The 288358-nt window shown below is 43.2% G+C and overlaps 4 protein-coding genes and 2 long non-coding RNA genes across 12 annotated transcripts; 3 read left to right on the plus strand and 3 right to left on the minus strand.

Annotated features, from left to right (window-relative positions):
- Positions 1-82772: 82772 nt before the first annotated feature.
- On the plus strand, positions 82773-96379 carry LOC116446041. Its single transcript, XR_004241003.1, has 2 exons — positions 82773-82936; positions 94576-96379. It is a non-coding gene; the product is annotated as an uncharacterized LOC116446041 (long non-coding RNA).
- A 1541-nt stretch (positions 96380-97920) lies between these two features.
- Positions 97921-108326, minus strand: LOC116446008 (astacin-like metalloendopeptidase). Its single transcript, XM_032113212.1, has 13 exons — positions 108045-108326; positions 107789-107813; positions 105546-105562; positions 105140-105164; positions 104222-104293; positions 103254-103388; positions 102592-102709; positions 101679-101857; positions 101469-101553; positions 100944-101071; positions 99826-99941; positions 99177-99402; positions 97921-98197 (listed from the first exon to the last, which is right to left on the minus strand). The coding sequence occupies exons 1-13, from the start codon at positions 108111-108113 to the stop codon at positions 98163-98165; spliced, it is 1230 nt and encodes a 409-aa protein (XP_031969103.1). The 5' UTR covers positions 108114-108326; the 3' UTR covers positions 97921-98162.
- A 99-nt stretch (positions 108327-108425) lies between these two features.
- Positions 108426-114796, plus strand: LOC116446009. Its single transcript, XR_004240981.1, has 3 exons — positions 108426-108506; positions 112804-112924; positions 113631-114796. It is a non-coding gene; the product is annotated as an uncharacterized LOC116446009 (long non-coding RNA).
- Positions 114797-125944: 11148 nt separating this feature from the next.
- Positions 125945-146401, plus strand: SYT13 (synaptotagmin 13). 2 transcript variants are annotated; one of them, XM_032113129.1, is made up of 6 exons: positions 125945-126476; positions 131556-131778; positions 133680-133820; positions 135346-135659; positions 139568-139697; positions 140491-146401. In XM_032113129.1, the coding sequence occupies exons 1-6, from the start codon at positions 126294-126296 to the stop codon at positions 140793-140795; spliced, it is 1296 nt and encodes a 431-aa protein (XP_031969020.1). In that variant the 5' UTR covers positions 125945-126293; the 3' UTR covers positions 140796-146401. The 2 variants fall into 2 exon arrangements, with proteins under 2 accessions (XP_031969020.1, XP_031969021.1); XM_032113130.1 differs by having other exon boundaries at positions 133686-133820.
- A 4303-nt stretch (positions 146402-150704) lies between these two features.
- Positions 150705-200066, minus strand: PRDM11 (PR/SET domain 11). Of its 6 annotated transcripts, none has more exons than XM_032113124.1 (8): positions 199925-200066; positions 182023-182141; positions 181538-181641; positions 180372-180634; positions 179398-179465; positions 164517-164704; positions 160779-161429; positions 150705-159941 (listed from the first exon to the last, which is right to left on the minus strand). In XM_032113124.1, the coding sequence occupies exons 2-8, from the start codon at positions 182136-182138 to the stop codon at positions 157777-157779; spliced, it is 3555 nt and encodes a 1184-aa protein (XP_031969015.1). In that variant the 5' UTR covers positions 182139-182141; positions 199925-200066; the 3' UTR covers positions 150705-157776. The 6 variants fall into 6 exon arrangements, with proteins under 6 accessions (XP_031969015.1, XP_031969014.1, XP_031969016.1 ...); XM_032113123.1 differs by lacking the exon at positions 199925-200066 and adding an exon at positions 199418-199665; XM_032113125.1 differs by lacking the exon at positions 199925-200066 and adding an exon at positions 199276-199364.
- LOC116445946 (myb-related transcription factor, partner of profilin-like) lies at positions 168563-174726 on the minus strand. The gene is made up of 2 exons (XM_032113131.1): positions 173401-174726; positions 168563-171790 (listed from the first exon to the last, which is right to left on the minus strand). The coding sequence occupies exons 1-2, from the start codon at positions 173888-173890 to the stop codon at positions 171204-171206; spliced, it is 1077 nt and encodes a 358-aa protein (XP_031969022.1). The 5' UTR covers positions 173891-174726; the 3' UTR covers positions 168563-171203.
- Positions 200067-288358: the final 88292 nt, after the last annotated feature.

Here is a 288358-nt window from a genome sequence, read left to right on the forward strand (position 1 = left end):
GGTTTGACTGTTTTGACTGTGAAACATAGAATTCCCCACTGCTTACAGCCCAAGACAAACTGCATTTCATCTCATTTCAAGATGTACACATGGGACAGTTAATATCTGTTGCTTCAGCTGATACATGGATGAACTCAGATCTAATTAAAGAGCTTTCAGAAATAGCACAGACATAAAAGTCATTCTAGAACTGATTATTTCTAATTGACAAATTATCCTGCTACCTCTGCAGAGTGGGCAACATATCTATTTCCTGTAAAACTGTAACTTTAAATAAAGGAACCAGAAAACATCTTGCTTAGGTATAGGATCAATAATTCTGAGCAAGGAAAAGACAATAATAAATAAGAGAACAACTTCTTTTATGCATCACTTCCTGCTCTAATTAAGACCAACTGTTCACTACCATTCACATGTTGCAGGTGTGGGAAGTTACAAAACAGATTTGTTTGGCAGGAGTCATCTGGAGTGTGGTTAAAGACACCGACTACACTATACACTTGCTGGGGTGTAAGCTTCCTCTAAGGCTTACCACTTGGTAGTTCTCAGTCATAAGCTCTTGGTGTGAGCTTTTCTTTAGAATTGACCCAAGACTCAGTTCCTTGCTGTGTGAATTCAGACAGCTGCCTGTACTTTGGGCAAGTACCTTCACTTTGCCCTCTGCCCTTAATCACATGACAAATATGAAGAGGACAAGATAGGTCACCTCTGTAAGCCTCAAGGATAGATGAAATTATTGTGCACTTCGAAGTCAGCTCTCCTGAGTTTTCTGCAGTCCAAAAGACTGTACAAATCACAAGAATGCCTCCATCGCCATAAAAAAAGCATATAAATAGAAAGCAGGAACAATAGATTCAACAACTCAACACACAGGGAATCTCTTGCTGTGTACATTGGAACTACCTATTGCTATCTATGTTTCTGATAGTTCAAACCTCCCAATGGCTGAAATCCTGCCCAGTTTAATGGCAGTGTGTCTGGAGAAGCAGAAGGTATTGCTCATCACATTGCACCATATCACACTTCAGAATGAGGTCAGGAAACCTTATTTTGCCCAAGTTCAGAAATTGCCTCTTTAGAGGTGTCTTCTCCACAGTTACTAAGGTGTCACTCCAGTCTCTTGTACCCTCCATAGTTCTGTCTTCCTCTTCCAAATAAGCATGGACAGAGGAAGAACATAGTACTGACATTCAGTCCCACCTTACTGCCACCAACCTACAGGCCAAGTTAAAGAATTTTTAAAGAAAACAGTAGACCCATACTCTGGCCCTGAACTGGAAAAGCATGCCTTGGCTCAGTGCAGCTGCACATGATCTGGTTCTCCCATGCTTCAAAACCAGGTTGCATTATCCAGCTGCTGATAGGGAATGTTCCCTGGCTGTTTTACCTCTGGTATTTATATCCATATTTGATCTGGAAAAGCACTGGTCAGTGTGGGATAACAATACCAAATTCTTAATACTAACCTGACAACAGTTTAAGTGTGCAGATGTAACAAGGCAGTACCAGAAGAGCCTGTGTGGTAATACAAGTGTAATCTCCAATATAAAACCTGGATCCTTCTGGTCTGACCTAAGTGGGCGTTGTGTGCTGGTTGGGCTGCATGTGACTTGCATTGTTCAAGGAGCAGTGAATAAAATGCTTGCCATGTTATTGGGTTGCTGTATTCCCTCTTTTCCCCAAAATGATTTTAACTCCAAGGGTCATAACTAGGCTGCAAAGGCACAGAAGCAAACCTGTTCTACAGGTCTGGGGAAAAAAAAGATAGTTTCATTTTTAAATAGGAAGATTTTTTTTACCCCCCTAGCAAGAGCTAAGGACTGTCCGACTGTAAAATTCATCACACCAATATTGTATTAATGATGAAGAAATGGCAATTATGTAACACCATTAATCTAATGGTCCCTAAGTAAAGGGCAAAAAATTAGTAATGTGCCCTGGGGATGCTTCCAGTGGAATACTGCAAAGAGCAGGACAAATCAATGAAAATTGCTTCTGGCTGTTAACTTACAGCTGCTCCATCCCTACTGTTCAGGCAAGAGCCAAAGCAATAAAAGACTGAGGATGGGACCTGAAAAGTAGCCAAAAGAAGGGTTCTCTGGGAAGTCTGTGTTCTGCTCAGCCTCAGAAATATTTTGTTTTCCTGTATGGTATCCTTTAAGTAAAACCTGCTTTGTAGCTATGACAAGACAGCTGTCTCCATGGTCATTAAGCTGAGTCCTTTAATATCATCCACAAAATTTAATGTTTATTTAGCTTTGAGGCATCGCTGAGAACAGGTTGTCTAGAGAGGGTGCTGTTTCCCTACCCTTCCCCATGTGTGCAGCAAGCCACATTTGCCTAGTTATCCATCTGCTTACCTCTTTGGCTTCTAACTGCAGCTTACAGCCTGTGCATGTTTTTATGCCTTGGCTTAAAATTTGTCTCTTATGCATCAAGTACTGATAAATAGTTGGGCAAGGTGGTGCTTTTTAAGCTTTCTGTCAAAAGTACCACATCCAGTATCAGGAAATTGGAATAAGATAAATTCTTGAAATGAGATACAATTTTTTAGCAGTGAGAGTAATTAAAAGCTGAAGTAATTTATCTGGGGATGGGGATTTTCAACTGCATAGAATGTTAAAGTCAGATTCAATACTTTTCTAAGAACTGGTTTAATTCAAAGCTTTGGAAAATTCTACAGCTTGTATATCCTGAAAATCTGGCTAGAAAAAAACTGTCCATGACCGTCTGGCTTTAGAATCTACATATTTATATGGACTCCTGTACAGCTAAAAGTAGAACCTGTTGTTTTAAACTCCATAGAATAGAATTAAGAACAAAATACTTCTGTGTGCTCATTGCCTCCTAAGAGGTAACAACACAGTCACCAGTATAAGCTTTATTGTCATTATCACTGAATGTCATAAACTAGGCCTTAGAGGTTTTGAAACTTTAAAGTTCTACAGAATATAATAAAAGAAAATAAATATTTACATTGGGTTTTGATGGGCTACTTTTCTTTGTTTTTTTTAGATCCAGATTTTCAAACTTTTTTTACAATACTATAAACATACTTTTAGAAAATGAAGACTGACACTCTAACTGGAATTTCACAATACCATAAGCTGTGAATTTATGATGAACAAAAGCCCTACAACTCTCCAATGCAGCCTGTGATAGGCCACAGAAGTGTTTTCCGTTCTTTCCTTACTAACGTTATACAAACTTCATAGGGTGGTTTGAATTCCAGTTATTGCATTGATTTTTTTCTTTAACATTAATCAAGCCCACTTAAAACACACTGGCAGAAAGATAACTTTCAAATATTTTCAGTTCAATATTGCCAAACAATTGGTCTTTAAGTGTGGGACTTGTCTTTACTTCAGTCAACCCACTTGAGTTCAAATCACACATGTGGATGACCAGGCACAGGCATGTTTTGTCTCAAGCATTCAGACTGTTTCCACAGGGAAGTTGTGATCAGCTGAGCCAACTTCCTTTTCTGCCTTGACACTCAGTGTGCCTGCCTCAACTTCCCCACCCTCCTGTCCATCCATGGGGCAGGACCAATGTGGGATCTAAGGACTGCGGATGTCCTTTCTTCTCCCCTTCCTGGCCTTATCTTGGCAAACTGAGGCTATCATATTCTACTCCTTACTCCATGCTGAAGGCTGTTGTTAGAGTTGTGAGCTTGTTGAATTGTGCTGTAAATGTCAAGGGCTTGTTAACTGACACTTGGGAAGTTTGTGGATTGGGAGCTTGGTGAAGTGTGTTGTAAAAGTTAAGGGCTTGCTAGCCAACACTTCTGAGACTAAGCAGTGGGCTGTCTGCTGGAGGTATGGTCATTATACAATGGAAGCATAAGAATTCCCTGGTATGTGGACTGTTGCTTTTGTTCAGCCCAACAAGACATTGTGCACTGTATGCAGTGGGTCATGACAACACACTGAAAACTTTTGACAAAACTTTGAATTAGATTTCTGTAGTAAATGGAATCTTCAGCAAGGCTGTCCATGACTTCAGGAGTGGATATTTTGGTATTCTAGAATGCAATAACATGTTTACATTAAGACGGCAATAAGATGTTTGCCTTAGTCAAATATTCTTAAAATAAATGTATTTCTGTGCAAGAAAATCCTTTGTTACAATAGAGTACTCCTGTAGCAGAAGTATGGTGATAAGTAACTCCGAAGCTGATAAATGAAGGGTCACAGCAATGATCAAAATGTTTTAAATATTTCCCTACTATAGAGATTACAAGCCTCAAGTGGCTGCAGTTTAGGCTGCCAAATTTCTCTCTTATCTGAAAGATATTTCGTGAATATACTTTGAAATATCCTGCAGGTAGGAGGTGCATCCTCTAAGAAACCTATTCTCAGAGATAAGAAGCCAAGTGCACATCAGAGGTGATTAATGAGAAATGTATAATCTCTTCTAGTGATGTAGGGGGCAGGTGGAGGACAGTGCAGCAAAAGTGCATGGAAAAACAGTCATGGCATCTCTGCACGGTATCCTGAACACGGCAGTGCCACCGCCAGCATTGCTGCAATGCCTGTCATTGCTAACACCTTCCATGAAATTGCCTTCATGCAAGCTCATCCACCAGTCCAGCTCTCCCAATCTGCTACCAGTGCAACCAGCACACCTTGACTTTGAAACCTCCCTCAAAGCTTCCTTGTTCCTCAGCATCCTCATGCAATGTTTTTTGTGGCACACACAAACAGTATCTCTGTTGTAACTGTAATCACCAGTAATTCTTCTTTACCTCTAAATTCTAAACCATTAACAGCAACCCTGCCAAGACCATCCTGGCAAGTAGTGTTGCCAATAATACCACTTTCCTTCACATCCAGCAGCACTCACAGACTTTAGAGCTGCATTGCTCATTCCATGGAGTTTTTGCCTTCTGTGACCTATTACTTTTAATTGTAATTCTTTTTGCTGCATTTGCAGTTAGACTGCAGTCTAACCACATGAGACACAGTTATGCATTAGTTAATTTACTGGGTTCTGATGCACTGCACAGTTTGGTTCCAATATCTAGGGTAGCTCATTAAAGACAGAATTGGATATCTCTGTACTGTGGTGCAGTGTGCAATACGGACAGCTTAAAAAATATTAAATCAAGCACTGCAATATGGCAGAAACACATAACTGCTGAATTTCCTGAAGCCCTACTAAAAATTAGAGTATTAAGTATATGAAACAGCCGCAAAAAAAAAAAAAATCCTAACTATGAAGTTTTATGTCTATACTTGGAGGTTAAAAATTAAATCTTTCTTATCGGTGTCAAGGTGTTATGTTCTCAGACTCTAGAAATTACATTCCACATGCATATATATTACCTACCAAGAAGTATATACACTTGAGAACATGTTCTGTCAGCCAGCTATCAAATGGCATTGAAAAACTGTAAAAGAAAATCAACATTTTCCTTAGCAATGTTAAACTTACAGATAACAAACAAGTTCTATACATTTTTGGTATACAAGCTAATAACAAAATGAAACTTCATTTTCCGAAGTCTGTTGTGGAAAGCAGTAAAAACAATCTCCCAAGAATTCAGACCAGCCAATCTACATTACCTAAAACAACTTGGATTATTATTTTCTAAATTTGTATTACTTTTTATGTTTTCCTAAAGTATAGTCTGAGAAATTATCAAAGACCTTTGAAAAATGGTTTGGAGTTGTTTTGGTTTTTCCTTCAGGGAAATCTATTTTTAACTAGCAGGCATTTTTTATATTAAAAAAATGCTGGTTTTCAAAACACTTTTTTTTTTCCAAAGCTGAGAATCAAATTGAAAAATGAAACCAAGAAGTTTTGCCAGAAAAAATAAGGGGACCTTAATTTATTTCCCTTGGGGTATGAGAAGGAAGCAACAAAAACCAGAAAGCAGCAACGCTTTCAAGTTAATACTTTTATGAAAAGATGTGGTTTAGGTGTGGAATCTCTTTCACATTAGAAATTGTGTTGAAAATTTCCAGTAATCAATAATCTGTTCCCATAGTGTGTATCATCCTCCACTTCTCTTTTCTTAGTTTCTGCTCCATTGTTCTGTTACAAAATAGAGAAGTCCTAAAATAAATTATTTAGCAGCAAGACCAGGCCCCAACTGTCTGCAAGGTTACACATGTAACACCTCTCATCTTTCCTTAAAAACAACAGCTTGGAACCCAGGCTTCTCTGTACACCATTTTCCTACCAAAAATCTTTTTATTCTTAGCCTCTAATTTCATATTCCTAATAACTTCCTTCTACTTAAGTGTCCAAAGTGTAGGCATACTACTCTTTTCTGCTGGACAAGACCATAGTAATTTACTCATTTAGTAAAGATCATAAACCCTCAATACTACAGTGGCTTTCTTCCTAATACAGTGAAAATTAAGCAATTAAGATTTTCTGCAAGCCAAACTCATCTCGTTATGGATCAAAGTTTACTGTGACATTTTCAAATGTGCAATTATTTTCATTCTAGAAATGCATATTTGTGTCAGAAGGCTGCTCCTGCGATATCAGCTCCCACAGGCATTACAGAAACACCTTCCATAGAAACCTTACATTCTTACAATATCTGCCATTATGTTGTGTCAGACTTCAGGCATGCAAGGGTGAAGCCAGATCAGAAATGCAGCAGAAGTGTCTTACTGACTCATGAAGGGAAAAATGAACAAAATCAATAACCCATGTAAGTCACAGAAAGTTTTGACAATATTTTTTCCCTGCCCTGCCACACAAACTTCAACAGAGAACACAACACTTTTCTGTCCCAAGCAAAATGTTTCTGCCAATTATTGCTTTCAAACTAGACTGCACAATGTGGTTGTCTTTTCATCACCTTGACCAACCTGAAAATTCCCTGCTCATTCTAATACTTTATTTAAAGCTTGAGGAATCGCTTTCTTGGCCTTCCCTTTTCCTTGATTAAACAAAGCATAGTTTTAATGTTAAAGTTGTAAAATCTAGCCATCAACAAATATCTGCTTCCATGAAAGAAGCTTGATCACAAAGCTGGAGCCTCCATTTTGTTAGGAAGTAAAATAACATCATGCTGTTTGGCGCATTTTATGTATCATGTAATGAATGTTTGCTAGCATGTTGCTTGTGCACTGTAAAGATGGGACAAATGGACTGTGCAGCTCTAAGTAAACTGGGGATTGCCTGTAATCTAGAACCAAGGCTCATATAATGACAGTACATTAATTTCTCAAAGCTTCTTCTTCTGCAGGCAATGGGGAAAGTCCTAGATGCTCACTGTCATTGCGAAATTTCTTCCAAGTCTGAAGAAGGACAAACCTGCAATGTGCATATCTTGACACTGCCAGTTACACAGATTGCCAGAGCACTAACTTTACCATCCTATTTCATGTATTTTTTTAGGGAGGTAAACCCAAGAACACATACCAGAAGACTATTTCCTAATTCCACAGTCAAAGCATTTCTCATTACGATTTTGGACTCAAACCCCTAGCCAAAGTTAAAGCAGATGACTGCTAATTCCCTAATGTATCTCTTCCCAGTATTGCCATTGGTTTCTCTCTGGGGCCCTGAGTAGGTCACTTTACTTTGCATCTTTTCCCTTATTTCTAAATATAATTATAGAGATAAATTAAAAACTACTTTTGACCTCAATATCAGAGGTATTGACCTTGATATACTGACCTGTCAGTAAAAAACCCAAATACAGTTCTCATTTCCAGGTCTCCCAAAGGAGGAAAATTTGACAGAACTTTTCTTAGCCTACTGAACCCCAAACATCTTTGGAAAGAACCTGTTCTGAAAGCAGTTTGTCTGACCCCAAAACACTATTTCTTTCTTGCTTTTAATTGTCTAATTATGTTACTTAAAGGACTCCAACAGATGCTTTTGAACTGGAAGATCACTTCTACAGAGTAGCATTTCAACTCTTACACTCCAAAGGATAAGCCTTCCAACTCTTTATTTTTTAATTCTTATAACATTCCCATTTTCATGCTCCCCCCTCTAACTTCCACACTACCATCAGGACTAGAATTGCTCCAATAATTCACACTGACATTACAGATACTATTAAGTCTATATACTTCGATGAAATTGCCTCTTTGCTGTCTCCTTTATGGCTTATAAAGATTCCTCATGGCTCACAAAATCCTATTTTGTTGTGGAATCTGTTGCATTGTCCTCTACAAACCATATCCAAGGCTAAAGAGATTTTTTCCATGAATCTTCATGGTGATAGTAAGTATTACACAGGACAATGAATGCTTTTTATTTCCTAAATGTTGGCCTCTCTTGTAATTCACTCCTGGATGTCACTGTAATTGGGTGCTGATTCTCAGTAGTGAGCATAAACACAAGTATACAGTAATTGTGTAATGTGGCCTTATAGAATATTCATGAAAACTGATTCTGGAAGAACCAACATTCACGACCATCTGTATGAATTCTTTGACATGCAGAGGCACTCTCCATGGAAAAAAGAAGGAAAGTGCAGCCTCTTCAGTGTTCGTCATGATCATGTATTTTTTCTTCATTCTTTATTCACTCCTGCAGGATCTGGATGACCTTGTAAAATATTCACCCAAAATGAGCACTAATCAGTCTGAGGTAGTGCAGGTCTCCTCAGCCACTGGTGCAAAGCAGATGAGAATGAAGGTGCAGTAGATGCCCTTTCCTAAGTGCAGCACAAAGTGACTGGATATTGTAACAATGCAAGGTCTTTCCTACTCTGCTACTAAATAATAGAGGCCACTTCAGAAATACTGGGCAGAGGGAATGCAGAACCATAATTCCCAGACAACTGGAGTTGAATCTGCCCATGGCACCTCAGAACCTAGAAATTATAATACTAACATGAATTTGGGAGTGTGATGTAACCAATAGACATCAAAAAATCGATGCATTAAGGATATTTGTCATTTGGATAGTCACAACTGCTGGGGAAACATTACTACCATACATTTTGATAAGGTGAATATTCTATTCACTGCTTAAGTTACGTTGGCTTTACTCTTTTATCAATGTTAGATAAAGTAAATAATTATTTTTCACATATTCTGTAAGGAAACTTATTTTACTTGGGGCTTATTTTGCTTTGCCTTCCCTTCCTGCACCTTCCTGCCCCTTTCCTTTTCCCTTCTTAAATCACTTAATAGGTTGGTTTTGCATTTTCCATTCATGGCCCAGAGACGTGGAAATGCTGGCTGTTCAAATCAGCTTCTACACCTAGTTTATAACAAGACCTATACTTGGAGGCATGCTCACTATAGGTTCCAATCCTCACTTGAAACTCAGTCATGAAATGCTTTAAAGCATCATAAAGAAAATTTTCTTCTTTAAAATTTAGAAAGTTCAAATTTTAAAAAGTATTAAAAACCTATTTACGCAGTCTCCTGTTCTCAAAATGAAATAGAGGAGAACACTGTTATCTGAAAACCAGAGAGTGGAAGGATAAATTAGATTTCTGAAAGACCTTTCATTTTAATAGTCTTGTATGTTTTTAGTAACACAGGTATATATTTTTTACGATGTCATTTTTATCTTAACAATTCTCCTTTAATCTATTCAGTTCTGTCTCTCCAGTCTTGGCCTTTTTCCTCCCACTCTGAGGTTTCATAATGCTTTTTCAGCCATTATCTTTTCACCTAAATAATCCCCCATTTTCCGATTCTCAGGAGCAGTGTCTCAGCTGAAAGCCTAATCCTGGCTACTGCCTATAATGGCTCCCCAGGATAAGTAATCATCGGAGCTATTTGACATCCACTTATGTTGGCCTTATTAGGACAATAGAAGGGAGACGGTTTTGTGCTTCCTGGCTTTCTTTACCAGCTGTGTCTTCCTACACAAAATCCTGCAGGCTTGTATGGCATAAGCAGCACTGCCTCCCAGAAACCAGATCAGAGTCTTTAAAGAGTCTTTTTAGGTTCATAAACCAAAAATATCATTAAACAGGAGAGAATTATTCACCATTGTCTTCCCACTCAGGACACATGAACAGGACGTTTTATTAATCAACATGTGTTATCTTTCACTAGTGTGTGATCAGGCACAGTACCTACTTAAGCCCCATCTCAAGTAGCACCCATACAGAGCAGGTTGGCAAAGATCCAGTATCCTTTTGTCCTTTAATGCAGAACTCCACGAGTGGTTCAGTAACTTTTACAAACTAAACTTTTCCTTCCCAAAATCCTTCTACAATTTTTGTCTCCACTGTCCTTTATAGATACCTTCATGCACGTAATTTTTCCCCCACTCTTTTCCATGCAGAAACCAAAGAGTTTCCAACACTTCATCTACAACCCTGCAGTATTTTTTTCCTGTACCCTGACAACCATCCTTGTCGCCACAGTACCAGCTCTGCAATTTGTGTGTACTCCAGAATATCTCTGCTCAGAATCACAGAGGGGGAGCAAAACCAGGCTGTGTCTGGTTCTTCCTGTAATGTGTCAGAGCACAGCTATGTTTCCTTATGCTCCAAGATGTGAGGGCAAAAAATTGTTTTTATGATTCTTTGGTGAATGTCTGTTTGCAGAAGAGCAAAGGAACTACCCATTTAGAAACATGGGAATTCATTATATCAGTCACTTATTTTAATCCTCTTCCTTTTCCTGCTTAAGAAGGTTCAGCTCTTCAATAAGGCCTTTTTCCTTAGAAAGGAAAGAAACACTGCTCTAGGTGATTTAAGTGATCTGTTTTATGCCATTGGCAGCTGAAACGAGTACCCTGAAGTTATTAGTCAGAAGCAGAGACTGTGCAGATTTCTGGACACACATATTCGAAAACTATAATATTCCAGTGAAATCAGAAGCAGCTAATGAGCAGCCACAACTGGGAGAAAAGTAACATGCTATTAAATGTAGAGTATCAAGTAGTTCGGTCTCTTACTACTTTTTGAAATGTATTGTAGAAGGAAATCTACATGAATCTATATACCAGACCATCTGCTATAGATCAGAAATTCTCTGCTTCGCTGAAGATTTGAAGCTGTTCATTAGTATTTACTAACATACTTTTGATAGTCAAAGCACCAGTTATCCAGGCATGTGGAGAATTTGTGGCTGGAGCACTCCCTGCAGGGTGAGCTGCTGGCCAGCAGGACAGGGCTGCAGGCTGGGGAGAAGACTCGCTCATGGGAAACAAAACAGGATGGTCCTAATACGGCTCTAATATTTGCCAAATTCTCTGTAAATTATGTTTACTGGGCAGGCATCATCCAGGCAAGGACAGGGATGCTCTCACAGGATTGCTGAATCCTTGTCCCAAAAATGCCAAGGGCCAAGAGTGTTGAAGTGTGTCTACAGATGAAGTAATGACTGGGCAAATGTAATTGTAGGTGCATACACTATTCTATACAGTTATGTACTCTATCCTGCTCATAGCAGGTTGGTTAGGCTGTTAGACTGTGCCTGAGTAATGCTCACAGCTGGAGCTGAACGCACAGCTCAAGAGCCATGGCTGGAGGATGTGGAGATTGCTGATGCTGTCAGCTGTCAGAAGAGGTTTGTATGGGAGCAAGGGATCACCAGGGCAGTGCAGGGGAGCTCTTCTGTACTTACTGTATAACGCTCAAGTCTTCTTTCCTCTGCTAAAGATAGCAGAGATGCCAGTTTAATTCTCTTTCCCCTCTTTTGATTTATTCTATTTAGCAAATAGATGGGCTGTTCTCTTTTCTCAGAGAAGATTATGTCAGCTTTGACATATTATATATTTTATGAAATGTTATCTGTCTTTAATGGGTACAATGAATTTGATTCTGGCTTGGTCTGATTTACCCAGGTGATTTATGTGGTTATGATCCAACATAAAATTGACAGATCTGGCAGGAAATCTGCCCCATTGGGATAAACATGGGCAGAGTGACAGACACAGGTGAAAATTTGGGTTAGGACCAGATGTATTTTGAGGCAGTGAAGCACTCAAAGTTCTCTGATCCATTAGCATCCTTTAGCTCAACACCAGTATATTTACAGTAAAGCACTGAGCAGAAAGGATGTTTTTCACAATCTTATCTATAACAAAACTGCAAGCCAAGACCAACATGGGAGTTAATTCCTAACAAATTGATATAACCCAACCCTACAAAATAAGGCTTGAAATCTCATCTAAATAACCCTCTCAAGTACTTTCACTTGTACAGTCTTCTCAAAGTTACCATTAAAGAATTAATTATTCCTCAGCTTTTTCAACCCTCCACAGTTTGATGATACCAAGAAATAATGAAAATAACTTGTGTCTGTAGTGATACTGGTTTCAGCAAAGACAAAATAATTTTTAACAACACCTTTACAGTTTCCTTGTTATTAGAATCTTCCAAACTTGAAATACAAAAATTCAGAGTTTTAATGATGAAGTCCTATTAATAGGAGATGGGTTTCAAAAGTCTTTCTTTTAAGACAATTTTTTAAGCAGGGTTGCTCATGTTTTTTAAACATAAATGTCTTTTAATCTAAAACTCTCTTTTCTGGTCTGCTTTCTTTTAAGGTTTGCTGAACTATTTGAAGCCATTTATCTCACCCCCTATGTTTGGGAAAATAAACAGCTTGAAACCAGTTTTTAGATTTCAGAGTTCATTCAGTGGGGAAAAGGCTGCATTCTATAAAGAGAGAAATTGTACATGATCCATTTTCTCCTGTTGGCCATGACATCTGCAGCAGCAGCAGCACTCCACTTTTCTTTCCATCATTACATGACACTGTGTAATTCTGTTATGTCACAAATAGTTTTCAGGTCACTAGTTTCTAGTGATTTGTGGGAAATACACTGTCCTGGTCTAGAAGCTAGCATGAGATTTGCAGAGAATAAAAATTTTTTTTGTTACTTCCATTTCACTTCATACATTTTATTGGTGACAGTATGCTAGTGACCAAAAATTACTGAATACTGTCTCATATCCTCCAATTCAGTTTAGAGGAAATCTCTGGAGGTCATCTGATACAAACTTCTGCTGAAAGCAGGGTCAATATATTTAAAATTCTCCAAGATGAGAGAATTCTCCAAGAATGGAGCATTTTCCGGCTATTCTGATAGAAAAGGTCTTTTCCAATGTAAGAAACTTTCTAAACTTAGTGCTAAGATCCCTATCAGGAAAATTCTAAAAGTTACTCGAGAATCTCTTTTTGCTTTTCCTGTTGCCTTTTTCCTGTTGCTCCTTCTTCTCAGCCTTTCACTTTCATCAAGACTAACATGAAGGCAGTGTTCTGGGGAAAAAATATTTGTCATCACCAAGCTGCACGTGGCCAGGTGCAGAGGTCTCTCCAGGCAAAAGGCCTAATTCTTTTGCACTTTTAAACTGAAATTGAGAAACATAAGAAAAATGAACTTCTCAACTGACCCCATGCTCCAGTTTTAGACTGACAGTTCAGGTTTACTAATTTATCTATTGTAGTTTATCTACTTTAGTTTATCCAAAATAACAAAGAGATTCTTTTTAACAAATGTGAAAATATGAAGTATAAATGAAAATGCAGAATCACAGAACTGGGTAGGTTGGAAGGTACCTTTAAATATCACCTTGTTCCAACCCTGCTGCCAGAGACAGGGACACCTTTCACTGGATCAGGTTGTTCAAAGCCCCATCCAACCCAGCCTGGAGCAATTCCAGGGGTGGGACCAGCACAACTTCTCTGGGCAACCTGTTCCAGTGTCTCACCACTCTCCTGATAAAAAAATTCTTCCTTATGCCCAATCTAAACCTGCCTCTATCAGTTTAGAACTGTTGCCTTTTGTCCTCCCACTACGAGCCTTGGTAAAAAGTGTCTGTCTTCCTTATAACTCTCTTTATGTTTTGAAAAGCCACAATAAAGTCTCCTCAGAGCCCTCTCCTCTTCAGGCCGAATGCAATTATTCAGCACAATTTTCAAGATAACTGGAAGCCGTAGGATCCAAATAGAACCGGGAATTCAAGTTAAATTTCAAGCATGCAGATTTGAAATAATGCTTCACAGGGCAAATTCTGTGCACGGATACACTTTAAACAAGACTGGATAACAATGCTTTCTAAAGACATTAAAGAGAAGGTAACCACCAGTAACCTTCACCACTGTCCAAATTGTGTAAATAAACAAGGAATGCATTGTTTAAGAAAAAGGTAACTGTTCTAAACCAGCTGCTCAAGAGAAAAATGGACAAGAATAAAAAATGTTTGCTTATTATTCAAAGAAACCACATGAAAACCTTTAAAAACAAACTTTAAAATAACTTTTAAAATAAACCCTAAAGGAAAGAGATGATCCAAAACAGAGTAGGAACACAATTTCATACTATAGGGAGCAGAAAAAGCAATCTAGAATCTAAATTACAGCTCAATGAAGAACTACAGTGCTCAATATTGTCCCTGTTACTTTAAGTGAATTTTAACAACATGCCTGCATAGACAGAGAGGCTGGCTGTTGCTAGTTCATTACATTTTCATATGACAGGAGAGGAGAAGAAAATCTACAGTGCAGCAGTATTCACATGAATACTCTAGTAGATAGAGATAAGGAGCTCCCAAACTCCCAGCACGTTTGGAGAGCTGACCCTAGAGAAAAGCATTACTTCTACTGAGCTGGCCAATAGGAACCGATACAGCAGCTAGAAAATACTGACAGTCTATCAAAACAACTGAGTAAACGGGAATCCCTATGTCTCCATCAAGATTGTTAAAAGAAAATCAGTGCTGCTTTATCTTCACACACCTTAGTAACTAGAAAGTATTTCTAAAGTACTGAGAAATCAGAGATTTTCCACTGGGGAAAAATCTGATGCTTAAATAGAGAGCCTAAATTTCCCTATACATTTTTCAAAATCGTCTGTGAATGACTGAGGAGTACAAAGAGTTACTTTTCTAATGAAAGAAAAACAGTGGTACATTCAGTGGAATTGAAATGCAGCAAGTGCCAAACAAAACAAACGATAAAATATTTTAGTTTTTATCACACTGCATAGTTAAGCTATGGTACTAAGTACCACCAGAAATCACTGATGCCAACAACTTAGGACTCTAAGTTGGACTTCATGTTTATATGAAAACTTACAATATTCACAATTATATCAGGTAGGAAAAAAAACCAAACCAACTCTAACATTTTATAAGCCTTCATGCAACAGTAAACAAGCAAATCTTTAACTGCTGAGGATTAGGATGAAGCCTTCCATGTGGAGAAATTATTCCGTAATTGCCCACCTTGGGGTTTCTTGCACTGCTCTCTGAAGCATCTGGTGCTGGCTTTAAGCAAATGCACGGATGGCAGGCCTGACTCATAATGGTAATTCTTACTCTAGAATGTAGTGGAACTCTTTTTACTTTTTGAAAACATTATGAACTTACGACACAGGAATTTATATCACAGATATTTTACCTGTGAAAATTAAGTGCTACTGGTTAATCTCAGCTCTGCCCAGCAGCGTTGGTCCTGCGTAGATTAGCTATCCCTTTGGTCAGGGTTAATTGCCTTACCAGTACCATCCAGTACTGCCAGTCTCAGCAATCTAATGTTAATTTGTAGCCCAGCATTATGACACTGCCATAGCTAACAGGCTTTTTTTGAATGACCACAGGCTTTATAAGTTTGGAAGGCCTGAGGGTTATGTCTTGTTGGGCTGGCTTTGTTTGAACTCTTTCTGTCCTTCCTGTGGTTTGTTTGCTTGATTTGGCTGTAACAGCAACAGGGTTGGCACTGGAGACCATATGGCTGTAAACAGCTCACCAATGCTTCAAGAAGGTAAAGAAATGCAGATCTAGAGCCTGAAAAACTAGTGTTAGGGCTTACAGAGAGAAGAAATAGTTCCTACATTACATAAAGTATCATATATAGTAAATTCAGATATATTGTGAAGCTGCAAAACAATGAGGAGTGAGCAAAAATACAAAAGTGTGTCAACAAACCGAAATGATCCCTAACAGATCCTGAGCAGTGAAAGAAGAAGTCGTGAACAATTGTCTCCAGTAAAGGACACCACATAATGCTGACTCACCACAGCCTTTCCCATCACATACCTGAATGAAACCACTGAGTTTGGAACTCAAAGGGGAGGGAGAAGGGTGAGCATAACAGCAGGAAAAAGGAGCAGAAAATAAGTATGCATATAAAAATTGTAAGTGTATTCTTCTACCTGGTCATTTCTTTTTCTGTAGTAATGAACCAACTATGACTCTTTGATTAGATGGTCAAGATTTCCTTCAATAAGTAAGCAGTTTTATATATAAAACATTAACAATTTATTATGCATTTATGTGAAGATGTAACAGGAAACATTTACAGATTTTTACTCTTGCTGTTCTCTGGAGGCATAAAAATATACCTCCCTTATGGCATTTCCTGAATGTTTATGAGAGTTGAACTGACAAGACATCGACGTAATTGACAGCTCTTGCTTTAGGTATCTCTCTCACCTAATGGTGTTTCCTTTTACTTCAGAATTCAAAAACTGGCATTACTAGCAATGCTTTCCACTCAGTTGTATGTATAATCCCTTGCAGCTTTTTTTCCAAGACTATCAGTTCCATGCTTTTCTTAATCTTAAAAATGTTAGTGTCCTGCACTGCCCCTGACATTAAGAAATTTTAGCAATACTTCACTTTATTTACTCACAGTCTCAAAGACAGCGAAAGTGACATTTTACTAAATGTGATGAATCCTGAAAAGAAGGACTCTTCTGCTGAAAAGTAGGAATGTTTAATGGAGCAGAAGAGCATTGGAAGGAAAAAGACATGGAAAGCAAAAAGTTCAATTAAAAAAAAAAGAGATTGCAGGAGGAGAAAGAGCAGTGTCAAGTTTAGGCCAAGCAAATACTTTTCTATGAAATCAGAATCTTCCCATCTATGATACAGAATATTTGGGCACTATCAGGCAAGTCACTTGAACAGAGCACTTACTACATGCTCTTTCCCTCAGTTCTTGAGTGCCTGCCTTGCTACTCCAGGTCTGCTCAGGACAACAGTTGAGCGTTTCCAGTTGGAAGTGAATTGTGCTTTGAACATGTCATAGACTACATAATGCAGAGAGCTCTTAAAATCTATGCCACAGACGCATGATAACGCACAACTACAAGCATGTGATGCTCTCCACCTCAATCTCTGTGAATAGGCTCTCCTTCAGTCAACTGGAAGTAATAATCAAAACTCTTCACATTATGATACTAAATGCATTACCATTTATAATGCATTTAGATATGTTTGTAATGTTTACGAAGGGAGGGAAAAAATCTCTTAACTCTTCATAGCTTGGGGTTGCTTTTAAGGCTTGTAGTGCATGCTGAATAACAATAAAAATCAAGTATTGAGTATTTCAGCAAGTGAGCATGATTCATGCTAAAATATATGGAGATCTTATGGCAAGGAAATGAGGGAACCAAGTGGAAGCAGCAGTTTCATAAGTGGAAAATTAAGTTTTAATTATAGACAACAAAAACTTTTTTTAACTCTGGAATATCTTTAATATCTTGCATATTATTATTATCTTGAAAACCAGAAAATGCTGCCTGGAAAATCAGCTGACATTTCTGGGGTTGGACTTGTCAGTCACTACACACACCTCAAGCATTTGAGCTTGTGGAAAAAGTAATAGCAGCAGCAGCAGCATCACTTCCTATCCTCTTTGCAGGCCTGCTAATTGCTTCCTGTCAAGTGCTCCACAGGTATATTACAGGACTCTCCCTGCTGCTTTTATTCTGGTTTGTTTTTTTAATAAACCAAAACAACAACAATAACAAACCACCAAACAACTCTTTAGGCACGTGGCAAACATCCTACTAGAATCAGACTAGGTCCTCCTCTCACAGCTCTTTGTTTCCTTCTATCAGATGGTTGTTTACCAACCACAAACTCCTACTTTGTCTCCTCATCATACAGTTTGTTCATGTTACTCCATTCAGCTTTCTCTCCTGATTTTCCTTGCCCTCTCAGTACTGATTAACTGATGAGACCTTCAATTTCTTTCCTATTGTAATAGAGATATAGCACTGTTTTTTCCCAGACAAATATTTTTCATTTGCCACGTGTCTCTCAAGGATGTAAAGTGACATCATCCCCCCTTCCAACCAGGCACAGCCTGGCTAGAACACACCTATGTCAGCTGTCAGCTTCCAATACCTTCACTCTCCTTGCTCTAGTTTTACAGATTCTTTAATGCACAAAGAAAAAATCCTCGCAAATTTTTTTTTCTAATTTTCAGTGCTTCTCTGTACTTCAATCTAAGCAGAAGGTGACTGTGTAGCTCTACATGCACACTTCAGTGCTGTAACAGAGATGTCAGGGAATAAGTCATACACATTCCTTCTGTTCAGCAATAAACATGTGGTCTGGGCATCAGTAGTGAGAGGAAAGCTCGTGTGTTTACAAACAATTTGATGGGAGAAGGTGTGGGTGTTAAGGTCTTTGAAATGGGTCTTAATGTCTCTACTAACTCTGGGTAGCTGGTTTGTTGCAGAGCCCAGACAGCTTGGCTCCTGAAACAGACGGGTCGGCCCAAGCCTGAACTTCTGAGCTTTGGGGTAAAATAGTAGATTCAAGGCGGGGAATATGGGGTAGGCGGTTCGGGAAGGCTGTACCTTCCTAGTGCCTCAGCCAGTGGGGAAAGGAAGAGGGCAACATGCGGCCAGGAGTTTGGGATAAAAGGAGGCTGCGCCCTCCCAAACCTCGAGAGAGAGAAAAGCCCGCGGGTGGACTCTCCCTTTGTTCGAATAAAGCTGCAGGACTCCTCTGTCTCTGTTTTGGACATAAACCTCTGGCGTTTGTGGGTTTTCCTGACAATAGGTGCTATAAAAGGGCTAAGCATGCTGAAGTTCATAGCTGTAAAACCCTTAGAAGTTTATATTCTGCAATTTGACCAAGTTTGGGCTCTTTTTTATATGAATTTCACTGCAGATATACCCTGCTGTAAAGGCTTCCCTACTTCCAAATTTTACATCTTTACCTGAAACATGGACTTAGAAGAGTCTCTGAAAGAAAGGTGCTTTTGAAATACTGAACTTTGCACAATAGTTTTTTTCCCCAAAACTTTCTTCTAGAAATTGGCAAAGCTTTCTGAGGATAAATCCAACCTCTGAGTCCAGAATTGCTTGATGAGTATTGCATCTTGTCACAGCATTTAAGACTGCAACTACGGTTATCAGAAAAAATTAAAAAAATTAGCAGAAACTAGTTTACCAGATATCTCAGGTTCTAAGCCTTAAATTCATATCCTGCAATCTCTACTCATTATAGGAGTATTTCTGCACACAAGGAAAGCAATTGCACATACATTGTATAATGTGACTATGTGACTATATGACTCTCAAGTAGAGGGTTAAAAATCCCAATAATCACACATTCATCCTTAATGGTGTGCAAGAGCTTTTCAGTTGACATTTACATAATTTTGCTGCTGGAGTTACCAGGATATATTTACATATATAGTTTTCATTTCGTTTATGTCATATACGTATGCTATCCTAGAGACACACGATAAGCCAACAGTTATCTAAATTGATGTGAAGCAAAACTGACACAATGCCAACCAAATTCCCAGAATGACAATTCAGTCTGTCATTGCATCACCCCTCAGGCATGGCCCGAGTAAGAAAGATATTGCTGTGTCCCTTGAAGGTCAATAAGCACAGGTTCAGCTAGAGCTCGGGAAGAAAAGAAAATACAAGGAGTATTTTTCAGTAACTGTTGAGCTCTGGGGCTGTGCATGTAAATTTTGACTTGAACTTGAGACTGAGTCCTTGATCTAATGTGTAACTGTTCAAGCCTTAAAGCTTTGTTTGAAAGGACATTCTTTTCAGTAGTTTTTCGGACATATTGATGAGTACGTTACACAATTATTGAAATATACTTTCATAAATTTCCAAGCACCTTGCCTTAGAATAGGAACAAAATATGGATAAACTTCAGAAGTGTGTTTAAGTCACTCATCATCATCAACATCATCATCATCATCTTTGCCTCATCTGTGTACTATGTACTACATCTGACATCCCCTCTAGCTGAAGAGCAATTCTTATGGAGAGCATTCTACAAGAGAATCAGTTACCTGGTGTTTGAGACTTTTATTCCTGGTTACCAAGAGTGGGTTTAGATGTCCACTGTATTATCACATATGTAAGAGCTAGGACATAGCTGAAAAGAGTGGAGTCAGAGCATCTCATTCTTACTGTAAGCTGAACATCCAACATGCACTAAATACTATCTGCATCCTTATGTGATGTATCTCAGTGTTTGGTTGCCTCTGAAGTTACTCAGTTCCTTTGTAGGTGTATTACTTGGTATACTGTGGCATGGGCTAGCACAAACCTTACAAATTAGTATGAAGAGAGACACCAGTGGCACTAACCTGCTGAAATACAAGCAGAAACAGAAGGAAAATATTGGCCCACTTTTAAACAGGAGAGGTGAACTAGTCACCAACGCTGAAAAGGCAGAGTTTCCCTACACTTTCTTCACCTCTCTCTTTACTGGCATTGTTGGGTCCCAGGCCTTGTGAACAAAAATCCAGGTTGATGAAAACACAGATCCAGCATCAGTGAAGGAAGAGTTGGTGTGTGAATTATTACAGGAGTTTGACCCCCACAGATTCATGGGCCCTGACCATATCCACCCGCAGGTGTTAGAGAGCTGGCTGAAAGAATTGTGAGGCCAGGTAGATCCCAGCCTGGGCTGTAATTACATGAGAGACTGAGGTACAAGACAGTGACCAAAAGAGTAGGTCACACTAACTCTGAAGGTGAAGGACTGCCTGAGTTCCCTGCATGCTCTACATTCCCTTTACCTCAACTGTTTACATAAATACTGATCATTGCCATTGTCTTTTTTCCTATGTTTTTCAATATGAGAAAAATTATTTAGGATTTCAGTGTCTCTGAGAAAATTTGTAGTTTTTAAGAGGGGGAGAGGTGAAAGATGCTATTATGCTTGGAGTTGTTTATGGCTACAGTCAACCAGCCTGCTGACAATTGTAGCTCTGATAAATAGGGATGGCTTTATTGAGTGGAAATCTGATGCACTTTATACCTTCTTTTCAATTTCTCTGATTTTCACCAGAAAGAGTTCGCTAAAATGCTAAGATAAAGTTTGCCATGTTGTACGTTCACAGACTAGAAAAACAATCACTCAGATGATCATGAGATGCCAGAGGCTATCAATAACTGAAACCTAAAGTACCTATTGAGAATAATAACTTGGAGGAAGACACATGCTGGCTGTCAGAAAAAAATTGTTTGATCTTTGCTATTGGAAGCCTGGCTCAAATCCAGTCTTGGTTCACATGAGTGTGATGATGTGAAAATAGCTGAAAAAATTTCTGGTTTGGGTTTTTGTTAATTTTAATCTTTTCTTAAAAGGGTTATGAAGACAGCTGCAGAAGGGAGCAATAAGCAATAAAAGATAAAATGGTCCAGGTGAGTAGTCATTTATTACTTGGAGATGGTGGCTTCCAGCTCTAGGTGTGACAAATGAAATGAGCTATACACAGCAACAGAGTAGACAAATCAGCCAGTTATAAAATAAGGGACTTAGAGTGTGAGATGAAAAACATAGACCACTGCAGTACTTCACTTTTGTCTAAAACCTCACAGCTTGTGACAACGGGCAGTCAGAACAGATGAAGATTTATTCCAAGAGAAAGCTGTCTATTTAAAGAAATATTGTGATAATATAAATCTTGAAAGGGATTTACTTTGTTCTGCAGAAATGAAAGAGTAAGAAAAAGACAGCATGTTTTTACAAATTGGCAGTAAGACATACACTGTTATCAAGCAATAATACATTGCATTAGAGCTCTAAATAGAATAGTTACTGTAAAAGCATTCAGAGAGTTAAAAGAAATAAAACATAATTGAATTTAAATTATGGAAATCAGTGATATAAAAACATCAGCAAATCCCATAAAGATATCCATTCATGAAGCTCATTAACACCAAAAAGAGAGAAATAAAACTCTGCTTGGAGATTAAAATTTGAAATAAGGGAAAGAGTCAAAGTGAAGAGCTGTGAAATGGAAGAGCTGGGATGGAACATGATGTGATACACAGCTGAATAACACCTGGATTAGAGAACTACGAACCATCAGAGAAAAGGCAGGCACTAGAAGAGGACAAAGAGAGAAGAGTGCTGTGAAATCATCTACAGCAATTCTATAAAGACCCATCCCAGATTAAATCTCAGCATAATTAATAACCTAATCAAAGTAGTTAGGGAAGTGGTAGTGAGATTAAGTCTTCTGGTGTCTTATAAAAGCCTATATAAAGGCACAGTGTCAGAACTGTGAAAATTAAAATGAGAATATGAGTTACAACCTGGTGAACTCAGTATTGTAGTATGGCATTTGAACACTCCATGTAAAGTGCACTGGGTATATTGTTGTGTGACTTTTTGGCACATAGTTCTTTTTTTATGAATATATTTAGTCTAATCACTTGATCTTAGTTTAAACACAAAATTGTATTTCATTGTATTGACATCTCTGTGAAAAAGAAACAAAATTTCTCTGTACTTTTGAAAAAACACCAGTTTTGCCAGCAGGTCCCAAGGTTTGCCATCCATTATATGAGATAAAAGTCAGGCAGCCTGGAGCTAACAGTGCTTTCCCTAACTTTTTAAGCCTTTATGAACAAGAGCACAGCCTCTTCATAGCCATATGTACCGGTTTGGACAAATCTGGAGGAAAAATATCCTCTGATAGAAGGCAGGTTACAACCACCCTCCCCCACCAGGTTCGGGAAAAAAAAATTTTTTTCCTCAAAGGAAAATGAAAGAGATAAAACTATTTATTTAAAAATACACTGGAAGAGGATAATAATGCCAAATAATAAAACCTCTCACTGTAGAGAGGAAACTTGGGAAAATTTTAGAGTCCTTCCATAGGTCTCTCTCTCTTTCTCCTTGGAGCTGGGTCGCAGGCTCACCTCCAGGGCCAGGGCCTGGGGGAAAGTCCTCCCGATGTATTCTGATGTTGAAACTGTCCAGCAGAAAAGAAGGGAAAAATCAAAGTCCCAGGAAAACAAAGTTCAACTCTCCGGAGAAAAAAAAAACCGAAAAACTGGCTGAAAAAAGCAAGCAGGGTGCTTCTCCACCGTCTTGCTGCCCCAGGACCCAGAGAGGAGTCTGTGTACCTCTGTGTCCTTGAACAAACTGCTTTGAAGAGTTTGCTCGGCTTTTTTTCCTCCCCCCTCTCAGGCTCAGTTTAAAGGCACAGAAAGGCACAAAATTAATTTCTGGGCATAGAGCAGCGATTGGGGATACACATCATAAAGTCCCCCAAGACACCATACCACACAGCCCTGATTCTAGGGAATCCCAGGCATTCCCACAGAGAAGCAGTATGTGAAATCCATACCAAATCAGCACAGTTTGCTAAGTTTGCTAAGAAAAGCACTACTTGATGTCTCAGCGTTGGCAATTTGTCTTCTGAGAGAAGATCCTTTTATTAAGTCTTTAAAGGATTGGGGACTGTGGAGGTTATTTTGGTTGGTTTTTGTTTGCTTCTGGTTTAGGGGTGAGGGATGCTAGGTAATGAAGATGGGGAAAAATGAAGAATCTTTGAGAAGCACAGCTTGCCTTTTAACTGAATAATTATTACAGAATTTCTTCTACCAGTTTCGGAACCACAGTCAAACATTGGGACCCCAGACACTGTGGAATCCTGATATGCCAATGCCACCATAAATATCCATAACACAAGTGACCCACATGCTCAACAGAAGCACAGAGCTGTTTGACTTTTGCCTGGCACATCTGATGAGTGGGTTTGGTGCTATTTTAAGAGTTCCGAGAACTTCCCACTGACTATGTGCTGAGACACCCTGGACCTTATTTTGACACGATCATCTGCAGACAGAAGAGCAGCCACATTAACTGCACAAATCATGCATCTGCTGTTTTTCTAATATACTGAATAATATCCTAGAACTGCAGGTGAAGGACAACAAAAAATACAAGAGATTTTGATAAATCTTAAATTTGCTATATGAAAAACATTTGCCAAGTAATTGTCCTCCTACAGTTTAATCACCAACATCTGGCCTTAAAACAAGTTTTTATCCATTTTATGCTACCTAAGAAAGAGTTCTGTATCTGCAAAAGAAGGGGATTTTCTCTTCAATCCTAGTTCCCCAGCAAGAAGTCCTTCAATTTAGCCTGAGGAGGTTACTACAGCCAAGAAGCCAGGCAGTGAAATTGCATTTATACTCCATGCTGGAACAAGAAATTGCCTTTTATTGTCTTTTTTTTTTTTTTTTTTCCCACATGGGATTGTTCTCCAACTGTTCCATGATTATTGAGAACACAATAAGGGCAGTGGGATACTTGGAATAATGGGGAAAAAGGTTTTTAAAATTTTTGATACACTGAAAACATGGTCCAAATTCCTACTAAAAGTATACCCACCTTGCTTTTTAAAAGGGCTAGTGTGACTTGAGCATTACATAAAGCAAAAAATATTCTGTGTATCTGAATTCTTATGGACTCCTTGCTCCCGGGATGAACTTCAAAGACTCTATTCCCTCTCCTCATTCTTGGATGAATACATATATTACAAGGCAGAATAATATTATTCATCCCTTTTCCTAAATGCAGAAGATAAATCAAGAGAGGCAGTAGATCTGCAGTCTTTCACAGAGGATACACGAAAGAATTGTTTTTCTCAGACAGACAGAGCTGGTAAGAAAATATAAGGAGGTAAAGACTTTAGTTTAGACAAGTGATAGAGCTATGAAAACATAAGAGTGGAGAGAAATGTTTAGAAACAAAAAAATTTTTCTGTATGTTTTAAAATTAAAGAATTGTGGGGTAAGGTGAAATAAGCAGAAGGAAAAATGGCAACAAATGGATGAGGTGCACATGCAATGGATGGGGGTCACAGTGCAAGAATGAAGACGGGCTGGATGGGGCCAATGCCAAGGATTTTTCTAGGAGCAGAAATACTACTCTTTGTAAGGAAATAACTTCACTTCAAAATTCTCAAAATGAACAGGGGAAGATGATATCCCCTCCCAGCCTCCTTACTTCTTCAGCAAAATTTTTCCTTCCAGCAAGCACTGCCCTTTATTTCACTTCAAAAAGTAATAATTTTTCAGACAGAATGGCTGTGTATGTCAGTTATTACTCACCATGTTACCATTCATGTTTATGTCTTGGCAGTAATAAAATTGCTGGTTTTCCACATACTTGAGAAACTTGATGTTAAGAGTGGTTAAATGAATAAGACATTAAACTTAAAATAAAAATCAGTGACTCTGGAAAAATACCTGATGGCCACAGTCTGGATCCCATCAGATAGGCCACATCAAGTACAGTCATTATCTAATGTTTTTATTAAGACAGGGTTCTAGTCCTAAGTTAGGCATCCAACAGGGCTGACATCATATATGAAACTGCTCACTGCAAGTACACAGTATTCTACCAGAGCAGGGTCAATTTGCCCCTTTTAAAGAGAGTCAGATAGACCTCATTAGCCTGACCCACTTTCTTAAACAAGGGAAGCCTATTTAGACTCATCCGTAATTGAGTTACCCAGAAATTATGTGACAAATGCTCCTTAAAGCATAACTGACACAGAAAACAGAATATAAAATGTCAAAAGTCACTTCAATATGATACGTTGTATATGACAGCAGTGGGGTCACCATTACCAGCAACACCAAGAAAAAGAAATAATAGGTAGGAAAAAGAATTCTGTTAGCCTAAAAATGAAATAATGAACATTTTTTCACATTAAAATACTAAATGTTCAGGCACTGAGGGTTCACACAGTGGAACAACAGCCAAGGTAAGAAGGATAGATAGGAGCTCTCCAAATAACCTCCTAATGAGGAAGATCAGCTACACTTTTGTTTAATCCATCTTGTTAATAAATATTGATCATTGCTTCAGTGGTAGATTTTAACCTTAGCCTGAAACATACAGTATTCTTATAAGAATATTAGAAGACTAAATTTTCTCTTTTTTTTTCTAACATAAGCAAGGCAATCTCCATGTGTAGATATTTTTTGCCTTACAAAGGAACCATGAGGACAAACCCTTAGAAAAACTTTCTCACCATGCTTCAATTTTGCTGGAACAGAATATAAGATCCTACTGGTTTTATCTCTTGGCTTCAGGAGAATGAACAATTCTAAGTCTCATCTGCACTGCTCTGTTAACTTGTTTTTCAGTGTGACCACATTGAGATTGCTCCCCAGAAGCAGGTGCTGGCCACATGCACCAAGTATGGAGAATCCTTAGCCAGGACATTTGGCCAATAGTTCCTGGGTGTATTCTTGATACGTTGAGACTCCACCTGCATACGCCTGGGAAGACTCTAAGTTCTGAAAGCACTCCAGGTGATTAGGAAGCAGAGCCTTTACAAACTCTGACTGGGCCAGGGCATGATGGGGTGGGGTTAGAGCACAGCACACTGTGGCAGAACAGTGAGACTCCTGCAGCCATTTAAATACAAACAAGTTTAAACTAAATTCCTCAAGTCTCAGTCTTGCTTTTATGGAAAAACTGTCCCAAGTTAAGGAAAATGGTAGAATGGATTTTGAATAAATAAATAAATAACATCATTAGCACTTGCTGTACATTCTGCCCATAAGCAGACTTCCAGGCTATCAAGAACAGCATTTAAGACCTTCAGTGAGAACCATAGACTAATAAACACCAGTAAATTATTCTGGAGGTCATCCACTCCCTCCTACCATTCAAAGTAGGGTATACTAGAGCAGGCTGCTCAAGACCTTGTGTAACAGAGTTTGGAATTTCGGCAAAGATGGAAATAGAGAAGTTTATGCTAGAAATAATGAGAATTCTTCAAGCTAGTATTTAAAATGAGAAATGAGTAAACTGATTTAACTGGAAGCAGTTCTCTCTAATATTCACTCAAAGCATAAAATAAAATAGTAGATTCTCAGCGGTTCTTTAGAATGATGTGAAGCTTTGAAAATGAATTCTCAATGGTGTACTCTTTCTAGGCAGCCTCAAAGGCCAAAAATTCCCAAAGGATATAAGAACATCTGACATCCCAATGTTAGTGCCAACTAAGAGTTCAAACTTGCCCTGTAATTCTCACACTGAATAGTTATACTGTGGGCAGAACCCATTTAAAAATTAAACTAAGAAATACTGGAAAAAATAGCTTTTCACAGGAAGTCTCTACACAGATTTTTGACTGGGTTATAAATTGTTGAACCCTGAAAAGCATGTCAAATTTTAAAGAGGTATTCAACCCTCCTCTCCCCCATCTCTCCCTGCCCCCCACCCCCAACAGAATACGTGTCAGAAACCATAAGTCCTAGCAGAGAACAACTTGCAAGATTGCTGTGTTTTACATAAGAACCATCATTTTTTTCAGTCCTTTGCCTCCAGTTCTACTTAGAACCTGAAGGTATATAAGCAGCTGCAAAAATATAATGAAAACAGAGTTAATTAAAAAAATACTCAAAGAACATTTGGGCCATAATTTTTCCTCTTTGTTAATTTGACTTTAACTTGATTGTCTGGATTAAAATGAGGACACATTGTAGTTCTTAATTCAAATTAATTCCATAGGGTATTTTCTGTTTTGTGAATTGGAATGGGGATTTTCTTTTTCAGAGATGAGAGAAGAGGGAATGAGCCTAGGTCTCCTTAAGTCCACACCTCTCTCTGTTGCTATCTGTTGATAAGTAGACTATAGAAATTTCTTAGCTTCGATTGTAAAAACTGCAGATTGTTCTGTACAAACATCCAATTAATGCACACAAGGTATTTTATGGGTAGCCAGTGACAGTGTTTGCTAGCCACACTGTTTGGCTAACTTGAGCTCTATGTATTACTGCCACAGGATTCCACTGTGACGTTGTAATTGCTTGCTTCTTAAAGGGAGGATTAAGGCAGTGACTGAAAGGGGACATAATTATAGTTTCCTAAACTCTATTCAATTTGGATTTAGGCAGAAAAAGCACAAACTTCAGGGTACTTCTTTAGTTCCTCAACCAATTATATGAAGTAACATTTCTCCATTATACAACGCTCATATACATAAACAAGATAATCCTGCATAGAAATAAGCCTGCATACAATTCTTTTAGCTTCATCAGCTCAGCAGGAGACTTCTGTAGATGGGCTATATATGTATAGGGTGTGATAGGACTGAGGATCAGAACACTGGTTTTTACTGAGAATGGGAAAGCCAATGACAAGAGGTCATTGCTCAGTGTCATTGCTTTCCTGAACAGAGCTGCTGAGGTACAATTGACACTTGTCATCAGCGCTCCAGGTGAATGTTACAGACAATCAAAAACTATGTCAGTCACAAGGCTTCCTGATCCAACTCAGCCTAATGAGCAAAACAAAAATTTTCTCTCTCACTAAAGTGTGACTATTTTCATCAGCCTAATTTTAAATGCTTCCCACAATGATATTGCCATTATTTTCCTTGAGGGATCATTTTATTATATGATGGGGAAGCCGTTAGTTCCAGATTCTTTTTCCTGGGAAAGGCAAAGTTCTGGAGCTACAGAATTTATTGATGATTACTGAAATACAGAAAAGCCTGGATTAAGGATTATGCGTCTTGTGACTTCTTTCCTTTCTGAGGAACAGGAGGGTGTGTGGAGGGAGAAAGCAAAGGGGAAGACAGCTGTTTTGATCTGCACATGATGAAATGTGTTACTATTTTTCTGTGTATTTCTGGTTCCTTATCATATTTCTGATGCATCAGAAGGTTTGCTTAATTAAAAAAAAAAAGAAAAAAAAGAAAAAAAAGAAGCATTTACAAGTAGATTATTAAAAGCTCTACAAAAAAAAAGTAAATATAACAATCCTCTCTATAGAAAATAAGCAGAAAAGGGTGATTTGGATCAGTAGATAATTACCTATGGAACAAGACACAAACTTTTTACTCCGAATTGTGTGCCCTCTTTCATTCCTCTCCCGCCACTCTGCCTTTATTTCTGTTTGGTTTTCCCCCTCTCTGCACTTTGTGCATCTCTCTATTGCTAGTAGTTTTCTCCTAGAACAGCTGCTCCTTGTGTATAAACAAATAACACCCATGCTATCCCACCATTATGAATTTTCTTCCTGATGATACCAGGAAAACAAAATTAAATGATTGGTTCAGGAAAGCACTAATAAAACTGATGGGAATCTCTGAGGCAAGACAGAACTTTAAGGATCTTCTTTTGATTGGAGCTGGAGAGCTAACATCTGCTGCCTATTTGTGGAATTTATTGTGATAGATTCGTCCGGGAGAGGCTCCATGATTAACCTCGGTTCACGTGTAACAGCTCCCCCCTGTGTAGACGTTTCGTAAAGTAACAGGTAATTAGGTTGCCTTGCTGATTAGAGTTTCAAGAAAAGGCTATTGAAATTAAGCAAGAGAATAGTAGTTGGAACAGAGAAAAACCAGACACATTAAAACGCATGTCAAGGTTGTGGCACATAACTGAGATAATAATTTTTCATTGGATATCTCCTATTGAGTCAAATCACCCTAACGAAAGTAAAGGGCAAATGTTCTTCCGTCAGTTGAACACTGTGTTCAATTTTTACTTTAGGAGGAGGGAGAGAAATGTGTCTATCTGAAGTCAAAACCACAAAGATGTGTCAGGCATTCAGTCAGTAGCATCTGATTCTATGCTGCGGCACCTTAATATGGAAGTTCCTGAAAGGCAAGATGTAGACAAAGACAGACCAAGACAAGCAAATATTATTAGATGCAAACGAGATGCAGTCAGTAGGAATTCTGCTTTGCTGCATAGCCCTGATGTCAGAGGTCCCCGCAATGTCCAGGTACAACCCCTTAGTCTGCTGGAGTGTCCATCAGCTGGAGAGTGAACACTGTTTCTTTGCTTTCAGCTTTTTAGGATCAGTAGTTCAAAGCAACATTCTTCTTGTCTTCATTTGTGAGCTACAAATGCAGTACCCAGGCATTTCCCTACCTTTGTAATGGAGTTAAGTAATTAGCCACATCTTCCTTCACTTTAAAAAAGCTGTGAAACCCATCATATGCCTAAATTGCAATACTTAACTTACTGATTTCAGGTGCTTATATTCAAAAATCCACTAGGGAAGACTCACAATCAGCTGTCACTTCAATCTAGAGACACCTAAATTCCCTGAGGCTTCTCAGACGTGTGGGTGGCTGCTACTTAGCCTAGTTCTGTCAAAGCAAATGGGCCTGTGGTAAACCTTTACTATTAGAAGACTATCAATTAATCAGAGTTATTTTCACAGAACTAGGCTGAGAAGCAAATAGGTCATTGGCAACTAAGTTGAGTAAATAATTGTCATGAGCAAGAGGAGTGGATGGTGATGAGCACAGATAATGGCAATGTGTTTGTCTGGCTCAGCTTTAGCCTTGCTGGTATTTTGCACATGGAAGTGATCAGCTTGCTGTCTAGGACACAACTATTGCCAATTAGGAAAAAGGAAGCTAGGTGTTTCTCTCCCTAATTAGAGTAAATGTTCCCAGTACAGCTGTTGTACATAAGATCAGACTCATGGCAACTACATTTTGTAACCGTGGCTTGCTCTTTTCTAAAATCTGTCAAATGAGGAAGGAGATGGCAGCTGCACTTCATGTAATAGCCTGGCACTCAGCAGGAGTTGGCAGGTGCAGATATTTTTTCTTTTGAGGAGGTTAATATCCACATGTCCTATCTCGTAATGCAATAATTGATCATCAGACTCATAGCTGCTCATGGTGGTGGTGCATGCTGCCCTCCCTTGGGGAGCTGTCACAAAGAGAACTCAATATTGCTATATCAGGAATTCATCATGTTGGAGACCAGTAGCTGGGATACATTCCAGGAAAGTGAATGTTCAGGTTCACTGCTCAAGCACTATTTACACATTTATGCACTGACTGGCTAATAATAAAACACATAAATAAGTTTGGCAGTGAGAAGCCAACATTCCTACCCATCTGGGCAAGCGAACCTGCTACAGACTAGGCTGGGTATGCACCCTCTGGCTCTCTCCTTCTGCTCCCCACAATCTTAAGATGAATCTGTGCACCAAGACATAACTTTAGGAGGAGAAGGAGGAGTGCAGCCTGCCTTCAGCCCCATGAATAGTTTTTATTACACCAGGCAGGGCACTTTCTGAAGCCACAAGTTTTAGACTACCTGAGGCTGCGGGAGTAAATCACACCCGTTTCATTGGGTCCACTGCAGATACATTCCTTCTCTGTCTCATTTTTTGGATCTCAGCAGGATTTACAGAAAAATAGGTGCTCAGGCTGTGGACAATCTTAGCATGCATGGAAGCACAGCTGCAAGTCCCTATAGAGCTTTTGTTAGCTGCCTTAAGTGATCTGTCTTAATGAGAAGGCTCCTAAAGAACTGCAAGGTTCCCATGGTTAGGCAACAACTAAACTGAAACTTTCGGAATAAAAAAAACCCCGTAGATTTAGGAGCAGATCCAAAAATTATTGAAATGAGCTTCAAGTATCTAAGACTGACTCTTTAAATTATTCTCTCTATATTGATTTGCCTATCAAATACATTAAAGTTGATGCATTTGTAGGCTGGACTATAATTAGGACCTGCCATCTGAAACAAGCTGAGATACACTGGTGAATCCTTTAAAGGTGCTATTACATGTGCTATTTCCCCACTCTAGTAGAGGACAGAGTTATTAAATTATTTTTAATTGACCTTATCAAATGGAGTAATTACTTCAATGGTGGTAATTAAAGCAAACACTGATCTCTTACCCAGCATATATATGAGAGGAAATGTGGTGAGATCTGCTTTAATTATTTTTTTTAATCTATTTATTCTTAGACTAATATTTCACATTTTCTCTCTTGGGAAAGACAGAAGTAAAATTTAAAAGCACTGTAATTCTGTTAAAACAAACAAGTAATGCCTCACGCTCCTATTTTCAAGAACATCTTCTTGGTTTTCAGTGATTGAAATGCTACCTTTATGCTTTTTCATATGAATCAGCAGTAGAAAATATTCCCTGTTGATTATGATTCCACAATAAGCCTATTACTAACTCAACTCTGGTTTCAGGAAAAAGATAAATTTGATGGCTTTACAATGCAGGTATGTTTCTAGGGTAGAAATATAATATTCTGCTAGAAAATTATACTGATTCTTACTAGAACCACAACAGAACACTTTATCTCTGGAGGTCTGAAGAGACCCCTTTCTGAACAATTCCACTGGGGGTCAGATTTAGTAGACTGCTATCCTCTGTAAACCAACCATGAAAAATGGACAGCAAAACAGTGCATAAATAGTCGGTCCTGGAGAGAACACAGAAAGCCACACAGATTTGAGCAACTCTTTCAGAAACTAAACTGGATCTTCCCAACAAGTCTTGCTTTTAAAAATCAGTTGCAATATTCCCCACTTAAACTTTATAAAACACACATCAGTATGAGATAAAGACTAACATAAAATCTTTCAGTCTGAACTACAGTGATCATTAATTAAAATTAAGTGTTATGGTGGAAAGTGTTCAACAACACTAACCCTGGTGGTACAACCATTACATCAGAACACAAATATCAGTATTTTGTCTCTGAGACAAACCTGTAATCATCCAAACAGCAAACTGGCACCAGTGAAATACAGCATAGGAGCACAGGCATGAGAAATAGAGCTTCAGGATGCCTAAGTGCATGCATGCAGTAACCCACCTGGAATGAGTGCTGTCCTTTTCAAGTTCTCATAACACATACTTTGTGTGAGAATCCAGTGTACCTATTTCTCACTTTGGCCTTTGATGTCCAAGCTACTGCTGCAGATTTTAAAATCAGATAGCCCAATCTCTTTTCTTTGTTAGGTACTGTAATTCCTAGCTGTCTGTCCTCTGCAGAGCATTAAATTAGGAATTGTGTACTCTTCACTGTTAATATATTACTTTGTAAGAAGTATGATAACAAAGGGCTTTTTTCTCATGCCCAAACGTAATTTAATTCCTGAAACCAGTGAGGCAGGCAGCCTTATTCACTTTATACAATACTTGCTCTTGTGTGTGTATCAGAGCCAGAACTCAAGAATCTCAGATTTGGCCAAACCTCTAATTACAGGGCTGCCTGAATAATCCACCTTCAGAAGTGTTCTACACAGTATAGTTCTAGTTCAGCCTTGTTCCACAAGACTTTCACCTACATGGCTGCTCATTGTGCCCAGCAGTTGCCCACACACACCTCCCATGTCACTGTAAAGACCACAAATAACAAGTCAACCAGCTCACCATGCCAGCAGAGCTCCAGCACCCATGCTCTCCCTGTAGCTCAGTGGCTTGCATCTGATGCCATTTTTTCCTTAGGCTGTCTGCACATTTGGCTTCCCTCTTCCACCAGCTGGGAAAGGTTACCAGCCAGCTGCATGCTTCTGAACAGACAGCTGATCTGCACAGACACACAGGCAGAAGAAAATACAAGCAGGAGCCAATGTTTGGCTAGGAATCATTGCTTTTGACACATGGCTGTTCCTCCATAGTGTTCAATCCCATCCATCCTCTGCCCATCTGCTTCCCCCCTCTGTGTTCTCACCCCATGACATTTGCAAGGTCGACACCTTGCTGAGTGACAAGATGGAGCACATACTCATATAGAGGACATTTTATGTTCAGGATGAAGTCTGGTACATGCACAAATACAAATCAAAACAGATTGAATCACCCAAGGATGACACAGAAATATTTCAGAAGGAAAATGTGGCTGAGCTCCTACCCGTGATTCAATTAGTCATCTACTCCAGCGTTTCACAGCAAAAGATGGCTTGTTAGACTAGGACCTAAAGTATATCTAGAAAGCTGGATAAGTCAGAAATAGTCTTGAAATATCTTGGAAACTCACCTCTGTCCACCCTGACTGAGATGCGTGCACATCTGAGAGCATTCACAACCTGATTTCCTGGCCAGTCCAGAAGGACATAGAGATACTTCCCTTTTTTTTTTTTTCCATCAGGTAGGGTATAGTTTTCCAACCAAATGCTACTGTGCCATGTCTTTCAATGGTTATGATCTCTCAAAGGAAATAGCATCTGGGTATTATGGCAAAAAGCATGTCCATGGACTCAGGCCTCAGCATTTGAAAAGCCTTCCTGCATGATGAAGGCATTCAAGCAGGCCAAAGTCTGTCAGGATGGATGCTGGCAACAGATCTTTGTGGGATCCAGGCCCAGACAGAGCCTGAGGGAGCAGCACAGAAGGCTGCCCCGGTGCAGTCTTCAGTAACAGTGTTCCGATGTAGCAGAACACACGCAGTAATTGAGATAATACAGCTGGTAATGGGATAAAGCAGCACCTGCTGATTGCTTTGCAAACAAGACTGGTCCAAGAGAAATAGAAATTCAAGCAATTTTACAGACACCACATGAGTTGGGGTGAAATCACTGGAAATAATGTGGGAAGGCATCATGGAAAAATATGGAACAGGGACTTAAAGAATTTGTGTATCAACAGAGCTTACATAAAATTGTCCTGTGTCTAATAGATGCCATGGAAGAAAAAAATAGAACATTAAGAATGGAGAAGAGAGGCTATGGAGGCACAGAAAGAAAAAAGTAAGTTACCATGGGAGAATATGTAGGTGGAAATATGATCAGTGTTGTACACAGGAGCAGAGAAATGTTTAAATAAAACATGTCCACCTGGTTTATTCTGCTACTGTTCTTAAGTGAAGTGAAACCATTGAGACAGAAGCCCTGTTCTGCGTATTTAATCATTTTGCAGGGAGTGGGATATTTGAAGCTTTGGGAAAATACATCAGAAAGAGATGCGAAAGACTCAAGGAAACAGCATGGGACTGAAGCAGATTTTAAACATTTTTCAGGGCAATAGGAGGCTGAGTATATGGACTGTGCAGTTGTCTTCAGAAATGGATGTCTCTTTAGTATGCTGTTACTCAGCTGCATCTTTCGAGCTTGATTAATGCTTAATGTGATTGTCTTTAAAATCTGTCAGCATTTGGCACAGATCAGATAAGTGGCTGTGACAGAAGTGCAAATATTTGTACTGCAGTGTTGTACCCTGATGTGGTTATGATTAATAAGTTTTTCTTATGCACCTCCAGAGATTGTTTTGTAAATTATCCTGCTTGGATATATTAAATTTATATTATATCAAAATGCTCAAATATATTTTCCTATGGGTTTACTATTTTAAATAAATAGGCAGCAACTTTGCTTAGAGAACCTAGCTGGCACATTTTAAAACTCATGCCAAAGTTGAACAGATTAAATTGATCAGAAAGAGATCAAATCACAGGATATGTCCCCTGATACAGGCAGGGAATGGGACTAAAACAATACTTTAAAAAAATAATTTTCAGGAAAACAGAAGAGATGAAAGCTTTTTCAATAAAGATAACAAAATACTCCAGATGCTGTGAAATGTAAAATTCACACAAATCAAGCTGTAAAAGTAAGTTAGTTATTTGGAGACAGACCACGAAGACAGAAAGAGTTGTTCACCAAAGGAGCAACGATGCATTAGTGAAATTTTTTGCTATCCCCTCTTTATCTGAAGGACACAAAGCAATGGGGCCTTCCAAAGTGGGTATGCTGTGCAAAGAGAGAAAAAAGCAAAGCTTTTATTTTGCCCGGTGTTCAAGCAACCTGCTGTTACCATAGATGTGTAATGGATCTTGGTAGCATCAATAAAGACATAGTCTCCAACTACACTATGCTGAAAGAGAAGCTAGGAGTTTCTCACAATCATAGCTAAAATTGAGTTACAGTGATTGAAGAGAGTAGCTGGGGAGGATGGCTGGTGAAAGATGAAAATACTCATTGATATTATTGACATTTATCAGATTGTAGATTCTAATTAGATGCTAGATTATTAATGCAGCTGAAGGGTCAGAGAAAGGAAGAATCCCCATCGCTTTTGACAGTCTGATTTTTTAGGATTCAGTCTCCATAGGGAAATAATTGCCACTTCTTGACCAGAAATGACATTTGATCCAAAGGAGAGCTGAACTAACTTAGGCAAAAGAGACAGGGTAGGTAATGCTGTTGTCCTTACCTAAGTTTCAGTCCAACTGTCACACTTCCAACTCTGATGGCGAGCTGCTTCCTTTTCCTCTCCTACACAGGGTTTCACAGTTTTTTCTCCTCTTCGCTTTGACCCACCAAAAGACCAATTTCCTGTTAGGATTCCTATCAATTAATTTATATCCTTACTCTTTGGAACTTAGCTTCCTACTCATGTTTTCCTTTCATAAGCTCCTCTAGCCAGTTTTTTCCGTATGCAATTCAGATTCAGCAAAAGGTGCAGGCACAGTGTGAAAATGTTTGGTAGAAGGAAAATGACAAAATGAGATGAGACACTTGGCAATGATAAGGAAGGTCAAAGTAAACTGTATTCTAAATCTGAAAATAAGGCCCTTATTAAAACAAAGATTATTAAATTATTCCTAAGTTACTGTCTATTTTTGCTTTGAAGTGTAACCAGCCCGGAAACTTCCCAGCTCCCACATCTGGCTTGACATCAACTGTAGGTAGACTAACAGTTTTACATAAATATTTTTAGCACAATTCCTGTCCATATCTGATTTTCTCCTGTAAGTCTGGAAAATTTTTCCAAGTAAGAAATTCAGATGATGATATCTTCATAAGAAACAAAGGAAGGACAAGTTTCGTTTATCAAACAAGTAGCACAAACATTTTGATAGATATAATTCTGTGGCAATTCAGATTTTTTTGGACCCTAAAAAAGAATTCTCTTGTTTCTTCAAGCTGACAGCCATGAATATTTGCATACAAATACAAGCCTTGGGACATAGCTACATTCTTCTGTATGTGCTGATTGCAAAGAGTGCAACTGCTGAAACTGTATTCCAAAAGTTCTGAATTCACAAGTTGCAAACAGCCTGTCACTAGTGATTATTTCTCCCCAGACAACAGAATGACAGCAAAGTTATTGTCTACATTTCAGTGATCTGAACACTAATGGATTCATTGAGAAGAAAAATATCTATAGAAGCCAGACAGCCCCATTCTGTCCTTCTAAGTCTTTGGACAACAGGTTATAGTCTGTGAATAATCAAATCTTTGTTTTGTTTTGGTGACTGAATCCTTAAAAGCGCAGTGCTCAGCTTCTGATTCTGATGTTGTTTGTGTAGGTTTCAGCACACGTTCTATTAAGAAGTGTCAAAGTAATGCCTTTCTGTGAGGGGCTCCCTCCCCTCAAAAGGAAACTCATCAAGACATGTTCTCAATTGCAAGTTGAAAATAGGATCTCTGAGCCACTGCCTTTGCTGTTTTTTTTTTCTTTAAATCAAATCTATTTGGGAAAAAAAAAAACAAACTTAAGTGGTTGAAAACTTGGAAATCAACGAGTTCTCAACCATTTAAGATGTTAGATATGATCTGTGGAGTCAGGATCTTGAACTTAGATGTCTAAATCCTGTCTAAATTATATTTTGAGTTGAACACTTTCATATCTCATGTTTAATTTAAGAAGTGAGGTAAGGTACATCTCTGCTGGTCTTATTTCCAACTATTCCTGCATTTCAGCCCAAGCCATTCCAATATTCAAGTTTGAAAGTACTTTAATCTCTAGATGGCTTGTCAGATACACACAAGGATTAGAAAGTGGGTCTTTGTTGTGTTTATTTTTAACTTTAGCTGTTATCTACCTGCTCTGGAATAAAGGAGCATGCAAAATACCCTTGAAATTCTGATAGGCATTCAATGTCTTTCTGAATCTGTTCCCTGCTGAAAAACAAGTTCACAACAGCTGAGAGAAAAAAAAAATACTCAAAAAATCTCAGAGAACTATGGGATATGCACTTGGGAATAATGACTGAAAGAGTAATTGGAATGGTGCCTTGTCCTCAGGTGCTGGTCAGTCAAGCCTATTTTGGCTGCTCAGGTAGAGGTAGTAAGCAGTCACAATAAAGAGAGTCTCAAAACTTAAAACTTACTTTTTTTCACAGTGCCTTAGATGGCTCAGCTTTTAAAATGGTAAAGGTCATTTATCTGCAGCTCTGTAGCTTGCCTCTTACTTACAGATTTGAAGCCCTTCACCTCAGCTGCTGTAGCAGTGTTTTCCCAGAGATGCTTTGGCAGTGTTCTGTGTCATTCTCATCCTGCTATTCCCACTGCCTGGCACCTGCAAACTCCAATAAGGCTCTCATAGTGAGTTTTCATTTGAAGTCACACCAGTGCTAGATTTCACCCCCTTCCTCCCTCATGGCTGCAGCATTTGGTTTATATTAGGGGACCTGATAACATGCATGCACAAAGCTTTAAAAATGAGGCAACACCTGTGCCTGATTAAGCTGTACTAATAGTAGGAAGAACCTACAGAGGAAAATTTGAAGTTTTTCCCTGAAATGAGCACATGAAAAGAGCAAAGGAAAGAGGCAGAAACTGGTCCTTGGCAAGAGGGTACTCAATGCTTTTACTGCCAAGAGTAAAGAGGTTGTTTAGGGTGAATGATTTTTATTGGGTTTTTTGTTTTGCTTTAGAGGAAGATGATATCCTTCCACTCCCTGGCAGCTAATGCTGACTCCTTCTCCTAATATAATCCTCAGGAAGCCTGTCAGAGGCCTCCAAAGTACACAGATGTGCTGTGGCTACTTTTCTGCCCTTTTGACCTTTGATCTTCTACCCAGCACTTTACCCAGGCTTATTAGCCAGGTACAGTGACACTCACTGTCAGTCAATCCGCCTATGGCAACAACCACCTGTCACTGAAACACACCTCCAAAATATATCCAAAACCTGATCATCTGTGAATCAGTTTCAAGTAATTACAGACCACAGTTCAGCAATAAGTCATGGATAAATCATCCTTGATTGCCACCAGAAGTTAATTGCTGTTTGTTGTTCATTATTAATTACTGACACCAGTTGTTCACAAGCCACTACAAGTCACCAGCAGTCACCAGTATATAGAAACAAAGACCATTTGCTTTGCCACTGTATTTAATTGCAAAAGCTATAAGGTGCTATACAGACAAGTTCAACAAGTTTAGGACAGCACACCTGTTGCTTGTTCCCAACACATAGGGACAGAATACTGCTGTAGTCAAAGGATGCCCAAAGGCATTCTATGCTTTTCCACTCAATCCAGAATCCTAAATGCTTAGGTTTCTTCAGAATGGCATTTTCAACCTTCACATTTGGTGTCTATTTCCAAGTTTCAGAATAATATTCACTTAAATAAAGGACTTTTAAGCCTTAATTTTTTTTGTTGTCTTGTAAATCATTGGTGTGCAAGATAGTAACCAAAGGCTTTGCAAATAGTCAACATAAGTAAGACCATTCTAAACATTAGTAAGAATTCTCTGTAAGCACTGGGGAAATTTATCAGCACAAATGACAAAAGTCATTGGTATAGGAAAATGGATGACAGTTATAAATATTGCATGGGATTGTTGAGCTCTAGAAGAATGCTGCCTTCTAATTCACAGTAAATCAGATTCCTTAGAGCGTTTGAAGAATACCTGAAATGTTGGATGGATAGGCACAAGCATTTCTCACCTAAATATTCTTGCAATATCATTCACCTTTCTGAGCAAAGAAAATCTGACAGAAAATTAATACCCTAGCACATTATATCTGACATTTATGAATGTAATCAGATACTATTCTTCTCTGCATGGGGTCACCATTGCCTCTAATTAGATAGACAAAATTATTCCTCATTTTGAAATGTAGATTCTATTCCTGTTATGTTTTATTTGACATAATCTCTTATGATGACTGACATACATTATGTACATGTGTATTAGAGCACAACTCTGCTAATTACATATATTTATTACAGATTTAATGAAAAAATAACTATGCAAGATACTGGCAACAATCAAAATTTTGTCTCCATGGAGACACCACCCTGCAGCTTAACAAAATGAAAAATCAAAAAATGGCCACGAGTTGCAACAGAGACTTCCCCCTTGCTATTCTTCTCTTCAAATCATTGGTCAAAATTCTGTCAGCTCTATTCAGACTCTGTCAACGTGTGGAGATAGAAAGAGGTCTGGAAGTGTATTTCATAAGAAGAAGAAAACATATTCATGTCAAATGACCCTCAGAGAGAATGCGTCACCTAAGAGAGGGAATCTGGTAATCAACATAAATTTCTTGTCTGCAAAAATTCTCAAAAACTGCTTTCATGTGGTAAGGAGTGAAGAGCCAAAATCACAGATACAAGTCCTGCAGTACTGCAGGATTCAAGGCTTATTAAGTTCAGCAACTTAAAATTAAATTGCTGTACATCTAGTACATCTCAGGCTTAGACAATTCAGTTTAGGTTTCTCAAAATATCAGAAATATTGGTAGCACCATGAAGATAATAAGAGGAAATCAGGGTTCCTGAGTTACTGGGACCATATAATCTCCAAAGTCCAAAGCACGGTAAGCAAGATTTTTTGGCTTCACAAACTTCTACCTAGTACGTAAGTTTGTCATGTACTGTAACCAGAATTGGAGCATATGCCTGCAGAAGAGTTGAGAAGTACTGATAAGAAATCTTCTTTGAAATAAAGCATTAGAAAGTGGTAGACGTCACCTTCATTTCTGGTTTTAAATGCATCACCAAAACTTGCTGTGCAGCATATGACGTCCCATCCTTTGGTCTGGAAAAACACATAGTAAAATACCACAACAGTGCTTTCACCTGACTGTAGCAGAAACACTCCTACTTCATTGCACAGGGCTCTGAAGTGGCTCTGTAGACGTGGCACAGAGTTAACTTCATTTGCTTCAAATTAAAAATATGCTTTTTTTTATGCCAGATTCCCAGTTGATATATCAGGCATTTTGGGATCTGTGCAAACATTTCTGTGAGGCACTGCCGGAATTTTGTTCTTTATACCAAATGCTAAAAACCGTGCTGCATTCATCTCAACAATGGCTGAAACAGAACCTCAGCAGCTGGGCAGAGTGTGGCAGAGCTGCAGAGACAAAATAAGATATGCCCAATAACAGCAGGGAAGCTACTAGTTTCCAATTCCTCCTTTTCCTTTTCCTCCCAAGAGAGCACAGTTGGACCCTTTGTAAGCTTTACCTTGAATATCCTTGACTAATTAAGCCATTTCAGCCATGTGCTGCTTCTGTAGTGCAAACAGAACTTTGGAAGGCAACTATGATTGGCAGCTCCACAATGACTCAGTAATACATGCTAAGAGGAAAATATGATAAACCATTGCTTCATTCTCAGTAAAATTAATGTACTTTCCACAATTTACTACTGAGTTCTGAATTACATCTGCACAAGTAAAGACACAAATGGTGGATGAAACTGAAAACAAACAAGCAGTCTCCTTAAAGGTTAGTCCAATTAACAAATGATGGAATCAAGCTGCTAGTTTTAGTTGCTTTTCTCCAGATTAGAAGTGTTTGCAAAAATGACTTCATTAGGTGGAGAAAAACTGAGATTAAATATCCAAAGAATACTTCCTGACAGTGAAAGCTTCTGGATGTGAAGTAATCTCTCCAGAGAAAAGACATCAGCTAACCACTCGGATTATTTAAGAAAGTACTGGATGATACATTGAACAATATGAGTAATTTTAAAAATAATTTTCCCATTTTTATTCCTCTGATATTCCGATTCCTAGACAGCACAAGCAAGAGGGATTTGCTTTTATAATGCTACTAATGATTTCCTCGATTTTTTCAACTTCAATGCTACAGCAGATTATTGCTAATTTGGTGGTGTATTAAGCTAAATTCATGCAGTGAAAAACAGTTAAACTCTCTTCTGCATCATAATATAAATATTTCAAGTAAATTTTGAAGTTTTTTTTTAAACTGAGACATTTTTTCAGGGAAAAAAAAGGTGCTACTAGGTCTTTAGCAAAGGTTTATTTTTTTGCTTGATGCAAAATATTTGCTCGAAGTGTTAAAAGAACTTGCTTTAAAGAAAAACTAACCAAACCCCAAAAACCCCAACAACATAATGATATAAAAATGTTTCCTTTAAAACTTTTGTTCTCATGATGCCAAGCAAGTTGGATATCAGGAAAAATGTTCTTCACCCAGAGGGTGGCTGGGCACTGGAACAGGCCCCAGGGAAGTGGTCACAGCACCAGCTTGACAGAGCTCAGGAGGTGTTTGGACAATGCTCCCAGACCCATGGTGCGATTTTTGGGGTGTCATGTACAGGGCCAGGAGTTGGACTCCATGATTCTGATGTGTCCCTTCTAACTCAGCATGTTCTGTGATTCTATGAAATATTTGAAAGGATGGGGTGGTTGGAAAGTAGATTGGTTGTGAATAAAACATTGACAAATTAAGCAGCATGTGTACAGTATTAGTATCATATGTGATTTAATCCACTTTTTTCATTGCTTAAACAAAATAGGAGATCATAGTTCCAGCCTGCTCACAGCAGTGAAATTTTTCTGGCCTCAAATTATGGCTCTCCATAGCTCTGTACAATCTCAGGTGTAAACAGCAGTAATGACTATTTTATAATCTGCCTGATGCCTTTTCCTGGTCTTAAAATCAAGAGTCATACACTGTTAGAAGCGGAAAAGGGATTTTACCTTGGTATTTATTTTAAGGATCCTTAGGTGTACACGCCCAGGTCATAGGCATCGAGATGCACCCCGCCGAGTCTATCTCTGTGTCCCTCCCCCCCCCAACATTGGGTATAACATTATAGGTTTTACTAATTAGCATATCTATCAAAGATTCCCCAATGAGAGGCGCAAGTGACCCCCCCCTCCCCAAGGAACCTTCCCCTGGATGGTTCTATCTTGGTTTACAGAATGTGTTCTGGAGAGGACCTTGGGATCTGGGGCACATTGATCCCTAACTACGAAGCTTCTAAAATCTTTAGTCTCTTAGCTTGACAAACAAGTCTAAGAATGTAGGCAAAAAGCACTAGGAGTACAGAAGTTGTAAAAAGGTATAACAGGGGTATAAAAGAAAAGGCAAAAATCTTCATGGCATCATGCCTATATGGGACAAACAGCCAAAGTGAAAACTCAACAAATAACATACTTCAGAATATCAAAGGGAGGGAGTCCTTCTCATCAGAGCACACAGAGGATCTGTCAATGTAAACATAAATGTCAAACATAACCCTGTTCCCCAAAACCAAAAAAGAATTTCAGCATACTTGACAGCAACTACTGAAATGTTTCATAGAAGGGTGGAACTTGAGGGCTGTTACTACCTGATTACTCCTGCTCTGTGAACATAAGAGCACAGACCAGATCCTCTGCTATTGCCACTGTATTTCCTTCCTCAGTCCCACCCTAGAATCTCTTGCCCATTACTACTGGCCACTAAAGGTGGGAAATGAAATATAAAGAGACAGGAAACTGGAACTCTGGATAGTGCAAGATTGTCTAGTCTTCAGACAGAGAATAAGTAGTGTATCCAAGGTTAATTTGATATAAACTATATTGACTGAATAACAAAGTTAATGGAAAAATTCAAAGTAAAGGGTTCAACTTTCTAGTGTGGTTAGGGATTCAATTGCATTTTCATCTTTCTCATTTTACTTTTAGCAGGAAAGCTGTAATAATTGAAGGACAATCAGCCTTGGGGCTCTTTCTTTGCTGCTGCTCCTTAATAGTTTATGCAGGTTAATGAGGTGTGCCTCTACTAACCTTGATTGTAAAGAGATTAGGGAACTAACCTGCCAGCTACACACCTAGAACTCCTTAGCAGAATCTAGTGATGTTTTAGAAACACCCTAATAATTTATTTTTACCCTTGATTGACAAGGTTTTTTGACACTAAAATATGTCTTTGTTAAAATAAGTTTTCTTATGTACAAATGAACACACCACTCTAAATAAGTTTTAAGAGTCTTGAAGGACTCTTCAGCTTCATCTGGGTACAGCAGTTTTCTCTGCTACCTGCCCTATTTAGCTTTCATGTCCTACTCCAGAAAAAGTTGCCTCTTAGTTTGTTGAAGTACCTAATGAATGTAAAAGTATTTTTGACCCTAAGGAAAGAAAACAACTTGCAAAGTTCAGTATATTTTATGTCGCACTACATTAAAGAAGGGTATAAGAATAAGCATTCTGTGCACTAGCTCTGTAGTGCTCCTGTTAAAACTGATTGCAGCCTTCTTCCTGCCCAGCTCTGCTGTTTCAGGTTGCAGAGAAAATCAGCACATTTTGAATGTCTAGCCAATCTGTCACTTCATCTTTGGTTTCTGCACATGAAAGAGAACAAAAACTGACATATATTTGTAAAGACACTATTTACCCTGAAGTGCATGTTTGCTCATTGGCTTTATCTGAGCACTGGAAAACTGTGCATGTTGGAGAAGGCATTCCTCTCACTTCACTGAGCCACAGCCGCAAACCAAGAAAAGCCTCAAAGCAGAGAAGGAAAGGCATCTGCCAATGCAATTGCAATCAACCGTTCCTCTGGTGCCCTGAGGAAACTGAAACACGGTGTCTGTCTAAAGGAGCACAGAGGCTGCTGTTTCTTGCAGGATTTGTGTTCAGTACTAACAGCATCTAAGCAAGTCACAGAAAGGAGTGGGAATTACTTCTGCCGACTTCAAGAACGAGCACTTGCGTAGTGCGCCATGATGAAAGTGGGATTAAGCAGCTAGAATTTCAGCTGGAGATCTGCAAGTCGTTTGCAGTGGTGCAATTAATGGGACAGAACCACCTCGCAAAGATATAGTCCATGCAAACCAGTAAAAATTGAACCTGAAACACAACAATCCTGCCAGACAAGAATTCACCTGTCCCTGTATAGACAGACTGTATGAATTGAGGGGCTTCCTAGTCTATCTTTCTATGATTAACAGCCTTACTATTTGTCAGCATGTGGGGACACTTTTGCTCTATGAAGACATTTAACAATATTCTTGTTTAACTGGTCAAAATAATTCATATTGTTATTAATTCTTTTGTCTGTAGTGACTGATATGTAATGTCATCTATGTTGGTTCTCTTTTCTTTTTCTGTGATTTTGAGGGAAGTGGCCTCACTTACTTTTTTTCCTTTTTTTTTTTTTTGAGAGTCTAGAATTTTTCAAGGGTTTTGGAAATAGGCTTCTCCTCTTCTATTCTGTTCTCTTTAGAAAGCTTCCCTATACCCTGGAACACATTTCTAATATTTTCTTTTGTTGCTTCAGTTTCCAAATTTCCAAACAGTTGCATATTTTAATGCATTACACATTATATTCTATGCAGTCTTAGGAGATACAAATTCAAACATTTTTTTATTTACCCATGCATTTGTTTCACATGCTTCCTCAGTGACCCTGACTGTAGTAAGCCTGAATGGAAGCAAAATATTCCTTTTTTCCCCACATATCTAGCACTATCGGTTCTTCCACTGTACTTCCATTTTCTGGGATCATGGTGACTTGAATACTGATGTCCTACTTTGTCCAAAACCATCCATTACTCCCCTGAGTTTCCCTATCTGCAGCAATACTGCTGTCACTCTTTGTTCATGCTGTGAGCATAAATTGTCACAACTTACTATAAGCTGTTAATGCACTTGCTTCACTTTTTCAAGTACAAGGCATCTCTTCAGCTTGTGGCATTTGTCACAAGAAGCACAATTTACCGGGCTGATTTCTGTCTTCAGCTTTTCTTTGCCTGCTAGCTTAGGGTCTTGCAATTTCTTATCTGAGCTGGGCCTGTTACCTCCCTAAAATGACCAGAATGACTCACTCAATAAGCTTTAGTAATTTCCATATTCATGTGTGTTTTCAACTTCTTTTTGTATTCTTTCATTCGCATCACTTACACATCTTTGTAAAGCACACAGTACTCTGTGCAGTGCAATAACACCATCTCATAAAGACGTATTTTACCAGAATTAATGGAAAACCAATGGAAAAGTCAGGACTTCTAAAACAACTGTTATCAAAATTATTTTCAGACTGCCCATTAATATTTTTTTTTTCAAGAATAACATGCTCAAATCTTTTTCAATTATTCTCCATGGGTTTGCAGGTTTATACGTGATGGTGATTATACCTACTCTCCTCTTTTGTGCAGAAACTCTTCTTCATCAATTATCACCAGGGAGCCGAGTTTAAAAACATCCACTTCATTCATTGCCTGTATTGTATTGTGCTTGCCTTGCATCAGATGAAGCTCTATACAACAACCCATTCAAATGCCTCGTGCAAGCGGCTCTTTCTATTGAGCTTCATATCCCATGGTTCCCACACTATCTACTGGGGAAAAAAAAAAAAGAAAAAAAAAAAGAGAATTGTGCTATAAATCTTCCTGCACATTTGCTTTGAATATGAGTTCAACCACAGGAAGCAAAAATTCTTAATTCTACTTTTCATGTTCATAATTGAATCTTCCAAGATGGGCATTTTCATGGGAATGAGTGTGATTATATTTCCTGTGCGAGCCAGGAAGAGGTCTTGATGAGAATCTCTTTCAGTCCAACATCTGAAGCCTTGTTACTTTCTCACTTTGCAATAGTATATGAGAGTCATCTCCTGCCTTCAGCTTGCTCTCAATTCTCTTGCTCTCAGTTCCAGTTCAGCAAAAGAAATGTTGTGACTTTGTGAAGAGTGTAGATTTTGAATTTTTCCAGCTGTGATGTTTTACTGTAACAACAGTTTTGCAATGCAAATAGTTACTTTTCTTGAAAACGCATTTTCCCAACATTCTGCCAAAATTCACAACAAAGCTGTAATTCCACAGCTTTAACAATGAAACTAGTTTCCTTCTATGTAATAGAATAACAAGACTATTATGGAGTACTGTGTTATCACAAAAAAACCCATCCACACCAACCAACCAAACAAGGAGATCAATCATTACCTCACTTGACTATCATAATCTCTAGTGTTAATTTCTTTAAATGAAAAAAACTTGGAAAAATTCATCGATGGCCATCACAGCGGCACCGTTTGACTCACAGATTTGTTCCCCTCTTAGTTAGTAGCAAACCAGTTCAGTCAGCAAATAAGATGAAATTTCTCAGAGCACCAGAGAACTTTCCTCCCTCATGCAGTTGTTCTTTTTGCACTGTTAAATCAATTTAGACTTACTCCCCAAAATAGGCCGTACTTTTTTGCTTGTGCTCAGAATTGTAGAACAAAAATGCACACTTGACTACAATTGTTCCATATGCAAGCACCACCTTGAGGTTAACTCCTGGTCCACAAGAAGTGTGAGGTCTGAATGACTTAGGCAGAGCCAAAGTTCCACATGCAGGTATGTTGCAACAATAGATTTATTTTTTTTCTGAAACCCCCTCATTTGAGGCTTTTGACAGGCAATGTTCCACATTTAGGAGATTTTAATTGGTCTGAAAATACTGGTGCATCTTGTATAATCTTCTCGAAGCTCAGTTTTTTCAGAAAAATATGGAAAGTAATGATGCTTGAAGTACAAAATTTGGTAAAAGTTTATAAACACAAGATTGCATGGACAATCATATCAAATCTAGATGAATACTCCTTGGGTGAACATTGAAAAAATTTTTAGGTTAGAGAAATTTCTAACCTCATTTCCTTAACATCAAAATAGAGAAGCATCAAAAAATTTACAAAAAGACAGATTCTTATCAATACATAAACACTGCACTCTCATTAGTTTTCATTTGTAAAGGTAATGAAGTAGAAAACACCAGCAGTTTGGAATTCACAACCCAAAGAAGACTGGTAAATAAAAGCAACAGACTAGCACAATATTCTGCCATTTAAAGTCTCTTCTAGAGGGCTTAACAGGCAATATATACCAGTTTTAGAAAAGTGGCATCTAAATCAGGAGGAACACACAGAATCAAGGAGGCTGATGGAAATCTACTTTCTAACTTGATGGCAGTAATGCCTGCAGAATTTAGAGAGATTTATGCCAGGGCTCAAGGAATATAATATTCCTCTTGAATTAACTAATTTTTGCAATCACTGTACTGTGAGTGGTACACAGCTGCCAAGAAAGATTTGTGACCTGCCTGAAGTACCAATTATCTTCCATTTTCTACAGTAAAAGTGTCTGGAAATGTGAGTGATAGCAGCAAATTTTACACATCACTAATGATGGCATTAAATGTAAGCTCCATCATGTCTAGTAATAATTTTTGTAAATAACATAAAATAAAATACAGAAAGGAAATAATTGTAATTTTTGCAAGAAAATTTGATATTTTTTTTCTTCTAATGACGTTTCCCATTACAACTGACTTATCAGCCTTAGATCCTACTAGAAAAGAGTATTATTAGGAGAGGCTAATTTTGTTCAAATAAAGGGTACCCCAAGGAATGGTAATCCAAAACCAGCCCAATGTGAACTAAAAATTCTATCTAAACCACTGCTTTAAAATTAGTCAGATCACACTCCTGGCATGTACCACAGAAAGTCTTTTGAATTTCCTGTGATCAGTTCCAGACACTTGCAAAGTCGCAGGTGATGACTGTGGGACTTTCCCATATGATTCTGACTCGTTCACTCATTCACTAATCACAGTGCAGGAAAATCATGGTTCCCAAATACAAATGATGCCATCTTTCCTGACAGGCTCAACTGACCAAACTGTTTGAATAATGCTGTCTAAAACACTGATTTCATAGGTACTTTAGAATTTTTTTTTCTAACTAAGCAAAGATTACAGGTATTTGAGTGAAAAGATAATAAACAAAATCACATTTTTCCCATTTAAAGCAAAAAATGCTCTATGCCTGAAAAATGAAGGTTGAAAGGTTGAAGCCAAAATGTAGGTCAGACTTAAAAATGGCATGGAATTAATCATCGCTGAGGCACAGAGAATGAGCTGAGATTACTTAGAGTATTTGAGAAGCTGGGAACATTTGAGAATTGCCTCTGGGGCATACCCAAAAGAGAAATTTAGTAAAGTCTTTAAATACACTCCTGAGAATCAATGGGCCATAGGGGAATGCATCAGAAATGCCCATTGGTCCCAAGAAGGAATTTTCAAGGGCTAAGACACATAAATACACAGCCACAGAGGGGAAGCTTATTTTAGCAAGTGGGTGATTCCACAGCTTAGTTTCATGTATTTGTCAGCAGTGAGATGGTTCTAGCTTTGCCTTTGACAACTGGAATTTTTATGTACACAGGGGATTATTTTCTTTTTTAAGAAAATCTGCAAATGCAGAATCTGTGTTGGAGTTTTAGCCTGATTAGTGTCATCCAATACCAGAGAGGTTCATGTACGTATACGACACAGTTCGCTGCACTACATGCCCTCAAGTTTCTAATTTTCAGTATTTCTGTCTTTTGTTGCACATCTTTTGGCTCAGCTGCTTGTAAACTTCTACAAGGTGTCCCCAGCCAGACATGAAGCTGTAGGGAAACATCTGGGGTGAGACGAGAGTAGGACCACAGCTGTGATGTCTTGTTTATAGGCCATATCCCTATGCAAGGTATTGACTGCTAACTTCTAGTTACACAAATAATGTTTTTTTCCTCTGTTTTAAATAAAATACAATGTTTACAATTTACAACAGTGCAGCAATACAACTTTTATCTTGACAATTGCCCTGTGCCCCCCTACTAGGCTCAGGCAAGCAGATTCCATGTTTCAGCAGTCAGAGGAGTCCTCTGCTCAGAAGAAATCTTGGTATGTAGTTGGAACCACAAGGGGATTATGATCTCATTTGCATCTCACTTCCGTGCCACCTGTATTGTCCTTGGAGGTTACTGAGATACAGAAGCAGGCTAAGCAGCTTAGGGGGAGAATTTGCTATCTGAATGTTCTGAGGAGGGGAAAGTGCCTTTCTCTGGATTATGTAACTGGAAGGAGTGTCATAAGCCATCTTGACAAAAGAAACAATGATCCAAAAATCCCCACACTAGATCAGTAGTCCAATTACTGTAAGATGAAGTGAAAATGATAGAAAAGCCTACACCTGATGTTTACTGGATACACTGTCCAACTGGCATAAACTGAGTGTTAAAGGGAGAATTCTGAGGCAGCAGCTTCTCCTTTAACACTGGGGATGATGGAATTGAACGAATAACTTTTAAAAAGGAAATTATTTGAAGAGCCAGGGCTTAACTCAATAAGACCCTAACCTCAGTTTCAGCTGAATCTTGCTTAAAGAAAAGAGGATATAAATGCCTCAGAAAATAAGATAAATGCATTTTCAATCCTGATGGCACTACTTACAGGCCAAAAGTGACATAACCAAATGATAAGTAAGTAAAATACCTTTCTCAGCTTCTCAGTGGGTGACTGTGCATCTTGAGGCCAGTTTACAGGACAGCGTGAAGCCAGCTGACATCCTGCACCCGTGATAGACAACAGTTAACAGTTTCTTAAGTAGCTCTCCTATTGTACGTGCTTTAAGCAGTGCAGGAGGAAAACCCTGTAGCTGACTATATCAAACATTTAGCAGAAAAATAATGAAGAATTAAATTGGATGGTCAGCAGAAACACTCATAAAATTCAGTATCTGGAGGAGACTGAACATGCTCGACAGGGGACAGTATTTTCCTCTCTGTTGATACAATCAAGTTCTTTGTGCTGACATTGGTGAAAGGAGAAAGATTAGATCTTTCTCTTCTCTGAATGTTCTGAAGTCACTTATGGCAGACCTGATTGTGTAGCAATTATAGCTACTATAAGCTAATATGAGTGTCTGGGTGAAAAGGCTTGGAGCTTGAGGAGGAACTGAGACACAGCTCGACTGGGTAATACTGTGTAAAGCCAGGAATGTCCTGCACAAGGCTTCACACAAAAGGCACAAGACTAGTGTAATTCATATTGCAGTAGCTCTGGTGCCTATTAATGTGGATTGTACTTGATGTCACACGCTTCTCTAATTATTACACTGTGTATTGCTGGTTTCCACTCATTGCTTCTGAAGTGGCAGAAAATTTCTTAGAATACCAAATACGTAACCATCAGTTCTGCATATGTAGATCTCATCAGGATATAGTGATTTAAGTGATTTTGAGTTAAAGAAAGTATTTCAAGTCTGCTGCCTGTTGCATAAGCAAGCTGTTACCTTTTTCCTGCCAAGATGTTCTATGGTTGGCTTTTTCTAAATCTGAGTCTGCCTTTTGAAAGGATTTTATTCACCTTGAGCCTGAGTTATCGATGTAAAAATCATGTTGCTGGAAGCATATAGCTGCTACCAGAAATGCAGCAAACATATAAGAGTTTTATGGCACTGTACTATGTCCCCAGGCACATACAGCTCTGGAGACAAGTCAAGCCAGGGGTACAGACAAGCTTTCAAACAAGAGAGGAATCACAGAAAAAGAGAATAAAGAAGTTGTAGGAGCTTACAAAACACTTAGGGAGAAGACAGGAAAGTGAGAAAACAGATATTGTGTAGTCCACAAGGTTTTGTACGGCTTTTGCTCATTCTTGCCTTTGTTACCTTGTATTAACTTCCAGACCTTTTAAAGACTTTAAGTCAGAAAACGAGGACAGAGTTTCTGTGGAGCAAGGCAGGCTGGAGGCAGTTACAAACTGTAAAGCTGAGGTAATTTAATGACAAGTCTCCTAGGGATTAGGATTTTCTCAGTCCTATGATAATCCTCAAACCAGTACAAGTGCATCTACGCATGTTTAATTCAATCCTCATTTCACAATTTCACGTTAGCACGTATTAGCTAAAGAAATCTGGAGATGCAGGTTACCCAGAATACCATTTCTGGTACAGAAATGTATCATTTTTTGATCTAAAAGTTATTTTCTGCCTTAAGAAGCACTTCCTCATCTCATACTGCATTTGTACACAAAGCTACAGGATGCACCTGAACAGAAAAATATTGATTACATGAGTTGGTTCCACGCTTCAGAGTATTGGGGTTGTTCCCAGCTCCATCACAAGACAATGGCCCAGGGATTTATGGATCAGGTATGTGATGATCTAGTATAAGTGCCATGTCATGGTTTCCCATCTTTAGCAACACTGGGATCAGAAGGGTCTTTTCCAAGGAAATAGCTGATTTTTACTTCTCTTCAACTATAAGTGACACTCAGAAAATGTGAGAACTCCCCTGCCCATTCCTGTGTGGAGGAATTAAAGGATTGAATGAGCTTTTAGAGCAAAACAACTAAATTATTTCAAAAGGTTGAGCTCTCTGAAGAAAGTCAGTGAAACTAAAGTCCTTACCATCTCCTATTTGTTCTGTTAGTGGGGAAAGAGAACAGAGTATTATCCCACAATGTCTGTCACTAACCAATATGGAATGCATTTGAAATTCAGTCTTTCCAAGAAATAAGAAAATTATCGTATATTGAAAACAAGGGAAGAAAGTTGCAAGGGATTTCAAATGCCTCTTACTGGAACTTTTTACAATCAGTTTTTAAGCATTTTCCTATTGGAAAGAGAGGGGCTTATTCAATCAAACTGCAGGAAAGTATCCCTGTAAAGCATTGAGGGCATAATTGTTTAAGACCTATTTTGTTGGGGAAGGAGAATTGCATTCAGTGATCAGAAAGCATTAATTTGGATATTTGAGGTAGTGAACTACTGTGAGGTTTTTAGATGAAGATACTCTATTAACACAGTCTGACAGGGAAGTGTTATCTTTTTTCCTGCCCTTATTATCCAGAAAACATAATCTGGGTACAGTCTTTTATTTATCCTGATACTAGAACAGGTCTCAGTTTGTTTCACCTTCACACTTTGAAAAATAGAGCATGCATACCCAGACTACCTGGAGGAAAGCACAGATCATGTGATCTGCAATGTAATCTGGGTTTCCTCTTCAATGTTTTCTAGGTTCTGAATGTTAATTTTCTAGCTATCAACTTTAAATGAACTTAATTATTTTCCCACCTACAGAGGTCTGCCAGACTCACCAAGGACAGAGTTTTAACAAGACCACCATAGTTCATTACAAGCTGCAGGTAAACAACTCTTTACCTGCCATCCATTTCTCTCATAGATATAATGTGCAGCTTTCAAGTCACTCTTACCTGCTTATTGACCAAGATCCTATTAATTCAATCTATAAGCCTTCAGAGAGAATGACACACCACAGCACCACTTCCACCTTGATTTTCATAGATATTCTTACCAAAGCTCTGTTAAAGACTTAGCCAGTTACTGAGGGAAAACAAAAAACAAAACAAAACCAAACCAAACCAAACCAAACCAAACCAAACCAACCCCAAACTTGCCTGTGGGAAAGAAGTATAGAAATAACACTTGAATAATAACACTCTAGAGTTTCTTCTTTGCTTCTGTTTCACTTTAAAGCAGGCTTCTATCAGCTCCATACTTGCATATTTCTTTAGATCTAGTCTTGTTTTGCCTATTTTCTTGACAAAGTGGAAAAGAGGAGAAAAGGTGGAAGCAACACTGTTTCTGAAATGTAACTTTCCCTATTCAGAAGAAAGCATATCTTCCAACTGTTACTTTTGGCAGAGAGATCAAGTGCATGATTTAGCTCCTTTACAGTTATCTTTGATTATGAAAAGGTAATTGTTTGATTATGCTGTTTTTCTTTTCTTTTTCAAATAGAGATTCAATAAATGTGAAGGTAAGAATTATATATATATATTTTTTTTTTTTTTTTAATAAAATAATTCCTCTTTTCTGGCCTCTGCTCTGTCTGAACTGATGTGCAGATAATAATCAAGTCTTGGTTTACACAGTATCTGAAACAGATCATCATTGCACAAAAATCTGAAAACTGAATCAAATCTGCACAAAAATGAGGTTCTGGTAGTCCTTAGAAAATTTTATCTCAGATGGATTATCACTTTCCTTTCTCCAACTTAATTTATAGCCACACATTAAATGCTACAATGCATAAAAGCTTTTTGGTATGGATTTTAAAAACCAAGTGAACTGTTTTATTTCTGATCGTCAGTATCGACAAATGAGATCTGCTCTAGGACTCACAGTGCATGGAGGGTAGGCTGTATTTCTTCTGGGCATTTATGACTTTGGGTGGTTGAAGGCACGTTTCAGCCTCCTGTCTGATTCTAATTAAAGGTTTCAGATCAAATGAAATGCAAGAACCTTTGCAATTTCCCCTGGAAAACTACTTGGAAAGGACCAACAAACCTCAGCTTTTCAAACAGAGCAGAGGGTGCCCCCTCTCAGTGTCAAACTCAGCCAAAACAGAATCCCAAATTTCAAATATTTCAATTATTTTCTGCTGGTTTTGGTACGAAACTAGGTCAAGAGACTTCAACAGGCTACACAAAGGTAAATTACTCTCATTTTTGCAGAACTGTGTAATTTCATTCTATTTCTAATGTTTAACTGTGAAAGTTCATTTTATTTCTAATGTCTTGAGTGCCTTACTACAGCATTCAGGATGAAAATGAGATGGTCTTTTGTACCATTAACAGTGCTACACTTTTCCCTTTCCCTGTTCCCTTCTCCCTGACCATTGCTACTTTTCACTCTTTTCATTTTCGTTCCTGGAGCAATTTCCTGACTGGGTTTCAAACAAAATATTTTTTCCCATCCATCTTTTTAACAATTAGCCATTAAACGTTCAAGTTAAAATTTTAATTAGCATTACTTCCAAAAGACACAGATAGGGAACCACTGCATTCATATTTCAGGATTGTTTCACACGGGAGGCTTACTCCAGAAACCACCATAATGTCAAAATCTGCTGTCAGTTCCATTCAGGAAAGCTATCTGTTGAACTAGATGAACTAAAAACCACTTAAAGGCGGTGAGGAGGGGAGAACAGAAACAAAACCTTTGATACAGCAAAATTCAGACTTCTATCAGGGCACCAGACACAGGTATTTCAGACTTTATTAAGCAACTTTAAAGCGAACAGAACCACTGATGCTGCTGAAGTGTTCTGTCCTTTCACTTTAATATTTAATATTTTTCCCCTAAAATTCTTATATTTATACTAATTCTGAAAGAATCACCAATATCACCATCTGGAGGTCCCTAATCACCTTTTAAAATACAAAACTAAATAATAAAAAGAAATCCTTCCCAGTTTGTTATTGCACCAAGCCTGCTCTTCTGCTCACTTAATCTCTCTCTTTTTCTAATGCTTTCCCGCCTGAGTATTTATGAACAGTAAATGATTCTCCCTACAGTGTCTCCCTACAGGTAGGCTACACAAGCCAAGCTCTTTCAGGATCTAAGCCATGCAGTAGGGGTAGCCTGAAGCAGAGCAGTGCATCCTTCTGGCTCAGCTCACCCACACGTGCTTAGTCCTGCATATTTGCATTAGCGCAGCAGTGTTCCTGTACTAATTAGTGCTGCCACTCAGCACAGCTAGGTTGGCTGCAAGAAGGTGCTGACACCATCCTATTGCTTTAAATTTAGACCTACAGCACAGCTACCCAGCTCTCTGTACAGCGCTGCACTGCACAGTGTACACACCCCCCTACCATCCTCCTGCACAGCATGGGCACCTCCCCAACCATACAACAATTCCTTCCTCGCACTTCTTCCAGTCTGCATCACCCCTTTTCAGCATGGGGGACCATGGCTGTACTCTATTGAGCAGAGCCTTGAAAAATGGTATTGGTTCTTTCCTACCTCTGCTGGAAATACCACACGTAGGAAAAATCAGGTCTACCTCCTCCTCAGTTGTCTAGTAGCCATCTTCCAGTAAACTGAGCGATATTCCCCAAAATTTTCCCAGGTTTTTTCTCTACAGTGAGAGGTTTTATTATTTATCATTATTATCCTCTTCCAGTGTATTTGTTAAATAAATAGTTTTATCTCTTCCATTGTCCTTCGAGGAAAATTTTTTTTTTCCCGAACCTCGTGGGGGAGGGCTGGTTGTAACCTGCCTTCTATCAGAGGATATTTTTCCTCCAAATTTGTCCAAACCAGCACACAAAACTAGACTCATCTTCCTAGGAGAGAAGGAACACTTGCTGGTGATGGGAAAACTGCAGGCAAAGAGTCAGTTCCAGTGAGGTTATGCTGTTGTCACACTCGGGTGCAGAATTCACCAACAGTGAGAAAAGAGCCCTGTGAATGCAAGGAATGCCATGGTGTAGAGATGGCATTAATCAGATTCACAGGAAGCTCTCAGCTGGGAGCAAGGATGGAGGATTTGGGGAGAGGATTCAGCCTGGTAAGAACATTGTTGTGTTTACTGCATCTTAGGATGCAGGGAGCTTGGGATATGGAGACCCAGGCTACACAAATTGTTACAGAGCATGTAGAAAATATGAAAAAGCTGAACTAGCGTCTTCCTTCTCCTTGGTCATTTAACATGCTGTAGTTGACAGCAGTAAATTCTGTCTGAGTCCTTAAACACATACCATTGTACTTCATTTAAGCACACTCCTTACACTTCTGTTATTCCAGTTTCACCCAAGTATCTCAGATGGAAGGCCTTCCCCATTCTGTTTCACTGGGCACACAACACCTATTTATTCCAATCCAAGGCCAGAAACTGGCCCTGCAAAACTAGTGGATAAGGGTTCAGAAGAATTTCCTCTTGATGGGAGGAATCACTAGAGCTAGAAAAACACTTTACTGAAAGCTGCCAGAAGAATAAGATTTCAGAAAATGTGGTGGGTATGGCAGCTGCATGGAACATAAGTCATCAATTACTACAAAAGATTTGAAGCTGTGGTCTTCATCTTCCATGTAATTAACCTAGCCTCTTTATTCCAGCAGCAGGCTATTAAATTACCTGGAGCTAGAGTATATTTAACTGTGTATATAAACCAAAAGAGTTCTAAGAGAAATACTTGATAAAAGGAAATTGACTTTTTTTAACTAACTGCTTTTTCCAGTGAAAAAAAAATCACACAAAAAACCCACCAGCTGATAATCTTTAACTATAATGTGAACTCCAGAATAAGGCCAAGCTTTGAACATTTTACAGAGCACAGTTACTCACTGCTGATCTCTTCCAAACTAAATACTATCAGTAACAACAGTTCCATTTAGCATTAACAAGAATTATTATGCATATGTGGCATAAGCATTTCTAGTGTACCATGGCATTTGGCTGAAAGACTGATAATATTTTTTGCATTTATAGTGCAGAATTTTTTTTCTATCTTTCACACTTTAAATTATTCAAGCTTTATTTCTTGGCCCTGGAAAATACTGCTATCCTGGGCTGTCATCCAAGAAGGGCTTCTTAAAGGACTAACAAGTTTGGATTGACTCTGTAAGATATGAAGTCACTTGATGTTATTCCAGAAAGAGAAATAAAACAGAATTCACATCACTTTAATTTCTCAATAAACACTCCTGTGGGTGGAAGTGCTTGGTGGTCAGCACAGGAGAATTGAATTCTCGCAGCAAGTGCATCACAGGCACCTGAAGAGATGCATGTCCCTGCCTTAAATTGGGTTCTTTCAGGAGGAACAGGAAAAGTAAGAGGCACAAAGAACCTTCCCTTAGTATTCAGCTCCATTTCTTTTGATCCATTCTGACACTTTGTTACAGGTGCTGCCACCACAAGCTTATGATTTCTGTGCTAATCTCATTACAGATACAGGAATATAAAGGTGAATATAAAAAGCCAAGGTAAGAAGGATGGACAAGAGAGTTACTGTGGATAAAATTTTTTTGTTAACATTGGAACCTATAAGACTCCTTAGAAATTCTTATGAGATAAATTACAAAAATCGAAGACATACAACAAACCACTATTTTATTTCAGATTTTAGGTGGTTTAGAGTCATAGACTCATAGAATATTTGGGTTTGAAGGAGCCCAAAAGGTGATCCAGTTCCAATCCCACTGCTATAGGCAGGGGCACCTTCCACTAGACCAGGCTCCTCAGAGCTTTATCCAGCCTGCCCTTGAACACTTCTGGGATGTGGAATCCGCAGCTTCTCTGGGCAATCTGTTCCAGTGCCTCACCACCCTCACAGTAAAGAACTTCTTCCTCATATCTAGTCTAAATTTACCCTCTTTTTTAAAAAAAAAAACCCCAATCACCTCTTGTCCTATTAAAACAGGCCCTGCAAAAAAGTGTTTCATAAAAGCCATCTCTAAGTACTGGAAGGATGTAATAAAGATCTTCCCAGAGCCTTCTCTTTTCCAGACTGAACAACCGCAAATCTCTCAGCCCAACTTCATAGGAGAGGTGTTCCACCCCTCTGATCATCTTTGTGGCCCTCTTCTGCATCTACTCCAAGATGTCCATGTCTCTTTTATGTTGGGGGCCCTGAAGCTGGATGCAGCACTCCAGGTGGGGTCTCAGAAGAGCAGAATGTAGAGGGGCAGAATCATCTCCCTCGACCTGCTGGCCACACTGCTTTTGATGCAGCCCAGCATATGACTGGCTTCCTGGGGTGCAAGTGCACATTTGAATGCACTTAGGAAAGAATCCCTATCTAAGTCCTATATCTAAATGTCATTATAAACACTACTCTGTCTTAGGCATCTTCTTCTGCTTGTTCTAGAGCAGCTCATTTCAACAGCAAGTGAAATTATTTCTGCCTGCAGCAAGTGGGATCATGTGCTGTGATGCTCCTGAGGATAACTGATCTCTACTGATGTGTACCAGCTGGGGTTCTGGGGATAGCTCAGGCTAAGGACTTCGGTGCCTGAAGCAAGACTTGACACAGAAGCGAGGCTCCTAAATCTAAAGCTACAATCCGGAATACTCACAGATAGCTGCTGCTCAAGCTTAGAGGCATTAAAGTAACTAGCTATCTCCTTGTTTAACCTTAAAGTTTCCCAAGCACTTAGAAATCTGTGTGTCTACACATGTCCTGGAGTGCCCCAGCAAGAGCAGATGGTCGAGCATTCTTTATTCCTCCATCCTTCAGTATCTTACTGTGGCAGCAGATCCAGAGCACATCAACATGCTGAACTCTTCCTTTCACAAGACACAGTAGTAACTTCTTTTAAAAATACAGACAGAAGAGGTAATGTCTGCCTTCTATATAGCGTCAATGGAGTTAAAGTACTTGGGCAGGTTATGTAATGTGAGAAGTAATGTGAGTTGCATTCTAAAACTAAAGATCCAATTAGGTCCCAGATTGGTAACCATAAGAAATCTCTCTCTGAACCCTGGTAAGAGTTATTCAGAAAGGCATCAGAACTGCTGAACAAGAGAAAGATCTTTGAGTTAAGAACACAGGGTGAAAAACATGGTGCTTCCTTGCTGGGAAAAGCAGACATTGAAGAAAAAGCTCAGTGCAAAATAAACTAAACCAGATTCAGAAGAGTGACAGACTCAGTTTTCCAGACTAGACACAGCCAAATACAGTCAGCTGCAGCAAGTTACACCCTTGTCTCCCCCAGTGACGTGTTCAATTACTGAGACAAGGTTCATGCAAAATGAACAGCACAGTAAGTAATTAATTGTAGTGCAGATACTTTGAACTCCAAGAGCTGTGTTATGTTCTGGCTGTCACCACTCATTTTTGCAAAAATCAGAAGATTTCACATGTCAAATTTTGTTGAAGATGGTTTCTTCATACTTCCCAAATGAAACTCAGAAAGAAGCAAGATGTGCTACAAATCTCAGAAGTGATTTACTCAACACTTTTATACCAGCTTTATAGGTGCTTTAGACAACTCTGTACAAACATTAGGTAATTCATCAGCTGGGTCTTGGTGGCAGCTGTATCTAGGCTGTCTGTCAGGGATAGATGGCATAAAGGCTTAGTGGATGGGGAAGGAGTCACACGTAGGAGGGAGATTCCAAAGCAAAGTGGAATAGTAGTGCTTGACAAGAACTTCCTGGGAATAAGGCTGCAGTCAGACACGCCTTTCTGAATGCAGTTAATCTGTGTTTCCAGGCTATGAGCTTCACCTCCTGATCAGTGCCTCCCTGACAGAGCCTTCTGCCGTACAAATCATAATTAACTGGCCCTTATCACTGCCTCTTTTCCCAAACTATCATCTCAGCTGACAATTAGCTCAGTGCTGCTCTTTGACTACACAGTTATGTTATTGCCCTCTATGTAAGCAAACCAAGTATGTAGCAGACACTAAAAATCAACAAATGCATACTTCTCTTGGTATCCAGAAATAAAAAAGGGAAGTTCTTAGTGTAATTTGTTGGAAAATAATGGAGCACATGGATAAATTATTTTTGTTGAATCATCTGAGCACCAGAAAGCAGAATTATTAGGACCCCCTTTATGCATGAAGGAGAAAGTGGGATTTATCAGCTCTACATTCTTCTTTCTGCATCCCCAATGTTTATATTGCTCTGTGAAGCATGGAAGACCTGGATCATGTCATAGAAATCATCACATAGAAATTGTCCATTTTGAAAAGTTTCTACCACATTTCAGCTTCTCCTATTGCTAAAAATAACAAGACTGCTGGTAAATAGCCATGGTTATAGGTAAGTTCTTTGTGGTATCTTAACTAAAAATCTTTATTTTTGTTTCTTTATTTGTAGCTTATGACATTCCAACACTGTTTTTCTGTAGTAACAGTTCCAGTTATTACTTTACATATCAATTTCAAAAAGATCCTTGTCCAAATAGATAACTGTAATTTTCTATTTTAGTTGTGTAAAGTGTCAGGAATGACCAATATGCTGTGTGGTGCTTAGTTGCTGCTTGGGGTCAGCTCATCACAACAATTCCACACACTGAATTTTTTATACCTTGCTCAGAGCCCTGAGTAAGTAGATTCTGAAGGTAAATCAATACTTTAGAATCCAAATTTTGATGTTAAAAGAAGAAACAATGGAAGAAAAGATAAGCTTCTTGTCCATGATGTTGCAGGGGAAAAAAATCTTGAAACTTGTTCTGTTTTTAAGAACTAAGGAGTGAAGGTCTACTTACTTTATTTTAATGTTTGGAGTTAGCAGTATTACCCACTTCATGCGAACATCTGTGCCCATTAGCACTCTCCTCTGTTCCATACCTGAAACACAGCTCTTAAGTCCCACACATGCTGACATATGTTTGTGTAGCAGTTAAAGGGAGAAGGTGCTCTGCCTGCCTGACTCTACTTTTGGGGATCCCTGGCATCTTTACAAAAGCAGCACTGGAGGTGGCTGGAAGCAGTTTTCATGCTTTCCCTTGTACTGCTTCTGTTGCTAATGGCTTCTGGCTGCTGTGCCTCCTTCAGGGGATTCTTCGAGATGGATGAAGACTCCACTGGAGTTTTGTGGGAGGGTGGGTCGATCAAAAATGGGAAATAGGCCTCTGACCTTTTAGCTACAGCACACAGATGTTTCTGAGGTAGCCCATACAGCCACTCTGTTCCTTGCCTATCTGTAACATATAGTGAACGCAGGAAAGTTGATCTGCTGGCACTCCCTGTTTAGTTTCTGCCAGACAGCTGAGAACACAACGAAATCTGAAACCCATTTTAGGGAAATACAGTGCTGTCTGGTCTCTGGCAAATTAGTTCAAATCACACTGTTTCAGACTTATACAGGGAAAAGGTGGACGATGGGTGTAGGTCACATTTGACTAGTTGCCTTCTGTGTTGGTTTTGGTTGGGGTAGAGTTAATTCCCTTCACAGAATCTGGTATGAGTCAGTATGTGCTAGAAACACTGAGTGACAACACAGGGATGTTTTTTGTTACTGCTGAGCACTGCTCACACAGAGTGAAGGGCTTTTCTGCTTCTCACCCCACTCACCAGCGAGCAGGCTTGGGGGTGCACAGAGTTGGGAGGGGAAACAGCTGGGACAGCTAATCCCAATTGACCAAGGGGATGTTACAGACTGTGCGGCAACACGCTCAGCATACAAAGCTGGGGGAAGAAGAAGGAAGGGGGGTATGTTTGGAGTGATGGTGTTTGTTTTCCCCAGCAACCACTGCACCTGATGGAGCCCTGCTCTCCTGGGCATGGCTGAACACCCGCCCACCCGCAGGAAACAGTGAATTAATTAATCAATTTCCTTTACTTGCATGTGCAGCTCTTGCTTTACCTCTTAAACTGTCTTTATTCAGCCCACCAGTTCCCACACTTTTACTTTTCTGGTTCTCTCCCCCCACTCCACAGGGAGTGAGTGACTGAGTGACTGCGTGGGGCTTAGTTGTCACCAGGGGTTAAACCACGACATAAAAATCTAAATCATGTGGTCCAGACTGGTGAGGTTTGGGACTCCAAAGAACAAAGATTATTCAAGATATTACACTTGTCTTTACCAAGACATTGTCCCACCATGATCTTCTACTTATAGCAGAGAAATTCTCTGCTGGAAGTGCTGCACATGACATGTAAAACTGTTTCTGACTAGTCATAGTAAGTAAAAATCAGGAAAAACATCATGTCAGCTTCAGTAGTTTCCTATCCTTTGCAAACCAGAAATATATTTCTGTGATTTGAAGTGTTTACACTGCTATCTACACTACTTTTTACTAAGAATTGCAGTTTAGGAATACTGTCTAATCAATCTCCCCCAGTTTAGTACAAATGAAGCTCACTTTATTATGGATACAGAAATATCTGCAATGTCATGCAGTTCCAAAGCTCTTTAGTCCTTTTGGATGAATATTTATGGGGTGCAAGTACTGCTTCTAACAACCTCAAGTTGCATAGATCCCATAGAAAAGAAAGAAAAATTTTACAGCATTTTGTAAGCTCACACTCTCCCAATTTTTCACCTAATTACCTAATTATTCTCTCACTGATAAAGCTTTGCACAAAGAGTACTGAATGGGGCTACAGAAAGGTGACACCAATTAATTACTAACAGTAATTGTCATTTCATAATCACATTAAATTTTAATTTGCTCCTGCCAGCTTGTTAAACTGCCAATTACACATCTCCTTCTTTTATGTATTAAGAAAAATAGTAATCATGCACTTACTGCTTTTATAATTCCTAAGTTAATTCTGCAGCAGCTTGAGGTATGTCTTCAGCACTCTGCAGCCATGCTGAGCTCTTTGAAGGGTCCAGTGAATGGGAAATTAACATTCTGAAGCAGCCTCATTAGAACCAAATAAAATGCTCATCTGGAACACTTTAATCTCAACCATCGAGAAATATTCACTGAAAGAAGACACTGAATGACACCAAAGATTCAGAGTGCACACTAGTAATCAACATGATGTGATTTTTTGCTGTATATCTTCCTTTTGTGGAAGGAGAGAGGAAACAGACAGCTTTTTATTCCCCCCATTTGGTATTGACATGGAGGGTCCTCTACAGCCACTGGGATGGGGATGACAGTGTCAGCAAAGGGGCATGCAAACAGTGTTTAAGTTTGCAAACTGCAACTTCATTCTGCAAAACTCCAGGCAGAAGCACTTGTCCTGAACTTTTCACCTGATACGGACAAGCAAGCACTGCAGATTGGATGTCAGTCCAATTTCCTGTACCTTAACTATATATATACTTAAATATATATTTATATATTATAAAATATATAAAATATATTATAGTTATATATAACTATATGCATAGTTCTTTATGGTTGAAGCCCTCAAAAAGCAAGAGTCACAAAATTCCAAGAGAAAGAAGAATCTCACCTATATTAACTAGAACAATTATTCTAATATTGAATATCAGGATTCCTTTTATTTCCACTGCTCCTTAATATGATTGCAAAGATTACATACCAACACACATAAGCATTTTCAGATTTTGGTTGTTGGATGAACTAACCCCCATGCCTCTCAGCAGTTTCCAGGTCAGATGGATCTGGCTTTTCTAAAAGAAAGGTACGGTATGGGAAGGGAAAAGAAAAGATAAATATTTCTCTTCAGTCTTTCTAGACTCCAGCAGCCTGGCAGAAACTTGATTTCAACACAATATCGCAAAAAGTAAAAGCCACTGGCAAAATCCTCTTGAAAAGAATATAAGAGCAGTTGAGGTTTAGTGAAGGTAGGAGAAAGGCTCAAAGGAAAATTTTGTTATGAAGAAAAATGAGTAAGATTTTATTGCATGAAAAAGACATTGGGGAAAGAAACCCACTGAGGTACTTAGCAATTGTGACATAGCTGCAAATCTCTCTGATCTCTTTATTTTACCTCTTTCTTTTTCTCAACGCTGTGCAGAAGAAAATGACAATCTGCAGCTCAGCAAATTGCTCCATGTGTGTCCCACCTTATATTCAGCAACTCGTTTATTTTCTCACTTATTCTGCTGATGTTCTGTAAATTCTATTATTTTTTTACACAGTCCAAAATAACAAGCTCTAACAAAAGTAGCCAAAAGAAACACATCTCTGCATATTTCACTTTTTATTTATTTTCTTCCTTTTTTTTTTTTTTCATTTTCATCCTTTTCTCTTTTTCAACTGTTTGATACAAGTAAAACCAAAGTAAAAGACTATTTAGGTTGAATACCACAAAAGAATTTTGGCAGTGGTATTTACTGACTTGTGAAATATTGCCCCATGGGAAGTGTCAGAGCCTTCACTATAAACCATTCTTACAGCTCTCTAGGGAACAAGGCAGCACCAGCCTCCAGAAGGCAAGTTCACAATATACTCAGTCTTCCCTGCTCACAGCCCAGACAGAAACACCATCAGATCTTGCCCTGCTTTAGCATTTTGGTAAATTCGGCTCTTCCATGTTTTAGAATTACAGAACTAAATGCATAAACCAACTTAGAATATTTTTACCAGAATTTCTCTGAGTTTGTGCAGCTTTCAGGGTTTTAGTTCTGGTTTGAGTAGGAAGAACTATTTGGGTCAGTTCTATTTAGTCTAAGAAAATTCACTCATAAAAAATTATTTTCCCTACGTGAAATTATTGCAGAATTACCGTAATTTCCAAAGTATGCTTTATCTCTGTGACTAAAGTCTAAAGTGACTACTGACTGATATCACTGGTCCAGTTTACCAAAACATTGTGGACCATATCTTTTACACAAAGTAAAGCAATATTTCATTGAAACATACTGAAAAATAAGATGGAATCTTTAAGAACTTTAAGACTAAAGTCTACTTTTTAAAAATAAGTCCATGTTAAAAAAACAATTGCTATTAAAATTACTGCTTTCTGTACACACTACAGTTTCAGAAACCTTCAGGATGTCTATTCAGTAGAGTCCATTTCATTTCATTTGGAAAGTTTAGACATTTAAGTTCAAGACTTTTAAACTGTAACACTATTATTGCTGTTTGTTGTTAGTATTATAAAGATAATAATATTTAGATCACTAAGAAGTAGGAGTTTATGAAGACTCACCAGCGTATTCACTAGGTGCTACAACATTCTGCTTGGTTCCTTGGACTCATCATGGAAAATGGTAATAACAGATCCTGTCTTGATAATTTCCACCACTGCAAGTTTTCTGACTCTGTGACAAAATATATAGCCAATACATATTTTACAATACTCCTCAACATTTTGCCTGGGATTTTCATTAAGAATAATTTTCCCGACTTTCTGTGGTTATGAAATCCAGCAATAATCAGTAGGAATCGTTATTTCCATGGTGCTCAGAGGCTGCAGCCAGCCTCTGTGAGCACTGTGCCACTGATGTTTACTATGTGAGGCTGATCATCTCTGGGTTGCTGTGCAGTCATAGCTGCCAAGATCAAGTGCAACAAACCTTCAGGAACAGCAGCACTAACAAATTCTCAAGTGAAATTGCAATGGAGAATAGGTTTCTGAAGCAAAATGACTGACATGGGGTCTTTTTTAAAGGAGAGGTCTGTCTAGGATAAAAAGACCACGTGTGCTACAGTTCTACTTAAGTGCTATCCAAGATATTCAAACATCAAAGTAGTTTGAAAGAGCAGATCATTTATTCACCAAAGTCTATCATGAGAAGCTGTCACTTACCAATACATAACAATTTCCTCAAGCAGGAACCATGACAAATCCCTGCAAATCTCTATTCAAGATTCTTACCTTCTCCAATAGCAAGTGAACTTTATAATGGTACCTCTACACTTCAATAATAAGCAAAGAAAATAAAATATAAAGAGAGACAAAACTACTTACAAAAATTATTCCTTTTTTTATGTCTTTAACTTGGGAAAAATAGTTTATTAATGGTTTGTTGTGTTTGGTTGCTTTATAATCTTAAATAATTTTCCTTTGTTCAGGTTTCATGATCTGTCAGTAGCTTTTTTCAATATGACAAGAAATTTCTTAGCTGGTGTGAGCAGGGCCCATGCCATTTTAACAGTGAGTATATGATACAAAAAAAGTCTACAAAGATTAAAAAACCAGTAAAATATTAGGGAGCTCTTACCTGCAGTCAATGCTGCAGTGAAGTGAAGATGCTCTCCCTTTGATCTTAAGCAATTTGTCTGGAGCACTGGTAGCAGTCTAGTTCTGATATACACATCTAAGAGGGGACTATAAGAAACAAAAGAGATGCTTGGAAAAATATTCAAGGATTTAGAACCATTCTGGACCCTATGTTGACATGAGCACTTTGGCATCAGAGCTGCAACTACTAAAACTGCACACACTTATGTAGCTACTACTGTAGATGCAGATTTAGAAGAGTGCAGATGCAAAATTGAGTCCTTTCAGAGCTGCTAACAGGGTCACAATTGGTTCCTTCAGGTATTTTCAGGTTATGTGGCCCACTAAAATTATTAAAAAAAAATATTTCAGCATCACTGACTGGCAATAAAAATATATTGGATAAAATGTCACCAGGTTTTCAAGCCAGCCATCAATTCAATTAATGTACAATGTGCTTGTCCAGTGCAAAACTTGAATGAAATAAGCAATGAGGTATGTCTTATTACTGTTGATATTTGCATCTCGAGGCTCTCTTGTTCAATTTGCAAAACAAAATATTTAGGTTTTGATTTTGCTGTGACCCCTGTTTGATTAGAATACATTATTAAAGAAGCTCTGTTTCTCCTGAGCATCCAGCACCCAGTGCTTTTGTACTTTTGCTTCTGTGAAAGGGCAGTTTCTTGGCTTAATCTGTTGGAAGATCTGTTATTATTTTACTAATGAGCATATTACCCTCACATGCCACAGCAATGCAGTTGGGTTTTGGTGCTTTAGTACCACTACTGTTGACATCCATAGGAGTTACAGTTTTGCAATCAAAGCAGATCATACACTGTAACATGCAGAAGCAAAATTGGGGCAGCTAATCAGTGTATTTGTAAACCCATTTAAAATAAGAATGATGGTGGGCAGAGGGATTCTGTTCTATCTCCTTGTAGATGGGATAATAGACCTTCATAGCTCTAGGGATCGGTTACTAAAGCTCATCAGAGGTACACGGTTAACTACTTTTTGCTAATGATCTCTTCTGAACCCCTCTCTTTCTCAGCACAGGGATTTAATCCAGAGGGTAATGATTGCTCTAACTGATGTTAATTAGGAAAGTTGTGATTTTCAGTGGCCACTTTCTATGTTTGTCTATTTCATTCAGAATCAAGAAGTAAAAATTAAATGAACTTTACTAATAAAACTTTCCAGTAGATTTTAACATATTATTATTCAGTATTATCCAGTAGAAAAACAATTTACCTTTATCATCAGCTGTATTTTTCTATTTCTTTCCAATCTGCATATTCCTTTCTGTGTTCCCCCTCCTACCATCAGGCCTCAGTCACATTATCTCTCTTTTTTTTTTCCTGTGTTTTCCCTTTTCTTTCCTGCATTTTTCCATATTTTCCTTTTTTTCCATCACTTAATGATAAAAGGGCTCTGTGAGAAAAAAAGAAAACAAAAACTCATGATCATATCATTAAAATCTGTGCTTGGCAGCATATATTATGCCATCTGTATCATAATACCTGCACTAATGCTAAATCAAGCTTTCCTATAGAACGTGGCCTAACAAGCTTCCTAATATTTGAGGACTTGACTTTGAAACTGTAGGTTAGTTTAACATTATTTTTTAAAAATTAGTACTGAAGGGTCAGAAAGATAGATATAGATATAGCTGATATAGATATAGATATAGATGATATAGATATAGACATAGACAGATATAGATAGAGACAGACAACTAATTCATCAAAATAAGGAACAAGAGATTCACAGTTTTCATTCACTGTTGGAGCCACTGCTGCAGACTTCAAAAGAAAACCATGTGCCACTTCACAATAAATATATACCCATAATATTACCCCTTTCAACAATCAGAGCTCAAAATCTCTCCTTTAATGAGCAGACACACACTCAATATGCCCTGTGAGCTACTTAAACACTCCAAGTGCACAATATCCAGACTATGAACCCAAGCATCTGATACCTCTAATTTGGGTCTTAAGTTTTGGGACCATGCATGAGTATCTAAAATGGTGTTGTTTTGCTCTTAACTGAGGTTTCTTTGAGCTATTTCTCTATAAATATTTAGAAACAAACAGGCGTTCCCTGTCTGTGCAGTTTTCCCCACATGCTTTGTTGTATTGTGCTTAGTTCTTTAGGAAAATTCTTGTAAGGACTTCTCACCTGCCTCCTGAATCTGAAAAACAGCATTTTGGATTCTGTTCCCCATATATAACTTCCTTCAAAGGCAGAGCCTTTGTCCAGAGAGCTGCTCTGGACGATCCTTTCATTGCTTGCACAAAGACATTTCGGATTTCTCAGCCAGCACTCTGAATGGTCATTTAGAAAGAAGCCTTTGCTTTGCTACAATCCAAGTCATCCGACGCTCAGATGAAAGGAAGCTGTCAAAAGCCAGTTCCCCTTCTAACAGACAATACCTGAAATAAGGTCAGTGACTTAGAAACATAAGGTATTTCTTGTTACATCCAAGAACCTGAGGCATGCCTTCCCTGGCAGTCAGCGGCATCATTAAAACTCTTGACAGTTTTAATGATTAGTCCAACTGTTTCTTACCTCCTTTGCAAGCAAAATGCCAGACAAGACAGTTTCAGCCATTAGGATAGTTACACTGCATACAGTTTTCCCCAATGATGCAGTCACAGTCCTGAGTCTCTATACATTTTCATTGGAAAAGGTTTCTGATAACCCAGGGTTCCAACACCCAGTGATAGTGATTCCATGGTAATCTCTACATGAAGTCTTTCAAGGTCCATTATAATATTTCATTGTTATCTCAAACTTAGTGTTAGATCCCCAACTACAGGAATAGATGCAACACCTTACAAAGGCACAGCAAGAGAGAAACTAGATCAAAACATCTCACTAGATAAAATAAACCTTTGAAAGTGTTATATTTCTATGAGTTCTTAGAAGATTTTCTGAATGGTTTCAAATGATGTAGGATGGGAGCGTAATTTCCCTAGGGAGAATCACTGAAATAGTGTGATACAACATTCCTTTTCAGATATTTAGTAATACAGTGATCATAACTCCAAGGACTAAAGTTATATCAAGTAATAAAATCTATAAAATCTAGCAGCCAATAGATTCTCATGGTCCCTACTCATCATACAACTCATACGGAAGGATTAGCAAGACTGGCAGAATATGATAGGATGTGAGCTCAGTAGTGTAAACAATATCAGGAGAAGATTAAAGTGGATAAATCCTAGCTCTTTCCATAAAGTCTATCCAGCAGAGAATGAATCAATTTTAAAAGGAATTCAAATTTTCTAAACTAATTATTATGCCACAGCATATCCCATTTAACATTGCTAAAGAGCAGCTACCTCAAAGGCAGCTGCTGTTCACACCACGATTCCAAGCAGTGAGCAAAGACAGGTTGGGCTACAAACTGCAGTAAATTCCACCGTGATTACCAAGAGACACACAGCATGCTTCAAGTGAAGTTTTCAAAGAACTGCAACCTTTTAGCTAGGAAGAGCCCTTGGTTATTAAAGTCTTAACAAGAAAAATCAACACAGCACCCTGTACAATATTCTCATTCCTTTTCCGACAGTTGATTTTCTTTGAACCACAAGTAAGTTAAGACTAAACAAATGAAAAAGATCATAAGTAAGTCTGGTTTCTTCATTCTACACCAAACCATCAACAAACAGTTGCTGTATATGCACAAATGTGCTTTTTGTTCTGTACACAGATGGCTTTTGAAAAATCCAGAGAATCTGATAAAATATAGGCAACAAGCAACCCATCTCTCTCTCACATCTCACAACTAAAGTGCATGCCTGTGGAGACCAGCTTTTTTCTTCAAGCTATTTTGTGTTTCTGTTGCAGACTGTCACCCAGACCAGAGAGAACTGCATGTGAAAACAGTCAATGGTAGGAAAAAATCGTTTTAATGTTTCCACCCTTCAAGTTTTGCATTAATTTCTTAACTTCCTCGTCCTTGAAGTTTGGTGCAGCAAAAACATCCAACAGAAAACAAGGATTTTATGGAGATATCTCAAAAATAGTGGTTATGGCTAAGCAGTTGAAAATACAAGAGCTCTCAGGCTCCTGGTTCCTAGATTTTCTGGGTTAGGAATTGAGCTGGAACATGCCACTTTCAGGCCCCCATGATCGGACTGATGCATAGCACTCCCATGACCGCACCAAAGGCTGTAATGGCCCTGAGCAACCACACCTCCTTGGCTTGGGAGCTGAACTTGAGCTCTGGTCTGAGACAGAAAGAAATGTGAGCATTTTCCCCTTTTGGTGATCAGTCTCTTTGCTGAAAAAATGCCCGTTTCATGCTAATGTCTGCCTGTAAATGGATGAATTTAATATTGTACAAAGAGTAAAAAATGAGCATTTAAGTCTCGGTGATTCTTAAGAGCAGGGAAAGAAGGGAAGATACAAAGGACAGAACACAATGACACATTTAGTAGCACTTTCAATCCAAAATGAACTGGGGCAAGAATGTGTCTTAACATCTTCCAGTAGCAACAGGAAATGATATTTCTGTTTGTTTCAATTTTACTTCATCAGAAGCTTACTACTTTTTTTTTTTCACTTTTGAGACACAAGTTGTTTTTTATTGTAATAAAAAGCACATGCTCTTTACAAAAAAAAAAAAATCTGAAATCTCTGCCAAAACTGAAGCTATATTATAGCTTATATATGAAGCTATATTAAGAACTATTTTCCTTAGTAAGTTTTCTTTACTGGTGTAATGTGATAGATATATCTAACATATTGCTGTAAGAAAAATAAAGTAGTCATGTTCAGATAAGTTTCTCCAGTGCTAAAGTATCCTGCATAGCAGCCTGCATACACCTCCCCTGAGCAATTTGTGTTAGAAGTCAGACTACAATAAAGACACATCTTTTCTTGATTGAAAGCAGAAGCAAGCATTGTGTAAACACAAATTCAATCAGCATATTAAGTTTTGTTTCTGCGAAGATTGTGGATAACTTGTCTGTCTTATGCGCTGCATCACAGCAAATAAAATCCATATTCAGAATTCCTCACACAAGCATGCATTTACTGTGGCTCGGTAGATAAAATCCCCCAAGAAGTGCTGTAGCTTTTCAGGCCAGAAGACTCTTGCAATAATCTCACCAAACTTCGCCTGTCATAAACCACTGAATTTTATCAACTAATTCCTTTAAAAAAGATATATCCTCTAGCAGAGCTGGTATCTTCTATGCAAAGATCTTGTTTATACATAAAGGCCTCAGGGAGATGAATTTAGCACATTCATAAAGAAGATTTTTCCAGCAGTTAATGAACTTCTTTGCCAAAAGTTTTAGCCTAATTGCTGTCTACAGTATAGCTTTCTCTGTTAGACTGAAGAACTCTCTTATTCTAAGATCATACATATATAAGGCAGATAAGCCACTCATAAAGTATTCCCTTTCTTTTGTCACTTTTTTCATACTAACCACACTCTATTTAAGTTGGTTATTCCACTGTAGGTATACTAAAAAATGGATTTTTGCCTCCTTTGGGTTACACTGCATAATTCTGAATCATGTTGTTCGCTGTTTTCCGAAACAGAACTTCTCATTCTAGTAGTCTGTCCCGAATTCTTGACTCCAAGATTTACTGTCTGCTATTCTGCTGTACTAAATTCTGAGCTCAAAGGGACTCTGTTTATCAGGACATTCAGAAAACTGTGGAATTGCCTTGCGTCTGTAATTTAGTATGTCACAATGTATTTCTGTCATGGGGTAACTTTCTGAAGGTTTCTGAATTGTATTTCTAATTTTATTTTAGGGCCTTCATAGCTAAGATGTGAAGAATCAATAAATTTTAAAAATGAAAGTAGATAGAAATTAGTCTTATTAAATAAATCCTCCTCTGCCACAGCGCAACACATTGAGGCACTGTGATTTAATACAGGGATGATTTCTTCAGGTTCTATTCCTTCTTACTCTTTTGCAGCACTTCCTTTTCTATATGGCATCCAACTAGCTCTCGGTGAAAAAAATAAATACTACACTGCTCTGTGTATATCCTTGTTTAGATTGCCACCCTCTGAGAGGTGCCATATTCCTTCTTCCCTGACCTACTTCTGTTATGATGGTCCAGGCTAGCATAAACATGTTTAACTTCGCATGGATGTCTCAGAATGAACTAGGTGAGGGGGCAAACACATGTGGTCTTGTCACAAGTGTGAAGGGAGAGTAGGATCCTGCAGGCAGCAGCAGGCAGCAGCCACCTCAGCTGGTGACTCCCGCCTTGGCTCACTGCAGGTGGTTACACCACTCATTCTGCACCATGTAGGCTGCCTGTACTTCAGTCCATAATTTGTGTGGCACTAGGAGCGTTTCCTGCTCAACTGTGAATATTCCAGCTTTACGTTCTTTTTATACTGCTAACTCATATTGCTGACTGAGCTTTTTGTGACACTATGGAGGAATATGAGAAGTTCCTGAATGAAGATGTATTGCATTTATCACCCACGTAAACGTGGGCAAGACTGAATTTGTCTATTACACAAATTCTATTGGTGTAAGTATACAGTTCTGTCCCTGAATTTACTTCAGCCGTAACCAGAAAAACGTGAGTCTGTAGAAATTAGCAATGAATTCTGCAATTATTGGGTCTTATGTTCTAGATTGTTTTGTCTAATATTTCTGAGTACTGAGAGATATTGAAACGGAACTTACAGCAGAAAAAATTAGGTTTGCTCTTTGGAGAAATGTCTTTTGGTTTTACTTAGTGAAAATGGAATTCAGAAATAGAGACAAATTTTGAAATCATTCAAAATGTATGATGAGACAAAAAAAAAAAAGTAGGTGGAAAGTATGACAGGAATAATCCTTCACTAATCAGAGGCAAAACTGAGTCATTGGCTAGGTCTCACTTTTCCCTAATTTTTTTGATAAAGATTGCACTTTCTATCGAACTTTGTACATACCCTGGAGCAGAGTATCACAACAAAGATCATCTGAAGAACTTGCCTAGAGACTGGGCTTAGGGACTTGCATTCTTCATCTTCTGGAGTTTAGAGATTTTGCTTTTTCTCCTCTAGCTGTCCCTGCGGTTTCTCTCAGTAAGATTTCCAGTGGTATAGAACACTGTTTTACAGTGATTTGTCTTTCTCCTTGAACATGTGGAAGGGACCATCAAGACCTTTCCCCAGCTTGTTCTTTGCCTTTTGTGATCTTTTGTCTCCCTCTCCCTTTCTCTCTCCTTCTCCATGTCAGCCCACAAAATTAGGAGATGTGAAAAACACTGTGAGTGTTTCACTGGTACACTCTGGACTAGCTACTAAGCAAAGAACAGCACAGTGAACTCCTGCAGCAGTTCCTCCAACAGCTGTTTCTGCACCCCATTTGTCCGTAGAAACATAACAAACCCCAATAATTAAATGGATAATCCTCTGGTGGGGAGAGGTAAATAAAAGATGTCAGGGAAAAACCTGCATGGGAGGAATTACTTCCAGTCATATGAGTCTCTCATTAAAGATTGTCCAGCTATTGAGCTATGTGCTGGACATTTCTAAATGGTAGAATATTCATACAAGTTGCTAAAAAGGTTTCTCTCCTGACAACCTTGAGTGGGATGGAAATGTGAGATAGATGTCTGAGCAAGCAATTAGCATCCTTATTGCTTCTGTCTTCCAGAATAACCTTAGCATCATTGAAGGGCAATAACAGAACAGATAAGTGTTATCCTCTGAAGAGGCTTAAAATACAGGAAGAATAAAAGAGAGTGGCAGAGTGACTACTTTAGTTTGCTTTGCACAGAAATGTGTTTACACTGAATAATTCACATTTGGTGCAGTCACAACCTTTTCCTCTCTCAGAAGGCTTGCACAGCCTGCAAACAAGCTCATCACATTAAAAATGCTTGACACCTTGAAACTGAAAGGAAATCAATGCACTTGGGCAACACATTACATTACAAGGTACAAGTCATATATTTTATAAGCTCATTATTGGCACAAGACCCATTAAAACATTTAGTAAACTTATCATGAGTACAGATTTTCCAGCCGACTTTATTTCAAGTAACAGGCTTTTTTTTTAGGCAAGGACTAATTTCTCTTGACAAATTTGTCCTACTGCTACCTAGTAGTGAAGGATTTAGGGGAGTAAGCTTCACCACAAAGTTCCTTGTGTACACAAAGTTGCACAGGCAGTTTCTCTTCTTCCTTAGGGCTTTTAGTGGCTTTCCAGCTGTATCAGAATGCAATTCAGAAATGCTTCCACAGGAAAAATTCTTCTAGCAAATCCTTGAGTTTGCTTCATGGACCTCTCAAGAACAACAACTTTCCATCCTATTCCTAGTTTTTACTTTGCTCCCACCCTTATTAAATCCAAAAAATGCTCCCCTTTTATTCCTGTTCTCTCAAGTTTACTTTAAGCTATCTATTCAAAGCCTAACTAAAATTCTGAGGTTTTGAAATCAACAATTTGTTCATTCTAATCTTGATCAAGAGAGACTTGTTGGACTGTGATCTTGACAAGTATTTATTCTCTTCAGTATGCATCATCTCAGCACAGTATTACTCTGGGGAATGTTGAGCAACGTCCAGCATGAGGACCAGAGCAAAGCTAGGCATGGAAAGACAAACAGAAGTTCCTCTGGACTGCAACTTCATCTGTGAATGGAGAAAATTATGGGATTCTCAGTGGTCACCTTCTGTTTGTCAAAACCCTTTAAAACTCCATATATCATAACTTGCTCCACTGGCAAGTGGCATAAACAGCACAGACAGCTTAAGGGACTCAGTGACAAACTATTGTCCCTTGAGTCTATGTTTGATGAACTGAAGAGTTCAGGGAGATGGAAAGGTACAGTGACAAGGTTTCAAGGAAATCATAGAATTTCATCTTCGGGCTAAGATGCACACTCCTAAGAAGGCTGAAAATCTCTTGGCAGAAAGCAATCAGGCTAGAAAGGGGGCAAACATGACAGAAATGCCCAGTGAAGCTGTCCTCTTGCATTAACCACAGCCTTCCAAAAGCTGAGATCTGTGCTAATGGTCTGTTGGAGGCCGTGTCACTTGGACACACAGCACTCCAGGAAAACAGACAGTGCTTTTGTGATGCCAGAAACAAATGTGTGGCACTGCCCCTGCCAAATTCTACACAATAGTCTGGGAGTAGATTCAGCACTTAAGGAATATGGGAATATATATAAGAGAGGGAAGGTCACAGCAGTTTCTAGACACAGAATGAAAGCTGTTTGGAGGGACTCTAAGCAACAAGAAATATTCACGCTATAACAAGCAGGATCTGACAGAAAGACAGAAGATGAGTACTTGGTGTTTATTTTTCATAGGATAAGTGAGAATGGAAGAGACCTTCTGTGCTTGCCTAGTCAAGCTGGGTGAGCCACAGCAAGTAGTCCAAGACTGCATCCAGTTGAGTTTTGAATATTATCAAGGATGGAGACTTCACCTCCCTGGGAAACACGTTCCAATGTTTAACTACAGGAAAAGAGAGTCATATTTTACTGTCTTACTGTTTGTGCTCATTGCTTCTTGTCACTAGGCACTAGGAAGAGTCTGGGCCCATCCTTTTAACACCATTCCATCAGATATTTATACATTCTGATAAGAAGTTCCTTGAGCCTTCTCCAGGCTAAACACTCCTAGCTCCCTTCCTCATACAAGGATGCCCTTGGTCATTCTTGTGGCTCTGGATGGAGAGCCCCAGGATGGCCATTTTCTGGCTGATTGGATAATTCAGCTCCTCAAAGCAATGTCTTTTTTACCTTTCCTGAAACTCTGAGAACTACAAACTCATGTTCTTACTAGTAGGAATTTCTCTGATTTTTACCTCACGGACTTGAGATTTAACTCCTCCTCATACTGATGGTTAAGAAAAAATTTTATCACAGATCAGAGTGACCAGAAGATATTTATGGGGATATCAGTTGAACTAAGTGCTTATATTGAAAATATCTCATAGACTGACTGGACACAGAGAATTGTTCTCTTTCGTTTTAAAGAGAAGTTTAGGTTACATGGTAACACTGAATTTTAATCCTTGTTACTCTATAGGAACCTGACTGACAAATTATTGTATTTTCATGGCAGTAGGAAGTATTACTGTAATTCCTTTAAACTGTTTTTCTTCTTTCTGTCTCTAGTGATAATTTCAAAATAAAATTTAAATTTAATTTAAATAAATTTAAATAAAATTGATGCTAACAGCAGTTAATCTCAAAGAAGAGAGCATGACTATAAGCACTGCTGCAGGCAGCAAATCACATTTAAAGCAAAGCAGTTGAAAGTGGGGCTAAGTGACCCCCTCCCATGCAAAACATCAGCAACTGTCAGCACTCTGTTTATTCTAACAGTTTTTTCTCTGATGTTCCTAGCTCCTATATTGGCTTGCCTATACTTAAAATTATTAAAATGGGAATTAATAACAATTGCTCCAGGATGAGCCAAGAGATATCACAAGCCCAGATTCCCACCAGAAGTTATTCCAGAATGTCCGTGTGGTAAGCTGAAGCTTGTAGACAAGATTCTAGCAGGGTTAGGAAATTTTAGCAGATACTTAAGAGAGACACACTCTCTCTAGTGTTTTCATTTCCTGGAATCTTCTTGCTGAGGAAGATTTTGTTAAACGAGAAAAATGAACACTACCCATTTACCTGTGAAGAAAGTAAAATAAAATAAACCCGAGAACCATTGCATATGTATGGACCATATATTTTATACATACTGCTGTAACACAGAACTGTAGTAGGATACAAAGGTATGTCTAGTTTTCAGCAAATGACTCACTCCTGCACTGCTGTAAAAGTGGAGTTAACTAAAATAATGAAAAAAACCCCTGCTGAACACTTAGCATCTCAGAAGCTTAATAATTAAGATGCCCCAGAAACTGATAGGGCGGAGAAAAGTCTCAAGTGGAAGCATGGCTTGGAACCTAATATGTAGAGGATGAACTGTAAGAAAATGAATGTTTCATAATCAGTTTTGTGGTTTTGTTACATTTTCACCTTTTCAGTTAGAACCTGCCAAGGTAAAAAATCACAAAACCTAAGTAAAGCTCAGTTTTAGAAATGCCCCTTTTCAATTGCATAACTGCTTGTATTATCTTGTCATTTTTCATGTCAGATTCAATTCCTTGGCACTAACAAGTCCCCATCTGAAAGCTACAATGAAAAAAGCATTGGGCATTTAAGTAATGAGATGTGGATAGGAAATGGAGGATAGTGTAAACCTGGACAACAATTCCACAACGTCTATCTAGTGTTTCTTGGAAAGACTTGAAGGACCAAAGAAAGACAAATTTACTTGAGAAAAAGACAAAATGACAGAACTAGAATGACATGAAGGGCTGGTCTAGTGCATTTGGGCAGTAAAAACGTAGTAAAATCTTTGCCATCTGGTAAGGAAGAAGACAACAGAAGACAGTGGAAAACAAGAAGAACAGCTTAGTTTTGAGACAAATCATCTCTAAAACTGACTAACCAAACAAAACAAACAAAACCCCCTCAAATATCAAAGATGCAAAGGTTCTATAACAAGGAAAAAAATTCTATAGCACCTGCAAAAATCAGTATTTGGTGCCAGTTTTTCTGGCACACTCTCAAATAAGATTAATCACTAAGATTCAGTATTAAGTTAAATCTGGTAAGTTCAGCCATTATGGGAACCTTCCTAGACTGAGTAAAATTCAGAACATTTTGTCCAGGCTTGCACCATATACATTGTAAAACCTGGAATTAATTCTTCAAGAGTCTGCCTACTGCAATTGTTCTAAAGCCTTGTTTAACAAAGGGAAAAGAAAAATGTACATGTTCCCAATGATAACTAAGGCCCTGGAAATTATATAAAAAGATGAGATATATGAGAGAGGGAGGGAAGTATGCAATTAGCTGTTCTCTGAATTATCCTAGGCGGAATGATCAGAACCAGAAGAGCATGGTGCAGCACTTCACAGTTACCCTCAGTAGGCACAGGGCTGTGTTGTGCTATGTTCCACTTATAGCCTGGCCTTCAGGACAGTGTCACGCTGTGCATGTCCCTGTGCCACAGAAAAACTCATCTAGCTAATGGTAACAGGGGCCTGCGGGCAGCTCCAACCCAGCAGCAGCCACGGCACCACCTGCCTGTCCTTGCCTTTATCTAAAAAGTACAGCAACAGGTTCTCATGAGAACTTTTTGTTCGACACTAGAAATGATGAATAGAGTTGTTTTCTTCTAAGAACACCCTGCAAGAGCTCAAAGGCCAAAATGCTGTATGATCTTTCCATGGACGGGATCTGCACAGTGTGCTGTGTCGGAGGCCTGTTGATGCTGTGCAGCTCAGGGTTCCCAGCATTTGAAGGGATGTAAAATTATCTGTACCATCCTCTCTTTCTTTCTTGTGCTAGGGTAAATGAAAAGTGTTTTAAGAGATACTTTGCAGAGTCTGAGTCCTTTTCCTGCTGGGATCATATTGAAAACCATCTCCTCCTGGGGAAAAATTATAAGAGTATGTCAGTGGGAAAATGATAGGTCAGCAGGGAAACAGGTTTGTTTAAGGATTCAATGTAATATTTATTATAATGTAATATTAAATTTTAATTCAAATTATTATCTGCCTTCAGGATAGCCAAAATCACTTCAGAGAGGTGACAAGATGCCAACATTTCTCAGCTACACATGGAAGTATTCATACTTTCACCAAACCTAAATCTGAAGTTTTGCTTTGTTTAAGAAAAACTTCACTAAAGTACCATTCACTAGAAGATTGATATTAACTTCATCAGGAAAACTACAATGCACACTCTCCACGTCCAGAAGTGTTTGAGCTAGACCTGCCCTCTTTCCCTGCTTTCATTTCTTTTGGCTGATCAATGGAGAAGGAAGGAGGCAGACAGCCTTTGTCTCCGCTGCTTGTGAATGATCAGCCCAATGTACTAGACTCCATTGAGGACGGCACTTAAGGAATTAAAATTAAATTAAATTAAATTAAATTAAAAAATACCATGTTTTACATCTGGTTGCTTACAGGACCATGTTCCATGCTTCTTTCTCAGTGGCCCTGTAACTTCCTGCCTGTGCCTTTTCTGCCCCAGGCCATACTACACATTTTTCTTTTTTTGCAAAGTGCTGATGCAAGACTCAATCTTTTGATACTTGGAAACCTCCTGTACATGCCTGCAGCACCAAACCAGAATGTATGTGTCAGAATATACAAAGCAGAAGTGCATCTGTTCCCCATTTATAAAGTTGTTTCCTTCTGACAGATTCCCAGTACCAGCTCATTTCTGTGTCAGGTTTCACATTCCAAAACCTGCAGCAGTTTTCTTCCCACCAAATATATTTTAAATAATTTTCAATTTAAACTGGTGTCACTGTGGCATGATGAATACTTTTTTTCTGCCCACAGTCATTCATTTTATTTTAAATGTTTTCCAGCCTGTCCATTTTTTCTTTTATGCCAACACGTTTTTTCATCAAAAGGTTCCATTAAATATTCAAGTATTCTAATGATGCTAATGCAAGTCAAGGAGGTTGTAGGCAATGCAATTGCTCAGTGCTGTACCAGAGCAGCATTTCAACTATGTGGTTCAGGGGAATCTTGCACCCTTCCACTCAACAGATAGCAGCTTTCAGAATAGAAGTCTGGGTCTACATCAATTTTCTAAGTCTGGGTCTACATTAGTTTACCAAACTTAGCCAGCATTTGGATATAGGTTCTTCCTTGGATCCAGCAATTTCTGTTTCAGTATTCAATTCATCAAAACCCTGGAAATACAAACTCATGAGCTTTGAGAAGTGCAGATCAGCCAACAGTCCAGTAATTTCTTTGTAATTCTGTATTTAGTGAGAAGCCATATGCCCTTAATGAGTAACCATATGCCCTCTCAGAAAGTGGAACCATCCACTGGACACAGCATTCCTTTTCACTGTATTTACACTACATCTTTTGCAGCATCCATATGGCCACTATCAGGGTCACCTGTGTCTCTTGGCTTGGAAATGTACACCAAAAACCTCTTTCTCAATGGATTTTCTTTCTCATTATTTAAACAGGCTACCTCCTGTCTGTGAAATCAGTTCCTTGACTACCTCACCAAAAAATAGTTTTTCACACGCTTCCCCAAAAATAAATTCTAGATATTCTCAGTCATTCAGAAGAATCACCAAATCACCAAGCCACCAACAGTGTTGTTTCCTTGCCCAGCAATAATTTTCACAATTTCTGTTGCTGTGCTCACTAAATTGTGCTTCTCAGTTGGCACACCTCTTTGAGCCAGTCACCACTGCAATCTGGGAGGCCCTTCCCATAACTTAGAAAATCACGGATAAAAATCTACACCTTGATATTATACTCCTGTTCTTCATTTCTTGATCTCAGCTTTGAGTGTGATGCCCTTTGAGGCTGCTCCCAGTTATTCTATAAAATACCCAGGGACAATAAACTCTCTATATTTATGTGCAAGTATACACACACACACATATATACACTATATGAATACATAAAAGCATATTTATATATATAAAAGCATACTTCTGTACACAAACATCTAGCTGCAGCATTTGACTGTGAAGGCTTTTCAGAGGCTGTCTCAGACCTTTCTATGTTTAAATACTCTTTCCCACATTGACAGGTGGTTTTGAATTAACATCTTCATACCTTGCATTGCTACTGGGTACACTTGCAAGGTGTTTCATTTCCTCAAGGTTAAACACTTTGTTCGGAGACAGTGGAAGCAAATTCCTGTTGGAAGACTTCTGTTGTTGCCTTGATGCATCATGAATTTTTTGTTGCTCTCTACTGGTCTACTCAACGCCCCAGTGTAAAACTAACCAATCTATCTAGACTCCTTCTCTACCCCTTCCACCCTTGTCACTTGAAAAGGGTTTTCACTTCTGCTATAAGCTGTAACCAAGTTTTCAGCTCAGGCAGCTGTTGTATGATTTCTTGATCACAGCATGTTTTTATTTGCAGGGGTCTCAAATTCTACAGTTCATCTAATTTTGTATTAATTGACTGATTAATGGGTGAGTATTCAGGTTTATTCACAGGTTTGCTGTTGCTCAGAGGTGGTCCTGATGCCTTCTTTTGGGTCACAGTGCTGGTCCTATGCAGATTTTCAACCACTGTGAGTATTGTTCTGGCTTTAGTTCATTTCTCCCAGCTAAATTTTGAATGAAGTGGCTATGATATAGTGTAGTGTTACGTTGTCTCTCCCTCACTCTCTCTCACTGAACAGAAACAAACTGAAAACAACTTTTCTATGGGTCTGAATTACAGGATTCCAGAAAAAGTAAGAAGCTGAGCTACTTTAAAAATTATTATTATTACTATTAATAGTAGTAGTATCTTATTTACTTAGTAGTTTTGTCATATAATGGCATATTTCTTTTACCAGCTTCTCCCTTCTTCTGTATCCTGTCCTCTTATGCTGCTCCTGTAATAAAAAAAGAAGAAACTGGGAATGCCCAAGAGAGTCATGGCACCAATCCACCACTATGGGAGAAGGGATTTGCTGTAGGGAAAACAGACCTGTGGTAGGAATGAATCCACATGCTTCAGTGATGATAACTGAAGTTATTTTCAGCAGAGCTGTTTCTCACATTACTTCCTTGCTGCTTTGCCATCAGGGGTAGCCAGCCATTTGGAGACACGGCATCTTCTTTGGGTTTTTATGAAAGCAGCAGATGCCACCACTGGTTTTCCACCGGGACTGGAGGAAGCATTCAGTAAACAGAATAGTCCTACCTAAGGCAAGTTATGTATTATATTGAGGGGTAACAGCCATTCCTTCCCTGTCTTTTATCAGCTCACACAACACGAAATGGTAAAACTGGCAAAAATTTCCGTAACGCCTTTTGTCTAGAAGCATCCCAAAGCCTTTACAGAATCAGTTTTCCCTACTGTTAAAACACAAGAATCTTTAGCATTCAGTAACACCATACAAAATTCCAGGAGAGGAAATGGAACACTAACAAAAATCAGACACCCGGACTAGGCAAAAGTTTACTGTTTTGGAGAAATAAACCTTCTGAACAACCCAAGAGAGTTGTCCTATCCATGTGCTTCAAAATGGCTCTTGAGACATCCATTCGGAAACAAAACCATATTCAAGCTTCACAGGCTATGCTTACTTAACCTGCCAGAAAACTATTTCATACTTTGTCTTTGTTGATGAACCAGCCAGGAAAATATGTCAAAATAGACAACCATTTGCTAACAATCAGTCATTCAGTTAAGGGTGATATGCAGATACTCTGTACATAAAGTAAAAAGACACTGTCCTTGCCCTGAATAAATTACAATATAAGCATAGAAATAAAGCAATGCCGGTGGAAACAGAGGATGAACAACTAAGATATTTAAATACAGCAAAAACATAATGGGTACCAAACTATCCCTTAAATTTAGAGGGACTACCACAAAATAAAGACATTATAAATACAGGTTTACCTGCACAGGGCTCTATTTGATCATTACTCTTGTGGATTGTTTCTTAAAACTGAACATTAGAAATTGAAAAGAGATGATGAAGATGTAAAAATGATTGACACAAACTACAAGATGGATTAGCATTACTGAAAAAAGAAGGGGGAAAAAAGGAGATAAAGACATTTGAGCAAGGAAGAAATAGCCTATGCAGCATGACAGGCCCAAGAAATCACCTCAGGACCACAGAGCTAGTAAAAGTAAGGGAAACAGTATTTCATATCCAAGTAGGTTAGCAGGCATATCTTTTCATGTGTTTGAACTCATCTGTTTATTCTGTTTCCGAGGCAGTGTCTTTAGAACTTAAGTATTTGCCACCTGAAAGGGTTTTTTTTAGCAGTCACTTAAATTTTGCTATGACTAAACTGGCTATTATAGAAGTATTAGTGTGCCATGCTACTCCAATTCAGCTAGGTCAAATTCTTGCTGCAAATCTAAAGGATGAAAAATATTTAGGAAAAAACCCCACCTGCAATATTTGAAATAGAGCGGTAGGAGATGTCTGCATTGGGAAATTGGAGTGATTCCAAAAGGCTCAAAAAATATCCTTCTGCTACTTGATAGTTATTAAAACTTTTTTTTTTTTTTTTTTTTAAAAAGGCATCAGTAACGTGCTGACTACTAGCAAAACATCACTGTGATAGTCTATGGAAATCAGCGTCTTCTTCAGGGGGTGTGTCTCGGATTACACCGCGCTCTGTGCTCATGGTGCTGAAGTTTAAAGCTCTGCTGCCATCTGCAGGGGTCTGTCCTTCACGTCCCTGCAAACTGTGAGTGTTCTCTGGAAACTTCTCCATCAGAACCACGCTGCCATCGGCATGTCAGGCTCCGTCATCACTGCTCTTTTGCTTATACCGCCCTCACTTGGACCCAAAAAGGCCAGATAAATTCAAGGTTAAGCTAAAAAGAAGTCAAAGATAAATTGGGTCTATACTTAACAATTTATTACCTTTTTTTAGATTATGTCATTTCTGTGAGCTTATTTCTACTATGGCAAAAATATGCCATTAACCAATTATGAAAAGTCTGCAAACCTGATAAAAAAAATTAATTTATTTGAACTTCTGCACCATAAAGAGAGGTATGATTGCTTCCTAACATGGGACAATCCCGCTCATGGCCAGATGACCATCTTCAACAAGTATCAGTCCAAAGTTTTCTTTAGACCCCCCCTCTTGCTATATTAGCATACTTTAAAAAGCCCTTCATATCTGACACAACACTGTTTAGTTTCAACTCTTACTAAGCTTTGGCTTTTTATTTCTTCTCCCTGCATATACAAACCACAGTGCTGAACTACATATTCTACAGATTTATTGCTGGAAAGAAAACTAAAGAGTTCAAATATAAAGAAGAGGATGATTTTCAGATTTGATCCCTCTACACGTCAGTTCTAAGAGCAAAATAAATGAGGTAGAGTGAGCACACTCCTGTGTTTACAGAGACTAAGCAAATTCCTACCTTTCTTTTCACCCGAAAGTTCTGGCTCCTGAGGTACCTTCTTACCTAGCCTGAACGCATTGGAGACAAATAGGTTTATTGCTGATTCCATCAAAGTTCTGACTTACCTTTGGCATCTAACAGATTGATTTGTTTCTAATTTGGAGAGTTCATTTTCAGGTCATTTTCTGATTCCTCTTGATTATTTTTGGCAGGGTTCTTTGTAGTACATTCAGCATGAGATCACTTTGGTAACAGAAATAATTAAATATTTAGGATAGACAGCCAAGATTTTTCTTCATGTGAACTAAAGATAAGGCTAAGTAATCCTCACCTTCAAATTTGTTTTGTTTGGAAACTGCTTTGCTTCTTAAAATGATTGATTTCATGAACAGCAGTGACAGCAGCTTGTGGCTGACAAATGTCAGTTTTGAAAATATTTGAGATTAAAAAGAGTTAGAAACTAGCACTGACATTTTATTTCCAGATTTGTTTTTTTAATACAATCATTAGACACTGCAGCCTTGAACCTGCTGTCAAAAAAAAGAGAGACTGGAATCATAGTAAATCTCATCATGTTTCCACTGTATTGGTAACATGGGCTACAGAGCTCCCAAGTGACTGACATAAGTCTGAAAGTATCCTTGTTTGGCTCTGAAGCCCTCAACCTTAAGAATGCATGAGTTTCTCCATAAACTGTTACCTGGTACCGTAGTTAAAAGTGAGCATGTGCTCTGACATGTCATCTCCACAGCCTGCAGCTCCCTCAGGAATATCCATCTGCTCTGGTGTGGTCTGTCTTCCATGGACAGCAGTGCCTATTCTTCTCTGCTGTGGAGCATCTCCTCTGATTTTTGAGTCCCCTGCCTTGTTCCTCACTCTTTTTGATTCCTTCTCCTCTTTCCATTCAACATTTTATACTCTTTCTAAAATACATTTCCACAGAGGTGCCACCAGCTTGGCTCCTGGGCTCAGCTGTGTCCTAGTGAGGGTCTGCAGTGCAGCTCTCTCCAGCTGGCTGTGTCCATTGTGGGGTGGCCCCTGACCTCTTCCCACAGGGGCCACCCCTACAGCCTCTCTCTGCCCTGCTACAAAACCTTGCCACCCATTTACAGTATAAAGTGACTTCATAAATTACACAAAATTAACTTCCACTCATATACTTTTTGTTCCTCGTCCCTTCTCTCTAGAGATGGACTAAGGTTATGCAGTGGAGGAATGACTGCAAGTGAGGTGCTGTGTGACACTTGCTAGAGAAAATGACAAGCAGATAGTGCTAGAAATAGGCTGAAGAAAAAGACAGTCTTATGATTTGTGCAGTTGTCATAAATGGGTCGTTTAGGTTATTCGAAGAATCACCAGCAAACGTGGCAGCAAAAGCAGGTTTAATATTAAAGTGAAAGCACAACAGGGCTCGTTGGCAAGGCCCACTCTACTACTTAAAGGACGCAGAAAAAAATTGGACCGAAACCTAAAAAATCAATCTATCTAAACCTAAAATCAACCAAAAATTATCTATGCAGAGGCTGGGCATGGAAAAGGGTAAGGACAGAAATGCTGAAGGATAAAAGGAACAAGGGGACCCTCCCAGTGAGTCACAAGTTTGAGGGTAGACCTGCTTGTTAAACTTAGACCTGAACTTGACCAGCAGCTTAAGCCTAAAGGTTTTAACAGCACTTCAACTTAATAGCACTCAACAGAGAGCTCAATTTAAACAACTTAGCAAAATATTCCTAGAAAATTTTCTAGAGCACAAGAGTAAGTCACTTACAGATCTAAAGTACTAAAGAAGCTCTGAATGCAACATTCACAGTCCATTTGCTACAGCATATTCTCACCTGCACACACACACAGACCTACAGGAGTATGTACAAGGTATATCCCTGTGAAAATTCCCCTCGAATTCAGCCAAATACTCACATCAGATGCCTCTGCACCTTCTCCAAGGCCACAGGGTTGAGCCACTGGGAGTGGGGGTTTCAGCCCAGGCTCCGTCATGGGCACTCAGTGGCAGCACTTTAACTATAGCAAATTTGAGAGCTAGCTGGCCCTAAGTGTTGTCCCACTGAGGAGAAGATTGCTGGCTGCAGCCCCCTGCAGTCCAGGAGTGCACAAAGGGTCTCACTCTCAGGACCACTGCTTATAGGGTCCCATGAGAAATGGGTTTAGTCATAGTAATTTTCCATCCTGACCACAGGTCAGGTGGGTAACGTTCTTTGAAGATTTGAGAACAAAAATGGTATTCTATTTGGGTTGTTATTCAGGCAAGAAAAATAAGTTTCCAAGGCTGTTTGTTAAGAAACAGCTGCTCTTTAGCCAGCTCCCAAGTTCCTGGGAGCAGATGATGTTTCTGATAAGCTCCAGAAGAGCTGAGCACAGGTGCTGCTCATCAAGGCCAAGGCATAACGAGCATTTCTGAGATCATGGTGTGGCCTGAGGAGAAGGGTGGGGTGCATTGCACCACCACAGCAGTAAAACTGCACTCTGGAGAAAGAGATTTAATCCCAATCTTTGCCATAAAATTACTAAACAGTACTTAGCAGTTATTTAAAACAACAACCAAGTTCTCTAAGGCAGGGAGATATTTTTCCTCCTACACAGTGACTCACAGCGAACAAATTAACTGAATAAATACACAATCAAATCTTTAGCCACAGAGGTGGGTACCAAGAACAAGCCAGGTATTCTTGGTATGACAGGAGATAATGAGGAGCATGGCATAATCCTGAAAGGATCTACACAAAGTGAGCTCAGACAATTGTCAGCTGAGGTCTACCTGGAGTTTTAAGCGCAGATTGAAAATGCACACACTGCTGAGCTGGCCCCTCCACAGCTCTACACCACACTGCATCAAAGCTGACAGACTCCATAGACCTGAGGTGGCTCTTCACAAGCTCTGAACTAGTGTCTGCATCCTCAGCATCATTAATTTGTGACCCAGATGAATCATCCATACATCATTAACAACTGCACATCCAAGGAAGTCCAGTTTGTTCCCATATCCAGGTCCCTTTCTCCAGAACCTTCATTTTTCTGTGCTCTCTCTGCTGCACAAAATCCACATACACACACCCCTCCATGCCCTAACTTGAGGCCAAATTTTCTACTACTATATATAAATTGGCAACTAAAAGCTACTTGTTCAACCTTGTGCACACCTTCTCTCAGACAAGACTGTGAATTTAAAGTTCAGGATTAGGTAGCTCACTCTTGCTGTGGAGAATTTGCTTAAGGTTTCCATTATGTTCTTTAAAAGCTGTAACACAATTAAAGCATTCTCCATTTTGCAAGTCAGCAGCCAGGACATCTTCAAAATGTTAAATGATTTGTTTAAATTAAAGCACTTGTTCTATGCTTGAGTTTAATGCTTTATACCAAAATCAGTATCAGTACAATGCAAGTCAGGTCAGAGAATTTAAACAACTGGAGAATCTTAGTTCTGCTTTTCAAGACTTCAGACTATTTAGTAATCACTTTCTTCTAAGGAGGAAATAGTATGTTTAGTATCTATATAATCTACACTAGCACCAAGGAAAAACAGATCACTCTCCAATCTCTGCAACTGGAACAAGCCCTGTCTATTTCAAGCAGGAATAGCTTGCTTGAGGATGTTAGGAGGATTTCCCAAATTTTCAATTACTGAAATAATATCACATATTGCCTCCTAAAGTACGGTGTTATTTACATTACTTTCAAATGCAAATGACAATGCCTCTTCCCGAAAATTGGTTCCAGATCTGAAATCACTTACCACTTTCCAGTCAACAAAAACAAGCATGCTTTTCTGTAAATCTAGTTGTTTGTTCATTCAAATCTAGCTCTGGGTTAATGAGTTCAGGACAGTTTCCCACACACAGATACTAACATTCAGATACTCATACCTGATAAAAGCCGTCATTTTTCAGCAAGTTTCAAACCAATTCCACCAGCCACATTCACAGCAAAACTGCAATGAACACATGGCAGCACTCTATTTCCCCCTGCTGTCTACTTTTTTTCCACCAGGGTAGCCTTGCTTCATGTCACCATGTGCTAACCAGCTTAACCTGCTGGACATGTAGGATGTCCATTATTTTTCTACATGCCAAGATTACTGTACATGTGCTGCAGTAAATTCATAAAGAAACTCAATTTGTACCAGTTTTTGTGTGGCAGACGTGGTGCCTCAGCAACAGTCATGTCTGCTTTTCCCTCTACAGCTGCTTTGCTGACTCACCTGCTTGTGGGTAGAGCAGCTTCATTTGGCTGTGCAGCATCAGTGCACACATATATATATATAGCCTTTACTTCTCCTTCCGTGGAGCACTGAACTATGCAACTTCCAGAGGATGAAATATGGGAGGAGGGTTTGCATGTGCTGCTTTGGGCCCAGGAGGCAGAATTAGAGTACAGCAAGTGAATGTGTGCAAACTGTCAAGTCAATAACCTATGAAGAAATTTTTGGTTTTGTTTCACTTCCAGAAGCTGATGTTCTATACTTTTCTCCATAAATAAGCAAAACTCCTATGAATTCTTTAAAGATCAGGCCATGTCAAGCACCAATAACTGTATAAGATGTTATTTGAAAAAGAGTTACTGGCAGTAAAACACTGTAAAATAACCTACATGAATTTTAGTAAAAATGTTGAGATTTTAAGCTGTAAGTTGTGAAAATAAGAGCTGTCTTAAGCTTTTTTAAATACTACTTTTTTTGGAGCAGCTTTTTAAAATTACATCAGTCACTAAAAGGGAAGACACAGCTCTGCCAGATGGATCAGTATTCCACACACAAAACCACAAGAACCATGAAAATTATACAATACAAATGCAAAACAGTAAGTAGCATGTGTATGCTATTTTAATTTTCACTTTTCTTTGAGGTTTCTTCCACCTTTCACTGTTTGTATTACTTCTGCTACTTTAGAACTGCACTAAAGAACTGCAGTTCTGTACACTGCTTCTTGTAAGCTCAATAATTCTTTTCTTGACTTAATAATCTGTTTAATCAATGGAGACATTATCAAAACAAAATAACAACAAAAAAAACCCCAAAACAAAACAATCCATTGAATCAACTGCAGAACTTTTTTCAGAATACACTGAACTGAAAAAAAAAATAGCATATTTACAAGGTTAAATATAACTAATTAAATACCTCCTTATTTTTCAGTTACGTTCATTTGTAAATTTGACCTATTAGGTATATTGCCTTTATTCATCAGATGGCATTTACAAATTCCAATAGCATAACCATTAATATGATACATTCCAATACAGCTGTCAGCTTCTCTCTCTCTGACCTCACCTTCTCTCTCATGTAAAAGGTGATGAAAATACCTGGAATATCTTCTCATCCCCTAAAAAATGTAAGAACTGCCCTCCTAAACAGCAAACTAAACCGCCCAGTGACATCAGTATTTGGATGGGATTGCTCTGGACAGCAAAACCTAGGAAACTGTTGGAGTTCTCATTCCTGTCTTTGTGGGTGTTGCACATAGAGAAACAAAAAAGCAGAAGTATGATATGGATAAAAAAGAAATGAACTTGCAAAAAGGAAATCACAAGAGTGCAACAACAACAACAACAAACTCAAATACTGCAAGGTGCAATTTTGGGGAATTAATTCTTAAAAATAGTGATGTATACTGAATTGTGGAGTGCAAAACCAGATTTGAGCTGGTGCTGGAGAACACTAACCTGGGGCCAATGTTGGACCAGCTGTGGTAAAAACAGGTATATCCAGTGCTGAATAAATGAGTCACAGATGTAGGGAATGTACTGGATTTATCTGTAGAACCAGGAGAATCAGTTCTTGCATGTCAGTTCTTCATATGCTATTGTTCTAACTTCCTTACGATACTCCTATAAGACCATGAGGCTGAGGGATTTCGACAAATACCTCAGGTAAAGTTGTGTGTAAATGATTGTTACAGAGGGGCTCATAATGAAAATCCTAACCCTCAAAACTGGCAGTAAAAATTTCTGCCATATCATTCTGTAAATACAGTTAATATTTTCTTAAAAGGGCTATGGAGATCCTCACCAAAAAAACCCTTCTCTCCCTGAGTTTAATTTTCTGTGGTGGCTCACATATTTACTATTCTGGGTACAGATGGCAGACCTATGATGAATTTTAGAATTCAGTCAATATTGCAGTATTCTGCCCTTTAAATCTGGCTGTTGTGTGAGACAATTCTCAGAGGCTAACCTTTAAGACTAAGAGAAAAAGAAAGTGCTCCCTGGAGAAAATGGGTATTGGATAGTGTCTCTTCAGTTTTGTCCAAGTGGAGTTTGAGATAGCTGCTCTTCCTCCAAGAATTGATCCATTTCAGACATTGTAGAATCTCTGCAGTAAGATAGGTTCTGTCTCTGGAAAAAGCAGGTGGATCTCATCAACAAAAACCAGTGTATTTCTACATGTTCAGAAGAAGAATACACAACTTTTGTACTTACAGAAAATGTTACAGAGAGAATTTGCTCCCACTGTCATGGAATAAATAACAAGCCAATTAAAAGAAGTGAAATTACGTATTGTGGGGAGCTTGGCAAAATGCCCAGCTCTGCTGGATAGATGTGAGATTCATAAACATCTCTTTCATCAAACCAATATTATCCCCCCAAAATGACAAGAAGAGGCAGCTCATATGTCAATTGAGACGTCAGAAGAAGAGATTTTGATCAAGGATTAAAAAAACCATTAATCTACTCTACAACAGTGCTGATACTCTCTGATGTTTTTGCTGCCAAAATCCCAAAGTGAAGTAATCAATAACTAAATCAAGTAATCAATCTCTCCAAATCATATTATATGGGAAGAAAACTTATTTTCAGTTACTGGACACTACAACAGTCTAGAAGATGAAGTGAAGGGAAAAGGCTGTACTCAACTGAAACTGCTGAAACTGCAGGGGAAATCTAGGTCAGCAAAATTCAATTACAAGAGCTGTGTAAGCAATTGAAAAAAACACACTAATATTCATTAGAGGAAAAAAAGCCTTACTTTAACTTTCAAAAATAAATTTAAATTTGAAAGCTTAAATAGTCACAAAATATATGTGTGAATGTGATTATTCACACTTTAAATTCTAAATGGGAAATGTGTGGGTAAGCTGCACAAGTGACAATTACAATGCAGAAACCATACTACTTAGGCACTGAATTAATGCTGTAATTTGAACCATGGGTATTCACAACAAATTGTTCATAAAATATGCACACAGGGAAAACGTTACCAAATAAATTTACAAACTCAGGCAATAAAGTTATTGTGAGGATTTTTCTGAGCATTTTGTCAACGGAAGAATGACAATAATGTACTGAATAAATTATCCTCCAGAAATAGCCTCTTATTTTGTGATTACTGAGTAGATTGGCAAGAGTAACAAAAACTTTAATGGAACTGAGTATTAACATTTCATTGTACAATTTATTTAAATGAAAGAATTTAAGGATTTTAAAATTGCTGCAACTTGCAAGTCTATCTCATTTTACATAGTTGATTTGGACGTATTATTACCACTCTGGGACAGCCCTACCCTAAATACAGCTCTAGGGAGAGAAGAATTGTATACCCTGTAAGGAAGGGGATGTTTTTTTCTGTTTTGAAAACCACTTAAATGCTATTATCACTATTGGAATAGATTTTCTCACAGGTCAGTTGAGGTAAGATATTGTGTGAAATCTGAATGTGGGCCACCCTATCAGCAACTGGCAGAAACAGATAACAGACTTCAGACTAAAGCAAACCAATACATTTAGTTTTGCAAATATATTTACTGGCAGCTCCATTTTAATATGCAGAGCATAACTTGAAATATTTTGGGGTAATACCCCAAGATTTGGGGGGTGCATTTAAGTGGATTGTTACTTTTTTTTCATTTACATTATTTTATAAATATTTATTCTCAAACCAAACAATGCTAGGTATCCATTCCCCATCTATCTGATGCATCATGCACATATCCAACACACACAGATTCTAAAAATAAGCATTACTAGCTGTTAGTCTGTGGAACATTTTAAACTGAAGTGTTCTCCATCAGCTGAGATCTTAGTATTGCTTGGGTATAAAAAACAACTCTAGATTTCTGCTAGAAATTGCACATATTTGGCTAAAAATAATGTCTTCAGGAACCAATGCAAAGAGGAGTCTGAATCCCACTGTATCAAACACGTTGTGCTATATCTGTAAAAATATCTTGCTAAATACCATGGAAAGAGGCAGGATCAAAACTAGAGCAGATTTAACGGGCTATTTATTTTGTTTCTAGAATAGGCCAGTGACTTTACTGCCTGTAAAAACTACAACCAGGTTCCATTCAGAAAGGAATATCTAAAACATTCTTGCACAGCTGCATTCCTATGAACAGCTGTTTCAGTTCCAAGAGATTAAAAGGATTACATTTGGGAGCATGCATTTTCTCCCTTTGGGGCATTCAACGTAGCACTCCTGTGAATGAGTCATGTAGGTTCTAATAATATAGCTCAAGCCTAAGCTGTAATACCTTACATGAGTCAGGTTTTGGGGTCTCATACAGATTTTCCTGTTCCTGTAAGCAGCTTCTCCTTTTACTCCTCTCATGTAATATAACCCTGAGTTTGCAGCTCAAACGCAGTGTTGATTGTGGGTTTCCACAAGCCAGGCCCGTCAGCTATCTAACTTAATACTTCTATTGCACAGTCCTATGTCCTCATGCCATTTTACTTTAACTGGTAGTTTACAAATGTGATAAATTACATCTAAATATATTAGGAAATCTAATTAGCAACACTCATATACTCATTTGAGGGGTGGATCTATCCAACCTTGTGAAGGCAAGATATAAGACAATGAAGAACCATTGAGATTTAGAAGCTAAGGGCTTTGAGCCAGTTTTGGACTGCTTACTGCTAAAAAAAATTACTTCCGAATCTTCATAATAAGGTGATCATGCCTCTTCCTAAAACACATAAGATCCTTAACTCCTTTCAGCTAAATCAAATAGAAAATTTTCTCCAAGTTTGCCATGTACAAGAAGAACAATGAAGTATATAACAAATGGAAGCTTAAAAGTCAACTGAAAATAATTATAAACACAGATCTCCTTGTGTGAGTGCTCTCTCTGAGTTTATTTCTTTCAATTTAAATTGATTGTGCACAGACAATACAACTGAATTCAATCATTATAATCCCATAATACAATGATGTAAAAGGTAATAGCTATAGATTAAAAGCATCTGAAAAGATGTTCTAGAAGACAGCTGTGTGATGGAGGTACACATCCTGCAGATACACCAAGACAGAGGACTGGAAAGAAAAGCAAAAGATTCTGCCATCATGTGGCTGGAGGTAAGAGTCAAAACAAGTAAGATTGATAGGGGCACAAACTGCCAGCAGGACAAGGAAGCAGCAAGATCATGGAAGAAACAGACACGGCCTATTGATGTTCATATATTAACTCTCAATACAGGTGGAGCACTCAGTTATCATAAAAAAATTACTCCTACTGTACAATTACTGCCTAAAACATGGCCCCACAGCTCTGGTCTGCAATTCAGATGGAGGCCTGAGAAAGATAGAAACCATTATCATGAATCAAACAGCTACCTAAGCATCCTCCTACGATTCACGCGTTTTCATTGTGCAGATGGTTTGACAGTTCCATGTTCATGAGTCTCTGTGGTACTTGCTGTCTGGTTACCTTGGGACCTACTGCAGAACCATCCTAAGCTTGTCCTAAACCACTGGCTACAAAAAGAACAGCAACATTCCCAACACCATTTTATTTCTGGCTCTCAGATCCCTGAGTGCACTGAGACCTTAATTGCCCTGATCAGCCTCACCTAGGAGGAACTCCTTCCAAGCCTTCCACTTATGGGCCTGGGAGCCTCACTGCAGCTCAGACCCACACCTTCAGTCTCTGGTTAAGCTATATGGGAGGTGAGCCCCTCTCCAGGGCTGTCACAGCTGTCCCTCTGCTTGGCCATGAACCCTATTCATCCTGGCCTGTGGACTGATTCCACAGTTTGACCTCGCATCTGCCTTGTGTGAACTTCCCTGGTGATCACTGGGCTGTATCTGCCTATTCCTTCTCATACTGGCTTTACTATTTTCCTGAAAGAGATATAAAACAGGCAAATTCAGGCAACATCTATTTTGCCCATTAATGCCTATAAAGTGCTTTATTTTCATTTCCATTGTCTGGTCTCTCACCCTTATATATATCACTTCATTTAAAACGACAAGCACTCATTGAACCTGTAGAATAATACTACTGTTTAATGAAAAGTATGTGATTGAATGTGCTTTTGAGTTGTAACTATTTTCCTAGATTCTCCTGGTCAAGAATGATACCAGTTACTTTGAAGCTTGAATGAGATTCAGAGTAGTTGTTATGAATGACTGTATGTGCTACAACTGAAGGGGAAAAGGGAAGGTTGTGGTTGCTGATACTTTTATGTTTAACAATTCAAAGTAGTCAAAAAGGCAGACTAAAAGTTACTACCTTTCTATAAAGCAAAAAAAAGTTATCCCTCATATAATTGCCCAAGTCTGCATGGTGCCTATTGAAGAAGAATTCAGACCATGAGGGGGAAGCACACTGAAACAAGCATGGGAATTACAGCCTTCTGCTTTCTCATGCAAAAGCCTCACATGTTCAAACAACCTATTTGTCATTGCTGAAAGGATACACCTTTTTTTCTGCTATAGTAATGGGAAAAAGGAATGGCACACTCAGTAGCTGCAAACTTGCTGGCACGTGAGTGCAGGATTTTCCACTGACAAGTCCTCTGTGCTGCTGCTGAATGGGGTATAGACCCTGTGGTCATGCCATAAACATTGCATTCCTCCATGATCCTCTTGGGTGCTGTGTCATGGGAATTATGTCCTTTGTTATCAATACAGGCTGTTCTTGTAACCCTTGTTTGGCTGCTTCTTCCAGTGATTTCTTGCACGTGCACATTTCCATCCCCACAGCATTCCTGGAAATTTTTGTATTTCATTCCACAGAGACTGGCCTGGCTGGATTGCTATGGATGTAGTTTGGGGGAAGAGATGGTGTCCTAAAAGAGATGTTCTGCTGCATCCCTGGGAGGCTTTGCATGCATGAAGTTTTCCACATTCCCAAAGTGGTTTTGGTTCAGAAGTCTCAGCTTTACACCTCTTGGGTAGCACCCAGAAATATAAACCTGCAGGGAGCCTCACAATGTGCCTGGTACTCTGTTCTGCCACCATATCCTCCAGACTAGGACTGCCTGAGGGAGATGCCCACTACCACCGCAGAAGAGGTTGAGCACGTCTGCACATGGGTCCAGGACAATTCCCGTTGTGATGTGGGATGCTGCTCTCCCTGCTGAAGTATTCCCTTGCTCAGCAGGTGTTTTCTTCAGCAAGATGGTGTCTCTGAAGATGATAGCGCTGCATTTCCTGATGTTTCTTCTGGACATAGTCAAGGATGAGGAAGAGGATGAAGGCATAACTGTATATTTGTGTGTGTTTGAAGTGAACTGGGCCCATTCAGCGGTAGCCTTGTGAAACCATCCCCAGGCTGACACTCAGGTAGTGCTGCAGCCCTGTCTGTGGGGTAGTGCATGTCCCTAGAGCTGGACAGAGACCCCCACCTGCATGAGGGAAATGTTACACTTTGCTGATGGGCAGTAAGTAGAGATGTGATCCCTCTACACTCAGGTTGAAATTGGGGTGAGGGGCATTTATGATGACAGCAAGGGGATGTTAAAGTCCTCACGATAGAAATGGTTTCCAGACACAGGCAGGCTGCCTGGCACTGCTGTCCCTGTACACTCCAGCTCATGGCCAGACACTCAGGTCAGGCAGAATCAGTGGCTGTCCTGGGCTGCTCACCACATCCTGAGCTGCTGGTACCTCCAGAGAGTTGTCCTGGGGCAACTGAGTGGTCACACCCTCGGGCTGAACCTTGGCTCTGTCGCTGTGACCAGCTTTAGCCCTGTCCTGTGCAGTAAGAATCAGACCAACTCCACATACACATGGACTTTGCCTCTTGGTAGGGAAGTGGCTCCTCTTCCAGTGGAATTAAAAGGAGAAACTGCTGGCTCTTAATGTCGACTGGGTCTAATTTTTTCCTGGCACAGATTGCATGGTTTCACTACAAAGAAAACCTAACTATTGTAGCAATTTTAACAATACACAAATGATCACACTTTTATTAATTTCTCAGCCATTGCCAACAACATTTCAGAACTCCTACTGAAATCATTATTCCTCCTTCAAGGGCAAGAAAATCACCTGAGACTGCCTTTTCATCATCGTGTGGAACACCTTAATCACACCTGAAATTCCTCTCAATAAACAGTGCTAGGATGTTAGTCCTCACCCATTGGCTTTGCAGTAGTATTTCCTCCATTTTGTTTTGTAGGGGCTTAGGAATCAAAACTGGCAAGAAATTTTTTCTAGAACTGCATTTTTTTCAAAAACTACGTTTTTTCTAAAACTGCATTTTTAACAGCATTTTAGAAGGACTACTCCTTTTGTGATAGCAACACTTGATTGCTCAGAGTAACTCAAACAACACATCAGAAGCTGAACCCGTCTTGCAATGTCTGATGAACTGAAGAAATGCCTCTTATAAAGCAGACTCAAGGCTGCTGTGTTCAGAGGCATTTGCACAGCCACTGTGGATAAGGAAGCAATTTTCAATGGAATTAGAATTTCTCTCAAGAGCTGACTGATTCTTCATCAAATAGTATAAACACAGACAGGCCTTTGAGCAAATTCTTTCAGATGAAGTGTTTTTGGTGCCTCCTTTAACAAAATAAAAGAAATAAATAATTTTTCATTTTCCATGTAAATGTTACTCTGAGATTCAAATTAATTTCCCATTGTTCTTTTCTAGAAATGTATTTTTGTGAGAAAAATCAGTTTCTAATGTTACAGGGTAAGAACAGGAAAAATATTTCCTTTTTTCAGACTTAAAAATACAAGTATTAAATACCCAGGTTAGTCATGTATTTAACTATCTCTCTATGCTACAGATTAAAATAGCAGCCTGTTTTGTTCTCAAATCTCTTACAGGCTTGTCTTGGTCAAGAGCATATAATTTTAAAAGTGTGATTGCAGGCAAGGCTATAAAATGAACACTCCAGGAGTTGTGACACTCTTGCAGCTCTCTTATGAGATCAGAAGAGAAGAGCTTAGCTACTTTCCTGACAAAAAAATTCTTCTCTGAACATGTGCATGAACTCTGGTGCCATTATCTGGTCCTGTGATAGGCTTAGTCATCTCTGTGGAACCAAAAATGGCTTGTGGCTAAACAAGCACCCTTAGCTGTCCCCTGCTGAGGGGTTTCCAGCCACTGGGAGCTGGCAGAAGGGGGTTTTACCCCTCGCATGCTGACACAAAGAAGCCTGGAGGTCAACGCCGAAACCCCTCTGGAAGGCGGAACTCAAGTGCCCAGCACACAATGAAAACGGGGCTGAGCTCCTCACCCAAAAGGGGCTGTATCTTCCTGTCGCTGTTAAACAGGCACGCAGGCCAAGGCAAAGAAGAAAGAGAGGGGACTCTCCGTATGTGTTCCACACAGCTTTATTCCGGAAAAATGACAGGGACAAATAGACCCATTGGTAGGAGGGTCCAGGGGTCTTATAGTGGGTACAGAATAGGTGGGGAAAGGGATCTCAGCCAATGGGATAGAGACAGGTAGGCGGGGTTGACAGGAAGGGAACCAATAGGAACAACACATAGGCGGGACTCAGGGAAGGATCCAATGGGGCGTCGAGGAACAAGGAACTTTCTAGAACTGATACATATTAAAGCTGGGAAATGAATATACATGACTTCATGCATAAAACACAGAGGAGAAAACATTAACCTATCAGGGGAAAACATGCAAATAGCAGAACAAAGGAATCATGTGTTCTCGAAGTTACATGCCAAACGTGGGTTGCTGACCACCACGGCTGGTTGTCTGTGTTCTCCTCAGGAGACAGAGCAGCTGGAGCCACTTGCACTGCCAGACCCTGCCTGCCAGAACTGTACAGGGAAAGCTGCAATAGGAAGTACCAGTTCTTTCCTGGAAGCAGATTTGTCTCATCCACCTTTCTTGTGATTTAAGGCTGTAACGGAAGTCATTTTTGGAAGTGGAAATGTTAGGCTGGGGTACGAGTCTGTCCAAGACCTTTTCGTGCTCAAGACTGTGAAGACCATAAAATGATTTTTTAAAGTTTGGAGTTGTTCAGCCAAATAAGTAAAACCCATGATTATGTCAGTGGTATATTTAAGAGACAACCCTATGGCTGAATGAAGGGGGCTAAGGAGTCAGACCACGTTGACAGCGTGTTTGGCTGGAAGTGACTACTGGAAAAGAGAAATGGAAACTTGTTTTTTTAAATGAAGCTTTTTATTCAATTGTTTAATAATAACTTAACTGTGCAGACAAAAGGAGGGACACACCAGATGTCTAGAATTTTTACATTTGTATGGCTTGGGGAATAAACTTTTTCAGGAAGATGAAAACTTTGATTCTTAATAGAATTAAATTTCATACTGATCCAAGCCAGGATAGGAACAAAGTAGGAAACACATAATTGCAATATTCACAGAATAGGTTCTTCTTCATTAAGTCAGTTGTGGATGCTTGATCTTCTTTGTCTCCTCACTGTAAATGAAATGAGAGAATACTTAGCTTTCAGAGGTCTCTGAACAAACCATAGCATCTCTAAAATATGTACATGCTAAATCACATTTTATCTGGCAGCTAAGATTGCTTTATATTTGTGGACACATCAAAGTGGGATGGGGAGTTTTTTACTTTTCTTTCCTTCCATAGCAACAGTGGACAGAAATAGACACTACAAAGACACAATGCAAAATTGCTGGTTTGGTTTGGGTGTACAGTGAAGTTAGTGCATTTCAGTGGGTTCGTGCAAACTCTGTGTGCTTGTTCTTGTTCCATGGCAAATACAAGGCTGCATGGCACAGCTGAGCTTCCTTTCCCACCAACACAAGCTGCACCATTGCTGTAGGCTACACTCACATACAGGCATGCCTTTATTCCAGCTGGTACACACTATCTCTCAAGCCTGTGGTCACTTAATTGTTTTGTTGTGGCCTTAGCTCTTAATTAAGTGGGACTGAAGAAAATGTGTTCTAGCTGGATAGGTTCCAGGAATCCTGACCATGGAAATGCTGCCTCTCTTCTTGCCGTGGGGCTGGGTGACCTTGCCCACCATAGATCTATCTCGCTCTCTGAACTGTGTGATTAAAAACTGCATCTTTTCCAGAGAAATGATATACTGAAATGCTGCATTACAATTTATTCTGTTTCTACTGTGCTAGTAACACTAGCAGTATCTTTAAATTGATTACCCTTTATTGGCATGTGCTTTGGACTGGCACATATCTGAGAGGGAAGGTGAACTGTGAATCACCTGGCTAACACCAATTTTCCTGAGTGTGGCCCCATCTGCATAAATGAATAAATGTTGTCAGTGTAGAGCTGACCCATTATGTCAAAAGCAAGGAAGGAAGTGATGACCCTCGTGGAGAGCAACTCTTCAGTGTTTCTCCTGAGTGAATAGGAAGGTTGATTTGACACAGACTATTTCCCTTGCCATTCTCCTTGTTCTCAGACTTACCAGCAGTAAAGGTGGCTTGGAAACCAGAAGCTGTATGGGCACCATCTGTGATGAACTCTACGAGCATAAGATTACTAGAAGCAACTATGTCATTGGGTATCTTTGATCCACAGGTCTTGTCCATTAGAACTGGAGAAGACTTGCTGGATCCATCATAAACTTTAACATAGTCACCCTGACAGCCTCTAGTTTTCTGCAGCTGAAAGGCTTGAAAGTGCAGGGAAACCTGGAAGGAAAAAGAAAATCAGCTTTTAATATATAAGTATACTTCTTTCAGGGAATGTCCCTTCAAACAGACAGAATCTAAACTGTAGCCAAGCATGGACTAACAGACTGGAACTGCTTACCCAGCTTTGCCTCTCTTCCCCTGGGGTTGCAGGATTCAGATCTAATCACTGAATGCTCCCATGCTCAGGGTGCTTTGTCATGATTTTGCAAACCTCAAGCCCAACATATGGCAGTTTTTCAAAATCACAACTCTGCATTGTCTTTGCCTATACCTGGCTTAAGCACTTGAGAAGTAGAGACTAGTCTGAAATTTCTCTCATGGAGAAGATCCCATCTGGCAACTGCTGTACAGACAAAGCACAAGATGCTTAACACAGAAAGAAGTTCAGCCATATTTCAAGATCACTATTAACCTGATTACCTTTCTGGATCGGGTTCGGAGGAGCCAGACACAGTTGGTATTATCTGAATAATTCTTTGGGTGGTTGGCAGATGTCAGTGACCCAGAAGGTCCATCAAGAATAGTGCTACAGCGACCTGGGGAAAAAATGCTTGCTTCAGCATCAGGATTGCAGAAGCTTTCAGTCATTCACAACTACAATCTCTTCAGAATGGACTGATCTCTGTTTTCTGATCTGTCAGCATTCATTTCAGAGTACTGGTACATCTTGACTAATATGAGGAATCATGTTGTCCTAATTTTCACATAATGCATCAAAGAGGAAAGTAAAGTAGTGCTTTGAAAAGTGTGACTTTTATTGATTACATCTGCCATTTAGCAAGAGATCTCTTTCTCCACCTCTATAAAGAGTGTGAGAGGTTTCAGTTCACTGCAGTTGGTGCCACTGTTTTCCACTGAGAAGGGAAAGTTAAGCGATGTCAGAAGAGTCAAGCACAAATATGATGCCTCTGCAATGCTTAAATTCTAAGCTTAGGAGGAGCACTTGCGGTGCAAGAGGTAATACTTTATTCATCAGGTTTTTTCTCTTTGATTGAATAAATTTCTGTGATTGTATACAAAAATTTCTTCTAGCAGAGGTTAAATATAAAGAGTTTAAACATACAAACTTAGAGTTAAACATGCAAACTTAGAATGACAAACTTATGAAAACTGAACAAGGCAACATGAAACTGTTCTAGTTCAAAGGAGCATACAACTGTTTTGGTTTGGCTCAGGTCTTAAATATCAGCTGCCGTGAGGAATGGTGATGTCTGGCTCTTTTGGGATTTATAATTGTCTGCTAAACTGCAAGAAACCAAATAATTCCATTGACGTTTACAATGTGGCAAGCAGTTAGCCCAGTTGCACAGCAGCCACTTATGTTAGTAGCAAATGTGCCTGATTTAATTTAGAGGCCATTTCAATTTTCTCACTAATCACAAAGTGCCTCCAGCTTCACCTTTGCATTTCCTCCCAGAGTAACCCTGGTGGGTACCAGGAATTTATGAGAACAGTCTCACAGTCTGATGAAAAACTGCTGTCTCTGCAACGTGCCCAAATCCGAGTTGAAGATAGTGGGGTGCCTTTGAGATACTTACTGCAGTTGTAAAGTTTGTTGATTTTGGCCACATCCAAGTTGCTCATCCCCTGTCTCTGTCCAATAGGTACTGATCCATCAGGAATGGGTACAATAGTTGCTTTCCCAGTGGTATTGGTGAATGTGTATCTGTAAAAACCCATGAGAAATTATGTTCTCTAAGCACCATAACTTCTTTCAGGATTCAATGGCATGCTTTGGAGGGAGAACAAGAACTGTACATAAGCTGTTGCTGTGACTAATAGTGCTCTTTAAATAGGTCTCATTGAGATGTCCAGCAGTAAGCAGAGTCAATGTCCAGATGCCCTTCTTTGATCCCAAGCCCAGCAGTGAAGTGGTCCCTAATAGGAAGCTAAGGGATAGTGAGTGTATCCCAGTCCTAGGGAGCAGCTTGTCTGAACTGACTCATGGTGCTTTTCTCAGAAGGTGAACGGGGGAAACCGGTAGTTAGGAGAGAGTTATGATAGAAACTAATTCTAATGTAAGATTTGAGTTCTGAAAATAGTAATGCCATGCTGCTACTTACGGGCCATAGTGCATTACTGAGGAGTAGTCATAGGGAAGACCCAGGTTATTGGAGTTTTCGAATTTCTTGAAGTCTGGTCTGTCAGCTGTAATATATGATATTGTACTTAGAGTATGCTTCCTACCTACTCCCTTCAGGGAAGAAAGGAGAATTGGGAGCAGTAGGACGTGTCTACACCACTTCCTACATTGAGGAGTTCAAAGTACTTACCAGGACTGATGTACTCCCACATGATCTTTACATGTTTATCTCTGTCACTTCGAGAGTGTTCATGCAAAAAGCCCAGAGCATGCTCCAGTTCATGCTGAATTACTCCTTTCCACATGCAGCCTCCTTTCATCACAGAGACAGTCTGTCCACCTCCTACTCTCCCATAATTGGACCAGCAGCTGAGAGAGGCATTGGACAACAACAGAAGACTTATGGAATTTTTATTGGTAGGCAGGCAAAGAGGCAGAGCAGAGAATCTTGCTTCACACCTCTTGTGGGAATGGAAGGATTCGTCATTCTCCACTATGATAGTCAGAGTGTACAGAGGCAAAAGTGACCATGGCTTATAAAAGAATGAAGAGTGTGATCATTGCTAAATCTTTCTGGAAGACTTTCATTAGCACAGAGGCTCCTGAATTCTGACTTTACCATTACTTTAACTCCCTTGAAATAACTTTTTTTTTTTCAAAATGCTAAACACTGTATCAGAGATGGAGCTAGGATGAATAACACTTTCAAGCTAACAAATGTTGAACAATTTTCTCATAGGTTCTAATTCTGAGCTTGATGGGCAACAGTGTGATTCAAAGAACTGTTTATTTCATAAGTTAAAATCAGTTTACTTGTGTAAATAGGACCTAGAGTAATCAATGTATGTTGTGCTCAAGTATGCATTATACCACACAGAAAATGTGAGTTTAGATATTCTTTCCACCTTAATGGTGCTTTTCCATGATTTGCATTACAGTGAGCTCCTGATGTACCTGATGAGCCCTTGCACTAATAAGGTATCCAAGGAGAATACCTTGGTGCTGTGATAAAACAAAAGCCTCTCTGAGGTCACACAGAATCAGTGTAGGAAAGGATTGAAAAACAGTGTAGAAATAACTTGTTAATTTATCATTCAACTCACCCATCAGCAGATCTAATACTGAGGTAGTCACGTTCTGCCTTGCGCTTCACAAAATTAATACAAGTAAGTGCTTCAAACTCTGCCATGGCATCATGAATCCCTTTTACATGACTCTCCTCTGGGGAAGAAAGGGTTAATTTAACATTAGCCTAGGTTCTTTCTTGTTTTTTTGCTCAGTACTGAATTTTGTTTAAGATTTTAACAACCTGGCATGAGATCCCCTTTATCCAGGTATTTGTCCAAATGTATTCAGGTGCCTCTTTTTTCAACTTAATTATAGTGGTGATTTTTGATGTATCTCCTTATTAGACACTTCGAGACAACTATAGGAAGCTGTTTTGCTGATGAAAAGCAGACCACTGAAGCCCCACTGTAATAGGCATAACCCTTATAAAGGCAGGTATTCTGACAGACACCATTAGAGGGAATGGTTATTGTAGTCTCCAAGAGACCAGTCCCAAAACATTATGGATGCAAAACTTCCCAATTAAATTTGATCTTTTTCTGGTTCAGGTAACTTAAAATTTATCTGTGCTTGCACAGCACAAGTAAAACCTTAGAATTGATTTATTCAACTGTTTGTGTGCTCACTAGATGTAAGTTTCTCTCTGAAGTGTATTGGATAAAATCCATTTTAAAAAAATTTTGAAATTTAAACCCACCATAAGTAGGATCCAACACATAGGGAATACGAACAATCCCATCACTGGACTGGGGCCAGTTGCAATGGCGACAGTTGATGGCACTGCGACTCCTTCGGGGAACTATGTCACCTTCCTGCAGGAACTGAGAGCTGTCTGGGGAGAGAGAAAGGGTGGAAACATCTGAACCATAGATTGCTGGACACTTGGAAAAACAAGCAGTCACAAGAGTAAGAACGATGTTTTACTTTGGTACTATTTAAACATCCATCATGTGACACTGAATGAATGGCATCAAATATCTCCCCAGGAAGGTGCTGGGAAAAAGCAAGAGGTGCCAATAAGGAAACCCAAGAAGGTGGGCAAACCAAAAAGAAGAGTGTTGTCAGGAGAAAACTGTAGGAATATTTGGTGTCTCTTTGTAAAGACTACTTCAAGTAAAGCTACTTGAATGTGTCTCTTTGTAAAGACTACTTCAAGTAAAGCTACTTGAATGACTCTTGGAGGAGAAAATGTGAGAAAGACAAGCTGATAGATCAGGGAATGTTTGGAAGGATGAGGGAAGAGGAAGTCTTGAGCAGGGAGCATGGAACTGACTGCAGTTTATCTAGGAGTCTGTACTGCAAAGCCATATGATGACTGAATGCAAGCGATGGATGCTTCATTCAAGAAAAAGGCAGTTAAATAACAAAGCATCCAAATAGCCACATTTTCTCTTTATGTCCAAAGAATGACAAAGATATTGAAAACTAAAGCTGAAGACACTGTCTGAATAGTTTTCAGTTGCCTCCACACCTTCAGTACTGACAGAATAGTTTTGAGATGCTATCAGGCAGACCACGCAATAATCCCAGTGGTATCTCTTACACGGTGGTGCCTAAGATGGGAAAACCATTTGCACAGATTGTGGTAAGACATTGTACCTCCCACATCACCCCCAAAGAGCAACAAAGACAGGCCCCTTATAGACAGGGATTTGGTGGCATTACCTTTGTTAACTTTCAGAATTTTGTCAAAAATATCTTCATCCTCCTCATCAGTCTCTGTAGGCAAAGGAGATTCTATGCAGAAATACAAGAGTATCACTTTCTCATTCCCAGGGAAAATATGAGTCCTGATTTTTAATCTGATGATGCAGGATTTTTCCAGTGATGCACGTAAAACGTACAGAGCCTATTTAGGGACTGGAGGGATGTTCACTCATGTAGGTGTTTGTTCAGTGACACAATCTTGAGAACCTCCCAGCTGTGGTTATTTTGGCATTAATCTAGTCCCAAGAGCCATTCTCCTTCAATTATTCCATTGTCTCCCCTTTTTTTTTTCCCTAGCCATCATAGTTTAAGTCTCAGATGGCAGAGTTTTACTTCCCTATGCACAACTCTCACTCAAATCCCCAACATAAGATACCAGAAGCAAAAATGGACGGAGAGCAGTCCTGCTACTTCTTACTGGACATGATGACCTCTTGAAAAACCCTCGAAACCAATGAAACTGGTATTCCTGTTCCATTGGTCAGACTGATGTCCCCAGCTAAGCCCAGCATCAGTGACTCCTAGGCCTAGCAAGCAAAACCAGCCAACTCTGCGTATTTTGCAACAAGTCTTGACATCAATAAAAAGCAGAAACACAGGACCTCTGTACTTCTTCGAACCTTTGGAAGTGACTTAATTCAGGACATTACTTAAGCAGAGCTATTTTTAGCAAAAGTACCAGCTGAGGCCAAGGCCAAGCAATTAGCAAAAACCAAGAGACTTTGCTTTGCATGAAACACTGTGGTGAGTGCATTCATTTAAAATTCCTCAAAAAGGTTAATTTGTGTTAAGCATGTGCTGTTTTCTGGAGTAACTGAGTAGATAACAATTAGTATATCCTCTCAAATGCATACTTGCAGATGGAGTAATACATACCATATATATCCTCTTGTGTAGTAACCTGCAAGAACAATACATTAGTATTATCTCACAATTTATAATATAACATTAAATTAAATAATATAACAAATAAATTATCAACAGCATCCAGGCTACCACTAGAAGTATCTTTCACCAATGCAGCTTTTATCTACTTTGCCATGTGTAAAGAAGTACCATGGGGTGGTAGATGTTCTTCTTTGGTACCTTGGCAAATAGGGATATCATAAAGGGAAATGCAATCTGAAGTGTGGAATAAGTTTCAGATACACTCTGAGGCGCTGTTGAGTGAAGAAGACTGTGCTGCACAGATGTAGCTACAGGTGGAGTACAAGAGTCCTGACCTTACTTTCCACAATGATGAACCCACAGTGATCAGAAGAGCTGAATTAGCTTTCCTTACCTCAGTAGGTTCTGTTGCTGCAAAAAAAAAAAAGAGAGACAAGCAAAAGGGACAAATTAGATTCTGAATGCAACTTCACAGTGTTCAGTAGGATGGACCTCCTCAGCTGTGGGAATGCCTTTGGCAGATCCCTTTGCATGGAGGGGAATGGAGCGCACTAGCTGATGCACAGGCAGAGAAATTAAAAAGATACTTAGTCAAACAGCTATGAAAATTCCTAGTAGATTGTGCTGAGAGACAGAATCCTGGTCATTTACCATCTAAGAATCAGCAAAGCATTTTATCAGCTTCAGTGTGGAAAAAGAAACACAAAAGAAACCAGTGACAAAAAAATGCTTTGTCCCCAGACTTCTCTGCAACAGGTGCAGGCTAACCAGTTCAACAATATCCTCTGGTTTCACAGTGTCAAAGAATAAAGTTATAACATGGGGTGGAGGCTATAATTTAGCATGAGGAAAATAATCTCAGCTTCAGTATGTAACTGACAGCAGCTTGGTATCGTTCTGGGTCCTAAGGTGCCTTTCTACTGTGATGCCCTCTGATTTTTACCAAATATCGGATTCTAGGCACAAACCAGATGTGAAAATCTGACCTGATGTATAAATTTCTATCTTCACTGTTATAATATCAAAAAACTTTAAAAATTGGAAGGACCTCCAGAGGTCATCAGTTTGTCTGCTTTCCCTAAGGCAGAAAGAGTTTTATCTAAATTATTCCTGCCCATAGTTTGTTTGACCTGTTCTTAAGTATGATGGATATGTTGCAAGCCTATCTGGCAATCTCTTCCAGTTTCCTAATAATTGCAGTCTTCCTTGTCAAGGTATGAAACAATTTTGTTTTTCCTATTCAACACTGAAACAGAGAACACTCATGTAAACAGTTATTATTTCCAAGCCCACCTATGCCCCAATTTTTGACCATATTCTTTTTCAATAAAATATATGCCAAGCTCTATCACACCTTGCAGCACCTTTCCCTTTTCATAGTTATTGCTCAAACACAGACTCTATCTAGCACCTGCAACAGAATTGCTTTTATTGAGCCAAAAATATTTCAGTCTGTGTTTTCAGACTGTTACTTCAGTTATATGGCAGTGGAAGTCCACTGTAATGATGGTGGTTTATTACAGAAAAGTTCAGTCAGTTCCCACCAGCTGCATCAGAGAGATCCATGGCATCTAAACACATTCTGCAGGGAGGCACATTTTTGAGATGGGTTGACCAGATTCAGAATTTATGCACCCAAGACGCACTAGATTAATTGAGTAGTCAAAGTCAGTGGAAATTAGGCTCCAGATTCCTAGGCACATAAAGCCTGCAACTTCTTTTTAAAACCGAAATGAGACACCAGAGAAGGCATCTGCCATCTCCTTGGTGAAATGAACATCTGGTGTGACAGGGCTTTCAAAATTATACAGCTCATTTTTCCCTTCACTGTAGATGCTGAAGGATGTCTCAAAAGGCACAAAAAGCAGTACCAATGATAAATTAAAACTCATTGTATGCATTTGTCCCAATAAACCTGCAACTTTGAGTCTGAGTACCTCGAACTTGAGCAAGCATGCCCCTTGGTCCCTTCTAAATTTACTGAGCAGTAATTTTACAACATCCCTTTTTTCCATGCCATAAATGACATTTCAATAGAAGAATTTGTCAATTTTCTTTTGTCACTTGCTTTGACTATGTCAAGCAAATTTTTCCAAGGTGTCATCTTCTTACACACATCACACCCAGCCTGTTAGTTTCCTGCTGTAAAGTCTGCCTACAGTTTTCTTTCCATTGACCTCTGAAGATCTGCAATTTTCTCCTCATATTTTGCAAGTTAACAAAAGCTGTTCAGCTGAGCCTGTTCCAAAGCAGAACAAAGCAAAGCTTTCTTTGATGCCTGACATCCCTTTCTCTTACAGCTGCAACGAGGTAGGCAAGGAGGCAAATGATTAGCAGTCTTATTATAACATTCAACTTAATGAAAAGGTATCAAGATGTCTAATTAAAATTTTATTTTCAAGCCTGTGAAAGCACATCTGAATTAACTTAATAAACCATACCCCAAAAGTCTGTGTAAAGCACATCTTTATGAAAACACATCTGCATTCAGCTCAATAACAAGTTATGAAACATAGCCTTTTTCAAAAGGCCTGTGTCAGTGCTTTCATATGCTCTAAAAACAAGTAAAAACCATCTATGTAATAAACAGTCAAGAAATAACAGTTGTTTTTAAAATACAGTATAAATCCTACTTACTTGCTGTGCTGTTTTCATAGTTCTCCTGCAAAACCAACAGGTAAAAGGCATTATTCTTCCATAGCTAACAAATGCAGCAACAATAGCATCAAAATAAGGATGAAAGGAGCAACTAAATTATTCGATTGCCCTTATTTATTATTATATTACTAATATATTCTTGCACGAAATTTATCAAAGTGGGCCTTCACGGCTTCAGTCCCAGAAGAACAGATCAGCTAGAAGATGGAGCACAGCTGTATGGAGCTGCTCTCACCTGGATAGGGAAGCCCAGAGCAGCGTGAAGCAGAAATGCAGCGAAGACCAGGAACCTCTTGAGATCCATTGTGCAGTGGGGACAGACCACCAGTGCGAGTCCTCACCTCTGCCCGCCCAGGAGCGCTGCGGCTAGATATACCAGCAGAGCCTGCTCTGCCTGGCCTGAGAACTCCTGCCCCAGCCAATGGGAATCTCAGCAGGAAGCGAACTTCTTTTGCTGCCTCAACAGCCAGTTTAGCCTCTGGGCATCTCCCGGTGCTGCGCTATCGCTGTCACCACCATCTGTAGCATCCCCAGGCCTCCCGCAGTCCTTCGGGCTGCTCTCTAGAGCTGGCTCAGCCTCGTGCTTCTGCTGCCATGCACTTCCTCTGCTTCTTGCAGGATCTCTCCTGAAATGTTCAGAGGAAGCCCTTGTTCCTGGATAGCTTTCCAGAGTACTGGATTGTTAGGATTTCAGAGGGTAGGTGACTTTTTCCTTTATGTCACTGAGATTATGGGAGGCCGTGACAGTATTGTGCTGCTTTGAAATGTACAACACATGGTTACTCAGTGAGCTTATGACTGTGTCTTCCCTGAGAGGACACCCTTCGTCTTCTCACCTTATGGTTCTATATATAGAGATTTTTAGTTTTTCCTCTGTGTTTCTTGATGTTTCACCACATCGGGAACGTCTCCTGTGTTCCATTATTTCTGGCAGTCTGACAGTAATAGGTGTCCCTACGAGTTTTGTGACCAGCAATCAGAGAGGGGGAAAGAGAGCAGCAGCATAAGCAGCACTTACTCATTTTGAGAATGATTAACAGATTTGCTTTGCAGGGGTGCACTTGTCCAGAAATGGATGTAGGAAGCAATGAGCAGATCTAGCTAGGAATGCTTGTAGGAGGCAAACCAAAAACCACTGAGCCTCCTATCACAGCAACCTCTTCTCACAGCAAAGCTCTGCTTAGTGAACCATTTGCTGAAGCTGCTGTAGCTGGGAAAGCGTCTGGTCTCTGATACACTTTTGCTTTGTGTCAGAGCGCGTTTTCCATGCATGGAAAAGGAAACTGAATCATAAAATGCACTGGTTCTGTCTCTAGAACATGCTAGTGCTCAGATACCCTCAGAGTGAGTTTTAAACCCACTCACACTGTATTCCTTATTTCTGTATTGAATAAAATGTTCTAGAAATTCTCCATGTTGGTGAATGAATCAAGAAGCAGCAGGAAGCTTTCCATCTATTTGTCTCGAAATCATACCCAGTCAAGAGTAGGAGTTAGATGGAAATGCGATCTGAATTGTATTGGAGGGGGTTACTCTTTATTTTAGTGATGGAATATTCGCAGTGCACACTGCTGACTAATTTAAGAAAGTCTGGATTGGCGAAGTCAAGGGATAAACTTTTGTCACCCCCACAGGGAGGCAGCACAGGGGGATATTACTTTTCCTTTTCTATCTCTGCACACTGGCTGGAGGAATGTATGCCCTAGGCATGGGTTAGTACACAGCAGGGTAGCAGATGGACCTTGTGACCATGAAAGAGCATCAAGCAGCCATTGTCCACATGCTAATCCTGCTGTGTGTCCTTTGTGCACATAAATGTTCTCAATAAGCAGTGCTAAGTGTCTGTTTTTAATATTTATGTTTCAGAGGCATGAAAATCTTCCTTGTGCTGAAGCAAAGCTGTGCAGCTCTGGTCTGCAGTGGGACAATGGTTCTCCATGTTTCTCACTCAACACAAGGACAAAACAAAAGTCCATGATGCCAGATACCGTGGCATGCCAAAACCATACCAAAAACACACTGCAAAATGGGGCTTGCACATAACCTGCTTCCATTAGAGTTATGGGGGGAAAAAAGGAAAAATCAGACCACTCTCAGGGAAAACGAGTCCAGGAGAAAAAGGAAAGATGAGAAGTAGTGAGGGCATAAAATAAACTTTAAAAGCAAGTTAGGAAGGTTGGTAACCTTAGCATCTTTGTAGCATGTTTTTGGGAAAATACTACTCCTGGATGACTGATTATCTGCGTGTGCTCAGGAAAGAGTGAGGGAACTGGGCTGGCAAAAATGATGCAGCATGTTTTATCCTAAACATGTGACTATGCTGGCATACTAAACAGTCCATGAAATAGACTGCTGCATGCCACGTTTTTCCATAAGCTAACAAATAGTGCTGATGGTGGAGATGGCTATTTGGGATCAAGGATGTGGCTATAAATGCTGCAGCTGGCAAAGTACACAGAGCAGAGCGAGGGGAAGTGCTGGCACTCACGGCTCCTGCCAGTTCTGAAGATCTTATCACCTTTGGTTTGTGCCTGGTATTTAGATTCAATGTTTGGTTATTTTCCAAAGTGTGGTATTCATGGGGGAGGAATTGTCAGCAGACCTGTTTTCACTAGTCAAAAAACACTCTAATTTATTGAGATATTGCAAAAATAGGACATAGTTTTACTAGCTAAAATAAAGCTTGTACCTCTACTAGAGAAAGTGTCACAGAAATTGTTTTGAACCTTTAGGAACAAAACAAGGACTTCACAAAGAGATGCTCTCTTTGCATGCGTACAAGAAAAGCACGTGGGAAATGTTGTCAGGCCCGAGTTCTCCTGTCAGTATATCCCAGTTTCTGGTGGACAGTAGGGACTCCATAGATTTTGAACATGTGAACAACTCTTAGCAGGTGTCCAAAACTAATAACAAAATGCTAAGAAGTACTTGGACAGTGTCATAGTCTGCAAGAAGTCTTCAGCAAAAATAGCACTTCTCCTAAATGACCACTACAAAACTTGGAGTTACACCTGAGGACATAGGCTGGTTTGCAGAAATCTGTAGGCATAACCAAGAAAATAATATATCTACACACCAATTAAAAAAAAAAATATTTTCTCTTCTGTTGATGTGGGAATTCACTGCAAATGTACATAGTCAAAATCAAAACAGCAGATGTATAAAAGCTACAACACTTCTGAGGAAATCTTTCAGATTTTGTTCAGTCATATGTCATTTAGTTATATGTGTAATATGGTTATTCTCTTTGGAATCTTTCACTGTAAACAGCTCCCAAAATATAATGTAAACCATCAAGATTTAATTGGGGAAAGAAATTGCACTAATTTCTACTAATTGCTGTATCATAAAATGCAGGAAAAAAATAATTCCAGGAACTAATAGAAACCTTTATGTCAAACAGCTTGTGGAAGTTATGTGATAGTTACCATAACTGATTCATGGTAAGATACTTACTAATCTTGAAAGTTTAAAATTGTCCACCTTTACCAAAACCAACCATTGAAGCAATGGTATGGACCACAACACATAACTGAAATTTCTGTGGATTGGCATCACATGAATAAACACCACACAATTACATATGCAATCTGGGGTTAATGACAAACCTGAACCAGGAATATATTATTTTAGCTAGAATTGCTCAGTATCCTTTCCCAGGAATGTCTGCTTTGTGCAGCATTTCAGTATTTTGGCTCACTTTCATTTGGAAAAGGAATTCTGGCTTCCACTGACTTCTGGGTTCATGAGCTATGAACCCCTGTCCTCTGGCCAGAAGTCTGCTGCAGTGCAGTGCTTTCAGCTCAGTGCTTTTTGTCTCCCCCTCACTAATTCCAAGTGCCCTAATCAGACAGAAATAGCTTCCTTTTCTGTAGTGTCTTTATGATCAGATACTTTTCAGCTACAAATCAGTCCTCACACAAGCTTTCTTTGTGCTGGCTTAAACGACTTTCAGTCCTTTAGTCTAATAATTCCACTCTTCTTGGTTCTAGAATTACATTTCGATTCCTTCCAAGTTGCCTGGACCTTTTCGGAAGTGCAGTGATTAGGAGTGGACAATTTCAGTGGAATTCATGTCAGCTGCTACTGCACTTTGCTGGTGAAGAGTAGTATTATTGAAGTGCTGGCAGCTCCTGAGGATTTCACAAGTAACCAGCACAGACTTCAAGTGCCTATATTGGAGACTGACACGCGTTATGAAAGACAGCTCTAGGCAAGTCAAAGTGGAGTTAGAAGCTGTTTTCCAGTGCCCAAGACCATACCTGTCGCATCCATAGATTTACTTGTCCTTCATGTCCCTCTTCACACTTCTTTGGATCCTACCTCCCAGAGAGGACCTGGAGTTGTTGGGATTCCTGTTACCTTTTCTGTTTTGCTTTCAATTTTTGAGGGCTTCCATGTCATTGCTAACACCATCTGGACCAATGAATCCACGTGGTCTGCAGGTTCTTTAGCAAAACACTGACACATCCTCCATGATATTATTGACAAGCTCCAGCTGCAGTCCTAGCCCTGACTGTTTATTGAAAGAACCCAAACCTAAAATGATGAATATTGGCTTGCTATTGGTTAGTCACTTTTCTATTCAAAGAGCCAAACCTAGAAACTTTAAACTTCAGTCTGTCATCAGAAGAAGGACAATGAAGAAAAAGATCTTTTTTTTGCGATAGATTCTTCTTTACAAAAGAAAAATATGCAGTTAGAAAAAAAACCTAATAAATATGTTGGAATAGTCAAAACACTGTAACTTCTAAAATAAAAGTTGAAAACAAGTTGATTTTAATTTCAAAATCTGATTTCAAGGCCAAATTTAGCAAAGCATAATCTAGCAATTAAACTAGCATTTTTTTTTTGTAATGATATGTGGTCCAATGGCTATTTGGACTGAGGGATGGGGAATGGAAGTGATGAAACTGGAACTTTAATTTGGACAATTTTAGTAATGAACTTCTGATTGCCTTGAAAAAAACCAACAAATTCCTTTCTTTTATCAGGAGAAGCCATCTGATTTGTCTGCTGCCCTTAGGTGAAGAAAGGATGGATCAAAGGGTTTACATGATGTTTCCAGCCTGCAGAGCAATGTTATGCTGATTGCAAAGGAATCCATGTGATGGGGTAAGGTGCAAGTTGTTTGAGCGGTGCCTGGGGTCATTTTTGGTCTCTTTGCCCTCTGAAGGGACACACGCCATCACCCAGTGCTGCCGCAGCTCGGGAGATCTCCTTGTGACAGATTATGAAATGCCAGCCAGCTCCCCTGCTTGGTTTGATCTCCTGTGTCCTTTTGCTTACGGGGAAGCTTTTGCTTACAGTAACCGTGCCATGAAAGTTACCCTTGTGAGTGCTTGCTTGGCAATTTAACTAAGGGAGAAGAAATTTCTCATGTCTACCTCTCCAATGAGTGCATGGGAGCTGCCTGTGTGTGCTGTAAGTGGAAAGCACATCTCTGCCTCTGCGGTACACAGATCTGCCTGATAAAGAGTCCATTGGTGATTGGGAATTGTCCCTTGCTCAAATATCACTGCTCTGACTTCTTTTTCCTTTCTCCCTCATCAGAAAGGCTGTCTGTGCTCTCTGACTGTGCTGCTTGTCTCAATACGTCTCAATACCTTTGCTTGTTATTCACATATTGGCTTCTCAGCTGTCCTCAGCAGGATTTTTTAATATTTCAGTGGGAGTCTCGAGAAGGCTGTTTCGCTCTTACTGTTCTTTTCTAATGCCAGTTCCCTGCACAGTGGGAATTGCACCCATTCACCAGGTTAGCTTATGGCTTGCTTTGCTTCTGGGACGATGATCTGTAGCTCCTCTCATGTCTCCTGAACAGGTGAGTCTGGACACTCTGCCACTTCTGACTTTACCTGGACGCAAGGAAAGTACTTTAGGAAAAGAAAGCACAGCTCTTACAGCCCCTGTTTTGTTTTACGCAAGCTGCTATCCAAATAGATACTAGTGGCTAAATATTAACATTGGAAAGATTACCTGATAATAAACTTCAAAGTTATTAAAACAAAGAATCTGCTTTCATGTTCCATGAGTCTTTTGCCAAAGAGAGCATTTGCCTCCAAAGAAGCAACCAGTGATCTCTAAAGCTTCGACCAAAATAATTGATGCAGCGTGGATTCCCGAGCGTGCAGGACAGCCAGCAGTGTGTTTTGATCAGTGTCTGTTGTGAGCATGTAACCAAAACCTGGTGGGCTTCAGACAGCCACACTGAGGGACATGGTCTGGCCTGGGGGCTGAGGGTCCAGACTGGACCAGCAGGGTCTGCCACCCTGCCAGGTCAGACAGCAGCAGAGCTGGGGATAGCAGGGAGAGTGACTGGACAAGCAGGTTTGATGCAGGGGATGCTGGAGCAGCACCAGCAGAGCTGCAGTGGGTAGGGGAGGAAGGGTGGGAGGCCGAAGGCTTTCCTGCTTTGTGTTGTCAGTCACTGGGGTGGTTTGCACAGCACAGCCTCCGCTGGGGCTAACCACCCTGTCACCTCTCATTGCTGTGGTTTAATTTTTACAAGGAAATAATTCACATTTTAAAATCTACAACTGCAACCTATGATTTAACCATTTAACAGGAAAAACACCCTTCATCCCCTCTCAGTTTCTGAGGGCTACCCATTCCTGCCTCTTTCTCTGTGCCGTGCAAGGACTCCTGTTAAAAGCACATACAAAAAATGCAGCACCATGGATTTGCCCTTCCAGCAATTCCATCTGGAAAGAAAACAATTTTTTCCCCCATTCTGCAGCAGGAGGAGCTGAATGTATACATATGTCTGCCCCTCTCTCCCCCTTCCACTACTGATTTCATTCAGGCCACCAGGAATTTCAGGATTTTTCACCATGGGGTCTAGAGGATCCTGGAGCATGAGGATGCCAGTCTGTTGCTTTCACTGTTTGGGGAAGAGTGGGCCTAACAGAACCCAGAACAGAGGATGGCTGCTACCCAAACCCTGAATTGTCTATCCATGATGCTTCCCAAGGGAGCTATGGCTAAATTAACCTTGGCTTACAGCTGTGATTACATTAAAGAAAAAGCTTCCACAGGGGCCTTTCTTTCCCACTCATCTGCAGCAACTATCCCATTAGTTATTGAACACATTAAAGGCACACTTACACATTACCTACAACTACAATTTCTCAAGCCGTTACCAGGGTTCCCTCTGTTGCTCGGTGAACACATTCCTCAGAGTACATGCAGTTGAAATAAACTAGAGAGGCTGCCTTGAGATTTTCTGCTAAAGAGAAAAGCCTATCTATGTTTTCATATTTCATTTATTTTAGATTTATCTAGCTAGCTTATAGAAACATGCATGGCCAAACTTTAATCTGAGTGTCTTCGAGTCTAGCCTTTTGGCTTTAGATTCATCTTTGCTAATGATTTCAATTCTCCTCAATGAACTCAGATTTGGCTCTCAGTTCGCAGGTTTGTATGCAGGAAAACCATTTATTTGTACTGGAAGATTTGAACTGCAGTTCTGTTTTCTTACAGGGATGGTTCTGTTGTAAATCTGCACATGATGCAGCATGAGTACAGCAACAAATCAAGGTCAAGGCACTCTGAGAAATCTTCTACTTAGAGGTCTGCTTCCATCCTTTGCACGTGTATTTGCCTTCTGTCTCTGATAAGAATATTACAAACAGGTTCTGTGTGGACATTTGTATTCCTCCTTTAAAAAAGTAAATTCTTTTTGTAGGAAATTGAAGTCATGAATGATGTGGAATATTCAAAGTGGTTAGTCTCTGCAAATGAGAGAAGGGTGGAGTATTTATTACTTTCTTTATTCTGATAATCTCTTCTGATCTTGAAGAGAGAGAGGCCCATGTGATACTCATTTTGGACCATCATAAAAAGGAGAAGAGAATGTAGAGCTCGTCTCTCCAAGAATTTATGAGGGCCATAGAGGCAGTCTCTGTGGCCTGCCATTAAATGAATTATGGCTGTAGCTTCGGACCATTGCAATTCTGGTATCTTAAGATCTGTTGAAAGAACAAGGACTAAGGTGCTGGTTTGTGTGATGACATAACTGAAAAGAACAGTAAAATGTGAATAGAAAAAAAAAATACATATACCAAGTGATCGAGTCAACCTTTTTACCCAATAAACCAGAAAAACTCTCACTTTTTTGCCCAATCATTAAACTAAGTGGGCAGCAGACTCGCTGACCTACTGGTCCTTACAGGAGCAGGACCACATGCATCTCTGCTCATGGGTGTACTTGATTAAAGCACTCACAGACTGAAACAAATGGGGATGCTCTTTGCTGTCACTGAAGACACTTGTCCCAAATTAAGAGTTGTTATGAGACAACGATAACTTTTCCATACTCCAGTGTATGGTTACTGCAGCACATGGTTATTCTAGGGTGATTTAATGAAGCCTTTCATTAAGGAGCATTTCCTAAATTGCAATGTGTGCGTATGTAGCACCACATTTGGCAGAGACTGGGGTCTTGTGCCTTGCCTTTTCTCTGGCTGTGACAAAGTGGGTTCTAGAGCTTCCTCACAGATCATTTGTATGACCCAGTAAGCACTGTGCATTCTGCTGTGTCTGGAACAAAGTTACCTAGATTTTCAGGATGTTTAGACCATCTACATAGTTGTTATAAAAAAAGAAGTAAGTATGAATCACAGTGTGGTTTCTGTGCCCCCATCATTTCCTGATCACTGCAGAGCAAGCCAGACTGCGTAAGATGTTGTAGGCAGCCATCTCTCCTACACACCTGCCATGCAACTGCTGAAGATTACACAACTGTCCCTGTTCCAGAGACAGGGGCCGACCTTTCCCTCCTACTGTCTGGTACCAAATGTGTCTCAACTTTGAACAGAAATTTTGACACAAGATTCATGTATTTTGCCACAATTTAGGTGAAATGCAAAATTTAAACTTGGTTGGAACAAAACCTCTTTCTCTCCTAAAGCATAGCTTTGCATGATTTAAACTTCATCACATATTTTTGTCTGATAATGCCAGGAAACACTTTTGGTGGAGCTGGTACTTCAGAGGAGTTAGGCTGTACAGACAAGAAGAGCCTGACAGTGACCAATAAAGTGCAAACTGCTGCTGATGTGATACGTGTCTGTCATGCTGGGGACATCCAAGTTGTTACAGGCTTGGGTAATGAGGGCTTTTGATATGTAGTGGTGTGAGAGAAGATGTTGGAAAGTGAAGGCAACTTGCATGGGAAAATCATGAGTTTTAATATGACCCTGTTAGACTTAAGCTCATTTGAAATCTTTTGGAGGAAGACATCAGTGTCAGCCTGAGATTTCACATTGTAAGAAAACAGATCAGTCAGATGTTGGTATGGGATCTGTAATCTGCTTATGAAATATGACAGTGGGAATAGATCAGGAAAAGACTAAGTGGAGATAAGGTACAGAGAAAAGAAGAATCATCTATCCTCTCAATAGATAGTGGACTCTCATATGGTAAGGGAAAGGGAAGACCTACAAAATGAACAGATAAAAGCAGGAAGAGAAAGAGGAGGGAAAGGTTTATGAAAGTAGAGGGAGAATATAACTGAGTTTTGAAAGTCACAAGTGTGTCCAGGAAAAATGGACAGAATGAGGAGGCCAGTGTAAGCAGTGAAGTAGAGACTGTGGCAACCAGAGTGGAAACAACTGAGTCAAGTAAGGGAATTTGCACTAAGGGTTTTACTCTTCACCATAACTGTGTCAGGTTTCGTCCTACTGTACCCAGAGAAGAGCCTCTGACCCACTTTGCAGATTTGCAGTTCGAAGATTATTTACTCTGGAGTTTATTACATGGGATCAGCTAGGGAACAGCTGAGGACACAGGGCTTCAAGTCAGGGAGCCCACTCAGGAGAGGACAGTCTTCTGAAGTATAATTTGGTCAGTTGTGAAAATTAAGGAAACAATTTCCTAGAGCTACTGAAAGGACCACACATGGGAGGGCTCCTTTCAAATTTGGGTATAACTTTTTGAGTCTTATGTTAGGGGAAGCTTTTGCCCCAATGACTTTGGAGAATGAAAGTTGTGTACAAAGCAAGTACAGCCCTCTGGGTCAATCATAGGCAATGCCCCTGTGATTTCCACCACAGAAGTGCCTAAATCCTGAAGGTGGTGGCTATCTAGAGATCATTTAGATTAGGCCTGACTGCAAAGCACCAATAACAGTGCTGGCAGTAGTGTAAAATGTGAAAGACCTACTGCTCTATTTCTCACTGGACAACATCCATTCTGAGCAGCAATTACCTGTCAAATCTGACAAGGATGAGGTCAGATCTCACTGTGATGTCAATCTGAAAGGCTAAACATAGCATATATTTCTGCAAAAGACAAAACCAATTCCCTGTCTGAACTATTTCAAAGGAAGGCATGGAGGCTGGAGAGATCACAGCAGTAGAGGAGTAAGGATACTGTAAGCCCAGACCCAGCCACTCTTGCACTTAACACAGTGTCAGTAAACTCAGTGAAAGGCATCTATCTTGATAGCTGGAGGCTGTTTTCTGAAAAGGCTGTTTTTGTAGAGGGTGTTTTTCTCTCGACAGGAAGGTCTGGCTACATGATCTTATGTGCCAACTCATTTTATCAGAGTGCTCGCTGAAATTTGTATAATAGCAGTGTCATGGAAAAATATTCCAAAGCCAGACAAAATATTGTGGGTCACAAGGAACGGCTAGAGGTGAACATGAACAGAATATAATTTCTAGAGTTTGGAACTAGAAGATGTGAATCTTTCTTATCCTCAGTTATTTCCTCCTCTTTGTTCTCTGTCTCTATGTCAAGGAACAGGATGAAACAACACCATCCCAGGGAAAAATGTTCCTATATTGTTCTTGATATCATAAGGACTAAGAGTGATTCAACATTAGGCACTAAGAATTACCACTGCTAAGGTATTTGCAGCTTCTACTGATGGAGGTACCCAGCAAAAGACCCCAATGCACATAGTGAGCAACTACATGGAGCAGACCAGTTCCCAGTCTGTTCACTGTGCCTTCCTGCCTGTGCCTCTTTGACAGAGGGAGGGGATACATGAAAACTTTCACTGAGACTCAAAGGAAGCATGGAAGGAAACAGTAAGAGACCAACAGCTACTGAGAAACTGCAACTTTACATGAGTCAGTCACTCAAAATAATGTTTCCAAAAACCAAGCTCATTCTCAGGGTTTTACCTAAAAGACATAGGAAATACAATTTGTATGGCATGTGATGTCTGCTAGAATAGCCACAGGCGTCTCTGACCCTGTGTCCTCTGTCTGGCATGGGCCAAAAGTGGCTGCCTAGAAAAGCACATAAGAACAGGGAAAACATATAGGATACTTCCCCTTTGTTTTGAACGTGAGTCCTACTTGACTCTTCCCTGTAGTTCTTATACTGGAATTGGGAAGTTGATCCCTAGACAGTTTCCCCCATACACTCAGGATTTTAGAGACCTCTTCCTTCATCCCTTGCAGTATCTCTTTCCTGGGCTGAGGAGCTGTAATTTGCTCTTTCATTCCTTTACACAGAACCTGTTCTACACCTTGAATAATTTGTTCTGATCCATCTATGTACTTTTGTTTGTTTGGTGTCATCCTATTCTAGACTGGAAAGGCAAGGCCTGCATATAACATTTAAGGGAAAAGCAATCTGCTCCAAAACTGGAATTAACTGACACAGAAGCAGATGCTGCTTTGTCCATTTTGCTGCTAGTTTGACTCTTGAACTTCAGTGAAAATCATGACAGCCTTTTTGGATGGGTCTTCCTGCTCTTTCTCTGGAAGTTTTTCTGCAGTGACAGTGATATCTGCAGTCTGAGAGGCAGTGGGATGAGGAGCCAGGTGTGGAAAATAGAGTCTCCGGGCTCTTCTGCTTGCCTGCTTGGGCTTTGTAACACAGTGGTACCTCCTAAAGACCTGTTGTAGGTTATTTTTTTTCAGAATGCTTAATACCAGTGCTGCACATGCTCCAACACAACTCCCATGGAATTTTGCCATGGAAATGAGCACACAGCTCTAGCGTAAATCTGGCCACAAGTGCCAGGTTGGGTATAAATTAAATGAGAAAAATCCCATGTAATAATTGTGCATATTTCCAGCTGCTTAAACTGTAATATCAGACAGTAATTTGGAGTCATATTTTTCTTTAGCTACTCCTTCTTTGGAGGGAGACACATATAAAAGCCAGATGTGTTCAGTATGTAACCCTGATTCATTACCAGAACAAATCTTATCAGCAACCTATTCACAGTTCATTTGCAAATAAAATGGTGTTGTCCTGTACTTAAAGTATTTTACAACAGTACTTTAAAGTCAAGGCTGACATGAAAGCGGATAGAGCTAAGGCTTTATAGGCAACCAAAATTCTTTAATTTCCTGGCTTTGCAGCCTTAATATAGCTGGAGATATAATTTTAACTGAAAGTTAAAAAAGATTCCAAAGCTTTTCTCTGCAAAGTATCCTTTACAGCAAAAAGTTGAAACTCTGGCATGTTACCAACTCTAAGCAGAAACTGTAAGAAAAATATTGTCACCTCTAGGAGGCAGCAGTTTATCACAAATACACAATGTGCACTCTGGTGTCTGGCACTTCAGAAGGTTTTGAAGTTTCTCAAATCTCCTGTGGTCATAAAAAAAAAAAATCTAGTGGAAATAAACGTACACTTGCAGTGGAACTACCTGCCCAGAAATAAGATCTGCTTCTCCAGTCAATCAAGAGCCAGTTCTCAGATTAAAACGAGATAGGCACAAAGTGAGCTCTATTTTCCTGGATTTTCAATAGCAAATCAGCAGAGTTCAATGGAGAAGCAGGATATCTATCTGAGTTGTTATCTGCTCTCAGCAAGATACCCTCCCTCATACAGGAAAGCATCTACTCATTTGCCTAATTGGGCTCACACTTAACCTTTTGTCTGCCACTTTACCGAACAACATTCTCCTTTCAGTTGCATTTCCAGTGATAAATTTTTCTTTCTTTCACCTGGGTCTGTCCTGAGCTGGGGCTGACATTCTCTTTCTGAATCCCCATTACTGAGGCGCTGAGACTTCACACTGAAGCAGTTCACCTGGTAATGCACAGATACTGTTTTTCTGCTGGGCTTTGTGGTATGATGTGACCTTCTAAAGCTGCTTTTCTCTTTGCAGCTGGCCCTTTGATGCTCTCAGAGGAACTGTGATTGTTTGAAAACTTGCCTCACATATTAACACTCTCTTCACATCCCAAGTGGGCCCCATATACACATGGAACAACACAGGACGGCACATCAGTAGTGTCATTGGTGGTTCAACATCAATATAGACCACAACTGAATAAAAATAGTCCCATAAAAACAACCTGCACAATACCAGTCTTGATTTCAAAACTAGCGGTGATGGATGACCCTCTGCAATCCCTCAGAGATGGCTCCCATAGAAATTATGCCCACTGTTGGAAATCTGCAACATGTTTCCACTCTGAGTTTATGGCTTCTAGCCATTAGCTCCAGGTAACTCATTGTTTGCTCAGTAGAAAAGGACCTCTCTCATCAAAGGTTTGTTCCACAACCGGGTCCTTAAGGACTTTGACCATGACACCCCTTAGCTTTTTCATTGATAAATAGACTGACCTTCTTGAGGCACACTCTGATCCACAGCCTCACACCCCTTAATTCATTCATGTGGTGCTTTCCTGAACTCCCTCTAATTTTCCCAATTTTCTAATAGTGTAGCATCCTGCTACAGCAGTCACACCAATGCCCAATTCTCATGCTACAGGCCCTTCCTATTCCTCCCCAATGTTTTTTTCTCTTACCTTCCTGTAAATCACACTATCATTCCTGACTATCTTTGCTTTTTGGCCCCTTCTCTCTTCTTTCTAGTATTGAGTCTTCTACCCTGTCAGTATTCATCCAATGCTGCTGCAAGGGTTGCAAGAGATGTACCACAGTCAGGTGTACAGTGGTTGCCGATGATAGGGGGTACATGGCAATCTCCTGAAACAGGTATACAGCCATATTTTTTCCATAGATCTCCTGAGTTCCACAGATCTTGGTCTCAGGACAGTGTAGTGTCCCAGTACAGAATCATTAACCACAAACTCTACACTGTATCCATGCAACTAGCTGGACCCTCCATGGTGCTAAATCCTTATCGTCATCCTGAGGGTAGAAATGTGGCAAATGACTCTACACACAGCTGGCAGGTATTCCTGTAAGTCTGGAGGTTCCAGGAGTTCTATATCCATTATCATCAGATGAAGCACCACACCCTGAAGCTCATTTTGTTGAGGTTGATCATTGTATAGCTCCCTTTTAGAAACCGATTCTTTGTTCTTCCCCTAATTACTTAATTTACTTGATTTATATCTATAGGTCTGTTTCACTGACAGTGATGGAGGGACCAAGCCCACATTCCCCTCACAGATCTTCCTTCTTTATTTTCTTTTTGCATATGAATATGTAGAGACAACTGCTTTGTCTTAATTCTGCTGCAAAGGATTATTTCAGTGGTTTGTTAATACTTCACCATCTGGTGGAGGAATACTTCACCACTTGGAGGAAGACAGAATCTCTTTCTTAAAGCTTTTACTACCTGAGGCAACAGCAAACAAAAGCATAAAGAGTTAGATGCAGTCTTTGCAAGCACAAGCCTTTTACCTTCACTTTTGTTTTCACAATATTTCATTTACTTATTAAACAAAATGCATGACAGCCATATGTGGTCTTCTGTTACTAACTGACTATTTCAGTGCCTGAAGCTGGATGATACAAACACCTTGCAATGATCTGGAAAGTTATTTTGGACCAGCATTCTGTTCATTCTGTCCCATTTCTGTGGCACAGAATCACATAACAAATCAATACAAGTGAAAACAGAAGCTTACACCTTCAGGCTAAATCTGACTGTCAAGGATTTCCCTGAGAAAAAAAAAGAAAAGCCCCAACAACTTTCTTTCCCATTTCCATCTGTTAACTCACACTTCTGCCTGGTGAAATGCCTCAGTGAGAAACAGAGTATTTCTGATACCAGCCCCTGATGGAGTGGAGTAGGCTGAGTCAGGGAAAGTAGTGTGCAAACATCTTTCATTCAGATGTATGTCAGCTTTTCCTTCTGGATTCTGGAACTTTAATTTGTGTCTTCAATTGTCAAAATAAAAGTTGAAAATCCCACCTGCTTATTCAAGTGGCTGGCAATTATATTAAAGGGCTTTTTTTTTTCTGTTAAAGCATGAACTACAGCTAGGCAATGCAAAAGCTCTTGTAATTCTCCATGGGATCTATACTACCTAGTCTTCATTCAGAGTAAGCCTCTTTTATAGAGCCAATGAACAGAAAGGCCCAAAATATCAGCAGAAGAACTCAGAGCAGGAACAAAGAATCAATAGGCTAATTGGTACCTTATATTTTGTCATCACAGAGTATTCCTGTCTGAAATACCAGAAGCTGAAAAGCATGTATATGCTTTTGCCATTATTATACATGTCTTCTATCAGAATACAGAGAAAATATGTGGATAGGATACCAGTAAAATATGTTGTCAGGCCTGAACCTGCCCCTGAAGTCTGGATTGCAAAAACAGGCTTTCATCTTTCTGCCTTGGCAAGTCTCTTTCTAATGGCAGATGTGACAGATAAAAAAGCTATGTGATTCTGGACAGTATCAGTGTAACTGGCCAGTGAGAAAGGTCATTAGCTTGACCCCATTTTATCCCACTACTGCTTTAAAGAAAAATAAGCTATTTAATTATTGCGTGTTGAAACAAGCAAGTGTAAAGATGACTTTGAAACACAGTTATGGCCTGATTATTTTTTGGAGCAGAATGTGCTAAAAATAAGCAACCATGATAGATAGATGCAGTGGCAGTACATGCCAAAGCTACAGTGAAATTATGTATCTGTACATGCATCAGTACACACAAAAATCTGAAATCTTTGGCCTGTCACTTGTAGAAGCTCACTTACTGATAATATTCAGTGTCTGGGGAGAGCTTCTTTGTTTTCCTAGCAATAGCAGCAAAAGGCTGCTGCCTGGCTGTTATTATTAAAATATGATATCTGACAATGATTCTGTACCTATTACATTTCACAGCAAATATGATTTCTGGCAAGGAAAACTTAATCTTCATATATAAGCAGGCAGAAAATATCTCAGAGAGTATGCTATTAAACTATTGTCTTGTGGAGATACTTTGGTGTGACCTTCCTTCCATGGCATGCTGTAAGCAGTCGTTGTATAATTCTGAAAACAGCTTGTAGGAAACACGTCAAGATTGCATCTCATGAATGGGCTGAATGCCTTCTCCACTCCAAATCTCTCTCACTGTGTTCTGCCCTTAACAGGACCTTCTTCCTTTTCATGTGGTTTCCACATCTCAGGGGTCTCTGACCTAGTTGTGTTAGATTTCATTAGCACTTCTAGGAAGGAACCATCCTGTGGAGGAAATCGAAGGCATCTAAAGAATGTGTCCATCTTTTTTGTCATCTTTCCCACTCTCCTCACTTCTGCTTCTCTTGAGTGGTGGTAGGAGTCCATAACAACATGGTTCACTCTTCAAACTCAAGATGAGACCTCATGGCACCATGATTACAATGTTATCTGTTCATCTGTGGGCTGAATTAAGTAGCTGAGTCAGCAAATGTTTGGAACAGTCTACCTGCGGCAGAGAAAATTCAGATCGGAAGAGGCAAGCACAAGGATGCTGCTCAAGGCTTTGGAATCTCCTGAGCCACAGAAAGCAAAAAGCAAAGGGATCATTTAGTCAGATTTCTCAATCTCCTTCGTGTGATGTTCATCCCACTGCTGCACACAGGGAGAGGTGTGCCAGTCATCCAGCCTGGTGTGCCCACCTTTTTTTCTTGTAAAGATAGAAGACAAAGCTCAAGGTTTTCCTTTTATGGGCTGAGCTGAAAGACCAGTTTCCAGGGGCTCAGCACTTTCTTAGGGAACTGTCTCTGCTTAAGGAGTCCATTATGACTTGATTCTTGATGGAGGGTCAGGAGGCTTGGAAGTGAGGAGTGAGACGTCTGACAAGCCTGGTAGGGTGAGGAGAAGGGGAATGTGCACTGCAGCCATTAGGATGCTGCAGTGCTACAGAGGAATCTAACAATTAAAGTGAGACTCAGATGTGTGAGGGAAGTTTTGTACCAGAGAGGTGAACATGTCACCAAGGAACAAAGGCTGAATGAGTTGTCATGAGTAAGATGTGAAACCTCAAAGAAAAAAAAAAGTCAAGAAAAATCTATGCAAAACCTGAGCTACAGAAAGATCAAAACCCCTGAATTTCTAAAAATTTCTCTGTACATAGTTAATTTGTTTTTCTGATTCATGGGCATCAACTATATTCCAAAACAGAATGACAAACTCCCAGTATAATCAGTAGAACTTGTTATTTTTTGGAATATTTTGCATTTTGCTTGCTAGTTTCACTCTGGCCCAGAGATATAGTGACCAGAATTACAATCACCTTCTGCCCACTAGATTCTCCTTGTGAAGTACCCAGAACAGGGCTGTACACGCCATTAGAAACACATCAAATGATGGCATTTATTATCCTCTTCCCCAAGCTGGGCATTCTGAGAACTAAGGCAAAAATGAATGAGTCAGAGAAAGATAATCACACCATCACCTCAACAGAAAACTGGGACGGACATCCAGCTCTTCAAGTCTATTCATGCAGGTTCTTCTCCTGTGCTCAGCAGCCCACTGCCTAACACCAGTGTGGTAAGCACTATGACTAATATCTAGCATATGTTGTTTGCTTTCTCATTCTCTCCAGAGGAAGCAGCATATGCCCAAGTGTGTCTTGTTTGGTAGGATTTTCTGCTCTTTTTTTAAATAGAGGTGCTGCTCTGCATTTATCCTACAGAAAGCAGCTCCAAAAGGTTCAGACCCTGTGCTTTGAGGGGCAGGTGGTGAGGCATGGGACAGGGCTTAAATCTTGCCTGTGTTTGTTCTGCAGCCTCTGAAGAATGAGAAAGTTTTGCCTGACTTATACAGAGGCTTTACTGTGACTACAGAGCTACCGTGCAGTTCTGTCATAACAGGGCTTCTCAGGCCAGCAGCTTTTGGCAGTCACTGTCTTTGCCTTAAGACAAAAAAATTCAACCTCTTGAGCATATCAGCAAGCCAGCCCCGAGAAATATTGCTGGAGAGATGATCAAACATTTGGATGCACTTTCTGTGAGTTAGCTAGCAAGGCCAGCCCCTTCTGCTGACGTCTTTCCTCTCTATCACACATCAGACTTTTCCCAGTGGAGCTGGAGAACAGGCTTCAATGAAAACTGCCTGTTTGCAGCTCTATGATTGCAGGCACCACAGTTACTATTTCCTCTCCCTGACCTGGAGCAGCAACTCCATCATCAGGATAGAAAGGTAGCTTGTTGCCTAGCAAAGGTGGGATGATTTATCTGTGTGTCTAGATTGGTCCCTTTGCTGCACAAGAGAATTGCTTTCAGACTTCCAAGGAGAATGAAGCCAGGCTAGAAATCGGAGTGGATGTGGGAGAGCTGCTCTCCCAGGGAGTAGAAAGAGTCACAGGGTCTCTGTGCTTTCTGTTCCTGTGCAGCGCAGGACAATGGTTTTGTCTGCTCCAGTTATAGCCCTGGGGGCTACCTTAGGGACTGCAACTAGCATCCTTGCCCTCTGCGGTCTCACCTGCTTCTGCAAATGCAAGCAACCTGGGAAAGGACTCTCAGAAAAGGACCAAGAGGAGGAGATGGAAAATACTAAGCCCAGTGTGCTTCAGCCAGTCCAGCAAGTAAGACACAGTCTCTAATTTACTCTGTGATTTTTCTTTAAATGCAGAGGGTGGGGATGCAACTTCCCTGTTAGGCTACTCAGCATGTGATTTATGCTGCCTGTTTATCTGCTTTCTGTGTTCAGGATATAACAACATGCCAGTGGGAGGAGGAGTGAGGGAAAAACAGAGATGAGCTGGGTACCACAGAATTACCGGAGCAGGAGACAGCTGCCACGGAGCCAAAGAGAAAGCTGCTAATGGCAGAAACAGGAGATGAGGACTGGAAATGCTGCTTAGTTGTTAAGATAGCTCAAAAGAGAAATAATTTCCTAAGAAGAGAAGACTGGATGGTACCAGGTGGCACGCAGCATTGTGAAGAAGAGATGGCTCCTGCTGAGATCTTGTATAGCAGCTATTTAATTCTATCCACAATATCTCATAGTTCCTGCAGGATAGTTCCCTGTCAACAGCTGGTTTCCTGTGAAAACCTTCCCTCCTCCTCCTCCCTCTGCCCCTCTGAGGGGATTAATTATGTGTGAAGTTAAAACAAGGCATTGAAATCATAATAAAAAGCAAGTGAGAATCTAGACTGTGATGACTGGACAATCTCATCACCCAGTGAATTTCTTTTTCACTTACTGTAACAGGATTGTGGAGTATGGATAGTGTCAGGCATCCCTGTGTGCTTTTTCATTCTTGTTAGAATCCAAACAGCCTGATTTACTCCTGAGCTCAGTGCAAGAGAGAGCTAGGGGAATTATAGAATGTTTCTAATATACTTATTAATGGGAATCTCTTTTTCAAAGCAAAATGTTTGGTGATTTCCTTGGTTGAATATGGTCTTTAGCATGAGCTATAGCACCGGTCAGTCTCTGAAAGTATTACCTGTTGGTTGTTGCTCCTGATATTGGGATGTGCCTGTGTCCTTTCCACTTTCACCTAGCCATTCAACCAAGTGTTATGCCATAGTAGCCAATTCCAAAGGCCTGTGATCCATTGTGTAAGAGTCTTTGTCTGCCTTTTAATTTTTTGAGCTGACTATTTTTTTGTATTCTTAAAGAGTGTAGCAGGAGTCCTAATTGAACTTCTCTGTAATGTTTGTAATGAAATATTCAGTCGTTCTCTGGCTTCCACTCTTAGGCTCTTAGTAGAAAAGAACCTCGGCATCTTCATGTTCCTGTTGCAGTTTATTCTGAGGAAAAATGACCAAATCTACAAACGGTATTGTAAGAACTGGTACACAAACATAGAATGGCATTAGCAGATCTTGTGGTTGCTGGAGGCAGGAGGAGAGGTGTGGGAGGATGGCTTCACTGACCATGGATTAACACCTGCACAGAGTTTAGGACTTCTCAAGAGATTGCTGCTAATTCTGAGCCTCCCTCCATAAGCATGGTGAAAAACTCCTAGTACCTATTTGCACTTTCCTAGGATGAATTTCACCTGCTATTCTGTTTGATAGCCCAGTCATGTCCCTTTCAGGCTCCTTTCTTGTCTTTTCTACCCCATACAGGGGATTTGCTAACACCTGTATATAAGAATGTACAATGATGCAGAGATTTTCCCAAGTTTACTGTTAATGTGAATGAAAAATATGTAACTTTGACAGCCACATCACTTTGCATAGCAATTTTTCTAGCTGTTGTCTGCAGCAACACAACCCACAGATAACTTTACCATCAGGCTGTTTCCATGAGTTTGATATTGTAACCTCCAAGCTCAGAAACGACTCAAATCTTCATTTTAACTCCATCCTTGGACTGGGCTTTCTTTTTCTTTTATAGAGCCTTTTGGGAAACATCTTGGGAAAGTGTTAGTCCATCCTGGATCTTGTCCACGGGGCTGTTATCCTGTTTGCAGTACTGAAATAAGCACTAAGTCTCCATATTGTTCAGTTAAGCCTCCAGTACCCAGCAGCTACTCAGTTATAGTCCTCACTATATTTCTACACTCATCAAGTTTTGCCATGACTTGATTCAGTATTATATCCCAACAGGGGATCAAATTATTCAACCTGCCCTAAATGTATCACTATTACCTGAGTGATTCCGTTCTTTCTGCATTGTAGACTTTTTAATTTGAAGTATTATTTCCAATGTTACTGGCTTTATGGTTTTTTTTTTTAAAGAAATCTGGCCATATTATAGCAGCTGAGTGAACATTCTGTCACAGAAAGTGCAAAATGTTCTTGGTTTGCATATTCCATATGTTTAGCAATTCTTTCCAATTAAAATAATTTTCTTGCCAGGGACATGAATTCTATGCTGTCACTGATTCAGAATCAGCCTCTATACCTTCAAGAAATGAATCTCAATTTGAGTTCTGAGCTTGTGAAATTTTATTATCTCTATGTTTGTAAATTGTTCTGTTGGGACTTTTTTTCTGACTACATTAGTGCACAATATGTCCTAGTCAGTGTTTGACATACTTAATTATTGAAGCCTGTCAGGGCCACTGATTCTGATAAACACAGATGATAAAAGGAAGATGTAGCAAGTCTGCATTTTACTCACTTGGCATGTCTCCCATGAGAATGATGCTTGTGTTTGCTATAGACAGAGGCTCCCCACGGACATGCCCTGCATACGTGAGGAGGAAGAGTTCAAACACAAACACACATGGACAGAACAATGAGAAACTGCTATAAATTTGTAGAGTCTTAGCCAAGCCTGTAGAATGAAGATTCCTGAGCACATCCAGCAAGGGCAACAATCTGGTGCTTTGAGTGACACTGGGCAGGCACACAGAAGGGTCAGTTGCAGCCTCCTTGCTCCTTTTGGTTTATTTGCTTTCATGCATTTTTGCAGAACTATATGAACCCTTCTGCTCTTGTCTTTATTTAAGACACAACTGCTGAGTTGCAAAGGGAACTTCCATAGGGCACTGCTATGTAACTGGATTAGCAGACAGCACTTGGGAAAAGAGCTGGCAGCAAAATAATAAACAGAGGCAGATGCAGTTGGAAGAGGGGGTGGGCTAGTCCCACTGTGCTTGCATATGTCTCTCATCTCTAACTCTGCAGAGCAGACAGACAAGAGGAATATTTAGACCCAATGGAGTTCTTAGATGCTGTGTGCTGATGGATTTCCTGACTAAATACCTGGCTTTTAGCAAGAGGAAGAAAAGATTGTACTAAGAATACCTCAAATTTGTGTGGTGTTTTTCATCCCAGAGGATCTTGGAGTGCTTCGTGTGCTGGCAGCACAGAGCGATGCAGGCAGGAGGCTCCAGTGTGATGACCAGTGAGTGGTAGGACAGCAGCCTGACACAGCAGCTCCAGGAGAGAGAACAGCAGAGGCTGACCCCCACATCAGGCACTGTGTGTGCTGGATGTAATGCCTCTGCACTACAAAAGCAACCTGCCTTTCCTAGCTGTTGTCCAGTGACTCCTCACATATTCTGCTTGGTTCGTTTGCTTTAATTTTAGAAGAATGGAAAACTGCATTTAAAGTTTGGACCAGTAACTTCACATTTCCTAGGTATTTTAGGACTGATGAGGCTCACATCTCTGAAAGAGGGAACTCACTTACAGCCCCACACTGTGTAACTTACATAACATCTAAACTCAGCTGAATGCTAGGTGAGGATGGCACACAGTGACGTCTTTCTGTCTCAGCCCACTTCTCTTTCAAAGCCCTTAAAATTAGACAAGACAAAATGCTATGTTGCAAAGTAGACTTCCTAAACACCGGTGCGCTGGCTGCCTTGAGAAGACAGTCACTGACCTAATTAGTTCCCAACCACTGCCAAGTGCATGTAACCTGGATCTCCATAAGCAGAATATGACTAAGCTAACATCCAAGACTGCTCTCTTTCTTCAGCTGTTTCTTGAGAGATTGTTATGCTTCCTCTGGACATACAAGCTGGCACCAGGAAATCCCAACACAGACAAATGTTTCAGGGCATCATCTACATTCATTATTAATAGGAAACAATAAGACTAAGGAAAAACTTTAATTAAAGTTATGAACCTTTTCTGTCTCACCCTCAATCTTGACACAAAATAGGTTGGCAGGCAGTAGGCTGGAGATAATCCCACTGCACAATAATCAACCAAAACAGCTATTTTACTATTTTTTTTCCTCTCATGTTTTGGAAACAATAATAAACTTGTTGCAAGGGTTGGAGTCATTTGGTAATCAGCTTTTGTTCTCCCACATTAATGAATCCAAACATAAATGAATCAGGAATTATTTCAGTTATAAGCAGACAGGATTCTTTCTTGGGACATAAGGAATGTTCTATTCCACTAAAATATTTTTCTTTGTTTTGGGATGCAAAAAAGGCAATGCTTTTTTTGCCAATCTTTGCTTGGACTGCCTGAGCACTGCATCATCTTGCAGGCTCTTCTGCTCATCCCATGTTCATGATTCAGTGAGGAATTGAAGTGTTAAGAACAAAATCAGACACAAATCCAAATTTCAGTCCCGGTGTAATAAGGGGCAGATGTGTGTCTGAGGGTCAGATGGAGCTCTGGTCCACAGAACCAAGAGGCTGAGATGACCACTGAATCAACTACTCTTGGTTTGCCAGTCCAGGGCTCATTTGTTCAACCAGTTCTCCTTAGTCTTATTGCACCATGATCATACTTGCTCCAGGTGACAATATGATTTATATCTTTGCATTCCTCATGCTTTCTGCGTACTCACATAAAATATTCTGGAATCTGTGAGATGGCGGTAGCCTCTTGCTCTTGGATTTGACTTCAAACATTAAGGTAAAAATTGCCATATCTCAATCATAGCAAAATTAACTTCATGGTTAATTTCTTTGCTAAGATGAAAGGATTAACTTATGAAAAGATTAACTGGTACCAGAACAGAGGAAAAATCAAATCATAAGAACATATCTTTTTCTTATTGCAATCAAACATCTGTAGAAGAATAAATCTGAAAAGACACACACCAAGTAGAAGGTATCATCTTTGGCAAGAAAGTCTCCAAACACACAGGCAGGGGTTTCTACAAGCCAAGAAAAAATGATCGTAGGACTCACCAGAGGCACTGTTTTTTTCCTATCTCAGCTCATTTAACATTAAGAGAATTGGAGGAATTAGTGTAATTAGTGCAAAGTAATAAACAAGGTTTTAATTTTCAGTTCAACGTCAAGAAAACCGCAGAGCCAGTCCAGCCTCGAGCACTTCTGAAGTTTCCCAACATTTATGGCCCCAAACCAGAAGTAACTTCACCTGAAATTGTTAACTACACACAGTACTCTCTGAAGACCACAGAAGAACCAGCTACCGGAAAACATACTGCTTTGGATGAGAATAGGATGAAGATACAAGTCAATGAAGAGCTGTTTGTTCTCCCTCAAAACGGTAGGAGCTTTTGGTCTTCAGACTAACAATTGCTTCAGACTAACAATTGTAAATCTGTAATACTTCTGAGCATAATGTGATTGTTGTCCAAGAAATAAGTGTGAAAGTGAAGGCATAGGATGCTTTTCACTTTCTTACCATGAGCACTCTGATTTCTGTTTTCAATTCATTTGTTTGATAGAAGGTAGCTGTGGAACTCATCAGGATATTCTGATAACAAAGCTGCAGTTGTACCTTGTTGCAATTTTTTTAACCTAAACATCTTTTGTGTTGAAGAATCTGGCTCCCTGGTAGCAGACATTTTGTAGAAAAGCACATTTAGTGGTTTTGCTGAGAGCAGTAGCCAGAATATGTGTGAAATATCTGGCCAAAATTAGGCAGAGTATCTCCTCCAGGTCAAATGCTAGCTGTCCTTGTCAGGGACAGTGGGGGTCAAAGCTTCTAATTTTCTCTGCTCCATTTTTTCCACTGGTTTGGTGAGATGTTCTTGGCTTATTGTAATGTGCAGTGAAACCAGAGGCTGACACCTCAAAGGTTTCTGCCAAACAGAATTTCTGTTTCCCAGCCAGCCCAAAGGTTACCACTCCAAATCCTGAAACACAAGATTTCTGGAGCCTGAGAGAAAATGCAATCTTAATTACATGCATCTGGCAGCAGGTCTGGGTTTCTTCCATACTGATTTTTAACTTCACAGCTGCCTTTTAACAGAGTAATTTACTCTGATGGTTACCACTTTAATAAAACCTTCCTGAAGATTTGCCAGAGAGAAAATGCCATCTGCCATTATTTTTATTGAGTACTCTTTTTAGTTCTTTTTAATTGTTAGACATAATATTTTTGCCCTTCTAGAAGTTCAATTGCTACATTCACCCCTCCATCCTGAGACTGGTGAGTATGGAAAAGAAAGTACCATGGGAAGCAGATGCATTGGAGGAAGAGACTGTCTGAGCCACATCCTTAGGTGTCAGGGAAAAGATTATAGGGTGGAAAAGATGAAAGATGATGGCTGCATTTAGGCTAAAGCTTTATATAAGTGTTGGTGTAAGAGCCTCTCTGCACTGCTAATGGCACAAGCAAGTTTCCTTCCTGCTGTGCCTGATTTTATAGCTCGAGTGTTGCTAAAATTAAGCAAGAATTGTTGTGTTCTCCTTTTGATGCCACAATGAACTGGTCTGAACTGTCGCTGAGATTTTTATGAGGAAATGTGCTGGTCCCACTATTGTTTTCTGTGTGAATCAGAACTGACCTTGCAGATAACAACTTTGGATGACAAAAATCTCTGGCTTCTCTTTTAGTCTTGCAACTTGCTTTATATCAGTATGAAATACGTACTCAACCCCAAAATCACACACGGAGAAACTGCCTTATGGATTCCAAAGTTCATTGCCTTCAACCTGGTCAGGTGCTATGGAAATAGATGTCTTTTGCATGACAAAGACTTCATTGTTAAAATTTAAAAAGAAAACCCAAAATGTTTAGAGAGGTCTGACCTAATGCAGAGTTGCACAGCAGCTCAAAAGCAGACTCATATTCTCATTGCAGAGAACACGAGGTTTAATTGAAGAATGCCAGTTAAAAGAATATAAAACAACATAGCAAGTAATGAGTGTCGTGTAGACACCTTGTCCTAGTCATAAGGTAAAAGGGCAAGTGTGTCAACTATCATAGAGCACAAGGTGGTGGAGAGCAGAAGTCTTGTCCAAATGCTGTAGAAAGAGCTGAAAGTGCAAGTAAACAAGTAAACAGAGCAAAAAGGCTGTATGATGACGGAGGAAGAAGGAAAGTAAATTATAGCCTTGCATACAAAGTGCAGGAATAGTGAGACATTTAGAAAAGGCAAGAGAAGGTGGATTTGTTCTCTTGGGAAGGGGAAGAGCTGCTTGCTAAAGGGGCTGTTTCAGTTCCAGGTGTGGTAAAGGACGTGTGTGTCACAGAGCACCTGAAGCCCGAGCGGGCAGCCAGCTGTAACCAGGCCCCCGAGCTGCACTACTCCCTGGTGTACGACCAACAGCAGGCCGAGCTGCGCGTGGCCCTTCTGGAAGGTGAGGCACACATCTCCCGGCCTGAATGGGGCAAGACACCTGCTGATTACGCTTAGACAAAGTTCCCCTCCTATCTTAAGACCAACAGGTGCCCCCAGGACCACTGGATGTTTCACTGGTTCTGGGCTTGCAGAACAGGAATACCTGTCAATGTCACTGCTTGAAGAGGGTGTAGCTTGGGAACAATTGTTTGCACAGCTTTGTCAGGAACCAGGATGGGCTCCTTCAGTCCCAGCCAAAGCAACCTCTTTTTTGCATTTTTTCCTTTGGGGGCAGAAGGAACGAGGTTACTATCTCCTTCCTCTCTATACCTTTCATTCTTCAACCTAATCCACTCCATACTGCCTTTTCCTCAAGTAAAGTCAAAGCCTGAGCTGGAGATACCAGACTTATTTTGAGGAAAGGCCCTCTGGCAGTGCCTGGCCAGGCAGCCAGGCTCCGTGTCACACTCTGACAACTGTAACAGCTTCTCCACTCAGGGCTGGAGCATCATCAGTTCCTCTGGGAGAGTAAAATAAGCTGACTGAATAATTCATGCACAGTCTAGGTCTCTGTGGAAACCTAATCAAATCACACCCTCTGAGGCGAGCACTGAAAGGGTGCTGAACGGCAGCCACTGCTGTGGGCCTCCTGCCAGCAGCCAGCCCACAGTTCCCCTCCAGGATGAACACCCACGCCAGCTGGCTGCCACCCTGGCACCCCAGTGCACAGGACCTGGCTCTGCTCCCCTGAGAAGCCAGGAGAGCCCTGTGACCCATGGGTCTGGCAGTTCAGGAGCAGCTGTCCTTAGACTGGCTGCAGTGAGGATGAGAGTCTTGCCCTCAAAGCCATGATATTCAATGACCCCTTGGAGGAGGGTGTATTCCTCTTGCTGTGGAGAAGGCAGTGCAATTCTGTTACTGAAACTGAAGAGGAGTGTGAAATGCCATTCTCACTCTAGGTTTTTCAACATAAAAGGGACTTAAAATTAGGGATGAATGTCTCTTGACACAAGTCTTTTGGGCTTTGGGATGGCTTCTGATAGATTCATTTACCAGAGGTTGGACCAGCAGAATACAATAACCCTTAGACATCCCACGCTGGCCTGCAGGATGGGTGTGTGCCAAGGGAAGCTATATCCATCTCTGATGTCTGTGACTGACCTTCCTGCTTTTAAAGCCATTGTAAGAAGCCTTTTTTGTGTGCAAAGGTAAAAGTAAATGAGAACTGCCAATCCCTGTTTCACACTGCCTTATTTCAGAGCTGTTCTGCATCTTTCAACAGAATGTGTTTCCTTGAACTCACCTGTTGCTCTCCCAAACACTGGCAGCATCCTTCTGCAGTAGCAGAAGGACAGGGACATTGTGCAGCCTGAGGAAAACACCACAGCGTGGCCTCACAGCTTAATCTGCCCCAATGCAGGCAGGAACAGGGGTCAATGTCTATGCAGCTGTTTTATTTTATGGCTCTCATAAAACCAGCAATGTAGCCACAGATATTTCAGGGTTGTCTTTTGTGAGACGTCCTTACCACCCATCTTTTCCAGCTCTGCATGGCAGAATGAGTGGGGACCAAGATGCTGGCTGCCATTGCTACATACTGGGCACACTGGCGAGCAAGTCTGGTATTGCTGAGGCCCAGACAGAGCTGAAGAAGAAGGTACTTCACACCCTTTGGGAGGAAGCACTGCGATTCCCATTAACAGAGGAGGAGATGCCAGGAGGGACACTGACTCTCACTCTGAGAAACTGCGACAAGTTCTCCAGGCACAGCATTGTGGGGGAACTCAAACTGAACCTTGCTGAAGTGGAGGAATCCTTTGGGAAGGCCCAGTGGGAAAGGCTAAAGAGCCCAGAGAAGGTATGGACTCAGTCTGTGTCAGTAGTTCAGAAACCCTAATGATTAAGAGTTTGGACAAGAGAAACCCTTTTTCTAGATGGCTGCATGTGGGTGGGTGGCTTTATTTGTTTGGAGCAGGTTTAGAGGGGTGATGTGTGACTGCACAGATCACTCAGCACAGCTCTGTGCTGGTCTGTAGCTCATCATATCAGAAGCCCTTCCATCTATTGCTCCCAATAGTTAATGTGTCACAACTCCCTCAACTCTTCCCCAATTATATGACAATCTGACACTGGCATCTGTAATTCAAATGCTGTGTCTAGAAAAAGGTGTGTGAGCTTCTAAGAATTAGCAACACAGGACCAGAGTGGCAAGAGCTGAAATATCAGAGAGTGCCTACAGAGCCCAAGGGAGGGACTCTGCAAAGCTGGGTGTGGGTAGGGCATACAGTGGCACCCCAAGGAGCCTTAAGCTAGGAGTGGAATACATTGTTAGGAATGAAATACTGGGCTGAAGGACACTTATTCTTACTGGAATCAATCCACTGCTATTTGTTCTGGGAGATGTCAAAATATCATTCATTGCATAGTGTTGGTTTCCTTAAACATCAAAACCTTTCTTTCCTCCCTTATCCACATCTTGCCAGCTTCACAGACAGGGAAAATGGAGGGAAGGGTTCCAACAGTTCTTGAAGTGGGTACAGGGGATGCTTCATGTGCACTAATTTCTTGCATGTTTCCTCAGGAGCCTTTTCCCTGCCATGAACTAGATTATTCTTCTAGCAGCAGCAATTCACTTAACATGGCAGCAGGATGCTGCTTCTGCTGCTGCTTGTTCATCACAAGTGGTACCTCTTGTAGTCTGCTGTGGTATGGCTGAGCAATGCAAAACAACACCAGCACCATCACTAAGCACGATGAAATAAATTATTGCCTGTCACCATCAGGGGTGAGGGCTCTCCACCGAGCTGGCCATAGACACAGAGTACCGAGTTAGCACTTCTGATTTCCAGTGGTGCTGATTTATCTGATAACCACTTGAATACTAATTGGACTGTCCACACTAAAAAAAATCTGTCAGGGACAGAGGCAGCAGACACAAATGCGTGGTCTGAATGAGTTTAGTAAACTTCACACATGAGACTGAATATTTGTCTAATAGCTGTAGCCCTCTAATAGCTGTAGCTGTAGCCCTCTCCCTCCATCCTGAAGCATCTGGTTTTTTAGCAATACCCAAGAAACAGCCTGTTCACAGCAATGATAAGTTGTTACTCCAGTGCACCTGATGGAATCCGGATATACTGGGAATTCTGCCTTGGTCCAGCTTCACAACCACACACAGAAACAGGACAGCATTCATTTCTTCTCCAGGCTGACAGTACAAGGTTAACACCAGCAGTACTGCTGAACAGTGCCCCAGTTTGAGCTGAGGATGTGCAGTGAAAGCTGAATTTGCGTCATCTGGGACCTGAGAGAGCCAACCATTGCACAGATAGCTTATGTATACAGATCCTGAATCATTCATTGAGAACCAGAGAGGGAGGGAGTGAAGAAGAGCTGATCAAAAAAGAGGAGCTATTTTTGACAGCATTCATCCAGGAACAAAGTTACTGAGCTTTGTCAAAAGTGTGACATTTCCTTGAAATGCCAGGAAAGGCAGAAATTTCGTTCTTACCTTCCCAGTAATTCTCCCACACACAAGGGAAGGAGCTCAGAGCAGAGCTTACAGCTAACCAGGTACTGCAATTAGCATTCAGGAATTCATTGAGTCCTGTGAGCAATGCAAAGAGTAGATACTGTAGACTGATATCCTTATCTTGTCTTCCTTCCCTCCCACTGCTTTGCTAATGACAGTGATGATAGTGGGTTGATGATAGTGTGTCCTTGCATAGCAACTTCCCTTTTGTGATTTCGTGGTGCCCTGCACGTAATTCATTGGTGACCCCTTGTTGCTTTTTATCCATATCGAATAGAAAGAAATACTGAAGCTCTGATGGTTGTCTGGATTTGCAGGATTGCAGCACAAAATGTAGGTTATGGATTTAATAGGTAAAAGGAAACAAAGAAAACAAAGCCCCGAAGTGGGAAGGAAAAGTACCTCTGGTTTGGTCTGTTCACGCAGAATTCCAGCAGAGACCAACCATTGTAGGTTTTGTTTTCATGTGGATACAGGCTGGCCAAAAATTTGATCAGCACATCAGGAGCTAGAAAGTCATAAGCATAAGATGTGATCTGAGTACAATGTGTGTGTTTGTGCGTGTGTGCACATCTACAGAGCCCCAACCCCTCCCAATCTCCACTGCATCTGTCTGTGCCTGGAGCTACAGGAACCAAATTCTAGCCACGAGCTATAGAATGGGACCTGCTGAGATGTAGTGGGGATAAATAAACAAACACAGCTTATGACATGCCTAAACTCTGGGTTTGCATTGGGGTGGTGTTTGGGCTTGTCCCTCGGTGTACAATTCTTTTGTAGTGGGCATACAGGCATTTGAAACTGCCTCTTTTTATGTGTGGGCTTTTTAAAGGTCCACTTAAATTTAAGACAGGATTCATGTAAGTGAAATGCATATGAGCCCTTCATTGCTACCTGAGTGCACAAAAAAAGATTCACTTGGGCTGACTTAGGATTGAATTTCAGGCTTCCTTGCTAATGGCTTCCTACCTGATTTGTGCAGGACAAATTAGTCATTTGAACCAGACAGTGATGACAGCCATGTTTTCTGGAGAGTCAGTCAGCTCAAGGGGAGCATACAGGGGCTTGTCCTTGCCTGTTTCGAATAACTGGTTGAAAACTGAGTTTGAAATATTTATGGCTCACTTAGTAACGACACTGCAGAGCACAGAAATGGCCTGGAGAAGGGCTGTCTGTCCTCGAGGATGTAGAACATGCTAAGGAGCCCAGAATGAATTTGTTGAATTGACATTGGCTTTTTGGGACTCTTCTGGGTCATTAACCTCACACTAAACCAGATTTCTGTCACAAGCTCCCACTCACTGAGAGAATAACTGCTCTCCTTTCGTCCCTTGCCATGGGCTGTCAGCTCTGCACACAACGGTGTGGGATTTCTCTCCTTCCCTGCTGGCTCCCAAAAAGGAAACAGCATTACTCTCCCAAGGGAGAGCAGTGGTGGTGTGACTGTGTCCCTAGGCTTCATCAACAAGGGTTGCTTGTCCAGGGCAAGTGGAAGTAAGGGGAAAGGGAAAGGGAAAGGGAAAGGGAAAGGGAAAGGGAAAGGGAAAGGGAAAGGAAGTCTCCCACAGGGACAGCAGGGAGAGCTGCTCACATCCTGATGGAAGGCAGGTGGGAAGGAAGAGTAATGTACTGTGTCCAGCTCCTGGAGAATTTCAGCTTGGCTGGGTTTTTTTCTCATACCAAATAGGGTGTCAAAGAAGGTGTAGCTCCAGCTCCAGGTCAGACTCAGCCCCAAGCATCACCTCTGCTTTCCCAGGGAGCCCTACACTCCTGCTGGGCAGTGCAGGCTGGAGGCTGAGTCCAGTCAGAGCCTTCTGGGAAACAGAGCACCTGAAACCAAAAGTGAATTATGAAAAGAAGTAAAGTGGACATAAATACAGGGCAGCTAGGTGGTCTCTCAAAATAGGAATATCTGACTTTTTGCATTGTATGTCAGTCCCAAATCTTCTTCTGACTAAATATTCCACTAAAAGTTGACGTCACGAAGCAGTTATTTTCCAGTGGCATAAGGATTCAGTAACTCACATTATCGGAGCCTTATGAGAAGAGGAGCCTCTCAGGCATCTTTGCCAGGTTTATTCTCATCCAGTGTAACTGGAAAGATCTCCTGTACAAAGACAGAGACAACTTGGTTGGTCCATGACCTTCCACCCATCAGTCTTCTACTGTTGTTTTCCTACTGTTCTGGCCAAGATTATATAAAAAATTAACCCTTTCGGTGTCTCCATTTCCAGGAGCCATCCACAGGCCATGGGGAGGTTCTGCTCTCTATCAGCTACCTGCCAGCAGCTAATCGCCTGCTGGTGGTGATTATTAAGGCCAAAAACCTCCATTCCAAGCAGCTGAAAGATCTACTTGGCAGTGGTGAGTATGATAGCAAGGAAACAGAGACTGTTGTTTCTGCTGTTATGTAAATCTAGAAAGAAAGTGGGAAGGGTGATTTTTGGCAGGAAAAAAATAGATGTCTGGATTAGAAAGCCAAAGAGATTTGAATCATTTCTAAAAAGTGAAAACCAAATACCGCCGTAATCAATATATCTTATGTTCTCTCTCTCAGTTTGATGTCACCAGTGTAAATTCTCTTGCATTTTTGCGTGCAGATTCAGGCATCACAATATAAAAAAAATAAGGTATTAGAGAATGTCTAAAGGAGGGCCATAAGGATGGTGAAGGGTCTGGAGGAAAAGCCATATGAGGAGTGGCTGAGGTCACGTGCTCTGTTCAGCCTGGAGAAGAGACTGAGGGGAAACCTCATCGTCATCTTCAGCATCCTCACAAGGGGAAGTGGAGGGGCAGGCACTGATCTCTTCTCTCTCTCGTGACCAGGGACAAGACTCAAGGAAACAGCATGAAGCTGAGCCAGGGGAGGTTTAGGTTGGATATTAGGAAAATGTTTTTCACCCAGAGGGTGGCTGGGCACTGGAACAGGCTCCCCAGGGAAGGGATCACCAGCCTGACAGAGTTCAAGAAGTGTTTGGACAATGCTCTTGGGCACGTGGTGTGATTTTTGGAGTGTCCTGTGCAGGGCCAAGAGCTGGACTCAATTATACTGATTGGTCCCTTCCAACTCAGCATATTCTAGTCTATTCTAGTCTATTCTAGTCTATTCTGTGTTGCATACTCATTAATATGGTGTCTCTCTCCACTCCCTATACAGATGTTTCTGTCAAGGTGACACTGAGGCATCAGTCACTGAAGCTGAAGAAGAAGCAGACCAAACGTGCAAAACACAAGATCAACCCTGTGTGGAACGAGATGATCATGTTCGAGGTGCCTCATGAGCTCCTGCGTGCCTCCAGCGTGGAGCTGGAAATGCTGAGCCAGGATGGAGCTGGCCAGAGCCATGTGCTCGGCAAGTGCTGTCTGGGCTTACATGTCACAGGCACAGAGAGGAACCACTGGGAAGAAATGCTGAGGAACCCCAGGAAACAGATAGCCATGTGGCACCAGCTCCACATGTAGGCTCATCATGGTTACTGACAACAAGATTCCCACCAGGCCTCAGAGGCCGGGGGAATAAGCTGGATTTCACCTTCCACCTTCACCTCCACAAAGTTGCTCAGCACAGCACTCTTACTACACCACCCTTCTCTGATTTTCCCACCCATTCAAGCCCAGGGAACTGTCTGGAAAACGTATTTAAAGGACAATCTCTCACCTAATCAAGTGGTTGTCTCAAACAAGGGGTTGGCAGCCTGGATTGTTTGAATTAATTTTATTTGCCTGCCCACACTTCTGAGAGGTCCCTATTTCTGCAGAGGAGCAGAGGGGAGTGCAGAAGAGCAAAGTTATCATGGAAATGTAAGCCCTTCATTGGCATCTAGCACTGTCACCCAAGTCCCTTGATGAGTGCTGGCTCCATAACCACAAACACACAACTGTTTTACCAATCCCTGCTTTTCATAATACTCTACAAGACTGAGCAATGAAGATCACAGTGCTGTCATGGCAGGCACAAAGAATCAGTATGAAAGAGAGAGGGAAGCCAAAATGCAGTAAATGGATACCCAGAAAAAGATACAGAACTAAGGGAGGGAGCAGAGGAAGAAGAAAGGGCGAGACAGTCAACACCCTCATCCTGTGCAGCCTTTGAAGCAAACACTGCCGAGCAAGAAGTCAAATACCTTCCTTTACTTTTGTTTCCTGGAGAGTTTGATACCTTGTATTTAAGATTAATGAAAACTGCTGAAAACACGAATGTTTCAGGACCCTTTAGCAGAATCTAAATGTATCTTCTATCTTTCTATGGTGTCATCCAGGAAGACCCTAAATATGGACAAAAAGTTATTGTTGATGTTACCTCCAAAAACTTGGACCAAATCTTTCTGTTTACTGCCATCTTTTCTGTTTGGGTTTTTCCCAAGTTTCAAGTATGCTAATTATATTCCAGGCAACATCTAAAATTAGGCAAAACAAGTGGGATCATTCCATACCTTAGCAACTGTTAGATGGTTTTGGTTTGACAGTTAACTGTTGCACTCAAATACTCATACCAGCATTACTCAAAGGCAACTCTTATTAACTGCTGTGTATTTCATCACTTCCAGACAGAAGGAATTCACCAACCAGACAGACTCTCCAGGGCTTGTTTTTCCTGTGCACTTTCAAGATTTGATGTGGCTTAAATGTTACTTTTGACTGTCCTTTTTTTTTTGTGTGTCTAGATGGACTGAAAGTCTGGCGTTGGCAGTGATGATGTCATCACCCCAATAAGCACATTGCTTGTCCTACTACATTTTTTCAAGTAGTAGACACAACTTTAAGGGACTTCCATGGGGACAAGGCATCCAAAAATCTGAAAACAGAACCATATAATCTGTAGCCCTGAAAATCTCAGAGGACTTCATATTTGCAGGGTCAGATTGCCCCTGGTTTAAATCAAAATATTAAGCTAAGCTTTATCTAGTATCCATCCCACTTTGATGGTGAAGTCAAATAAGCCAAGCAGCTTGTCAAGGGAAGGCTGCCATCCTGTCAGCAAAGGGAAAACACCAGAACCAGTGTCTGAAAACTGGCTGAAGCACCAGGCACAATGGGTTATGAACAGGGAAATGAAGTCCAGCTGGAAGTCAGTAACTAGTGGTGACTGGGGCTAGTCATGAGACTGACACCACTTAACACCTTCATAAATGACCTAGACAGTGGGGCAGAGCATGGCCTCGGCAGGTTTGTAGATGATGCAAAACTGGGAGTAGTGATTGAGACACAAGGCAGTTGTGCTGACATTCAGACAGATGCTGAGAGGCTGGAGAAGAGAGCTAACAGCAACCTCCTGAAATTCAACGAGAAGTGGAAATTCCTGCACCTGAGGAAGAACAATCCCTTGCAGCAGTCCAGGGGTGAGGGCCAACCATCTGTAAAGGAGCTTTCCAGAAAAGGACCTGGGTGTCCTGGTGGACACCAAGTTGAACATGAGCCAGCAGCGTGGTCTTGCAGCAGAGATGGACAACAGTGCCTTGTGCTGCGTTAAGCAAAGCCAGCAGGTCAAAGGGAGGTGATTCTTCCTTTCAACTCAGCACTGGTGAGGGCACTTCTGGAGTGCTGTGTCTGTTGCTGGGCTCCTCAGTGAAAAAAAAGATACAGAGTTTGTGGAAAGAGTGCAGCAAATGGCCATGAAAAGGTTGAAGGGACTGGAGCATCTTCTGTAAGAAGAGAGGTTGAGAGAGCTGGAACTGTTTATATCAATGTGTACCGACACCTGACCTGGGAGAGGACAAAAGAAGATGGAGACAGAATCTTTTCACTGGTGTCTAATGACAGGACAAGAGTCAAGAGCACAAGTTGCAATGTAGGAAATTCCATTTGAACACATGAAAAATACCAAGAAAAAACCCCATTTTTTTACTGTGAGGATAATCAAACACTGGAACAAGTTGGCAGGAGAGGATGTTGGGGGCCCCCATGCTTGGAGACAGTGAAAATTTGATGTGATACGGTGTGAACAACCTGCTCTAGATTATCCCACTTTGAGCAGGGGTGAGTGTGGACAATTATGATCTCCAGAGGCCCTTTCTATCCTCAGCAATGATACGATTCTGTGAAGATATTGACAAGGTTGATGCACACTGAAAACTGTTATCTTTACACTACTATTTCCTTTGTGGGTGGTGTAGACAGGAGTTACAGGATTATTTTGAAGAGAGCAATAAAATCAGCTTTGAGCAACCAGAGAGACAGAAAAGCTAACTATGCCCATGAATCTTACACCCAATATTTTAGTCTCTGATATTGATCTATTGGCTAGAGGGCAAAAAAGAAAATTGGTTTCTTGTTTTGCTCTATGGGGTTTTGTTTACTAACCAAAAGCTGTAGGATACTGTGAGTAAACTGGACACAGTGGTCTAGTTGATAGTGAATTTTTAGTGCTTACTGTGATCCAGATTCGCCTGTACATATACCTATAGGTTTGGAATAATTATTTCCATATAAGTGCAGAATTTATTGGAATGTTGGCCTAGTCCACATATAGGTTTCAGGCAGCACTGTGATTTTTTGGGGGATAATGATAAGAAGGATAACTTCACGGTATGATGCTATTTGGCTGGCACTGGAAAGCCTGAAGGGCCAAATATTTGCCTTGCTGCCAACTCCTCTAGTTTTGCATCCTGCTTGTTTCACTGAGCCTTTTATAACATCTTGATGACTGATTGTAAACAGCATTATCTGCCTGTGCCCTGGTGATTCTGGCACACCCTGTAATAGATATCCGCCCTATGGCATTTAAAAGCATAGATCCTCAGAATCTGACTCAGCTATGGCAAAACAATGTCCTCTTTTACAGCAGAAAAATATGTGTATACACACTACTTAACCACAAATCTGTCTTAGGAGCAAAGTGGTGCCATCAGTGTTAATGGATGGCATTGTTGCCTCCTTTGTTGCAGTGGGATTTAAAGGGAAAGGGAGAAAGAATGAAAATGCATACATCTTTCCCGGCTGGATTATTCTTGCTGTCTGGCATTCTAGCCTGGAAAGAATGCTCCTCGCCATCAGCACAGCTTGAACAAAGGCTGCCAGGTGTCCCTGGGAGGCGGCAGTCGCTGGCCGGGGCTGACAGCGGGCACGTAAAGGGGACAAGGAATGCTGTGTACGTGTGGTACCCGAGGGGCAGGGACGCCCAGCCCGGCCTTTTGAACTCTGCTAACAGGAGCTGTGTGTCATCGCATTCCAGCGTCTGCCCAGGGTCCTCGTCCCTTCGAACAGCCTGTGCTGCAATACCTGTGTGTTCCTGAGCCTCAGCACCCCAAGGGCCGAGGTGCTAATCCGTCCCAGCAGACAGATGGCTGGGAATGGTCGTGGCAGGTGACAACGTTATGAAGATAAATCCGAAGTATTTGGAAATGCTATTGTATCAACCAGCTTCAGCAACTCGAGCTGTCAGAGTACCACTGAAATGCAATAAGGATGGAGCCAGACAGACCCACGGTTTTCAGCTCCTGAGGCTGAAAACGCAGGAGCATCAGCAAGCACCTCTTTGTATTAAATTAAAGGATGCTGCTTATAAATTGCATCATAAGAGAAGAAGCAAAAAAAAATCCAGTTATGGCAATTAATGTTCCTAAGCTATATGTGTGACCAAAAGCAGCCACAAGAGTCCCCAGGGGCTAGTCAGTGGCTGGACTGATTATTTTGCCTGTTATAACCATTAACATGAAGAAGCTGGAAGCTAAGATACTGTAGGGAGGAAGGAAAGAGGAAAAAAAAAAAAAAAGACGGTGTGGGGCAGTCTACCTGGTCAGAATGAATGATCCTTTTCAATAAAGGCCAGAGTTGTGAGTTTAAGGACAGGGATTCACAGTCCCTCATCCAGTGACAAAACCCAAACAACCTGATTGCTGTAAAATAGCTTGAGAAATGCAGTTCCCGTGTTGTACCCAGCTTTGCCTGGGAAAGGTGGTCTCCTGATGTGGCCTCTGCTCAGAGGAGGGGACTGAGAGGCGGGAGGAAATGACCTGTGACTATATCAAGGAGTTCCTCTGTTAAAATATAGGCTGTAGCCATATGTTGTTTTGCCTCAACCTGCCCTCAGAGCTAGATCTTCCTCCCCAGAAATTATCTGGTTTGATTATAAGCAATTTGTCCTAGAGTAGAAGGATTAATAAGCACAAATCATCAATAGTCACTAAAATATATGGGATGTTTCAGGCTCATTACTACCCTCAGCACCCTTCCCAGGTCGTAAGGGGAGTGGTTACAGCTGGTGCCCTGTAAGGGTAACATTTTTTCAGTGCAGTTTTCTCCTCAGTTGTTGTCCCAAATATCCTTGCATGGTGATAAGAAACATGTTTCCTTTGCAAAGAGGTAAGGTAATACATGAGAAGAGGTAATGCATCAGAAAGTAATGGAAAATTCCCTTCAACAGGACTGGGAAAATTTTCAGGCTTAACTATTCTCCCAGGTACTGATGGGCTTTCAATACCTTGAACAGCTGTACCTTGCATTTTGCTAGCATCTGTCATCAGTATTATCTGGCAGTAGCATTCAAAACCACTCTTTTTTTTTTTTTCCCCCAAAATGAAGTAGGTTGTAGTTTGGGCTCTAAAAATACAGCCCAAGGTTTGCCCAAATTTTCCTGGTATCTGAGATGAGTTGACTACAATGACATTTAATAAGAGCTGGAAGCTAAAGTGGCTTGGACCATGCTTCTTGCACTCTTTTGAAGGTCATTTTGATGTCTGATTGAATTGAAGGACAGAGCTCTGACAGCATTTTTATGTGTTTCAGAATTTACCTAGGTATTAAAATGTATTCGGTTCATTTGTTGAAAGATAAGCATGATGAGTAAATAGTAACACTTGACACTTCATATTATTTCTTCTGTTTTCAATAGGCACAAGAATAGTAGCAAAGTGAAACAGTGATTTGTGGCCTCCAGCATGAGGGGGCTTTTCTGCTTACTTGGTCCTTTAGTGTCCCCGTGTGTTTATTGTACAGAGACAGAAATTGTCAAGACTATATTGTTCTCACTATCCAAAGCACAAAACCAGAGCATGATGCTCAGCCATTGTGTCTAATATTACAGCACAACCTGTAAAACACTGCAAGTAAATAATTCCAAGCTGTAACAACACCGTGTCTGCATTGTTTACTCTACAGTAAGTCCCTGCTGCCTGCAGCTCATGTCAGGGGCACAGAGTGCTGGCATGAGTCAACAGAAGATGCTCTGAAGAGTGTCATCAAGGGATGGGTGTACCATGAGAAGGGGAGCAGTCAGCAATAGAGTCCTATCTGGGGCAAGCACAGGAAATCTATTGGCTTTTTCATTGAGGTGGCAGCTAAACAAAGCTCTAAAGGCTTTCCAGCAGCTGCAAGGAGATTAGGGAATGGGATCTGGGAACCAGGTTCTTCCCAGATACTGGCTGCATCTCTGAAACAAAACTAAGAAGTGAATTTAGATTATTTTTAATTTTGTTTTTTGCCAATCTCAGTACTTTCAAGTTGGTGTTGATGATACTCTGTAAACCATGCATTTGCAAGGAGGAAAACATACTTGGCTGACCCAATACCATCACCAGAATTAGCTGGTTCCTAACAAGACACACAGATCAAAACCTGCAGATGAAAGTAGAAGAAAACAGAGTTTTGGAGCAGGAGCGGGAAGTATTTACCGCGCTGACAGTTTGGGGGCACTCTCCCACCCATCACAGTCAGTGTTAAAGCACAAGGAGAAAAAACAAAGCCAGTCTGCAGAGCCCCAGGCTGTTGCTGACTTCGAAAAGAGGGGTGCCTGTCAGCTGCACAGCGAAGCTGATGACACTGAAGCATTTGCTGTAGAGATGAAGGAAAAAGCTGTATTTTTGCTGCACAGTGAGTTGAACATGGGTGGTGCATCTGCCAGGGACAATCCTTCCTGCCTGGGGGATTCACGCAGGGTTACCCAGAAATTCCCAGCTCAGCATATTGAAAAGCAGCAATAGCTGCCACAGACCCATTCTTCTCTTAACCCTGATGTTCATTGTCACTTCAGATTTATTAGAAGTTTTTTCCCCCTACGGTATTTAAAAATTAAACTGGGACTGTCCTGTAATCCTCTGCCTGCCAAGAGAGAGGAGCACCTAATCCAGCAGCTATGTCACAGCCACTGCCAGTGCTAATTCTGAAGGTCTGCAGCCGGTTCCTCCACTTCCCTGAACCTGATCACTGAATGTGGAATAAAGCCAGCGAGGACAGGGCTCCAAGGTGCCCCTGAGAAAACAGGTCACACCTAAAACCAACACACTACCCAGTTCTCCAGACAGCTCTCCTGAACACCAAAGTGCAGTGGTGCCCTGGAGTGCAGCTCTGCAACCCCTCACCCTCTGTTGCACATGGCTCCACACCCCACACCTGGCCCCTCTGCGAGGCTCTCCCACCCCTGCGTGCCTCCAGAGGTACCAGCAGTGTCCCCAGAAACAGGGTGTCTGGCAGCCATGCAGACAGCACGCTTGTTTGTCTCCTTGATCAAAACAACTTCAAACAGGAGATTTCAGAGAGTCAAAAAGTCTAGCTAGCACATATGCTGTGCTGTGGGAGCCTTTGATTATCCTGCAGATATTTTTAGAGCCCTGTGTAAATGAGCTGTGGCTCCACTCGTGTGGCGTATGGCAACAGCTCTGCCAGAAACAGCCTCTGGTCCCCTGTGCCCACCGCTCTGTGCCACCGCAGAGCTGCACCTGGCACTGCCCAGGCACCTGCCTCTGCCCTCTGATTTAAACATCTTGGTGGGCACCTGTTTAGACCCACCCATGTGCTCAGCTGCCTGTGCTTTTCCTTCCGCCTCAGGAGAGTCAGATAGGGAAGACAGGCCCCAGGAAGCGCTGCAAACCCCCTCTGGTTATGCCTGCAAGCTCTTGGCATCATAGGCTCCACACCTCCTGCTTCCAGGAAGAAACATGCTCAGATTTTTTGCTAAATGAAGTTTCTAGTGCCAGCTGCTAACAACAGCCATCTCCATGGAGCATATCCAGGACACCAGCAGAGCTGGGGAAGTGTGTGTCAGGCTCTAATGCTATGACAACCATCGCAGAGGAATTTTTCAATTTCCTTTTCACTCATACTGACATGAGAATCAGTGGTCCTAAAAATGAAGGGCAGCTTTAGCCCTAGATCAGATGAATTTGTGCAAGCTTTCCTTCCTGACAAAAGCTCAGATCATGCAATTTACTTGAAGGGATCTTGCTTTTAAGTCCTTGGCTTGAAGTTACCAGCAAGGAGGCTGATCAGCGCCAAGGGTGACTAACAAGAGTCCGCAGCACAAAACTGCCTGGAGGAAATGAATTACAATGCAGCGATGCATTTCACGAGCAGCTCTGACTCTTTACACATGGCTGAGCTGCTGAAAGTGAAGCATTGTCCCGCTTTCATGCTGTCAATTGACCAGCAAAGGCAAAAACCCCAGAGATGAGGTTTTCACTGCTGACTGACAGGTGCCCAGGAAACCCAACTGAAGCTAAGCCCTGACAACCACCAGGATTTTCTGGGCTTGCTTACTGCTCAAAAATAAGCAATTTTAAATCACTACAGAGAAAGCTGCCAGAAAATGACAAACTGTGTGCAATATATGGACTGCTTGATGAAGTGGACTTCGAGGAAGTCAGTAAAACACCCTTTCCTATTGGACCTATTGGATGACTAATTTGGGGCTATTTGCACTTCTCAGCCTAGAAACTGCCATTCACTTCTACCCCTGTGGCTACTCTCCATTAAAATTTGGAGGCATTCACTCTGAAACCAAAATTTCTGCAGTCCTTCACCTGTGGAGCTTTGATGGGTCTACATGCACACTTCCCCTGGGCCCAGAGCCCTCTAAGCCCAGACCTCACTCAAAGCCAGAATTTCCACCCAAATTTCCCTTCGTTTGCAAGGACTGGCAAGCGGTGTGGCACTGGCAGCCTGCAACCTGAACAGCCTCCAGAGCAACACAGCTGGGCACCAGGTTAAAGCCCAAGATTATGAGCACCCACATAACTGTGCAGCCCCAATAGGGAGCAAACCCCTTTTCATACCATAAGTTCCCATGGCATTAAACCATTGCTAGAGGGGTAAACTGCTCACCCACTGCATCTAACACTTGCTTATCCACTGGTATCCATTCCCAGGACCAACTGGAAAACTGGGATTCCTACAGACCTGATTAAAGAGCCAGTCCTGTTGATGCTTCCATCCCTCCACACTGAAGCTCAGCAATACTATCAGTATCAACACTCACAGTATGCAGTGCCACACCCAGGATCCACACCGTCAGCTGCACAGCTTGCTCCTGCGTTTTCTGCTACCCTCCACTGCCACATGGACACACTTACAGCTGAGGGAGCAACTGTTAGTGCTGGAAGGGCTTTGTTTTCTGCCTATGTTTCTCTCTAGCTATAGCTGCCACCCAGGGATGGACTAAATCTTTGCAAGGTTGTCCCTGCTTGCACTGCCATGCAAACCTGAGCCGCAGTGAAGGAAGGATGATCCGTAGTCCCTGTGGTGCCTTTGCTGTGAGGTGTATCCCCAGCAGCAGCCAGACTCAGCCCACAGAGGCAATGTTTTCAGCTGTTTGGTCAGCAAACACAACCCACAGCCCAGGGCTGATCCATGGACACATGTACTTGTTTCAGAGGTTGGCTCTCTTGCCCACAATGATTTAGCAGATATAACACCGTCCATGTACAAAATTACTCTTATTACACTGAACTGTTTTAAAAGTTGCACCTTTAGTTAACCAACTGCAAGCCCAGTGTCAAAGAAGAAGAATCCAAAGTTAAGTCAGCCCTCTCTTTTAAGGACAGAAGAAGCCCAGCTACACCTGGATTTAGAGCATTTAGAGCTCAGGAAAAGTCTCTCCATCCTTCAAACAAAACCAGACACATATGTGAAGTTTTGTCAATGCACATTACAAGCCCAGCCCACCACACCAAAGCCAATGATAACAGCACTGTACCTGACTAGAAAGGGAGCACAGAGCCTCAAGGGCACCCACTCTGCATCCCTACCCAAAAATAGCATGTGCTGACGCAGCTGCGCCAGCACTGACCCAGAGCAGCCCTGGGCTGCTGGGAGGTGGCAGCTCCTGGAGTGCCTGCTGCAGCCTTGGCACAGCACCGGGATAACCCAGCCCATGGGGAAAGGATGCAGCTCCATCACAGGACATGCTGGACTTGCTCACCAAGGGGCGGACGTCGAGGGGCTGCAGTGACACTCAGCACATCAGGAAGCCAGTCACTCAGGAGGGAGAACTACCAGCATCTCAGGGGGCTGCAACTGATCCTTCTGGATTAATCAGCATTGGATCTGCTCCTTACAGTCCTGGGCTGGGGGAAACGGGAGTGCATCACCTTAGATGCCCTTGGTCTGGGAAAATGACATTAACCTCCAAGAACAATTTAAAGAATTAGCAACCCAACTTGATAAATTTAAATGTTTTTTTTTTATTAACAATCATTTTACATTACAAGGATAATATGACAAAAGGAAAGTTCTCGTGTACATACTATGATATATCAACATAGCTCTATTCGTATCCAGTGTCCTAGGTCCTTTCACACAGGTACTATAAAGCATAGTCTGTAAAGTAATAACATTTTAATGTCTCCAAAAGAGTGATATTAACATATTAATACATATGTAGTAATAGACGTCTAGATATTTTTCTCTCATTTCATAAGTGTGTGTGGTGAGTGAGTGGGTGGGTGGGTGGGTGAGAGATCACTTGAAACAGTTCAGTAGGGCTGTGCTTGGATGTGGACACGGAGAGGTTTGAGACAAAACCTCGTTTTCTGGAAGTAGAAATGCCTTTTTGCTAACTGTCGGGTGAGTTTATGAGGATGCCATGACTGGCAGAAAACTCCGTAGCCCTCCTGTAGCATATGGGACATTACAGCATATGAGACATGGTTTCCCCGTGTAGCCCAGCGAGCTTATTCGACATGAGGTGCAGTGCATGGGAGCCCCTCGCCGGGCGGCAGCACCACCAGCAGGGTGGGTGGGAGGTGAGGCCGTGGGCTGGGCGCATGCGAGTGTCAGTGGCATCGGAAGGAGGGGCTGGGAGTGAGAAAACTGTCTCTGAGGTTTGTGAGGAACAGGTGCCGAGAGCTCCCCGCCGGCGCTGCGCGGCTGAGGGGCTGCGGCAGAGCGGGGAGCCGCCGCCGGGCAGGGGCGGCTGAGGTGGATTACCAGTTGTGTGGAGGAGAGAGGCCTGGGAGAGGGCACTGAGGTGTGTGACAGGGCTTGGGGGCAGCTTGCACAGCGTCTGCTCGTGCAATACCAGTGTAACAAGCCATTCGGATGTTGGAATTACAACTCACCCTCCTCCCGACCGAAGCCAACAAATAAAACAAACGGCAAGGAGTGCAGCGGTTGCCAGGCCTGGCGCAGAGCTGCAAAGGCAAACCTCCACGCTTTCCCTCCAACCCTTGTGGGGAAGCAGCTCGCTGACTGACCACCTGCTGCCAGACCGGCCAGAGGCACCTCTCCGGTCCTCTCAGGTGTCAGCCAAAGGCTTCAGGATGCAGCAGGGCCAGTGTCCTACGAATGGCTGTGCGAAGGGAGGGATGGAGGGATGAGACAGCTGTCCATCCCACAGGCATCAGCAGATACTCAGGGAGGGCTGATGCACTGCCCAGATCCACCCCCATCCCAGCACAGAAATGCTGGGCATGGGAAAACAGGTGTCTCTTTGCATGGGCAGGGTAAGAGGGCTGCACCCTTCGATGCTTCAGCCTGGCAAGGTCTGAATGCTGTATGCTGAGGCCCAAAGGCACACATGCGACACTGACCATGTCTTCCATACAATCACATAATTTCCTTTCCTCCAGAAAGCCTCCCTGGGCCCCTGGCCAGGCAGGCTGCTCACGGGCTGAGGAGCAGCTGTGAGACCTGAGGGAGCGGAGTGGCTCCTGCAGCAGAACAGCGGCCAGCCTGACCCAACAGAGCAGAATGCGCCTTCCCAATGGGGATCGCATGCTCTCATCCTTATCACTCCGACTTCACGGTTCCTTCTCGTTTCTACTGTTCCAGCTCCATACACCATCCCTGCTGTCTCCAACTGCATGGCTGTAACCCTTCCTGCACTCAGTACCGCCCTGGCTCTCCTGCTGCCTTTACTGCAGTGCCACGGCTGTGTCGCTGACCGATGCCCGCGAGCGCACCCACGCTCTCGCTGGTGCCGTGAGTGCCGGCCAGCACAGGGTCTCCCTGGCAGTGTGCCGGCGACTGCCGAGGAACGCCAGGCAGAACAGCAAAAAGCCACGTCTCCACGGTGCCAGTGCCCGCAGTTGCCAACCGCATCCATGCAGAGAGACAAAAGTGCATATGAGGGTGGGATATGTATCCGTCCAAGTGCGAACACACAGGACCTCAGCAAGAGGCTTTCTTGGGAGAAGGACACTCAAGCATTTTCCCTTGCCAAGACATTCCCCTATTAAATAAACCTTATTTATCACTTGGTTAACATACCAACAAGGAAACCCTTGCCCTAAACACAGCCAAGCCCCTCTCCATAGAGTGCTACACATGTAAATGCAGGCCTCAGTGTATGGCTAAAACCATCCCAAAGTCCAAAGTCTTCAGTGTTACGTGCCTTGTGCTAGAACACAGGGCCAGCCTTACACAAGGGTGGTTGAGTCTATCTCTATATTATATCTTTATATCTATTGAAAACATAGAAATATATAAATATATAGGATTTCATTTATAGATATATAAGCATGTGATTTTAATCTTTTTTACTGTGTGTATATGTACTGGGATGTGCGTATATACAATATATAGACCATATGCGTATGTACTGTATACATACACTAGCTTACATGCACACACATCATACGTGTCTCCAAGGGAGACAGGAATTGCATAGGCATTACTGCATTGGATACAATGGCTGGGGGATTAACGTACCATTTCTCTGCTTTTAAGACCTCTTTTGACAGGGCTGAGAGGGGAATCTGCGAAAGCAGAGGCTGTTGCTGCTTATTTGCAAGCCAGCTGTCTGGGCATTGGTCAAACAAACAGCAATCCTCATGAGATAAGAAAGGAGGGGGACTCCAAAGACCCCGCGGGCCATCTGGTTGAGTTTGTGCTGTGAGAAAGAGATGGACCGAGCCTGAATCATGTCTGAACAGTCATACCAGCAAAAGCTTGATCAGCATGGGGGACATCACTGCAGCTGGCTCAAGTCCCAAGGCAGACAACACATGAGGACCCTGCCCACCGTGTCCCCTCACAGCCCCCATAACTTCTGTGTGCTTTTGCTGGTATGGGAAGAGCTTTGGTCTCTTGTGAGGATTATCCCTGCTGAGGTCGGTCTCGTGGCCGGAGGGGCCGGACCCCTGCGGACACCGGTGAGCTCTGCAGAAGGACATGTCTAAATGTGCTTCACAGATTTCTGCTTCACAGCAGGGTAAAAGAGGCAAGGAGCCTGAGCAAAAAGTGGGGAAGGGAAATTGGCAACCAAAAATCCCATGGGCTAGAAATACAAACCCGAGGGTCTGGAGAAGTGTGCATTATTCACAGTCAGATGCCATAGCTAAGACGCAGGGGAAGGAGACAATAAAGAGCTCATTAGAGAGAAACGGAACCCTCTGTCTTTGCAGCCTAACCAGTTCAAGATGCTGTGAGCAACACGTTCAAAACAACTCCTCTCACTCTCTCGGCACAGCAGGAGAGGCATTGATTAAACCAAACACATGGCAATCTTGGAGCCACAGAGGCCTCCCTCAGCACCCCGCTGAGCCCTCCCCATGCCTGGTGTTGCCTCCTGGCCTCACTGCCACCAGGCTGGGCCCAGGCAAACAGAAATGCACCTGCTTCTGGGAAAGGTTGGGGAGCCCTGGGAAGCCAGGGGTGCTTTGCATTGGTATTCCTCCCTCCTCCCTATCTTGTCTATGCTGGTAGTCATGTTTCCACAGACTATCCATGAAAGTAAGAGCTACAGATCTGAGATAGGCAGGTAAAGCTGGAGGGAAAGCTTGCAAAGCACCTGCATTACCTTAGGACAAAGGCCAGGTTTATTTTCTGATGTGCGGGTAACAGGGAATTGTGTTGGAGGAGCTGGGATGGGCTGGGCCGGGCTAGCTCCTCTGCCAAGCTCTTGTCTACCTCCATCACCAATGTAAGGGGTCTCTGACCTTTCCCATCACGGATATCCACAACATCCAGTGGCAGGGAATCACCTTTGCAAACACTTGCTAAAGAAACAACTGCTCTGCCTGCGTCAGCTGGCTGCCAGAGAAAAACCACCACATGCTGCACATTTCACTATGCTATTAGAAATAAGAGCTGCCAGTGAAAGGTGTCACTGATGAGAGCAGGATTTGCAAGAACCAAAGGGAAGGAGTGACAAATTGGAAAAATAATTTCTGAACAGGCCTCTGGCAGCTCTTACCTTGCCATTTCCTCCCCAGTGGCAAAAGTTAGGAGGCTTGGATCAGGAGTTGTAAACAGGCATCTCGGGCTGCTCAGCACAATCCCTGGGGGAGCATTCCTCTCTCCAAAGGTGTCTGGAGACTGTCCCCAAATGTTCCTTCCCTCCATGTGGGCCAGGCACTTTGATGGGCCTCTGTGCCAAGGAGCTTTTGCTACTGCAAACAGAAAGGCAGGTGATTTTTCCCCTCCACCCACGAAGAGCTATGGATTTCTATGGATTCTATGATCTATGTTCACCTTGCCCATCTTCAGTCAGAAACTAATGGAGCAGCAATTTTTCTCTTTTTTATCTTTTTACATCTCCTCAAGTTTTAAAAAGGGAGGAAGCCTGCCACCTCCCTGGCAGCAGTAGCTCCATGAGCTTTGTGGCAGCACCCTGAGCAAAGCCAATGCACCAGGCCTGGGGAGCTACGAGCACCTTGTGTATAGAGGTCCCTACTTCATGGTCAGGCAAACAACCACCCAAGTCTGCACAGCTGGCAGAGGGTTTCCAGTTTAATTTTTACTCCTCTGGATGAATGCATCAATTTGATCACATCGTTTCTAAGGAAATACAAGAAAACATGAATGCTTTCTAGGTGTGTCATATCAATGCCCTGTGTTGCAACTGTGTGATGCCCTGACCTAACTTGTGACATTCCCATGAGGACCATGAGGAAGAGCACCCAGTGCCTGCACCCCTGGCGGCAGTTTGGCAGCAGGTGGGTGGCCCTGGCGCAGGTGCCCTCTCCTGCCTGAGCCAGCCTCAGGCTGCAGTGCTGTCAGAGGTAAGGCAAGGGGTAAGTGCTACAGAGGGTGCTGACCAGCCCTCACTGCTAAATTCACAGGGTCCGCTCTGCTCTGCTCGGACCGTCTGACTGAAGGGCCCCGTTTTACAGCAAAGGGGCGTGTCAGGACACGAGGACAGGCCACCCCTCGTGCTTTGGGTGGGCTCAGTCCCTCCTCAGTCTCACAGGGACAGAGGAAAACACTTCCAAAACCCTGACCAACACCAGTCTAGCTGTTCCTGTGGGGTGTGAAAGCTGAATCAGTCCGTAGTGGCTGGGCTGCACACCTCTGCCAGTGCTGGCTGTGAAGTTCTGCTGAAGGCAAAGGGGTTAGCAGGAGGTGAGTGAGACCTAGGTAGAAGTGTGTGTTTTCCTGGGGAAGACAGTGCGTGAACCCTGGCAGTGAAAGTGACTCAGAGAGAGATCGGTTCCAAACATGCTACATCTCCATTGAAAACAAACAAAAAAGTTTAAAAAATAAAATAATATTATATATATATATATATATATATTTTTATATAAATGAAAAGCTATCAACTAGCAGCAATGGTTCTAGAGATATCTTAGCACCAAGACCAAGGGCAGGGGGGTAACAGGAGAAAGGAAAGGTTCAGTGTTGCTGATACCACCATCATGTTTCCAAACAACACAGCTTGGCACAAAGCTCATCCCTCTGGGAAGTGAGAACATGTTGGCTTGGACACCTTTTGGTCAACACATCTCACTCCCACGATGGTCTGGTCAGGTTGGTGCTGTCCATGCCACATCAGCAGGGCAAGGCACTAGCATCTGTGGAGTTTTTGCACCTTTTTTGTTTGTGTGGTGTTTTTTTTGGTTGGTTAGTTGGGGTTTTTTTTGTGAGTTTTTTTCTCTTTTCTAACCTGAAGTGATATTGTGTGGATGCCTGGAGCTTGTTTACTTTAAAAGAATAAAACAAAGAAGAGCCCCAAGCCCACAAAACAATCTCTTTGTGATGGAAGGTGCAAGTCCCCCATTCACATTTCAGCTGGACTCTGCATTCCTTCAAGAAAGGAAGAAATATGTCGCAGGAAGAAGCAGAACATCCCTTCTTCCTGCTGTCATCAGTCTGCTGTGCTGTGGAACATGTTACCTTGGTCACAAGAGAATAAGTGAACCTTTGTAGGACATCACACATGAATATAATCCAAGATAATCTTGCATTGATAGCTCCTGCCACCAAACTGCAGCAGGTTTTTCTTTCAGTCATTCCAAACAAAACAAAACAAAACAAAACAAAAACCCCACAACAATCTAGGATTATAAAGACATAGTATAAATAATGTAAATTAGAATATAATTTTTTAAGCCTTTGAATCTCCGCCCAGAGGTGGCTCTTGACTCATTGGCTGTCTAGCTTCCACAGCAGCCCTGGTTTTGAATGAATAGTTGTATATATATATATATATTTATCTCATACAATATAAAAATATAAATGCAAAAATTTCCCCCTGCCTTCTCTATTTTGCTATTTTATAGTCTGCACATGACATCATGTTATAACATACGTATGATAGACCGGTACTATGGTTATCATAAAAGGAGCTGAAAGCCAAGTATTACTCTACAGCCCAAAGGTAGGGAGAACTGAGATAGCAGTATCACAGTTTAGTGGAGGCATTTGTTTCTAAATCAGAATAAAAACCCAAAATCATGCCCCCAGCCCTTCTCTCCTGTCAGTAATCTCTTGAGTGAAGAAAGCTTCCACTCAGCTGAAGAGAACTGGGTGGAGCTGGGGGCAACATAAACATGCAGGATGCTCTGTTGGAAATCAGAAATCTGATGGTTGCCAACAAAAGGCTCAAATGGCTCAATAACTGGGCTGAACAATGGAAAGAGAGGCAGAGATTGAAACTGAGGGGAAAACAAACAAACAAACAAACAAGCAACCCCAAAACAAAACAAAAAACAACCCAGCAAACGACAACACACATACAAAGGAAACTGCCGGGAGGATGAGGCTGACAAAAGACCCGTTGTCTAGCTTATAGGTTGTTGGGTTTGAACATGTAGAGTATGGCCCCAGCACATGCTTCTAAAGAATGAAATGTTGCCACCTACATTGCAGCTGCCATGGTTGGAGACACCAGTTAATGTCTAAACATTGTCTCAATCTTTAAAATTCTGCTTAGCTTCTATCAGACGCACATCGTCTTAACTTTTAAATTTTCAGTGTGGGTTTTTCCTTAATATAGATAATATATATTTTTTATATAATATATCAAAGTTTAGAGTATAGTTTAAAAAAATTATCTGATCTGAGGCATTCCTTCCTAAATATCAGGGTAAAACTCAGAGCCATGGTCCATGCTCTGCAACATTGGCTTCTGGTCAAGAGATGACATCCTGCTCAGCATTTCAGCTGAGAGCGCGTAACTATTGCCTGACTTCTCCTCAAACCAGCTATCGAGTGCCCTTTTGCAATCAAAGTTGGCAATGGGCGGCCCGTTAACAGCAATCGTCAACAGGTCACTGAGTTGCTCCAGCGTGAGCCGAGAGCGGTTGTTCTTGCGCACTCTCTGCAGGGCGGTGCGCCCCTTCTCACAGCAGGCCGAAGAGGTGGGAAGGACTTTGAGGATCTGAACTATTTTATTTAGGAGGGGAAATCTCTGTTTGTATTTACAAATGTGACTGAGCAAGTCTTTAAAACCATTTTTGGTATAATAATCCACCTTGAGTTCTCGCCACTCCATCAGCAGACTCCCTCGGGTGTCCATCCCCTCTCTGCAAACCTCTCTGGAAAATGATGGAACTGTCTCCAGGTGTTCAAATATTTGTACCATATCCTCCTTCCCATAGCTCATGAGCTCATCAGTGCTTCTGGGCCAAGCTGCAAGGTCAAATACCTGACAGGCCTTCACAAATGTCCGGCTGCGGGAATCGAACCTTTGGGCTAGGATCACCTGGGTCTTCTGGCAGATCTTTTCTCTGATCGACTGGAATTTGGCTTCAGCCACCCGTAGATTTTTCACAGCAATGCCATTAAAGCTTTCACGGAAGTTTTCCTCAAATTCCTGCAAGTACTCCCCAGGGGAGTCTGCTAGCCGGCTGATCTCCTGGATGGCCTCCTCTATCTTATCGTCCACCTGTGACACAAGAAGGTACTCCCCTTGGAAGACATAGGCAAGGCGTGAAAGCACAGCAATCACATCCAGCAGGAAGTAGATGAGTTTAATCGACTGGTAGTCCATCAGGAACTGCAGGAGGGCCAAGGCAATGGCAGAAGCATCTGCCCTTTGGGTCTGGCCACTGACATCTTTGAGATGGGCCACAACCTCAAGGTAATCCTTGATGAGAGCGTTGAGCACATTCTGCTCCCCAATGATCCACTTCACTGCTCGAATGTCCCCCAGGAACTCGGTCTCCTCACACAGAGTGGCAGCAGTGACCCTTAACTCGCACATGAGGCGGGGAGAATAACGATAGAAACTGAGCAGTTGCTTCAAATTGTTTTCGAGCTCCTCCAGACATGGTAGTTCCTTCCCACTGATGGCATCCAAAATTTCCAAGTGGGGCCTGTGCACCATAAAGGGAAGGCAGAGAAGCCAGGGCAACGTCTTTCTGATTGTCATGAACAAGTTGGCTCTCAGGCTGGCGGTAATGTTAGCACCATCAACTCCCAAGCCAATAGTTGGCTTCTCATCCTGCAATCGTATTCCCAGGCTGGAAAAAGCCCGATCTAATGCTTGGAGGTAACTGTCTGTTGTAGAAAAGCCCAGTTCCTGAAGAGACAGGAATTCAGTTGCTGGAGGCCCATCGCTGCTCGTGTACTGCACATAGACCGCAACCGTATCTGCAAGCAAGTCATCACTCTGCCCATCCAGAATGATGCTGAGGAAGGGAGACTGACGGATGCGTTCAACCAGGTCCTCTCGGAGAGCCCGGGCTATATGGTGAATTAAGATCTGGCAGTCTCCTTCATTCATGTACTGATCCACCACCTTGAGCTCACACTTCCTCAGTAGTTCTGCCAGAGGCCGAAAGTCATAGTAGGGCCTGCCCTCCAGGGCCAGGTGGTAGGCTGTATTGAAGAGCAGGGTCATATTTCGGCACATCTCTTCTGTCTTCTCTGGGTGCATCCTGAGCTTGTAAAGCTGCAGGCACTTCTTGTGGAGGTTGCTCTGGCTGTGAAGCTTTATCGTATGTATCTTGAACTGCTTAGAGCCAATGATGAAGGCTGAAGTCCGTGAGGATTGCACTGTGTACTGCCTACAGACGTGGCACCACATCTCATTCAATGTTGGGGAGTACCGCAGAAACCAAAACTTTTTAAGCCACTCTTGCTTGAACCGCCGTATCCTCCGGCCTGTCGCAGAAGACATCTTGGAAGGCTCATCTGTAGCAGCAATCATGTCATTGGAAACCGATTCATCAGCAGAATCCACCTCTTGGTCATCGTCCTCCATGATGGTGGGAACTGAGATGATGCTTTCTGAAGCTGTATCAAAAAACAGAAAAAAGGAAAAAAATATGGTATTTACGAAGTTGCTGAGCTAGAGAATCATCCTACTGGTGACAGTAGAGCATTGCCCAAAGAGCTGACCACAACCTCTCCTCTCCTGCCCACAAGACATTATGGATAGAATTTGAATCACGACTTTGAAAGGAAAAGAAATCAATATTTCTGCATAAAGTCTTTGTCTCCAACATGCCACACTGAACAGAAAGAAAGGACATTACATCCTGGCCACTTGAACAGTACACTGTGTGACCCAAATATTCCTTTTACTGAAGGCTCCTGGCTGCTTAAGAGCATGTTCCTGGAGGAAATGAAATGTATCTTCAGAAAGGGACACGTGGTTGTGTTAAGGCAGTGAAGGAAACAGAGAGAGATCTCCAACAAGGGACACAGCAGGACATAATTTCATACACAAAGAGAGCACATTTCAGCGTTACCACAGAGTCATTCATACTTTCTTGGTAGCATGTGAGGCATTGTGGAGGGGCTTCCGCTGAAAGAGAATGCATCAAAAATACAGCAAACAAACTGTCTGCAATGGAATGTCTTTTTTATTGGCAGTGCATTATTAATTACAATGGCAACAAATAGAGCAAATTGTCATACAGAGTCTTTCCCAGACAGTGTTTTCCACTGTACCCACAGCATCAGCTCCTGGCCCACCCAGTCAAAAAACCTCACGAAGAACCTTCCATGGAACCACAGGTTCACCTGAATACTCAGGGCAAAATGCTTTATATGGGTACACAGCACACAGGCATCTCACTACTCTCCTTAGGCAGGGTTTGGAGAATGCTCTAACTCGGCAAGGCTTACCTGTGGGGTCTGAGAACTCTTGGAGCTCGGGTACCTGGGGTGGTAACATGGGTGGCTCGGGTAACTTCCCAGATCTCAGCATGTCTAACTCAGCCTGCAGCTCCCGGATTTTCTTCTTCAGCCGGATACAGTTGGGGCAGAAGGACGTGGTGGGGATTTCATGGGAGTTGCCTTGTGCAGAGGCCAGTGACAGCTCGGTTGGGCTGTCTGCTTTAAGTGACAGGGGCTCTTCTTCCTCGTCTTCAAGGATGCTCATCTCCTTGGCTGAGATGAAAGAGGAACTGTGAGGGACCTTCCAATCCCTCTCGCTCTGGTTTCTGCTGAGGCTCAGGGAGCCGTGCTGCATGGCACTGCCACACTGCTCAAAGATGTCTTCAGCTTGGTATTTAGATGCTCTTCTGAGGGAAAGTGGTGTACTTGTTGCTAACTGGTTCTCTTCAAACTTGGCAGACTCCAAAGAAGCCTCCAGGACATCTTTGAAGATGAGGTCAATCTTTTTTTTCTTTGTTTGGGGGTGGGATTCCCCCTCGTCACAGCTGCGCTTGTAGGGGCTCTTCCCCTGCTTTAAGGTGGTGAACTGGAGTGCTGCCCTTGCATCCTCTTGATTTTCTACGTTCTTTTCTGACTTTTCATTCTGTAACATTTTGTCTCCTAGAATGGAAAATGAGGGGTGGGGATTATCACTGGGAACCGAGCAACATCCCTCAATCTAAAACTCAAACGAAAAAGAACAAAAAGGCAGACTGAATCCCTGCAGGTCTGCATGTTATGTTACAAGCCAGGGAACTGACACAACTCAGTGGAAACCGAGGCTTGCAAGAGGAGAAGCCCTGCTAATGGGCATGTCTGCAAAAACAGAGACAGTCCTGGGTAGCCACAGCAGAGTAGAACCCACACACTTCAAAGAGAAGAGAAACTACAGGCAGCTTGTTTAACCTAAAGGTATAACCAACCTGCGTTGGAAGAGGACTATGAGGTGAATGACTGATCATGGTGGAAACTATACCCAGAGCCTAAGTGCCGTTTTGGCTGGCTGGAAGTCCTGTGCCTGTTTTGACTTGGTAAAAGGTATCAAGCATACAGCAGTGCAGCGAGAGATTTACACCATTTCATGACAACCCCAGAGCCTGTGCACGCCATGGCACAAAGTTTGCAAGCCCCTTTACTCTCGTTCAGTTTGGAGGCTGCTCCAGAAATGCAAAAGTAAAAGAGTAAAAACAACTTGCACACTTAAAACCTAAGGTACACATTGTCAACTGAGCTACAACAGGTGAATGCCCTCCAAGGATGGGACATTTAGCTTGTCCTGGTGGAGTCTGAGAGTATGGCCATTCAGTAATCAAAAAAAAATATTAAAAGCAACCTCATACAAATTATTAATTGCTTAAAATAAAGGGAATAGCCAGATTTCCTTACCTGGAAATTCAAAAGACGATAGGTTTGGCTCAATTTCCATCACTCTTCTATCTTGTAAATAACTTCAAGCATTGATGGCTTCCCAAACAAGACGCTGCTTTATGCTGATTTTTGGTTTTGTTTGCTTAAAGTGTATTCATGCTTTCATAAGAGTTATGGAGCAAAAGCTACCATTCCCTCTCTAAGGAGAGCAATGCTAAGAATGCAGAGAAGATGCAAGACTCGAAACAGTTAGAGTAAGGCACTGTAAAAAGGGCTGGCCTGAATGGATGGGATTTTGCATTGGGTTGGGATGCTGGCTGGGAAACCCAGCCCCTTCTTTAGTGAATCCATAACAACGGATCTCATTTTCAACACATTGACGAGAATTTCTACAGACAAAGCTTTCAGTCTCTCTCTTAGTATTTCCCCTGTTATGGACTACAGCAACTACTGTGAGAGGTAGGGATTTAGAGAACCGGTTCTTCTTTCTCGGTGATTTTTCCCCCAACCAGCCGAGTGCTTCAGCCCTATGGAAAAGCTAGAAATCACAAGACGATCCCTCATATTATTGGTCTCAACTCCAATGATGAGGCGGGTCAGAAACTATCAACAGAAACAAAACCCAGGAACCATGTTATTTTTCTGTGAGTTAGTAAAGTGTGCCACTTGGCTTCATTTGACAGACTCATCTGCAGGGATTTAAAATCTTTTAAATAGAAAGTGACTCAACAGATTTTTGTGCTGCTTCCTGACCACCTCCCAGTCCCCTCCCAGCTGAGGCTTCGATGTCTCTTGCAAGTCTAGCATTGGCCCAGGTGATGCTCCGCTTTAGCAACATCTCTGAGCCCCTTTTGTGAAGGCAGGCTGAGCCCAGCTTGCAGCAGGATGAGCTCACCGAGATGTCAGGGGGTTTCTGGAATGGTCTCTGCAGCCACATGAGTTTCTACCTGAGGGTGCATTAAACTGTGGCAGGTTCTGGAGAGTCCTGAGGCAGATCTTCACCGCTTGTAGCACAGAGCAGGCTGTGAGTTACTGTTGCAGCTCCCACAAACCATGACACCACAAAAAACCATGACTAAAGGCATGTCTGCATGGCAGGGCAATAGCTCATAGCCTTGGTGCCCCAAGGGCACAGACTGTCTCTTGCTGTACTTTCAGAAAGCACTAAGCCATCTGGATGACTAATGTGTGCATGTCATTGCAGCAAAATCACTGCAGCCTATACCTAATCACTCACTGATGTTCATTAACATAAAAAAGCAAATCCATACCCATGTTAATTCAGAAGTGGGAATTGCCCAAGTACAGCCACCAAGATGTAACACTGCAAGTGCATAACAACCCTAAGGTGATAGAGATAACCACCTTTTTCAAGACATCTTGTCAACCCCACAACTGAAGAGGAGACACCTTTTACCAAGTCAAGGCAGCAACAACAGCTGTGTAATAATATACTCAGGAATTGTAATTACAAAGTTATATTTAGTGTGGCTGCCCCTCGGAGGCCCTGCCATTCTGCATCTAGCCTGGAAAGAAATATTCCTAATTAACTTCAAGTATCAGCATTGTACAGATGAACAGATGCATTAAGAATTTTTGCTTTCCTCTAAAGCTTCCTATATTGCTGACAATACATGGGCCCAAAGGACTGCTGCATTTGTTTCAACATTTCTACTCTTTAGATAGCAATTTTTATCCAAGGAAGAATCAGTCTGACAAGAACAAAGCCTCCTGTACGTTGTACACACATTCTAAGGTTGTGAGACTAAGGAGTCTCTAGCTGATGTCGCGCTGATCCCAAATTATCTTTCTGAAGAAAGAGGAGATAAATTAAACGAGGAAAATGGACAAACACACCAAGGAAATCGCTTTCATATGCACACAAAACCAGCCAGGGCTCCCTCAAACAGGCTGCTCACAGGAGCCAGAGAACGCAGCATGTTCAAAGGAGAAACCTAATGCTGTCTTGTAGGATCATCAGCTTGGTAATCTTCAGGCCAGAAAGTCTTGTGACAGGGGCGTTCTGTGATCCCTGGGCGTTGCATCAGGCCCTTGCAGCACACACACACACAACATGGCACAACACAACACGTGGCATGAAACATCACAGCACAAATCTTTCTTTCATGATCTCTGTGACTGTGGTTATCTTATTCTCCTTGTACACCCGTCCATCTATGCCAGGCAAAGCTGGGGGCTATCACCCAGAGGTGCTCTGCTTCTAGAAATGCAGCTCTCCTCACACAGCCTGTGCAAAACCTACTTCACCCACCACACTTGGCCCAACTGTGGGGCAGCCCAAGGGGATCAGGAGAAAGGATGGAAAGGGAAGGGACTCACCACTTGTGAAATTTCTGTTGATGGTTTCCTGGGACATACTGTGCAACCGCTTCATGTAGTCGTCACTGTACCAGACCCGCAGCTTCTCCCCAGGGTGGATGTCACGGCAGGCACGGAAGTAAATCCTCTCGCTGTGCTGAAAGGCCATCAGGTTTTGCTCCCTCTCCTCCCGGGAGATGATGACATACCTGAGGGCGAGGAGACAAGGCAGGTGTGAAGCACAAACTTCTCTCCTGTGCTCCCCCTTTCATCAGAATGACAACCATGAAGAAGCCAGAATGGCCTTCAGAGAGAGCCATCAACAAAGCCAGGCTGGAAAGCATGGAGTTATAAGCAATGGTGTGCAGACGAGCATGGACACCCAGGGAACACTAAGCCATTGGGGCTGTTTCTTGCTGGGGAAAGGATGACAAAAATGCACATCCAGCCTGAAAGGATGTCTGCCAGCAAGGGTGACACAGACTCTCCCAGGCAGAAATATCTTTGCCTAGTGATAGAAACAAGGACTTCTGGACTCCCCACCATCACTTCACATCCCAGGGCTTCCTCCCTTGTTCTCAGGAATATCTGGAATATGGCAGGGTTCCTCTGTCTGTCTGTTTCCCCAAAACAATGCCTTCCTTTTTAGTTGGTAATAGATTTGCTTCCTTCTCTCCTCTCAGACAAGCAGAATTGAGATTCAAAGGACAGAAACATGGGCACCTAATGTGCATGGGAGTATGTGCTGGTTGTCCAAGGACATGCCAGTCTTGGAAGGTTTTGCACTTTGGAGTTCAGCAGGGTGTGACAAAAATACAATACAGCTCTGCAACTAGAAACCCCAGCACCACATTGTGGGGATCTCCTAGCAATGCTGACAGAAGGATCACTTTCAGGGTGTGGGATTTATTTTCCTGATTTAAAACAGCTACATTTCAGCTCAGAAGAAACGTATTTATTCCCACTCCAAGCAACTGGCCCTCTGTGCAACTTGCTAAGACAGAGATCTATCACTAGGGTCATATTATTTGCTCTCACAATCCTCTTGTTCCCGCTAGAGGACACGAAAAAGGCTTGGTAATACTGGTTCCAGCTGCCACCAGCATGAGCTTACACCATTTACCCAGGAAGGCGGCCCCGTCATGGCATGCGCAGACCCCAAAGCAGACCTGAACAGTCCATAGCTAAAGCTTATTTCTCCTCTTACGCCATTTGCCTCTGTTATCCAGCACTCCCTGCTGCAGCAACCTCAACAAAGGCAAGGAGGCTGCAGAGGAGCATATGGCTCCTCTGACATCTGCTGCTGCTAGTCCTGGCCCAAGTTCCCTAATGTATATACAGGTACTTGGCTTAGGAAATCTGTCAAATTTTTTGAATATTCTACCTTCTCTAGCCATGTGAATGGACAGATAAAGACACAAGACCACCTGTATGTGATCACACTAACCCACACACACAAGGTCACAAACTTGGTGGAACTTCCCACAAAACACAGAAAACAAGTCTGCAGTGGCAGTGTCTCAGGCTGCCTGAGGCTCAACCAATTCTGGTTTTAATGTTAAGTGACTGTGCATGTGCCTGCAAGCAGTTGTATTTTTCCTAATGTGTGCTACCCAGGATTCTCTGCCATCTTCAGTAATTATTTAAACAGCAGACTCTAGTACTGCTAAAATCGGCTTTTATTAACCCTTATTTGCTTCTGATCAAAAAACAAAGGAACTTTTAAAGTACCAGTTTATGTACTTATTTGAGAAAGAAGAGAGACCTGGACCAGTGTGGTGGGAAGGTCCTGCAGTAGCACACAGCTGCCAGGCTGTTGCTTTTGGGTGTTAGTGATCGCTCCTCAAAAGGTGTATCAGGCCTTCAGCCAGCCAGGAGATACACAACCCTTGAGACAGACCAGTGTGCTGCGGTCAGCCTGATGCCCTGCAGTACAGGAGCACAGGAGATCCAAGAGGATGCTCTCTCCAGTCCAAGAAAAATGTCAGGATGCTTCCTAGAACCAGCTAAGGAGAGACCCAGCTCTGCATCCCACCGTCCACAGCAGTGCAGTGACAGGATCAGGCTGCCCCTGTGAAGTTTTACTAACCTAAAGTCACTCTGAGATCCTTAACACAACATACATGACCTGTATGTCCACAGCCAGTGGCACCGAGGAATCCATGGAGCAGTGGCAGGATGGTCGGGTGCATTTCCAGCAAACTGCATTTGACAGTGAGATGTAGAAAATACAACTTCAAATGGGAAGGGGAGACCCTCATTAACTATTCCCACCAGGGCTCACTTTTATTATGAAATATTTTGTTAAGCATGAGCACGAGCTTTTCCTGTTCACTGCTCTGCTTCTGCCTCTACAGCCCTCCACATTTCTGCCCAAGTATCCTTCAGCTCTGCTGCCCACATCCTGTGGCTCTGGCTGCCTCCTGGAGCAGCAGGGTGCTGGGAGGAGAGTGCAGGCTGGAGGGCATGAGCTGCAGCACTGCTGCAACCCTGCAGCAAATGCTGCCTGGCTGCTCATCCAGCCTCCTGCAGCCACTGGCACTGCCAGTTTCATCAGGAGCCCTCAACAGAGAGTTCTGGCATAATCCAGTCACAAACATGCTTCTTCACAGCTGTGTGCAGCTAGCAAGTGGTTTATGCTCCTGGAGAGGAAGCTTTCCCTCTGTGATACTTCCCTGAGGTAAGGTAAATGAAACCACACAAATGAACCGATTTTGAAGCAGCGCTGCCCAGCCCCAGGCTCGAGTTTCCCCGGAGGCACAAAAGACACAGGTTACAAAGGACTGCATAAGCCCCACATTCCAACTGTTGGTCTGAGACACTTAGTGCCTGCACACCACAGCTGAGGGGCAGATGCTTTCCAAGGATGGAGAAAGTCATTCCACAAAAGGGCAGCCAGCTTGGTGAACCAGGGGCACAAACTACCAGCTGAGGAGAGACTGCATGATCTGTCTTCACTGACACACATCCCAAGGCCAAAGTGCTCAGAAGAATCCAACCCTTCACGCAAAGACTGCAAAGTGCCCGGTCCCTGTCCCAACGCCAAGTGCTCCATTTGGATTGAAGCAAGGAGGCTACCTTGGTTTGGACACCCAGGACAGGCATGGTTAGGCTGACCCAAGCACTGCACACTGATGGGCAAGGCCCTGCTTGCAGAGCAGGTTTCCCAGGGGACCGTGATCCCCAGAGAAGGAGCAGAGTCATACCGCTCTTGCAGCAGACCCAGACACCCTCAGCTGCACCTGGTCCTGCAGAGAGGCATTGCCACCAGCCACAAATCCATCATTTTGTGTCCTGTCTAGTCCTTGCGACAGGCCAGCCTCCAGAACACCACAGATTCTGCCCAGGCTACTCAGGACCAGACATCACACCAATGGAGACCACTTCTGACCCACCTGCAGCTACTGGGGCTTGGATCAACCCCACAGCTGTCAGAGGCACAGCTCCTTTCTCTGCAGGACCACCTCTCCCACAGACTCCCTAGCTACCAGCAAATAAAAATCATTTCATTTTTCCTAAGCCACAGCCCACTCGGGACACCTAATTCCCAAGTTTTGGGATGGCCAAGTGAGCATGCCCAGAAAAATGTCAAGGTATTTTTTGGCAGCTGGGATCATTCCTCCCCAGGAGGGAAACAGAGCTTCTGGTGAGGATCCAGAAGAGATGGTGAAGAGGGAGGAGACCTCTGCAGCTGGAGGGAGGCTCAGGCTTCTCCCCTTCTCCTCTCCACTATCCCCCTGGACTTGCCCCATGCCTCCCTGCTGCCCACTCCATTGCTCACCCTCCATCTGGCCTTGGGGGTGCTCTGGTGATGCCCTACCAGGGCAGAGCACTGCAGGGAAAAGGCCACCGGCCTTTCCCCAAACCAACATTGGGTACAGAGCCAAGGCAGGAGATCCCATGCAAGAGAGCAGCTGCCAGCCCAGGCTGATGCCATGGGATGCCATACACGTAAACCCTGCCTCAGTGCTCTGATGCCAAGTGTCTCCAGGAGACCCGTATCTGCAACAGGCGTGTTACCAGCTCAGGCAAAAACTGTAGAGAGAAACAAATGACTCAACAGCAGCTGTGTTAAAAGTGTTATATATTTATTGCATTCTTAACAAAAATACTTTTAAAGAGAGAATTTTTTCAGCATGTACAGACATGGAGATACTGGGGTTGAGCACAGTAGTTTGCTTTGACACAGACACTTACTTCAACAGCCAGTTAACATGATAGGTGCAGGAAGAAGTATCCTTTGCGAGCCAGTACAGAAAAGCCACTCCACCGAGAGGTCTACACAGGGCAGGAGATACGTCCCCAGATCTGGGCCAATCTGTAATAGTCCACAGAGGAAACTAGGGGAGACATCAGGCAGTTTAGAGTAAAAAGTCCTTTCTCCTGACCAGTGCCCAGCCTTTGGGGATTTGCACTGAGGGCTGTGCATCCTGCACCAGGATTCCCTCTCTAAACACATCTGTGTGGGCAAACTGATGGCAGCAATGATGCTAACTCTCTCCAGTGCCCAGCACCTGCAGGAGTCTCCTCCTTTGCAGACCTCAGGGTTCCCAGAAGGGATCCTCCTGAACAACATCAGAGGAGCTAATCTTACCAGTATATCCACAGGAGGACATCAGTAGAGATCAAATATTATAAAAATATAAAACACTATTATTAATGTATAGCAGCAGCACTATATTGACTCAAAAAGCCTTTAACACATATCACCCTTTTTTTCAACTCTCTCTGATTCATAAATTAAATCCACTTCTGCCAGATTTCCCAATCTCCCCTTCATCTGAAGAGAGACTGTGATTTTTGCAGAATACAAATGTTTCAACAGAAGTAAAAGGACATCCTCAGGGGAAGGTGAGCAAGTTCTGCCCTGGTCTGGTACCAGCACTGTAAGGAATGTCCCCTGCATGAAACCAGCTGGGTCATTCCTCAGAAAGGAGGCTTTTTTTCTTTGCCACTACTTCCCTGAGCAATCTTTTACTGCACCACTAAAAATAAATTACTTGAATTAGAATTACAGAACATCTTAGGAAAAAAAAAAAAGGAAAAGCATGTCAGGAATTCCTGAATGCCTGACACAGCAGATATACAATGAACTTTTCAGGAAAGAAGCTAGTGCACTATACTTTCAAAGGAGAGGCCACACAGATTAACGATGACCCTTGAAGATCACACAAAACAAGCCACCCTTCTGCTACACCGCGCTGCCTACGTTCAATTCCATGGAAGCTTCTGTAACTTTTTTGCCAAGTCTGTAGCCCAGCCATGGCATGATGATGTACACTCATACTAACTGGAACAGTTTCCTGCAACCAACCTCCAAATACAATAGGACAGCCTGGAGAGCATGGTGTGCTGTGTGGTTAACACCTTGGCCCTTTTCCCTGCTGAAGATTACCATGATAATGGTCCAGGTTTTTCCACAGATGGGGGCAGCATGCGAGATGCAGATGTGCAAATTAAGGAGAAAACAGACATGTTACAAAAGAGCTACCACATATATTATCACCACCTGAGGTGACACTATTAAAGTCTAGTTCCAGAATCAGTGTTGTACATGGGAACCTCACAAAGCTCTAGAGCAATTCAAATGTTAAAACACAGTTCTTTCTTGCATCTCTATGGGGAAAGAAAGCAGTACAAAACCAATATGTCTAAGATTTTAAGCTATGTAGCTGTGAATTTAGATTGTAAACTCTTTATGATAGGAGAACACAGTACAGATCCCACCATAATAAAACTAAGTGCAAAGTAACTGTACTGAAGCTGACAGAATTACAGTGAAACAAAACCAAACTGGCTTGAGGTCAGAAGCAGGCCCTACATCTTTTCTGTGCAGGCTCTCACATTTTGAAGGGGTGGGGTGGTTCAAAACTGAAGATTTGACAACATGCAAGAAAATTATATGATACAATTCTCTTTAAATGTTGTCATATGATGAAATAATTGTATTTTAACTGCAACTGTAAAAGTTAAGTAGAGGTTTCAGACTGGAGCAAACAAAGGTTAAACTCTTTAACACAAGTGCATGTGGTACTGTAGGATCCAGGCCTATGCCATAGCAGCCCTTTTCAGCAGTCTAAAACCCTACAGTGCTGAGACCCGTCCTCAGAATTGTGCCTTCTTCCCTTCCCTGCACAAGGTCTGCTTTTACACTCCTCTCCCCAAACCTGTAAGTCACAGTAAGCCCCGGAATAGCCCACTATTGCTGAATGAAAGATAAAAGCAACAATCAGTAAGAGTTTTTAGTCATAAGGCTGTATTTCTGCACATACTGCATATACTAACATTCAGGAAGATGACGGGAATGCAGTAGTAGGGTAAAGTTGTGAGCTGATTGCAAAGGGATCTCTGTCTCAGTAAATAGTATTTCACAGGCATGGGAAGAAATCCAGATAATGATTTCTATTGCATCTCTTAGTTTATAGAGCATTTAAAGCATGGGGAAGCCAGTGAAAACTCCTAATCTCTATGAACCCAAAGATGTCCTACATTCCAAGCTCTACAGTATTTGAGATTCCTCTTTGCGATTGCAGAGGGCCAGTCCTACAATTAGCTGCCATATTCACACTGCTCTGTTAGCCAGCAAGGGGATGGATGGGTTGGGTCAGCTGCTGACCTTCCCCACAGAATACTGATACACATGGAGAAGCCATCTGAACATGCAGCAGCTCAGAAAGGGGCATCCCTCTTTACTTTACATGACACAGACTAAAAAGTATGTTTTCTTTTTCGTGACCTGGTGGCCCGTGCAGGAGTCATCTGTTTTAGAGAGTTTTGGTTGGACTCTGCACTGGGCTCAGGGGGCTGTTCAGAGCAAGCTGCTTGCAGACAGGACCCTGGCATGACACTAGGATCCTGTATCCTATGGAAAGCCTGGACCCCATCACGTATTTCTGCCAGCGTCTGACACATCTGGCCAACCTGGCTGGTGAGGTCAGCCACGCTCTGACTGACAGCATGCATGCTATCTGCCATGTCCCTGTGAATGGCCACCAGCTCCTGGCAGAACTGCCTGAACAGGTCTGTTTGCTGTGCGTGGGAATGGAGAAGCTGGCGATCGAAGCTGGAGAGGGGCGGGCTCCTGGTGCGGGGATGCGGGGGTCTGCAGGCCGAGGTGGTGCGTGGGGATGGACAGTGCAGTTCCTGCCTTTGGCTGGCAGCTTCCAAGGGCTCTGATGAGGAAGAAGTGTGGAGGAAGGAGGGCCCGGAGAACTGACTGACACCTGCACCAGCCCTCTGCAGCGAAGCGAAGTGGTGTTCCTTAGAAGTGCCTGGCATCTCTTCATCTTCATCAGCTTAAACAGAAGAGGAAGCATGAATTATTAATGTGAAATCCCTCTCAACACTGGCTTCTGTTTCAGGATATCTCAAAGAACATAGAAAAAGGCTTTTCCCCTCCCCCCAGTCTGCCAGTTCAAACAAGCCTGTAGTTTCTGACGCATAACTCAACATGCAAGTGCTGCAACGTTAGCACTGGGTGACAAGATTAGCCATAAGAAACCTGAAGAGTGGGTGAACCCAAGCTACTGTGGTATTCTGTACACAGCATTGTCCATTACTAGAATATAAATCCATTTCAGACAGTAGAAATGACTCCTCTTCCCCAAACCCGTAAGTAGCTAGCACAAATATTTTGGAGGGACACAGACTTTTCATGCAAAAATCCTACTCCCCTGTCATTTCTTACATGCTCTGCACTGACAAGAGCAGAGATGTTGCATTTGCTGCTCTCAAAGTGTGTCCTGCAAAGCCACCATGTGGCTTGGCATCACTAAGACAACCAGGCAGTCAGGCATAGCAGCAAGAGGACCCTATGTCAATCACGGATATACACTTGATGCAAAATCAAAACTAAAGCAGAATGCCATGGGAAAATTCTCGTTAGTCTGATAAATATCTAGTGATGTGCCAGTTCACAGGTACAGGCATGTGAAGAGTAAGAAGAGACAAGGTTACACCTGGTGCAGCTGCCCACTATTTCCTTGCATAACCTGTACTCTTTTTACCTCTGAAATAGTGCAACTGGCTTCCAAGAGAGATGCAAAGAATGACCAAGTCCCACCTTGTCAGTTCCCCACTAACAACTTCAGATATGAGATCAGACCTAGTGTGGCGGGACAGTGCCACCCATGAGGTATTAGTTGACCCACTCCCCAAGAAGTTACCCCCTCCTTCTCTCCTTTGTACCCCTAAAAGCTCACAAACAAGAAGTTGCACCTCCACAAAAGAAAAGTGTCTGTACAGAACCATGGAAAGAACCTGCACAAAGCAGCTTGTGGTTTAGCACTGGAAGGTGTCAGAGAATTGTGATGTAAGAAGATTAACTTTAAAAGCAGGGCCAGCAGTTTCTTTAAAACCAGTGAAGAAGGAGTCATTATTGTCTACCTTTATCACAGCATTTATGCTGATCCTTCAGACCACTACGGAGAAATCATTAGTGGCCCAACCTCAGCAATAAACACCAGTGATCACTGAGACCCCCAAAGCTCTCTTGGAAGTGATCCACTGGTGACTGGCAGATGACTCTCAGTTTGGTAGCATTGCTGTTTCATCAGGGTGAAGATCTCCTAATCTTTTCAAGCACTTTTTCCACAGACTGGAGGCAGTCATACCTCAACTACAGATGCTCCCTCACTTGCAGGATTAATTCATACTTATAATCCACTATCTACACTCGGAAGACAGTATGGAAAAGAACTAGATAAACAGATAGAGATGATCTTAACTTGAAAATGAACCATCTCAGCACTCCACAACCATCAGAGCAGGCTGTCTTGAAACCAATCACAGCAGAAGGACCTGTCTTGACAGGCAACCCAGCATCTCACACAACACACAAGGCTCTTCTGGCGTCACTGAGATATGCAAGCATAAGACAAAGAGGTGTTAAGGCAGTGATACTTACAGGTCGTTGACAGGCTGTCAACCACGTCCAGATCCGCTCTCCGGAAGCCGTGCCTCTGGTGCGATGAATGCAGTGCCGACTCGATGGCTCTCTCACGGGCGGTCAGGACGATGGCCGAGGGCCGCCCCGCGCTGCCGGGGCTGGAGAGGGACCTCTGCATGAATGCCAGTTTGTCCTTGGTCCTTCTCTTCATGTCGTCCCATCTGTGTTTAATGTCTTTCACAGACCTGGGGACCTGGCTGACTGATGTGATCTGCCTGGCTATGCCTTCCCAGATCTTGTCCCTGTCAGCGTGGGATAGACGCATTGTCTCCCTCCCAAACAGCATGGCTTCATTTCGGGTCACCTCGGTGACCAGAATGTCCAGTTCTTCCTTGGAAAACTTGGGCTTCCTCTTTCGTTCAGCCATGTTCCTTGGGTTGAACATCCCACAAAGCATAATTGGGTAAAAGGAAATCAGCGCAAAGCAGTCCCCTGCATCCAACCACATGGCCAGTGCAGTACTGGGGCAGAGGAGTTTGGTGGGATGCAGCTCCCCTGACCCACAACAACCTCTCTGTTTTCCTCAACTGCACCAGGAAAAGGCAGCCATTTTGTTTTTAAAAGGCAATTTTCAAGCTTAAGAAAAAAATACCAAGCAACGCTAGTGTGAAGGAACCCTCTCAGCTTTAAAGTTAAAATTTAATTTTACACATCGGCTGATGCCCTGACTTACATATGAGAATTTCAGTTCAGCCTCATATCACTTGCCACGGTTTGTGCACAGAAAAAAGTGTGAGAACTCGCAATCACAGCGGTGAATTAGCTTCTAATGTGACACTGCTTGAGACGTAGAGGAAATTTAGAGGCCTGAAACATATCTTACTGCTCTACCTGGCACAACATGCAATAGAAACTTTCACACCACCCTTTGTGTTACAACTTGCAGGATGTCATAAAGAGGCCACATCAAATTGGATTTTTTTAAGGGTAGGGAGGTTTTGACTAGACTGGTGGGCAATTTCTGCAACTTGCTTTTCCTAAGGAAAGATTTTTTTTTCAGCATTGGGGTACTCCACATCCAGCATTTGTCTGCTTCACAGCAAGCTCTTGTTTCACCCAGAAATGGCTGCCATTTCCCATTGTTCTCAAAAGGAATGAGGCCACCCACTTGTTTTTCCTGGCTAGGCTTTCCGTCACTACCACCGACATGAGCCTGCACCCAGTTCCAGGTGTTTCAAATGAACAACTTGTAGCCTCAGCCCATTGAGAAGAGGAGGCAGCCATCCTGAGAACAAGCAGTTTAGTCCAAAGGAGGTGTGTGTTAATTTTTCCAGCCACAGTCAAAGAAAACTAGAAAAATAAACAAAGCATTAGTCCTAACTACGTTTTTTTATTGGGGAAAAAAAAGAAGGCAGCAGATCTATTCAATAAGGAAGGAGAAAACAGACCGTCTGAACCTACAGAAAGGTGCTGACCCTTGCCATTCCAGCTTCTTCTTAGTGCTGCTAACACTGTTTTTAATCAATCTCACTGACACTGCTGCCTGCCATCAGGGCAAGCGTCAGTTCGGTTAAAGCCGGAAAACCAGTAGGAGAAGCTGCTCAAATCCAGGCCACATCAGGGACAGCTGGGACCTAAGTGCACAGATGCATTTCATGGGAACAAACACAAATGAATGCTTGAGATACTGTCTTGGTGGAGCTTCATTTACAGAGGGAAAGAAGGACTGTTTAGAGAAGATGGTAATGAAATGATGGAGAGCCAGCAAAGCACCTGCTACTCTGAACCTCAAAAAACCCCAACAAAAAACCTTACCAAACTTAAAAGGAAAAAGGAGTTCTCCCAGCAGGACACAACAAGGAGGGAGAAGGCTACACAAAACATCGAGCAAGGCAACATTTACAGTTTGACTTTTATCACATTCAGCAAAACTGGGCTAGGTGTAGATCCTCGTCTGGTACGCATGACTGCACAGTATCATCAGTGCCTCCATGAGGTGGCAACAGAACTCTGCTGACAAGCTGCTCTGGCGAAAGGGAGTAACAGTATTCTGCAAAGTGGCCCTGGGTAGGGGTGAGTTTGCAGAACAGACAGCTCTCTCTGGAGCCGCAGGGTCACAAAAACTGGTGCCCCCTCCTCTCTGCTGAACTCACAGCTGCTGTCACCAGCAAAGCTGCACTGATAGGGAACTAGAACCCTTTTTGCTCTTCCCAGACAGGATATCCCATCAAGTGCACTTAGGACAGCTTATGGTAGGCCTGGATATTCAGATTTCAGTGTTTCCACTCATTTGCTCCAGTACAGCTTGGGTCAAAACAATCTAACTTCATACTCCAACAGCAAACTTGCCACACACTGAGTAATGAGCACTGGCCAGTTTTAATCACAAATTCAATTAATGTTAGGCTCCTAGCAGGCACATCAACCTCCTCCTTATAAAAATGCAGACAGTATTACTATCAGAGGGATCTTTTTCTCCTCTAGCATGCAGTACGTCCCTAAAGGCAGTCACTGATATTTACAAGTACCTCTCTGGTGATGCCATGAGGGTTTTAGCAAGCTCCAGAGCAGCCCCAGCTGTGAGGTTGTGAATTCACACCTCAGCCCAGGTCAATCTGAAAGTGCAAGACACATTGAACAGTGGGCACTTAATGATCACCCCACAAAAATATCAATCAACTCCACTTTTCTTGGCCTCTAAGAAACAACCATGTAATTTCTCCCAGGGCTTTGCAGTAGTTTTTGGTTCGTTTTTTTTTTTTTTTCCCCAAGGATCACAGCCCCACAGTACTTTAGGATCCCTCAACTCTGCATAAATTTGACTCTCTAATCGATAAGAACATTTGCTCCACTTGCTGCAAGGTAGCAGAAATCAGTTTATGAAGTTCAACAAAATCACATCCATAGGCTGGTGGCTTTTACTCACCCTGAACACAAGGGCAGTCACAGTAACCCTGACTGTTTTTAAAATGCTTATTTTTAAAAAGGTCCTGTAAAATTGAAACAGCAGCTCAGTACTGAAAAGATTTACTAGTCAAAGCTGGTCCTGCTTTAAGCAGGCTGTTGGAACACTTGACCAGAGCCCCCTTCCAAGCTCTACTGTTGTATGAAAATCAAATCAGAGACACCTCCATTATAAGGAGTTACAGAAAGATTTACAGGACAGTCTGGCTCCCCATGACCTCTGTTACTATGCTTGGAGAGGAAAGGGGGCAGAAAGGAAGGCAAAGGAGAAAGTGAGAAAGTCTCGCTTCAGCCTTTTCACATTGGTTAAGGCAAAGGATGAATCTAAACTGTGCCAAAAGCCTAAGAATTCAGGTACTCCCATGTAAGAAGGGCTACAGACTATAAATGCTCAAAATAGCCTGGAAACCCCAAACGCGAAGCACTACACTCCAACAGTTCAGTTAGGCACCACCAGTTTGGTGGTATGTTCTATCCTACATCTCGTTCTGGGCCAAGTGATACATACTCAGAAGGACTGACTTTCCTGAACTTTCTGAATTACTTTCATTTTTTGGTCAGATCCATTATTTTTAGAGGACACAAACAACTGAGTAAGAGAATTCCCTCAGAAGTAACCAGGAAAACAGATGGTTCTCCGCAACCCTTCAGAAGCCCCAAGAACTGCCATCAGCAGCAATTTACTGTTTGTGTCCAAGAAAGCATTAGTTTCGCTTGAGGTTTGCTGCGATCCATGGTAATCAGCCCCCAGAAAAATAAAAAGAGAGGAAGATGTTTGCACATGTTGAAGTCATGGAGTTTCATAAGGTATTGCAAGCAGTAGCACTTTACTCTAGACAGAGAAGAAGGGTGCATTACCCTTGTGCCAGCAGCCAGCTTAGAAGAACATGCTCCCAAGCATCAGGACTTTGTCTTGACTGACTGACTGATGAGGGAAAGGGCAAGAGGATGTTACCATTGCCACGCCATCTGCTGCACTTCCTACTCCTTCCTCCCTGCCATCCACTGCCTTGGGTAAACAGGCACTTGAAATTAAACCAGCAAGTGCTGCAGTACACATATTGTCCTCAGGCAACATGAAAGTGGACTCAGATGTGGTATTCAAACAACAAAAACAATAGCCAGATCTACAGGAAGAGAGAGGAGTCAGCCCAAGCTGCCCTCCCTGTGCCATACCCACCTACCCAGAAGGTGAGTGGATCTGCTTTGCAAAGTACACCATCTGTGAGTGATAGCAAAGAGCACCATCTGAAAAACAAAAAGAGCGCTGTCTACAGCGTCCTGGAAGTCAAGTGTGGTTTGTGTGTGTAATCTCGGTGTCGGGTGATGTTCTAGCACAGAATACTGAATACACCTCAGTCTGAAAGATGCTAACAAAACCAAAGCTTTTTGAGGACCTCTACTGCCACTTGAACTGTCAGTCAGACTCTACATAGTGCTACTGTTTTCAAGAGTAAGATCGGGAAGGTCAGTAAGACTGGTATAGCCTGCACAGGCCCTTTGATACACCCTTCCCATGAAGCGTTGCAAACATCCCCTTTCCACAAAGCCACAGCCCTTGTGCCTTTCAAGGCTGTACAGAATGGCCCAGGCCACACTCATGCTGAGACTGAACCATGGCAAATACAAGTTTAGGCAAGAACATCCTGCTCTTTCATGTTAGGACCATGAGTAGTGCCCATTTAAATTCAGACATCAATCTTATGTTCACATCAGTAGGAAGAAGAGCTCATCATAGAATTTTTGCTTCCCAAGACTGTGTTTTGCCCCAGCTTCACTGTAATGCAGATCACAAAGATCCAGGCCTATGTAGAAAGTCCTCACTCTGATTTTTGAACTTTGCATTCTTTACTTCTGGATATCTACCTACCTATCTCTTCACTGTACCACTGCTTCTTTTTGAAGTGATGACTCCAGCCTCAGCCCAGGTCTAGTATTTTATCTCATCCAGTAGTGAACAACTGTAACAGCTAGAAACCTTATGTAAAAATTAAATCCTTTGCTGAACTTTATGAACATAAACATCAGAACGGCTGCTATCCATGTGAAGACTGAAACGGCCAAAAGTGTTGCAACCAGATATGACCAGTTAGGTCAATCTTGCATTTACCTGTACTTCGTGCTTTTTTTTTCCCTTAATGAGTGACAACTGAAAATCCTAGACATCCAGGCCAACAAACCAGGTAATCCCACTCTGCTTTACTCTTGTAGCAGATGCATTCTTGACAATAACCTGCTTCCAAAATTCACTGTGGAAGCAGGACTGGTCTGACGGGCCTCATTGCAGCAATGCCCCATTCTGGCAACTCGTACACGTACGAGGCCTCGGTAACCTACGTTTTGCAGATATACAGCAATACCTGAAACACTGCACCATGGTCACACACGGTGCCCTCCTGCTGCAGTTCCCAAACCCACAGCTTGCAGCTCCCGAGGCCAGCTGCACTGCCGGCTGCTCTGCCGAGGCGCAGGGCCGGCAGAGGGAGCGCAAGCACTCGCATCAGCTCTGCCTGCAGTCGCCCACCTCGCCCTCCTCCTCGCACAGGACAGCTGACACTGCCAAACCACAGCCAGCACGGACAGCTGGTTCAAATGAAGCCCAGAAAGAAAACAAAAAAAAGGCACCTCTTTTAGTATCTGTCAAATGAGTAGGGACAAAACCCCAAAGAGAATCAAATGTTGCCTTGGGGGTAATGCAAAGCATTTAGCAAATATTTGAACATAACATAAAAATAAAGAATAAAAAAATGGAATGAGAACTGTCAGTGCTTGTAAGTGGATGAATAGGATCATCTTTAACATTTATCCTCATTCCAGGAAATAGCCATCCTCCATATACATATCCTCGCCTTGTTTTAAACCCTTTCTTTGAATCTGATACCAAAACCACTCATCACAATAAACACTGGAAGAGCACAAGTACACCATTTGCAAAATGGGTGGTGACATTTTGGTTTGGTTTTCCAACACACAAAATAATAAGGAGTATTTGATGGCCTCTCTCTGGAACACAGAGCCCCAAAAGGGAAGGCAGAAGAGAACTGGACTCACCTCATCCAGTTTGCTTTGGTTTCATCTGTTCCATCAATGGATTTGTAGCGGTTGTTCTTATCAACGATCTGTGGGACAAGAGAATGGATGCAGCATGTCAACCAGCTGGTCCAGGCAGGAGAAGGTCTATGAATCTCAAATCACTGCTTCAGTTCTAGCCTTAAGTCACAATGTGAAACTCTATGTTGTGAATCTCAGCTCTCCCGGTATTACAGGCTGCTGACCTGGGTGAGTGTGCAGGGGCTACTCTGAACTGACTGAGAGGCATTTTTCTATGTACAAATATCTGTAACAGAACTGTGGATGGAGCTGACAAAATCATTAACAATCCTGGGATATAAAAGATTAACTTCCCTTTTGGGAAAGGGCTGAGACACACATTTATCTTACACACACAAAAGTGTGAGAAGCATTTCATATCAGCACCTGTCAATTTTTTCCCCAATCATAACTCAAGTTCCACATTGCAATTCTCATAATCATTAACATCTTTTGATCCAGTGAAGTCTCTATCTCATATGCTAACCAAGTCCTGTAGTATGAGGGGAAAAATGTTTTGGTTCTGGAATCTGCATGTAGATGAGTTCCTGATGGACTGGATCTCTTTTCTGGCCTCTTGGCCACCCCCTCTGCTCTCTTGTTTTATGAAAATCAAATCAGAGACACCTCCATCATAAGGAGATACAGGAAGATTTACAGGACAGTCGGGCTCCCCCTGACCTCTGTCACTATGCTTGGAGAGGAGTTACTAGGCTGGGCGGGAGTGCTAGAGGCCCATGAGAGAGCTCTGCAATCTCCAGATCATCTATCTATACCCTTAACCTGCTATTATTTATGGCAGGTCAATGCTGACGTAGTGCCCACGTGGCCAGCAGAAGACCTTTAGAGAAGGGGGAAGATGGCTAAGGTTTGGCTCCACAAGCTCTGAGCTGCATGGCTGACGTGTCACTTAGTTGGGGAAACTTGTCACTCACCAGCCATGAGAAGAATCCTGCAGACCTGTCCTGGCTAGAGATCTGTCCCTCATACGGCCCAAAGATGTGACCTTTGGGGATCACCTCGTTCATACAGCGCACGTCGTTCTCCCCACTGGGCTCTTTAACCACCTCCATTCCGGGTGGGATGGTCAGCGCTGCCCGGTCAGGAATGCCAACGGGCACTGGAGTGTCAGACACAAACACTGGGGGGCCATGGTTCGGACACTCATCCACAAAGTACTCCTGGCAGGACTCACAGACTGCAGATGAGAAGGAAACAGGGGGTAGGTCTGGTAGACACGATGCACATGATGTACAGGCTCGGGCAGTGCACAGGATGCACAGCACTCAGAACTCAGCTCCCCGTCCTTCCCCTGGCCCAGCTGAGCCCCTTCCCCAAACTCTGGCCTACACACACAGAGATGCTTCACTGGCTGCTCCCTTGTTCTGCCACGCCTCTCAACAAGGGCTCTGCCCCAACCAACACCTGCACCTGCGTGAGCCCTGGTGCCCTGCAGGTATCTGCCACTGATGGCTGAACACACATGGAAAGGCCCTGTCACTGCCTGCAGAGACAGAGGCTGAGGGCTCCCTGCACATCCCTGGTTAGCAGCAAGTCCTCCAGCCAAAAGGTTTGATTCCCCACACACCAGAGGGGAGCTAAAACAAACATCTATGAAAACAAATACCCTCATCATATAGCCTTCATTCTGTGCTTGGGAGAGAGACAGCATCCCAGACACCTGTCCTGTGTCCAGACAGGGACGCAGGTCTACCAGTTGGTACTTCATAGGTATGCCAACATAAATGGTACCAGTTTTCTTTCCAGAATATGAGGGAAAGAGTTTTCATCTGCTCAAAGCTCCCTTGGCAGTTTCTGAATTCAAGTCTTTGGGTTTTCCAGACTCTCAGGGTTTTCCGATGTGTGTTTTCATGTTCCCAGCTTGCTTTCCCCCTACCTCCCTACTTCTGCCTAGTCCCTACATGGACAAGCTGCTTTTGTGCAACAATTTCCCTACCAACCATGCCAGTCTTTTCAGGTGAGAATGCAAATTTGTCCCTGGCTTTTTTTTTCCCCCTGCTTCCTGCCCCAAACTGACAGCGGAAGACCAAAGTCTACAAAAGCAGCAGTGGTGCTTTTCCCTCACTCACAAGACACTTACACCAGAAATCCACTTGCTGAAAGCTCTTGGTCACGATTACATCCCGTTTCCCTTTCAGTTTCTTGGGTTCCATCTCCATGGACTGTGGGTCAGGCCTTCCAGAGCTGAGGAGGGAACAAGAGAAGGATGATGTTAACCTAGCAAGATGCTGGGACTGCACACAGAGAGAAGCTGAAGCAATGGGGCCTGACCAACTCCTTTAGTCCCACAACTGTAGCAGAGAAATAACTACATTTGCCACCCAACCTGCCAAAAGCTGGTATCTCAGATCCTTAAGGCTAAAGCCCACAGCAGGTAATGGCTGCAGCTAGAGTAGGTGCACATGAGTAGGTGACCACCCCTGTCAAACACCCCAAGGCAGACCTCACAAGAAGGGCTTTAATAACTTCAAAAAGCTCAAGTATATTCCTCAAAACCACCTTTAAGCTGGGAGGGAGGTGGAGAGAAGGGGTTAGAGTACATCAGACCGAAGCTTAGCCACATACCAAGGCTGTCCATACTCCTGGTCCCGATGTGGAGAGCAGGCCTCTGTTTTTATCGTTACCATCTCCCCTAAGGAAGCCTGGGTCTGGATCAAACAGTCCTTCAAGTTCTCACTCATGTTCTGAAAAAGAATGAAGGAAGGGAGGAGAAATATGAGTGGCTGAGAAATGACAACCTTGCTCCCCCAGGAACCACAGTTTTCCCCCCCAGGCTGGGATGTAGGCAGCAGATCAGGCTCCTTTCCGGCACCAAGAGTCGCCATCACACACTAGAGCATCCACGTGTGCACATAGGTGGAAACCCGTTCCTGCACTGGGGAGGAAAAAGCAGTTCAGCTGCAGGTCAGGTGAAGAGTGTGAGACACCACAGAGCAACCTGAGGCATGGAGAATCTGAAGTATGCTTCACAGAGCCCATTAAAAACATAAATGGGATTTCCAACTGCATGTGGAATTTAAGACTGATGGGTGTGATATGTCATGGGAACATAGAGCACCACTACCTCAGGTCTTTGAAGGACAAGAAAGAGGAATGCAGATTGGGGCATTGAACCAGGATCTGCCTACAAACATAACATATGCCATGTGGGAACAGACTATAGTGTACTACACCCCTGCAGATGGAGCTTTCTGTGTGCTCTGGACACCTCTGACAAACAGGTAAGTGCCTGCAGCGCCCTTTGGGACTCCACCAAGATTGCACAACTCATGCTCTCAATCTTCCTGTCCTTTGCAGCAGCCAGAGCTGAGCCACCACCACCCTTCTGGCACGCAAGGATACTGCAGTGAAAATGCCTCTCCCTCTGCTCAACACAAGAGCCAGGAGGCACTTCATAGAATCACAGAATCATCAATCATTTAATGATGTTTAAAGACAGCAAGCTTCAAAACAGTAACACTTCCCTCCCTCTCCCATCATGGGGTGGTGCTGAAGAGAAAATATAGATAAGTCAAGTGATAATAATTTGGAGTGGGTTTAATTTAGATTTTTGGAAGGGCCACTAAGCTTAAGAGCATCCCAGCTTGAGAAAAGGAATAAATTAGAGTGCTGCTCATTTCTTCATTGCATTCATCTTAAGACTTCCTGCAAGGCACACAAACTGTCTGCTCTCAGGCACCACACCAGATCAGACAGATGTCACAGCTGCTCCCCCCAAATCCCCTGTGATAGCCCCTTCCATGTCCACTGTCCAACGACATGCTCTGTTATGCTGCATACTTGCAGTGCTGACAAAGGGGCCTCTGCAGCTGATCTTCTGTCAGGAAGACTGGTGGAAGAGCCCATCCCCATCATGACTGGGCTCAGGGCATTCCTAAATTCATGTTCTAATGTCACAAACCCTGAAGACAGGAATTTTCTTACTCCACACACACTTGTATGGGCCTGAACACCATGGAAGTCTGGTCTGCATTTCTGCCCTATTTACAGCAAGAAAGAATGCCATTCCCAACCTCTCTGGCTCCTCTTTGTGCCAGGGGACAAATGATTCGTTTTTCCGATCCAACTTCTCACATGCCAATGTGCAGCCTGAAAGACGTTTATCAAGCCTGTATCAAGGAGTGTTACTTAATACTCATATAGTGGTCTGAAAGCAAAGCCTCAGCGTAAGCAGAACTAGACACATGCAAACACATGCACTTTCAAGCCTTTACAGGATGGCCAAAACAAGACACATTTTCTTTCAGAATTACCACAGCCATTCAGAAGGAAAGCGATAATAACGCCAAAGAAGGGCTCATTATTTTGACAGGCTGAGTCCCTTGTCTGCGCTCCCTGGAGCAAGAGGAAAGCTCTCCAGTCCTGTACCCATGCACCAGCCAGTGCTGCAATCTAGGCCTACCTGCCCTTCTCAAAGAAAAAGTCTTTTCTGCAAAGTCTGCAGTACAGCAGCTGAAGAGAGAGAAAGCTTGGGGAGCGGGAAAATGTTAAAAGACATGAAGAGGTAGGTGCTGTCCCAGAGCTGGTTAGCTGTGGGGCCTGCACTGTCACAGGAAAGGTGGACGCTGGCTGTGGGGCAGATGCTCTCGGTCAGAACAACCACCTGTTTTGGAAGCCTGGCAGACAGGACACCTGGAGTTAGAATACTCATATCCCCCAGTCATTCAGAGGAAAGAGATGCATACATTTATCTCTGAAGATAAAATGACTTCTCCTTTCCCACTCTTGCCCCATGGAGACTTACAGAGTGAGAGGAAACCCTGTGATGACACAGTCTGACCTCCTGCCAAGGAAGGTCACCGTGCTTCCTTCAGTTCTGATTAAACTACTGCATAGCTCCAAACAAAGGGAGAATAAAAAAAAAAAAGAAACACTGTGTTTATTTTATACATGAAGCTCTGTGTTTTACTGTGTAGCACATTTTGCAGCCCTCCCCTGTCTTGGTCCTCCCTGAACTCTCTCCAACTTATCAGCAACATTCCTGTGCAGCGTGCTGGCACTGGCGGGAGCAGCACCTCGCACCGAGATAACGCGCTCCCTGCCATGGCTCAGGATTGCCATGTTTGTGTCCAAGTGCCGCATTTACTTTCTGGCCACTGTGCCCAGCTGGGGCTCTGTTTTCAGCTGGGGTTCTGTTTGCAGTGAACCACCGTGCTGCTGTAAGAGCCCTTGCTCCCAGGCCACCACACACGCTGCCAACCCTCCCACCTGCTCTGAGAATAGGTGACTGCTTTAAGCCTGTCACACAACTCCTTGTTGTCTCACCCAGCACACACGCAACCCCAAGTTCATCACTAACTTGCCTCTTTTTGCCCAGATTCTATGTTGCCCACAAACACAATCCAAATTAACTTAGTGCCTTTTTTCCCAGGACATCCACAGTCTTAGAATCAAGAGAACCATTTAGGCTGCAAATGACCTTTAAGATCATTGTGTCCAACGCAAATCTAGCTCTGCCAAGTCCACCATTAAATCATTTAGGCTGGAAATGACCTCCAAAATCATCAAGTCCAACCATAAACTTAGCATTGTCAAGTCCACCACTAAACCATATCACTAAGTGCCATAGCAACATGTCTTTTAAATACCTTCCAGGGTTGGGAACTCAGCTACTTTCCTGGGCAATTTGTTCTAATGTTTGGTAACTCTTTTGTAATATCCAATCTAAACTTCCCCTGGTGCAACTTGAAGGCATTTCCTCTCATCCTATCACTAGTTAATAAGGAGAAGAGACCAATTTCTGCCTCTTGATTAGCACTGACCAAAAAAGTAATTCCCAGCTGAGACTACTACACTGCCAGCAATGGGGCTCCTTTTGTTTTAACACTGTGACCTTTTATTTAGTCAGGTTTTCCTTTATGCATTGAATCACAGAACGGCTTAGGTTTGAAGGGACCCTAAAGTTCATCTAGTTCCAATCTCACTGCAAAGACAGCTTCCAGTAGATCACGCTGCTCAAAGTACTGTCCAATTTGGCCTTGAACATTTCCAGGGATGGAGAGGCACAGCTTCTCTGGACATGTCCCAGTGCCACACCACCCTCACAGTAAAGAAATTTTTCCTAATATCTAATCTAAATCTACCCTCTTTCAGCTTAAAGCCAGTCCCCCTTGTCCTATTGCCACAGGCCCAGCTAAAAAGTCTGTCCCCAGCTATCTCATAAGCTCCCTTCAAGTACTGAAAGGCAGCAATCAGGTCTCCCTGAAGGCCTCTCTTGTCCAGGCTGAACAATTCCAAATCTCTCAGCCTGTCTTCACAGGAGAGGTACTCCAGCCCTCTGATCATCTTCACTGCCCTCCCTCCTCTGGACTCGCTCCAACAGTGCGTGTGTGACACACTGAATCATCCCATCTATTTATTCCCATGACTTGTTGCACAACTTCAGTGCATTAAACACGCTAGACTTACCAACAGTTTTACCTTTATCAAGTAAGATTATAGCAACACCAGAAAATCATACTATGTTAGAAAAGAACAATTAAAAAAAACCCTGTACAGGCTGATTATTACAACTAATACCCCATTAAATCAGGACCAATCCGATCCATATCAGCTACTACGTTATTTTACTGGAAGCAAACATCAGACCACAGGTAGCCTAGTTTAATTTGCCCAGTTAAACTTGAAATTGGCCTACTCGCTTATCAGTAATACACAACATTTTTTTAAGTCTAACTCATTACGCATACTTTTTTAAAAAAATTATTTTTAAATTTGCATTCATGGCCCAGAGAGCACTGCTCAGTCGGGCCTTTTAAAATCCCTGGATCCAAGTTAGCCAGAACAGCAAACTTTAAAATGTATTGCTGTAGTAGCTGCTATTTGGTAATTTCCCAAGCTACTGCTACAACAGAGAGCATTACACTGCTGCTGTAACTGGTACCATCTTCTAGCTTTTCTTCCAGAAAAGAAACATATGACATTTCTCCAATTCCAGACCTCAGCAGATGACTGTGCTTTTAGAACTCTTTTAGCTTCAGACATACTCAAAGTGGTGTTTAATTTTTCGTAATTTCACTGCTCATTAGTTTCTCTTTCTTGCCATTTCTCCTCCCCCTTTAGCTTTCCACAGCTACAAGAGTCTAGTTCACATTCTGGAGTTTTCACTCCCTCCCCTTCATTGTTTTGGGGTTTTCTTGGCAATTTTCATAATTGTGTTTGTTCTAGCACCTAAATATGAAGAGCCTCTGAAGATTTCAGATGATGTGGAGAAGCACCATGTAAGCATAAGCAGAGCAGGCTCCTTGGTTACTGCTGAGGGTATTCCCAGGGGGTAGCTGGTCTCACCTGTGTATGTCCCATGCCCACCAGGACATTCAGCCCTCCCAGTGCTCAGTGGGCACACAGCCTACTGCAACGTCCTCGCATCACATCAGCGAGGACAATCCCTCGGTGAGAGGGATGCTGTGATGATCCAGGTGCTGTTTGCACACAACATCAAGCACTTTGAACAGCAAAGGCAATTGTGCACAGTGGTCCTCAGCAAAACCAGGACACCAGCATGACTGCTACAAATCCCAAGAGGCATGCCTGGAACATCCCCATGTTCACAGCAGTGCCACATAACCTCTCCTGTTTTCTTTACAAAGTAGGCAAGGACCTGTCACATTTCTGCATGACACATGTTAAGATCTCCAGTGGCTTTGCCATATTGCTCAAAATCAGGGAATTAGAAAACACTAGAACATCTGAGCTATTAATCTCTAATGCAGGAAAAAACCTCCAAATGGGGTTAAACATGAACGAACCTGTGGATTCCTGTCCTCAAGCATGCCGCCGTTATCACTGCCCCTCTTGTAGTTATTAGTTAACAGTCACAGACCCTTATCTGCATGGATCAGCCTCCAAAACAGAGCTTTAATTTTACATTTTACTGGCAGGTTTCCCAGACTGGGACATTCTTTCATGTGAAACAGCCATATAGGAATCCATTCCCTCCTCAGCACACAGCTCCTTCACTCAGCTTCTCACTGCTGCCCTTCTGCAGGTCATCCCCTCTTCTTTTAAGGCAGATCTTGCTTAGCTCGCACCATGTTTTAAAGTGCAGGCCCATGGTGAAAGATGGGCATAAGTTCATATGCTTTTTCCACAGTTGCATATTAATATCAGAAATAGTAATCCAGAACAGTCAGCTACTGACGAGCTGACAACAGGGAATAAAGCGCAGCATTCAAGGCTCTGAGCTCCCCCCCCATACAGCCATGGAAGACCCAGGCTGACCACTCTCCTTGAGGTGAATGCACTTACCAAGGTCCTCGGCCATACCAACCACTTCAGGCCACTTTATGAAGCACCAGCTGGCTATGCAGCTCATGCTTGCAGCCAGTGCAAACTCTGAAAGAGCAAAGATCCCACAAAGTAACAGGGAGAACCAGTTTGCTCAGAGGAGGACCACTGTCTACAGCCAGATATAAGCCAATGCTCCACGGGGAAAATTGCTTTTGCCTACACAGTTGCCACAGCACTTTCCCCACAAAAGTACAACATTTCTGTGAGTGAAGCTGTCCTCCACCTGGGGTGCAGCAGAGCAGCGTCCTGGCACAGCAAAGGTGGGTGGCAGCAGGGCAAGACCCCGTGACCTGCCTCCCAGCCTGCTGTGAGGCTCAGGCTCTTCTCTGATGGCCACAGAGCAAGGCTGAATGCAGCCAGCACACCTGGCAACAAGCTGAAGCCGTCACAAATTCAAACTCAATTAGTGAGAATTATAGGTCATGCATGAGGCAGGATTTGAGCAGCCATTGGCTGTGACTAGGACTTGTTTAACTCATTGTCAATTACCCCACTATACCGAGGAGCCATAAATCCACCAGAAGTATGAAATACTTTTTTTGAGTTTCAAATTCTAAAAACACTGAAGAAGGTCAGGACTACAAGAAAGATACCTGGAAACACCACCAGTTTTTCTGCAGCTTTCTGAAGAAGCCTGGAGAGCAAGCTTCAAAACCACAAGACTTCAACCTATTTTACAGCAGGGAGGGCTGAGAGTTGCCAGTGGTTTTAACCTGCCCAAGACCAGCAACTGACATGACAAACAGGATGGGGCACCACAACACCAAATTCCCACTGCCATCCTGACTGCAGACAAGTTAGGAACAGGGAAATTCCAGTTTGCCAACCTGGAACTCCTCCTGTAATCTCAAATGGATGCGAGATTCACAGTCACTCTTACATGGTTCATTGGCAAAACATGTTATCAAAACCCCCCATGATCTACTTCATGACAGACGTGTTTCAGAGGGAGAAGAAGACAGAAAACCTCTGAAATAACTCCTGAACCAGTCTTAAGTTTGCTTTATGATGGCTTCTAGAGAAGATGCTCTACAGGATTTGTCACAAAATTCCATATTACGGTCAGTTGGAAGCATTTGCCCTTTGTTGATCTCACAGCAGAAAGAGGATCCACGTGCTGGTCCATGTGCTGTTATGGATCAGCACGAGCCTATTCAAAGCAGGTATTACATGATGCAACTTCTATGTTAAGTGTTGAGTAAGGACTCAAACAAGCAGGATGCTGACAACGTAAAGCTCCCATGCAGCCTAAAAGCTTCTGGAACAGTGCAACATGCCACAGAACCAAGGCAGGTACTTACTGCAGCTGAAAGGATTAGGTAAGCGGCTTGCATTTTTAAAATATATGGAAATGTCTCATTTTTGCTGTACTCAGCTCCCTGCATTGATCTCGCAGGTTCACAGTTTAAGGGTAGAAATGAGAATCAGGACAATCTGACTGACACCCTGTACATCCCACTCCTTTACTTTTAGCCTACAAACAGGACAAAAACTCCATCTGAGATTAGCATGAGAAGAGAAGCCAACATTTCATGAGTTCATCTCAGTTGTTAATCCCCATCATAGACAAGTCATGTGTGACTCTCCCTGGTTCTGGGCACCAGGCAGCAGTTCTTTCAAAGGGCCCTGGAACCTGATGGGAAAGGCTGAAATACCCGGCATGCTGGGACACCGCTTTGAGCAACTGGAAAGAATTGCTTCCCAGGTTAATGGCTGTAATAAACCTCACCATCTTTGGTCAGAACTGCCAGTTGCCCTTCTTTGCCTTTGGCTTCAACATAAATATATACTTACATTTATAAAGTTAAAACAAACATACACAAACCCCCAGTACTAAAACTAGATGTTATTTCACCATTTTTCTCCCTAAGGACAGAATAGGAGTACAACTAAGTGCAGCTGTAAGCCTTCTTCCTTAAGGCACTACTGAAAGGTGTTTGGATAGCAATAGTGATAGGCACTGAATAAAACCACATACATAGCAGCGCCTTGGCTATGCACCCATGCAGTATCTTTTTAGCTTTCCAACAATTTTCATCATTCTTCTGTGTAACTCATCCAATTTTCTCGACATTACTTCAAGACGCTGGCACAAGAAAGCCACACTGATGTAAGACTGAGTCTGAAGTAAATATAAGGTTTACAGACATAAAACAACCTCCTCACCCTGATTCATTACCACCCTGTTTGTGTCCAAAATCATGGTTGTCTTTTCCAGCTAGAACCTGGCACAGAAAGCTCCCCAGAGCCGCCTGCCCATTCTGACCCCCATGCTCTCACACGGGACTGCTCAGGACACAAGCCTGCCTTCACAGATCACGTTCAGGACATGCCTTTCCAGGTTCATAAATCTCCACTTGTCTGCATGAAAATGATTTGGTTTCAATACCCTCATTTACCTAACAAACTGCATTACACCGTCCTGCCCCTATCAACAGCTACAATTCAGCAAACATGTTTCATCTACACATTTTGCCAGTGATGAGTCATGTCTTCTTCTGCATCACTGATTAAGTGTCAGTCAGATCTGGCTTCTCCCTTCCCCTTATCTGAAGAGAAGGGTCATCAAGTCTACTTCTTTGAAAACGTAGCTCCACATATCATGTTGCAAAGACTCTTCTGTAAAATGATCAAGCTCTAGCTTAAAATAGCTGGATTATTTACTCCCCTCATCTAAGGTGGCAATGCCAGAACTGTGATCTTTTGATGCTGAAAAGATATTTTCTACGTTCATCCTGAAGTTAATCCTCAACCAGTTGATTTATTAGTGTGCTAGTACTGTCCTTTAGCTTAGAGTATCCTTCAACCTCCTTACTGTTTATACTGCCACTTCAGTTTATTTATTGGATGCTGGCTCTCTATCAATCACTACCCTCACTTCCTAAGCCACTTATATTTTATTGATACTCTCTGGCATTGGATATTTACTCGGTTCTCATACTCTGAGTTAACTGCCTTTTATATGTAAATATATATCATATACAGAGATCTCTCTTTAAGCCAAAGGTAATGTTCTCAAAGAACAAAATCAGACCTTTTCAAGGAGTACAAGACACTTTTCATGACAACAATTTTCAGGCATAAATAATTTTATATTTACCCAGGATTGATGTCATGCTACCCAGCCTGTATTTTTCTGGGCCACCCACTTGGCAATTTTCGAAACTGTCCCAACACAAGCACTCAGTCTCCTGCATTTGCTGTGATCCACCAAGACTGATTAAAAATGAACATGAGAAGCTAGAGACCTCCTCTCATTCATCTAGTGCTCACTATATTTCAAGGGAATGTACTTTTTTCCTTAGCACAGCTGCCAGCAAAACTCTGCTCACCAACAGGACCCCATGCTAGGCAGCTCCCATATGGGTCCCTGGATCCCTGCTTGCAGCACTCAACTTCTGGATAATGAACTTATCCTTCCCTTGCTGCTGGCCTGGATGCCAGCCGCAACGGCAGCCAAGGGCACACAGCTCAACAAAGGGAAGCAGAGATGTGAATTTACTGCCCAAATGACCTTTTACTCTCATTCATGGACAGACAAAAAAGCTGGAGTGAGGAAGTGTTTGGTAGGCACACTACAGGCTGGGCCACTGTCACATTCCTGCTCTTCTGCTGTGTTGGGAGAGGGAAAAGACACTAGAGTGCCCTTAATGTTTTATAAGGCATGTGCAGGAAACTCAAGATGCCCTAGTCATGTCCTGCCAGCTTCACTGTGCACCTGGGACCCTGCCACATAGCACTGAGCACCTGCCTGCCACCCCCATTGCCCACAGTGAGGTCACATGCACCCAGAAGACACCTGCACCTGTGCAGGCTGGTCAGCCTAAAAGTTTTTGTGGGTGAGCAACACTAGTGATTCATGTATTTGAACAACGATGGAGGTAAAAAGGGAAAGGGAAGGGAAGGCGTGGGGGTGGCCAGGAAGCAAACCCCAGACACTAGTTTCTAAATAGCAGATGTGGCTATTCTGGCTAGCAAACTTCCACTTTAATTTCTAACCCACAGAGATGGGAAATGATTCATGAAAAATCAACAGGATAAAATTAGCTGGAAGGCAGAGAGATAATTCATGCAACCCAACCGTCATGGGCTGAAGTGCCAGCACTACCAGCACTGCCTGGCATTTCAGCCTCTGGTGCCCTTCAGTGACTGGCACTTGGCCAGCAATCAGCTCTACGTATATTTCCTTAGTGTCAAAATTAGCCCCTCTGAAAGCATATCCATCTTCTAGCAAGACGGCCTTTCACTCAACACTTTTCCAGAAGTTCCAGCTTTTCCTTTCTTTAAAAAAGAAAGATTACCTGCAGTATGGTGTCTTTTTGTTCCACTGGTGAATGTTTAGTGGTGTCAGAAGACCAAACTGGATGGACAGGCTTGCAGACATCTGAGACACAGCCAAGCTATGCACTAAAATCAAACTGCCCCACCGAGTCAGAAAACTCAGCGCATTTTGCCAGAGCTCCCTTTTCCTGCACAAAGCCAACGACACACTCAACAACAAAAATGAATTGCTGGTCCGCCTAAACATACATCAATGATTTTTTGTAAGACTGCTGCTAAATTCTGTCAGGAATCACAAAACAAGACTTCACTCTTGATACAGTCACATGATAGAAAGTTTTTTGATCAGACTTGTATTACTTACAAATCGCAACCCAAAGCTCTTTATCCCGAAGGCAGATGTGGAACTTCCACTCCTCCAAGATACCTCCAGACTTCCAGAAGGCACCTGGTTATTGAACAATGCCCATTCCCACCACCCAACTCAAAAGCTTTAGGAATCAAATGTAAAATTGTAAAGCCTCTGGAGTACCAATACCTCTAGGCAGGCAGTCTCAGGTGCTGGGGAATCCCTATTCCAATTGGGACCTATGGGAACAGATGTAAAATAAAGCTAACATCCTGCTTTGGCACCATTTATCAAGTTGGTGCCTGTTTCTGTGGAAGGATGTTACAGGACAGTTCCCCTACGCTTGTTACAGTGGTTTCACTCTGCTCGGACTTCAGGACACGGCAGGCAGCTCCTTTCTTTTTACTTGTTCAGCAAAAAGGAAAGGAGTACGTGAGAGAAAATGAGAAGGTAGGAGCAGATCTTACTTTCACTTGTTCCCAAAATTCTGACAAACTCGCTCAGTCCTTTAAAAGCACTAACAAACACAGCAGGCAAAATGAGAACACATCAACTGTTCCACAAAATGCAGAGGAAGCAAAAGCAAGAGCAGTATTTATTTCTCCTCATTTGTACCCTCTTGCAGGCCATTAGGAAGATAAGATCTCACAGCACAACAGACATTATTCAGAACTGGTAAATCTGTCTACAGGTTAGGGACTCATGTTACATGGCTTGGATGAGTAGTGGTTGAGCATGGGTCACACCGACCCCCTTTTCCTTGGGGCAGGCAGCAGTCCAGATACTCCCAGCGTCGGATCTGCCAAGAAACCAGATATCCGTGTGCTGAATTCACCACCACCACAATTTGATCTGCACATTCTCTTCCATACTGAGAGAGGGGTGTTCAGACCCTGTATATCCTAACACAGCTAACTAGAAAAAGTTTTCCAGCGGGGGCCAAGCACTTCTGGTCCATACGTGCAACCTCAAGTGCATCCTCTACATAAAGGTATTGGGCCGCACAGAAATATCTGGTCCTTTTCACTATGGACATTTTTAAAACATTGATTAGCAGAAGCATGGAAAGAGCCCATGAACTCATTCAATTCCAGTCCAAAAAGCAGAGGGAGCATGTCAGAGTGACTTCACATGTGCAAGTCACTAAGGGACTACAAATGTTCACCAACTATCCTAGAAGAATTCAAAAGCAACATCTCAATACCTGACTAGGAATGAGACCTGGTTAAAAAAAAACACCCAGGCAATCACCACTTAACTCCATTACGCCTAGAAAGGCTATGTTAGCATCTGATTTAGCCAGTGCTAGCTCTCAACACGTCCAGGAGATACAATCAGCGGATCCACAGTTCTGGAGGTACCACCTCTGCACCAGCAATGCAGCATTAGTTGGTGGGACTTTGTGCTAAGGGTCAGACAGCTCTACACCCACACAGCGGCCCTTCACTACTTGAGGTAGAATTTTCAAGGAACTAAGCAACTTACAAACGCACCATACATAAGAATGTTCTCTTTGCAATCAGAAAAGGAAGAGAAAATCAGCAATTTAAAAGTATCTATTCTTCAAAATCAGCAATTCAAAAGCATCTACTCTTCTTCATCTATTAGTTCAAAAGACTGAACTAATTTGATCTTGGAAAAGATAACCAGCAAGCCTAGGTGTGAAAAATGACAACTATAGAACATATTCTATTGTTCATGAAAGTATGTTTCTGTGTCATCAGCACTGATTTTTTCTTCAGCCAGTTTCCAAGTGTTTTCAGTAATTTCCCCTGAATGGATAAAAAGAATGGACTCTGCAAATTGTGGCGTATTTAGCATTCTCATTAGCGTTTCCAAGCAAGGAGTCTCCAATTCAAAGAAAGCAGCAGACCACATGAAGTACTCCAGCAGCATCAGAAGAAAAGAAATTTATAAACCCAAACAACAGCAAACCTCCTTGGTATACACAGACATGAGGAAGTCAAGGTTTATACAAATGAAAGGTGTAGAGGAACATACTGGGAGTGGAAAGGTAGTTCCAGTCAAACTTAGGACATCTTTCAAGGAAGATGCTGTGAACACTTAGTTTGAGTCTGTAGTTGAAGGACCACATTTAACTCCACCCAGCATATTATGGTGCAGTTTATATGATACATTTTCAAAATAAAGCTTCATTGTACTAAAACCAGAATGTACTGAAAAATATTTCATATTGATTATCAGCCTGCAAATGACTGATGGTCCTGACCAATATCAGCTCCAATTAGCAGCCTTCAACACTCTGAAACACTCTGAAAGGGTGTTAGTCCGGGACCATTGCAGCTGTGCACCCCAGACGCCCTGATCCATAGTCAGGAGCCTGGAGCCAGTGCTCTGCAGCCCACAGAGATGACCTGGCTTGGGGACCAGCACAGGATGCTCAGTGCCTCAGCTCCCCAGTGAGCAAGGCAGGAGCTCTGCTGGCTCTCAGGGAAGCTAATTACAGCAACCCTAGAGCTGCCACGTGAGATAATCCCCCACATCACCTCCCATGAACTTTTACCACCCTGTCCTTATACATCTCCCCCACTACCCACAGCCAGGCTTCCATGGGCAGGAGCCAGCCCCAGCTGACAGCAGCACAGGCAGCAAGGTGAGTGCCGGCAGTGGCAGCCCCAGTAGGGCTTGATGCCAAGGCTTTAGAACAGCAGTCCCTCCTCCGGGACAAGTCACTACAGGTGAAGGAAAACTAGCCTTGCTGAAAAGCCAAAGCCTAAGGAAGAGAGAAGAAAGGGGTCAGAGAAAGAAGCCATTTATCAGAGCATGCTCAAATTGGACAACTTGGCTTATGACTGACCCTTCTGATGGGCCCCTTACTGACGGCTGTCCATGAGCGAAGGACTGCACTGAAACAGTTCTGCAGTACGCATTACTGATTGACTGCTGGAGGCTGCCAGTTTCTGCAGCTTAACCTTAAATTATATGTATAATGCTTTTACCTTCTGACTGTAGAGAAACTGTTCTGAGCCAGAGTACTGCCAGAGTACTGCCTCCCAGCCTTGCAGACAGAAGCCGCCTTTCAGCAACAGCTCTGAAGGATACAAGCTATCCTGCCCTCACAAAGGGAGCAATGACCAAGAAACACAATAGCAAAGCTTTAAGTGACAGTATTTCTAAGTGCTTGACTGTCTCTCTGCAGAAACATATGTTCTTGCACTTTTGTGAAGAGCTTGGGATGGAAGTTGGAAAAATGCCTGTGCTAGTACCACCTTCACTTCCAGCTGAACTTCAAAGCCTATGTGCTGAGGACAGTGACCAACTTCTAAAAAAACACATGGAAAATGTGATTCTAGTTGCCAAGTCAAAATTTACTCCTTCATCTCTGCTTTTTTGCTCTCAATTCTCTCTGTCTTTTCTATCACTATTGTCCCTCATGTGGTGGACATTATAAAGAAAAACTTCTCTGACATGGGATACTTGCGTTGCCCTCCTTATCATCTTCTCCATCCACCTCAGCTGCTCCCACCTTTCAAAGATGCCACAGGACTGCTCTGTTTCCCATTGCTCTTTGGCCTCTTGTACGTGCAAAATTCTTCTCTTTCCAAAGCACTTTTCCCTCATCTTCTTTCCAAAGATGCCATACAGAGCAACACGAACCTCTCACCTTGTCCTCTGCTTTTCTTAGGGTGGTTGGACTTGCTACTGGAATCCACTTGCACAGACAAGTTTAACTAGCAGGAATTCCTGAAAAGCCACATTTTACTATGTAGCTTTAGAAGGAACATGGCTCTAGAGGCTTTATTTAAAAACACCTTTGGTAGCAGAGAAGAGGTCACAGGGAGAACAGAAAACCCTGTGAAATTAAAGCCTTCTTTACTCCACTACTGCAGAGGGGTCACTGCAAGAGGAGGCATTAAAACTGTCTGCAGCTGCACAAGAGCTCTGGTCCAAGAAACTTCACCCACTACAAGAGACCCTCAGGCAGGAGTGCTGACGTGCTTACAATGAGAAATGCCACAGGCACGAGAAGGGGTGAAACGTGAAGCAGCAAAGCCAGCATCCCACAGCAGGGCTGCCCAGTTGCAGGCCAGCAGGAATTCTGCCACTTGCTCAATGCCAGCGGATATTGCATGTGCTGATTCCCCTTCATCGGCCACGCCTGTGCCTCAAGCAGCTCTCAGCCCCGGAGTCTGAAGGGTCTCTGCTCAGGTGAGAGAACAGATCAGACAACTCAGCACTGACACAAGGAGATACATCAAGCAAACCCTGATGTGCATCCAGCTGACTCCAGATTTCTTGAAAGGCCAGAAAGCTGCAATGCAAACTGAGGAATACAAGTGATGTTTGCTTGCTTCGGCTTTACTTAGGAAAACCACAGGTCTCAGGTACACGTTCCCAGTGCAGACGAGGCATCAGAAGTTCCCACCTGCGCTCACTCCCTGGGAACAACAGTCATTACTTCTCACGGGTACCCAGTCTTATATCTTCAGATCAAGTTTTAGCAGCTTATTTCTTTGTTCTAAAGGTCCCCAAGTTAACCTACAGTATTATTATTTGATTATCAAACAAAAAACAAACCCAAACCATTTTGTATTTGGGAATACATTTAGTTTCTCTGTGCAAATTTTCACATCCACGTACCACCGGATTGGCAATAATGACTTTAAATATGCTACACCAAAATGTCACAAATACTAGGCAGCACTTTAAGAGCTCTGGGAATGGTTTAGTAGCACTTATAGATGAACCAGCAAGAGACAGGCCCTACTAACAGCAACATTAATAATAAAGAGCTAGGTAAAAGCATGCACTTCTCCTGCATAAATGGACATGGGGAAGAAAAACCCTTAAAACCCCACAATTCTGCTTGGGAATTAACCAGCATGAGAAAGGAGTTACTAAAGGAAAAAAGAATATTAAAAAAAACACAGAAGGATAAAGTGTACATGGCACTCTCTATAAAAAGACAAAAGACCTCTCTTGCCTGGGCTGGTATTTCTCCTCAATATACATACTTTGATTCCTGACTCAGAGTGGCAACTTCCACTCTGCACACTACCTGAGTCCCCCTGATCACAAAGCCAGCCTGCTGCAGGGCAGGAGCCTTCCTGCTTCAGGCTCCTCGTGCAGTGCTCATAACCTTTACACTGGTCCTACCAATTTCAAGCAGCTCCCTCACTGTCCAGCAAGGAATACGAGCAACAAGCTGCCCCCATCCCATCCCAATAAGATGGACCTTGCACCAGTTCATGAAAAATCAGGTTTCAAAGAAGTTCTTGCTTTTGCCCTCATTATTTAAAATCAGGTATTACCTTCACAATAATCCTCTCCTTTACTTGTTAAAAAAGTGCAAGTAATTGCTATCAGTGACCAATAAGGCTCACAGTGAGAATGCCCCATAAACTGCCCCAGAAAGCACCATGCTTCATGCATGGTCCACAAAGATGCTAGAGGAACAATGTATCCCAAAACCAGAGAGCTCTGCACCAAAGCCAGCACTAAGTCAGGAGCCTGAGGACCTCCTTCATGCTCCACAAACAGCTGGAAAGGAGCTGCAGCCTTTGACTTGACTCCTGGGCAGGAGGGAACGACGACTTCCCCTGGTCCTGCTACTCCATGCTGCAGAGAGATCAGTCGATTCAGCATCTAGCCAAGAGCCAGGGCAAACTTGGGCATCTCCCATGGCTACCTCAAATCCTCCCCGGTAAGTGATTCCAGCAGCCAACCCCTCCTTTGCTAACACAATCCTTGGCCACACCAATAGCCCTGACACTTGAACTCTTTGCAGGCTGCACGTGTTTTAAGAACCCCACATCACTCAGCTCTGTGCTAAACTACTCCTTCTAGAGCAGGAGCACCTTTGGTCCAAGCATTCCTTGCAAGAAGCAAACACCCATCATCTCAATACTTTTGTTTCTGATTGCAGCTCGCACTTGAAAAGCAAAAGTACAGTGTCCTCATCAGGCATGCTTGTCTGTTGTTGGGTTTATACACAATTCATTAGAAAGTCAGGAGATTCATTTCCCTTTCCACTTTCACTGCTTATAATCTTGGTGATTAGACAAACGGAAATTTAGGGGACGCGAAGCCCAACCCAGGCTGCGAGCTTGTGCTTCGCCAGACTCAGAGGGGGTTAAACCTCGCTGGCAGGACCGGATCCAAGGGGCTGCTGGATATTTGGGGCTGGGACTCCTTTGCTGCCTAACAAACCTCTGCACACACCTGCAGTGCTGGAAAACAATCCTATCTTACGGTTAGGTAGGTATTTTTTTAACTGGTTCTGCCAGTTCTCCTCCCACTAATGAGAGGCATTAATCACAGGAAAAAGAGGAAGCAACATTGAGCCAACAGTTTTGCCCACGGGCCAGCTTTTTTTTTTTTTTCAGGGATCTGAAAGAGGACTCTGGAGGCATCTTCCATTTCCCTCTGAAATACGACAAGTGATATCGGACCATTTGCAAAGAAGTTTGAGAAGTTTTGTAACTAAAAAAAACCACCCCAAACCCACAGAGGGGAAAAGGCCCCAGAATATCAGCTGGAGTTTTCTGCGCGAGTTGAGAGAGCATCCCGGCTGCGCGACGCAAGGGCAACTCTGCCCTGGCGCAGCGCACGGGGCGCGGGCGATGCCGCAGGCTGTGTGCCCGCTGCCGCGGTGTCCCCGTGTCCCGCGGGGTTCCCGGGCGCCGCCGCCCCGCGCCGCCCCGCCCCCGCGTTCCAAAGCGGCGCGCGCCCGCCCGCCCCCGCCGGCCATTGGCCGCCGGCCGCGTCAGTCGCCGGCCCCGCTGGCGGCCGCGGGCGGGGCGGGGGGGCCGGGCGGGCGCAGCCGCGGCGCGGGCGGGAGCGGCGCGGCGGGAGCGGCGGGGACAGGCCGGGCCCCGCGCAGCCCGCCCCGAGGGGGAAAAGCGGGGCGGGGGGGGGGGGGGGGGGGGAGGCGATACCTGCGCCCGTGGGTCTCCGCCGCCGTCCCGCTCGCTGCGGGCACCCCCCGGCCGGACCTCCCCCCCGGGCTGGGACGGGCTCCCCCCCCGCGCTCCGCAGCCATTTTCGTGGCCACCTTGGCTACCAGCGAGGCTGACTCACCTCGGCACTGCGGGCGCGGGGAGCCCGCCTCGGCGTCGGGGGGCCCGCTCCGCCCGGGAGGGGCGGGGGGAGCCCAGCTGGCTGCGCCCTCCCACCCCGCCGGCCCCGCTGGCTAGTCCCAGGCGAGGACGGCTCCCGGGGCCGGGCCGGGCTCGGCGGAGGCGGCAGCGGCGGCTCCCTCCCTCCCGGCCGTGACCACCATCTTATTAGCACAGGAAATGACATGGAGAACGGAAGAGAGGGGCGTTCGGGGGCCGAGCCCGGGGACCCCCCGAACCGGGGGGAGGCGCCGCCGGCCCGCCCGGCCCGGCCCGGCCCGGCCCGCCGAGGCTCTCTGGAGGCCGCGGCATTCCTGCTTTCCTTCCAAATACCCGCGGTGGGAAAAGAGGAGGGGAAAAAAAATAATAAAAAACAAACCCCAAAAGCCGCATAGAGCAGGGGAGGGAAAACCACCAAAAACCAAGCGCAGAAGACGCCGAGCAAGCCCAAACCGCCCGCGGTTCCCACCTCCTGCTCCGGAGCCTGCGAGTTCCGCGCGGAGCCGCCGGCGATCAGCCCCCGCGGCCGGCCGGGGGCTCGGGGGGGCTCTGGAGGACAAAACCCGCCCGGACGGCCCGCGGGCACCGCAAGGGGGGAGCCGCCGACCGAGGGGGCCCGTCCCGGAGGAGCCGCCGGGCTCCCCCCGGGCGCTGTCGCGGCCACCACCTGCCGCCGCCCGGCAGCCGCCGCGGCGCTCCGCGGAGCGGGACCCGGCCGCCCGCCCGCGCCCTCGGGGCCGCCCGCCTCCGGGGCACGGCGGCCAGACGTGACCCCCGCCAGCGGCCGTGCCCCGGGGCTCCCCCGCCGGCCAGGACCAGGGGCGGAGTTGCTCCGTGCCGGGCGCCTGTCCCACCGGCAGCACCCCGCACCTCTGCCCGCCCGTCGGGAACCTCATGCTCTTCTGCGGGAAAAAAGTGAATGAGAAGACGCGGTGTCTCCCTGGCGCTCGGACCTTGATCATATTTCAAATTACCCCCCAAAACAGTAACCCACCCAACGGCAACAGTAACAACAAACCCTACCCTCCAGCTCTGTGCAGAAATTGTGAGCAACATGACGGATGACAAAAAGTAGGCACAATTTAATAAACAGAGGAAGCATGTCTCACCAATAAAACAAATTCTAAATAAAACCATCTGCAAGCATTAAATTTGAAACAATGCACACTCTTCAGCTGCTTTGCCAAAAGAGGCACAACGGGGGGGGGGGGGGGAAAATAGAGGGTAGGATAAATAGCCACAATTTTCCAGTTCCTTCGGTTGACAATGGACTTGTATGCAAGCATGGCTGTGGTGACAATGTGCCGGCTTGGATTCTTGGAACTACTTGCCTTTTTCTGTAGCCCTGAGAAACAGCGTTTTCTGCAGTCCTGAGAAATAAATTCTTTCTTGATACTCTCCACCCTGAAGTGCCTACTATACAAAGTTGGTGCAAAGAATAGAAAAATTGAGTGAGGACAAAAAGTAAAAAAGTACATAGCCCAAGCAAAACCAAGGCCTGCTTCTGCCATCCTTGAGCTGCTTCCACTGCTCTCACTGAGCCTTGTGAGGTGGCAGAACTTCAGGGTTAGGTCTTGATGTATCACTTAATTTAAATTGTCTGGCAAAACAAGGAAGGTAATCAACTCAGGTTCAAAACAAGCTCACTTTGCAAAAGCAGCCAGTGTGGGACAGATGAGTATTCAGAAGTTCAAGTGAGTATCAGTCATCAGATCTCCAGCTGTAGTTCGCTTTTTGTTCCCCATTTCTAACCTCTGGGGAGAGGATTCCTTCTGAAAGGAAAAGCGTGCGGTGTCATTTTACCCCTTCCAGTAATTGCAGATAGATGGACTTTGAGGCACTTGCACTTGCCTTGGAAAGACCATAAGCTGTCAGCACCTTCAGACTCCTCAGAAATATTAGAGATCCTAATAGAGCTGCCCTAGTTTGCAGTTTCTGTCTGTGTGCTGAAATGTGTGAGAACACTCAACTGGCAATAAGTGCAACAATGGGTTTGTAAATATGATTGATGAATGAACCAAGAGAAAAAATAATAATTAAAAAACCAATAAAAATCATGTGAGTAATACAAATGCACACTGAATGCCAGGCTAATTTGGAGTAATAGTTTAGTTGTAGCTATTGTAGACAAAGGCTGCAAGAGGAGGCTCAAAGGGAGGCATAAAGCTTTTATTTATAAAGAAAATTAAATATGTAAGTACAATATAAATAACAGCTATTATGTCTTCTTGTAAACACAGGCATGCTAATTTATTGAGGGAGTTGCCTTGTCTTAATGTGTGCCGGTTGCCTTTATATGTTTAATAGTCAAGTATGTTGGGTTTGTGTGGCAAGGTTTGGGTAGCGGGGAGGCCGCAGGGGTGTCTTCTGTGAGAGGCTGTCCCAATGTCCAACAGAGCCAACTCCAGCCAGATCCAAGATGGACTCACTGCTGGCCAAGGCCGAGCCCATCAACAACTGTGGAAGCACCACTGTAGCAACACATTTCAAAAGGAAAGGAAAAACTGCAACAGCAATTGCAGCCAGAGACAGGAGTGAGATCATATGAGAGAAGCAGCTCTCCAGACACCATGGTCAGTTGAAGAAGGAGGGGAGGAGGTGTTCCAGGTGCCAGAGCAGAGATTCCCTGGCAGCCGGTGGAGAATACCATGGTGAGGCAGGGTGTGCCCTTCGGCCCATGGTGGTCCATGGTGTAGATGATATCTACTTTTACCTTCTGCAGGACCCCAACCCAGAGCAGGTGGATGCTCAAGTCAGGCTGTGACCCTTTGGGAAGCCCGCGCTGGAAGCAGGCTCCTGGGGACCCGTGGAGAGAAGAGCCCACATGGGAGCATGTTTGTTGGCAGGACTTGTGGCCCTGCAGGGGACCTGCACAAGAGCAGTTTGTGAAGAACTTGAGCCTGTGGGAGGCAGAAGCAGAGGAAGAGTGTGAGGAGTCCACCCCCCTAAGGAGGAAGGAGCAGAAGAGAAAATGTGGGATGAACTGACCACAGCCCCCATTCCCTGTCCCCCTGCACTTCTGGAGGGGAGGAATTAAAAAACTCAGGACTAATATTCAGCCCAGGAAGAAGGGAGGGGTGGGGGAAGGTGTTTTAATATTTAGTTTTTATTTCCCATGATGCTTCTCTGATTTGATTGGTAATAAGCTAATTTTCCCAAGTTAGGTCAGTTTTGCCCTTGACAGTAATTGGTGAGTCATCTTTCCTTGTCTCATTTCAACCCATGAGCTTTTTAGTAGTTGTATTCTCTCTCCACTATCTAGTTGAGGAGGGGAGTGATAGAGCTGCTCTGGTGGACACCTGGTGTCCAGCCAAGGTCAACCCATCACATCAGGAGATAAAATCCCCACAAAGAAGATTTTGTATCTTTTTTATCTAGAAGCAAATTATGGAAGGAAGACAGTGCAAATGTGTACTCTTTCTGCAAAAATGTTACCTTTGGGGCTTGAAAAGGCTTCCCTTCTTCAACAAACTGCCTCCTCACTTATTAAGAAGACATAGGATTAATTTTTTTAATGAGTACATTCAACCCCCACTCCACCACCCACAGCAAATCTCCTCTGTCTGCAGGCTCTCAGAATAAAACTTTACAAATGGCAACATCACTTCAGAATGACTGTCTGATTAGGTGTTGACAGAATGACTGTCTAATTAGGTGTTGACTTTCCAGTATTATACTGTCAAATCTGTTCCTCCATGAAATGCTGGATATTCTCCTGCAGAGGCAAAAAGGTTCTTCTGCTGACACTGAACTTTTAGCCAATGGTATAAAAAATAATGCTTGCAAAAGTGGATAAAACTGAATCAAGCTTGTCAAAAGCCACACTTAAATGGTCTTCAGAGCACAAAGTGCTGGGATTTGGCAGGTACATCTGTCAGCTGCAAAAACTGACCCCTGCACCAGAAGAGTCTGGATGTATTTTGTGGAATGAGCTTACCTAAAAATACCCAGTGGCTCAGGCACAACACTGCAAAGAGGGTGGAAGTCAGGACATGTGCTGGAGGTGGGGTGTCTGGCTGTCTTCAACAGGGTGCCTAAGGAAAGGTAGAAAAGCATTTGGGTTCTTCTGCAAGTTGTAGCACACAGCAGCAGCCTTGACATTACTGAATATTCTCTCATTTAAGATTGTCAACATCCTACGTAACCACATCAATACAAAGAAGCTGGCATCTGCTTCCCAAGCTCTGAGAAACTGGCTGCTTGGGGCCAAACTTCATCTTCCTCCAGGAAAGGTCACTCGGTTGCAAGCAGAAAGGAAAATCCTACTGCTATTATACAGACAACATTTCTCCTGCAAACAGAAAAGATTCAAATTTGCAGGACCATGGTGCTGATGCTCTCACTCAGTGTGTCGTTAGCTGTTAAACATCTTTTAGCATTAAAAACTCTGGTAATAAGCCACACCAAAATCAAGGACGCTTCTCTTCCACATTGATAGGTTGTTGGATAGTGAAGGGAATACAAACTTTTCCCTTTGAAAATCTGAAAATGGCCCACAAAAGAAAAGGAAATTGCATGGCTGAGAAGGAAACTCGGCCAGAAGCCCATAGTTACAAATTACTGTAGCAGGGTGGGACAGGCTCCGAATGAGGTGCGGGGGAAGAGCTCTTTGAAGAGCACGTAACTGTGCAGAGCTGCAGCTTGTGTTTTTATTTCTGCTGTACAATAGAAGTGGTGATGACCTTCACCCAGCAGTGCTGGGTGTTTTTCCTCATCATGCTATATGAGTCTTCCACTGTTACTGGTAGAAGAATAGGAATTCTTTAGCAATACAGTGCTCTCCTTGAAGTTATGGGTTTCACTGGATTAAGCCTAATGAACCGTTCTCCATGGATGAATATTGCTGAGTTCAACTGGTAAGCAAGAAACTTCTGGATGCAACCTTCTACCCTTTGCTCTCTTCTCCAGGCTTGGCGGTTGTGCTACTGCCTCAAGGGCTGAGCCTGCCCACCCTGTGGCCACAGCAGCTCTGATGCTAGCAAGAGAGCAGGAAAAGGCAGTGTTAGGGACAATGCGGAGGGAGGGATGATCCTGCCTGGGGTTTAGAATAGTGTATGGAGTCCTTCCTGGGAATGCTGTAGAGCTGTATGGGAAATTGAGGGTATGGCCTGATGGTAGAGATGCCGTGATGGCAGCAGGTAGGTAGAACCACTCCAGCAGTCACAGTCCCTCAGACTGCTCACTCTGAGCTGGATGCCTAACCCAGCAATTGCCGACATCAGCAAAAGGAGGTGGTGGTGGGACTGTGCTGTTGGGGGAGAGGGGGAAAGCCAGACCTTTCCCTTGGCAGCAGCAAGCCAGGGAATCAGCCTTGGCATCTGCACCTCCGAGGCAGTGCTGCCTTTAGGATTTCCTGCTCTGTGGTGAGTGGGTGCTGCCATGGCTGCCCAGCCCTGGCTGTGCTGACAAGGCTGTTCATAGGCCCTGAGCTGGGGAAGAAGGCTGAACTGGGTTAAAAATAATCCACCAAAAAAAGAAGAAAGCTGCTTGGTTATTGTAGTATTGATCCATGCACGTGGATTGCCTTTTACCCAGATTGGTGCCCATACCTCGGGCTGCAGGGATGGCAGCAGGAATGAGCAGTCAGACTGTAGCCAGAAACACAGAAATTTAATCCCTTGCCCAAGACCAGTCCTGAAATCTTTTGGACTAGAGGAGGCACATGCAAAACCTTTCTCAAACACTAGGATCTGAGAATTTGTGCTGGTATGTTTTTAATGAATAACCAGAACTGCTTTTCCATATGAAATGGTCTCTCTGTAGTTGGCCCAAAGACTGGAAAGCAAGGAATGTCTCTGCTCACAAGCACTTCAAAACTCAGTGGTTTGTTTCTAGGCATCCGTCACATGTTTTGGCAGTCCATAGGAATGTGCACTTCTGTATATCACAAGCAGCTACCCTGGCTTGAGCCAAATAACTTGTGCTTAACTATAAAGCTGTCTTTAAGAAAGACACTGAGTTCTGAGGTGCAGAAATCAAGAGATAAAGAATTTCTTTCCCATTGTCCTCACTCTCCTCATTATAAACATGGGCTTGGATTCCCTGTAAGAATTTGGCAGCATCCATCTTCTAGAAACTGGTTCTTTTTATTGCTTTTCTTTATGCTTAGATACATTCTTGGTATCTTCTCCCTAGGAAAATATTATCTATGCTGTCATCTAGTCAATTCAAAATATTTCTTTCTGAGTAAGTTAACAAATTTGTCTCTTTAAATTTCTCAACAAAAGATATTTTTACCAGTCCTATATTGTTTTCCTGTTTTTCCTGTGAAATCCGCTCAATTTTTCAACATCCCTTTTAAGACACGGTTGTCTGAACTGCCCCTGGCAATATAGGATCCATTTAACCCAAAATACACATATATATTTATATAAAAATATCTTTACAGCTATGCTTTCAGGATCACCACGTCTATCGTTGTGTAGGGACACTACAAGTTTCCCATGAAAGTGTCCTTTTACCCTTTCAAGTGTTGCTGTTAGCCAGAGGGTGTGCCATCACTCCTTGGGAATGGCCTGTGCCCGCAGTGCCAATGCATGGCACCGCCCGCAAAATCCCTTTCTGGGAATGGGCCCCTGTTTCTGACATGAAGCACTCTCAGATCAGATAGCACACCAGCTTCTCTTCCCTCGTTTGCTCATGTTGATGTCACCTGTGAATTTTATCATCAGTAATTTTATATTTAACTCTCTGGTATAATACTGAGTAGGTTAGGTGTAAATACTTAGAAAGTCCGTTCATTACCAGTTTATCTATTGCAGTAGCTGGAGCCAGATTTCCTGAGCAGGGGACATAATTTTAAAGAGGTTGTCACTTCAGTCTTGCAGTTGACTCTGACTCTGCATCTTGAGACTCTACCCACTCTTCTTACCAGGGAATTGCAGCTACTCCCTGCTGCTCTGAGGAAGGCTGGGGTAGGCTCTCATGATGCTTCTGCATTACAAGAGGATGGCCCTTGTCAGACATCTCTTCCAGTTCAACTTTAAGACAGCCATATGGAATGCCTCCTGCACACATCATTTATTACTATTTCGTTTTACTGGGAGCGCAGGAGTGTTGCTGTTCCAGAAATGCTAACACAGTATGTTACAGACAATCTGTGCAACAGTTCCCCACTAGCTGATGTTGTCCTTAGCAGGCTATTTTGTAAAAGAAGTCAACACAAATGCTCGACCAGAGCAGAGAGCTCCAAAGCAAATAATTCCAGCAGATTTTCACAGGCGGAGCCTCTGCCATTCACTGTTGCACCGGCATATTATGTTACAGGCACTACATCAAGAGAACATGATCTATAAATCTCAGGATTGTCTCTTCCAAATTAGAGGCATGTAGATCAAATTTAACTCTGAATTAAAATTTTAAAGTAACTAAATTAATCTACATCAAATAAATACTTCCATGTGGTTTTGAAATCCTAGAGAAAAAAAAAAATATATTTTTATACCAAGTAAATTGTTGCTTGTTCTGTTGCAGTTCAAATCATTTCATGTTGTTCTGATGCATCAGAGTCTGAAAATTATTGTGACTGGGAGCTAATAATAAACAAAAAGTAAAATGATTGTCCAGATCTTCTGGTCTGTAAGGAGAAAAAACTCTGCAGTCTGCCAGGTCTCCTGCCTAATCCCTTAAGGATTAAGGTGTGTTAAGTGTGTTAAGTCAAGAACCCCTTTTTTGTGTGTGTGTTCTGCATTTGATTAGCACTTGGGTAATCTTATAGTCTCTACGTCTTCCATTAATATATGTAAAAAAAGGACTAATACAAGTGACAACAATGACCATGATGCAGGGTAGTTTCAAAGCCAACACATTACTTTATTAAAAGCATGAACATCAAAAGTGTTCAAGGTGAAGAAATACGTCAAAAAAGGCCCACTGAGCTGAAAACAGTGTTTCCATGGGTATGACTTGCACGGATAAGAGATTTCAAAAAATCAAAAAATACTTTTCTTTTTTAATGAAGAAAGATTATTTTCTCATTTTCTCTGCCTTCTCCTTTTTTTGATGAAATCTTTATCTTTTAGGTGGAGGTAAAGTATGATATGTTTGCCCAGTGAAAGCTTTAGCTTCCCCCAAAGGCTGATTGCTACTTTCCTTAAGCTTAGCTTCAGTTAAAAGGCCATTTAGTTATTACAAAGTGTCAAAAGTGTTTCTAAGAACAAGTTCAATAAAAATACATACAAACTAAAAAGGAAATCAGTAAAAGCTCTGGATTTTGCTCTTCTACTGTCGGAAGATTAAAAGCAATCCAACATTTTAAAAAAATTCACCGAAATGGATTTTTTTTATTTTGATCAGTTGTAAGAACATCTGGGCAAAGTAATGCTTTAAAACATGGGGTAGATTCCACGAATTTTCCTGCTAAGAATGTTTTCATTTTAAATTTTCACTAACAGTTTCCTCCGGACTTGTTGGAATATCATTCGTGTCATGATCTCTTCCAGTACGAGGAAGAAGTAAATTGGAGGGTGTTTTTCTCCCTCAATTTCCTTTGTGAACGAGTCAGTACATGTGTACACTCCCTCTGGCTGGGTGGTCTATATGGGCAGATAGGCACCTTCGCCTGTCGTGCGGGTCTTCCAGGCTTTAAAGGCGAGCTCAGAGAATGCCCAAGCCGCCCCGCAAACCCTGGCAGGTTTGAAGTCTCTATTGGCTTCAAATCACGTTGCTGTCCGGTGAGAAGGAGCCGGGGCACGCTCGCCGTGCCATGTGCGGTGGCGGACCCGCCGTGGGCCGGCTCCGCCCTGGCCGGCCCGCGATGGACCCGCTCCGCCCTGGCCGGCCCGCGATGGACCCGCCCTGCCCTGGCCGGCCCGCGATGGACCCGCCCTGCCCTGGCCGGCCCGCGATGGACCCGCTCCGCCCTGGCCGGCCCGCGATGGACCCGCCCTGCCCTGGCCGGCCCGCGATGGACCCGCCCTGCCCTGGCCGGCCCGCGATGGACCCGCTCCGCCCTGGCCGACCCGCCGTGGGCCGGCTCCGCCCTGCCCTGGCCAACCCGCCGTGGGCCGCTCTCCTTCAGGGCCGCCCTCGGGCGGGCTCCAGCCCCGCCGCAGCTCGCCCCGGCGCTCCGAGTCCTGCCCGTGGGACGGCGCTGCCTGTTCCCCAGCTGACCCTGCTGTCCCCGGGGCGGGATGGATGTCCAGCAGCCCGGCTGCCGCTCCCCGCCCTCTGCCGGGCGGCCCGGGGGCTCCGCGACCCGGCCACCTCCGGGGCTGAGAGACAAACACGGCAACAGGTTGCTCAGACAAGCTGCGGATGCCCCATCCCTGGGAGTGTTCGAGGGCAGGTTGAATGTGACTCTAAGTAAGCTGCTGTAGGGGAAGGTATCCCCGCCCATGGCAGTGGGATTGGAACTAGATGATCTTTAAGGTCATCTATGCTTCTATGAAAGCCATTCTATGCTTCTATGAAAATTAGCCATTCATTTTTACACGACCTAGATTAAAAACAATTTTGTTTTGGGCTGCTACAGAAATTTAAATGCCAATTCCCTCTAGGCCACTCAGTTGCCATCACTACCAATAAACAAAGCATAAAGGAGGTAATGAAGTGTTAGAAGATGAGTCCACTCACTTTATGCTCCATTAGGAACACATTAAATGTTTGCCAAATAATTAAAAACCCCCCAATATTTTAAACAAAACTGATTTTCTTAAGGTTTCCTGAAACTGATCTTTCTTCAGCTTTCATGGAGACTCTGCAGGCGGAACAGAAGCTTAAGAGTGGGAATCTTACAAGGCTTTCCATGGAGCTCCTTCTTCATGTGAAACACAGCAAGTAAATTGTAGTATTCTCCCCACAAAGCACAGCATTGTTTCTTTTGCCTTTGACAAATCAGTAAGTGCAAATTGGTTTCTGAATAAAGCTGTGTCTCTAAATGTGAAATTTTCCATATTTTTCATACCAAAGCTCATTTTTGAGGAAGATAGCTCCCTGATGATCCAAACCAAGGCAGAGCAAGATGGAATTGTTGGGAAGGTATTTTCAGATTGGAACAGCCTGTATCAGAGAGAGAACAATGTAGAGCGAAGGAGCGGGGAAAGAAAAGCCCTGACAGGAAGGTGTGGGGTGTGGAAATACAAGTATCACATCTCACAGTAATGCTGAATGCCATGAAACCCCTGTCCACCCAGCACTGCCAATCTCTCAAACAACCTCAAAGTCTTCTGGATGGCAGTCTCAGAGCTCCAACTCTCCACATGGGCATATGGGTCATGTTAATACAGCATTAACCTTTTCTACGTAACTGAAGCAACCCAAAATCACTTCTCTTTTTAAGTTCAGAGGATCATAGAATCATACAAAGATCATCTGGCAAAAGCATGACCTAGACAAGATGGTCCAGCACCCTGTCTCCCCGAAATTTTAATTTGTTCAATATTGAGGAATCCAACAATTCCTTGGGGAGATTATTCCGGTGGCTGGTTGTTCTCATTGTTAAAAATTTGTCCTCTTGTGTCCAGTCAGAACTTCTCCAGGAGTAACTTGTACCATTACCCCTCATCTTTACCATGTGACTCCTTGTAAAAAGGCAGTCTCCATCCTTTTTGTACCCACCCTTCAAATATTGGAACATGGTGATAAACTCTCTCCTAAGCCTTATATTCTCAAGGCTGAACAAACCTTTCCTTACATGGCAAGCTTCCCAGTCCTTTGATCATCTTCATGGTCCTTCTCTGGACCCTCTCCAGCCTGTCCACATCTTTTTTGCATAATGGGGGACCAAAACTGAACACAGTATTCCAGGTGTGGCCTGGCAACCACTGAGTAGTGTGGGATGATTTCTTTACCTCTGCTTGTGATGCCCTTGCTGATGCAGCCTAGCATCCCATTGGTTTCTATGTCACATCATTGCACTGCTCACCTGCATTGAGCTTCTTGTCCCCCAGGACACCAGGTCCTTTTCCACAGACCCCAGGTAGATCTCAGCCTGTGCTGTATTCCAGGATTACGTTTTCCCAGGTGCAAGACCTTACATTTGTCTTTGCTCAAGTTGATTTGTTCTCTACACTTCTTCTGCTTTTAACTGGCTCTGTGCAAGAGCTGCTCAGAAGGTTTGGGTTTCTCCATGATACAGTCACAGCACTACAGATGGTGCCACGTGGAGGCTCCTGAGCTGGCCTGGAGCTGGCTTACTCAAGCAATGGAAACAGCCTGTGGCAATGCAGATCTCAGAGTGGACCACTACATGGCTATCAGGACTAACACTAGCTAATTATTTTGAAGTTATTTCCAGTATCTTTATACTACAACACAGTCACTTCTATGCCATCTTTCTCTATGCTATGTGAACATCTGTTATGATTTCTCATGTACCACAGCCTCTGAAGTGGTCATTCTGGTTTTAAAAACAGGAGAATATGCACTGTATTACATCAGACATGTGGTGCCAGTATATACCAGGCCTGTGCTGTTTTGCAGTTTAAGTTGCATGGGTTATTTGTTCACTTTTTACTACTGGAAGTGAGTTTTAGGAGATCTCTCTATCCGTGGGAATATAGATTCATTATGTACTTGGCTTTTCTCCACTTCACTGGTTTCGTTCTTTGCTGTCCAGAGCTCTGTTATGGCGCTGTTTCTCCAGCAAGGGGCGTGGAAGATCTTTAGCTGAAGCCTGAAGCTACTTCACTGGGGCTTGCTAGGTTCTTGGCAAAACTATTTCTTCAAGCCCAGAGATGGCATGTTTCTGTGCATCTCTGAGCCGCCTAGAAGGACTAAATCAAATGAATGCTCAAGATATGCTGGCAGACTGCTCTCTGATCCCCATGCGATAGTTTACACCAGTTTGGGACAAAGAACAGCAGATTTGGAGTAGGTGTGAAAATAAAGTATCCCTCTTTCAGTACTGTTTATGCATTTGCAGGCTTCCTCAGTACTTGTGGGGGTGCAACACATTCCATTTTGTAAATGTGTATCTGAAGGCACAATTTCACAGACAGTGGAACTGAAAGATGGCATCTTTCCCCTCATGTTCTCAGCAGCAAAGTGTCCCTTGTATCCTCAAAGCAGCCTCAGTCCTTCTCAAGGTGGTGTCAGTGAATACAGCCAAAGCCCTGAATGTTCCTGCTTTGATCAACATGTCATGGGAGGTTTGTTTCAGATTTTCCTTTCTTTGCATCCTTCCAGTGCTCCAGTGAGACACATGTGCTGGAAAAATCATCACCAAATCCAAGGACGCAGGCATGCATGTGTTGCCTGCTTGCCGGAGGCACCATCAACAGAGTGTAGTGTGTATAGTTCAAACCTGGCTGCTGGTGCAGGGGTGATGGGTGATGAGGGGACTGTGAAAGGGTAAAGCATGTCTCTGCTGAGCAGTTAGAATCACCAGGATGGGTGGCAGAGGAAGGAACAGCCTCAACCCATGTAGCGAGTTGCTGGTGTGGTGTTGCTCAGTGAGGGCTGCCCCAGAACCTGATGAGTAAATTAGAGCCAGGGTGTTAAACTTCTGCATTTCTTCTCCCAGCTGTGGTATCCAAAACACGTGTGTAAACATGTAAAGGAATTCTGATCCATGCTACCCTGTAAGTCTGTGCAGTGGAAAGCAGAAGGTTTCAGCTAATGGCAGAGCTGACGTGTCTGTGGTTGCGACTGGTGTTACCACTTTACAGTTACCAGAGTAAATCTCACCAGCCCTTTTCCAGCATGGGGAGAAATTTTCTGTTATGATGCTTTTTCATTAATGCTATTCAAACTTGGATGGAGAAGCTGAACCTGCCCTTTGCAAGACCTAAACCCTCTCTGAATTAATACTGCTCTCCCCCACATGGTGATATAGCTCGCACCAACTGTCTGCTTTTATGTAGCCCCAAAAGGGGGACTTGCTGCCCAGCTGCTGAGAGAGGAGGGGCTGTGCAAACAATACTGCTGGCAACAATAAGAAGCACTGGGACTGACTGAGCTTTGCTCCCCCTTGGGATCAGACCGTTTGTCACAGTTAAGTGGGACACATTTCTCACGCTACTGGTGCCTCTGGAATGGAGGGATTTGTATTGTTTGCTGAGATTCATGTGTTGGGCACTGGCACTGCCTTAGGTTCAGCAACCCCTTGCATTTAATCTTTCTGTCAAAAGCTGACAAAGCTTTTTCCCCAGGCCCATGTTTATCTCTCCACCTGGAGCAGCTGATGTAACGGGTAGATAAGTCATCCCTCTTACTCAGGACAGAGCAGGGAAACTGCATTCAAAGGGAAAATATGATATTTGGAGCTCAACAAGAGCAAGTATCAAAAGAAGTGGTAAGTGTACACATACATGAAAGAGAGCAATGTATCTTGTTTTGCAATCACACACACACACACACAGATGATTTGCTTGCAGCATTCCCAGTGCTTAGGAGATTTAAAGTTTTTTCTGTGAAAGTGTATTAGCATACCTCTACGTGCAGCAATTCCATTAGCAAAAGCTGCTCCTGTTATCATGGCAAAATGAGGAGAGGACTATCTTCTTTTTAATGTCTGGGTTCACAACTCTGCCTCTTCTGTGGCATATGCTACCTCAGAAACTTTGAGCAGGGAGAGGAGGTGGTCACTAGGGGTTCAACTCAAGCAATGGAGTAGAGATAGGCAAGGGTTAATCTCACCTGTCTGGAGCTGCAGGCTAGGCAGTGAAACTGAAGGTAATGGGTTTAGCTGTATTTGTCTTTGGCTTAATCACTTGACCCAGGTTCAGACATTCCACTTTATGAGGGAATCTGCAAAGTCAGATTCCTGTGATAAAGGTGATGGGAAGAAGAAAAGGATCATAGGGAAATACAAAGGCCCCTGAATGGCTTGGGAGACTGCCAGTCTCAATAACCAGAGGAAGTCTTACTGCTGAAGGAAGGTGAGACACTGAATTTCTGGCTGTTCCCTGAGGTGCTTGTGCACCAGCTGCTCTCGCAGCAGAGACTGTGCACATTGACATGGGACGCTTAGGGTTTCCTCAGTAATAGACACCCAAAATCCCAAGCTGTCACCATGCCTGTATCCTTCCAAGGACACAGAGTGCTTTTTCTGCTGGCTCATATCATACAATGCTTAAAAAAAATCTGCCTTCTTCAAATGCACTTCAGTAACATCTTGAAACAGAGAGAGCCTTTTGAAGAGCTGCTCGGGCAGAAAAAAATTCCATCTTTTGAGCTGCCCACATCTCCAAGTAACTGCAGATCTGGCCATTATCTTGCACAAACACATGCAGGATGACCCAGCAAGGGCACCCTCTTGGCAGGATCATTCTGGTATATCAAAGCCTGTGCCTTTCCACTGGTCACAGCAGCACTCTGGCAGCCCATCACTGTGTCTGTTCATGCTCTCACCAGGCTGTTCACAAATACTGTTTTCCAGTCATTCTCTGTCAGTGTAACCAGAATTTATGTGTGTAAATCTTCATTATTTACCAGCCTTCCAGGCAGTGAGAGCTGAGAAATTTGCAGACACTAAGTTCCTTTTTGGATGGCTGCTGGAGTATGGGAGAGCAGCAGGTCAGGGATGCACCTCCCTTGAAACTGATGCCTTTTCCTGGTCTTGAAATCAAGAGTCATACATGGTTAGAAGGGAAAAAGGGATTTTACCTTGGTATTTGTTTTAACGATCCTTAGGTGCACCACATCCAGGTGGAATGCACTGAAATGCACACCACAATGCACACCCCTAAAAGATCTGGTATAACATTATAGGTCTTACTAATAAGCTTATCTATAAAAAATTCCCCAATGAGAGGCTTGAATGAGCCCCCCTCCCCAAGGAACCTTCCCCCCCTGGACGGTTCTATCTTAGTTTACAGAATGTGTTCTGGAGAGGACCTTGGGGTCTAGGGCACACTGATCTCTAGCTACGAAGCTTCTATGATGTTGAGTCTCCTAGCTGAACAAACAAGTCCAAGAATGTAGGCAAAAAGCACTAAGAATAATGAAGTTGTAAAAAGGTGTAACAGGGGTATAAAAGAAAAGGCAAAAAAACATCATGGCATCAAAACCACTTGAGATAGTGGACATCATGTTGACCATTTTCACCATGGCTGGTGAAAAGACTTTGAGATCTGTTGGTTTGCAAAGCAAGAAATGATGGGGTATAATTTAGCCAGTTCAGTGATGGGCACTGTTCCAGGACAAAAGTACATTTGTGACTCTCCCTCCTCCAAATGTCATCAGACACAAAGTACCCTGCTCTGTGCAATAATAACCCAGCCTCATGTGCCTCTGCCTCGCATCCCTCTCCCCAGTAGTGGGCTAGTGGCCTAGGGGATGAGTGAGACAGCTTTCCTCTTCTTCTTCCTCTGCCTCTCCCTCTCCCTTTCATCTCCCTCTCTTCTTTGTGTCCCTTTTATAATTTAGAAGTGCTAATGGAATGATGCCTCCCTTATAGTTTGCAGACAAATCTCAGTTTCCCCAGATTTTATTAAAAATTGACATTAACTATTTACAGAGGTCTTCAGAGAGTTTTTAAAAACCTTTTAAATACTATTTGACCTTCTGAATAGAAACCTTTTGAATACTATTTAGGTGTCCTGATTTAGAAATATTTATCTCTTGTAAAGTATATTCAGTAATTTTTGTTGTTAATGTAGAGCAGAGTAGAATAATGCATTAATCTCATAGGATACTAATATGGCACCTGTTTTTTTCCAGAATACAGAAGATAAATATTTACTGGACATGGCTGGGAGGTTTTGTGCAGGAATATTAGATGCATAATTACCTTCATCTGATAAAAGATCTATAACCATTTTAGGATTTCTTCTGTTCTTAGAACAAGCTGCTGATGCATCCCATAGGAGAGCAGCAAGGCTTCCTGGAGGGCTGGGGACAAGTTGTGTAGGGTGAGGAGCAGCTTTAACACTCCCGGTCATCGAGGTCTGTGACACTCACTGCATATGCTGCTTCTTGTGGCCACCAGCGGCAGGCAGGCTGTGCTTCTACTGCTCTCTTTGCAGGTGGAGCAGTGAGTCACAGACAGGCAAAGTGATGTGGCCGAAACCACAGAGGAAATCTGCAGCAAGATTTTTTCCCATTTTGGCTGAGTCCCCGGCCTTGGGCTGCATAAACATCCTCCCTAATGCGTGAGCAGAGATCCGTACGTGTGGGCACCTGCCACTGCCCATCCTCCAAGGCAGCCGGAAATGCACAACTGCAGCACAAGGCTCATGTTCCAGCAATCAAATAAAATTCTCTTTTCACTCCAATGGCAAAGAGATCTGTGCTTTTTCCTCCTGTCAGTACCAAGCCTAGAGAATACAGAAAAGTCCTGGGTGGCTGGTTTTGTTGTAAGGCAAAAATGTGGGATGATTATTATCTTGGGAAGAGATGAGGAGGCCTAAATAAGGTGTCTGAATTATTCAGCTTTCTCTAATGTAAAGCGAGTCATTCTATTCTGCTTCACAGTCATCTACTGGAGATATTCTGGGATTAAAGTGGACAGAAATTTTGGCCTTTACAGTCTCCTGTAAAGAGAAGGTCGGATATGCTGTGAGAAAGAGCTTGCCAATACATGACACAAATGAGCATTTGTTATGCCCTGGAATGCCTTCTGCCTGCAGGCATGTGAAAGACCATGGTCTGCTCCTGTAGGATCCTTGGCAGAAAGCAAAGGTAAACTATGCCAAGGAAGTGCCTGAATTCTCTGTGTAACTGTCCACCCTGGCAACTGAAGATATTTAGGGGCCACAGATCAGGACTGGTGGAAAAGTGCAAAACACAGTGTGGAAAACATTGAAAAATGATCCATTCTTTGAGGATTTAAAGAACTGTAAGGAGGAGTCAGTCTGCAGGGTGATACCATTTCCTTCTCGGGAATGGAGGGGAAGGTTTTCTTTGATCTGATCCACTTTCATGAAGAGTAAAGGGATTTAGAAGCACTTTCACCCTGCTCCTACTGAGTGAAATTTTTGCAGAAGGTAGAAGAAAGGGAAGACAACTATTGCTGACATAGGTCTGGAAACTAATAGAGGGGGATGGGGCTTTAGCGGGAAGCAACTCGTAAAAATTCCTGCAGCAATATCAGCAGTGCACTTTACCCCCTCCTGAGCAGTTTTCTGATCCTCAGAAGAGGATCAGAGTCATTTGCTGAGCTGGGCTGAGCCCCATGAGCATCCCTGCCACAGTCAGGCAGTGGGACTGACTTCAGTGGGTCTGCTCACCAGCAGGGAAAGGATGCCAGAACAAAGCCTTGCTGTCCCAAAGGGAAAGTAGGAGATGCACTGGCACTATTTCATCCTCTGCAGCTGGAGCACATCACAGTGGCTGGCTAACAATACTCGACAGAGGTTCAGAGCAGAGCATGAGTTAGATCTCGCCTGTGGCTGATATGAGAAGTGGAATTTAAATGTGGCTTCTTGATCTGGAATTCTCATCAGACAATCAATTCTTGTGGGAAATATAATAAGCCCTTTGATGACTCGTTATTCCAGGTCTTTTTTGGTGATATTCAAAGGGATCCAAGGGATTTATCCTCACAGATACCATTAAATCTGCTGCATAAAACACAATTACAATTCCCAAGTAGCTTTGAAATTTTCAGGCCTTGTTTCATCCACAAAATGAAAAACCCCTGTTGGGCAGCCTGCAGTGAGTAGGTGCTGTGGTGGAAGCCCTGCCAGCAGTGGTCCTCGCCCCATCGTGCCTTGTTGTGCTTGGGGGCAACCCATCAGAGTTCCATTTCCACCTGCCTCTGCTGAGCTGGTGAGTCATGCCCAGCTCTGTGCCCAGTAGCATCTGACAGCGAGGTGCAGCGCTGAAGCCAGGGTGGAGAGGTGTGACTGGCTGCCGGTGCGCCCCGCCTGGCCCTGCAGGGCTGGCAGGAGGGAAGATGCTGTGCCCTCACACGGGTGACCGACCCTGTCTGCAGTGGAGGGTGTGTGCCCGCAGTCGGCGACCTCTCTGCGTCTCAGCTGCCTCTGGGAGCTCTGTTTCCTTGTTTTCTTCTCTCCCTTCCAGGCAGGAATGTGCCATCTCTTCTTGCTGCTGTCTTAATATTTCTCTGACCACATCTGCATCGCTGCATCCTTAGGAGCTTCTTGACTCTACAAGTTGCAGTGTTAATTTAAGTCATTTTAACAGGGGTAATTAAGAGGCAGTGCCCCATGGGGAGCAACACACACCTTCCTCAAGCTGCAGGGAGGCTCTGGGTTCCTGCCCAAAGCAGCGACTGCCTGTGTGTGCTGTGAGCATTAGGTGGTGACAAAGGAGTGATGTACCTGCAGGGTTCCATGGTACTGAACAGATCACACAGGCTAACAGAGAAGCCTCTGGTCCACAAAGGATTTCTTTCCCAGCTGTCCCTTTTACTCAAAATATCGTCAATCATGAGGTTGTTGGTTAGGTGTTGTCAATCCATCAGCCAGCAGCAGTCCCGTTGCCTGGCTCCCAGCAGGAGAAGGTTCACAGGTGTCTGTCCGGAGTCTCTTGGACTCACTCAGATTAAACTCTCTGGGCAGAGGTCACATAGAGGTGTGAGGGAAGGGAGAAGGAGGGCTGCTGCCATGCCGGCAGCCTGGACTAAGCCTAGAGAGCAGCTGAAAAGGCATTTCAGGGACAGACATACGAGGTGAGATGAAGAGAAGCCAAGCCAAAATGCTTGTGTAAGCTATGGCTGAGCACCAGTATAGTATCCACCAGCTTATGGGACAGTAGGGGAGGAGGGAGAACATCTAGCTGAACTGAATGGGAACCTCCATCTGGAATTGACAGCAGTAAAGCAGGGAAATACATGGAAAACTTAGGGAGGAACATATGGATGCTGGATGTGTGGTTGCGAGACAGTATCACAGGGATAAAGTGGGAAGCCAGATTTCAAGTATAACTGAAATAGTGTCAGAAAAAACGAGGTGGAAAAATAATCTCCCTCTGTCTTTTCTGAGGGAAATGGCCCAGAAGGAACCTCCTAGGGCTGTTTCATTTTCACCCCCTGACAAAAGATTGCATGCCAATGCAGTAGGTTTCCTCTGGGTAATCTAGATGGGGTTTTTTCCATTCCCAGTCAACACATAATATATAATGGATCTAAATATAATATATATAATGGACTCTAAACCTCAGGGGTCCCAGGCAGACCTGACTGCCCTACCATCGGGAGCCACATGCAGAGGAGGGCCTCAGACAGGCTAGGACTTTGGAAAAAACATGTCCTCCAACCCACGCTCACAATCCCATTGGCCTTGGGTACACATAGGGACTGACTACTCTCCAGTGCCCTTGCTTCCCACTGCAGCTCAGAGGGAGGGAGTTTGTGAGACACAGTCTCTGCTCTGCCTTGAGTTTCTTTTTTGAAGTCAATCAGTTTTCCCATAAGATCAGAGGTGAAGGCAGTCACATCTTACCATGTGGTGATTTCAGAAACAGATGTATATGTTTTTAGCATCAGGCAGATAACCAAGATAAATCAAGCCCTGACAACTTTATGACTATATATTCATCTAGGTGCACTTAAAGCCACCGCAAGAAGCTTCTTTGTTCTCCTGCACGAGACTCCCTGTTGTCCATATAGTCTTGCATCCACTGCAGCATTTTCAGTGTCTGTGCAATGTTTCCCTGGGGAAAAGGAAGTGGACATGTGTGGGGGTGGCAGATGGGGGTTGGGGCAAGTGTCCTTCCTACAGGTTGCCAGTTGTCCTCCCTTGGAAAGTGGCAGCCCTTCTGGGCAGAGATACAACAAAACCTGCCTTTTTAACAGCAATGATGGTGCTGTGGGACTGCTCCTTCTCTCTGCTGCATAAGACCACTGCAGGATGCTCTCCTCACTGGTTAGGCTGCATAAGATCACTGCAAGAGGCTCTCCTCTCTGCTGGGGCTGCAGAAGATCACTGTGAGATGCTCTCCTCTCCTCTCTGCTGGGGCTGCAGAAGATCACTGTGAAATGCTCTCCTCTCCTCTCTGCTGGGGCTGCAGAAGATCACTGTGAAATGCTCTCCTCTCCTCTCTGCTGGGGCTGCAGAAGATCACTGTGAGAGGCTCTCCTCACTGCTGGGGCTGCAGAAGGTCATTGTGAGAAGCTCTCCTCTCTGCTGGGGCTGCAGAAGATCACTGTGAAATGCTCTCCTCTCTGCTGGGGCTGCAGAAGATCACTGTGAGAAGCTCTCCTCACTGCTGGGGCTGCAGAAGATCACTGTGAGAGGCTCTCCTCTCCTCTCTGCTGGGGCTGCAGAAGATCACTGTGAAATGCTCTCCTCTCCTCTCTGCTGGGGCTGCAGAAGATCACTGTGAGAGGCTCTCCTTACTGCTGGGGCTGCAGAAGATCACTGTGAGAGGCTCTCCTCACTGCTGGGGCTGCAGAAGATCACTGTGAGAGGCTCTCCTCACTGCTGGGGCTGCAGAAGATCACTGTGAGAGGCTCTCCTCACTGCTGGGGCTGCAGAAGATCACTGTGAGAGGCCCTCCTCACTGCTGGGGCTGCAGAAGATCAGTATGAGGAGCTCTCCTCGCTGCTGGGGCTGCAGAAGATCAGTGTGAGGAGCTCTCCTCGCTGCTGGGGCTGCAGAAGATCACTGTGAGGAGCTCTCCTCGCTCCGCCACCCCCCCCCAGCAGCAGTGACAGAGTGTGGTGTAAGGGGACGCGATGGGAACTAGGACAAGACACAGAGCTGGGGCACAGGTGGTTGTGAGAACACAAGTGAGTTACAGGAGAGGTGGGTGAAATGTGAAGACTCTTCCTGCAATTTGACCTACATTTGGTGCCTTTAGGGACAGCTGATGCTCTTTTTGCCTGTTATTAAAGAATGTTGCTATGGGAAATTCTGTAGCTTGTGCTTAAAGGCAAAGCTGCAGAAGCAAAGCTGAGAGCCAGTGCCATATGGGAGGAGACCCCGTTCTGCTCCAGGGTGCACCTCCCCCTGCCCCTGGCAGGCCCCAGTTTCCCATGGGCTGCTGATGTTCCCCAAAGGCAGACCACCCCTCTCCTTGGCTCCCCCCTCCCTGTAGTTGACAGTGAATCCTGAAATCCCCTGTCTACCAAAAATGACCCCTGATGTGCAGCAAACTCAGCTCCCTTGCCCTATCATGTCTGCTTTCCTGCATGGTTATACAGCACATGGAGCACTGCATACAGACATGGACCACAGCTCCTATGCCCACTGGCCTCTCCTGCCTCTTCGCACACAAGCATGCTGCACATGGAGAACAGCTCTTAAATTTATTTCAAAAATACCGTGAAAGAAAGTTATTTTCATCCAGAAACTTTCTAGATTTAGTTTGTGGAAGGTGCATCCAACCTTGTGCATTAGATGTGGTGAGGAAAACTCCAAACCTGTTTTCCACCCAAACCCTACTGAATGAAACATGGACCCTTCAGAATAAAACCCAACAAACCAACAACTAAAACACTGCAACAAAAGCCCTAAAGCCCAAGCAATTCTATCTTTGAGCATAATGTGGGGAAAATGTTCAGAAACTCTTGGAATATATCTAGCAGGAGTTACTTCCTGCCTGAAAGTTGATACCAGAGGCATGAGATTCAATATTCATCTTCTGTTTGTTATTATTCTTCACTTTAAACATTTCAAGCACACAACTAGTGAGGGGAAAAAAAATGCCTATTGACCAGTTACACATCTGCAGTCACAAACAGCAGTGTATGGAAGCAAAACAGTATGAAAAGAAATGACGGGCTGAAAATGATTCAGCCAAACACTTATGTAGAGTGCTGTTAGTCTCAGGAAGGAGAATAGTTCTGAACTGGAGCTCCATTCCAGCATTCCATCTGCCTTTGGGTTAAAACACAGAAGCACAGACCTGCAGCAGACGTTAGGGGGCTTGCCTGCTCTGATGGATGACACCCTTGTGTTCATCTGTTCGCAGTTTATTACAGGTCATGTGTTCTGTGCCTGGGTAAGAGCCGGCTCCCTCACATTGGTTGCTGCATTCTGGGTCCAATGGGGATTTCTAGGTGGAGGGAGAAATCACACTGAGCAAGAGAGAAACTGAGTTTGCAGATGTGAAAGAAGGTATGGACAAACAGGGGTGGGGAGGAGGTGGGTGGGAGGTGAAGGAGCTTCATCAGAGAGGCAGGGATTTTGCTGCCGAGGCAGATATGGGGAGGCTGCTGAGATGAACAAGGAGAAGGTGCAGCACTCAGACCTGGAAGAAGTCAGCTTTCCTTGAAAACTGCAAGGAGATGGTGTGGAGGTTGCTGCTACTTGACGCTACTTTAACTTTTACAAAACCTCTTTTTCTCTTTGCTTTTCTCTTTGCAGTTCATGTCAGCATTGGTTACTTGCACGTCCAGCACTGCAGAGTGGTTGGACCAATGCAGTGGGGGAAGTTTTGTGGGACACTTGGAGTCCTTTCTGAGAAGACTCAGCAAAGGTGATGCCCGAGCTGCCGGGGTGCTGGCTGGCTGGCAGCTGGTCTCTCCACTGTCCCCTGCTCTATCCCAGCAAGCTCTCATGAGCAGAGACACCCAGATGGGGCAGCCTTGCTGGCTTAGGCAGGAAATCTGGAGCTGAGGAAGGAAACTAGCTCCATGCCTAGGCACTGAACAAAACAGGATCTGCTTTTGAGGCTTCCCTGGATCTCCCCACATTGGCTCAAACTGGTATATCTGCAGACCAAGACTGTAAACCCCACAAGAAGGAAAAATTTCTGATACTTCATGTTTCCTGTCATGTAGAAGGCCTGCCACCACCACACATTGTGCTTTTTGTCCTGCCCAGGTGGCTATCATGAGGGCTGCCAGCCCTCAAACCATGCTTCTGGAGGCATTTTACTGCAACTCCACCTAGACCTGCTCCCACCACATTGTTTGCCTTTAACTCCAACAGAGGCAAACATTTGGAGCTGTAATCTATCCTTGAAAGATTATTCTCTTGCTTTGCTCTCAGAGAATTTTAGAGAAGAAAGTTCCTATATACTGCCCTGTCCACGCCTTTTAGCACTGCCATTACCTGCAGTAATGTCACTACCTACTGGCCAATGCATATAATCCCTTAACCTAATCACAGAATCTCTGTGCACAATTAAAACACTGAAACAAGAAGACTGTTATAGGAATGTGTGGCTTCCTCTTTCTTCTAACATGGAGACACATTGAGCTTATTGATGGAGTAGTTTGTGGGGCTTGGGGTCAATGAACATCGCAGGACATGGCAGGGAGAGGAAAGAAAGGAGCTGGGTCTGTCAGCAGCACAGTGAAAGAGAGGAACACTTTCTTGTCTTCTCTCTTCTGAGCTGCAAGAACACCCAAATACAAAAGCAAAGGATTCTGGATAGAAACCTCATGTTACTTTCCTCACTGTGGGAACCCCTGTGAGGAAGGAAATAACTTTATCCCAAGAGCTGCTAGAAAGAGCCCTTGGGGCAGTATTTATGCAGCAGCAATATCTAGACCTCCACAGGAAGGGAAATGTAGTGCACTCAAATGAAAGTCTGTGCCCTAAATTGTTCCCTCCTGAACAAAAAACAAAGGAGTATATGTGATGCTGAGCTGAAATGCTGGATGATGTTTCAGAAATCATTTGGAGGGGAGACATGAGGATTATTTACATTGACGTCTGCAACCTCACAGTTCCCAGAAGGCCAGCAGCCTGCAGCTGGGTTGTCTGCCTCAAAAATAAACCAAGTTACACTCAGGCAGACACACAAGAAGGTTTCTTTACTCTTCCTGCATTTGTGGGTAACACTAAGCAGTACAAGAATACAACATCCTCATATCCTAGGAAATGTCTGTGGATGTCAAGGATCTAAATTATCAAACATCAATATGTTCCATCTGAACATTCCCACCTGAGTGCTTGGCAGGTCTGACTACAGCTCTGTCAAGAAATGTGGTTTTGCCACTCTTCCCTGAAAGCACACAGAGAGTTTTTTGGCTGTAGGGTCCTTTCATTTTATTTTGTGCTGTGTGCTTGGAGCAGTCCCTGAAGCCTTGTCTCAGAAGCAGCCATTGCTCCTGTTCAGTGCACAAGTGGCACAGCAGAGCCTCTTTCTGCAGGAGCACTGGGCTCACAGAGGTGCCCACACAGTGCTTGCTCCAATCCCATCTGAGATGAGGGGCTCTTTCACTATGGCTGTTTTCTGCAGCACAGAGCAGGGTTGTTTTCTCAGCCCCACTCTTGGCTCTGTGGCTTGGCTGTGGGACACACTAGCCTGCTGCAGATGATATGAGGGACAGCACAAAAGGGAAGGTTATGGGCTCCTGCTGGTTTGGGTTATTGAGGAACTGAAAGCAGAGTGGAGGCAGAATATGCTGGGAAGACTCAAGACTCACTGATTGGCACAGATGCATCCTCCAAATCTTGGCAACTGAATGGGCTTGTAGGTGAACAGTCTTGATGGAAGAGGATCTTCTACAGCATCTTCAAATTAGTAAATCACTGCAGTGAAAGATTTTCTTTGACTGGCAGAACCTCTGTAGCTTTGGTGTTTGCTGTTCTAAATTCAGTCTCTTCCATCCTTGGACGTTTAAAAAAAAATTGGATCTGCAGGAAATGAAGCTAATATTTCATTTTATCTGCCAGCTTGTTCTACAAAGCAGTGTGTGAGAAAAATAAATGTGACTGGACCCTGACCTGCCTCTCAACAAGTCTGACCCTCTCCCTCCACAAACACACACTTCTTGACGTGTTTGTTTGGGGAAGAACACATACAAAGCCAGATGAGACCAGGGAAAAGGATTCATTCATGAGGAAGGAAAACAGCTAATATTCCCATTTCACCAGGGCTTTTGAATAAATAAATAGAGCAATTAATAATTAACAGATTTAAACTCAAACTCCTTACTCCAGGCAAAATTCCCCTTCAATGAGCTCTTTGCTAAAGCACAATATAGGTCAGAAATTCACGATCTGACATGAAGAAGATTTTAAAAAATAATAATTGTGGGCTGATTTTCTCCCCTCCCAAAAGAAACATTAAGTGAAAGAGTCATGTGGAAAGTAGAAGTCTGTATTGTTCTCTGGATTTTGTTCAATGCTGGGGAAAGGAGGAGGCTAATGTATGGTCTGTGTCTTTCTTACACATCTTTGGTTCAACAGGCAGCAATAAAGGTGTCCAGGGAAGGGCATCACGAGGCCTCCTGAGCCTTACTTTGTATAGGGCAGGGAGACAGTCTGTAGGAGGGCTTCCTGAGTGGGGAAACCAGAACATAGCTGGACTCACCACTAATCCCATGCACAAACACAATCTACAAATTATCCACAGATATCTCTGTGCTCACTGCCTAAAGTGATGGCTAACAGCTTCAGATTAACAATTTGGCAGACCTGGAGCCTTCTTGTGAGACAAATCAAAGCTCCAACACATGAATGGTGTGATTCAGTAGATTTTGAGGGCCCCTTGCTCATTGCTACCTCCTTCTTACATGTTTTTTTCAATTTTTACCCTGGAGAGGGGATGCTACAGTCTTAGGAGAAAAAATATGCAAAACTGAGTCAGTCAGAGAGTTTGAATCATCAGTACTTGGATTTTTACTAAGGTTTTTTGGGTTTTGTTTTTTCCCTCACCTCTTGTTAATTTCTCCTAGTTCTGGATTTTCCTCTGCTTGTCAGCTAAAATGCCATCCAAGCAACCTGTGCCTCTTCTGGCGGGATTTCATCCTTGGGTTTTGCTAATGTCTGTATGATGCTTCTACCCAAATTCATCCACACTTAGTCTCCCATCCTGTCCTGCTCTGCTGTCTGCTCCCTGTTTTGTTTCCCCAGGGCTTCTGATGCTTCTGTTTATCCCACTTGGGCTGTCTGTCCTTTTTCTGCCTAAATGCTTTGCTTGTCTATTTCTTGCTGGTTTCCAGCTCTCTTGAGATATGTACAGAGCTGCTTTCCTGAGCTCAGCCAGGAGCCTTCATCTCCACACAAATGCACCCCACAAATCACGTCTTTTTGTTTGTAAAAACAGCAAGTGAACAAAAAGACCAAACAACACACTGGTGACAAATCTTTAGTCAGCAGAGATGAAAGGAGACTCAAAGCAAATTCTACTTCTTGTAGAATCAGACAAGTAAATGGCAACAGAAGAAATTCAGTGCTATTTTTTTCTTTAAAGACCCATTGCAGGAAGGCACTTCAAGTGTTTGTACACTGTAAAGGTTTCCACATTAACTCTGTCAGATAGCAGAGATAACATAGCTCAATGTATGGCAGAGAGAGTTCAGAAAGGCCTTTTTGACCTGGGTCAGCAAAGCTAACTCTTGTAGGCTGTGAGAGGAATGGATTGGAAGCATGTTCTGAAACATTTCTCAGACATACATGCTGAAAGGGTGGCACATATGTTTAAAAAATGACACACAAATTGCCCCAGGGATGTCTCCCTGCTTTGAGGAAGGCTGTAAAACTGCTTTCATTTCATAATGTACGGGGCATGAAGTAGCTCTCTGAACTTCATAAACCCTATCATAGAAGTCAAGTGGGCTAAGATTTTATAGCAGGCACCTTCTCCATCTATTTCTCGGCCAGGAGTGAGCCTTCAGCACTGTTTTCTCACCAGGCTGGGGCAGAGGTGATGGCCAGGATGAGTGGGGAGAGGGGACTGAGTCCTCTGAACATGCACCCACCCTCCAGGCCTGGCAAGTTTGGAGGGCTGGTCCAGCTCCATTGCAGGAATGAGTACCCTCAGACCAAGATACCAAGTGGCAAGTGACAGCACAAGGGGACAATATGCAATGGCAATATCTTTTTCTCCAGCAGAGTGACTCATTCAGCCATGGCTGGCAGCTGGGGCTCATTAGTTGCTTTACCTATTGAGGAGGCAGAGTGATCTGTGATTTGCTGAGGAAACATTAATTGCATAAAAAGATAATTATGGAAAGGCAATTCACTCCATGAAATTAGTGTTTTGAGAAGGTGGCAGCTCTAGTGCTGGGGCAAGTGGATAATGCAGGAAGCAGCAGGTGTTACAGTACATTGAGCAATTAAACACACGCTCCTGGCTGAGCTGTAGTCACAAACTGAGCAGCCTGTGAATCGCTCGCCCCCAGCACGCTTGAAATGTCATCTCCATGACAGATTCACTGCCACATAAACACAGCCTCTGACACTGGCCTGCATCAGTGGATCATTTGGCTTTCAAGCAGAGTCAGGGCTCTCCAGGGCAGCTCTGGGGACCTGCTGCTTTGAGATGGGCTTGGCCCCGGGCTGGGTGATCCCCAGCTGCCCTCAGCTGCAGAGGTACAGCCAGTGTCTGGCGGCGCAGCAGCTGCAAGGACCTGGCTGGCCGTGTGTCCCAGATGTCCTCTAGACACGCGTCCCCTCTCCTGAACACACAGTCTCTTTCCATGGCTGTGTGCAGGCAAGCCCCACTGCTGGGATGGGCACAGTCAAGTGCCCAGCTGGGATGTGGCTGACCGGAAGGTTGGGATGGTCTCTCAGTGGAGTGTGGCTCAGTGTCTCCAGATGGGCTCCCAGCCTGGCAGAAGGGTTTGGGCCCCATGGCTGATGGGACGCTCTGATGATGGTGGGGAGAGGGTAACTAACACTGCCTGCAGTGTAGCCAGGGATTCTGCCTGCTTTGGCAATTGGGCCTTATGCACAACCTTCAGAGAAAGAAACAAAGCAAGTTTTACCCACTGAGGCCTTGCACAAAGCAGCAATGCTTTCATGTGCAGTGAGACTGGTCATGGTCGTAACAACCCTATTCCAGAGGCCTTTGTACCCGGGACTCAGGAGTGACAGAGGGGCAGAATTACAGGGAACCAAAGTGAATTCAGAGTGGCACAGCTGTTGGGTGGCTGCAAAATCCCAAATCCTATTGTATTGCTTCAGCCTTTGTGTCACTTTGTGATCCACTTGGGTTTCATTAGTAAAAATATTCTCCTTGCACATAGAAGACAGAGGCTGCGAAGCTGCAGAGGAGCTGATTCAGATGAGAATGTCCCAGCAGAACAATTTGTGCTATTTATAAAAAATGCACTCTTTGCAGCGTATAATTAGAAGCTTTGCCTTCCACACACAAATTTGAGATAATGGCTCTGAAAGAAAGTGAAGGAAATCCAAACAGAACAATTTCTGTCCTGAAACTCACTTGTTAAGAACTCCTTCAGCTTTTCCCCACACTCTCATCTAGATATCTCTCCATGTCCCAGCTAAATGACTAGTGGCCTGGGAATGTGGAAGCACCACAGAATGTTATAGAGGTTTTGCAGTCAGGAAGGTAGCTCAGACAGGTAGGAGTAAAACCTGTGGGTTTGTCACACCCCCATTCTCGTAGACCACTTTTGAAAGACCCACCTTTCGACGACAGAGCTGCCTGGAACAGAGGAAGCTGCTACGGCTGGAGATCTGGACTTCCAAGCTGGACCAAAATGTATTTTCAAAATTTATTGTGGAAAGGCAAAGCCCAGCTGCTCCTTTTCTAACTTTAACACAGAAATAGTTTTAATTGCTAGGTACATTTTAAAATTTAAAAATACTGCATCTCCATAATGTTAACACATACCATAGTATGGATTAAAAACATTCATTCTTGACAAACTTTCATATGCGTTGCTATACGTGCGCACAAAGTGAATTACTAGCTAAAACTTTTTGTAAAGATAGCAAGGTAGTTCACGAAAATCAAAACATAATGAAATCAGAAAGTTGCTCATGAAACCCTTCTTGATCCATATTTTTCTTAAAACTGATACTAAGTATTCTCACAAGATATCTTGGCTTTCATGGGGCAGCATCTCCTGATGCTGTGCTGTCAGCTCTGCTTGTCCATCCACAGCTCAGCAGCAGGCCCAGCTAGCGCTGCCAGCCTTGCTGCAAGTGAGGAACCTCCTCAGCAGCTGTCTGGTGTTTTGGGAGATGTCTTGGCCCTGCACCAAGGGAGGAAGGGAAGACAAAGACCTGGGCAGTGGGCTCTCCCACCAGCATTGCGGCCTGAGCTGATGCTGGCATGGTGGGGACAGCCACCCTGATGGGTAGGAGCAGATTTTAATTAAATCCTGTCATATGGCAAAACTCCTGGAGTCCAAGCACCAACTACTTCTCCATCTAGGCAGAGAGCAGCCCATCAAAGTACGTGAGATCTCAAGTGGACGTGTGGGGATTGCTGAGTGCATTTGCTCGCCATATGAGCTCTCTCTTTACAAATTATAAATTAATGGAAATTAAATTATTTTAATATATATATCTCATTGTTTAAAAGTGATATAAAAATTTGCTTTAAAAGCAGTAAAGGGAATATTCACAGTCCTCCTGCAGGGCAGCCCTTTCTTACTCCTATTTTGCAGAGAGATGAAACGAAGTGCTGTGGATCAGCATAAGTATCTGCTTTGGAGATCAGACAAATAGCTAGATGCAGAGCTAGAAATAGAAACCAGGAAACTTATTTTTCACTCTATGCACAACAGTATCATCCATTCTCCTCATATGGGAAAGGGAAACAATGAAATTATCATGGGAGTGCTGCGAGTATTTGGAAGGTTGGAAAGAAAGCATTTCCTTCCCCACACAGCCCTGTCTTGGCTTCCCTTCTCTGCTGACCACAGTGAGCTGTAGCAGACCCTCAAGTCTCGTGTCCTAAGGAAATGTATCATGTGCATTCCTGACACTTACCGGCTGCCACGAGCTCCTCTCAGCTACAAGGCTACCCTAATGGAGCCTTCCAAGCATCTTTTGGGTGGGAGATGGAAGATCTGGTTGCTCACCAGCTGGGGACAGCATATTGAGCCAAGCAGTGACACGCCCTCTCGCAGTAGCTTTCTCTGAAATCAGAACATACCCAACTATTTGGAGACATGTTCATTCCTGACCCCTCAGCTACAGCATCACAGCAGACTGGATACCACAAGATTCCTGAAAACTGTCCTAACTCTTACAATCTTTTTTTTAAAAACAGTCTTACCTAGTTGCTGGACATATGGTTCAAAATACATGATTTTCTGTGCTCTGCACTTTGTTGCTAGTAATTGTTCTTCAGAGTTCATTCCTTCCACCACTGTTTGCTGAGCTCACAAGAACTTGCTTAGGATCAAATGATAAATGTTTAAAAAATGTTTCCATCAGCATGGACTTAAATTTGGCAGGCTAAATCCTGACCAGGATAGATACAGGATGAAATGGCAGGACAGTCTGGATATGGATCAGTCTTATCCAGGGAGAAGGCTTCTCCCACTGCAGCCTTCTCCTGCCTAGGACATAGCAAGCAACCCACTAGCAGGACAATGATGGCAGAGTAGCCTCTGTATCTGCAGACAGGCTGCTTCTGCAGCCTGGGACCTTTTTTCCAGCATGCTTGTTTGACCAGAAGGAAGAAGCTGTGGATAGGAGTGGGGAGTCACCCATAACCTTCAGCATGACTTTGCTTGTTTGATTTAGCATGGATAATTCCTTAGGCAACTGCTGATCAATGGGACCTGCTTGCAGCTGGGCCCCTTAATGCTGTTCACTTTTCAAAGAACTGCAGTAATGGAGTAGAACAGGCAGTAATGAAACTCTGAAGGACCCCAAAGTAGAGCTTCTTTTTCTCTCCCTTTAATTGCAAGGCTAATGTTCTACATAAATATCTAGCAGCTGGTTATTTGTGTATATCACTTTGAAAGCCTGGCTAAAGAACAAGAGAGAGTACAGCTGGGAGTCAAAAAAGCTTTCAGAGGAGATAAGGCACTTTACCACCAGCACATCAAGGGAGGGGCATTCAGACAGCAACATGATGTTAAAAGATTAAGTGCAGAGAGTATTAAGTTCATACAGAATTTAAAGATTTATTAAACATAAGTATCAGAGGCAGCCACAGCACCAGTTTTAAGAGAGAACTCCTGAGATAAAAGGTAAGTACAAGTGGTATACAGTGCTCTCTGGTTCCATGAGGAGAAATCAGTCAGACACTGATAAATGAAAAAAAAGCATGAACCTCTGAAATGAGCTGAGCAGTAATTGCCTAATGCCAAAAAGACAAAGCACAGAGTTCTCTCCTCTATTCTCTTTATTATTTATAATTAACTTTTTGCTCAAACCTGCAGCTGTGACTGCTCCGGGTACAGAGTCACTGTCTGGGAAGCTACCGGAGGCTGACATTTTAAAGGCAGAAGGGATCTGAGCTAGTCCCTGAAAAGCAGGGTCTCTGCCTCTGTAGACAGTTCCTCTGATTTCTCATGCAAATGTATGGATAAATATCCAATTATCCGTATCTGACAGACAGGCATGTCTGTATGAATAGAAACATGCAGCTGTGTGCTCATCTCAGGCTCGGTGTTTAAAGACTGTCTCCTGCCTCGAGGAAGTTGGCATTCAAGAGGAGAGACGTGTTAACCCCCAGACATTAGCTGAAAAGCCACAGAAGATCTTGTGAGCCACCTCCCACAGAACTGGCTTTCATGGACACAGATGAGTAGAAGATCAGCTAAAGGTCCAACAGCACAGCACACAGAGGAGCAGAGGGCAACACATGGCACATGGGACACAGCAAATTCATGTGCTGAGCTGCTGGGAGCCAGTGCAAATGGAGGCTGTGTGGCTCAGCAGTGAAGATAAGAAAGAAAAGTGAAAATAATCACAAGTAAAGATGTGAAAGGGAATCCTTGCTAAAGAAGGAAGTCTTGGTTAAACTCAGAAATCAGGTTTTAGAAAGGGATCAGCCACTGCAGATGAGAACCTCTGCAGGCACATCAGTCAGAGGAACCCAGCTTTGATGAGACTGGGTTTTTTTATGGTCTTAAGATATAACACTGAATTTTGAACTCCAGATGATCTAATTAAGTATGTTCCTGTCATTTTACCTTAGTCCAAGTAATGAGAAGAATATGTCTGTTGGTACTTGCCAGCAAGCTAGATCTTTTGACATTTTTCTCACGGAAAATCTTGACTAATCTCTTTCTCTCACCTCCCATATTTGTGCAGTACCTAAATTCCATTTAGCTTAACTAGAGCAAGGGTGGCCTAAGATGCCTGTTAAAGTTACTCATTTCTGGCAAACCACTACTCATATTCATATCATGTTCTATTTCCAGTGATTATAAACAATTTCCTCTATAATACAGGACTGTTTGACTATTTATAGACCTACTAAAACAGTTAAAATTATCAAAGGGCCAATGCTTGAGAGGCAGGACATGATCAATTGCCAGCACCAGTGCCAGGGCACAGAAAAATCAGTGAGAAGATAGCTTGAAGAGATGATATTGGACGAAGGGAGTTTCCCACCAGCCATTTCCAAACAGGGGTTTTACTATCCAGATGTGAGCCCCTGGTACAGATCTTCCTTGGTGCCACGGGACTTCCTTTCTCACTCTTCAGAGAGGTGGCTCTGAGGCTTGCTCAGCAGTGCAAGTGCTGCTGCCCTTGTTCATTGTGCAGGACTTCACTTTCTGGATAACTGTATTCATCCCTTTCATGTCAAATCCATCTCCTTTTAGTTATCTCCAAAATGGAGAAATTCTTAGGCATTTCCTAGCCCCCTGGTGTCATAAACTCAGAAAGCTGAATGGACTTAGAGCAGCATAAGCTAATTTACAAGATCCATTTACTGGCACGAGGTAGTTTCTTTTTGGATTTGTAAAACCCAAAAAAATTTCAAAGGCTTTTTTCTCCCTGTTTTTAAATGCTTGCCAAGTGGTCCTGCAAACACGTTGACATGGAGGCTCTCAACACGGACAGTCTCTAACTGTGCAATTAATGACTTTCAAATATTTGCACTGTGGGAATGTGGGAGTGCTATTGTTTTTCTTCCCAGGCAAGCATGATGTCCACATCACTGAACACCCCCTTCCAAGGTTTTTGGAATAGCTGTGAGAATGTGCCCGGCACAAATAGCTGCATGACATTTTTATCTAGGCCAGATTTACTTTATGTGCTTTCTTCAAATATTTGTGTGAATAGATAGACAAATGCATCAGGAATGTATGGTAGGGAATGAACTCTTTTCAGGGGAAAACAGTGTCACAGTGATACTGCAGCTCTTTCTGCTCCAACCTGCCCCACTTACCTCTGCAGCTCATCTCTGGGTTTTTAATGGTCTTGGACAAGGCCCCATAGCTCAGGTGCTTTTTTCAATGAAAAATGAGGTGGACACCACTCACACATCTCACAGAAAAGCTGTTTTCCTGCAGTCTTGGATTTTTCTGTGACCATGTGTGCCCTGCCAAGCATTTTCCTTTTGCTTTGTCACCAGACTAAATGCAGGCCAGTCTGACAGTCATTGCCAGGGCTAACAACGCTGGGACCTTTCGCCTTTCCATGTTCTTTCCTCTGAAGGGAGAGGGAAAGGTGGAAGTCTCCACAAGACCACCATGAGGAAATGCGCATAGCATTGTCCCACTCCCATTTCCACTGACAGGGAAGGACATGCAGGTTGCTTGAGCAGAGGTCCTTCGTGCATGGTGAGAAGGTCAAGGAAAAAATGGATTTATTTGTTCAACATATAAAGGTATGAAGTTGAAAAGCCTAAAAATCAGAATTCATTTTGCCTGGTGAGCACGAATGCACCCAAGAAGTAGCAATACCTGCATCTCCACCACGCTTTTGCCCATGATGGTATGACTTCCACCTTTCTGGAAAAAGAGGTGAGGAATAGACTTGCTTAAAGGCCTTTTAATCTCTGATCTTTGTTTTGAATGACCTTCTGGGCTAGTTTTGACTCAAGGGATGTTATAAACTGTGAAGTCCTCCTCTTGATGGACGTAATGGAAAAACAGTTTGTGCCAAGCAGTACCAAACAGACTGCACTGAACAACCCAGAGACTTCTCTGTGAAACCAGCAACCCATGGGGGAAAACTATTGACACCTGACTTCTTATTTTCTCTCATAGTTAGCTCTCCAAATGTCAGTGCCATCCAGTTTGCCAGCAGTAGCACCACTGCGCTAAGAACTAAACTGGGATACTGATTTATACAGTGAAAGCTCAGGGTGGAAAACAAAAACCCTTCAAACTGTATCATGGTTTTATCCAACCTCGGGAACAGCCAGGGAAGTTTCACAGTCAGAGTTAATCTGACACATTTTTTTTGATCCATCCAAAGTCCAACTTGAATTTGAGTTTTGCTTTCCAAAAAAGGGTTGTGTTCAACAATGTGCCTGTTTGAGTAACCTCTGTAGACAGGATGTGAGAAGCTCACAGGTAAATGTTACAGAAAGCCCAAAGCCCTCTTTGCACAGCTATTCTTAGCAGAGACTTTATTGACCCAACATAATCTGTATTGCTTAAGATGCCAGTTCTGGTAAAAAGTGCTAGCCTGACAACTGTGGGGACTAAAGGTTTGTTTACTCACTGAACCAAGAGAAAAAACCAGCAGCAGAGCATACTTCCTTCCCAGAACTCCCTGCCAACTTTATTCTTACTACCTAACTTTAGTATTGAAGCAGGTTTTAGGAGCTCCAGCCAGGACTTCCTGCTGCTGAGCACTGTAAAAACAGACCACCTCTTCCATTCTAGCAAGCAGGACCAGGACAGTAAAGCACTTTTCACTCCCATGAGACTTCCAATGAAAAGGCAGCTACATTCTGTGGATTATCACTGTTCCAACCAAGACCTGCAAACTCATTTTATGCAGGGAACGGTGTGAACACCTGACATCACCTAAGCACTCACCATCTCCTTAGGCTGCCATCAAAATCCTGTTTAAGGAGGACCCTGACCTAAAGATGTGATATGTTTCTGAGTAGTACATGTGGTTTAGCCAAAAGAAGAGGAGCAGCAGAAGGAAAACTAAGAGAAGGGGATAGTTAGTAGAAACAGTGCATTACTGAGACATCTGCTTGCCACAGGGGCAGCAGAACAGGACAAACTTGTGGAAATTGCCTTCAATGGTCGGGGTTAAAGCTGAAGAACCTGACAATATCTTGATTTGGGGGGAACTCCAGTAAAAGGAGATGGCATCCCCATTTGAAGTCGATTCAGTTCAGCACCCGGTGACAAGTACAGCCCTCCAGCAGAGCTCACTCTAATTGCATCCTATTTACAGATTAATTGCCCTATAAACAGACACACACATACAGCATAAGATAATTCGGATCTGTAATTATATGCAATTAGCAACATTCATTGCTCCCTGCTCTACTCATCCCTAATGAATGGCCTGTGCAAACAGCAGGCTTGGTACTGGGACAAATTTAAGTGTGACATGGGCAAGGGTAGTGCCAGAGATCTGCACCATTTGTCACAGAGTGAGGAAATGGAGGAGTACCAATGTCTAGCATGAGCAATGAGCAGATCCCCGAAGCCTGGGTAGGGGACAGAGGAACAGTGCATGACCAAAGGATTCAGAGGACTCAGACTCTGCTTTTGACCTGGCAGTGTGGTTTCAGGAAAATAATTTGGGTATTGTTACGCATCAATTTCAGCCCCTACAAGACAGGGCTGGCCTCCTCACTTCTTTGAAATCCAGTTGGGACACAAAGAAGAAAATTTTTATGAAAGAGCTGAGATATTATTTTAACAACCCACAAGGGATCCTCATATATTAGAGTCCAGTAAATGCTTTGAAATCTTTGTGGATTAAAAAAGATCACAGATATATCACTTAAAGGTTTTACCACTGCACCTGATGAGAGAAGCACTGGCTGAAGAGGCTGAGGAACTTCTCCATGTCAGAAAGGTTAGGACCAGATGAAACCAGATGTGTCTGAGACATTGGCAGCAGCCCATAGGGAAACAGGGACATCATCACCTCACGCTTGTGAAACAAAGCATTTAATGTTGGGAAACTATGTTCTTTGTAGCAAAGAAAGCCCTTCTGGGCCCGACAGATGGAGAAAATGGAGTTTTCTGTCCCTAGAAGCTACAGTTCTAGGAAACAGAGCTGGGCCCTGAGTGAATCAAAACTGTGAGGCTCTCCAGCAGATCTGTCATTTGCTAAACAGTGATGATAATGGTGAAAAAATATCCATGTTCTAAAAAAATCTACTGCAAAGAGAAACCACCCAGCTGGGCTTCCACTCTCTGTGTGAATTCAGGCTGTGGTATTATCTGGGAGGATGCCTTCTTGCTGGCAAATGTTAGCCAGTACCTGCTGGAAGGGAATAAAAGCAAAACATTTTTTCTGGCCCGGCTCTCCTGGGGAGGTGTATCCTCCCAGGAGTGACTCAGCAGCTTAGCTTGGAATTGCTCTTTTGCTGCCCTCCATTTTTTCTTGCATTCCAAGGAATGCAGGTCATTTACGTTGGCCTCCCTAGGCCAATCCTTGCAGTGTTTGTTCTCTTTCCCTCCCAGAGGACCATGTCCCCCTCTGGATTTCCCCATGCCATCAAGGGCAGAGCTGGTGCAGCGGGCTGGCCGTGCTGCTGCTTCATCAGAGGGACAGCACTCAGCCCTGGTGCTCCTGCACCAAGAGGGTGCCTTGTGCAGGAGGCAGAAAAACCCCACACGTGCCATTAGTTTTGAGGAATTAAATCTCTAGGAATTAAACATGAATTTCTGGTCTCTCTTGTTTGATTAAGGTTAGGAAATATCTCGGTGGGGCTGGCATGCTTTCCCACACACAGCCTCTGGCAGCTAAGAGTTCTCTTTTGTACTCAGTAGATTAGTGCCCTTCCTGCTGGCTGTCCTGATCTGAAAACTTGTTTAATGCAATCTCCCCTCTGATGCCAAAGTTCCCTGACATTGGGACTTACTAGGTCCCAGGAAATTTAAGAAAAAGCAGAGGAATTTTTCCACCCACGCAGAGCAGAGTGTGAGCCATGGGTGGGTGGGCAGCAGACTTGGCTTTGGTGGCTTTGGTGGCTTTGGAAGACAGTAATGCATCTCCCTGGAGAAACGCAACTCTGACCTACCCGGGGGGACCCATCCTCACACTCCCTTTGAGGAAACACTAACGGAGGCTGCCTCTGGTTCATGTCCTTTCTGGCATGTGTTTATCTTTTTGGACCCCTATTCCCATGATATTTCCTGCATTTTTCTGCACTGTACAGAGAAGGTTTCATTTAGATATCAGCCTCACCCTCCCATCACACCACTCTTCACATTTCTGCTCTTTTAAACCAGAGAGCCCCATGTCCTCTGCTGGTGCCCTGGATCACCCCAGCAGGCTGCCCAGCCCCAAGAAACACAGCATCACAGCAGGCCAGGCTCTCTGGTGCAGTCCTGGCAACCCAGCAGCCTGCTGCCAGCTCTTTCTGTGCCAGAAATCCTGCACAGGGAGGCGTCAGCCAGGGACAAGCCTAGTGACCTGGAGCAATGCAATGCTGGCCCTGCTTCAGCTGGAGAGCTCAGCAGGGCCTGGCTCTGGATAATCACAGCAACCTAGGCACAGCCTCTGGGCTCAGCAAATGCTGTATTTAATGTGAATAAAATAATTACAGGACTGGCACTCAGTGCAGTTAGAAAGAAAAAAGGCCGCATGCACCTTCAGTGTGTGTTACCACTGAGGAGCACTGTTTTCATTAGATTCCTAATTTAAATTTTCTTTAAATTCTTCTTCCAGCCCTGGAGCATTTGAGAGCTTTTGAGAACTAGCAGTGGTAGGAGAGAAGGGGGAAGAACTTGAAACAAATTCTGTGCTGGGCCCCAGCAGCACTCTGGAGCCACATCCATCTCCTCACCCCACCAGCAGCCAAACCTCTGCTTGGGTCTAGAGGGAACAAGAAGAAGGGGTGTATTGTATGGCTGCCTAAAGGGCAAGGTCCTTTTGGCAGCATGAGGAAGAGAAGCAGCCCATTCCTATCTTTGGCACTAGAGCAATAGAAGGGCCATACCTGTAGAGACGGAGAGACAGAGAGACCTAAGATGGCATTTTTAAGTCCCCTGTCAAAGACAGCAGTTGCAGTAAGCAAGACTCTTCTTTAAATTGCCAGTAGATACTGAACTGCCACATGATGAACAGTTTTTTGCAGCCTGTGAGCATGGAGGATGGCTCATCAGAGCACATCTGTGGGTTGCAGATGAGACAAGTGCTTTGCTGAACTTAGGAGATCTTAGGACCTTGGCTGCATGCACAGAAGGAGCAACAATTTCAGGGGCTTTTGCAAAATAGCACCTACAATAACAAGCATTTTTCCTTGTTCTTTGCAGAGATGCACAACTCTTCCAGTGTATGAAGAACAAGGCTACCCTGTAAGTCCTAACAACATCCATCAGGAAGGATGATACAGTAGAGCATGGAATAAGAGTATGTGGGAGGAAGGGAGGGGCACAAAGAGATCCTCTACATAATTTTTAAATCCAGGCACATCAGATGTGCTGAAGCAGCTCCTTACATCCAGGGAGATGCAACAGCTGAGCAGGTGATTAATGAGGCCTCAGCTTGGCTGTGCTGAACATTCTGCCAAGGCGTGGGAAGGCACGCTTATCGGCGAGCTGGGGTGGAGCTGCAAGGAGGCAGCTTTAAAAATCAGTACCATTTGTCAGCTTGCTGCTTGCTCAGCCTTGGCAACTCCTCCCTGTTTGGGTTGCTCCAAGCATGGGCAAGGGGATTACAACCATTAATTTTGGAAGGTGCTTTGGTAAAAAAAATTGATCATTAAAATTATTTTTTTGTTTAAAAAAGATAATAAATTTCACAGTAGCTCATAACAGCACCATCAGCAAACACATTAACCCTCATGTTCCTTGGAGAGGAGCAATGACAAAGATCAGTGAGCCAGGTAAGTTGAAAGAAAGCTGAAAGAAATTAACATAATATAACATTGACCTCGAGGAAAGTAGAGGGAGAAATGTGCCATGGCAAGTTATAGTGCATAAGGAAGGAGGGGAGAGAGAGTGCTGACTGAAGCAGCACAACAGGCCTTGGGAGAACCATAGCAACAGAAATAGATTGAGGTGATAAAGCAAGAAATGCTTCACAGGGAGTGGTTTCTCAAGGCAGAGAGATGACTGAACAGGACTGAACCAAGACCAGCCAAAGAAAATCTGTTTGGAATCTGCTGGCACTTGCTTCAGAAAATAGACCAGTGGAGGTCAAAGCAGACCTCTCACCTCGGTTCAAATGAACCTTGACATGTCTGGTTTTCTTGAAGCTGGAACAGTTCAAAAGTTAAGGCAGCATTGATAATCACAGTGCTTGGCTCTAGCCCTAATTCCCCCTGGAGTGCATATTGGGCGATAAGATGTGGGGTCCTGCCCGCCTGTGCCATTTTATTGTCCAGTTTCTTAGGCAAGTAATCTTATTAGACTATGGCAGAAAAGATATGAAAAGGATAATTAATTTTATCACATGATTTTGAAATAATTCATTCACTGTTTTCTCTTCTATATTTATAGACTCTGAGCCTTTAAACCCAGAAGGGACAGGGCAATTCAGCCTAACCATCTATTTATGCAAGCTGGCCAGACTGTCTTACCAGAAATTTCAGTGTCAGATGGGCAACATCTGTTTAAGATCCACCGTCTCTGATTGCTTTCTTTTTCTCAGTCCCCAGTCCATTGCAAGAACTGTTCTAACATTCAGGTGCAGATTAGAGCCAGTTCAAGCTGTCAGCTGACAGGTAACCTTTTCTAAATATGCTCAGGATTGCAGTAACAAAGTGCTCAGCAAACAATATTGTCATTGCAAGGTGTTTTTCCATTAAGATTGCTTCAACACATTGTTAATGATGCCGTCCTTGTGATCTTGGTCAGGCACTGTGTTGGGGGGAGGCTGGATGCTATGCTGGTAATGGCACAGGTGCCTTCCATTTTCTGCTGTGAAGCTTTCTCCAGACTTTCCATTCCCACCTCCATGTCCAAAGAGGATAATTTTGGTCTTGCAGGAGGCCTGAAAGAACTACACCACTGAAGTTTCTGATCCACAGTGGGGATAAGTCCATCCATCCATTCATCCACCAGGTATTTAGAGAGGCAGGGTGAAACTTTGTTCCCCTCTGAACAGGGAGACAAAACTGCTCCCTGATTTCAGCGGCGCTAGCAAGATGCACAACCCTTAGTTTCAGTCAGTGGTAAATCTGCCTTTCCCGCAAGGACGAATGGGATGATCCATATAACCTGTGTAGTTATTGAGGACCAGAATATGTGCTGTTACTAGATTGTAAAGGATAGGGTGAGAGTGGGCTTTAATTGTGTTTGCTGGCAGTCATCCCCACATGTTGTGTGAAATAAGATATTAGTAATGCTGTTAATCTGCAGTGACAGCAATCTTTTTTTACACTGTGCGCTGACTGCTCACAATCACTAATCACTGGCGCTTGCTTTTCTCCAGTTCTTTCCTTTAATGACCAATTAGCCTGTACAATGGTGGACCCATGGTGGATATAATTTTCAGGTGGATACCTATGCCATACCACTCAATTATTGTAAAAGCTGCATTAACGGAGTTAAATTATTAAGAAATATTTCCTAGTGTACAAAGTGGCAGCTGTTCTGGGACGTGGGGAATTCTCCAGGCTCATGGAAAGCATGTGAAAATGCAGCATAGGTCCTCACTGGAGAAATATCTTTGGCTGTCTCTACTCAGCCTCTTAGATAGCTCTCAGGCTTGAAAAGTAATCTTAAGCTTACATGAGCCAGAATGGGGAAAAAAAAAGCCTCAAAACTTGAATTCAGAGCTTGGAGAAGGTGGTGGCACAGTAGTCCCCCAGGTGCTGGCTGCCCATGCGATGGCATATCAATATAAAAGGAGTCAGGTTGGGGTCCAGATCTTGCTTTGTCTAAATTAAAGACATCTAAACAAATAACTGCAGCCATTTTGTCTTTCACAGAGCCAAACTAGATAGGATGGCCCTCTTCTTCCTCTTGCTGCCCCACTGTTTTGCACATGCAACCAATAAATCTAGTGAACAAAACTGCTTGCAAGTATGGCAGTTCTACTCAGATCTAGTTCAGATCCTGCAGAAATGTTGTAGAATAATTTTGTGGAACTTTTTTCTTCTGTGTGCTTTTAGCTTCATGCTTATATGCATGTATTTGATCCCTTCTACTCTTAAAATATATCAGAAAGACTAGGAGACATTACTGATGAGATAGATGGCAGGTCTAAATTGCATTATCAACACTGCCTTGTCATCCACCATCTGGGTAAACTAACGTGTAATAGAAATGGAAGTTTAAGTAAAAAAATCTGTTCAAAGGATTCAAGATTTGCCTCTCCAACTTTACAGACAAAGCTGTATGTTAAAAACTACTGAGAGCAGTTTATTTTCTCTCTTCAGAAACAGAGTTCAGTGGGATGCTCTGCAGGAAGTATGCCTGAGTTCAGAATTCTGTTGAAACTCAGAGCAGGGAAAATGACCCTCAAGGGTCCCTTTCTGCTCCCAAATCAATTGCTCAGCTCAAATGCTGAGACAGGCTACTGGATGCAATATGAATGCATTGAATATATTGTGCCCAACTTCAGATTTTGAAGGTCTCAGAAGTTTCAGTTAGTGAGGAAGGAAGACGTTGCCCTGTGCTAGAGGCAAAAAGCCTTGTAGACACAGTTCAAGAACTCTCATAATCCTGAGATCCTGGCTTGTTCAGTGGCTGCCTTTGCCTGCGACAGCACTGGCATGAGGCATGAGGGCTGCCACTGCCAAACCCATTGCAGCGAGTGCTGATGTCTGGGGAATTTTCTCCCTCAGACCTTATATTTCGCTATAAATAGAGAACAATGAAAACAAAATTTACAGGGCATTTTCTTGGTTCTTAGCTGGATGCCTTCTGTCTGAACAAATGAAGACCACCCAGCGCACAGTATTTTAAGCAAAGTTTGTTTACTTCTTCATTGTGCTGGAGGCCTGAATTGTGCTAGATGTACTGAAGTGGTGGGCACCGATTGTATCCTGCAGCTAAATTCTTTCATAATTTCTTGGGAGATGTGCTGGGCTGGGCTGGCTACAGATATAATTGAGGCAGGTCTGCCCTGAACCCTTGGCAGCACCCCACTTTTCTTCTGCTTAATCTGTAATAGTGTCCACCAGCTGCTTTCCACTCTCTGCTGAGAGGGGAGGCTGGTCTGAATGCAGGAAGGGTCACAGGAAATTTTAAACAACCATAAATCTGCTGGTGGAAGTGGCTGTAGGCAAAGGTCTCTCTGTGGCTGCCAAACTCAGAGCCCCTCTGCCAGGGAGACATACACAGTCCCTGCTTCTGAATCAGCTCCATCAGCTCCTGAGGTGGGCAGGGAGGGAGGAAACCAGACACAGTGGATCCACCCCGTACACACCTTGAGGTGTCACCAATGGTCTGGGACATTCTCTTCTGTACCCACCTGAGATATTTCCTTGGTGGTGGTATTTAAATGTCAGTCTCCTGGAGTTTCATCCTCCTGAGGCCTACAAGAGAGAGCAGGGGGCTGGATCCTCAACACAGGGCTTCCACACAGAGCACAAGAGCAGAATTTTTGAGATGAATGCACAACTTCTGTTGCAGCCATTTGAGGAGAGTGGTAAGTAGTGCAGTGCTGGAGCAGGTTGGCTTGTTGTAATAGTTGTGAGACCTCCATCCTTGGAAATAGTCACAACTTGGCAGAACAAAAGGCCCAACCTGAGCTGGCCCTGCTTTGGATGAGATAATCCTCAGAAGCACATATCCTCCCAAATTATCTGCTGGCACTCTGCTGTCGTGTCAGGATGACATGGCTTTTGAAACAGCTGTGAATGTTCCAAACAAAGGCTGGGCAAAGTGTTTGAACATAGGCATCCAAATTTACATTTCTAACCTTTAGGTTAATAAAAGTGACCAAAAGTGCCAAATACACTGATGTAAATAGGCTCTTTAAACAAAAAAACATTGCTACTTTTCACAGCTCGCCTTAGCCTTTCCTTTGTTTCATTATTTTGTGTTTTTCTTGTAACTTAATAGTGAAGAAATCCAATTTATTCACTAGAGCTGACTAGAAAGAAAGGCTTTTTACAAAGGATCAAATGCAGATCTGTTTAAAGATTTTTAAAAAACCAAAACAAAACCAAAAAACCAAAATCATAGAACCATCCCTTCCCCCCAAACACACCACCAACAGCCAGGAATTGTTAATTCTACAGAAGCATCCAAACAGCCCAGTTCTTAAAGCATTTATCTCAGGTATGGGCAAGCCAGAGTTAAGATTTTTACTCTTTCTGGCTCCTTATGTGGTCAATGTTTTTAATTATATTTGTTTTGGCTTAGAATCGGTTGAGTGTATCCTGAGATCTGCTAGGGGCTTAGGGTTTGAAGGACAGCTAGAGGAAAAAGCCAGCTTTGTTCTCTAGCTTTCATCCAAAAGCATGCTTGCTTGAATTCTGTACCAGGCGTAGCTGGAATGAAATGCCAGATCTGAGCCCATAAACCCGAGAGCTGAAGAAAGCTCAGTTACGCTGGTAATTCATTAGCCCCCCTGAGACAGGAACACAGGCTGACCAACAGAACTCCATGTAGTGGTTTGGTCCAAAATACTCATTACTGTTTACCATCTGTGAGATAAGAATTAGGAGAAACGCAAAGCAGGCACCAAACTTGAGAGAATATAAAGAAGTTTATTAACAGACCTAAAAGAAGGAAAAAAAATTATACCACACCTTTAGAACACTTCTCCTCCCCCCACCTTTCTCCCTTCTCCAAGTAACAATGTAAAAAGACAACCCTTGAGATGTTCAGTCTGTTTACCACTTCCATAATAACCTTGTTCAGTCCATTTAGGAAGAGGAATCTCTCTGCTCGCATGTGAGTTCCTTCCCCCAGCATGCAGCTTTTCCCACAACTGCTTTCGAGGGTCCACTCTTGAAGTTTTTTGGGGTACAATTTTAAGGTTGAGCCATTCAGAAACAAAGTTCTCTTCACCCATCTCTGGGAGCATTTCATCTCTAAGAACAGAGGCCCTTCTCCTTCCCTGGGAGCAAAGGATCTTCCTCATCTTCATCTTTAGGACTATCTCTGGGAACATCTCTAGGAACTGAGGTTTTCTCCTTTCCCATTTGGAGCAAAAGTCCTCATCTGGTCCATCTCTAGGGACTGAGGTTTTCTCCTTTCCCATTTGGAGCAAAAGTCCTCATCTGGTCCATCTCTCCCTGTCCAAACTTCTCATGAAATTACAGCTGCGTCAGCATCTGCCTATCTCAGCACAGGTGCTCTTGCTTACGAGTTGAACACTCCACCCCCCAGATCTTCATGAAATTACAACGGGATACTCTGATGTATCATAGCTTTACAACAGAATTTCAGCTTTAAGCATCTCCTCTCTCTCTTCCCTAGGGTTTTCAGCTCTTCACAGCACTAAAAGGGTTAATCTCACCTTGGCCTTGCAGCTGGAATGTCGCTTATCGCTGTTGGCCACCTGACCTCTGCCGGACAGCAGTGCAGCTTCAGGTGAATCTTGGCAGCACTGGAGCGGGGGGGGAGAGCCGAGCCGCTCCGGCTGCCCACAGCCCTGCTGTGGGGGGGGTTCCATGGGTGGAACAGGGCCCATTGGCTCCAGGATGGCCATGGCCTGGCCCGGCCTGGGCTGGGCCCACTGGCCCCTGCACGGGGCCCGCAGCCACCTGTCCCAGCACCAGAAACAAGACAGAGCTGTGCGGGGGGATTTCTATTCTTAAGTGTGGATCACAGAGGTGGTCACAACTTTAAGTGGCTTAAAGAATTGTCCATATTCAAACTGGCCAGCTGATAGGCTCTATCAGGTCCCAGAGGAAGCTGTAAGCATCCCTTTGCAAGAACATCACTTCCGGGACTATGCTTGCTAACCCATGACACTCCATTACCTGTGTAAGAAGGCGGAGTCAAAACAAGAATTGCAAGCCTTGAGTGGAGATGAACTATTTTAAACCATTTTTCAGTATTTTCAAGAAAGCACCCTACATTTTCCTTTGGGTCAGATTTTTGCCTGCTCTTTTTCTGCTCTGCTGCAGGTTGCACAGATGCACAGTCCTGTTTTCTGCTTCCATCTCTGATGGGGAAGTGAAGCAGAGACTGGGGCTGCCACTCTAATGACAGGTGACGCACAGCGAGCAGGTCCTGTTGCAATCCATCTGCGGATTAAAGCATAGATTGGGTGACCAGCCTTACCAGGAGTGACACTTGGGAACCTGTTAGAGCTACTGTAAATGGAGCAGAAAAAACACTGTCCCTTCTTTTCAGGTGAAGGAACTCATTTTCGTACAGCCTGGAACAAAACTCTGAAAGCATCACTTGAGAGCTTGCACAAGTACCTTTCCTGTCACAGTGCTGAATTCCTCAGAAATAATGCAGTCATGAACAGAAACATACTAACCATTAAATGTTTAGTGAAACCAAAAGAGAAAATTGGCAGGGAAAGAAATGTTCTTTTTAAACTTCCAAAAGAGCACTACAGGCAAGAGAGAACAAACAGCAATATTACAGCCTAATAACAATGCTGCTTGAGGACTCCTTTAAAGTAATAAATATGTTTTTAATAAACATATTTCCCCATTTTGGCATCTCTGGATTCACATATAGATGTAATTTCATATGCAGAGCGTGGCTGTGAGGATGCATCTGAAATGCCTGGGGACTCTCCAGATGGAGAGAGGTGGGTATGTAGAGGAAAAGTCTCTGTTAGAAGGGATTTAATCTGAATTGTCTCTCAAAGATGAGATAAAACAGAAAAGCTGGCCGTCTCCCAGCCCCCTCCCTGTTCTCTGCCTCCCCCAAAGACAACTGCACAGCAAGTTCTACCCAAAAGTGTGCAAGATGCAGTGGCTGAGCAGGGCAGAGCTTCAGAGTCCTGGCTGTGCCTCCCAGATCACACCACAGGATAGGGGCTTTTCCTGCCCAGAGCCCCTGTGCAAGGGCCACCAGCCTCTGGGACAGCCACAGCGAATCTGCTGGCAATGCCACAGTGGCACAGCGTGACACTCCATCTGTCAAGGGCCTCTGACACCTCTCTCATGGATTTGTAATAAAATTAATCGTGCCTCTGCACTGTCGGGTGAGGGAGACATTGGGGAGGGGTAGGCAGACTTCGGGTATGATTATCTTGTCTTCCCATGCTTTTTGCCTTTTAGTAAATAAACCTAATAAGATGCTGGGCAGCAATTCAATCTGTCATGCTTCACACATCAGAATAATTCAGCCAGAAATAGAAAGCGTTCAACCCCCATTGGAGGCAGTGCCCTAAAGAACAGGCTGATTTCTCTGTTTTTTGGCTTGTAATTTATTTCACATCAATTATGCACTGCCAACAAAAGTAGCTTTGTGCCAAGCTGTGATCTGCTCTTCTTTTAAAGACATCCTAACCACTTTACTTCTTTCCAGACTGCTTGTTGGTAGACCTCTATTGTGAGCAAAATCTTAACTATGTGAAGAAGTCAGACGTGGCACTTCCTTCCCAGTGCTACAGGTAATTCCCCCAGAGGCATGAGGTCCCGAGTCAACTCTTCCCAGAGTCTTTTCCTCTCATTAAGAGGAATGCAAATTTTGCCTGGCCTTGTTCTGATTGTCTCTGAGCAGGAACAATATGCTTGGAGAAAGATGTGACCATTCCGATGACCATGAGAGTGACCACACATACCCTGACACTCACTCCTTGGCAGATCAGGGATCCAATCCTTGCAGCTTAGGCTCATCAAAAAGAGGTTGCAGAGAGACAAGCAGGGGTGCTGACACCATGGTCCAAGCCACTATGCTGGGAGCCAGGTTTCATGTTCCCTACACATCTCCATGCTCCAACACTGGCTGGGAAGCTTGTCTGGGAGAGAGATCCTCTTTTCATTGCCGGGCTGTTCTACCCCTCTGCCTCTCTCACTACATTGTCATGGTAATGGGTCTGCTTCAAACAAGACATGATACTTTTTTTTTATTACTGAATTAATTATTTGGACCAAATTTCATATTGCTTTGCTTCTCATATTGCCAGTAGCATGAAAGTGGAAACATTTTATACCTAAATTGCACCTTGTGGAAAAGGCACAGACCACATCTGCAATAGAAAAGCAGGGCAGCCACCAGTCACATTTAGGCAGCATTTCTGAGCTGATGTTTCTGTAAAGCAGAGGTGAAGCACCCGAATGGCCCAGCCCTGCTGTTCAGCTCACCACCCAGTGTGATGCTGTCTTTCCTTCCCTAGCTCTCATTACACAGTGTTATCCACGTTTTCATGAATCAGACCTGGAATTCACAGCCTGCGCCAGGAATTGCTCATTCCATGCCATTCAAAGTTTTGCTGAATTGGGCATTCTTTTGATTCTGTTTTTTCAATCATTTGCAAACACACAAGGGGGACTAAAAAGGTTTTGTTTCTTTGGTCCCATGTCCCCATCATCTGTGCTGTTTTGAAAGCTTGGTGCAGGCACATGTTCCAGGGAGCCATTGGTAGCTGCTATCTTAGGAATCAAAAGAGAGGCAGGCAATAGCCCTCTGCCAGGGAGAAGCTTGTGGTTTGTTATATTTTTCTTGCATGATGCTGGAGCCTGAAGGGAAAGGCATATCACCAAGAGATGCAGGTAAAAGCCATGCCTGCCCAATACACCCAGGACTCTCATCCTAAAGGGCATCAAAGTGGGAATGCTAATTAATTCAGTCATCAAGCTGGCTATCATTTCCATCATTAGCAAGGATAGGCAAGAGATCAGTCATTCTCAGTGGCTGGCTCTGCCCCAGGGATGGAGATTGCAAAGTCAGTCCCTGGTGGCACCACAGTGCCAGAAGTGTGAATACATTTTCCAAAGTGGATCCAGAGGGCCTTGCTTGCTGCATTCCAATGTCTCTGCCCTCTGAAACAGGGGAGTCAGGCTGGGGAGAGGGGCCTTGTCCTCTGGAGGGAACAGGAAAGCTCCCAAGTGCCTGGCATTTCCAAAGGGAAAGCAGAGCCTGCAGGTCTCCTGCTGCTCTGGAGGAGATGGTAGCTGGGAGCAGGAGTCTGCACGCCAGGAGGCACGGAGACTGCTCTGCTTTTGAAGGGTGTTATTCAATTACTTTGCTGCATAATGACATTACCTGTGTGTTTCCTTTGCTAATACATTTTTGCTGGCTGTAGGAGACAAAGTGATTCTTAATCACACTGCTGTGATAGTTTAGGTATCAATAGCTCACTGTGTTGGTTATGAACTATGGCAGTAGCGCTTTTACATGCATTTTTATGCCACTTCACCTGCAGGAGGTTGTAAGTATTTCTCCTTTCTAATTTCCTAGCTAATATTGCTTCTGCAGAGCCTTTCTGGGAGTTTTGCAAACAAGACCAGCTTGTTAAAACCATTATGAGCTCTTCTAATAGCCAGGGTGAGCTATGACTGAGCTCTCTCCCTGGTGAAACCAGACTGTGAGGTGCAGGATTGGGATGCAGAGCCAGCCGAGGTGGCTGCAAGTCACCCAGGTCTTCTCATACCCATGTACAAGTGCCACTGTGGAGGGGTGGTGCACCTGCATGGACACTGGTTCTCCAGTGTCCCCTAGATATGTACATAAAAATACATGTATAAATACTCCTTTGCTTCCAAGCAATTGTTTTCAGAAAAATCTCCACATCTTCTGGCTTTGCAGGACACCAACTAGATCAAAACAATTTCCTCTGGTCTATTAAAGCTGTTGTTACGCTTAGGCTGAGACACTATGAGGTTTGCTTGTTTTCTTTAGAGCCCTGTCCCAAAAGCCCTGCCAAGAGCTCAGTGTGCAAACAGGGTAACAATGCTGAAGTGCTCTTCACAGCAGGTTGCATAATGTTTCCATGTCCACTGCTTGCAGAGAAGCTCTTTGCCACCTCTAAATATACTCACAGCCAGGGTTATGCTCTTCTTACCCTTTCCTTTCTGTTCTGCTTGCTGGAAAAAATGAGGGAACTTGGGTGTTCTGTAATAGAAGAAATTTTATGTTGTACAACCCCTCCTGAGAGTTTTTCATGATGGGATAGAGAAAAAGCCAGTTTCCAGCAGGCTGGGTTTTACAGACACAGCCAAGGGGTCTGTGGCTCATTCCTGTGTCTGGAACAGGCTTTCTGTGTGTCTGGGAGGACTGCACAGGCTCCCTGTCTCCCTGTCCCCAAGCAAAGACTCTGCTGATACACAAACCCATCGCAGAAGTACTTGGACAGAAGCAAATAATGAAAGATGAAGCTGGTGAGAACCCCTGAGCTGCCCAGAGCACTCAAGCACAGCTGAGGTGCTCCTGGGGAGAGGAAAGCTGCAGGCAAGGCACTGCTTCTCCAGGTTGCAGCAACCCAATCCCAGCTGATCCTGGCTGCAGGCACGGGAACCTGGAGATCGTGCAACACTGCCTAATACTGTACTCACCTCCAACTAGAGGAAAGCACTCATCCCTCACATATATGTCTTCTATTTAAGGACAGGCCAAGGGTCTTACTGGATCAGGACATCCCTCCCTGACTCAATGACCAGGGACAAAAGCATCACCTTAACTATCATAGTGTGTTTCCAAGAGTGGGAAGGCAGTGATTTCTGATGCAGAGGGAAATCAGCCTCGCCTTGAAGCACAATGATGGCCTTATCTTATAATTACTTCCTAGTGAGTATCATTTCACATGCAAATCCCATCCATGCAAAATTTAATCTTTTTAAAAATTCTGAATAAGTGACAGAATCTATAATTTCCTGCTGTGGTGACACTGCACAGTGTCATCAGGCAGTATGGTGGTTTCAGCACCCGCTGGTCTCATCTGCCTGCACACTAAAGGAAGCATTGCCAGGAGCTTTGGGCTCTACTGCAGGTACAGCCAAAGCTGCCAGGCTACAGGGCAAGCTGCTCTCTGCAGGTATTTGCAATCTATGGGGCATTTATAAAACAAGATTTTCTCCAAACAAGCCCATTCAGGAGGCAAAATGCAGCTGCATAAATACAACCCAGGCGCTTGGGGAACTGAAAGGAGTCCCTGATATGTATCAGAGAAGGGCTAATGTGGGTCAGGCTGACAGGCACCAGCTGCCAGCCCATGCTAACCTTGGCTTAGCACAGGGCTGACAGAGAACCCTCTGCAGACATTCTGTATGCCATCCTTGTCCAGGCTGGGCCTTCCCAGAGGAAAACTATCTATAGCCTTCACTAACTGTTGTCCCCATCCCTATCTGGGATGTTCTTGAAGAATTATTTGGGATGTTTTGGAGAGGCCACTTTTTCTCATTCATTGCTTATATCATCACCCTCTTCCTTGTGTCACTGTGAAACAGAGAAGGAAAAAAAGAAACCCAAAGATGTGAATTTGGGTAGGAATATTACTGGTCTTCAGAAGCCTCTACCTGAAAGGCCCAAGCTGACAGCAGTCTGTGGGCCAAAGCCCATGTTCCTCCTGGGGATGTCCTGGTGGTCTACTGAGGATTTTGTGGAGTGAGAAGCAAAGAAGAGCACTCTTCAAGGACCTGTTTGCAGCTTTCTGTCCACTATCAAGGAGATGAATCAAAAAGTTTTAAAAATCTTTAAATAGGTCTTGTATTTAGACAAACACCCACACCAACTCCCCCCCCCCCAAACCTGTCTTCCACAAATCAGAATTTTAATGTGATGAGTACCACCTGTCTCTAGATATTCATGTTCTTTTGGTTGGTGACTCTTCTGTCGGTTCACTGTCAAATACATATATATATATATGTGTGTGTGTGTGTGTGTATGACTCAGTCATATATATGTATTTAATATATACAGTTCACAACTGCACCCTGAGCTCACTGAGAAAGGTGAGAGAGGGCTCACACCTGTGCAGAACTGCTTTCTCTGCCTGGAAAGGGAGCCTGCCCAGACCTGGCAGCCTTCAACTGCAATCTATCAGTATCAAATTCTTCACCAGCTTGCTTTCACATAATTAAAGCACAAGTGGTGCTAGTTTCGATATTGAAAGCAAAAAAAAATCTCATCTCTGTCTCCCAGGAGACTCCTCTAAATGAAGCAACCCGTCCTGCAAAGGCTTCCCCAGTGACAAACAGAGCATGCCTGATGCTGAATTGAAACAAAAACATACAGATCGACAAGAAAGAGTGTCTTGGACTGGGAACAGGAATACAAAAACACAGAAGGCAAAGCACAGGGACCAGGCATGGAAGGAGCAGAGCCAGGAGGCAAGTTAATTTAAGAGACATGAGCTGCTCCAGGCTGGATGTCTTCTTGCACGGCACTGTGACTGCTGGAGTTAAGGCTGGATTACGAAACAAATTCTTGTGCTGGCTGCTGCTGAGGAAACCTTCACTTCCAATAGGAGCTGGGAGGAGGAAACAGTTTGCTGGAGCCAGAACCCAAATCTGTGAGATATCTGTAACCAGGGAAAAAGCTAAAAAGTTTTTCAAATGGCAGGGGATGGCACAGCAGACCTACATATTGGGAAACCTTGGGTCTGCTGCCAGCCCCGGCCCTTGTTGATTTGTTGATTTATGCAAAGTTAAAGCATGACTGAGCTCTACTCTCTTCAGTGTTGTTGCCTGGCTTTATGCTAAAGAGCAGCAGTTGAGAGGACAAAGCACAAAGTTTTTTTTAATATAAAGAGGGTTCATTCACATTTAGCTCAGAATGAATAACAGCAATAAATGACTGTCTAAGAGCCCCATCAGTTAACCCAGGTAGAGACTGTTTGGTGGCCAAGAATCCAACCCTTAATGGCCCTACTTGCAATGCAGTGACACATTCTGCCTTGTCAAACCAGAACAGGTAATTCCTGTCTGGTTTTACGGGAGAAGGCAGGACATAACTCTCTGCTTTGAGGTGTTTCTTTCAAGGCAGGAGGCGAGTAGCTTTAAGAACTGCAGAGAAAGTTATCTTCCCCACTGGTGCTACACTAATGCTGCAAATAAATCTACTCTTTCTGAAGGCCATTGCTGGGCTGTCTTTTCTCTCACTGCCCTTTTCTCTGCCTGTCTCTGTTGCCTGTATCTGAACAGCATCCACACCCCATGAACCTCTAAAGGACAGCCCTTCCTGGTGGTCTAAAGGACAGCCCTTCCTGGTTGTGTAGAGAGTAGAGAAAAGCTGAGAACTAGAGACAAAATTGATTATTCTCCCGTTTCCTGGGCACATTAGTATAAATTCTGTATTCTCCTCCATTCATCCCAAAAGAACTAACGTGACTCAGAGGACGCACATTAAGGAGATTCACAACTGCACAGCAGGCACTGGTGGAAGTTATTTTATGCTGGGGTTAAAAAATGTGAAAGAAACTTAAATTTGCCATTTTCTTCCTTGTTGCAGTTCTTCAGGAAGATAGATAATTTTGCATAGACAAAAGAGAGGAAGAAAGCCTGGGAAAAGCAGCTGTTATCTTTATGCATATGTATGAAGCATGCATTCAAACCCCAGAGATATTCTACAGGAGCAGCCAGCCCAGAGAGTACCCTGAAGTCCTATGAGGCTGACCATGAATGCAAAATTGGTCATCCTCAGTATTGGAAACTGGCTACTTTACAATCTAGAGATGCTTTATGATGACCTTGCCATGGGATTTATGCCTCAGAAAATGGTCTGGCTGATTAGTGTGAGAGCAGCCTGCAGGCCCCTGGGGATCTCTGGTCTTGCCTCAGAGCACTGAGCAGTGGGAGAGGAGCATTAGCCCCCTTTCAGCCTATTGCTCCCAGCAGAAAGGAAATATGATAGCTTGCCAATCCCCCGAGTCACCCTCAGCAATAGGCAAACATTAAGAAAAAAAAAAATTACACTGGCGTTACTGCAATGCAAGGCCTAAAGAAACAGTTACTATATTTAGAGATAGACTCCTATGACTGTGGTCTCACTGCAAGGCACTTCTGCTCCTCGGTTTTGTAGCTAGTTACTCCAACTCAAAAAACTTCAGAGTAAAACATTTTATTCCAATAGCTTCCCAAAGCTGAGTCCTGTTCCTGTGCCAAGCTTTTTCTACTTACTTGCCCCCTCCTAAAGTGCTGGTTGTGCAGCACGAAATATCCCCTAAACATTTTCTTTCAAGCTTTCTGCTGAGTATATTTCTTGCTTTGGGATTTCCTGCAACCCCTGGTCCTGATAAATGAACCACTTAATCCTCTGCTCTGCTCATGGTACTCTGCCTGTCACAGCTCTGCAATTTTCAGGTAAAAATAATGCCTGTCCCAGGTGGGTAGGTCTCAGCAAATCCTGTCTCCTCACGGGCTGCAAATAACCCATGAAACCTGCTTCTTCTGAGCAAACAGATGGGTAGCATCAAATTTAGTATCACTAAATGGATGGGAGCTTCTGTTCCTTACTTCTTATAATTTATCAGTTTACTTTGGAAACAAACATATATGAGGAGACAATGGATATCCCAATGCCTGATAGAGACAGGGTGACACAGGTTTGGGGCTGTTAGGTACAGAAAGTTCCTGAAAAGAATATGTCAGAGTTATCTGGCAGAACTCTAAAATACACAGTCAAGGTGTGGAGACGGTACACATTAATACACCTACACCAGTTTGAAATTATAATTTAACCGAAGTTACATAATTGGGCCCAAATAACAACACTGATGTGTTCACTCTAAGTTCACAGCAGCCAGTAAAACCCAACTAATAAGGAGGATAAATCTCTGCATGATTATCTCATGCTGGTCTTTATGCTGGACAGACCCTGTAAATGTCGATTTAGGGGGTCAGTGTAACCTGATATTTGGTGCAAGCTGTGTGAGGCAGGAATCCAAAACCTCAAACAACTCTGGAAAAGACATGGTCAGTAGATGCTGAGGTATATGCACCTGTACATAACTCTTTGTCATTTAGCCCTGATTGTTTTATTTAATGATATGGTGGGATTTGATTGTTTCCAGTTTATATAATTATAGCCCTCATTGTATCTGCATTGTTCAAAGTGCTTCCTTATGAGAGAGATTATTCATGTGAACGACACAACTTGTTCTTCTGTCACAGATCTTAATAACAAAAAGAAAGCTAAATATAGTGTGGCTGGTGGATCTTAAACAACTTTTCAGTGTTGCTTGCTGTAGTGGAAGAAGTCATAAGTGGGATGCTCAGATTCGCCATTTCATTACATTCAACACTGCAGTATAAGATGCAGTATAAGAGCAGAAGCAGGCTGCACTGGTGTAGAGGGAAAATAGCTTATTTAATGAGTGATTGTATTGGCAACCTGTTTGTGAGACAGGTGAGAAAGGGCAAAAATACATGCAGCTAGCTCTAGGTAGCACAATTTAGATGCAAATCCCTGGCAGGTAGCATCTCTGCCTAGTTGTATAATATTGTCTTGAAACAGTGGCAGATTGTGTCTCTAAATGGTCTCAGAAGGCAGCATCTGCCCACAAGAGCAAGGTATTTGTTTATATGGTTACATTTCCTAGCTATTGCCAGACTGGATAAGGACACCAGTTCATCAAAACCTCTCTAGCCTGCTCTAATGCACCAATTTTATGTCCTGCTACATTAAATTGTCAGCTATGTTGCCCACATCTAATATCTTTGGAGACAATTAGTTTCACTCACCATAAAATGCCATGTTAATTACAAACAGAATTAAATGTAATATGCATTTACTTCATCCATTTTGCACATCAGACAGTGGGCTGCACTGGGCACAGTTCAGAAGCGTGGCTTAGAAAAGCATCTCTGACACTGCAGAACTGTGAAAATTAGAGAAGCTTGTTGGAACATGGTTGGACTTTGATCCTCAACAGTGCAGACAGCAGATCTTATCATCTTTATTTCACTTTTTCTGAGTCTAAAACTGACTCTGGGAAGTGCTATGTGAGAAGTTCTTGCCAGCTTTCTGGCAGTCTGTGTTTCAAACTAATCTGGGAGTACCAAAACAGCAGACTCCAGAATGTCAGTCAGTACACTTTGTCCTTCGTGCCATCAAGGTCACCTTCAATTTGTCCCAGGGCTTCAGGGACTGACTCATTCATATTCATAGTCTCACCTGGGAAATTTAGCCCACAGGAGCCCTGCAGCCACAATTCATGACCTGTAAGCCTGGAGCATCACACATCCTGCTCTGACATCCATTCTCTCTCAGATCACATCCCAAGATCAGAGTTTGGACATGCCAAACTTGCCATGCTAGAAACAGTTTCATTTGCCAACATTTCCCTTTCTGGGGAAATTTTCATTAAGGAGAAACTCACATTTTAATTCAGGACTTCATACACATGATGGGAGGCAATCTGCTGTTGTTCCACTTATCTCCACCCCCCAGGCCGACACCCAGGCAGTGTTGTCAGTTGCTTAAAGATGAGGAAACTGATAATTTACTTGCTTGACACCCTAAGTCCACAGAGGAGACTTGCCACTTGTCTAGGTGAAATCTGAGGATCTAGAAGCAAAAGAGGTAAGGAGAAGGATGGATCAAGCTGTCTGAATCAGATTGTCTTTGAGAATCACAGAGTACCCCTGGTTCCCAATTATCAAAATGTTAGCCATAATGCAGAAGAACACCCTGTTTTAGTAACAGGTGACATCTTGAAACTAAACTACTAACCAGGCTGGTGAAGACATATTGTGTCATGGTGTAGTCACTGCACATGATCTCACCATGCACAGAATGTGCACAAGGTCCTTGAATTTTCATGGTAAATCTTATCTATTTTTGGTTCCTCCCCTGAGGCTCCTGAGCAATTCCTCGGTGAACAGCATGCCAACATTACAATTTGTTTGAGACTGTCCTATCGTGAATAGTTGCCTTTTTGCTCCTGTGATTATCAGGCCTCTTCCAGTAACCCAAAGAAGATGTGGATCAAACAATCCCCAGCAGGTGTTTAACAGTACAAAAGGACAAGTACTTTCCAGGAATGCTGTACTAACGTGTCAGAGACACAGGCTGAGAGAGCAAGAGAAGAGAGACATCATTAAATGCACCGTGCTTTTACTTTTTTTACATTCAAGCGTCCATGTCCCTACTGATTCACCTGTTTATTTTCTTCCTTCAGCTTCTTTTGGACTCTCACCTGCTCCAAGACACTGTCAGAAGACAGAGCTGCCCAGGAAGTCTCTGTTACATCAACAGAGCCTGCCACACTTCCTCTCCTCCACCCTTTCCTTCCCAGGCTGCCTTTTATGTGCTGCTTGGCAGCGTGTAGCACATTGGCTCCTTACTGAAAAGAAGCACAGAGTATTTTGAACTTAAACTGAGTTGATAGCATCAGTGCTTAGACCAGAAAGATTCAGGTGGGGGGACAAGGAGGCCAAATGGTGCTTCCCAGAGACTTCTGTGCTGACAGGATGAATCACAGCCCTGTCCCTTTCCATTGCTCTGGGCACAAACATCTATTCACTGTGCTGACTGCTGAACCGTGAGCATCAAAGGGATTTAATATTTCAGGTCTGAATCCATGTCCAGGATTGCTGCTGCTATTGCCATGACATCATTTGAGTCTGATTAGACAAACAATTTTTAAGAACACTGCTGCTACCTGCACAGTGATTTCTACCAGCAATAGGGTCTATTAATGAGGGAATCAGTTAGCAATGTTCTAAGGCTAAAATGATGAGTCAGCTCTGTTTTTTGGTAGATGTATCCAAGTTCTGTGCACAAATGTCCCATGATAAGTCATGGCCAAATCACTGCCCGCTTGTCACAATGTTATTGGAGAAAGAGTTAGGTCAAAGAAATATATTTATCCCTCCAGTCCTTCAGGGCTTTGCTTAAATCAGAGGCAAAAGATGCTGCCTACGCAGTAGGAAGCAGCCATTTCTCCCCAGCTGCAAGCCTACTTTCCATTTATCTAAATAAATAAAAGCATAATTAGCTTCCCTCAGAGCTCCCAGCACTGCTGACTCCTTGGCAAGGCTGTCAGGGACCACTGGAGTAGTGCAAGATCCACAGCACCTCTTTGGAGAGGTGATGGCCAAACCTGGCAAAGAGGCTCATGGGGCCCAGGCAGGGCCTCCTTGGTATGGAAAGAGGGAAGGTGTCCAGCCCAGCCTGCAAGGGGAATGCTCTCCTCTTTCTTTCCTTTCAAACCAGCCCCAGTGATCCCCTGGTGACCCCTGTTCACTGGTGAGTGAAGCTGAGTATATCCATGATGGACTGAACTCAGGCTCTCTGGAGAAGCTGCTCCGCAGCGGCCTCTCCAAGGGGCTGCAACTGAGAAAACACAGCCATGCAAGCTCAGTAATTGGGGAAAACCCCATCTCACAGGCTTTTTCTGCTTGCTCTCAGAGGCAGGCACGGCACAGGAGCAGGGGATGGAGCCTGAGTTTTGGAGGGTTTGGCAGGCAAATGCTAAGGGCCAGGGCTTGGGCCTGCACAGCTGCAAAGTGGGGCAGGGCTTGGGGCTCTCTGGGCCTTGTGCAGCCATGGGGCAGCAGCTGAGCTCGCCCCAAATCATGGAGAAATACAGAAGGGGTAAGGGCACATCTGTCTAGCACCCTTGGGGTCTGCTGCTACTCCCATAAGGAGCCCTGTGAGCTGCCCTTCCCAGGGAAGGTAAGTGGATCTGGATGGGACAGAGGGGTGTGAACGTGGCCAGAGATGGACTGCTTTTGGGTCTCAGATAGGGAAGATGTAGCAGGAAATTCCCTGGGAAAACTGCATCTCTAGCCCCAGATTCTGCATCCACGTTCTCCTTCAGATATTTACATTTCTTCATGTTCATTTCTGCAACCTATAGGCACAGGACTGGTAAAGGAGATTATGACAGGATGAGGCTTTTGCTTACACATTATAGAATCACTTTCTGTTTCTAAATGCAGTTGGGAGACAATCTCCTCTACCACGTAATGGATTATTTCATAATGCTGAAGTTTAAACAAAAAATTTTTCCCTAAAACAGGAAAGAAACTGGGATCTACCAAGTACATGAGAAGTACAAACTTACTGAAAAAAAAGTATGTCCTTTTTCTTCACAGGGCTGAGATGTGGTATCAGCAATTGGAAGTGGCATTATTCAGCATAAAGGAATAGGCAGGAAAATGTGACAAGTCACATACAAGGATTTGTTAGCTGATGTAGCCACTTTTTGCTGAAAATATGTGTAGAGCACAACCTTCTTAAATTTGTACAGTTTCAGTTTAAAAACAAAAACAAAAAACCAAAACAACCCACTCTGTTGGGCATGTTGTTTCCTTTCAGTCTGGCTTGTGGTTTGGGGTTTTCTTTCTCTCTTTTAAATATTTTCCATGTAGGTTGGCAGTGGAAAAACCCACTTTGCTCACCACCCTTTCTCACCAGCCAGCTCCCGCACAAGCCAGCACAGCCCCCAGACCTGCCAGCTTGTACCAGGCTGGTTTTGCAGCAGTCACAGGCAGCAAGCGAAGCAGGAAGCCTTTGGATGCAGGACCAGTATCCTTATAGGTGCAGACCATGTCATGCAGGTGCAGGTTTGCAGATGTCCAGTAGTGCCTTTGATGATCTGCACCAGGTGGTTGGAAAAGCTCAGCTCTTGTTCTGTGGTGGCAAGTAAACTGCTCTCAATCAGACAGAACATTGGCTTCCAGTCTGTCCCTTAGTTTGTCCATTGCAAAGCAGGCTTGTGAGACAGATGTGTGTGGGTGATGAAGACCTGGAGGATGTCTGTAGCTGCCTCAAAGGGGCCCACACTGCAAACTTAGGAGAATGGCAGTGCATAAGCTCTCACTGCCATAAATTAATTAACAGGACAGAGCAGACTCGTCCCTTGTGTGATACTTTGGAAGCTGAACAGAGACCACCATCTTGCTTCTACGGGATCAGCAAAGCACAGCTAGATGCCAGCCCCCAGATGATACATGTTTACGAACAGGGAAGGAAGTAGCTAAACACCATCCTTTAGCCCTTCAGTGAGGGGCAAAGTACACTGGAGCAGAGACAGTGATGCAGGGGGCAGCTAAGGCTGGGTTTTTCCCCTGCAGAAGCTGCTGGGGAGTGATTGCTTGGCCACAAGTAACTCCATGCCCTGGAGCTGGGTGACGTGCCTGGAGGTGTCCTGCCTGAGTCATGCTGCCTGTACCCCTGAGAAATGCCTTCCCAAGGAAGCCCCAAGAGACCAGATTCCTGGTGTTTAGCAGCTTCTTGGGGCACACCTCAGAAGCACCACAGGATCCCTCCTCTTGGCAGGGATCAACAAAGCAAAAATATACAAGCTGGAAGAGACACAGGCAGTCCTGGTGACTGGGGCAAGTGCCCAGGTTTGTTCCGAGCACCCACAGCAATAGGAGGCAAGACTGGAGCAGGACCCGTATCAGGAATAGCAGTGGAGAACAAATAAAGTCTCTGTTGGGGACAAGGAGGTCCTTGTGCTCAGGGTGGCTCTGCCCACTCTCTGGGGAGATGCCATGGGAGCAGAGCATGGTGAAGCTCTTCCCAGGCAGGCTGCTTCTGCTGCCCACTGTTTAATGCCTAATAATACAGACAAATTTACTAGGTTTATTATCAAAAACATCTGCTTAGTGTCAACACAAACTGGGGCACAGAGAGAAGGGATGAGATAGGCAGGGGACATGGAAAAGGTTCAGTGGTCTTGTTATCTGATAATCTCAGTGATGACCACAATCCTCATTTTTCCTCAGCATGCTTCCTCATTCACACAGTTAGGGCTCTACCAGTGACATAAGACTGTGAAACTACTTGGGAGTGAGCAGAGAAGCCCTCCCTGCCTCTTTGATCCCAAAAATGGGGAAAGTTGGGCTCTGTGTTCTTTAATCTCCTGTTAGGAGGCTTAGTTAGGTGTGTGTTGTAGACTCTTTGCAGGATATATGCATCTGGTATGCCTAGAAAGGCAATGCTACCTTTGCAGGAAATACACTTTTCCTCTCCCTCCACCCCTTTTTTTAATGATCTCATTCCCAGAGCAAGAAATGGCAGGTGGTTTCACACCACATATGGTCAACTCATAATGTGCATATCCACTGAACTAATATCCTGCCATCAGCAATGTGCTTTCTTTGGATCAGATCTGGAAGGTGATACTGTTGATGAATTGTTGGAGGGAGACACACAACAGTTTATTTGCCACTCTCCTCCTTTGGTGTCACAGTGGCTATGCTCAGCACTGGGTTCCTGTTCGTGTGGGGTTTGTGCTCAGCATCACTGTGTGCTGAGATTTCTCACACTTCCTGTCACCTGGCCAACACCTGGTTTCTGTGTGAGAGCCCAGGGCAGGTGAGGAGAGCTGTGCAGTGCTCTTCAAGGGGGAAAAAAATTGTAAAAAACCTGTATTAGAACTCACCCCTCCACAAGCTGGTGGTAGAAGCAATGGTTAACATTTCTTCAAGTTCCAGCAAAACAGGAGAGCAGTGTAAGCACGTGATTGCTAATACAAGAATTGTTAAAATAAACATATATGTGGGAGATGTTTTAAATAAAGAATATTTGTGGGAGAGAAGGAAAGGGGTAGACAGCTGTGTCATCCTCACAGCCCTCTCAGCACAGCAGTAGGGGAAGGTGACTCTCAGAAAAGCACATGTATGTTGCAATTGGCCCCAGAGATCGTACCCACCCTGTGCCTGTTTGGAAGACACTGGGATGTACTGGAAGGGGGTTTTGTGGCATCAGGCCACTTCCTAACTCACAGGGAGATAACCAAGTGCAACTTGTGCCACCAGAACTGACTCAAAGCATGGACAGAGCTCGGCTTCTGTCCCCTCTGCGGCACCGGGGTTTGGCACTGCTCTCCCGAAGCACAGTGCTCTGGTTTTGATGGTTTGTTGGTACATCACACATTGCAAATCTGCAGGTTGTCCAGTTTGCATGGTAATTTTTTCTTTACTTGAATAGTCTTGGTGGGAGATAAATTTCTTGCTAGCAGGGCTGTCTGGATCTCTGAAACATATGAGCTTTCTCAGCACCTCCCAGGGCAGTTCCCCGGGAAGAAGCAGAGAAACAGAGCTAACTTAATTATCTATCAACTAACAGTGAATAAACACATCTCACAATGAGCAAACAGCATCTCCAGGCCCTTCTGCCTCCTTTGCCTGCAAATTGTAGAGGAAAGAGAGAAGCCAAATAGGCCATCACTCACTTTCCTGGTCTGGGAAATATCAAATCTATTCTCATTTGATGTTGTCATAACATTTCTATGTAGGTGAAGCAATATTTGTGGAGGCAGTTTTGGATTTGCTGAAAATGTTTGGAAGTTGCAGGGGTTTGTTTCAATGAAAAATTTTAAAACATTTGAGGAAATGACAATGGATCAGAGGCCTCTTTTTGTTTGTTTGGTTGGTTATGGAGAGCAAGGAGGTAGGGTGTGTGTATGGGCTAAGTGGAGAGCTGCTGTAACTCAGCATGGGAAAGGGAATCTGACATGTGTCCACAAAGCCAAGCAGATGGAAATACAGTTTATATAAAACCTGTGTGCAGAAGGCATGGAACAATCTGGGGAAGGGAGGGGAAGATCCAGAAGCAGCATAACTGATAATGTGTGTTTAGCGCCATGTAGCTTTACAGTACTTTATGAGCCCTAATGAAGGCTCACAATGGCCCTCCCAAATGACAGCTACAAATGCTGTCCTGCAGAGGACATGTCTTGTTCTGCCTGAAATAACCCTATGCCATAAAACTGCACATTTATATAGAACAAACAAAACAGGGAAGTGCAACCCCAGCCAGCAGGAAATCCTCAGATGCATGAAGGGAAGTCGGCTGTGCTAGTGAGATGATTCCTTCATTATGTCACCTAAGTCAAGGCAAAATATAACCCCAAGGTTATATTACAGGGAAAGGCAAGTAACCTCCTTTTGGTAAGCACTCTTGTTGAAGGTTAAGAGACATGGGATGGCATAAACAGAAATATGTGCTTGGTTTTCATTTTGACTGTTTCATAAACCATAGAGAAACTTTCATTCCTTTCTCCTTTTGAAGGCCAGAGCGGATGGGGCTCAAGGCCAAGCTGCATGGGGCTCTGAGCAGCCTGGTCTGTTGAAGGTCTCCCAGCCCATGGCAGGGGGGTTGGAACTGGATGATCTCCAAGGTCCCCCTCCCCACCCAAACCATTTTATGGTTCTAAGATGATGATTCTATGATTATTTTCCCTATTACAGTTTTGGGCAGGGTACACCTTACTTAGCATGGCTATCAAATGCAGCGGGTCACCAGGGGACTGGAAAAACCCTTGGGGAATTTCCCTCTCCTCCTTTGACTTGTTTTTGGCAGCAGGGGCTCTGCCTGCCCTCTGGGAGCATTGCTGTCAGCCAGGGCAGGCAGAGCCCTCCCTCCCTACCCTTCCACCTGCCTCACTCCTGCCCCTAACTACCACTGCACTGGCTGTGGAGGGTGGCTGAAGCCCCAACACACAGAGTCTGGACTTTCTCAAACCTCTTGATTATGACAGGGAAGACAGAGGCCCCTTCCTCACTCTGGCTGTGCAGGTGCATGCTTTCTCTCTAAGCCATCCTGCTCTAGTGCTTCTCCTTTAGCTCTCAGTTCATAGACAGGTTAGCCTTTCCTCTTTTGTCTTGTCCAGCTAGTTTCCATTTCAGTGAGTCATCACACTCTTCTGTGTATTCCCTTTTGCATGTGGAAAACCATTTTTTCCATGGATCTCACCATCTGTCAGGTATTGCTGCCATTGCCCGGATGGCTACACTGACAGCACGTGATGGAAGCATTTTCTGGACAGTAATCCAAGTACTGAAGAATAGCTCTTCAAGAAAAACTGTCCAGGAGCTCCAAGATCAGAGAAAAGTATTGCAAGTTTATTCTCACACATTTTCCAGGCAGATTTTACTCATATCCAACTGTCGTCCACCTTCTAGCACTGTCAAAAATAGTGTCATCCCTGAAACACAGTTGTTACTGTCCTGAAACACAGTTGTTATTGTCCTGACACCACTTTTCCAGGAGGAGGGAATATCTGGTTTTCCTGTAAAAAACTGAGGATAAGCACAGGTCCATGAACAAATCTCAGGTGCTCCAGGCAACAATTCTCAAACAGTGGCACAGATATTCACAGCAACAGGTACTCTCTTGCAATTGCAAATTAGGAAAACAGACCCAGAGAGACAGATTTGCATCCTTCTCCAGCTGAACTTCCAGATCATGGGATGTGTGAACAGCTCTTCCCAAATCAGGGAAGACACCGTGTGTTTGAGCTAAAGCAGAGTTGTCTGAGGGGCACTGGCAGGCTGCCATGCACGATGTGCAAGGAAAGATGGAGGAAGTTGGGCTGCTGTAGCCTCAGGATGTATCTCACTGCTGACTGTAGCTAACTGCTGGGGCAGGACAGAGCCAGCCTCCTCTCAGGGTAGGAAGAAGATAAGAATCAAGGAAGACAAATTGCAAAAAGGGAAATTTTGGTTGCATATAAGGAAAACATTCCTCCCTGTATCCTAGTATCATAGAATCATAGAACAGTTTGGATAGGAAGGATCTTTAAAGGTCATCTAGTTCAACCTCCCTGCAATGAGCAGGGACATCTTCAACTAGATCAGGTTGCTCAAAGCCCCATCCAACCTGGCCTTGAATGTTTCCAGGGATGTGGCACCTCTCTGGGCAACTTGTGACAGTGTTTCACCACCCTCATTGTTAAAAAAAGTTTTCCTTATATCTACTGTAAACTTAGGCTCTTTTAGTTTAAAACCATTACCTTTTGTCCTATCAGTACACACCCTGCAAAAAGTCTGTCCCCACCTTCTTTAAGAGTCCCCTTTAGGTACGGAAAGGCTGCAATAAAGTCTCCCTGGAACCTTCTCTTCTCCAGGATGAACAACCCCAGCTCTCAGCCTGTCTTTACAGGAGAGGTGCTCCAGTCCTTGAATCATCTTCATGGCCCTCCTCTGGCCACCCTCCAACAGTCCCACGTCTTTCCTGTGTCTGGATGCAGCACTCCAGGTGGGGTCTCATGAGGTTTCACGAGCTCTTTGGCAGCAACACCAGCCACAGAGACATGTATTAATAGACTGGGTCCATCTGCTTTTTCCAGTGTCACTGCCCACAACTGGAAGGAGAGAGGGAAAAACAACCTGTGCTCCAGATTCTCTTACCAACTGTCCCAAAGCCCCAAAGTGTCTTTTGATTGTCCTGTAAAAGGGTTCATGCACTGGAAAGGGTGCCCAGGGAGCCTGCAGTGTGTCCACCCTTGGAGAGACCCAAAGCTGTGCTGGACACGGCCCTGATGGCCTGATCTTACTGTGAACACAGCTGTGCCTCCAGGGGGAGGTCAGCTCAGATGACCTTCCAAGGTGCCCACCAACAAAAAGCATCCTGTGACATCCATTAGGTCAAACAAAGACAATGTAGAGCCCAGACTGGAGTGAAGTGAGTGACTACGATGGCAAGAACTTCATCTTCTATTCTAACTACTCATTCAGGAATGCATTATCAGTATTGTGGTCTAAGTTCACCAGCAAAACAATCTCAAAAGCAAAAAAGTTTAAAAAAAAAACCCTGGGGACACACTAACACTAGAGATCAAGACATCCTTTCTTGATCTTCACATGGAAACAGTTCCAGTGACAATGAAGAAACCTGAAAATGTCCTAAAAAGACAACTCTAAGTACCTCCCTTTACTAGGCAGCAGTGTACTATTTCTAGAAAATATTAAAATGAAGTTTATATGAAGGTATAAAGAGTGGAGGAGAGGAGAACTTGTCAAATGTGGTGCTGACCCATGGCGCTAGACATATGTGCTGTGTAAAATGATCCTTTCTCAAATTCTTGTTTTGAATCAGTCACAAGCAAAGAGAAAAGCAAAGCGGTTCCCTTTTGGATAAATCATTTGCAGCGCCTTACCCTCAGGTCACTTCTAAGGGGACAGACAGGAGAAGAGAAAAGGATCTTGTCCAGGACCTTTCTGCAGGAAAGCTCAGTATTGCTTATGAAACAGATTTTTGACTTTCTGAGGAAACACTTCCCAGCCAAATGCTCTTCATTCCTTGAGCACAATTAAAGGAAAAGGAAGAGGCAGGCTTGGTTTGATCAAAATAGACAGCAGATGCTGGAGAAGAAGAATGGGAAAGGTTGTCAACTGGAGCAAAGAGGACAGAACAGCCTGCTGTGCATGGGCACAGCTGGAAAGAGCCATGGCTCCACAGCCTTTCTGTCTGAGGCTGGAGACACTTCACCTTTTCACGTGGAGGAGGACAGGTTACAATAACCCTTGCAAGAAGAGAAAAATAATTCCTAAGCCTCAGAAATGAAAGAGATCAATACTAAAGTGAAGGCAGTTATTCCCTGTAACAGAATTAACTGTTTCCAGGATCTCTTTTTACAACTCCACCATCCCTTTTACAACTCTTTTACAACTACTCATTCTGTGTGACTGGGGAGGTATTTGCTCTCTGATTTAGTATACAAGCTTCTTCATTGTAGTTTTTTCTGCAGGCATTCAAGACACTCTGTGCAAGCATAGGAAACAGGAGGCCTTGAGCTAAATAACTTTCTAACTGCAGAAAGTAGAAAACAGGAGATCAAGTAATTTGGTGAATGTGATCTAGCTAGACAGTATGCATCTAGGCATGGAAGTCAGGTATATGCAGTCATAGTAGAAATCCATACACCCAGAAATAGGTGACCCTTCTTCAGGCTTCCTGAAGTACAGCTCCTGTGACAGAGAATGTGCTCTTGTGCACAGAAACACACCAGCTTACACAAGGTTGTTAAAAACCCCCACACCGGCCACCACAAACCACAGCAAACTCCCCACTTCATTGGAAAAAGCACCTTTGATCAGAAAGCATCTGCCCTGGGGTGGTGGGAGAAACCCAGCAGAAATTTATAAATGTTGTTAAAATTTTTCTGTGTTGTTCTTTCTTAACAGTGACAGAAGCGGCATAACACAGTGTAGGTCTACTTGTCTTATGCAACTAAGGTAACTACAAAAAATCCTTCAAACTTGCAGTAACAGGCAGCAAGTTCCTATTTTTGAGTTCTCAGTCATTGTTCCCTTACCCACTAGGTCTCACTGGGGCTGGCAGCCTCCAGGCTTGCAGAGACAAGCATGTGGCAACCTGGGTTCAGTGTGACAAGGGACCCGTAGAAGAAATATCCTCACATTCTTAGTATTGCCTTGTTAATGAGTGACCCAACATGGCCCTGTTTTGTGCACTGCTGTTCTCTTAGATCCCCACTGTATATAACTGTATAACATGTACACACACATGTGCAGCTGCTACGGATTCTTCTATTAAAGACCCCAACAGCTAAAATGTGCTAGAGCTGCTACTGCCTGTGGTGGTCCCCCAGACACTTCCTTACCACAAAAAATATTATAATCTTTTGCTCTGAGAGGAAATAGACCCCAGCTTTTCCAAGAAAGTACAAAGCACAGCATCCCAGCACAAAGAAGCCATTCTGGCAAAGGGCAGAGGTGAGGAGTTCTCTTTATTCAGTGCTATTATATGAAATTATTTCTAAATGAAAGCCTTTCACTCTAAGCAGAAGAATAAACACAAATATTAGCTGAGTTGGTCTTGATGAGTTTCCTAGTACCTCAGGGTTTGTCATTATCGTGGCCGAAAAGAGGGAGAGGGAGAGAGATGGAAAATTCACCATTCTTCCTCCTGTTGTTCAGAGGAAAAAAAACCGAAATAAATCAATGAATAGCTCCCCTGCAAGTGGTATGTATCAAAAGCAACAAAGGCTGGCTATTAAAGAATGTCCTTTGTTACAACTTGAGCAGAAATGTCACATCACAGAAAATACTTAAATAATTTCAAACAGGAGTGAGGACAGATTTTCTATTTGAGCAAAGGAAAAAAGAGGCAAGGACTTCAACATCTTCTTTTCTGACTTACCAGACTAACTTCATTTTTGTGGAGATTAGTATAAACCACAGATATACCCGGCATCTCCTCCCTCCTGCTCTGACATCTCTTAAATTCCGCATTTTCACACCAGCACCTGCTGAAGGCAGGTTTTATTTCCAGTTCGCACTTCCAACAAAGCCAGTGAAAATGGTTTTTGTAATGGTTTGGGAAGCAGAAGATGAAAAAGCCTCCTGAAGTCTTCAACAACAGACTGGCACCTCGGTGGCTGTGCCAGCGCACCATCCTCCACTCTCTGTGATGGCGATGGGAGATGGACGCAGCTCCCCAAACCGATGCTGCCTCTGGCTTTCCTAACACCTGATATCAGGTCTGCGCTGGTGTGAGCCACTTCACGCCACAAGTGAACACCACACTGCAGTCCCATGCCACGCTGAGGTGAGCACTGGCATGCAGAACCCCCGCCAAGGCAGGGCTGAGCCGTGTGGTTTTTAAAATCAAGTTCCTGCAGTCTTGCTTCACTGAGTTACATGGTTGCTGCTCAACACAGCCCTGTCCAAAACCCCTCGAGCTAGGAAGCCTGAGGCTGGGAGCACATTTCATCCTGCTCCAGGCCTGGTCCCAACACACCCGGATGAGAAGAGGGAGGGCTGTTGTGGGCAGCTCTGCAGGCAGCTGCTGGGTGCTGAGTGCCCTGGGTGAGTGCTGAGGCACATTCCTGCTGTCTGCTGCTCTCTGCTCTCCCCCAGAAGAAACCTGCCTGTGCCACCTCAATGCCTGGTCTTCCCTGGGAAGCACAAGAGGATGGAGAAGGAAAACACTGTTCTTCCTCCTGCACATGACCCTGCATCCCAGTGGTGCCTTTTGCCTTCCATGCAGCAGCAACCAGGTCTTTGTCAGCCTTGAATACATCGGGTGCATCCTTCCAGGAATGCCTCCAGGGGAAGATGACCTACAGTATATGTTGAATTCCTGACATTTTTGGAGGAAAAGAGATAAGGGTCTTATCTCTTTTTTTAGGAAATCAGAACCCTTTTTTTTCAGAGGGGTTAGATGTCATGACCCCCGTCTCTAGTCTCTAATGAATGTACATTTGGACTTCCAGTGCTGTCCTGTGTCTCTGTGACTCATGACAAATCTATGGGGCTGCATTCATAAACATGTATTTCTGAGCCCTTGAAAAATTCAGCTACAAATCAGAAGAGCACTTTCAGCCTTAATTAGGACAAAGCTGTTTTCTGCTGTGATGTAGAGCAATAGAAGAGCAGGATAAAAAAGTGGTTAGAGGCATGGGGAAACTTTCATAGGAAGACATATTGAAGACAGAGAACCTGTCTAGTTTGCAAAGAAAATGAGTAAGAAGGACATGCTACATAAAATATGAACAGGCTAGAAACAGTAAATCCTTAATGCTTTCTTCTAGTAGAAAAGTAAGATGTTCAGTGAAGCTGATACTCAGTAAGTGCAAAACCTAGGAGAAAAATGTAATTTTCACACAGCACACAGTCAGCTTGTGAGACTCAGTATTTAATCCAGGAGCTCAGCAGAACCCAAGGAGGGAGTGCATGTTGTACAGATGAGTATACTTCCAAGTACTATGGCAAAGGTTGAATCTGCAGCTGGAAAACTACAAGAATTTGGGAGGGACATAAACTGTCTTGTTCCAGGACATAAGATACACACTAATGGAGAGTAAACGCTAAAGATTCACCTGGATTCATTTATTTTACAATAGCTTGCTGCAGGTTGTCTGTGCTGTCCTCTGAAGCATTGCTGAGAGCCAGAGGCAGCCAGAGGCACAGCGTCACACCACCAGGAGCTGCGTTCTCTCAGGGCCACAGTCCCTTATGGACTCCATACATTCATTTCTGGGAATGGCAGCACACCTGTGGAGCATCATGCCACACACACAGCATGGATTTCAGCAGTTCCCAACACAAACCCACCCCACAAGGCAGGTGAGAGACGAATGGAATGTGCAAAACCAAGAGAGACTTCAATAACACAGGCATGACCTCTGATCCAGCAGTATTAACATGAAGCGTGTTTTAGAATCTCTAAATTTATGCCATTTCCTAGTTTGAGTTTCATAAGAAGGTCACAGATTTTTATTCATTTACGACCATATCTTTTACTTTGCTTAAGTAAAAGATAAGTTTTAGAAAAGCAACCAGACTTCTTCTGAATAAAAACCCCTTTTCTCTTGTCTGGTCATGGTTAATTTTCCATGTTGTTTCTGTTTCATCCGTATATATTTCTGTAAGCCAGAATATTCTTTGATGTAAGTGAACAAAACTCTCATTAATATATCTTGATGGCAGCAATAAATCTTGCCCAGCATCTACATTGCACCTCAGTGAAAACATACTTACTCTGCAGTACAATATCAGTCACAAGATGATGCAATTTCTTGGTACTAATATAGGATTTTATATATTAGAAGCACTGTGGCTAATATTAGCTAATGATAAGGTAATTAACCCAAATTTAGATGCCAATATAATTTCATTTTTGTGTCTGAAAGCTTTTAAGCTTCATACAGGCTGTGCTGCTCAATTAGCTGAACTCTCATTAAATATTGCAGTCTGCTACTCATCGTCTCAGACAGAAAAAAACAACATTATTAACCACTGATGGTATTTGATACAAATAATAGCTTTAGTGGTTGTCTGTCTTTGTCAGCGATGACAACCAGCAATTCCTTCTCCACATTAATTTTAATGATGACTTCTAATACGAAGCCCAGACATAGTGATGAAAGTTCTCACTTGCACAGAACCAGGGGAGCCAGGCTGGCCTTGTGGGCTTTTTTCTTGTGTCTTAGGGGCTAGATAGGAGTATTTTGTAATGCAATCTGATCATCATATCTTGTCTTCTATCAGTTGTGCAATAAGTCCCTGTGAGATAGTGAAAATATGGCATTTTGGGGGGTTGAAATTTCTCAGACAGTTCCCTACAAGAGCTGTCACTACTTAATAGTGATAATATAACATCAGACTTTCACAGATCAGATGGCCCCACTCTGCTCACCCGTTGCTCTGCCTTGCACCATACTTGTCTGCACAGGGATTAGTCACCCACCCCATAAAAATTGATGGGAACTACCTCTCTTTTAGTCTTGTCAACTTAATACCACACTGGGACGTCTGTTGATTTTATACTTAGCCGTGCAGTTGTGGTCATGGGGGTTAACAGCACAAAGAGTAGGGAGATGTCCCACTGAACCTCTCCGGTGTACAGGTTCTTTCCAACACAGGCATTTGTTAGATGCAATCACAAGCATAAGGTGGAGCAGGTACAGCTGTGACCTTCTGAGTTACCGTGCATTTCACTGCAAGTTCAGCACCTCTTTTCTTCCCCCAAAGCTTTTAGGGACCACTGATGGCTTTGTAGAGCCCCCTGTGCACTCCGCCAGCTGTGAGTGCACCACAGGCTCAGTGAGAGCAGCAGCACTGGGATACACTGAGGGTAACTCCTCACTGAGGGGGCACTCATCAGGTACCTCCTGAATGAGTCCTCAGGGGTACTTATGCTCTACCTTGCTGTGAAGTTTGATTTTCCCCATTTATATGAGGTTCATGTCACCTCTGGGAAAGATGAAACAGACTCTTTTATGGCAGCTTTTCTATATCCTTTCTCCTACTGAAATTCTCAGTCACCAGGAGGGCCATCAGATTTCTCTGCACTTCAGCTCAGGAGAAAACAGGTCTGGGCCCTGAGCCATATTGGCAGAGTTTTGCAGCTACAGCTTTCAGAGCATCCACATCTGCCTCAGTGTTACCAGCTTGTCACTTCTGGCCAGCAATCCCAAGTGCTGGTGATGTGGCGGGGGGGAAGGAGCAGCAGGCGTTGCACGAGTAGGAGGGAGAGAGCTGGAGATGGCCATCAGCTGTGACAGGTTGCCTTGCCTGTTCTTACCCAGAGCAACGATCTCACCCTTCCATCTAGCTCGGCCACTCTACCTTTGGAGGCAGGGAAATTAATATTTCTGCCAGTGTTCTCTGCCCTACCAAAGTGCCATGAAAATGTGAGATAGGTTTCTGTCCAGCGTTTACGGACAATTGTCCAAGACATGTCCCCAGAAAGTCCTTTTAATAAATAAAGCCATTCAGGGATGACTATCTTTTGAAGGTACTGCATCCACTTAGCAGGAGCACTTTGGTGATGCCATTCCAGTACAGCACATTTAATTTCTTCTGGTGCTCAGATCAGTAACAGGACAACCCAGATGGGTCTTTCTGTACCCCCACAGTGTCACTGCTCAGGAGGAAATAATCCAAACTCTGAAACATAAAAACCTGCTATGTCACCCAGCACTGGTGAATAGCATGGAGCAGATCCAACACCCTGGTCATGTAACATCCAACAAGATGACAGAAACCAGGTTTCAAGCCCTACACTAATTATTTTTGCACAGTTGGACATGTCATCCCTAGGATAAGCTATTCCTTGTATCTAATTAGTCTTTTATGTACACACAAGCTCAGTAAAGTTGTTACAAAAAAATTCAGAATGCCTTATTAATAACAAAAACCTTTATGATCTATGGAACAGGGTGCATGCTTACATTCCTGCCCAAAATCCAGGAAGAGTGTTATTAGTCTTATTTAAATAGAGCTCTTCTTTTTTTCCTCTGTACTCTTTCTGACATGCAATCTGCCTCACAAAAAAGGCAGCAATTATCCCCAATTTTTGATTCTTTTTGATTCAGTTCTCTGGTGCTCATGTGCATTCCTATAACACATCTGATGTTGATGGAGGTCTTCTGGTGCAATCCCATGGAATTCACTGCTCAGAAACCTGGCAGTGCCTCTGCTAATTCGTTATGCTATAGATGTACACATTGCTCTACCCAGTGTAACCTAATGATAATGAGTTTGCCACAAAGGTGTGCTTTAATACTGTGATAAACACCTTGATTATGGTGTGACAGAGGTCTAGATCTGCTTTTCAAAACACTTTATTTCATAAATTATCTATTTACGTTCTTGTCACTGTGTGAAAAAATGCTGTTTATTTTCCTGCCGTATTACTGAAGAATTATTGCTTTGATGACAGAAGAATTGAGCATTGGAATCAGGGCACCACTTCCAAAACCAGAACTGAAGGGGTGATCTGAGAACCACAAACCAGCATTTCTGTTGTCCATCCCATTCAACATAAATGGTACAAAAAGGAGGAACAAACAGAGTTTTGCAGAGGAAAGACTTACTTTGGGAACTGCTAAAATCAACTCTCATCCCAGCAGCTATTCAAAGCTTGTCTGGATCCAGGCAGCCCAAGTACCCTGGTCCAAGCTGGCCCTGCTTCCAGTGGACAATTGGATAGACAATCTTCACACATCCCTTCTGACCTAAATAATACTCTGATTCTATATTCTCTCAATGATGAGAAAAATGCATGAATGCCAAACAATAACTAAGCTTCAAAATTCATTGCCGCGGGACATCATTCTGATCAAAAGCAGAAATTATTTTAAAGATAAAAGCCATCTTAATTGTGGGAATACCAAAGCAATTAAATACCAATGGCAAGTAAACGTAATAATTTGTGTTCAACCTCTAGCACTGGAAGTCCCTGCAGTTTAAATTACATGAAGCTAAAAGCTTCTACCTCAGACAGCTCAGTCTTGTGAGCCTGAGCTTCTCCTGCATATAACACACTTCCTCTAATTCCCACTAAAGATGCTGGAAGGGTGGCAGCATTAAGTGGGCTTTTATCCCGACTAGTGTAGCTGCTTTTATGTACAAAAGTGATGAAAGTGAATGGTGCACGAAGTGGTGCAGGGGTGGTAAGCAAGGCAGCAGCAATACCAGTGTGAGGCAAGGCTTTTTGAAGCTAATCGTCTTCAATTAGCCTTTCACCTTCGAATAAAGACGGACTGTTACTGCCAAAAAAATGCCTCTTGAATATTCATTTAAATTAACTTCCCTTGGCCTGGTTTTGTCTTGATGGGATTTGCTTTCTCTGAGCACTCACACAGGATGGTTGCCCTGGCATGAAGGGCTGTGAATGGGACTGTCAGAGCCGTGTGCCCAGTTGTTTGTGAACAAGAAACTTTTGATTTATTCACAAAACTTTGATGTCAGAAGCAGCACACTGGAGCAGTGTGGGCTTTTTTGAGCCACCTCAGTAAAACAACTTGATTTCCAGGGAGTTGTTACCAGCCCAAGAGGATTTTAAAAGAGAAAGCTGGGAATACTGTTTGACTACAAAAACAAACAAAACTAAAAAATACATGAAACTATAAAATCAAAGGAAAGAAGACTAAACAACCCAAGTAATTCATTACACATCATTTGCGCATAATTTCCCCACTGGGTTGAACTGTACCTTTCTCATAATCCATCGCACATTTTGGAAAGCAAGACGTTGTGTAGTGGCCAAAACCTGCTGTCTCACACTTCCCTAGTTCATGGATTCACTTCTTCCCAGTCTTCTTGAACATCCCTGCAGAAAGTCCAGGAGTTGGTCCACGCAGTTGGAAGTGCTGACTGGCATGGAGAGATATGTCCCTGGATCTGAGACATGCAAAGCAACCAGAATAGCATTCTAAACCCTGTGCTTTAAATGCAGCCTTGACATTTTTGCTTCCCTACACCATTCTGCCTCTGGTGTCAGGCTGCTTTGTTCCAAATAAACCAGGATCATAAGGCGTCATATATCTTTTCTTAAAAGACAAAGAGCCTTGTGTGGTGGGCTGACCCCAGCTGTGTGCCAGGTGCTCACCACAACTGCTCTATCATTCCCCTCCTCAGCTGGAGGGGGAAGAGAAAATACAACAAAAGGCTTGTGGGTCGAGATAAGGACAAGGAGAGATCACTCACCAGTTACCATCACAGGAAAAACTGACTCAACTTGGGGAAATTAATTTAATTTATTTCCAATCAAATCAGAGGGCTGTAATGAGAATTAAAAATAAATCTTAAAACACCTTTTCCCCAGCCCTTCCTTCTTCCTGAGATTAACTTTATTCCTGATTCTCTCTCTCCCTTCCCCCCAATCCCCTCCTTTCCTGCACCCCTCACCAGCAGCACAGGAAGACAGGCAATGGGGGCTGTGGTCAGTTCATCACACCTTCCTCCTCAGGGGTAGGACTCCTCACACTCTTCCCCTGCTCCAGTGTGGGGTCTCTCCCACAGGAGACTGTCCAGTTCTTCACTAACTGCTCCAGCATGGGTCTCTGTCCACACGGTGCAGTCCTTCAGGAACAGTCCTGTCACCAAACCTGCTTCAGCATGGACACCTCTCTTCATGGGTTCACAGGTCCTGCCAGGAGTTTTTCCCATCACAGGCTTCCCAGCCTGCTTTGGTCACATCCACTGCTCTGGTGTGGGGCTCCTCCATGGGCTGCAGGTGGATCTCTGCTCTACCATGGACATCCATGGACTGCAGGGACACAGCTGCTTTACCATGGTTTGCACTACTAGCTGCAGGGGAATCTCTGCTCCAGTGCCTGGAGCACCTCCTGCCCCTCCCTCTGCACTGACCTTGGTGTTTGCATGGCTGTTCCTCTCACATAGTCCCACTCATCTCTCCTGCTGCAGTTTCAATTGCACAGGTTGTTCTTCCCTTCTTAGCTCTGATATCTAGAGACACTACCACCATTGCTGATGGGTTCAGCCTTGGCCAGCAGTAAGTCCATCTTGGACACAGCTGGTGTTGACTCTGTTGGACATTGGGGAGCGTTCTGGCAGCAGAAGACACTCTTGTAGCCATGCCACTACCCAAACCTTGCCACACAAACCCAGCACACCTTGGCAGTGTGCCACGCCCTCCTATCCCCTACCTGAGTGGCAATAGTTACGCCTGACTGCCCTACACAACTTCACATGCAGCATGTCATAGTCATCTTGACAGCTCCCCAGCCCCTGGAAACCCACATAACTATTCAAGGCACATTTTGTTCCTCCACAAATCATCCACACATTTCCTTTCCTCCATAAATGCTGTGATAACAGCTGAAAAGTGAAAGCAAAATAAAGCTGTGTGATACATGTGAAATGTAAAATGGCTGCTCTGTGCTGGTACCATTTGTACACTCCTTTTCCCCTATCACCCAGAAAAAGGGGTCATCAATAGAACAAGGCAAGAACTGTAAGGGAGGGTGATGCCTTGTATTAGATGCACTGGTTCAGGCCATCTAATACATCTGGTACAGTTTACCCTAACAGCAGATTATTTTAGCCATATTTGCTTTGAAGTGCCAGATCAGAAGTTCAGAGATAATAAAAAAAGGGAGATACACAGAACTACTGAGCTGCCACTAGGGTCTCCTGCATAGGAAACAACTCCTCTGTTTCCTGAACAAGATGTGAACAGAAACCAACATCAGCTCAAGGACAAGCAGGGTTCAGGGCAAGTAGAAAGCCTCAGTTGGAGAGAGCTCTTAGTTCAGAGCCTGGTCCTATCAGTTGCCATGTACAGTGAGGGAAGGGCTAGCAGCCTCATGAATCCTTAAGAGAAAACAAAACAAACCAGTGAAATCACTGTTACTAATGCGGACCAGCACTCTGTGTCTTTGGAAGGATCAGGAGTACAGTTTCTGCTCAGAATAGCCATCAAAAAGTGCTGCACAAGATGGAAAGGGGTACAACCACTCCCTTAGGGTGAAACTGCCCCTGGAGATGAGGGGCAGCCCAAAACCTTTCCTGTTCTGGAAAGCCCTGCAAGCTTGCTGCCTTCCTGCTACAGATGGTCATGAAAGCTGGTAGGAGAGGGTCTCTTTTTGCACATTAGTGCACTTGCCTCTGATGTGTTGACACCTGGACCCTAGTGGAGCAGCAAGGGAACAGTAATTGCCAGATGATTCTTTGGAAGATAAATGCTTTGGTCTTAGAGCCCTTGTGTGACTCTCCATCATTTAATACAGGCCTTTCAAGGCTCTGGAAGCACAGAGAGAGGATGTGGTTTAGGCATGAAGGGGCTGATCTGGAGGTGAACAGAGCTGAAACTCTCCTCTATCTCTGTGTACACACAGATGTATACACACAGATGAATGTGCACACAGGCATGCAAGTTTATTTTCCCATGAATTTCCTTTTATACCGAACATCTGTGGAGAAGGATCAGGCTGAATCTCTGTTTGAAACAACAACATGGGACTGTAAGCTCACTTTTCTTATCTGCCTTAAATTTATATAAAAGTCCTTGTCCCATTACCTATTTGTAGGAGTGAATAATCTTCCTCTATCCCTCTGAAGATTCATCTTAGCTGTAATGGCACCAGTCCCAAGAAAGCTCCCTTTTTTTTTTAGCCAATTCTATATCCCTCAGGGGTTAAAATTCATTCATATCAGGATGGGAAAGAAATCTGTTCTTTGTGCAAGTGTTTCAGACTAGATAACATCAGATCTGGCTGTCAGATCTCTAACACATGACTGAGAATAATAATAATCATGAGAGAACATATTGCACATCATCTTTGATCCAACCAAAACAACCCCCAGGCTCTTCCTCTATGCCCTGTGGCCTCAGCCAGAGCTGAGATGGTTAGATCAGGGTGAGGATGATCATGGCCCCTGTGGTGGAGCACAGCAGGGCTGGGCTCATCAGCATGCCAAGGGAGGCCTATCCCAAAATGGAAAGCACCACAGAAGGCTCATTTTAATGCTCTGTAGATGAATAAGACTGCAAACCAAAAAATATATCATTATCTGGGCACATCTTGTAATTCTTGTTCAAACATTTTGGGTAATTTGCTGCTACTTTCAACTTGTCTGTCCCCCATGTGGCAATTTTTGACAAAGGGGAAACAGTAAGTGATCTATTCTTGGAACATTTTCCATTGCTTATTCAGACCAGACTCTAATTCAAAGGATAAAATCCCCATACAATCAGGGGTATGAATAGCACTGTCTGGTGGAAATCAGTCCGCTGTTTAGTAGCAGGCTGGTTACGGTTCGTTACCTCTCGCCCAACCCCAGAGCTTTGGGGATGGGGAAGGAACCTCCCAGGGAAGCAATATGAGTCAAAGATCAGTATCATCAAATACAGCTTGGGCACACATTTGTCACTGACCACTTAGAAATGATGAAGAAAAAGCAAGGAAATGCACCAAAACCGTCTTTTTCCTACCTGCCTGCTTGTCTAGTAATAGGACATATCTGATGCAATAATGTCTCAAAACTGCCACTTAAGATCACTTGGGACTTTTTATAGGATATAAACCTTGCTCTGAAGTTTCAGAATTTTTTGTTACTACCAAGAGCAGCTCTGCACTGCCATTAATGGATATGCTGAAAAAGGAGGGGCCACAATCTTGCCTGCAGACCTGTCTTTGGTCTCCTGGGAGCAGCTGTGGGGCTGAGCTGTTCCCCTGCCAGCTGAATGGAAAGGCTTCTGCATTTTCCAGGGACAAAATTCCCCCTTCAGCGGATGCAGATGTGGGCAATGTTTGACATACAGAATTTGATACACATTTTTTAAATGTCAAAGGTGTAGATAGAGGGGATCCACTTTCAGAGGAAATTTGTAATTTTGGTGTTCATGGGAATCATAGAGTCATGTGAATGTTTGGGTGGGTAGGGACCTTTAAAGGTCATCTGGTCGAACTTGTGTGCAATGAGCAGGGACATCAACTAAAATCAGGTTGCTCAGAGCCCCATCCAACCTGGCCTTGAATGTTTCCAGGGAGGGATCACCCCCCAACTCTAAGGGCAACTTGTTCTAGTGTTTCACCACCCTCATTGTAAGAAACTTCATCCTTATATCACCACCCTCATTGTAAGAAACTTCATCCTTATATCTAATCTAAATTGATTCTCTTTCAATTTAAAACCATTGCCCCTTGTCCTACCACAACAGACCCTGCAAAAATGTTTGTCCTCATCTTTCTTGTAGTCCCTGTTAGGTATTGGAAAGCTTCAATAAGGTCTAACTGGAGCCCTCTCCTCTCCAGGCTGAACAATCCCAACTCTCTTAGCCTGTACTCACAGGAAAGTTGTTCCATCCCTCTGATCACCTTCATAGCCCTCCTGAGTTCAATCCAACAGGTCCGAGTCGTTCCTCTGCTGAGGACCCCAGAGATGGATGCAACACTCCAGGTGGGGATTTCACCAGAGTGGAAAACAAAGAGTGACTTTTTTTCTCCCCTCAAAACAAAATCAAACCCAAAGCCCTAATATTTACATATAAAAAAACCACTTGTTACCTACAAGTAACTATCTGACTAATTCCAATCATAAACACATCTCATCAACATCATCCTTTTTTCTCTGATGAATTTGATGAATTCAATTGCATTTCTCTATGTATGCAATAAATGTTAATAAAACCATACCAGGGAGATCAAGAGTGCCTTGTGTCATGTATTGACACTTCCTTATTCGCAGAAGATGCTCAGAGTTTATTGAAGCACTTTATCATCATTTTGGGCTGGCACAGGGTGGTTTCAGCCACGCTGTGACTTACAGGTACCCCCTTGCTCCACAGCTCAGCTGGGAGCCGTCCAGTGGAGCAGTGAGCATGGCTCAGAGGGCTTCACCTCTCAGCTGCCCTCTGCTCCCCATGGCAAGTGTCAGCTGCTACTCTGTGCTCTGCTTTCATTGCTCCATCCATGCCAAGGGGCCAGCTCAGTGCATCAGCAGGGTACAGACAGTGGTCGGTTAGCGATGCTCCCACGATTCTCCAGGAAACATCTCTGACTGCAAGCAAGGCTTTAATAGAATTGTCAAGCTGATTTACAAATACGGCTGCAGATGATGGTGCTGATACAATCTTTGTGGCTTGGAGTTTATTTGCAGCATGGATGTTGGAGCATATTTATTTGACAAAGGGAAGGAAAGGAATTACTTGGGCTACTGCTGGATTTGTTTGAGGCTGATGCACCAAGTCAAGTCAAGGCTTAATCCCCAAGTAGTGCTGCAGATAAATGACGGACGGATTGGTCTTCTCTGGGCAGAGTGCCAGGGCATGTCCTAGGGAGCCCCACTACTCTGTTTAGATGGTGTAGTAGTAAATAAAATGTGGATAAACAGACCTGTTGAGTACATACGAGGAGCCCATTTACTCTGTATTCCCTAAATTGGAGGCAGATAATCTCCTTTATTTTTGTTTACACTCAGCTGCACACAGGTTTATTGGGAAGAAAGCAGCTTTCCCTGCGACGCAGACTACAATTACTGAGAGATTGTCCCTGTGCCTCCAATGGCTCCCAGTCAGCAATCGAGCCACAGGCGCTGCCAGCAAGGAGAGTTGCCAGGAGCTTCTCAGGGCTGTGCTGGCCCTTTGCACTTCACACTGTGACAGGATGGTGAGATGTGTCCTGCTGTTTTGCTCCTGAGTCTGTGTCTAGTGGTGGAGAGATGCAAAATCAATCTTTTTAGCATCAGTTCTTTCATTTTGTTTTACTGTCTTCTGTAGGTGTGACTAATTCCCTCCTTCACTGCTGCTGTTGTGAAGTGTTTATACTCTCCCATCTCTCCCGTCAAGTCCCTCTCCTCACCCTGTGCAATCTTTCTACAGTGCACAACTCAGGTTTTGCATGCCTAGCTTTCTTTTCTCCTCATGTTTCTTTTAATTCCTTGCTGCCTAGGTGATTTTCTCTTTGCCCCTCTCAGCACTTCTTAACTAATTTTTCACACAATTTTGTAAAGAGAGAGAAAGAGAAGAGCAGGATCATGGAGCACCCTTGTCTGCAAGAGTCCCACCCTGTTCATCACCTCCATCCTTGGATAGCTCTGATAGTCTCCATATCCCTGTGCAACACAACGGCACAGGCTCTACAGCGTATACAGAGGACTGCCCAGTGCCTCTGCCTAGAGCCCCTTGCACTGGACTCAAGAATGTGTGTTTTTAACCCTTTGCATTGTAGGGCTACACTAGACAAAGTCAATCCGACTTTTGACAGAGACAGCTGTGGTAGTTATTCTAATTGCTTAGCTTTCAAATTCTAACTCCCAGAAGGATTGCGTGAGCTCTGGGGTTTGGTGTGGGGTTTTTTAGTTCTAATTTTTTTTTTTTTCCTATGGAATCAGACAAACACAATGGAAGCGATTTCAAGTAAGTATTTCAAGTTCCATTACAGATTTCAAGTCTGGTTTAAGATAAGTCATGATGACTGTGGAAAAGGACTGAAGACAGGCAGACTTACCAAAACCAGAGATGAATACACTGTCAGGAAACCATGACAGGTCAATAAATTGTGGAGTAATACAAATAATCAAAATAAGGGAGGATGGTAATCACAACTGTCAGTGCTGACAGCAATTTCATACCAAAGAAGCACTGTTCAGTGCAGAGATAGGATCAGCCACAAACTAATAAAAGAACAGTATGAAGGAATTGTACACTGAGCCAGGGGAAGCAGCTGTTAGGCTCAATGTCTGCTTAGACTCTTCTGCAATAACGCTCAACAGTGTCTCAAGGGTGGCAGTGATGGGCAAGAGATCCCCATGTGCTTCTTTAAATGGGCTTTCTGACACTGAGGCCACAAAGCATGAAATGATAGATAATATTCAGCTTTGCTTTCTCTGCTCCTGGCACTGAATGAGATGTGCTGTCCTGAACCCAGGAAAACCAGAGGGCAGCTCTTGGCTTTGGGATGAGATGACGACTCATTCAAAAGCTTTTTTTACATTCCTCAAGGCAATGAGGGGACAAAATGTTCCTGTATTGAAGGGTTCATGTTTGCTATCCGTGTTGGGGATTTGACATTCCAGTTACCTGTCTACAACCCATTAAATATGCTGCTTCCCTGCACGATCAACAAATTTACACTTCTGACCCACCCAGCTTTGTGGTTTATATCTGATAGCAGATTTTGGCTTTATATCATTAAGAACCAGCAAATTAATAGAAAATTATCCCATTTCTTGAACAAATTAGAGGACTGTCACCACTGTCTGAACAAGACAAAAATGCCTGGAATAATCTTTATCTAATCTAATTTGAATTTGTGTGCCATTGTTAAAGAAAAACCTGCGCACCTCTAGCTGTAATCATTCAAAAGGGCGAAGGCATGACAAGCATTTTATATGCAGACCTCCACAAATAACACCAATTAACGTGCCCTGATCAGTTCTCTAGAGAAAAAATTGTTATTGATGAGTTCCCACAATAATAATGACTGCCAAGAGAGAATTTTTCCCTGAAAAAATAACCAACCCATAACCAAAGATTGCTGTAAGAAGAAGAGGACAATGAAGTGTCAGGGAGAAGAACCAGCCAAGTAGCAACAATATTTAAAAGTTTTGATTGCAATCTTCAGTAGGAAGCCAAGAAAATGAGATTAATTTACCAAGGATGCTCTCACTACTGCGAACTCAGGGCCTCTGGTCTGACACTGGAACTTCCTTCCTGCAGGCATGAACAAAAGGTGGTGGCTGGTCATTAGCTGGTCTGAAGATGAGAGTGCGATCCGGCTTTAGTTCTTGCTGGATTATTATCTCCTCTTAATTAAAATGCCCTATAACATTATTTCTCCTTTAGAAGAAAGAGCCTTTGAAAGCTGCTAAACCTCAAGACGAGGTAGGAGAACTTACATCCTCAACAACTTGAGAAAAGAGAAGGGTCATTTTTCCAAATTAGAGAAGCAAATCTAGGAGTATATTTGCTGACTGGTTCCAGAAAGGAAATCTTTATCCTCGAGACGAAGCCAATTAGTGAGGCTCATGACTACATATTCCACAAAGAGCATTTTGTGGGAGGAGAAAAAAAAAAGCCAGTGTTAGATTTTGAAAAGGTGACGAATTTCTTGTCCTTCTTTCCATACAGTAGGCACAAACAGCTGCAGGGCAAAGCCTTCAAGTCGTGGCACGGGCCTGAGCCCACTGCTCTTTGGACCAACATGAAGGTTCCCAGGTGTTCTTCTCTACCAGCCATATCCCCAGCACAGGGCCCACCAAAGCTTGCTCAACCCTAAGTCACAGTCCTGAGAGTGTCTTCTTTTCAGTGACTTGAACGCTGGAACTGACTCATATTCCCTATTTTGTTTATATACTCATCATATTTGCTTCCCACTTATGCATCACTCTAGCTTATGTCACAAAATTAGAAAATGAGACAGACTTGTTAGAGACCAAATATGATCTCTGGTTTGACTCAGCAGTGTTTATGTGGAGCTATCCAAACATAATGTGGTTTGGCACATTGATGATGACAGAAAGGACAGGTTATAATAATTTTCCAGTCTTTACTTCCCCCCCTGAAAAAAGCCCAACCCACCAAAATCAATTGTCATCCACTGACACCTTCATTAATAATAGAAATAGATATGCATGAACATGCCTTTCAGATCTGCGTTCAAAATTTAAGACTCCTTGCAAAGGATTGCTGTTTTCTCCCATCTGTAGGAGTGATGCTCGTGGCAGGTACTACCTCTCCCTCCACAAATGCTCTTGCTCATTGCTTCACATATGGGAAAAGATCATCCCAATTTCACACTTCAGATGTCTGCAAAAGGCTGAATCATCTTTATCTCTGGCTCTGACTATGGCTGGTTTGTTTTAAGCTCTTGTGCAGGTGTTGATGGATGAAGCCACCGGCAGTGGGGTTTCCCACTGTGTGTGATGGGTGCCATGCCAGGGCAGAGGCTGGCCAGCTGCACTCACTGCCACGTGTGGCTGTGTCTCCAGGGGGTGGCAGGTGAGTCCACACAGGGGGACAGCAGCTACAGAGTTCTCTCCTAGCATTTGTGTGGGGACCAAAACGGGATCTGGCAGCCAACAGAGCAGATTTGTGTAGCCAACAGAAACTGGCAATGAAGGCAGTGGCTCCAGGAAAACAAACACAAATATAGAGGCACAGCAACAACAGGATACTATGTCAAGGATGGGAGATGAGCTAGCAAACTGACTCAAGCAATCAAGCACCAGCCAGCTGCACAGGGTATCCCTCAGCTCGGCAGGGAAGATGGGCAAAGTACCCCTTCCTTGGCCCTGGAATCATGATATGCTGTGAGGGCAGCAAATTGCCAGCACAGAAAGCGATGATCAGCTCAGGGCATGGTTCTGGTGAGGGCCTTTTGCCAAGATGGGAAATAGCAAGGACACTGTTTGAACCTCCTGCCTACCAATTATACAGTTGTCAATGTGTGGCATCGCAAATTTTTGGCTAAGGTGAGACCGGAACCCAAATCTACTGGGTCTGTATCCTCTGCCTTATTCAAGTATTTGACCACATTCTCTCTATTCCTTTCCCTAACAGAAGCATTGATTTCCGACTGGCACTGCCTGATTAACAGAGTGGAAGCAGCCATGAGGAGGGTCCTGATGCTCACTCTCCTCAGATACAGCGGGGCTGCATCCCCAGGACTGAACACCCTGCAGGGATTGCAGCAGCAGTGTTGGGGCTGGGCGGTGGAGCCACATTCTTGGCCTGAGACAGTCTCTGAGAGTTCAGTACAGGGTGCAAAAGAGCCTAGGAATGGCTGAGCCAGGTGGCCTGGATCATATCTCTGTGGAAACAAAAACACACTATCTCCTTCCCTCTAAACACTCTGCCAAGGCAGAGACCATGCCGGACAACTCGCCAGCAGTCTTGGACATGTAGCCAAATTCGAGACAAACATTGAGCTCAGCTTTTGAATCCAAACCAGACTGTGCAAAGATACCCTTAGTTACACTTTACTTTCTTTCCAAGCCCATATTCTCCAGAGGCCTGGGAACAAGCTGCTTTCTCACACTGCCTGAAAGTGGAGCTAGGATGATCTAGAGTCTGGGAAGAAGGGAACAGCACGTCTTAATGGGGTCACACAGTCATGTCTAAGCTTTTATTTTTCTGTGGGCCTTCTGTTTTGCTGTCTCTAGCAGGGTTTCTGGATGACCCCAAAGGCCTAAGTCAGAGCAGTACAGCAATTTGTGGAAAACACGTCACCCCAGTGCAGCTCACAATGTGTTGCTCTTACGTAGGGCAGCATGTGTCTCAAAACAAACTGGACCAACCCACACTTCTACAGCATTCAGCTCCTCTTTCACTTTCTCTCCACCTCAGTATTGCACTTGTCTGTCTTGTGACAAAACAGCCATCCCTATGGCTTCCAGCTAGCATGCTACAAACACAGGATTAGGACCACGGCTACTTTGCTGTGTGAATTCCCCTATGGTTAAAAAAGAGCAATAGATGACATGCAATAAGAATAATGACTTTGTGCCATCAAAAGTTTCTTGGGAAGAGAGCCATGCCATCAGATTTGCAGGATTTTAAGCTTTTTAACAGATAGCTTGGAAGCACTTGGCCTTGAGAGGCTGTACCTATCAAGGTGTTCTGTACCACGGTGGGGCTTACTACCATGAGCAAGAACAGGCAGCTCAGGGCATTGCTCAGCAATCACCTTGGTGGATACAGCAAGGACAGTCGTCACCTGGCCTGGCACTGTGGCCTGGACTCAGGTAAAAGTATTCAATAGCCTGTGACTAAATGAGTTAAAAATGGGGATTCTTCTGTCACTTTAAGAAAACTCACATAATATTCCTGGCAGGTAATCAATCTCATCTTCTTGTGCTGGAGAGCTACTGCATCCCTCCATGATGATTCTCATGACATGGAGCATATGCTGTGCTCCTCCAAGACCACTTGTCATGGTCTGAATAATCCAGACCTCTTAAAACAAAAATGTGTCCTTCAGTGCAGGTTGGGGGGAAATTAAGAGCCTTGCCTGAACACCTCTTTCCCCTCACTCTAGTTTTGTGGGGAAAGCATCAGTATAAAGGGTTGGATGGGTAGATACAATAGGTACTGATACTCTAGACGTACTTCTTTTGGTGTTTCTAGAACACTCATGCACCTGCCTGTGCTGCTGGTGTAATTTTGGGGGCATGGACCCCGTTTGGCAGCAGGGTGGTGCTGCATACCATGGCTTTGTTAAGGAGCTGGTGCAGCCAAGTTTCCCCAATCCTTGTTGGATCCGTAACCACAACAGCCAGGAACAAACTCTGATTTTCATCTGAGCCTTTGCTTCCATGTCCTTAGAAGGTTTAGGCAACAGACAGACATTAAGTTTTTGTTTGATTCACTGTTTCACAAAGTGCTTAAACTTGTGGTAATCAGGAGCAAGCAATCTCCTCTGGTGTGTTATAATGGTCTACTGGTGATAAGGGGCTCCTCTTTTGGGGTCCCCTATATGCTTCCTATCAATAAAATAATCTGTCTGTAACACACAGGGAAGTTGGTCCTATGCAATGAAGATCCTAATCTGTCACGGGGTGTTTTGAGGCTTGTGATGCACTGAGAGGTTTCTTCTGGACCCAGCTGGATGAGTGGCCTGGAGTAATCATAGAGGTCCCTCCTTCAGGGATCATAACCTTGCCTTGCACTGTCCCTGCCTGAAGCCAGTCCTTGAGCCAGAGATTATGATACTAAAGAAACATGACAAAACCTTTCTGCCCTTGGGATCAATAATAACAATACAGGCGGATGTGCCACAGCCTTTTCAAGGCAGGTATTATTCATACACCCCCTCAGACATGATTGGTGTATATAAATCATAGCAGAGACTATCTCAATGTGTCCCACTCTGCTCCTGTAAAAGAAGGTGCAGCTGGATTTTATTTCTCTTTCAATTCTATTTAAAGAAGGAGAATAATCTTCAGTAACATGGAAAGGCTTTGTGATCCCTCACAGACAGTACAGAATAGAAGGCTCAGGATCCCTGAAGTGAGTGGCAGATGGGAAATGCTATTCTTCCTTTCATAAATCACAAATCAGAGCAGTTTTCTTGAATTCAGTCCTGTTATTGTGGTTTTCCCTGTTTCAAATATGAGCATTAATCCTCCTCATTTTATGCAGCTATGTAATTGCATTCCCAAATCCAAGAGGACAAGTTTGCCTGTTTCAGTAATTCTTACGATTTGCTGTTCCACTTGCAGCTTGGAGACTGTACAGACAGGAAGAGCTCTGAACGACTCAGAGTCCAGGAGAACCTCTTGGGACACAACCAGATTAGAGGCAGGCTGGGGGGAAGGAGGGAGCTGCACAGCATTTCAGCCACTGGAGGACTGTGGATGCCTCCATCGGACTTGTAAGCCATTACCCTTACACTGATTTGTGTAACTACTCTCCAAGGACAAGAAAATGGAGAACAAAAGTGCTAAGGTCTGACGTAAAAGTTGGGTGTATCTTTTTTAATTCGAGTTACATTTAAGTTCAAGTCCAAATGCGTTTGACTTTTCGTCTCATTTGGCTGCTTTCATTTCCTCTTTCTTGCACGTTTTCAAGCCATTGACTGTCTCTTTCTGCAGCTAAAGCTGCTTAGTTGGGAGGCGGGGGGCGGCGGGAGGTTGCTCTTCCTGAAATGCTCTTATTTTATTTGCTGTTTGGGTCTGAATTCCTTCCTGCTCTTACAGTCAGTAAATGTTAAACACTGCTTGCTCTCAATATTTACCTATTTTTAACCCTGACTCATTTTATTTATTTCCATAATATGTGCCTCTCTGCGCTTTACTTCTCAATATCCTCATTCATTTTTTTAAACTGCAGAATATCCTCACTTATTTTCATTTGTAAGCACTTCTGTCGTTCCTATTTTTAGTTCACCTTTTAACTCTTTTTCTTTTCTCCTTGTCCAGTTCTTGGGGTTACTTTTCTGAGATGTGGGAGGTTGTCTAGCCCAGGAGCCCACATCTCTCTGTGTCCTCATCTTGGAGCTGCAATCGACCTGTCAGAAGCATTCACCTTGCTTACACTTTCCCTTGCAGAAATACCAGGATCCACTGATTCATCCAATGAAACCTTAAGCATCTCATACGCCATTGTATGGCAAAGGCAGAGCTGAAGGTGTCAGGAGACAAATTATCTCCATAGTTCAGCTTACTGCTCAGAAAAAGAAAATCAAAAAGAAGATTTTAAAGGCAGATCCTATGGGAAGCCAGCACGGTTAGCAACGGAAAGAAACCCCTTCCCTCCCCACTGCTAGTAATGAATCTTCTTTCCCTCTCAGCTGGTCCCAGTCCTCCCCTTGGAAAGCTAATTACCAATGTAGGGCACGCGGAAGCTGGCCATATAGCATTAACTCTCAGACCCTAATGAGGCAGAGCGGCAGATGCTGGGGTTATTCAGAGGTTATGGGTGACCCTCCAGCCCATGAGGGGAAGCCGTGCTGGGAGTGGGGTCGCTACAAGCTCATGCAGGGAGCCTGCTTGGGGATATCCTCAAGCCAACCAACAAAGCAGCAGGCAGAAGGGTTAATGCTGCTCAATAAATGAACCAGCATCAAACAAGAGAGGCTTGTATCTTTCTTCCCCTGTAACACAATTTGTTGGCTGCTGGGAGCCTCCCCTCTTTTAACTGGGGCTTTTCTCTCAGGCAAATCAGGGTGGGTGCTGCTTGCACAGCTGCAACATTGATTTCCAGTTTGGAGTAGAAAAGGAGTTATTTTCTCCTCCTTTGTGTCATCCCAGAATGAAAAGGAGACAAATAAATAAAAATCCCCTCTGTGCAGAATATGACACTGAGAGACCGTTGTGCATGGCACAGCCCCCTCCTCCACCCATCCCTCACCCTCTGGATACAATGCTCCCTCATTAACTGGACTTTTCATTCAGAGGCTGTTGCCCAACTTAATTTGGAATAATTTATTGGATCGGATTCATATCAACTTAATAAGGCTTTAGTTGAGTGCAGAAAATCCATTTTTCACCAGCAGTAATTGCAAGTGATGTTAGAAGGTGACCCCCTCCAGCAGACACTGATGGGCTTGCAATGCCACAGGGTAAGGCTTTCATGGGCATCACTGGAAGCTAGATGGGATAACTCGAAGGTATCTCAAAGGCTTAATTCCAAACAGCACAATGTTTGTCCTCCCATTGTCCTGGGTTACAATGTAAGATGTGCCCACAAGCATGTATTCTATCACCATCTTCATGAACTGTAAAAACCAGGTGGGGCAGTGCTCCCTGCCTCCTCCCTCAAGACTATGCCCTGTTAATAGTCCAACAGTGCCTTGTCTCATGACTCATCATTCTACTGTGAGATGCTCCACCCAGAGGGAGAAACCAAGCATCCCATCCTGGATAGAAATGCAATTTTTGAAGACCACAGGCAGCCTTTCCCACTGGATTTCCAGAGGACAAGAGCTACATACCTACCACTGGACCTTCTGAGGAAGAGCAGATCTTTCTACACAGAACCACATCCATTCACTTCAGGAGGACTGCAGCCACCACCTCATCGGACTGCTACTGCTACCCTGACTAACAGGGTCAGGTCATATCTGACTCTGTCAGTTTAAATCAGGTTTTTTTCCCTGACTTGTATAAAGAACTGTTATTCCTGTTTCCCATATCTTTGCCTGAAAGCCCTTTGATTTCAAAATTATAATAATTTGGAGGGAAGGGGGGTTGCATCTTCCATTCCAAGGGAGGCTCCTGCCTTCCTTAGGCAGACACCTGTCTGTCAAACCAAGACACCCATATATCCCCCTCCCCACAGCCTCCTGGGCTCTGTTGCCCACTTTTTAGTGGGTTTCCCCTCCAGCTCCTGCTTCTCAGCTCCATATTGACCCCCCAGCTTTGCCCAGACTTGCACCTTGTCAGATCTTCCCCTGCACCCATCCTGCCTCTCCAAACTCAGTCTTCCTTTCTCACTTCACTGCCTGCACAGCCCTTTCCCATTCTCTGTCCAGCCCTCCCAAACGACCAGTTTCACGTATATCAGCGTTGAGGGGAGACACCATTGCCAGCCGGTGAAGAGTGGGTATCGAGCTCTGCCATGAAAAAGAAATGCCCACCATTCACTACAATTCCATGCCTGCTGCTCTCCTTGCTGCCCCCAGGAATTCGGAGAAGGGGTAGAACTCTGCTACAAAGTATTTTTAAACACTGTAATTCCCTCTCTTATCCACTTGCAAATAATTTAAGCCAAGCCAAAGCACATCTGGAGAAGAGAGGGAGAAGGGCCTGTCCCTGTGGGCACAGCAGCAGGAATGCTCGGCAGTGAGCTGGTACCTTCATCTCACCCTAACACCTGAAGTGTCACCAGCACCAAGGAGCAGTCTCCTGAGGGATTATCCCTTCCCACGGCTGCCCACAGTCACCGCCTGCTCAGACAATTCAGTCTGCAGCAGCGACTCCCTTTCATGTCCCAATCTGTCAGGCTGAGGAGGGGTTAAAGGAAGAGGCTGGCCTCCCCATATGCCAGGGGCTTTTCAGTGTGTAACCCCGGAGCTGCTCAGCTGCTGTGCCTTAGCAGTGCTGCCTGATAACGCTTTCATTGCAGCCGGGCATCTGGACAATTGTTTGCATATGCCACTAATGGCGCCGGCTGAAGCTCCTCACGTAAACTCGTTTTCCTCAAGGTCCATCTGTTATGAAAAGGTTTTGGATGGACACATGCACATAGCAGGCTCACCTCTCCACTGTGCACACCTGCCTTCCCTGCTGCTCCTTTCTTCCCACAATATATTTATTTGAGAGGCCTGAGATATGTAATGCCTGATGGGTACATTTGCTGTGGTGGGGTTACTCTCTGCCCCACTGCCATGCCAGCTCGCTCATGTCAGGTCAGGCTGTGTCTGAAGGCTGCCAGCTATCAGGAGCTACCACTGAAGGTTAAATCAGCACTGCAGGGTTAATAGCACCAGGCTGAAGTTGGCTCCAGTAGGTTCTGATCACTGTGGGCTGCCGCAGAGGAGCAGGGCCAGGCTCAGTGCTCTGCTCTTATGAGGCGGCTTCTGGACACCCCAACCGAGCACAGGCATCATCGTGGATGATGATGCTCTGACCGTTTCTGGCACAGCCCAAATGAATAGGTGTGAACATGGTTTGGTGGCCACAATGCACAACTCGTGCCCAGAACAGGCAGGGAAGACAGAGTGAGGCTGTGAAGAGACTGTGCCTT

This window comes from Corvus moneduloides, chromosome 6, assembly GCF_009650955.1.
Source record: "Corvus moneduloides isolate bCorMon1 chromosome 6, bCorMon1.pri, whole genome shotgun sequence".
Taxonomy (NCBI): domain Eukaryota; kingdom Metazoa; phylum Chordata; class Aves; order Passeriformes; family Corvidae; genus Corvus; species Corvus moneduloides.

What these genes read in the sequence shown, in the direction of transcription:
- SYT13 (XM_032113129.1), top strand. Translation starts at nt 126,294, where the DNA reads ATGGTTTTGTCTGCTCCAGTTATAGCCCTGGGGGCTACCTTAGGGACT. An exon ending in GGCTAAAGAGCCCAGAGAAG is followed by an intron (nt 135,660 to 139,567) that starts GTATGGACTCAG and finishes CTCCATTTCCAG; the next exon opens with GAGCCATCCACAGGCCATGG. An exon ending in GAAAGATCTACTTGGCAGTG is followed by an intron (nt 139,698 to 140,490) that starts GTGAGTATGATA and finishes CTCCCTATACAG; the next exon opens with ATGTTTCTGTCAAGGTGACA.
- LOC116446008 (XM_032113212.1), bottom strand. Translation starts at nt 108,113, where the DNA reads ATGGATCTCAAGAGGTTCCTGGTCTTCGCTGCATTTCTGCTTCACGCT. An exon ending in AATTCTGAAAGTTAACAAAG is followed by an intron (nt 103,389 to 104,221) that starts GTAATGCCACCA and finishes CTCTCTCCCCAG; the next exon opens with ACAGCTCTCAGTTCCTGCAG. An exon ending in CCAAGCCACCTTTACTGCTG is followed by an intron (nt 98,198 to 99,176) that starts GTAAGTCTGAGA and finishes TTTCATTTACAG; the next exon opens with TGAGGAGACAAAGAAGATCA.
- PRDM11 (XM_032113123.1), bottom strand. Translation starts at nt 199,642, where the DNA reads ATGTCATTTCCTGTGCTAATAAGATGGTGGTCACGGCCGGGAGGGAGG. An exon ending in TCAGCAAGTGGATTTCTGGT is followed by an intron (nt 180,635 to 181,537) that starts GTAAGTGTCTTG and finishes TCTCATCTGCAG; the next exon opens with TCTGTGAGTCCTGCCAGGAG. An exon ending in ACCAAAGCAAACTGGATGAG is followed by an intron (nt 164,705 to 179,397) that starts GTGAGTCCAGTT and finishes CCTCGCCCTCAG; the next exon opens with GTATGTCATCATCTCCCGGG.
- LOC116445946 (XM_032113131.1), bottom strand. Translation starts at nt 173,890, where the DNA reads ATGTGGTTGGATGCAGGGGACTGCTTTGCGCTGATTTCCTTTTACCCA. An exon ending in TGACAGCCTGTCAACGACCT is followed by an intron (nt 171,791 to 173,400) that starts GTAAGTATCACT and finishes CTTCTGTTTAAG; the next exon opens with CTGATGAAGATGAAGAGATG.